At 31.0% G+C, this 288358-nt stretch overlaps 22 protein-coding genes across 23 annotated transcripts; 16 read left to right on the forward strand and 6 right to left on the reverse strand.

Moving 5' to 3' along the window:
• The first annotated feature begins 8909 nt into the window (after positions 1-8909).
• Positions 8910-113152, forward strand: LOC143916079 (uncharacterized). Its single transcript, XM_077437010.1, has 2 exons — positions 8910-12288; positions 113114-113152. The coding sequence occupies exon 1, from the start codon at positions 9086-9088 to the stop codon at positions 11018-11020; it is 1935 nt and encodes a 644-aa protein (XP_077293136.1). The 5' UTR covers positions 8910-9085; the 3' UTR covers positions 11021-12288; positions 113114-113152.
• Positions 26960-29073, forward strand: LOC143916222 (pupal cuticle protein 20-like). Its single transcript, XM_077437260.1, has 5 exons — positions 26960-27092; positions 27647-27837; positions 28313-28401; positions 28699-28866; positions 28948-29073. Exons 1-5 carry the CDS (start codon positions 27084-27086, stop codon positions 29040-29042), a joined length of 552 nt encoding a protein of 183 aa, XP_077293386.1. The 5' UTR covers positions 26960-27083; the 3' UTR covers positions 29043-29073.
• Positions 33663-36067, forward strand: LOC143916481 (pupal cuticle protein 20-like). Its single transcript, XM_077437613.1, has 5 exons — positions 33663-33671; positions 34234-34424; positions 35045-35133; positions 35432-35599; positions 35681-36067. Exons 1-5 carry the CDS (start codon positions 33663-33665, stop codon positions 35773-35775), a joined length of 552 nt encoding a protein of 183 aa, XP_077293739.1. The 3' UTR covers positions 35776-36067.
• Positions 37057-39543, reverse strand: LOC143916489 (zinc finger MYM-type protein 1-like). The gene is made up of 2 exons (XM_077437624.1): positions 39345-39543; positions 37057-39274 (listed from the first exon to the last, which is right to left on the reverse strand). The coding sequence occupies exon 2, from the start codon at positions 39229-39231 to the stop codon at positions 37057-37059; it is 2175 nt and encodes a 724-aa protein (XP_077293750.1). The 5' UTR covers positions 39232-39274; positions 39345-39543.
• On the forward strand, positions 60040-66224 carry LOC143916428 (endocuticle structural glycoprotein ABD-4-like). Its single transcript, XM_077437573.1, has 4 exons — positions 60040-60106; positions 60818-60939; positions 65141-65261; positions 66006-66224. Exons 1-4 carry the CDS (start codon positions 60095-60097, stop codon positions 66150-66152), a joined length of 402 nt encoding a protein of 133 aa, XP_077293699.1. The 5' UTR covers positions 60040-60094; the 3' UTR covers positions 66153-66224.
• On the forward strand, positions 82381-85104 carry LOC143922824 (endocuticle structural glycoprotein SgAbd-8-like). Its single transcript, XM_077446181.1, has 2 exons — positions 82381-82489; positions 84550-85104. The coding sequence occupies exons 1-2, from the start codon at positions 82478-82480 to the stop codon at positions 84901-84903; spliced, it is 366 nt and encodes a 121-aa protein (XP_077302307.1). The 5' UTR covers positions 82381-82477; the 3' UTR covers positions 84904-85104.
• Positions 93722-101544, forward strand: LOC143922918 (uncharacterized). Of its 2 annotated transcripts, none has more exons than XM_077446340.1 (5): positions 93722-93932; positions 95361-100864; positions 100942-101014; positions 101097-101186; positions 101258-101544. In XM_077446340.1, exons 1-5 carry the CDS (start codon positions 93900-93902, stop codon positions 101363-101365), a joined length of 5808 nt encoding a protein of 1935 aa, XP_077302466.1. In that variant the 5' UTR covers positions 93722-93899; the 3' UTR covers positions 101366-101544. The 2 variants fall into 2 exon arrangements, with proteins under 2 accessions (XP_077302466.1, XP_077302472.1); XM_077446346.1 differs by having other exon boundaries at positions 101288-101510.
• On the forward strand, positions 107330-116905 carry LOC143916498 (uncharacterized). The gene is made up of 6 exons (XM_077437635.1): positions 107330-107382; positions 107456-107526; positions 107606-107815; positions 111060-111432; positions 116201-116343; positions 116419-116905. Exons 1-6 carry the CDS (start codon positions 107368-107370, stop codon positions 116903-116905), a joined length of 1299 nt encoding a protein of 432 aa, XP_077293761.1. The 5' UTR covers positions 107330-107367.
• A 4894-nt stretch (positions 116906-121799) lies between these two features.
• LOC143923256 (larval cuticle protein LCP-22-like) lies at positions 121800-123489 on the forward strand. Its single transcript, XM_077446854.1, has 4 exons — positions 121800-121872; positions 121943-122085; positions 122168-122339; positions 122477-123489. The coding sequence occupies exons 1-4, from the start codon at positions 121861-121863 to the stop codon at positions 122576-122578; spliced, it is 429 nt and encodes a 142-aa protein (XP_077302980.1). The 5' UTR covers positions 121800-121860; the 3' UTR covers positions 122579-123489.
• Positions 123490-123529: 40 nt separating this feature from the next.
• LOC143923282 (larval cuticle protein LCP-17-like) lies at positions 123530-124590 on the reverse strand. The gene is made up of 4 exons (XM_077446891.1): positions 124474-124590; positions 124266-124393; positions 124028-124195; positions 123530-123950 (listed from the first exon to the last, which is right to left on the reverse strand). The coding sequence occupies exons 1-4, from the start codon at positions 124483-124485 to the stop codon at positions 123938-123940; spliced, it is 321 nt and encodes a 106-aa protein (XP_077303017.1). The 5' UTR covers positions 124486-124590; the 3' UTR covers positions 123530-123937.
• A 4006-nt stretch (positions 124591-128596) lies between these two features.
• On the forward strand, positions 128597-131294 carry LOC143923274 (endocuticle structural glycoprotein ABD-4-like). Its single transcript, XM_077446877.1, has 4 exons — positions 128597-128737; positions 130428-130552; positions 130668-130842; positions 130924-131294. Exons 1-4 carry the CDS (start codon positions 128729-128731, stop codon positions 131011-131013), a joined length of 399 nt encoding a protein of 132 aa, XP_077303003.1. The 5' UTR covers positions 128597-128728; the 3' UTR covers positions 131014-131294.
• A 4473-nt stretch (positions 131295-135767) lies between these two features.
• Positions 135768-136765, reverse strand: LOC143923266 (endocuticle structural glycoprotein SgAbd-3-like). Its single transcript, XM_077446865.1, has 3 exons — positions 136565-136765; positions 136335-136437; positions 135768-136262 (listed from the first exon to the last, which is right to left on the reverse strand). Exons 1-3 carry the CDS (start codon positions 136696-136698, stop codon positions 136092-136094), a joined length of 408 nt encoding a protein of 135 aa, XP_077302991.1. The 5' UTR covers positions 136699-136765; the 3' UTR covers positions 135768-136091.
• A 13204-nt stretch (positions 136766-149969) lies between these two features.
• On the forward strand, positions 149970-151912 carry LOC143923235 (uncharacterized). Its single transcript, XM_077446816.1, has 3 exons — positions 149970-150270; positions 150352-150525; positions 151380-151912. The coding sequence occupies exons 1-3, from the start codon at positions 150032-150034 to the stop codon at positions 151618-151620; spliced, it is 654 nt and encodes a 217-aa protein (XP_077302942.1). The 5' UTR covers positions 149970-150031; the 3' UTR covers positions 151621-151912.
• A 5692-nt stretch (positions 151913-157604) lies between these two features.
• On the forward strand, positions 157605-163014 carry LOC143923230 (uncharacterized). The gene is made up of 4 exons (XM_077446802.1): positions 157605-157778; positions 161163-161503; positions 162153-162408; positions 162489-163014. Exons 1-4 carry the CDS (start codon positions 157767-157769, stop codon positions 162588-162590), a joined length of 711 nt encoding a protein of 236 aa, XP_077302928.1. The 5' UTR covers positions 157605-157766; the 3' UTR covers positions 162591-163014.
• Positions 163015-171452: 8438 nt separating this feature from the next.
• On the forward strand, positions 171453-175650 carry LOC143923249 (endocuticle structural glycoprotein ABD-4-like). The gene is made up of 4 exons (XM_077446841.1): positions 171453-171573; positions 171648-171766; positions 172536-172704; positions 175491-175650. The coding sequence occupies exons 1-4, from the start codon at positions 171565-171567 to the stop codon at positions 175632-175634; spliced, it is 441 nt and encodes a 146-aa protein (XP_077302967.1). The 5' UTR covers positions 171453-171564; the 3' UTR covers positions 175635-175650.
• Positions 175651-197428: 21778 nt separating this feature from the next.
• Positions 197429-202604, forward strand: LOC143923243 (endocuticle structural glycoprotein SgAbd-2-like). The gene is made up of 4 exons (XM_077446826.1): positions 197429-197561; positions 199247-199386; positions 201861-202015; positions 202093-202604. Exons 1-4 carry the CDS (start codon positions 197553-197555, stop codon positions 202230-202232), a joined length of 444 nt encoding a protein of 147 aa, XP_077302952.1. The 5' UTR covers positions 197429-197552; the 3' UTR covers positions 202233-202604.
• A 5125-nt stretch (positions 202605-207729) lies between these two features.
• Positions 207730-209039, reverse strand: LOC143913942 (endocuticle structural protein SgAbd-6-like). Its single transcript, XM_077434005.1, has 5 exons — positions 208982-209039; positions 208775-208893; positions 208240-208450; positions 208025-208149; positions 207730-207776 (listed from the first exon to the last, which is right to left on the reverse strand). Exons 1-4 carry the CDS (start codon positions 208988-208990, stop codon positions 208093-208095), a joined length of 396 nt encoding a protein of 131 aa, XP_077290131.1. The 5' UTR covers positions 208991-209039; the 3' UTR covers positions 207730-207776; positions 208025-208092.
• A 7456-nt stretch (positions 209040-216495) lies between these two features.
• LOC143913611 (endocuticle structural glycoprotein ABD-5-like) lies at positions 216496-217919 on the forward strand. The gene is made up of 3 exons (XM_077433508.1): positions 216496-216578; positions 217183-217307; positions 217646-217919. Exons 1-3 carry the CDS (start codon positions 216570-216572, stop codon positions 217842-217844), a joined length of 333 nt encoding a protein of 110 aa, XP_077289634.1. The 5' UTR covers positions 216496-216569; the 3' UTR covers positions 217845-217919.
• A 1605-nt stretch (positions 217920-219524) lies between these two features.
• On the reverse strand, positions 219525-224499 carry LOC143913619 (flexible cuticle protein 12-like). The gene is made up of 3 exons (XM_077433518.1): positions 224436-224499; positions 223446-223561; positions 219525-219894 (listed from the first exon to the last, which is right to left on the reverse strand). Exons 1-3 carry the CDS (start codon positions 224442-224444, stop codon positions 219702-219704), a joined length of 318 nt encoding a protein of 105 aa, XP_077289644.1. The 5' UTR covers positions 224445-224499; the 3' UTR covers positions 219525-219701.
• Positions 224500-238369: 13870 nt separating this feature from the next.
• On the forward strand, positions 238370-240689 carry LOC143916508 (endocuticle structural glycoprotein SgAbd-5-like). The gene is made up of 3 exons (XM_077437647.1): positions 238370-238381; positions 238490-238596; positions 240449-240689. The coding sequence occupies exons 1-3, from the start codon at positions 238370-238372 to the stop codon at positions 240687-240689; spliced, it is 360 nt and encodes a 119-aa protein (XP_077293773.1).
• An 8248-nt stretch (positions 240690-248937) lies between these two features.
• LOC143916519 (cuticle protein CP14.6-like) lies at positions 248938-251616 on the forward strand. Its single transcript, XM_077437659.1, has 4 exons — positions 248938-248966; positions 250611-250694; positions 250762-250945; positions 251488-251616. The coding sequence occupies exons 1-4, from the start codon at positions 248938-248940 to the stop codon at positions 251614-251616; spliced, it is 426 nt and encodes a 141-aa protein (XP_077293785.1).
• Positions 251617-264870: 13254 nt separating this feature from the next.
• LOC143916528 (uncharacterized) lies at positions 264871-265647 on the reverse strand. The gene has a single exon (XM_077437671.1). It carries the CDS (start codon positions 265645-265647, stop codon positions 264871-264873), a length of 777 nt encoding a protein of 258 aa, XP_077293797.1.
• Between the last annotated feature and the right edge of the window lie 22711 nt (positions 265648-288358).

Below are 288358 nucleotides of genomic sequence, written 5' to 3' on the forward strand. Positions count from 1 at the left end.
CTCTAAATGTTTAAATTCTTCTAAAGGTGAAGGCTTTCTCACAACAACATACATATACATATACGAGGGTCATTTGAATTGTTATGTACTTTAAATGTATGTAGATATTTTAATAATCATATAGTTAGGAATAGATATATACATAATTATAAAACGAGAAATAGGAATAAATTAATTATAGGTGGAGTTAAGAAAGCTAAAACAGCAGGAGGTGTTCAAATGTATAATTCCCTTCCTGAGAGCATTAGAAGTGCTAATAACATTGATGCTTTCTTGAAGGGATAATGGATACCTTTATAATTTTGATAATGGATACCTTTATAATATTGTTAATGGATACCTTTGTGGAAGATGATTTATAATTTTAGTTGTTATTTTGTATTACATATATGCATTAGCAGTTTGCTATATAAATAAATAAATAAAAATAAAAAAAAAATAAAAAAAGATGTCAGTACTTAGCTCAAAGTTTTTACCTAATTTTACCGTATTAGAGTTTTCCAAAACTCTAAATGATCCTTGATTGGTAAGTAATGTTCTTCAAATTATGAGAGTCTCGGAATTAAACGACAATTAAGAGGAAAGAAGAGTCGCAGCAATAATTTTATTATTTGGTTTATTCAGAAAAATAATAAAAATAACGGTTTTCAGTTTCAGTCATTGAACATTTCAAACGACCCCCGTAAAAAAATAACAGTTGAAATTTTTATTAAGTCAGTCATTAAGTGCTTAAAAATATTTTAAAGTGAAGGAAATTTGACTAAAACTATTAAAATGATTATGATGTATTGTTTTCTCACGAGTGATTGATTTTTATTGCCAGAATTACCAAAATCCGGTTGATTCATTTAGATTTTTTCAAGGCCTATAATTTGCACATATTGATGGCAATATTTATGATCTTAAAGTATAAGAATTTTTGCAAATATTTCGCATCAAGGTTAGCTAGCAAATATGACAAATAAAAACGACAAGAAAAATATTTTATTTAAATTAAGAGACATCTATTGAAACAATCTGAATGTTCAATGGATGATAGTTCGAGATCGTTTTAAATATTGAGAGTGCGAATCATCATCGAGAAAAACCGCACGATCTTAGCTACAGAGGTCATCATCAGAACTATTGCAAAATACAATGAAATTTCCCACATGGAATATTATTAAATGTATATTACTTGGATATTTTAAAATGAGATTGTTAATTTACATACAATTTTGACACATCATCAAATATTTTTACATCATCTCACAAAAGTACGCAGTATTGACCCAATTCATTGGAGTGATTGAATTCAATCAATCACATATCGATCGTTAATAACGCATATAAACAATGAAAGCCTTGAACGAATCAACAGATGATCGATCAAAAATCAGATGATGATCAAACGAACACGATCTTCTAAAAGTGACATTTTGCATTTATTGAAACAATCGATATTGTCAATCGCATGTGTTTGGATAAGGATATGGTAACGGTCACGCAGTTGAGAAATCTCGAGGATTCTTCGGAGAAGACGACGACCATGTGCAACAGACCGGTTGCATCACCAAAATGAGGATTCAAAATGAACATGGGAACCACCATAACCGGTCTGGAAACCGGTCAGCTTTATGCATTACTAAATTTAAGTGCAATAATTGACGAAATGCGATACGCATTATATATACATATTTTTTTGAAGCTTAATTATACTACATTTGCAATTTGTATGCACTATAAGTAGCCATAGCTTTTTATAGTACCACTTTCAATTTAGCAACTAACAGCTAATTGAAACTACATGTATGAAAATGAACCAACTTTTGTATATGTACATGTAAATATGTACCAAAATATTTCTTTTAATTGCCTTTTTGTTTTAATTTGTACATTTGTTAGTATGCAAAAAATAAAGACAAAATTACATTTACATACATTTGCCAGTATGCAATTTTAATATGACTTATAAATACAGCTTACGTACTTTTAACAATAAATTCACATCAACATTAATAACAAGTCATTATTTTTCTTTATAAAATGATCCAAGTATTATATAATGATGTAAATTTTATTTTGACTCATAGCTATAGTTAGTGCATTGCGTTTCAAGTGAGTTTTATAATAATTAGACGACTAATTGCATTGCGATTTTGTCAACATCGTTGCGAAAACCCCAAAACAGGAAGAAATATGTCTCATATAAAAGAAAATTTCGACATTAGATCGATTACCAGTTGAGTAATCGCAATCGTACGAACCGGACCGTCATCATGGCTTTGACATTCGCAACGGTGAGGAAATGTAATATTTGACGTATAAATGAATCAAAAACTTATTATTTTATTATAATTTTTACAGATTCTACTATCAGTATTTGCTTTAACGAATGGATTTCCTAGTGGAGAACAATCTCAAGCATATTCTATAAACATTCAAAATGGAAACGAAGTCCCTCTATCTCGATCTATTCAGGACACATTTGAAAATAACTTCAATCCAGTATTTTCCAAGGCGTATTCTATTAATATCGGAGAAGGAATTGAGAAAACCCAAGATAAACTAACCTTGAGTCCACTGAATGTGAATCAATTTGCTTTTCCTTTGATATCTGGAAATCAGCAAACAACGCATCCTGAATATATACTCACTCAAAATCTTCCAGTAATTGAACCCGCAGTATCCCATCGATTCGATATAATTGCACATAATCCAATATCGACACCAAAAGAATCTGAATACGAATCTATCAATCTACAACTATTACCCAGTTTAGAACCCAAAAATAATGCATTCAATTCTCAAAACTTTGTACAAAACAAAGGACACGTTTCTTCTCAGGAATATTCAATAAATATTCAAGACACTTTTCATGACATTCCTTTAATATCATTATCACCGAGACATTTTTATGTAATAAGGACTAAACCGCAAACGTCACCTCGATTGCAGGCTGAATAAAAATGATGTCATAAATTGAAATTAAATACGTATTCATTAAAATTTTATTAATCGTTTTATTAAGCTATGTAGTATCAGACAAAGATCATAATACAACCTTGAACCCGCTACTCATATTTTCTATGTATAAATCCATCCGACTATTCAATTCGCCGAATTTGAATAAATTCACAATGGCGCTTATAATTAAGGTTTGGAATTTGATAATTTGGTCGGCGTTTAAAATTTGTCGTTAATGTATGTATTTTTAACGACTTCCTGTTACGTTTGTGGACGCACGATGTCGTCGCAATCCAGGAAGCGTATTTTCGTATTTCTTGAATCGATTTGCAAGGAGAAGGTAGCTCTGTCGAGCACTCAACACGTTAATGACCAGGAAAACCTTCAGGGTTTCTCTCACGGAGGCTCATCCGAGTCTTCTGTACTCGTTTATTTAGTCCAGTGAATAAAAGTGAGCGAAGGTCGGCTGGCGGCCAACCTTCAGCTCCTCTCAGTGGGAGCATCTCCTAAAAGGGCATCAAATTAAGCGTTGAAAAAAAGTGCACTTTATCGTATTCTTATTTTATTTATATTAAAAATATGCGTTAAAACGAGAAATCCTAGTAATAGCTTTTGCATACGTAATTTAAATATAAAAAAATAGTGACATCAACGAGCGAGTAAACTGCAAACCCAGAATCGCCTTGACTACTTCATTATTTACTTATACATGAATATAATAGAAACCCGATTTTATTTCCCTATTTTGATCGATATTTAGCTTTATTTAGTAGAGAATTGCTAGTTATAACGAAAATGAGACAGGGCTTTAAGTACAAAATGATCTCATAGGTAGGGATAATAAAAAAAAGTAAGAAATTCTAATATGCATCAAATTATGCAGACATATTTATGTATGTAAATACACAGAGATGTATGTATGACATATGTATATATTTAATTACTATTCACATGCATATACATATGTATCTATCGGAAAAGTAAGAAATAACGGACATCCAAATAATGTCTTTAATATAGATATGTTGACTTCTACACTTTATCAAGATAAGTTTATTGATTTTTCGCTTTGAAAGACTCATGAAGATGAATCCTAAGCAGAGTGAAATAAACTAAAACAAGGTATTTGTAGAGAAAGTTACAACGATGAAGATTTATTAGGAAAACGATAAATTGAGATATGTTAAGAAGTGCGTTATATACTATTGCAATTTCGCAAATTGAAGATGATATAGCGTAAATATTTATATCCTCTTTACATATTATACAAATGTGCATATCACATTACAATGCAAAATATTTGCAATCGCCTTGAGAATATAAACGTTTTATTAAAAAAAAAGAAAGTTTCGAAAAGGATCGCATTATACGACGAGCGATCCCTTATTTGTCAATAATTTAAATGTGTATAAACTCACTATGTCAATAAATGATAAGATTGCTTATTAAAATGTCACTTTCAAAATTGGATAAGACGCGATGAATCAAGCGGCCGTTTATGGTATTTGTAAAGAATTTGATTCACGTTAATTGAGGTCAAGAAAATACACCTATGTGAGATTGACGCGTCGTCGAGGCAATTTGTTATTGAAATAAGTTAACAACGTGTATTTGATAATGGCAATTCAACATTGACAGGTATATCGTTTAAAAATGAATATACTTTTAATATATTGATGGAAATTTAAATAATATCAACGGGTTTCTATAGATGGCGTTTATATTACATGTGCATATGTACATGCGTATATATTCAGGAAAACAATTTGAAATATAAGTTGGTATTGATCTAAATATACGTATGTATATTCAAATTAGAATCAATTAATCATCAAGAGACTGTACTTCAGCGTTCAATTTACATGTGATCTGTATCGTGTCCCATTTATTTCAAATGTCAATGATTACCTTGCATACGCAGAAGTGTATGTGTGTAACAATTTAAGCATTCTCTTCTGCCAATGATGTATTATTATAGAACAAAACTAGAATACAACATAACAGAGAGCAATAAAACGTCTAGGTACCAATATCACGCAACCGGACATAGTCCGGTATGCATCATCAAAATATTTAAAATTATGTACAATATAGTTGTTGTTCCGACTTTTGTAATGACGTGTGGCAAACAGTCTTATTAACTGATTGTCGATTGGCATTATTGACGAGTTGGCATTAGTGTCGGCCCAAGCGGAAATACGCGACGGTCGACTGAGAGTTCGAGCAGACGGCGTACGGACAACTTGTGTTCCGTACGCTCCGCTGAACCACCACGTGCAAATTTTACATTTCAATAAACTACATCAAACCATTATCGAAGTCTTTTCCATGATGGTCCTTCGAACCGGATACCAGTAACCTAGGCCACAACACCAAACGGACAAACCAATAGGAAAAAACGTGGTCGAGAAAAAATGGATGTCAATTAAGAAATCGGTATCGTTCCTTTGTTACTATCCATACCTTTCCAATACTAATAACATGTTTGCTTCTATTTCAACAATATATTGATTGATGTACAGAGGTACATGACCGCGTGATTGACGCAGAAAATATATAAATAAAAACATAACCTACAAAGACGCATGGGACACAGAGGTAATCCAAAATTATCGGAACGATCACATAAACATCGTAAAGGATATTCAAGTAAGTGAATGTATTCAATCTCAGGCAATCTGTTCAAAAGGCAATCATGTGGGTAGGTCAGTTTTTAAAATATGTTTTAAAGTATAACAATTAATTAACGCGATTGTATAAAATAATATCGCGCTACGAAGGAATGTTTCATCGGTCGCATCGAATTTCGTATTAAAAGTGTAAAATCAGATGTAGTGTAAAATTAGCAAAGCACGTGGGGAATTATACTTGTAGCCCCAAAGTGGCTTAAACCAAGTACATACCGGTATATTCATATACCGGCAGATCTCTTTGTTTCTTAATGTGTGTAGAAACTTTCTCCCCCCTCCCCCTTCCACGATAAATGTGGAATTATACTTGTAGCCCCAAAGTGGCTTAAACCAAGTACATACCGGTATATTCATATCGGTAGATCTTTGTTTCTTAATGTGTGTAGAAACACCCTCCCCCCCCCTCCCCCTTCCACAATAAATGTGGAATTATACTTGTAGCCCCAAAGTGGCTTAAACCAAGTACATACCGGTATATTCATATACCGGCAGATCTCTTTGTTTCTTAATGTGTGTAGAAACTTTCTCCCCCCTCCCCCTTCCACAATAAATGTGGAATTACACTTGTAGCCACAAAGTGGATTAAATCAAGTACATACCGGCATATACATACATCGGTAGATCTCTTTGTTTCATAATGTGTGATGAAACAGTGGTGATTTAAAATAAATCACAAGACTTGTAGCCCCAAAGTGGTTTAAATCAAGCACCCACCAATTTAGGGTTGTTATTTCTTCCAAAATATGTTGGATAGATTCTGGTGATAATAGTTAAAGTAGAATATTAAGATTCACGGTGAATCATTGAATATTATTACCTTATCTCTACGAATAGTTCAATTGACAGCTATAGTAGAGAATAACTGTATTTATGAGACGAAATAGTGCAACTTTCTGAAACAAATGTCAAGTGCTGAAAACGAGGAAATAGAAGCTTCGACTTCCCAGTCGCATAAAGGTCGAAATCCAACTAGGGACGTAGAACCTATTAGAGACAGGTCAAGCTCTAGAATACATCAGACTCGAAGTCAGACTCAATCGATAAAAACATTAGCGAAAGAAAATAAAGTAGAAGTTACAATGACGTCAATAGAATTAAGGTATTCGGGCGCGTTTAAAAGACTACAGGAGAAAATAGACAGAATCTCCGAAATAAATGAAGGACAGTATCAATTTATTGAAAAAGCATACGACTATCTCCAAAAACTCCATTATGAGTATTTAGACAACATCACAGATATAGAGCAGGCGGATCAAATAGACGAAGAGTTCTACGCAATTACAATAACAGTTAAAAATCTTAAAGCAGCATTAGAGAGACAATCCATTCAAGATTGTAAACTGAAGGTAGAGCAAGCAACAATTAAATTTGCTAGAGATAAGTTACCGACGTTAACCATTCCCACATTTCAGGGAGATCCATCTGAATGGCAATCGTTTCAACAAGCTTTTAAGAATATAATAGGAAACAAAACGGAATATTCGAATGTCACGAAATTGCAATATTTGCATCAATCCTTAATCGGTCCCGCTTTGGCAGCTGTATCAGGTTTAGATATTAGCTCAGACAATTACGAAATAGCTTGGAGTATTTTAGACAAGCAATATAATTTACCAAGACTTAATCTCAAAACTAGGATTAATTCACTTTGTGACTTAAAATTAATCACAAGAGAATCACATATCGAATTGAGAAATCTATTGAATCAGGTAACAGTGTGTATTAAAAACATTGAATCGTTGGGTTACGCGAGAGAAATTTTAGATCCATGGGTAACATGTTTAGTTCTAAGGAAATTACCTTTTAATATAGTAAGAGACTGGGAAATATCGCTGGTTAGCAGAGAAATGCCACCATATGAAAGTTTAGAGACATTCTTGCAGAATAGATGTAATGTATTACAATCTACTGCATCTGTAACTACGGTGAAGGAATTCCCTCATAGTCGTCAAAGAATCATGAGAACTCATGTCGCGAACAAAAACCCATCAAGTAAGGTAAACGCATGCGCATTCTGTCGAAATAATCATTTCATAGGCAAATGTGATAAATTCAAAGCAAAATCCAGTATGGAAAGAAATGAATTCGTTAAATCTAATAACATGTGTTTTAAATGTTTAAATTCATCGCATAAGATAACAAATTGCAAGTCTAACTATAATTGCTTAAGGTGCAAACAAAACCATCACACTTTGTTGCATCAGGACGATACATTTAGTTCCAATAATACGGGAAGGAAGTCAATTAATGCTCATTCTACTCATTTCTCTCAAAGGGAGATAATTTTACCGACGGTACAAGTAGACATTATAACGTCCAATGGAACGGTCGTTAAGGGTCGCACATTATTAGATTCCGGCTCACAAGTCAACTATGTTACCACATCTTTCGCTAAGAAGAATAACTTCAAATTAGAGAAAATCTCTCAAAAAATTGTAGGTATCGCTAATCAAGAAAGTAGCATTCGTCACATCACCAAGGTGACCATAAGGTCTTCAACCACTAATTACTCAACCAAAGTGTTGTGTTTGGTATTACCAGAAATTACTGGCGAAATTCCAACTGTGAAACTGGATCAACAGTTAATTTCAATACCAGCGGGAATCAAGTTATCAGATCCCCTTTGGAATAAACCGACGCCAATCGATTTCTTGCTCGGCGCCGAGATTTGCGTTCATGCTATGAAAGCAGGAACCATCCAGTTAGGAAAAGGTATGCCTATCTTAAAGGATACCGAATTCGGATGGACAATAGTTGGTCCATATCCCGAAGTAAATAATGCTCCAGGGAAGAGCCACATAGGCTTAAGTCAATTAGACAGTCACATTCAAAACTTTTGGATGATCGACCAGGTTCCTATGGTAAAACATCAATCTCTTGAGGAGAAAAGATGTGAGGAACATTTCCAAGCACACACATCACGAGATAAAAACGGTAGATTTTGTGTAGCTTTACCATATAAAAATTCCCCGGTAGTATTAGGAAGTTCATTGCACATTGCGGAGAAAAGACACAAAACTTTGGAAAGACGTTTTTTAGCCAATAATAATTTAAAAATGGAATACAATAAAGTTTTAGAAGAGTACATAAATTTAGGACTATTATCTCCATTGTTAATTAATTATAAGATATTAATGCAATCTGTCTGGCAACAAACCATTGGTTGGGATGAATTCATTCCTCAGACAATCTTCAAAAAATGGAAAGATTGTCAATTATCCAATACAGTCATGAAACTTTATAAAATTCCTAGATTGATAATACTAAATAATGTCATTAATATACAGGCACACGGATTTTGTGACGCATCCGAGAAAGCTTATGGTGCTTGTATTTATGTAAAATGTACTGATCAATTGGGAAATTCCAAATGTCATCTTGTGTGTTCTCGTTCGAGAGTCGCTCCGCTCAGTTTTGTAACTATTCCGCGTTTAGAGCTGTGCTCCGCTATGTTATTATCAAAGTTAATGAAGTCAACAATAGACCAATTAACAATTCATATTAATGAAAAATATTATTGGACGGATTCAACCGTCGCATTGCATTGGATTAGAGGAGAGTCATGTAAATGGACCACCTTCGTTGCCAATCGAGTGGCCGAAATCCAATCAATATCTCAACCCATTGAGTGGTACCATGTCTCCTCTACAGACAATCCAGCAGATTTAATTTCTCGAGGGACTCAACCATCAGAATTAAATCATAATTCGTTATGGTGGGACGGCCCTAGTTGGTTGAAATTAGACGAATCACGATGGCCTCGAAGACCTCCTGAGATCACAATAGATCTTCCAGAGAGAAGGGTAGTCACTAACGCTACCCTTGTGAGGGAAAATAATTGGATAGATAAACATTCTCATCTTCCAAGACTCCTTCGAGTTTTATCATATGTTCGTCGGCCACTAAGGAATAAACAATTAAACGTTAAAGAAAATAACGAACCGTCCGCTTTAGAATTAAAAGATGCTTTAAATAATTTGATAAGGTTATCGCAAATGGAATCATTTCCATTGGAATATCGTTTGCTGAGCAAGGGACATCCAATTCCCAGTAGCAGTAAATTAGCTAAATTGTCCCCTCTATTCCACGAGAATTTAATTTGTGTTGGAAGTAGACTTCCTCTGGGAACAACTCTATCAACGTCACCCATTATCTTGTCAAATAAGCATAAACTTACACACATGATTGTCCGAGATGCGCACTTGAAATATATTCACTTGGGTACTCAAGCCTTACTGTCGTTATTGCGGCAGACCTATTGGCCATTGGCCGGACATAATACTGTCAAAGGAGTGGTGCGTTCATGTGTCATTTGTTTCAGAAATAAACCACTGTCACACAATAGATTAATGGGATTACTCCCGCTTGAACGTACCACTGCGAATTTTCCTTTCAGTCATGTGGGGATAGACTTCGCAGGACCTTTTCCTGTGAAGAGTGGTTGCAATAAGAATTCTAAGATAATTAAGGGTTACGTTTGTGTCTTTGTGTGTTTTTCCAGTAAGGCAGTTCACTTGGAACTTGTCGGAGACTTAACGAGTTCAAATTTCTTAAATTGTTTAAGAAGATTCGTAGCCAGACGTGGCAGGCCCAATACGATATATTCCGACAATGCTACTAATTTTGTCGGTGCAAGTCGTGAACTCGTTAATTTAGTAAAATTAATTTACGAACGTCCTCATGAGGAGAAGCTACTACGGTATGTAGCCTCCGAAGGGATTCGTTGGAAGTTTAACCCGCCAAGGGCGCCTCACATGGGAGGGCTGTGGGAAGCAGCGGTTAAATCCATGAAGATTCATTTAAACAAGGTGTTAAAGGCCACCACCTTAAATTTCGAATCATTTTGTACGGTATTGACTCAAATAGAAGCTTGCATGAATTCCCGTCCTCTTAGTCCCTTGTCTTCGGATCCACTAGACCTTTTACCCCTCACACCTGGACATTTCTTAATTGGCAGATCCTTACTCGCTCTTCCAATGGAGGTTAAATATAACACTAATGTCCATGCCAATCTGCTTCAGATACAATTGACCACAGCAGCATTTTGGAAACGTTGGTCGGCGGAATATTTACATTCTTTGCAGTTACGACACAAATGGAAGAAGGACTCGAGCAACAATCTGAGTGTGGGTCAAATGGTCCTGTTAAAGGAGGAACACATGCTGCCAACCCGATGGGTCTTGGGTCGAGTCACTAAATTGTATCCCGGACCAGATGGCAGAGTTCGAGTCGTCGACGTCTTTACTGCCAGCGGAGAGTTTCGTCGGTCCAGTCATCTAGTGGCGCCATTGCCGATTCTACCACAAGGACCACTTGACAGGAAGGAAGATCAGCAAGAGGGAGGAGAAACAGCAGCTTCAATTCCGTCAACTTCGGTAGCTTAGTTTAACCCGAAGACACTACCCCCAACTCATATTACTTATTAGATGTAATCATGAGTTTAAATCATTCAATGTTAATAGTAGTACTCCGTAATTCACTTTAATTGTGTTGTGTGTATAATTTAAGCTATTTTCATTTTAACATTCGGCAGTATATATCTCCGAATTTAATCTAATCATTTTGTCTTTATAATATAAGACTTGTCTCATGTCATGACTCGGAAGGATTATATCCGAGTTTAAAATAAACTGTTCAAATTTGACAGTTAAAATTAGATTCATGATTTGTTAATGTTAGTCTCCAAGCCACACTTAATGGAGCATCTTAAATTATTTCATGTCTACTTAATTATAACCTGCCGGGAGTCATCCGCAGGTCTTATGTTTCTTGTTATGAAAACATAAGTTAACTCTTACTGTTTATAGTATTTATGTGAATCATAGAATAAGTAAATATTATAATACTGAACATTTCGATGTTTAACGTAGAGACATCTATAATCATAGTTCGCCTTCATTTCCTGCTTGTAGGAATGAATGAATGACTTTCCAATTTACTTTTAATTTAGCAATGTTTGTGCTACTTGTTGATGAAATCAAGTTAACTTAGGAGCATTACACTCACTAATCAAGTTTAGTTGATCGGTAATAGCTGATCTGTCTTGACAACTGTAACAGTGTCAACATTGTATTGTCTAAGTTAACATCAAGATGAGGAATGCTTAAGTTTTAAACCATATACAGTCCACTCTCTCTTCTTTAAAGTAAACTTATCTTGTAATGCTTATTCACAGCTTCAAAGGAGATTTCAAAAATTTTAATGTAAATAGAAACAACATTCACCAGAGGTATACCTATAAGTTGAAATATTACTGAACCAATAAATTGATTTTATCCTCACACTGGATGAGGCAAAGGTTTCATTATTCACCCTCTATTTAATTATTTTAAGAGCTATGATTTATTGTAAACGACTCGTCAGTAATGCTGTAACTCTGTAGAATAACTGTATTGTTCAACAGTTTTCCTATGTGGGACTATGTTCCGACTTTTGTAATGACGTGTGGCAAACAGTCTTATTAACTGATTGTCGATTGGCATTATTGACGAGTTGGCATTAGTGTCGGCCCAAGCGGAAATACGCGACGGTCGACTGAGAGTTCGAGCAGACGGCGTACGGACAACTTGTGTTCCGTACGCTCCGCTGAACCACCACGTGCAAATTTTACATTTCAATAAACTACATCAAACCATTATCGAAGTCTTTTCCAGTTGTTAAACAATAAAATGTTCGTTAATATATATATTTTTTATTTCCATTGATATTGTGCACGTTTTCAGGATAACTGAGAACAAGTGCTAAATAACCGTATTAACAAATTCACGATTTTAGCCAACAACGATCGTGAATTGCCAAGAGGTCGTCTCGAGTTTCTGTGAAGAATTTGTCGGCTTGTTAGGGAAACTGCGCATCAGCCGGTAACCCAATGGCTGTTTGATCTTTGTTTTCGAACAAAAGATCACTCGAACTTCCTGTAAATTTGATTTCAGTAATGTAGATTAATTGTATGTATTTTGCCTAGGTATTAAGGCATACATATTGTATCTGCATTTGTCGTTTCGAAAGTATCCAGGAAGATTGCGAATAAAGTGACGGTGGACACGGTGAATTTGCATTTAAATATGGACGATGAAATTTGAGCTGCGGCTAAAAATAAAATTGTACATTCTGTCTGGTATGACAAGAATCTTGATTTTGCAGTATATTGAGATTTCGGATCCTGAAATCTTCTAAAAAAAAAAGATTTGGCTTCTTATGTATGTAAATTTAATGAAATGTAAATATATATACATATATATGTATGTAAATTTAAATAAATACATATACAACGCCTCGAATACTAACCTTTCCAAGCTCCAAGTAATACAAAATAAATCCCTAAAAATAATTTATAATACACCCATATATAATAACCTGAAAAAACTGCATGCCAAATATAATATTCCGTTTGTTACAGACATTACTAAAAAACTAACCAGTAGATTCTATGACAGAATCACTAATAACCATACTTGTGAAGAGTCTCGGTGATTACAACAAAATGTCTATACCCTTCAGGTATAACACACAGATTACCTAAACACAATCTGCTTTAGGTCATCGACTTTAGAGAGTCTTTAATTAATATTATGTATTAGATGTATTATGAACATTTATAAGGATTGTAAATAGGTTTTTGAGCTCTTTTTTCCTATTATGCTTTAGATTAACATTAGAATAATATAATACTGTGATTACTAACCAAATTAAATTAAATTGTAAAATAGAGAATGATCAGTAGATCAGTAGCTATTAAAATAGATATAAGATGTATTGTGAACATAATTTCGTAATAATAAAAAGCATTTAGAAATCAAAAAAAAAATAAATACATATAAATTTTTCACTCACAAATGATATAAAACATATATGAACATATACTAGAATGACTATCTCGCATAAAAAAGTTATAATACATATATATCTATGAAGAAATAATTTTACAGAATTTTAAATACAGCTTTTCTGACTATTTTTTGTTCTCATAACTTTTTACATACCTCCTTTACGTTTTTCAATATGGTAAAATCAACAGAGTTAAGACTTAATGGTATTTTTTTATATTTACATATGAATGTATCAATAGGAAGCAATAAATTACAAAACGATTCATACTACATTTGTTTATTAGAATAATTCCAAGATATTTGCAGGGAAAAATCTTAGGGACCTGTTATTGGAAGCTAAGTATGAAATATGACTTGAGTTGATTCGCAATTCGTTCTAAGGATTTAATGATCCGATGTTAAATTTCGAAAGAACTTTTCGACCCATACGAGACGACTACATATATATTTATGAAAAATGTGTTGAAATTGCAAGTTAATTAGAATTTCACGGTTTCAACTGACCAACTGCGTGCGAATACCGTTTAGTCTTACTACCTTTTTTATTTCGCATACTTTATTGTCCTTCAATTTATTCCAGTACCAATGAAAAGTAAAAGTAGTATGCGCTCGGTCGCGTCGAAGATGTCCGGCGATGCTCCTTGTTCTGCATTCACCGACGACTGATTCAAAGGCGGCTCGTGATTTATTGGAATTTTACATAAGACAACCTTTAAATTACGACCCAGTTGTTTATTTCTTGGTTTAAACTTCGATTCAAATACTTTTTGGTTTGAATTTTCGGTTTTAATAAGATAACTTTGTATAAATATAAAAAAATTGTATTGGGTTAGTAATAAAAAATTACTTCCTAGTTTACAAATAGGTTACCTGCACTATCAAAATTACAGAAAGGGAAATATATTATGTAGTACAAAAAGTATTAAAAACAAAGTTTATATTAGTTTTATATAGACAATTTTTAAAACAATATATAAAAATAAATATACAAAATGTTTATATTTACATATATATGTATATGAATACATTTTTTATATTTATTTACATACATGTATGTACTTATATGAAATATATGTACGTACATATATTAAAAATAAATATAAAAGTACTGCAATATACAAATTATAGTCCTTTTCTATGAAATTTCTATATATGAATCAAAAATAATATGTATACTAGATTAGTGCTTCCCAATCACTTTCATGTCACGACCGCCTAAATTTGAAATAATTAATTCCCGGCCCCTAAATATTTTTTTTTTGAGTTAAAAGGTTTATTTAGCAGTAATTATTACAATTATAATACACATATTTATATTCAGTACAAAATTATAGGAACTTGCTTATAAACATTTTTATAAAATAAAAACTACATACATATACACACATGAAACAATTTAATGCGATAGATGAGGTCGCATGTTTTTACATAACAAAGCGATATCGGGTTCAATGTCAGAAATGCTAACTCGCAAAGCATCTTCCAAAGTCTCCGTGGAAAGGCATGACCTTTGCTTATTTTTTTAATATAAGTAATGACGAAAATGCTGTTTCGCATAGGTACGTAGGCGCGAAAGGAATAAGAGTTACCAGGGCTTCTTTTCCAATAGTAGAATATTCTTGCTGTCGCCTTAACCAAAATTCTGAAATACTTTTTTCATTAAATTACACTTCAAGCAAATTATCTGATCTGATATCGATCAACTCTTCTTGGGCTGTCCACGTAATATGATAATATTTTAAGGACTTGGCAAATGGTGTTCTTATCCAATTGTTCCTTTCACACTCATTCAAGTTTGGGAAATATTTCCTTAAATATATACATTCCCTAAATGTGGAAAAATATTTATAAATGAATATTTGTACTTTCTATTAAATATTTTCGCGGCCCCCGCGAGAAATCCTACGGCCCCCCAGGGGGGTCGCGACCCCCAATTTGGGAAGCACTGTACTAGATGATTAACGTAAAGGATTAATGTATGTAATTAAATATATTACTTCATATAAAGATATTCATATGTATACATGATCTGATATAAAGGTGACCCAAGGTCTTAAGAGGGCTGGACAGCAGCGCCTTGTCCATACAAACGTACTATACTTCTCCCTTCCTCAATTATGGCACTAGAGAAATTATTTTTTAATATGCTATGTATATCCACCATTGGGTTGCATCTATCGTTTTGTTTTTTTTGATTAGTTATTTTTTATAGGAGCTAGGAGCCGCCAAACATCAATAAAATCGCCTCTTTTTTACACCCACGAAAAGAGTCCAGCGTGCTTATTTAACGGTCGATTTAAAAAAAAATACGCCGATAGATGCACAGAAAGTATCTTTCTTATACCGATGATGAAATTTTTTTAAAAATTGATCCAGTTTTGGAGAAGAATATAGTAGAATACGAAACCTCGATTTTGTCAATTTAAAATACGTTTTATCTGGTCGAAGCGCAACTGTCGCATTCACTCAATATATATATTGATATATATTGTCGAATTCACTCAATATATACATACACTCAATATATATATCGAAGAAAGGAACGGTAACAAAATTAAGGTTTCAGGTGTACAGCCCTCTTAAGTAATATATTTTTTAAACGCTTATATTTCATAAACAAGAAAAAAACCACCAAAAATCATTGTCATATTCGAATTCAATGGGTCAAACTTAATATTGATTGATTATTCTCCGCTCCAGTAAGTAAAAAACGTGATATGTTATTGCTCATTGTTATTAATTACAATATTAAGTGTTCTTTATATTTAAAAAGTTCAAGCTTTTTTTTAGATAAAATTATTAAAAAAAAATAAATAAATAGTAATTGAATGTTTTACGGAGATTTCCAAAAATACAACAAGCATTTACATGTTCAAACATATGACATGTTACATGAATTGTAAAATCGCTTATTAATATGCTTTTTTCATATTCAGAATAATTTTAATTTTAATTATACATACTTAATGGTACATATTTATACTATACATACTTGAATACATTTATTTTGATTTTCTTATATATAAATATATATATATATATATATATATATATATATATATATATATATATATATATATATATATATATACATTTAAACAAATAAATGAAATTATTTAAATAATTGAAACATTAAACCTTATTTAGACTTTTATTACTTCATTATTCAGTATACATACATATACATATGTATGTATGATATAAAACATTTAAATGAATTTATTTGTTACCAATTAAGTATTTTACTTCATAGAATGTTTCATAGACTTTTAGTCCAAAACAGTCATGGAATTGACCTATCAAACGTAGGTTTAATGTTTCATGTACATACATAAATTGTCATACCACGCCAATGGTTTATTCATATTAGAATACAATTTTAACGGCGATCCACATAATATTACAGTCGGACCTGTTTGTTGCCATATATCTGTCGGTTTGCTATCATACATATGTATATCTCGATTACCGGTAGCAAGGTTAACCGGATCCAGTTGCGATCGCTTCTTCGCCACTGATACCATTAACAGCCTCATCATCTTCGTTTCGTTTAATAAACGGTATCTAATTACTAGCGCTAATTTTAATGGATCGCAGGTTATTAAAAGCTCGTCAATTTAAGCGTGGCGCAAGCTGCGCTTTATTGATTTTATTTATTAATTATAAAATATGATTTATTGTAACATAATTTTTATTATACAAACTTATCTATGTACAAACCTTTAGAAATTATTTGGTTTGTGTTTTATTTAAACTTAAGTTTGGACCATTTTCGCATTACGGGAGTCCACAATGCGCCACAATGGTTAAAAATTTATATATACATATGAGAGTTAAAACTATAAATATTTATATATTAGAGATAACGAGAACCTCTAGAGCAAATTTCATAAAATATAGAGTGAATTATAGGCGTTTAAACAATTAAAATCTGATAAGGCCGTGTCATGGCGAACAGTTTACGCCTTGTTAAACAACGCTTGTTAAACGTCAGGAAGATTTACTTTCCCCGTTTTTAAAACGCGTTGTATACGATATTTTATCTCCAACGTAATGGCAGACGATACAGTAACGTGTATTGATGACCAAAATGAGCAATATGGCAAAGTATGAAAACGATCGGATAAGAGATAAAAATGACCACTAACACGAAAGCCATGTGAAACGTAAAGGAGGTATGTAAAAATGATAAAATATAGAGTGAAAAAGAAAAAGTTATAGGCGTTTAAGCAAATAAAATCTGACAAAGCTAGAGGATGGCGAACAACAAGAATATGCCAAAACGATCGCAGTAGGCGAACAATGCGACCGAACATTTCGGGCGATTAACGTCAGGCAGATCTTCGTGGGAGAATTTTCAAACGTGTCTAATACGATATTTTTTCACCATCGTAATGACGGATGATACCTTTATCTATATTGATGACCTAAATGAGCAATATGGCAAAGTATGAAAACGATCGGATAAGAGGCAAAATTTTTCCTTAATAGTAATCGTAAGGCGAAGTAAAAAGAGGTATGTAAAAATTAAGAGAGATGAGAAAAATAAAAATACCTACATACCTATATATGTATACACTGACAAATATACATTTATACATAACCATGAAAAAACAATAGCAGATAAAGTAAACATATAAAATAATAAAATACAAAGTAGGAAATGTCTTGCATCATTTATTATAGCAATTATGAAAATAATGATGAGCGGAGCATACCAGACAAATATGTAGGTTAAAATAATCTCCAATGACCTACGCTCACTGTGGTGGAAAATGTCACATTCAGGCACAGCAGCAACGATTTCATTAAGAAGTCGGATATTTTACATAGATATCTATATACTAGGAAGGCTTGACAGGAACATCCCAATGCGCTTTCCTGGACAATTAATTACAAATAATGCAACATTTTATTATTACATAAATCACTGTATTTCCAGAAGATGAAGAACGCGAAGTAAGAATTAATTAATTAATTAATTACAGAATTAATACATAGAGACATATATGGATTTTAGATTTGTACATATTTTTTACAAATTATATACATACAATAAATACAGAAAATTTGTGACAACAGGAAAGATGATTTTTTGCCAATTTTGAGCAACCGTTTGAACAATGATCAGATAAAATTGGTAAACTCTGATAAGAAAAGATCGATTTGGAGTCACAAATACCCCCAAATCTAACCAGCAGTATGGCGGATCGAACCCACTGATCACTTAGTGTTAAACATACGCGCTACCATTAAGCAATACTGCTGGCTATATATCTTGGAATTAGAGCCATCCGATAAAGAACTTTGCGTGCAGGAGGTACAACCATCAAATGATGTCTACCACACATAATTATTGGGGACATAAAGTTCCAGCACCGATGGCCATGACGTATTATTACGTAGAAGCTGGCGAATAAAACGAATTAGTGAGAAGTTTCTCCGAAGTCCAAGGGAATTATACCCAAGCATGCCCAAAGGGAAAGGAGTAGGGTAGAGATATGAATAATACCCATACTATTTCCTACATACGAAAGGAAGAAATGCTTTTTGCAATTTCTCAATCACTAGAAAGTAAATTGCTTCATGCGGATTCTACACAATTGCATTATACTCTAGTTTGCTTGTCATAGGCGAGTTGAAAAGCAAGCGAGGAGACAAAGGGTTGGAGAATAACCTAACAAATCTCAAGACAAATCCGATTTGACGAAAGGAAACGCCAGCGACTGTCTTGATGTGGTTGTGAAAGGTGAGTTGAGGATCTAAAGGGATATCCAAATCAACCGTAGATTCCTCACGCTTCAACAAGATTTAATTGTATGGCTTTAGTCTCCAACTGAACTCTAATTATGCCTTGGAATATGTTGATTTTACAGTTAATTCCATTTCATTAAACAGTAAGTTAAATATAGTCGTAATTCCAATTGTTTGTGAATTTAGAACCTCATATACAACTTGCATTAATATCTTCAGTTCTATCTATACGACAATGAAAGTTTATATAAGTATTACCATTATTAACCTATGCTTCACCTGTATGGAATAACGCCTCGAATACTAACCTTTCCAAGCTCCAAGTAATACAAAATAAATCCCTTAAAATAATTTATAATACACCCATATATACTAACCTGAAAAAACTGCATGCTATATATAATATTCCGTTTGTTACAGACATTACTAACAAACTAACCAGTAGATTCTATGAAAGAATCACTAATAACCATACTAACACACTTGTGAAGAGTCTCGGTGATTACAATAAAATGTCTATACCCTTCAGGTATAAACACAGATTACCTAAACACAATCTGCTTTAGGTCATCGACTTTAGATAGTCTTTAATTAATATTATGTATTAGATGTATTATGAACATTTATAAGGATTGTAAATAGGTTTTTGAGCTCTTTTTCCTATTATGCTTTAGATTAACATTAGAATAATATAATACTGTGATTACTAACCAAATTAAATTAAAATTGTAAAATAGAAAATGATCAGTAGATCAGTAGCTATTAAAATAGATATAAGATGTATTGTGAACATAATTTCGTAATAATAAAAAGCATTTAAAAATCAAAAAAAATATAAGTACATACATCACGCGTACTTGCATCCTTTTTTCGAAAGAAAAATGTACTTAATATTAATATTATCGAAGTTGAATATGACTTCAGTATCATTCAATGATGACAGTTATGTAATTGTATAATATATTTGCACTGCACAAGATATGTACATATTATATTCACTATGTAGTACGCATGTGAAAGGTATACATACACACATATGCAATCTGCACATTTTGATCATAAGTGCACAAGTGCAAGCAGGAAATTTTATTTATTTATTTATCTTTAACTTTAAATGCCTGAAAGCTACACATGTGTTTCATATTTAAGTTGATTCATAATTTCAGTCACGAATCACGTTCCAACTGGTCAAAATATATAACAACTGAAAATACAGTTTAACTATTAGTTGGTACCAGGTTTAATGGAGGGCTAACGTCACTTTGAGTTTGGAAAGTCACATTTTTGTTTTGAACATATTCATTAAGTTATCGTAATACGGTACTCATTACCATAATTCGTAAATACCTTGGAAATATTAACGCACTATTGAATTCTTAAGCATTCGTTAAAACAAATATCAGAGCTGTCAAAACTCAATTGTTAAATTACAACTGGCGCACATTGTTCAAAGTGTATTTGCGCTTGTAGAGTTTTGATTTAATGGTTGAATTGTATTCGAATATGAATAACCTAAAATGCCAATTGGAATATGTTACAACTAAAAACACACTTCGACTGTGACATACAGTAACGTGCAGAGAAATCGCATCACTTTCAATTGTTCGATGTTTTCGATTTTTTTTGATTACATGAAGCTATACACAAGTTTTTTTGGTTTTATTATTTGATTTCAACTATTTAACATGTTTTACGATTAAAAAAGATTATTTATATTTTTAAATTAAGGCGAGGTACGAATTTTAAAAAAACATGCACAATAGGGCATTTTTCTTATATGTATTTCAAATGTCTCTAGCTAAAATAATATTACAGTATATATTTTTCTATGAATTAAAATACATAGGCAATGGACATATGACAACAATAAATAGTAATATAATAATTACTAGACAATCGTATTGCTTCTATGACGGGATGGATAATACGACTAATGAACATACTGGACGATAATGGACATACTAAAAAAAGTCGTATTGTCCATGCCGGCAGGTATCCATACCGTCATAGAAGCAAGACGATTGTCTAGTAATTATTATATTACTATTTATTGTTTTCATATGTCCATTGCCTATGTATTTTAATTAAAAAATAAAAATAAAAATAAAAATAAATATATATATATATATGTATATATATATATATATATATATATATATATATATATATATATATATATATATATATACTGTAATATTATTTTAGCTAGAGACATTTGAAATACATATAAGAAAAATGCCCTATTGTGCATGTTTTTTAAAATTCTTATCTCGCCTTAATTTAAAAATATAAATAATCTTTTTTAATCGTTAAACATGTTAAATAGTTTAAATCAAATAATAAAACTAAAAAAACTCGAAAACATCGAACAATTGAAAGTGATGCGATTTCTCTGCACGTTACTGTACATATGTATGTATACACAATTTAGGGTACATCGAAAATAGCGAAATTTAGAATTTGGAATCACCTCTAAATGGAAAAAATGTCCTGTATCATAGGAAATCCGTAAAAAATAACATATAAAATCTCAAAAATATATTTGCACTGTCGCCAGCCCATTCAAGTTTGTGAAATCGTAAATTTAATAGATTTTTGAATTTTTTTTTACTTTAAGTCAGTTTTCGTGGTATATTTTTTTTAATTCACCTCATCAAATAAATGGAATAAATTCACATTAAAAAACTTTAAATATGATATTTCGTCATATTTGCTAAGGTACAAAATAAAAACAGAATCTTCCAGTCCATTGACGATGTTGCTTAAATATCATTTGTCCCGCATTTCTTATAAAAAATTTAAATATTTGAAAATATACATGTTTTAGAATTACATTTAAGAAGCAAGAATATCATACGTAGGTACACGAGTATGATCAGTAAAATAACTATCCAATAAACACATATATGAATATTACATCACACAAAGTTATATTATCGAAATAATCAGATTTTTATAAAGACCTTGCCGCTTTGACCAAAAATTCGTGCAATATTTTTTTCATCATTAATTATGCAATTTTCACATGAGATAATCAGCAGAATGTGTGCCGATATGAAAATGCAATACGCACAATTTTTTTTCTGAACTCGAAAGGTGCTGCTGATCGATGATTTCAGAGCGTCAAAAATTCACTAGGCCTGAAAACAAGATCAAGTCAGTGGATCAAGGGCGGATTATGCGCATCGAATTGCAATTTTTCAAGTGCATATCTTCACCTGAATCTGTTGTTTGACCGGTTTACGGGTTAACTTTTTTAAAATAAAAAGAAAACGACAAAAGGCCATCTGCAATGATAAAATTTATGGATGTAATTCTTTCCCTTAAATGTTATTTCTTTTTTTGCAGCCGTAAGATGAATTCGAATAAAATAATATAGCATCGATTCAATTAAGTTTCAACCCGCATTTGAAATGAATAACAATAGTGCAAGCCAAAAGTGCAGTTTGTTACCTATTATGTGACATTTATATGAAGCTAAATGCATGTCACGTTTCCGAGAAATTGAATATTCCGTTACACAATATTGATTTATAAAGTCTACATGGCTTTTCGAAATTCTCATACATATGTACATATATTTCGTACAAACATTTTTTCTTTGAAGCACTACATTTGAAGTTACTTTTAGGTCATCCTATATGTTTTAATTTAAAATTGGATTTTTTTTCAATCTAAAAAATTAAATAAAACTCATAAAATGGAATTATTCATGAAACTATTTTTACTATAAAGTACATTATAAAATAAATGGTATATAATTGCTTATACGAGGCGGTGAATCCATTTTTTTTTTAATAAATCGTTCAATAAATTACGAAAGGTGCGTGTTTTTCACACAGAAGGTTAAACTTCTGAACGTGATAACATGTTCCTCTTCATCTTCATTGACGAGACGTGAAATAAATATTTTAAACAAAAAAAAAAAGAGATGATGATCGGCAGACCTTCAAGCGCTTTGGACAAGCCTATTAGTTACAACGAGTGGCTTACCTTCTGGGCTCTTCTTTCCCTTTAAACTTCACAAGCCCTTTATATGGGAATTGCAATTCGACAGGAAAATTTGAAAGATTGATAATATGGCGCACCACTATGCGTATTCGCCGAGTGCAAAAGGACATTATGCAACTGCATTAATTGCAGCGTAACTGAGTCTCATTCGAGATGATCCCATCGCATCGTAATCTCTCATTAAGTCTGATTTATTGGTGCTGACCATTCTTGAACAGTTCGTGTAGCGGTTAACCAGTTTTTTGATCCCAACACCACCTTAGCGTCCTTTTTCTTAACGGTCATGCGTCTGTATGTACCAATGTTTGGTACAAAAAAAAAAATACAGCGAAAAAAAATTAAATCAACACGGCCGAGTATGCGCTATTTTAATAGTATGGATGTGTCGATAATTGCACGATTTAAAACCGATTAACTTTGCATATTGAGTACGTGATGATCTTGTGTGCCGGAAAATATGACCTTAAAATGGTCGAGATTAACAAATTTTCGATACGTCACCCCAAATATTTCGTGTGATGATATTGCAAATATGTTACAAATATATTCGTAATAACATATTTATTTTTATGATATTTTAAATAATATTAAAAATATTGCAAGAAGAAGAAGAGTGAAAGTTTTATATTTCTACAATAAAAATAAATTAAAAAAAAAACCTGTATGTTTCACATCGTATATGTATGTGTGTTAAATATTTCGAGCTGAAGCTGAACTCAAGATGAAACTTATCAATAAATAAAATTAATTTGTTAATAAAAAATAATTGTCCTTCATTTTTCTTTTAATCCCTTTAAGAAAGGATTTTTAAGGGTGATTTAAATCAAATATGTATATCAAAAAGCTAAAAAAAGGATACATTTTTTAATAGCAAAGTTTTAGGCACTGAAATGGGCTGAAGTAACAAAAATCAAAGTAGAACCATATTTATAATCGGAGCACTCCGTTAATATCTCGACACTCGTTTTCTCAACTTTTCGTCTGCCCAAACAGTATGTTGTATAAAAATAGTTTATACAACATACTGTTTTTTAAATGCTTTTTATTATTACTAAATTATGTTCACCATACATCTGTATCTATTTTAATAGCTACTGATCTACTGATCATTTTCTATTTTACAATTTTACTTTAATTTTGTTAGTAATCATAGTATTATATTATTCAAATGTTAATGTATAGCATAATAGGAAAAAGAGCTCAAAAACCTATTTAAAATTCTTATAAATGCTTATAATACATCTAATACATAATATTAATTAAAGACTCTCCAAAGTCGATGATCTAATGTATAAATGTACATATGTAATATTTTTAATATACTATAGATTTTTAAGCTATTATTACACCTTTAAAATATATAAAAAAAGTTGTAAAGTCAATTCTTACTATGTATATTCATTTAATAGTTAATGTTTATCTCGTAAAATATGTATTTCACTATGTAAAATATTTTCGTATATATTTTTTGTATATATATGTACAAACTCGGCGACTAGAGATACCGAAAAAGTTGGGAAAACGAGTCTTGAGATATTGCAAGTTGGTGAAACGAGGAAGACCTATTTATAATAACCCTTACTATTTCTCCAAATATTAAAATACAAACCGTTGAATGATTTATTTATTATAATTGTACATATTAAACGAGATATAACACTTGTCAGAGAAATTGTAGTACATATTTATTATAACGCATTAACTGCGATTGTATGAATTTCCATGGGCATATCAAGAAATCTTATTACAAATCCTTAGAATTTTGATTTGGTACCAGTATACTACTGTTAAGATAGAATGGATATTAAAAATAAAATGAAATACATAATCATATGTGATACAGAATCTATAAGTATATGTATGTACATATATTAGGATGTGAAGTTGCATTTCTGTTTGTAAGCTCTCATTTATCTCTAAACCATTTATCTTTATAAAAGTCTCATATTTTATCTTCTAAACACTATGTTCATATAAGTACATATTATACTTTATAATTAATGTGTAACCAATAAAAAATAATAAAATCGGTAAGTACTTAAACAATAGAAATTTTAGGTATTTGATATACTCATATGTATACATAATAAGGCTTCCAATCCCGGGATCCCTAGCACCAGGATCCCGGGTGCAGAAACTAGTCTGAATACCGGGATTACGGTGCAGGCAGAAATTTCTTTAAAAATAATATGGAAAAAAAACATAAAGCAATATTACATATATAATGAACAATGTTGGGATGATCAATGATAGTCATAGTCCATTTGTTTGCCACCCGTTTCGACGCCGGCTTGCCGTTTCCACGAAATGGTATGAACGGCCTGTATTTTGTCGCAGATATTGTGCTCAACCGCAATGATATTTGAAGTATATTTTAACTGATTCGAACTCAGAATCGACCACTGATCACGTTTTCGTGATCTAGAAAAAATGTGTGTGTCTGTGTTTCTGTGTGAGTGTCTATATGTTTATTGTGTGTCAGTATATTTTGGAGATTTTTTGAACACTGTTCGTCCTATCGAACTGAAACTTAGTATTGGTTACTGAAATTTTTATCGATACACCGTAATTTTTTTTCAAATTGTTAAGTTAACCGGAAATGGTACCTCCCCTTATAGGTGTTCTCTTTCTTTTTAAGTTTTTGATTTAAATTATCTCCCAAACCACTCATCAAATTGGACTGAAGTAGAACTTTAGTCTGTGTAAGTTTTCCTACATTTGTGTTGAATTTGTATTGAAAATGCTCATAGCCGGTATGTGTGAACGTGTATGCACATACATATGTTCGATTATCGAATTTTGTTTTTTACACTTCTTATATTTCTGAAATACATAGATAAAGTCGTAGGTTGGTCACATCCGAATTTTTTACATAAAGTAAATGTAATTGGAGTTTTTTTTTAATTGGGTGGATTATTTCAACTATTTGTAAAAAAAACAAATCAATGAATTAAAGCGATTTTTTTAAATTTGTTTTATTACATTTTCGGATGTGTTTTATTTAATCTTAGAAATTTATGGATGCGAACCGAAAATTTAAAGAATGTAACCACACTCTCAAAATTAGTACGCCAATATGCGAGTATTTTTCGCGTGAAACATTGGGAGAGTTTGCAAATGCAATTGAACGTTTTTGAAATATGAAAACATACAATTGAACTATCTTTTCTTATACATTTGAAATTCCCAGCACCGCAATCCCGGTGCTCAAGTAACCTTCCGGGATTGGAAGCACTAATACATACATACATATATGTACTCCAGCATATTGATAATTTTCTTTCGAGGAAAAATCAAATACAAATCAATTTTGAATTGATTAGATTCATGATAAGATCAATAGAATTATCAAAATTAATTTATAAGGGGTTCCTACCAAATCGAACTATTCATCTCGACTATAGCTAAAAGTACCACAGCTGGAGACGAGAGTTCAATTTAAATAATAATACAATAAAAACTAAGTTTGCCGTGAAATTCAAGCCTCAACTCTGGACCACGATCCTGATCATCTGTTGAAATGAAAAAAAATACAAGAACTCATATCACTCATGTTAAAAAATCGCTGAAATGGATGCGTGTGAAGTGTGCACCTTGCTCGCGGATAATTGTGTGAATGTATGTGAGTTGACCAAACAGCATTCACATGTACTTGTGGAGGGTCCAATACACTACTTTAGATTCTCTTAAGTTGGTATATATCGACGGTACCGAGACAAGTGAAGAGCATCTTGAACAGTATAAATACTGGAGCATCTTTGGTTGAAGATCATTGAGCTTCGGTCGATACAGTTTCCAACTGCTTCGCTCTCATCCATTAAGGGTAGTACCTCGCCAAAACACTCCAACCAACATGAAACTGGTGAGCTGACAACCCTTGTTAACTATTTTAAAACCACCCTTAATTTAAACCACATTTAAATTGCTCTCATTAAAAATTACCGTATTTAAACATTTGCTCTAATTTCAATTTCATACCCTAATTACTTTAGCTTCGAACAAAATCTAGTTACATAAATTAAAACGATGCTTATTTGTTCAAATTGTAATCGATCCACTTATTTTTTTAATACTAAAATCATCCAGATAGTTTCAATCTATTTACACTCGTGCTCAATTCTAGTTAAAGTAACTAAATTTTTTGTAACGTCATATTATATGATTTTTGCCCTGTTTTAAATTTCATTCGTAAGCAATTTAGCAACGTACGACATATTGCTCCATATTTTAAAAGGATGGTTAAATATAAAATATAAAATGTACTCTAATTTAGCATTGAATGTAATTCATTTTGATACACTAAAGCGTGGTTCACAGTAATCTAAATTTAATAATTTGATTGTCTTTCATTTTCAAAATGGGTCGAATTAAGATTGCTCTATAGCTTATATATAAATAATGTTTGCATTGTTTCAGTTCGTATTTGCTTGTTTGATCGCCTCCGCATTCTGCGGCAGATTAGAAAACACCTATTTGCCTCCATCGGGAGCTCATCATTCAGGTGGTGGTCCAGGACTTTTGGCTCCTGGAGGAGGACCAGCTCAGCCCCCAATTGAAATCATCTCGCAAACCAATGAAAACAACGGAGATGGATCTTACAAATACAGGTTAGTCATACAATTCGAAGAAACTGTTTTAGATCAAGACTCGAAAGTGATACGGAACCATAATTTTAATACGAATTATTGGGTTCTCAATGAATCGAAGTTTATTAAATTTTCTCGATGAATACGAGAATGTCTATTGCTACTGGTAAGATCTGGATCCAGATCAACTGTCTTCTGTCAGAGTTTGCAAGATTTATCTGACAAAAAATGTTGAGATGGTTCCATCTAATTTAGTACCATCAAAGATCTAAACTAACTACCAAAATCATTCCATTATTTCCGCTCCAGAAGGTGGAAGGGAAACTACTGTAGATAAAAACATTTCCCAAGACAACTTCACTATATAATAAATAGTATATATGTAAAGTCCTCTTTGTGCACTCGAAATCTAATATAAATTAAATGTTAACATTAAATATATGAATTTGAATCATGTGTATAAATACAATTTAATTATCAAAACCAAAAATTTCAGCTATGAATCTGCGAACGGAATCAAAGTGCAAGAAGAAGGAGAACTGAAAAACAAAGGCAACCCTGAAGCCGAAGCCCAATCCGCTGTCGGTAAGAATTACTTAATTCAACTACTAAAATCTAAAACGATCATAAATTGTTCATAATGGTTTCAACCACTGTTACCGTTTTGAATTATGCGTTAGTTACGAAAAGGATCAAATGAATATAATTAAACAGAAATATTGCCTCATCTGCTAGGATATATCCCAAGTTGATAATCTTTCTCATTGCTCACGACATTCTAAAGGTTACACCGGTGGCTATATTTAGATGAATTGAGAGTGTCAAATATTTATATTTCATTAAAACTTCTTCCGGACTCAAAAATATTAATTGAAATTATAGGATCTTTCTCTTATCCTGGACCTGATGGCAAAATCTACACCATAACTTACACCGCTGATGAGAACGGTTTCCAAGCTAAAGGAGATCATCTCCCAACTCCTCCCCCAATCCCAGAAGAAATCTTGCAATCTCTTCAACAAAATGCTGCTGAAGAAGCTGCTGGATCTGGTATATAAAATTCATCAGCATTGAACTAAATATTAAGCCTATCTACGTTGCAAATTTATGTACAATATTATATTTTTTCAGCATCTGGTAACGGCAATGGTTATCCATCAGGAGGTCCTAGCAATCAATATGGCCCACCATCAAAACCAGCAGGAAACGGAGGTTATAGATATTAATTTAGAAACTGCAAAAAAATCTAATATGACATTCATTAAGCAATCGACCGGAATACGAGCTTTCTCAACGACTTATTTATACCAAGAGATAATTAACGCTAAGTTAAATATTTCCCCTATTGCACTTTTCTCATCTTTAACAATCGAACGTGATGAAATATGCGTTTCTTGCTCGAGAAATATATGTAATTCACACAATTTCTACAGCAGGAAATCGATTAATTTTTGTTTGTTTATTTTTTCGCACTAATAATTATTTATAATCTGCACATAAATTTGTAGATATACATAAAGTAAGCCACCAACGTGTTGTAATATAAAATGTATCATATGGATAGCGTTTAGATAGAAAAGTGGCAAAATTTATGTGGTGATATGTAAATATAATACTTTCATCTGCGTTATGATCTCACATTAAGATCGAGGCATTGTATGTAAATTTGAAAAAAATAAATTGTATTTATTAAACCATGTATTATAAATGGTGAGCTCTTGACGACAACCATCGCGAATCATTTCATTATAATTATTCAATTGTATATTAATTCATTTAATTATTAAAAGATTTTACCAAATCGAGTGCGTGAACTCAAAATGTAAACGTAAGCAATGCATGTGAAATGTATTTCTGAAAAATAATAAAAAAAAATTGACCAAATACATATGTCTTTCTTTTAAATGTTTAATCACTTTCTTCATTTTAGCACTTCGACTATTATTTGTAAGACTTCGACTAAAATTAAATCAATATGATTTAAAACCGATTAACTTTTCATATTGAGTACGTGATGATCTTTTGTGCCGGAAAATATGACCTTAAAAAGGTTGAGATTAACAAATTTTCGATATGTCACCCCAAATATTTTGTGTGATGATATTGTGAATATGTTACAAATGTTTTCGTTACTATAAATTTATTTTTATGCTATTTTAAATATTATTAAAAATATTGCATGAAGAAGAAGAGTGAAAGTGTTTTATTTTATGTATTTTACTTTATTACTCTCTTTCAAATATAGGCCATTGTGGCGCATTAGGTTCGTCCTGTTATGCCACAATGGTCCAAAATTATATATAAATAAATAATAAATAATTAATATTTCTACAATAAAAATAAATTAAAAAAAAACTGTATGTTTCACGTCGTATATGTGGGTATAATATTTATATTTCGAACTGAAACTGATCTGAAGATGAAACATATCAGTAAATAAAATTTATTTGATAATAAAAAATGATTGTTCTTCAATTTTTTTTCAATCCCTTTAAGAGAGGATTTTTAAGGCCGATTTAAATCGAATTTTTATATCAAAAAGCTGAAAAAAGGATACATTTTTTTAATAGCAAAGTTTTAGGCAGCGAAATGGGCTGAAGTAACAATAAAATCAAAGTACAACCATATTTATAATCGGTGCACTCCGGTGCATATCTCGAGACACGTTTTCTCAACTTTTCATTTGTCCAAACAGGAGTTTGTTTATTGTATAAAAATATTTTGATTTTTAAATGCTTTTTATTATTACTAAATTATCTATTTATTTATTTAATTTATTATTTATAATAATAATAACAACAAAATGACCAGTGTAATCTGACAGGTTGCCCCAAAGCGTCACACCAGTTTTACAAAACAAAAGAAATAAAATAACAAAATAAAAACAATAAAAATTCCAATCATTCATCTCATTCAAATATTCTTGTGTTCTCAAGAAACTAACCAGCTCATCAACATGACAATTGAACAGGTCCAAATGCTCATCAATCATATTAAGGAACCGGATAGCCTTTACAAGAGACGAGTTATTGAAAGCAGACGTTTTCGCAGGAATAGGTTGGAAAAGTAAATGATGACGCAAATGTCTACCGCATTCAGGCGCCGAAAATTGTAATTCCAATAAAAATAAATTATGTTCACAATACATCCTATGTCTACATATTTTAATAGCTACTGATCTACTGACCATTTTCTATTTTACAATTTTAATTTAATTTTGTTAGTAATCATAGTTTTATATTATTCTAATTTTAATGTACAGCATAATAGGAAAAAGAGCTCAAAAACCCATTTACAATTCTTATAAATTCTCATAATACATCTAATACATAATAATATTTATTAAAGACTCTCTAAAGTCGATGATCTAAAGCAGAACTATAAAAATATGATTTTTGTATAAATGAATGTAATATTTTTAATATACAAGATATGTTTTGACCATTCATAGATTTTTAAGCTATTAATACACCTTTAAAATATTAAAAAAAACCGTTTTAAAGTCAATTATTACTATACTATTGGGGTTGCATTTCAGAGTGACCTAAATTTCTCTGATCATATTGACTCTGTGTGTTGCTCTGCCTCAAGAATGCTTGGGATTGTTTTTCGTAATTCTCGACACTTCCATAATCCCTCTGTTTTGAGGCTGCTGTACAATGTTCTTGTTAGGAGTATCTTGGAATACGCCTCTATGATCTGGAATCCTTCCACTAAAGCTCTATCTATCAAACTCGAACTTATCCAAAGACGCTTTCTTCGACTGCTTTATAAAGAGCAATATGGGATTTACCCATATTTATTTCCTTCACAATTCGTCATAGGTATAGTCGGCTACACTTCTCTTGAACACAAGAGGAGTGTTGCCATCATCAAGTTCTTGTTTTTCATATTTAGAGGCTTTATCTCCTGTCCGTCTATCCTGGCTGAGTTGGGCCTTCATGCTCCGGAGAGTGTGATTTGGACCCGCCATCGTCCCCTTTTTCACACTCTTCTGGTTAGAACTGTGGCTTATAGTAATTCTCCCATTCCTCGTAGCCTCCGTTTCTTAAATTCACTGGATGGTGCTATTGACATTCGTCACATCTCTCGTCATTTTCTGCACCACTTCCTAATTTACGGAAGTCCCGACCAATTAGAGCGGTTGAGTTGATGAGTTAAGAACTTTTTAAGAATTTATTTTGTCATATTTATTTATTTTTCTTTTCTTCTATTTATTTTACTTGTATTTCATGTACCCTTTCTTAATCTTTTTTGCACACTCATCGCTTTGGAGCAATCTGTTAGACGAGTGTGCTTGATTAATTGATGTCTTATAATAATAAAATATTCTTTTAATAATTAATATTTATCTCTTAAAATAAGTACATATTTCAGTATGTAAAATATTTTCGTATATATACAAACTCAACGACGAAAGATACCGAAAAAGTTGGGAAAACAAGTCTTGAGATATTGCAAGTTGGTGAAACGAGGAAGACCTATTTATAATAACCCTTACTATTTTTGCAAATATTAAAGTACAAACTGTTGAATGATTTATTTATTATAATTGTACATATTTAACGAGATATAACACTTGTCAGAGAAATTGTAGTACATATTTATTATAACGCATTAACTGCGATTGTATGAATTTGCATGGGCATATCAAGAAATATTATTTATGGCATTACAAATACTTAGAATTTTGATTTTGTAACAGTATCTATACTATTGTAAAGTAAGAACGGATATTAAAAACAAAATGAAATACATAATTACATGTCATACAAAATCTATAAGTATATATTTAGGTTTTTTAGCTCTTTTTCCTATTATGCTGTACATTAACATTAGAATAATATAATACTATGATGACTAACAAAATTAAATTAAAATTGTAAAATAGAAAGTGATCAGTAGATCAGTAGCTATTAAAATAGATATAAAATGTATTGTGAATATAATTCAGTAATAATAAAAAGGATATAAAAATCAAAACATAAGTATATATTAGTATGTGAAGTTGCATTTCTGTTTGTAAGCTCTCATTTATCTCTAAGCTATTTATCTTTATAAAAGTCTCATATTTTATCTTCTAAAGACCATGTTCATATACGTATATATTACACTTTATAATAAGTATGTATTCATACCAATAAAAAATAATAAAAATCGATAAGTACTTAAACAATAGAAATTGTAGGTATTTGATATACATATGTACATTTGATATATGTATGTACATACATTAATACATATAAGTACTTAAGCATATTGATAATTTTCTTTCGAGGAAAACTCAAATATAAATCAATTTTGAATTGATTAGATTCATGATAAGATCAATAGAATTATCAGAATTAATTTATAAGGGGTTCCTACCAAATCGAACTACTCATCTCGACTTTAGCTAAAAGTAGCACAGCTGGAGGCAAGAGTTCAATTTCAATAATTATACAATAAAAACCAAGTTTGCCCTGAAATTCACGCCTCAACTCTAGACCGCGATCCTGATCATACGTTGAAATGAAAAAAAAAATACAAGAGCTCATATCACCCATGTTAAAAAATCGCTGAAATGGACGCGTGCGAAATGTGCACCTTGGTCGCGGATACTTGTGTGAATGTATGTGAGTTGACCAAACAGCATTCACATGTACTTGTGGAGGGTCCAATACACTACTTTAGATTCTCTTAAGTTGGTATATATCGACGGTACCGAGACAAGTGAAGAGCATCTTGAACAGTATAAATACTGGAGCATCTTTAGTTGAAGATCATTGAGCTTCGGTCGATACAGTTTCCAACTGCTTCGCTCTCATCCATTAAGGGTAGTACCTCGCCAAAAAACTCCAATCAACATGAAACTGGTGAGCTGACAACCTTTGTTAACCATTTTAAAATTCACCCTTAATTAAAACCACATTTAAATTGCTCTCATTAAAAATTACCGTATTTAAACATTTGCTCTAATTTCAATTTCATACCCTAATTACTTTAGCTTTGAACAAAATCTTGCTACATAAATTCAAACGATGCTTATTTATTCAAATTGTAATCGATCCACTTATTTTTTTAATACTAAAATCATCCAGATAGTTTCAATCCATTTACACTTGTGCTCAATTCTAGTTAAAGTAACTAAATTTTTTGTGACGTCATATTATATGATTCTTTTAATATGATGTTTTAAATTTCATTCGTAAGCAATTAAACAACTTACAATATACTGCTCCATATTTTAAAAGGATGGTTAAATATAAAATATAAAATATACTCTAATTTAACATTGAATGTAATTCATTTTGATACACTAAAGCGTGGTTTACAGTAATATAAATTTAATAATTTGATTGTCTTTCATTTTCAAAATGGGTCGAATTAAGATTGCTCTATATCTTATATATATAAATAATGTTTGCATTTTTACAGTTCGTATTTGCTTGTTTGATCGCCTCCGCATTCTGCGGCAGATTAGAAAACACCTACTTGCCTCCATCGGGAGCTCATCATTCTGGTGGTGGTCCAGGACTTTTGGCTCCTGGAGGAGGACCAGCTCAGCCCCCAATTGAAATCATCTCGCAAACCAATGAAAACAACGGAGATGGATCTTACAAATACAGGTTAGTCATACAATTCGAAGAAAACTGTTTTAGATCAAGACTCGAAAGTGACCATAATTTTAATACGAATTATTGGGTTCTCAATGAATCGAAGTTTATTAAATTTTCTTGATGAATACGAGAATGTGTATTGCTACTGGTAAGATCTGGATCCAGATCAACTGTCTTCTGTTAGAGTTTGTAAAATTTATCTAAAAAAAATTGTTAAACTAACTTACTAACTACCAAAATCATTCCATTATATCCGCTCCAGAAGGTGAAAGGGAAAATACCTTTCCCAAGATAACTTATTCACTATATAGTAAATAATCCACATTCAAATGGAGAAATTTTCGGATTTTTTTATGAATGAAAACGTAATCTTTTAAATTGAAAATTCGAGGATAGTAATTTATTTAAAATATTTTACTTGCATTTAATAATTATTTAATTAATATCAATTTATCTTTAATAGGATATATAATATAAATTTATACATATTTAGTTTCGACCTAGTATATGTGTAAAGTCCTCTTTGTACATTCGAAATATAATATATGTATATTAAATGTTAACATTAATTATATGAATTTGAATCATGTGTATAATTACAATTTCATTAAAAAAACCAAATATTTCAGCTATGAATCTGCGAACGGAATCAAAGTGCAAGAAGAAGGAGAACTGAAAAACAAAGGCAACCCAGAAACCGAAGCCCAATCCGCTGTCGGTAAGAATGACTTAATTCAAAAACTAAAATCTAAAACGATCATAAATTGTTCATAATGGTTTCAACCACTGTTACTGTTTTGAATTATGTGATAGTCACGAAAAGGATCAAATGAATATAATTCAACGGCAATATTGCCTCATCCGCTCGGATATATCTCGAGTTGAGAATCTTTCTCTTTGCTCACGACATTCTAAAGGTTACTCCGGTGGCTAAATTTAGATGAATTGAGAGTGTCAAATATTTATATTTCATTAAAACTTCTTCCGGACTCAAAAAATATTAATTGAAATTATAGGATCTTTCTCTTATCCTGGACCTGATGGAAAAATCTACACCATAACTTACACCGCTGATGAGAACGGTTTCCAAGCTAAAGGAGATCATCTCCCAACTCCTCCCCCAATCCCAGAAGAAATCTTGCAATCTCTTCAACAAAATGCTGCCGAAGAAGCTGCTGGATCTGGTATATAAAATTCATCAGCATTGAACTAAATATTAAACCTATCTACACGGCAAATTTATATACAATATTATATTTTTTCAGCATCTGGTAACGGCAATGGTTACCCATCAGGAGGTCCTAGCAATCAATATGTCCCACCATCAAAACCAGCTGGAAACGGAGGTTATAGATATTAATTTAAAAATTGCATAAAAATCCAATATGGCACTCATTAAGCAATCGACCGGAATACGAGCTTTCTCGACGACTAATTTATACCAAGAGATAATTAACGCTAAGTTAAATCTTTCCTGTATTGCACGTTTCTCATCTTTAACAATCCAACGTGATGAAATATATGTTTCTTGCTCGAGACATATAATTCACACAATTTCTACAGCAGGAAATCGATTAATTTTTGTTTGTTTATTTTTTCGCACTAATAATTATTTATAATCTGCACATAAATTTGTAGATATACATAAAGTAAGCCACCAACGTGTTGTAATATAAAATGTATCATATGGATAGCGTTTAGATAGAAAAGTGGCAAAATTTATGTGGTGATATGTAAATATAATACTTTCATCTGCGTTATGATCTCACATTAAGATCGAGGCATTGTATGTAAATTTGAAAAAAATAAATTGTATTTATTAAACCATGTATTATAAATGGTGAGCCCTTGACGACAACCATCGCGAATCATTTCATTATAATTATTCAATTGTATATTAATTCATTTAATTATTAAAAGATTTTACCAAATCGAGTGCGTGAACTCAAAATGTAAACGTAAGCAATGCATGAAAATGTATTTATGAAAAATAATAAAAAAAATTGACCAAATACATATGTCTTTCTTTTAAATGTTTAATCACTTTCTTCTTTTCAGGACTTCGAACATTATTTGTGATTATATTAACAGTACAATCATCACTTTATTATTATTACAATTAAAACCAACTTCCCACAGTTTCATCCAATATAGTTTTATATTATATACACAACAATTTTTATGAATTGATCTCAAAAAAGTTCAAAATAAACATTTGAACTAATAAAAATATTTATTACACTTTTTACAAGATAAGTATAGTGAACTATTCTTTGCAAACTAATAAAAACCTTTCCTCCTTATATGTTTCATTGAAATCGATGAAGAAATCAATGTAGAATGTCTGTTTCAAGTATTACTTACATGTAATTGGATGAAAGTTAATATGTACAAGGATTGAGCAATTATGTTTTTTATACAAATTGGATAAGATGAAACGAATGAACTGTAATTATGCAATTTGAAATATGTACATATATATATATATATATATATATATATATATATATATATATATATATATATATATATATATATATATATATATATATATATATATATATATATATATATCAGTGGCGGGCGGTGACTTTTCAAACAAGGGATGCTGTCCCTTGTTTGAAAAAAAAAACCGACCAATTTATTTTTTAAAATTTAATTTTATTCTTCGTTCCTTTTTACAAAATTCATCGATAACCGCATCATAGAATTTTTTATTGTTTTTTAAATTTGACATTATTTTCTTTTCGATTGCAATTAAAGCAAGACCAGAGAGTCTTTCTTCACTTTGACTACTTCTGGTGAACGTTTTAATTCTTTTCATAGTCGAAAATGATCGTTCAGCCGATGCGCTCGTGGAAGGTATCGTACAAATTAATTGTATTAAACTAAATACTTGTTCCAAAACGTCTATTAGATCATCTTTCACAATTAATTCCTTTACGTCATTTATAGATTTCAAATGAAAATCTTGCGTTGAGTACATGTAAATTAATTCGCTTTTTAATTTCATAAAATCAAAGTATTTTCCATAAGTTAGGTGGAGTGATTTAAATAGGAAATCTGGAAAATTATTTTCATATTCTTTAAATTTTTTGACGTTAAAAAATTCGAGAAATTTTAAATTTTCGATATCTCGAAATCGATTGGTTGTATTTACTGAAAGAGTTTCTAAAATTTCAGAATAGTGAAGTTTATACGTTGTTTTCACATCTTCTTCACATTCAGCATATTTTCTTTTTCTATTAAAATTTTTAGTTATTACTTTGTTCCACAATGAATCAAAATCGTCTTTTTTGTTATCTAAATATTTTACAAATTTTTTAATTTCACTTACGCAATACGATATGTCAAAGGTTTTTTTTTGTAAAATTTCAAATAAAAAATTTGCCGAATTAAATATTGCAGAAAATAAATGCAAATTGAAATTGAATTCAAACTCTTTTAAATAACGATGAAGGACTTCAGCATTTATGACAGCATCAGTATCCCATTCGTCTTCGTCATTAATTATTTGATTAAATATTTCCATTAATTCTGTTTGATATTCTAATATCATATTTAAAATTTTGCTATTGTAGTTCCATCGTGTAGGGGCAGCAGTGGGAAATCGTTTTTTTATTTGACAATCGAGAAGGGAAATTCTTCTTGAAGACTTACAAAAAAAAGTTGAAAATGACAACATACGGCTGAAAAAACGTTTGCATCCGGATATATGTTTAACAGATTGCGACAAAACTAAATTCAATCTGTGAGCGTAACAATGGACAAATAAAGAATTAGGACAAATATCTCGAATTTTTCGTTGCACTCCATTATGCTCCCCGGACATTACAGCCGCTCCATCGTACGTTTGTGCAATTAATTTGTCCAAACAACCAAATTCTTCCAAGGTCTCACGTATGTGCTGAAAAAGAGCATTAGCTGTTCTATTGGGACTAACATCGACAAATCCAACAAATCTCTCCTGAATTTCATTATTTTCATCTACATATCTAAAAATAGTAGATAGCTGAGCTTTGCGACTGATATCTGTAGATTCGTCCACAATTATGGAAACAAATTTTGATGCACGTATTTCAGTTTTAATCTCATCTAGCAAGACTTTTGATATTGCGGATACCAAGTCATTTTGTATATGGTTCGATAGTCCAGTAAACACCGTAGAGTTATCTAAATGAGTTTTCAATTTTATGTCTGATTCACTCAACAGATACAGCAATTCAATATAATTCCCTCTATTTTCCGATTCCTGGTGCTCAAAATGTCCTCGTAAAGGTTGTTCTTGTTTTGCTAAAAAACAGATCGCGCTTATTAATTTCGACAAAATGTATCTATTTGCAGTAACTTCTTTGTTGTGCATTTCAATATTTGCTTTAAATTGAGCACTTAAAAAATTTTCTATACGAGGTCCCTTTCCAAATTTTTTAAATTGAGCAGCAGAACATATGTGAGCTTGAGAACATTCATGTCTCTTGCGCGATTTACTTAAATTGTTTAGGTCAGAAAATCCAAATTTACTCCAGACATTCACTTCTTGAGAAAATAAAATACATGGCCAACAGAATAATTTCGTTAAGTGAGCACATCCACAAATCCATGAAATTTTTTCGTATGTTTCTGTGTACCTTTTAAATGTTTTTGTTTTAGACTGAATATTTAATATTGGTGTGGGTTTGGGGCTCTTAACAATAATCTCCTTTTCATTAAATGGGAGAGAAGCAAATCTTCTTTTCAGCACATTTTCAATTGAACAATTGCAATTATTATTGATCTCGACGACAAGTCCACTCTCATTGTTATTTTCGATATCCATATTAAAGGCAATAATGAAAACTCGTAAGTAGTGGAACAGTAAACTAAAAATAAAGTTAGACGAAACTAATTAAAATGAAAACTTAATTCAAAAGTAAAAAATAACCAACTTACAGTATAAATGATTAACTTCGTCTAAAGAAATGAATCGGCTAGCTTTTTGATAAATAACTTGGGGCGTAGCGTGCGGAAATATCGATCAACAGCGGCTTCCAAGTGAAACTCAATAGATAAGCAAACAGAGAAACCGAATCCACCGTAGAGGTTAAACAAGTGTCAACGCGTCCGCGCGAATAAGACAGCCTCATAGTGCGCATGCGCAAATGGGATCGGTCGCGACTCCGAATCCATGACGCGCGCGCACTTCACTCAGCGTCTACTCGCCAGCGTCACTCGCCTGTGGCCGGCCTATGCGAATGCGGCCTATGCGAATCCTTAATAAAAATTATCAAAAGATCCTATATAATGCATCATGTAACAAAAAACACGTGATATGTGAAATATATATCATATACTACATCATAATCACGTACATCACTAAGAATACATCGAAGCGAAATTCAAATATTTATTAAAAATACTCTTGGCTTTTTAAAGTTATAGGGGATGCGCCGCATCCACCGCATCCATGGACCGCACGCCACTGATATATATATATATATATATATATATATATATATATATATATATGTATATATATATATATATATATATATATATATATATATATATATATATATATATATATGTATATATATATACATACATATATATGCATTGTATAAAATCATTAATTATTCTTGCATCTTGTATATATGTACATTGTAAATATGTAGATTTGTGTAGAAAACTTTTTCAATGCTTAATCTCAAAATCATTAGGAGAAAAGTAAAATTTATGATAATTTACTCGATAAATATGTAGATACATACATAAATGTTAATGAAACACTCCTATTATATTATATCAATTTCCAAAGCTTGAAATTTATGTGTACAATTATCGTAATTAATACAAGTGAGTAATTTATGTGAACATACGATCTATTCAATATTATCATAATCATACAATATACATATATGTAACTGAAATGGAATATTACACATTATTTTTTATTCTGTGCATTTTCAGACCAATTACAACGCGAGCACAAAAGCACTTTTGACATTATGTAAGCAGACACGTGCCGATTGGAGCAAAGCGTTCTCACAAGAATCCACCTACTCCGTGGGACAAATTGTGTTGAATTGCGTAAAGTCGACCGACCAAGAAAGTGGTAAAAGAAGTAACAACAATGCCAGTAGTGTGCTCAGAGATACACACGATCATGCAGATTGTTAGCCAACGAACGATGCCTCGGTGCAAGAAGTTATGCAACGGTTGTGTTGTGACTTAGCCCGATGACCCCACAAAGGTAAAAATCCCGAAACCTCAACCGGTCAGAGGTCCATCATCTTAAAACCACGTGAGATACACATTTTTGTAACGATTAAATGGGGAGATAACACTGTTCGACATATGACGACTTTTTTTTTTGGTTCAGAGACGAGATATGACTTTTCTTATAGATCTATGTCCAGTGAACACGAATCTGGTAATGAAAAGTGTTGATTGACTCGTGATTCGGAGACATATGTGTTTTTTTAATCGCGCAATTTTTCTATATCTTGGTGTTGTTCGGTTGATGTCTCAAAATCTGTCAATTTCCTGTTCAAAATGAATATTGGAATCTATAGTCAGGTATTTTATCTTTCATTTGTAGTACTTTTCAGCTTTCAAATCTCTCTAAGTAGTCAAATCAAAAGTAAACCGGAAGTAGTAATTTTTTTAGAACAATATTTTATTATTTTATTTTGCCCTTTTAAATTATTTATATCTTCTAGATAATTTATTCTTATAGTATTTATAATGATGTTAAGTTTGTGAAATCCGAATTTTTATTAGTATTCGTTGAATTAAATAATAGAAGACAATCAGAGTCAGTAGATGATACATCTTTGGTAGCACTAGTGCATATTTTATTTTATTTTATGAGTAAACATCTTGAAGTTTTTTTATATCTGAAAGTTTGATATATCAATTACATATAACAATTCATATCACAACCACTACTACATTAAACATTTCAGAATTAAAATGAGTCAATGCTCAAATGTTGTTAATCGGGTATTTCTGAATTATTGGCATGCGTTTTTTTTTCAAATAATTCTAAAGAAAGTAATCCAAATGAGTAAAACCGCAAGATTGGAGGAAATTTCTAGCAATGATACGATCATTGAACTTTGAGCGCAATCAATCTTTCGGGATATGATGTCGTTTCGTTGAAACCACAGTCGATTTATAATATCCTTTTCGTTCAATTTAAGCCATTAAAATGATCGACAAAGTGCAATGATCGGCTTTGAAATGAATTCGGTTAATTATTAATTCAATTTCGATGACATCTCGCGATGTGATTTTTAATTACATACATTGCACCTAGTTTCTGAACCACGGCAAACAAGTTTAAATAATTGAGATCATTTAGCCTACATATATATGCAGTGTATGTATTTATGTAGTATTAAACTGGCTGGTATGTTTTTTACATATGTATTTATTAATATAATGATTATATATATAAGTACTTGCAGATTGACCACTGTCAATGGCGCGTTCTAGTAACACTGAGCAACAAATCATGCTCATTTTTACTTTATTTACTTACTGGAGCGGAGATTAATCTTTTTTATAATGTTTAGATAAAAATATTGAGATGAAAAACCAATATTATTAACGTATTATGTTAATAAAATTAGCGAAATATTACGGGAAAGAAATGTGTTAAAAAAAGTATATTTTTGATATTTAAATTCGATAGATAATTAAATATATGTTAGTGTTTTAAGGCGACAAAGAATCACAATCAATATAAAAAATGTTTGACTATTGATTCCAATACTCAATTTTGGCACATCGATCCTAGATTTTGAGTTAAAGACGCTCATATCTCATAAACGAGAAAAAAACCATCAAAAATCATTGACATATTCGAAGCTAGTGGGTAAATTTAGTAAAGACTGATTAGTTTCAGCTTCGGTATTTTTCTTGTTGCCTTTGAATTATGTATTGAAGAACCAGCCCATATTTTCAGACATATCACAAAATGAAAGTTGATTATTTGTTTTATTTGGAATCAATTTATTATTATTTATATGTAACTCGTTTAGGTATATAATATAATACAAATAAACAACCAATATTAGAACTTGAACTTGAGCTTTAAAATATATTATGTGGATATGAAAATGCAAATGCAAAGTGTATTAAAATGAATTTTCATCGGTGTTTTCAACATCGATTTAAAATTAAAAATTGATTAGTAATTGCAAAGTATTTAATACTAGTGTTTTTACCCGGCTTCACTTGGTATTTTTAATATAAACCGTTTAAGCATGGCCAACCTAATAGTAAACATTATATTAAATTTATTTGAATAGTTTTATTTTATTTAAATTTATCTGAATAAATAGATATTTATTTTTCTACGAACCAACAATAGTTACATACAAAGTATCTTTCAAAATTATATATTTGATCTAATAATCATCATTTAATCAGGGCGACGAAAAGTAGTCGAATGATTATTTAGCATTACTCGTAGGTGGCGTAGCTAGCTCATAGCTAAGTCATGCAAAGCATGAGAGCCCAGCTTGACAGGGGATCCAAATATATATCATCATCATCATTTACAGCCATTCGCCATCCACTGCTGGATGAAGGCCTCTCCAACACGCTTCCACTCGTCTCTGTTTTGCGCAACACTCATCCATCTCATTCCGCACATTTTCCTAATTTCGTTCACCCATCTGCCTTGCGGTCTTCCTTTTACTCTTTTGCCTTCTCTCGGGTACCATTCAAGCACTTCTTTTGTCCACCTTTCGTCCATCCTCCTAGCTACGTGACCCGCCCATTGCCATTTCAATCTCTTCACTCTATCCACTATGTCCACTACCCTTGTCATATTTCTCACCCACGTGTTCCGCTTCCTGTCTTTCCTCGTTATGCCAAGCATACAGCGTTCCATACTTCTTTGAGTGCATTGGATTTTATTTTGCATCTTGGCGTTCAGTGTCCAAGTTTCACATCCATACGTCATCACTGGCAAAACGCATTGATCAAAGATCCTTTTCTTCAGGCAGAGTGGCATTTTTGATTTAAAAACAGCATTCATCCGTCCAAATGCACTCCACCCTAATTTCATACGTCTCTTTATCTCTTCATTTTTACTACCAGACATGTCAATTATTTGACCTAAATATAAATAATTATTTACTACTTCTACTGGTTTATCATCTAAGGGGATGCTATCAGGCATGCAATAACTATTGAACATTAGTTTAGTCTTATCTACGTTAATTTTTAATCCTACTTTTCTACTTTCCTTGTCCAGCTGTGTTAGTCTGATGAGTAGGTCAGCTGAATCACGAGCAACTAGAACTATATCGTCTGCGAACCGAAGGTGACTCAAAAAGCGACCATTGATGCTTACTCCGGCTGTATCCCAATCCAATTTCCTGAAAACTCCCTCAAGCACCGCATTGAATAACTTGGGCGAGATTGTATCTCCTTGTCTTACTCCTTTTCCTATGCTAAATCTATCTGTACCTGAAAAAATTTTAACCGAAGCTGTGACATTCTTATATATTGCAGCTAACAGTCCCACATAGGGTTCCGGCACTCCCTGTGTTTTTAGAGCGTTAAGTACTGCATTATGACTAACTGTATCGAAGGCTTTCTCATAATCGACGAAACCTAGGCACAATGGCCGTTGATATTCGTTGGCGCGCTCGATTAGTTCGCCAACTACTTGGAGGTGGTCCATTGTGCTGAAATTTGCCCTAAGCCCTGCCTGCTCTATAGGTTGGTTCTCGTCGAGGATATTCTTCAGCCTTTCTGTAATAACCTTCGTGAAGAGCTTGTAGACCGCTGAAAGTAGACTAATGGGTCGGTAGTTCTTGATATCGCTTTTGTCGCCTTTTTTGTGTATTAAAATGATAGTTGCGTTATTCCATCCTTCTGGTATAGCTTGGTTCTGGATGCATTTGCTGAAAAGCCTAGCTAAGATATTAATTAGGGGGAATATTATCTTCCCCTGGGGTTTTACCGTTCTTTGCAGTTTTTAGCGCGGCCTCTACTTCGCTAGGCAATACTGCAGGAACCCTTTGGCCGTGTGTCGATTCCAGAGCGGGGAATTGGCTGTTGTCGTTCTCGTATAGTTTTGCATAGAACGTGTAAACTCTGTCTATGATTTCTTCTCTATTCCTAATTATTACTCCGCTCTCTGAACGAAATATATGTATATATATATATATATATATATATATATATATATATATATATATATATATATATATATATATATATATATATATATATATATATATATATATATATATACATATATATATATTTATTATTACACTCAATATAATTCAACAGTGTCGAAAAAATCGAAAGTAAGAAAATTACTCCAGTCATACACTTGTTCACCTTTATTTCACGACCCAAAAGTGTAAAAAGACCCAAGCAACTATTTCGGCTTGGTATCGTTGCAGACCATAAAAATCCATTTATTTGGGTTCAATTAACGCTATTTTAAAAGATATATCAAATATCGCTATTATTAAAAAAAAATACTCAATTGGAAATATATCCATAAGACTCATCACAAAATTTTTCAAACCTTAAATCGAGAAAGATGATTTTTTTTCTAGAATTATTATACTGATAGTCATATGTAAAAATGTATCAACAATTAATTTTAGTTTCATTTCATATTTTTTAAAATCAGATTTGGAGGCCTTCCATAAATGTTGCGCGAGGGCTACGCTACTTCCTTAAATAAACATTGTGGGCATTATTTTATGTATTGTTATTAAATATTAAGTACTAGCTGAATCCGGCATGCGTTGCAAAGCCAAAATAAGGCATTCAATTCCCGTTCCCGTTTCAAGTGATAGTTGGAGGTCAACTAACGTCTCTTCAAAGTCGTGTCATATTACACCAACTGGTAACGTGGTTACCAACGAACACATTTCCATGACTACATAATGGCGCTTCAAATATGCATATAAAAATTCCTGAAAGTTCCATCGTAATCGGTTGAGTGGCTTAGGAGCCTATACTGGACAGACAAACAGACATACAAATAGACAGACAAACACATAGGCAAACAGACAGACAACCAGACAGACAGACAGACAGACAGATAGACAGACAAACAGACAGACAAACAGACAGAAAAATAGACAGACAATCAGACAGACAAACAGACAGACAAACAGACAGACAAACAGACAGACAGACAGACAAATAGACATTCAATTTTATATATATGTATATAGACAATATAAAAAGTATGCGTATTTTTATTATAAAATCATTTAATTTTGTCGTTATAATTAATGGATAAATGTATATGAGCTGTTATATTTGAAGTGGCGAAAGTCAAATTTTCAGTTCCAAAAATTTCTGTTTGACTTAATTCACAAATTGCTACCACTTATTTTAATTCGATACATCCAGAATCTCGGAAAAGCAGAATAAACGAATTACAGACCACTAGTATTTTTAAATATTGTCAAACGCAAAACATGATGTTTAATGTTTTCCGAAATATTTTTCGACATGAAGATAAGTTGAATTATGCCACTTTCAAATATAGCGGCTCATACATACATATATACAAACATACATACATATTTTCAATATACATATATGTAGGTACACAACCTTTGATAGATTCAATTCACATAACATATGAAGAAACTGACTTACTTATATCTATATATGTAAGTCAGTTTCTGAATGACTTATGTATGTCTTATATACGTACATACATATGTATGTAGATTATAAATAATTGCATCGAACATGAATTGCAAATTTCATAGGAAAAGTTTCATTAATAAATGTTCGTTATACACTGACGACACAAAATAATATTTATTTATTAATTCCAATTTATAATCAGTGTCATTTATTATGTTAGAGATGGCACTACGTTGTTAAAATAATTGGTTAATTTGGCCTTTGACTCGATTAGTCAATTGTTAAAATTGAAAGTGGCGAAAGGTTTCTTAATAGCTAGTAACGTTTCAATCAATTTGAACTTTGTATATATAATAATAAAACGTTTAAAAATATACTAAAATATGAATAATATAATACGAATTGAATACGGATACCACACAGTATATAAAAGCTTAATCCAATTAGAATCAGATCCGAACGAATATTAAGTATATTGAATCTGCATTAACTCGGACACGAACGAGTCAATCGTCTTTTGCGTAATATGTTAATCTAAAAAAAATCGTGTCTTTGTGACTTTTCATCTTATTGATTCCATCCATATACATATGTGTACCCAATAAATCATAAGTGTCCCATCTTGGAAAGTTTCATACGAAATATCATCGTTTATTAGTTAATGTATCGGGTTGACGAAACTGCGGGTGGATTTCGTATGGTCGTATTAATCAATCTCAAGGTACCATGGGTCACACCAGCATCCCATGTCTCCGGGCAAGGTCATCATATATGCATGAGGCAGTAGGTCATCCACGGAATGTTGACGCGGTAATGACGATTACACACATGTGTGTGTGTATTATAAGAGTACTCAAACGAAACAAAAGGTCTGCCTTTCATGCTCATACCCCAGTCTCAGGTACATATATGAGGTACCGTTTCGTTGAGGTCGGTTTTCACTATCAAATGCCACGCGAATTTTAATTAGATATGATCACTTGATGATTACTCTATCTTGCACCGATTGACATACATAGTTATTATGCGGCATTGCAAGTTCAATGAGTTTCGAATTTTAGATGTTCATCGATGGACCCCAGTGGAAAACTTTCATCATATCAACGGAACGTTAAACAAGAAAAAATCATTGATTTTAAACAATGTCCTTTGTTCTATTGTCCAATGTCCTCCAAACAATCCATTTAACTCGACAAAAATATTAATTAGGATTTCAATCAACAAGATTTCAATGATTGGGATTTCAATCAAAATTATGATCCCGGCTTAAACTAATGGAATTAAATATATTACTAAGAGGTTTGAGCCCCGTAAGTACGTAAGTAATGACATAAAGGAGGCCCAAACCTCTTAGTAATATATTTAATTACATTAGTTTAAGTCGGGATCATAATTTTGATTGAAATCTCAATCATTGAAATCTTTTTGATTGGAATCCTTATCATTAATTTTTTTTTATATTTTATATATTTTAGTACATATACATATATATATTTATTTTTTTATATATCGTTTTAATTTTATAAACAAAACATAGAAGAGGCTAGTTTTTACAAAACATTTTTTTTTATTTTATACATTTTAGTTTTAGAGAATTTTATTTTTAAATACAATATTATGTAATTATTATTTACAAATTATTTTAATTTGTTTATTGGTTGGGTTAATACGAAGAGTTCTCTAAATTGAGAAATCACCAATTCTCTCCGTAAACTTTGATCATGAGTATAGCAAAGTGCATAATGTGCCATAGCGAAAGGGGGTGAAAAGGAAAAAATTATCAGAACAGTGTGGAAAAATGCAACAGTGTGGACGATAGACGTCACCGTGAACGATGATGCAGTATTTTCAAACGTGTCTATTACGATTATTTTTCACCATGGTAATGGCGGACGTCATTTCCACTTATATTGACTACCAAATCGAACAAAATGGCAAAGTGTGAGAACTATCGGATAAGTACCCAAATTTCGTCACACGACAAAATCGATTCTGAACTAAGAAGAGGTTAGTAATAGTAATAAAAAGGAGGTTTTTTTTATATATATATATATCTCTTTTTTGAGAATAGTTTCAATTTTGTTTGTCATTTAAAAAATAAATAAACGCTTTATATTAATATATCGAAGTGTATTTGGGTTGATTATGATGAGTTTTGACTGATTAATGATAATTCAAAGTCACCATTTTGCTCGAAAGTTCGTGTTGTATTTGGGTAGCGTTATTTTCAGAAAATCATCATTTTTTATCACGTTCCCGTGATTATTTATAAAATTAAAAATCGTTGAAAGCTTCCTTGGGTACCTTTAATTTGAATACAAAAAAAAAGTCCGAAAAAAGTTAAGCATTTTATGAAATGTAAAGAGGTCAATATAAACCAATGGAATCTGCAGCTGAAATTTTCCAATACATGATATTATATTATTACTACCTTAATAATATGTACATATAAGCTGTTGATATAAGTTAAATATCAGTTGAATTGAAACTATTAATGCTGTGAAATAAATCAGGACAATTTGTTATGAAATGATAACTAATTAGCATATTTCCTAAGTAAATGATTGTCAAAATTAATATATTTTTTAATAATTTACACAAATTCAACATCAATATATTACGTTGAACAAAGGCACTTAATTAAAATAAAGATTGTCTAATAATACGAATGCCTATACAATCACACGACATTAAGAATATTTTAATTTATGAGTGGAACATTTTGTAACGTCCTGTATTTTTATGTCAATATCAATGATGTATTTTCCTCACAAAAAATATTGCTCAAAATTGAATATAAAAAAATGAACTTATGTTTCACGCATCTTATGTATGCATAAACGAGGACATCGTCTGATTTTTATTTATTCACAGTATTAATTTATGACTTAAAAAATAATTACAATCATTTTCATTTTATTTTCCCATTTATATTTTATTTTATTATAAATGCCATGTAAAAATTTTATGAACTATAAATTACAAAATATGTAGTTTTATGTACAAATATTCAATCATTTCTTCGTTATCATCATTGTTTTGTCCATTTGATTTGTGAACATTATTAGAATTGATTACACTGAGCAAAAATCACGTTGCTTACTTACCGGAGCGGAGACTAATCAATCTTTACCAAGTTTGACCTATTGAAGTTTTGTTAGCTTGTTCTTGTTTAAGAAATATGCGCGTTTAAAATTTTTTTACAGGTTTTTGGTTTTCGCAGTCTTTAATTCAAAATATAGTATTGCTTTCCCAAAAGTGAGTACTGGAATCAATAGTCAGATATTTTTTACATACCTCCTTTACGTTTCACATGGCTTTTTCTATCGATTTAATTGCTATGATCTACCTTTTTACTTAATACTTAATAAATAATTAATGATCTACCAAATTTTAAAGGTCAAAAACATACAATTTTTTTTACACATTATTATGAGCTACATATTTTCGATATTTTTTTTATTTTTCCACGTTTATGGGGATTCTTTATGTAAATCCTTTTTGTTTTATCCAAACGTACTTAAATTAAGTTAAACTTTAATTGAATTAAATCATCATGTTGTTTAGAGACCGCATGGATGATGCAAGAGCGAAATGAAGAATCAAGAGCGCATCACTCAATCTCTCTCGCTCACCTTAACTTATGAACGATTTGCGCACCCACCTAGAACATTCCATATTTTAATTTAAAATCATTTACGGGTCAAATAAGTATGTACGTTCAGATAAAATAAAAAAAATATTGAAATTGAAAACTTACCCTTATAAGCGCGGTTAAGTGAAAAATTAGCGAAACTGGCTTTTATTTAAAAATTACGGAAAAGAAATATATTTTTGGCTTTCGAAATTTGCTAGAGACTTATAAATACCACAATCAATAGAAAAAAACATCCGACTATTGATTGCAATACTCACTTTTGGCACAATAATACTAGACTTTGAATTAAATACTGCAAAAGTCCCTCACTCCCTCACGTGTGGTATGCAAGTGCCCCAATTTTTACAATTTTCGTAATAACTATGTGGTTTTCAAAGCTTTACACTCTATATTTCTTGTATTCCTAGAATGAACTACAAGAAATTTATTTTAATAGATTTTGCGTGATTTAGAAAAGGGGTACATTGTAAAAAAATACATTTCTACGTTCCAAAGTATGATTTAAAGGCAGTAGCGATAAGTCATGTTTTTGACTGTTCGCTTACATATTCTTGTTGATCGATGAATCAATGCGAGAGAAAGAGACAGCTATTTTTTTCGTCGCTTTTTGGCGCGTGGTCACGCAGTCACGCAGTTGCCTGTTGGCCTTATCTATGTGTGTTTGCGTGTTGATGCTTGTCGTTATTTATTAATACAAAAATAGTCAAAAACATGCTATAGGACTAAAACTTTTTTATGTTGACGTATAAAATGATTAATAAGATATATATTAGCTGGCTAATATATAATATATATACATATATTAGCCAGCAGCATAGCTCGGTCGTTAAGCTTCTGCTTAGCGTCGAGAGGCGCCGGGTTCGATCCCATGAGCTGAGAATTTTTCTGAGTATATCTGTAGTGCTTCTGCTCAGACCTGGATATTTGTGACTCCAGTTCGATCGTTTCCTATCAGATTTTGCAATTTTTTTCTGATTTAATTGTTGAAACGGTTCCCAGTAAAATTGGCTAAATATCCTTCCTACCTACTATGTCACCACTATTTGAGATTGATTAATGTACAACAAAATTGATATACAATTCATATATGTCTCGTTAATTTGCGAGTTTTTTAGTGTCTTGTAATTCAGCGACCTGTATAATAACAAAAAAAATGCTGCAATGTTTGTAATTGGCCAGGAAGTCACATCGGGATTACCTGTAAGGCCTTCATGATATATATGTAAAAAATAAATAAATAAATATTGAACCCATTTGTATTGAGAAAAGCCGTATTTTGATTAAAAATACTGAGGTCTTACTCGACCCCGGATCGGGACACTCGTTCGATCTCGACGCTCCGTCCTTCAAAGGTTAAACTATAGCAAGCCAACAAAAACCACTGTCATATTTGAACTCAGTGGATCGAATTTAGTATTAAGAAGTAAGTAATATTGTTTAGCTTCCATTCTGGTAAATTTTTTTTGTGGCTCAATGTTATTACAGTGATTTAAACCTGAAATAAGAATTGTTGCTATAAGAGTTGGTCTTGGATTTATAGCGATTTTAAGACAAAATATTTTCGAATCGTGGCTGTCGCTAATGTACTTACCATAAAGCAGAGATGTAATTATATATCAAAATAAAATGTATAATATTCTTAAATAAAAATGTGATATAAATTGAAGACGTAGAAGCATAAGCACGCTATTGCAAAAGTGATAGACAGTTCGGTGCCTATAAATCATAAATAAATTTGACATTTTAATCACAATTTTGTTCATTACAGGCAACAAGAAAGCTGCGGCGCTTATGGTCAGTATAATTGTACCTTATGGAGAGAAGTTTTGAATCAAAAAATATTTATTGCCTACGTATAGATACATAGGCAATGTGCAATACGAGTTCGTGTGCATTTTCAACGAAAAAAGTTACATAATGCTAAAAGAAAATACTAAAAAAAAACTCACATACGTACTGGTATATACATCATAGCTAAAATTTGAAATCGTATATGTATGTATGTATATAATTTAATTGAATTGATTTATTGTTTCATTATATAACACTGAATGAATACAAATCATCAATGAATCGGTGACCACTGTAAGGCTAAGTTTAGTTCCTTTTAGAGAATATTGAATAAAAAAAAGGATGAGTCTAATGATTGATCGTCTTCTGCAGGATGAATCAATGAAAAAGAATATTTTATAATAATAAAACGATTACAATTAAGGCTAACGAGATTCTTTACGCACAGTATTTTCACATATATGACACAACGACAAAAGAATGAAACAATCTTATCGACTGAGCGATTGCCTTTGTAACAAAGCAGTGTAGACGATTTTAATCTATTGCGAAAAGTGCAATAACGATAAAATTTTCCATAAAAAGGCAATAAAAGATATCAAAGTTTGCCGATTCTAAAGACATCCTAAACATCGATACAAAGCTTAAGTCTACATCTGTATCTATGTATATAAAGTTTTTAATTACTGTGGCAAAAATTTATACTAGCGTAATGTTTTGAAATGAAAATGCCATAAGGTCAAAAATATTATGCCTACGAATGCATCATAAACATTGTGGGTTTTTTTATTGCGGTACGTTTAAAAATATCCACGATTTAATGAAAACAACATTGTTATTCGAATTGTAAAATTATACACTTAAAATTGTCATTTTTGTTTATTTTTAATCATGATTTTTTTAGAATATCAGGAAACGAAATCTGCTGGTACGAAATTGCTTCAAATTACTTCAAACAAACGCATGCAATAAAATATTTTTAATTTTTTCGATTAATCTTTTCTACATCTTGTAACCTTTTACGCTTTGAAAATACGAATGATGAATCGTAACGATATAATTTTCAAAATATCATCGCCTTAAATTACCGACTGGAAAATTATATGGTTTAGATGCCGTGTTATGATTTCCATGGCATAAAAAAAATTGTATGTACTTATTCGAACCGAAAATTGCATATTTTAAACTTTAAAGGGTAGGTGCCAGAATCAATGTACGCAACTTATGTATTTGTTATTTATAGTTAAATGAAATTAATATGCGTGCGTATAAAAAAAGCTGTGTATTTTTTCGTTGGGTATTATTTTGATGACAATTAACGACCTGAAGACCTTTTGACACTCGAAAAATTGTGTACGTGTAAGTCATTTTTGCGCAACAATCATGCAACGAATATGACCCCAAGCAAAAGAGGCGAAATCTTTTACCTACACTTTATAATCTTTTATGCTTATTATTATTTATTTATTGCACACATGAAATTATTAGAAGTCAATTGTGTGTTCAAATAATGTTTTTTTTTTCAATTTAACAACTTCACTAATTTAATTTAATTTAATGAAAAACAAAAATGTATAAAAACTAACAATATGTACCTAATTATGATTTAATGTATATATAGAGATTTAGGGGTATTTTTGACTCCAAACCGATCGTTTCTTATCAGAGTTTGCCAATTTTATCTTATCATTGTTGAAACGGTTCCTCAAAATTGGCAAAAAATCATCTTTCCTGTTGTCACAAATCTTCTGTATTTATTTTATGTACAATTTGTAAAAATTATGTACAAATCTAAAATCCATAGATGTTTCAATGGATTAATTATATAATTAATTAATTGTTATTTCCTGTTTTTCAGCATCTGGAAATACAGTGACTTATGTAATAATAAAATGCTGCAATGTTTGTAATTAATTGTCCAGAAAAGCGCATTGGGGTCTTCCTGTCAAGCCTTCCTGGTATATATCTACATATGTAGAATAAAATACATATATTTTCAGTAGGTCAGAGTGAAAAACGTTAGATAATAAAAACAAATTGGTTTTAAACAATGTCAAGTGCCTCCAACCAATCGATTTATGTCGACAAAATGTCTATTTTTTGGGAATAATTTCGATTTTTTAAATATTAAAAAATATAAAGACTCATTAAAATTTATTTGGGTCGATTATAATTAATTTTGACTAATAAACGAGAATTCAAAGTCGCCGTTTTGCTTGAACTTTTTAATGATCTCATAATTATCTTGGAAATAAAAGTCGTTGAGGTTTTTCATAATCTTCAATTTAAACACAAAAAATACCCAAAAACTTAATGAACTTAATTAATTTATTCATTTATTTATTTACATATTAGCTGCTGTGACGTTACAGAATACTCTAATGCGTCTTTGTGACCAGACATATAAGCATAATACAAATACTATAAATAAGAAAATTAGTGATACATCTATGTTATAGATAATACATTTTTGAAACCATATTCAAATATTGTTTACATGGTGGGTAGGATGGTTTTTGCCGATTTGATGAAGGAATCGCTTGAACAATGAAATCAGATAAATTGATAAACTCTGATAGGAAACGATCGACTTGGAGTCACACAAATATCCAAGTATGATCAGCAGCATTAAAGATTATACTCGGAATTAATTATTTTCAATCGAAGTCAGCTCACTTTATGAAATATAAATAGATCAAAATAACCTATTTTGACGCAAAATTTTAGATGTTACGCCAAACTTCCCATACAAATGCCTGCTCTTCATTTTGTTATAATTCTGTCCACATTAAACCATTAAGGATGATTAGTATAAATATCTTCTTAATTACTATTTTATGAAAACAATTTAAATGGTCAGTTTTTTTTTCTATAAATAGTCAGTAACTTATACGAAAATTTTGTGATAGTAGTTAACTATATTAACTATATTTGGTCAGTAAACCGCTTATTGTTTTTAGGATTTTTGACCAACACACAATAGTTAAACAGTCAGTGACCGATAATATTACACTGATCATCTATTTGCCGACCAAATGAAATGAAACTACCGACCAAATTAAATTAGGCCGTTTTTTATATTGTTATCTTTTGGATTGTTTTAAAAACAAACATTGTTTTGATATTGTTCAATTTTTGCTTCTGTTATAAAATAAATAATTTAATAAAAATGTACGAGGTAGTATAAACTAGACTATTGAGAATTATTGTAAGATGTCTGTACGTATAGTTATATATTTTGTATAATAAAAAAAACCTAACTAATAAATTGTTTTCTTGTTTTTCAAAGTTTTTTTGTATAATATAATGTATCGTACACGATTGATATGCAATAATGTATGTACATAAATAGCATAAATTCATTGAAAATTACGTATAAATCATCTTAAAAGTTAGCCAAAGTCGTGCTAATATATTTTTTAATTTATTTATGTACCTATTCTTCATTAATGCTAAAACTAAAAGTTGTGTGTTGGTTACACCGTTTTTTTATTCGCATTAAAATAATCCTAATGAAAATACAATAATGAAACATCAATACAAAAAAAGGATATGTCTACATTTTATTATGATTAAACCCGCATTTTCAATGCTAATTACATACACACATGGACATAAAATAAAAATGGATTGTTATTATCATATTTCGTGCGGAATTAAATACATAAAATAAAATATCAGATGTAAGATTTATACGTTTGAAAAAAAGATACGGGTTTGTACTATTGACGTGTTAATTAGGTCATTTGATCAATTGATACTACGGTCAATGCCAATGTGTGTAAAGTCAATATAATAATATCTATTTATTTTATAAACATATGAATATATAAACATTCAATTGATACTTGAAAGTAAAGAAGACTCTCACTGATGAAAAAAGTGAAAAGATAAACCTTGAACGGAGGAGAATTCTGGCGAAAGAATGTACAAATAATTGTTGATCTTCAATTAATGATTCGAATCAACGGCTTCAATCAATCATCTGAGGAGATATAACCATGGTAGTTAAATCATACGTCGGTTAAATGGCGTTTATAATCCAAGTATACCGAGCGAAATGTTAATTGTTTTCGTTGTAAATGGCTCCATTGGAAGAAAACCATGGCCAAATTTACTACAATAATATTCGAATGTAAGAATATTGTTTTAAATACGGATTCAACTTCTAAAGAATGTCTCGATGTAAATGATTAGGATCTGAATCTCGACCGAAAACGATAGCGCTTCATTACATAATACGAACAGTCGAGTATAAATCATTGTGTATATAATAAATAAAACGGCAAATTTTTGGTTATCAATTTATTTGACAATTTTCAGCGTCAATTTATTTGAAAGAATTCTTAGAAAGTTTCTCTTCATAATATGTAGAAACAAAAATACTTTATTCGGAGAAGGTTAAGGAAATATTTTGTCGTCTGACGCAGAACACCCACATAATATGCACACATTTTGTTTCTCTTGTTGGTAATTGCGCAAATTTGCAAGTAAGTAAAATTTGTAAGGTCGATCAAATCCCCGTTCGTAAACTGAGAATTTAACAAGTTCGTAATTTCGTGATAGGCTTATATGTAGGTAATGCAAAAGTTGAAAAATTTATGGTGGTCGGCCTCAATAAAATGATATCGATGAGAACATCGACGTTCAATATTTCAGAACCAGCTGCTTTAATTATATTGTAATTCGCTTAAGTGAACTTTGAGTAAAATCGACGCATTTCGCATAATTTAAAATCGTAAAATTTGCCACTTTATAGTGAAGATTAAAAAACATATTGTGAATTAAAAGAAAATAGCAATTAAGTTATATTATTAATATATACGCATACCGTTAGAAGTAAGCTACGGAATATTTAAGTTGATAGTAACGCAATATATCATATTTTAAATATGTGTTTTATGTAAATGAGAAAAATGTAATATTTTCAGTTTATATATCAAAATTTAAAATTGCCTTAAGCGCATACGAATTAAATTTGAAGCAAAAATTCTTCAGCAATTTTGAACTTATATCTTTGGCGGTGAATCGACCACTCACCTAACCAAGAAATACACAAATAAATTTGATACTAGAAGTTACTAATTCATTGAATAGACTCTATTTGAAAAGAAGGATTCTCCAATTGTTTTGAAGCAAATATAATTTTGTAGTCTTAAAGTGTGACCTCTCAGATGAGTGTTACTTTTAATTGTTATCATATGTAAATTATAATGGTTATTTATAATTTTACACACTTCATTTATATGACCTCTCATTCTTCTCGTCTCCAAAGTGGAAAGTTTAATTGATTTCAATTTCATATCATATAAAAGTGAATTAAGTTCGGAAGACGTTTTTACATTGACGTTGGTTACATGTTTTAATTAGCAATTTGCTATTAAATGAATTAATAAATAAATATGTGTCTATATACAAAGTATTAGTTTAATAAAAGAAACACTCAGATTGAAACATAAAAACAATAACGAGGCAATAAGATAAAATCATCAATAAGAAGGAGATAAAAAAGATTTACGAATTGTAAAGAAGAAGGAGTTTAAAATAATAAAGATCCAAATAAGGATATGGTGTAAAATCGAAGGTCCGTGTAGGCAGAAATAAGAGTCGAATCTGTATGGGATATTTGATTTAAAAAATAGTTGTTATTTGTATTTGTACCGATTATCTGATATAAAAATTTTGTTTATTATATAATATGTATGTATGCATAAAAATCAAAATCGGCATCGAATTTTAGATAAGAAAATGGTTAGACTATAAGTCAAAGCCAAGTCTTTAAATGTTTTTATAAGAATTTCATTCGATTTGAGTCAAATCATCTATTTAATTTGATACATTGCTCGTCCTTAATAATTTTTACTGTCCATAAATTAAGTTCACAACACATCTTAGGTGTATTCTAATAGTTACTGATTAAGTGATTTTACAAATTTTCTTTTGTTAGTATTGCATATTTTGTTTTAATGTTAGTGTATGCAGCATAGTAGAAAAAACAAGCTCAAAAACCTATTTACAATTCTTCTAAATATTCATAATAGATTTTATACATGTATAATATTTAAACAAAAGGTTATTCAAAAATCAGATTGTGTTTAAGTAATCTGTGTAAATCCTTATTTTTAATGCTTTTTATTATTACGAAATTATGTTCACAATATATCTTATATCTATTTTAATAGCTACTGATCTACTGATCATTTTCTATTTTACAATTTTAATATAATTTTGTAAGTAATCATAGTATTATATTATTATAATGTTAATATGTACAGCGTAATAGGAAAAAGAGCTCAAAAACCTATTTACAATTCTTCTAAATATTCATAATAGATTTTATACATGTATAATATTTAAACAAAAGGTTATTCAAAAATCAGATTGCGTTTAAGTAATCTGTGTAAATCCTTATTTTAAATGCTTTTTATTATTACGAAATTATGTTCACAATATATCTTATATCTATTTTACTAGCTACTGATCTACTGATCATTTTCTATTTTACAATTTTAATTTAATTTTGTAAGTAATCATAGTATTATATTATTATAATGTTAATATGTACAGCGTAATAGGAAAAAGATTTCAAAAACCTATTTACAATTCTTCTAAATATTCATAATAGATTTTATACATGTATAATATTTAAACAAAAGGTTATTCAAAAATCAGATTGTGTTTAAGTAATCTGTGTAAATCCTTATTTTAAATGCTTTTTATTATTACGAAATTATGTTCACAATATATCTTATATCTATTTTATTAGCTACTGATCTACTGATCATTTTCTATTTTACAATTTTAATTTAATTTTGTAAGTAATCATAGTATTACATTATTATAATGTTAATATGTACAGCGTAATAGGAAAAAGATTTCAAAAACCTATTTACAATTCTTCTAAATATTCATAATAGATTTTATACATGTATAATATTTAAACAAAAGGTTATTCAAAAATCAGATTGCGTTTAAGTAATCTGTGTAAATCCTTATTTTCAATGCTTTTTATTATTACGAAATTATGTTCACAATATATCTTATATCTATTTTATTAGCTACTGATCTACTGATCATTTTCTATTTTACAATTTTAATTTAATTTTGTTATTAATCATAGTATTATATTATTATAATGTTAATATGTACAGCGTTATAGGAAAAAGAGCTCAAAAACCTATTTACAATTCTTCTAAATATTCATAATAGATTTTATACATGTATAATATTTAAACAAAAGGTTATTCAAAAATCAGATTGTGTTTAAGTAATCTGTGTAAATCCTTATTTTAAATGCTTTTTATTATTACGAAATTATGTTCACAATATATCTTATATCTATTTTATTAGCTACTGATCTACTGATCATTTTCTATTTTACAATTTTAATTTAATTTTGTAAGTAATCATAGTATTATATTATTATAATGTTAATATGTACAGCGTAATAGGAAAAAGAGCTCAAAAACCTATTTACAATTCTTCTAAATATTCATAATAGATTTTATACATGTATAATATTTAAACAAAAGGTTATTCAAAAATCAGATTGCGCTTAAGTAATCTGTGTAAATCCTTATTTTCAATGCTTTTTATTATTACGAAATTTTTGTTCACAATACATCTTATATCTATTTCAATAGCTACTGATCTACTGATCATTTTCTATTTTACAATTTTAATTTAATTTTGTTAGTAATCATATTATTATATTATTATAATGTTAATATGTACAGCGTAATAGGAAAAAGAGCTCAAAAACCTATTTACAATCCTTATAAATGCTCATAATACATCTAATACATAATATTAATTAAAGACTCTCTAAAGTCGTCGACCTAAAGCAGATTGTGTTTAGGTAATGTGTGTTTATACCTGAAGGGTATAGACATTTTGTTGTAATCACCGAGACTCTTCACAAGTGTGTTAGTTAGTATGGTTATTGGTGATTCTGCCATATAATCTACTGGTTAGTTTGTTAGTAATGTCTGTAACAAACGGAATATTATTTATGGCATGCAGTTTTTTCAAGTTAGTATATATGGGTGTATTATAAATTATTTTTAGGGATTTATTTTGTATTACTTGGAGCTTAGAAAGGTTAGTATTCGAGACGTTATTCCTTATTAAACTGTGTCTAATGATAGTATTTATAAACAATTTCGTAAAGCTCTACATACATTCGCTGAGTGTGTGTGTGTGTGTGGGTCGGAAAAGTTTGCGGAAAACGCCCATAAAATGCGTGCCCCAATTATTTTCACCACATCATAAAACAATACAATCACGATTAATTGTTTATCGGCACGATTGTGTCGTTGTGCGTGCGTGGTAACCTTTGGAAGAATGATGATGTGATGTAGTATGGCAGACGAGTCACCTCGTGGGCCCATGGCGATCTCCTCTGGACCACCACCACCACCACCACCACCATCACAATTCACCATCTGACCCATCAGAGGTACCAGGGTCTGCCCACGGCGGCCACCGAACTGTATAAATACTGAGGATGACACTGCCACAAGCATCATAAGTCAACCATTGTGCTTTACGTGCAAACGTCTTTCTCTCGTGCCACATCCACTCGACCCTATACCCACTCAATATGAAGTTCCTCGTAAGTTCAAACCTGGAAAACTACACCAGATGCTGTTCGCGCTTTTTTCACAAGTCGTATCGTGAAAAGCTCTCATGTTTAAAGTTGTGATCCGGTTTGAGCGGCCGAAAGCGCGCGCTTCTGAGAAAAACTGGTTCTAAGTTGTGTCAAATTGCGAGTGAAAATTCGTACAACGATTTTCACAAAACGCCTTATTCTAAGTGAAAATTGTGCTATTCTAGTGAATTTAAAAATAGCTCTCATCGTTCAAAATCGTTTTAAAGAAAATTGTTCATTTTCTGATTTTATTATAAATTGATGCAAATAATAATATTACATTCATTGATTAATTTGGCATTTTCTTTAGATAATATACACTGATTTGGTTGATTTTATTTTTATAAATAATTATTTAAAAATATTATATGAATTCAAGTCAATGTTTGATACTACATATAAGTCTGATATAAAACTTCTGTTTATTCTATATAACATCTAATGTAGTAAAATCAAGCTAAAATATGATTCTTCAATTCTATAAAGCATCAATAAATCAGAATGTATTTTTAAAAGCTTTCAAATATTCTCTTGTTGTATTAAATTCGTTTCAATTTATTTACTGCAACTTAAAATCTAACGCTAAATTTAATTTTAAAAATTTTTTGTAATAATAACCATGCTTTCTTTCACAGTATTTATTATGCTAATTGTTTTTTTTTTAACATTAATTAGGTTGTTTGCTTCGCTCTTTTCGCCGTCGCTCTCTCAGCTCCCCAATCTGGCCCATCTACAGAACCCATTCCGATTTTAAAACAAGAGCAAGAAATCAACCCAGATGGTTCCTACAAATGGAGGTAAGCATTAAATTACCCACAGTATCAATAAAAAATTCAAAACACATCGGTCGATTAGAATAACTTGCAAAACTAGTTAAAATGCTCATCATAAAGTTGGAAACGCATTTGCATCGATCATTAAATATAACATGGTTCGAAACGCAAATTCCGAATTTCACCACAATGGTGTTTCTCAACAGCAGCGCGTTGATTGATTTGATTTCATAAAATTTTCTCGAACTTTAGATTTTATTATGAAAATATGTATGTTTTGACGCCAAATATCACGGCCAAACATACATATATTGTATTGCACAATAATACTGCGACTCAAGTCTAACTTTTATGTAACATTATATACACTGTTCGATAATGTTTCGGGATTCATCTCTCGGTTAATTGCGGCTAATGTTCAAATCGTTCACCACAAATCAAGTCCATAGGTCTGACCTGTAACATAATAGTGTAGGTGTTGAGTCACAGACATGACTTACGGCCACAATAGATTCTAACACAAATTACTTTAGCCCAGAATTGAGACGCTTCTAACAGTTGCGGATCACGCAAGGCCAAAACCAAGCGATTAGCTCAAATAAAAACGGCAATGTTAAAAATTAAAATTAGCTCAACGTTTTCAATGAGTGTTGCTTGCTATTAATAATGTAATTGACCAAATTTTACGCTCATTAAAGACGTGCAAAAATGCCGCGATTGTGCAACGGACGATCTCTCCTTGTTAAACGTCGCAAGGAAAGTGCATCTCGATTGTTCGCATAGGTTTGTGCAGCATCCTCTGTTATTTGCATACGTAATGTCAACATTAACATTAACGTTATCACACCGACATCTCTCTGGACTTTGGCCTCTGGATGGGAAAACAAAGAGCTTACGAAGACGTCTGTTGTGTACGTGCTGATATTCGAGCGGCTCTACCCATTAGTGAAATTATCACTTTCGTCTCGAAACCGAGAGTAAATCATATAAATTAAATGGAACGCGTTAAAGTCGAGAATGTTTTCGAAAATTACAATGCACGATGTGTGATCGCTCGAAACGACACATCTCTGTTTATTGTGATCGTAATGAGAGCTTTGAAAAAGCTCAATAAAAGCAAAACGAAATTGCACACTCGTCAAAGGCTAAAAATGTGGCGTAACAAGTTTTTAAAGCGTTAAAAGCATTATTATCTATCATTCCTCTTGCTTTTCTTAAACAATATATCATTGCGAAATTTGAAACATGCGGTGGCGCAAACGCCTACTCGATACGCGAAAAAATCATGCAAACGTTCATTTGAAAGTTATTTTGAACATTATAAATCTTTAAAGAAAGTTTCACCTTTGTGTTATCCGTCAAAAAATTTTGATGTATAATATCGCTGCTATCTAAAATATTTTTAAACTCCGAACGATCCTAATCGCTTTTTTATATAATATAATCTAAACATCTCCGTAAATTACATGTAGCATTTTTTATTGTTAACAATATTGCAAATAGGTAATAACAGGAACTGTAAAATATAAGCCTGTCGATCATAAATCAATACCTGTAATAAATTTGAAAAAAGTTTTTCACATTAGCATTTAATTGGTACTAATCAATTCAAATATTAATATATTACCCTATTTAAAATACTATAATATCATTTTTTTTATACGTCCATATATTATCAGTTTCATACATTATTAGTAATAATATCATAAATTTAACATTTGCTAAAGGAAGACATGTTATTATGTAAAAGAAAATATACTAAACACGCCAAGTGCATTTGAACGTTCTTACAATACAGATATGTATATTCAATATATTATACATACATACATATGAGCCGCTATATTTAAAAGTGAAGGAAGTCCAATTTTAAGTTCCAACAATACTATTTCAGCTTAACTTAATTCACAAATTGTTATCACTGCTTTCATTTCGATATATCCAGAATCTTGGAAAAGGAGAATAAACTTATTACAAGCCATCAGTATTTTTGAATATTTAAAAACGCAAAACATTATATTTAATATTTTGCGATATATTTTTCGAAATCAAGAAAATTGAATTTACGCCACTTACAAATATGTATATCGGCTCAATCATGCAAAATATAAATGCTTCTAAAAATAGTACGAAATTTTTATAGTCTTTTAATGGCAGGCTGAATAGATGCAGTTTTCATTAGAATCATCATTATATCATTTATTTCTAGGCTTATGTATTTTATTCATTGGTTTGAATAAAGCGTATTATCGCCTCGATGAGTTTGGCCAAGTGTAAATTGCTCTTTTGGAAAGTTAGCTTCATCTATCATCGTCATAGTCTTCAGGCAAGTTTCAAGAAACGATTGAAAAATATACAAGAACTAACATACGAGTTTTGTTCGTTTGATAGTATAGAACAATTTAAATGAACTAATGTAATAGTTTCTGCATATACTTGAGAATCTCTGAATCAAATCAATGACACACTTAAATTCATGCATTTTCACCAAGTTGTCCAATAAATAGACGGCGCGAATGATATTTTCCATTGAAGTGCATAAAACGCAATGATCGTTATGTCGGTTGACCTTTGGGTTAAATTGCCACCGCTCATCTTCGCCCAGTATACTGCAAATAGGTACCACATATGTATGTAATAAGTGCCTCCTAAGTCACACTATTGCAACGATAATTTATATGTTATATAAAGGATTATGTCTTTCGCGAAGGCGGGCAAATTTTACATGAAAATCTAAATGTCGTACTCCATTACACAATGACAGGCCAGCAGATAGATGATGGACACGATACGTTTGTCGGCAATGTTGTATTGTCATCAGTCGAGAAAGTAAAAGAAGAGATTGTATACCATTTTCTACGAATCATCGTTACGTTTTGAGGCGAGTTTGTTACCTTTTGCAGTCGTGACACCATTGTTGGGCTTTGATTTATCGCTGGTCAACATTTCAGTCTACTCCAGTAGTGTTACGAGACTTCCATTCAAACTTTTAATATAAATTTATAGGGGCCAAAGTTTATTGGGTTTCGCCTGATGTTTTTAAACGTAGAATCACAAACAAAATACAGAAGGATTTATTGCAAAATTAAATGACCAAAGCTGCTCTCTAACAAACCATTGATTTGTATATGTAATGAATGCATTGTGATCATCATTGAAATTTATATTCAACTTTGACGCAATACAAACTGACTGTAAATCACTCAGCAGCTAAATTTTATCATTAAAATCATCATTCTACTATTTAATCATTTAAGTATTATTGCTATGCTAGAGATGATCTGGGATTTGTAGTGATTTTATAGTTGACATACTTTATGTGTGTCATAATTTTACTTTACAATTTTACACCCGGTACTCTGGATGGGCTTCAGTCTTTTTTTCTGAATCTGAATTCAACAATGACAAAGATATTGCAACATGCAGGCCTCCGAAACGGTTTCCATGTCTTTCAATGTGATGGATGGATGGCACTAAGAAGCGTGGCATACTTCGAGACCTACCGCAAATTTTACGTAATCTTACAATGGGAAAGAATTTCTACCTTTGACCTCTGACGAAGAAAATGAATGTTAAATCGTCGCAATCTTTCGATGTTCGGGAACGTAAAAAGTGAAAATAATTAATTGTTCGGAAAGTCATTTTGCACAACCTCGTGTAAGATGATGCATGTATTCGAGTATATAATATTATTCATACATATTTATCGGCTTGATTTTATATTACACCGTTCGTAATTTTGAGTATTAAATTCATAAATCAATCGAATGAAAGCCAGTTGTGAATACGCGTGTCGTATGTAAAGGGCTGCATATTATTTCGCACTTTGTTGAATTTATTTGCGATTTGAGTACTTCAATTCAAGAAGAATTATATGTATAAGGAAATTGTAAGTTTAATGATAAAATTTAATATCAAAATATCTGCAGACTTTTATGTTATCCAATGTAGGCATGGAATATTTTAAAGATTCATATGAAAATAATTCATCGAATCTCCATTTATTTTTTTGATAATTTGGAATATTTTTAAGATCTTTCTTTAGGAATTTGTAACAATTGGCGGATTTAAGTTTGTAGACTAAGGTCTAAGTTAGAGTACTGTGAGATAGAATCCCAAATTCAGTGGTTCTAAACTATTTGTTTGTAAACAATACATTACAAACAAATGGTTTAGTTAAATATTAATAATTAAAACTAAACGAATTCCTTTCTTATGATAATAGTTACGAAACTGGAAACGGAATCGCAGCTGAAGAACAAGGCTTCCTGAAGAATGCTGGAGATCCTGAAAAAGAAGCTCAAGTAGCCCAAGGACAATACCAATACACTGACAATGAAGGCAATGTAAGTATAGTCGATAAATAGATAAATAAAAATGCACGACTCATTGTATTTCAATTTAAAAGTACAAAAAAAATAATAATACAGCAACAGATAATTGACTAATTTCATGAATGGTACTAATGGAGTATTTTTTAGCACTGCTCTTATATTCGATAACATAATAAATAACGTAAGAATGAAACATCGTTGTGTATTAAGCCCTCTCATTAAAGTCGTATTAAATGAATAAATATTGAAATGCGCCGAAACACGTACCGAAATTACATTACAAAATATGATTTTGAAACATTGCGTGGATTTTTATCGAAGTTTGAAAGATCATGAACCCGCTGGTCAGATTGCACAAAACGGCAATTCTCAATATACATATACACATGAACGTATATAAAGTAAAGGATTTCCTTTGAAAATTTCAACATTCTTTGTCAAATAAGAATAAAGCTCACCTTCAAGCCTCATAAGTCATAACCACTTGAAAGTGATCGCAACTGTATATGTACATTTTAATTTCAATGACATTATATAAAAAAAAATATGAACTATAATGACATTCATTGTATGAAAGATATTTCGTTACTTAAACTGTGTATAAACGAATATACAGAATGCATCCGTTTTGTCATCATCGACACGATACAATCATGAGCCAAAAATGTACTTGCATTGTAAACTGTCTGAATGTTTGTTCAAATTTCAGAAATATCTGTTCATCTGTGTTCCATTTCTAATTTAACTATTTTGCAGGTATTCCGTGTGACCTACATCGCTGATGAAAATGGTTTCCAACCAACTGGTGATCATTTACCAACCCCACCCCCAATCCCAGAAGCCATCCAGAGGGCGTTAGCATACTTGGCTACTGCTCCACCACAACCAGAAGACCAGCAATAAATAAACCGAAAAAATATGTAAAATATGTATGTTATATATATATTTGATAATATAAAATAAAACTATGTGTATTATGTATATTAATATGAGTGCATTTTGATATTGTAAGTTATATTATGATTGTATATAAAATGAAAAAATAAAAGCAATGTAAATGATATTCAAATTAATTCAGTCTTTTAGCATTTTTCCTAAAACACATATATGTATGTATATTACGGTTTTGACATTTGATGCAAATAAAATTTGATTACAAATAGTTATCGTTAAAGCTATGAAAACTTTCAGGCATAATTTCCACAATACTACTTAAATTTTTTCTTTTCTTTTTTGAACTTTTTTACACCGTCATTAAAACGAAATAATAAAAACTGCATCGATGCAAAATGAAAAATCAATAATTAAAAAATTTAAAATTAATATAATATTATAAAAAACGGTAGGTTTTATTTATAAACAAAGGTCGAATTGACTGGCATTGTTTGGGTCAGTGAAAGTAGAAAAAAGCGTTTGCATACATTTTGGTGAAATTTAAATTATAATATATATAAAAACGGTATGTATGTATGTGGCGGACGCGTGGACAAGTATGGAGATTTCAAAAAAACAAATTTTAGAATATCAGGGGTGTAAGCTATGTATAGGGATGTAGCGTGACGACCAATCGTGTCGACGAAACGCACGAAAGTGGGTATCGGGGAAGTGGGGGGAGGGGGGGTGGAGCGCCTGACATGTGCTCCCGATATTGAGCGAGTTGGAACGGGTGGCGTCAGCGTCAGATGTGCTAGGTGGGAGAGTATACACACACACACACACACAAACTTCATTGATCATTTTGAACGGGTGAACAGGTTTGGATCGGCGAGCGTGTAATGCGCGCACTCAACTTTTTACTATTGATATGTGCGCGCGCCTATAAATTACCTTACATTATATTTATATACAACATGTAACTGTATTTTAATTCGTGTATCAATTCCTTACCGAAACCACCCATTGAAAACAACGGGCACAACACTAGTAATGGTATATGTAATAAACCAAATATTTACTCTAGTAAATATTTGGTATTTGTAATAAACCAAATATTTACTCTAGTAAATAAATCTATTTAGTGGTTCTAAATTGAAACAAAGATTCAACTTCAGATGATCGTCTCCATAAGTGTATTTAAATATGAAGTATTTTTTGTAAACATATGATATTTTGATAGCGATTAAGTTATTTCATCCAATCGGAATAAATTTCAACAGACAAAAAAAAATTAACAATAGCTCGTTTGGAATCGCACGTGATGATTGCCGTTTTTTATTGCTCGTCATTTTTTCCACACTCGCATATTATGTATATTCGTTTGCGTCTAACGCCAGTGCAAATTATTTATGATTATGTTTGTTATTTACAATCGAAGAGTACTATTCTGTGGGTCAATGCGTGATTTTTTAAGACAAGAGGAGTCACAATTTCGCAACGGCGGGCACTCGGACGACTTTCGGCCTTTGGTCCAGACATTTGAAGCTGCGTGCTAGATTATGCGTCCATTAATAATTCGTATCTTTAACATCGTTGCTTAACATTTGGACGGGTTACGAAGCTGACGACGTGAAAAAAGTGTCAAAATTCCACAGAAAACATACCACATTTGACAATGAGATTGTTCTAATACAGTGGTCGGGAACCTGCGGCTCTTCTTTACTTAAATATATACATTTCAAAATTAAAGTCACAGTGTTATGAAATTCGAAGACTTTATTTATTTAAAAAAATGTAATTTCCCACGATACCATTACGGGCTGCCCCTGAACGACACATGGTAGTTAAACATGTATATTTATCTATATATATAAAAAAATCAATGTTTGTCTATCTGTCTTTCTCGAATAGGCTCCTAAACCACTGAACCGATTACGATGGAACTTTCAGGATTTGTTGTATGCATGTCTGGGAAGATTACTGTGAAAAAAAACGGGATAAAACCTCTTGATAATAATATTCGTAATTATGATTTTATCGACGCGAAGTATGAAGCGCTAGTGTGTAGTTAAGGAAATGTTTACGTTGGTAACCGACTTGCGCGCACGCATTGCCAACGTACTATAAAAAATGACTTCTTAAACGAAAAACATGTGAACTGTATAAGAGGTATGTAAAAATTGGCAAACTCTGATAGGAAACGATCGACTTGAAGTCACAAATATCTGACCAAAGTCGAGGTCGACTCACGGGATTGAACCCGGCAAAATCCAACCACCGACCCATGCTGCTGGCAAAACTAATGCATCTATATATATATATATATATATATATATATATATATATATATATATATATATATATATATATATATATATATATATATATATATATATATATAAATCAATGTTTGTCTGTCTGTCTGTCTCGAATAGGCTCCTAAACCAAAAAACTGATTAAGATGGAACTTTCAGGATTTGTTGTATGCATGTCCGGAAAGATTACTGTGAAACAAAAGGGAAAAAACCTCTCAATAATAATATTCGTAATTACGATTTTATTGACGCGAAAGTATGAAGCGCCAGTGTGTAGTTAAGGAAATGTTTACGTTGGTAACCAACTTGCGCGCACGCATTACCAACGTACTAATAAATTACGTACCACTCATACCAACCTGACATTACGTACCACTCATAACAATCCTACATATGTATATAAATCAATGTTTGTCTGTCTGTCACGTATGCGTTCCTATACTTTACTATAATTTAATTTGATTATTAGGTATTAATTTGAGACTGAAACATTCACTTATCGAAACGCATAGAGAAACGGGAACGGGAACGGGAATTGAATGTGTTATTGTACGATGGAACGATAGAAGTTTCAGGATTTATTGTATGCATATCCGGGAAGCTTAATGTGAAAAAAAATCGGCCAAAAACAGCAACGGAAACGGGAATAGCGGGAATGAGTGTTATTGCAACGCAATAATTTCAAATGTTTTCGCGTCGAGGCATGCGTTATAAGGGTAAAATAAACAAGTTTTTCCGATAAATGGGAACGAGAACGAGAACGGGAACGGAAACGGGAACGAGAACGGGATTGGTAACGGGAATTGCATACGTTATTGTGGCATTGTAACGCATGCCGGGTTCAGCTAGTAGATTGTAAATTTGAAATCGTATTCAAATGTTGGTGACATAGTGGGTACGAATAGGAACCGTTTCAACAATGTAATCAGATAAATTGGCAAACTCAGATAGGAAACGATTTAATTGGAGTCACAAATATCAGGGCTGTGGAGTCGGAGCATTTCAAGTGGAGTAGGAGTCGGGAAAAATCAACCGATTTCGGCACTTTTTATTATTTTCTTTAATTAATATGTAATATTAAGAGGGCTGTACACCAGCGCCTTGTCCATACAAACGTATTACACTTCTCTCTTCCTCAATAATGGCACTAGAGAAATTATTTTTTAATATGCTATGGATATCCACCATTGGCATGATTTTGTGGTTTTATTTTTTTGATTAGTTATTTTTTTATAGAAGTTAGGAGCCGCCAAACATCTATAAAATCGCCAATTTTTTACACCCACGAAAAGAGTCCAGCGTGCTTATTTAACGGTTGATGTTTAAAAAAATATGACCATACAAACATAGAAAATATCTTTCTCATACCGATGATGAAATTTTTTTTAAAATTGGTCCAGTTTCCGAGGAGAAAACTGGAGAATACGAAACCTCAATTTTGTTGATTTAAAATATATATTATCTGGTCGAGGCGCAACTGTCGCATTCACTTAATATATATATATATATATATATATATATATATATATATATATATATATATATATATATATATATATATATATATATATATATATATATATATATATATATATATTGATATATATTGTCGCATTCATTCAATATATACATTCACTCAATATATATATCGAAGAAAGGAACGGCAACAAAATTAACGTTTCGGGTATCCAGCCCTCTTATGGCATGTGTCAATTGGTAAACGGATTATTGCGAAAATTGCGAATACGGAATATCTGGCACTCGAGTTCTCGTTAGTATTATATTTCGCGAGGGTAGCTTTCGATTGATGGAGTGTTTTCGGTGCTAGATGTTCGGTGATCGAGATTTTAGTGACGTGCGCGAGAGCGCTTTTTGCGGAATAATCACTGAACCGTGTCAATTAGTTTTCAATTTTATTGAAGTAAATCCACTATTAAATAAAAATTTAATAATTTATTTATGAAAATACTTTTTTATTCTCATTTTAACTCTTATTTTTCGCATTGATTTATTTGTGTATGAAATTCATACACATACACTATGAATGTACTTACTTTTTATTATTCATACCTAATTGAAAATTACCAATAATTAAATAAATTGTGTTACATGTCAATTTTTAGTGATTTTTTTTTAATTCCTTTAATTTTTTGTTTTTGAAAATCGCTAATATTTTTATTACTAATAATTTTATACGTTGGAAATAAAAGTCGATTTTACTAAAATAGTTCAAGTTGGAGTCGGAGTTTGGAATCGGAGTTAGGGTGGGTATCGAACTCCAATCATAAAATAAAGTCGAAGACGGAGTCGGTAAATTTTGATCCAACTTCACAGCCCTGACAAATATCTGAATCTGACCAGCAGTACTACAGAAAAACTCGGAATAAATTATTTTTCAATCAAGGTCAACCCAGGGTTTGAATCCGGGAACCTCTCAGTGGTCAGGATTAACGCAACAACCGAGCTATACAGTATAGCTCAGTTGATTTGATTTCTCAATGCGAGTTAATTTCCATATTCAATTGTGAACACATTTTTCATTTAAATTTAAATCACAATATGACAACTAACTAAAGACAATATGTATGTGGAAATCATTTTAATTCATAAGTGGTTCTTAGCTTTATATATCAGTTCATGTTTTCAAAAGGTTCAAAGTTGAATCAGTCGAATACAAATTTATTTATTTTTACATAGATATATACCAGGAAGGCCTAACAAGTAGACCCCAATGCGCCTTCCTAGACAATTAATTACAAACATTACAGCACTTTATTACATAAATCGCTGTATTTGGAGAGGCTAAAGAATACAAAATCAACAATCAATTAATTAATGAATTAATTCATAGAGACATCTATGGATTTAGACTTGTACATACATTTTTACATATTGTACATTAATCAAATTCCGATATTTGTGACAGCGGGTAGGTTGATTTTTGCCAATTTGATGAAGAAACCGTTTCAACAATGAAATCAGATAAATTGGCAAACTCTGATAAGAAACGATCGACTTGGAGTCACAAATATCCAAGTCTGATCAGCAGTATTAAAGATTTGCACGGGATTGAACACGGTAACCTCTCGGTGCAAAGCATAAGCGCAACCACCGATCCGTACTGCTGGTTGATATATACATAAATCATTTAAAATTATAATATATACATAAATCATTTCAATTTATAATATTATATGTGTGTATGTATGTATGTAGGTAGTGAATTGCAAATATTTCAATTTTTGCAATTTATTTTATACTCGTTTGAAAAAGATTTCTGATTTCTGATCTGACATATATCAAAATTCCTAAAATGATGTACTTACATATAATATAATACATTTCGAAATTAACATTTCATATATTAACATAAAGCCTATATCGAACACATATAATTTACACTATAATAATAAAAGTGATTTAAGAGTGTGGAAAATCAAAGATGATGACATTGAAAAGTATTATATGTAAGTTGTATATAATATTAACATATGTACATAACAAATATTTGTTTTATATGTTTTATATGAATTTTGTGGAATATCGTTGTGACACTTGTTTGGTAATATTTATATTATCTTATCATATCAAAATGTAATGAATTCACTATACATTTGCCACATGAAAATAAATATATATTATATATCGCCATCTAACGCTTCAAAGCAAAAAATGAGAAGGAATTATGCTTAGAAATTTAGCCACAGATGCCCTAAAAATTTGTATATAATTTAAAAAGTTTTTTGTTAATAATTATTTGAATAACTTAAAATTTGTTCTCATCAAAATTAATGAAATATCTTTACCAAAGGATTTAATTTTTATTTTTCTTGAATAAATTAACCAAAAATCCTGAGTGAGTTGTTATTTAACAAGTCATTTGAACACTTTTCGTTGTATCAGAAGTCATATCAATAAACAATGATGGTCTTCAAGGTTTAATTTTCCATATTAATGATAGGCAGTTATAAATAATTTCGCAATACGCACATTTTAAAAACCAGCCATAATTTATACGAAAAAGTAAAGGATTCTTCGAATTTATAATATCTTTTGGCTAGCATAAACATATAAAAATATAGGTATTTATTCAAATGAACAGACACGACCGTGATTTTTCGATAATTTTATTACTCATTACGTATACAGAACAGGAGACAATTAAAAAGCTAAAAGGAATGGATTTACTAAATTATTTTTTAAGTGTTCGGATGATACTCGAATAACAGATGGCTATTTTACTTATACTTAAAAATTGGAACCCACTTTTCCTGTTTATTTATACCTTTTAATTTTATTTTAAACAGCGTTAACTGTATATATCGTCTTATATACATACATATGTACATTTATAAACTACCTTTATTGTTTTTTGTTCAAACATAAAACATACAAAATTTATGTTTTTATAAAAAGAAGTTTGTGAAAAATTTATTCGCGTCAATTTATAATACAAAAAAATAATAGGCAAATAATTGCTTAATCAGTTATAGCGTCAAATATTACTTTATCAGGAAATGCCAAAAAAATCACATAGTAATGGAATACATAATATTTTCTATGATAATGAATTGCACAATTTACAAGTGAGCATACATATGTACATACATGAATTTAGCATCATTCAATAAAAAAAACTGTTAAATCAAAACGCAAATAAATCATTTCAATTGTATAATACGTACATACATATTTCAATACCACGTACCAAAACTGCCCAAAACTTTTAAAGTAATATACATAACAAACATATAAATCAAGAAGCTATATTCAAATGCAAATCTTTAGCATTGATAAGATAATAATTAATTTTATTTGCAAGAGTGATCAAAGATCTAATAATATTCTAGTATTCATTGGCTTAGTAGAATGATTTATAGGGAAATTGAATGAAAAAGAATGATTCATTTATTTATCTTTCCTGGTGAATCTACAGAGTGGGAAACTGATTGATCTTAACCTTGAACCACAAGATTAAGACAGATATTTATCAAACATGATAAGTTCAATGGAAGTTTTCAGTAAAGAAGGATCAGTAATATAATATAATAAATAAATTGAATTTGAAATATTGTATGTTTTAATATTTGGGGAAAAATACGGTTAAATAACTAAAATCATATTTGCATATATATATTTTGTGAACACATTATCTATGTATATTTTTCATGGATATTAAATTAAATTATTTTTAATAATAAAGTTTGTATTTACAACTTTATCAATCTACTGAAATTTTTATTAAAAAAAAATGAGTACATAGATAAATAATAAAAATAACTACTTTTAAAAATGGACTTTACACTGTATTTTAGGAAATCTAAGAATTAAATAAGTCAATGATTTGTTTGGTCATTATAATATTACCTGTGTACTTAGTAGGGAGTTCATTTTTTCATAATTTCCGTTTACCAGTAATCTGATATTTTTTTACAAATTATCGGTTTACCAATCAACTATTGTTACGTACGCCGCGGATTGAGCGAATTGCACTTAAACCAACGGATATCTGTTATCGGGTTAACTAAGTGCATGCACTTACTTCCAAGGATTATATCTGGACTCTAAGTGCATTTAGGCTAAACAATGACCGTTATTAGTTATTTCTCAGAATCGGTACGGGGAGACCCAATGTCGTGGAAATACATATCCGAATACGTGACTATACAACAGGTAAACAGATTAGGCGTCCTGAGAGATCTACCCTTTATAAGGCGGTACGTAGGCGATATCGTGTAATTCTGGACTGAGCAGTGACACTGCGTGTATCTCCTTAATCATCAATAAATGCTGTGAAACGACTGTTGGCCTTTTACTTGGATCCTCCACCCACCCCTACGCAACACTATCATATTTTCTTTTGTTCTAAATATATTCGACCAAACGCTAATAAATATTTTTTATTCAATAATAAAATATATTGCCTAAAAATAAATATGAGTAGTAATGAATTCTTAGTAAATTCATATTTTATATAGACCTAAAAAATTATACTACTTGTACATACATACGTAATTACGTACAACAATAGACGATGTTTTGTGATCATGCGAAAATTCGACCTTGAGATTATGACTGATTCGAACTCAGAATCGATTACTGATCACGTTTTCATGAACTAGAAAAAATGTGTGTGTGTGTGTGTGTGTGTGTGTATTTTGGGGATTTTTTGAACACCGTTAGTCCTATCGAACTGAAACTTAGTATCGGGTACTGAAATTCTTATCGACATAACTTAAATTTTTTTCAAATTTTAAAGTTGACTGGAAATGTTACCTCCCCTTATAGGTATCCTCTTTTTTTTAAGTTTTTGAATTCAATTATCTCCCAAACCGCTAACTGAATCGGACTGAAATTTTTTTACCTGTAATAGAAATAATAATCTTTATAACCCTATATTTTTATCTGAGCCGGAAGTAGTACTTTTAGTTTAGAGAATCGAGACTTTTTATGTTTTTCTCAGAAACCTTTTGGTTTATTGAATTAAAAGCAAATTTCCAAGTTATGTATAAAATCTGGTAAGTATCCGTCAACCGGAAGTGGCAGTTTACTCTTGTTCGATTTTTCTTCCACTATTTTTTTGACCCTATAAATATGTGTATTCTTTACGAAAAAATTCAAGTATGATTCTTGTTTCAATGTGATGTAAATAAAAAAAAATTAAAAAATGTTGTGCCCACTATTCTGTCCACGCCCCTCAACGTATCAAGCTGAAAATTTATATTTGAATTTTTTATGTACTAACTTAGAGCTGATAAAGTTTTGGTCTGAATTCGCAAACCGGAAGTAGTATTTTTTTTTAAAACAATATTTCATTATTTTATTTTGACCTTTTAAATTATTTTAATCTTTTTGATATTTAATGTATGTAATACTGATTTTAAGTAATAAAAAAAATTAAACAAAATTCGACAGCCGGAAGTAGAATTTTTGTCTTATGCAAGTTTCCATACATTTGCGCTCAATTTGTATCGAAAATGCTGTCTTAGCTATTATTAGTAGTTCATAATGCTGCCGGTATGTGTGAATGTGTCTGTACGGTTTAATATAGAATTTTGTTTTGTGACTTTCTTATATTCCTCAAATACATAGATAAAGTCATTGGTTGGTCACATCCGAATTTTTTTATTCTTCGTCTATGAAAATAACAGCGAAGAAAACATAATGTATTCACATTCTGATTGTTGTGATCTAATTTTTCAAGTAACTCTTTCAGTTTTATTTCATTACATCAAAAAAGCAATTTCATTTCTCTTTATTTTTTACTTCTGCGTAGGTTCCTTTCCAAAACTGATTTTATTATTCTTAATAGCTAACTGAAGCCTTTATTTTACTGATTAAAAACCTTTTAGTCGTAGGTTGAAGTACTAGAATGTCACCATCGGAATCTGAAATTGATAGTTTTCCTACATCTTCCTTGTAGATCCGTTCTATAATTTCTACTATTATTTTCATTATTGTATACTAAGCCCGCTTTAAAGGTCACGGAATTTGACCCTTAAAGCCCTCAATATGAGGCCACCACCCCCCGACGAATACAGTCCAAGAGACCCTTTCGTCGGAGTTTCGTCATTATTGTATATGTATATTTCTTCTCCTTGACGAAGCACTAGGTCGAACCAGTGTTTTAAGAAGATAAAATAAAGGAGAGCAGTGTGATAAAACGCAGCGAAAATGTTTTGTCAATTTACTTAATTTAATTTAAAAGTAATAATTTACCGATAAATGATCGAGCTTTTTTTAGGGCCATTTACCGGTAAACCGGTTTACCGGAAATGGATTGGATAAAATCAAATTTTACCTCAAGATTATTTGTTATTTCCATTTTTTATTTATCTACATACATATTTATTTATTTATTTAACATATTAGCCACAGTGACATTACAGAGATCTCCAACGCGTCGCTGTGGCCGGTCATTCAGTAATAATAACTTGATAACAGTAATAATAACTTATAATAATAACAATATTAACACAACATCATTAAAATCATAAAATCATAAAAAAAAAAGAAAAAAACATAGATAAAGTAATAACAATCATTAATATTTATAATAGGCAAAATAAACCACTGGCATTCCTCAACAACCACTCAACCAGATTAGTATATTTTATATTGAAGAGGTCAATTTCACCAGAAATCCTGTTAAGCAGATATATCGCTCTAGATATAGGAGCCGTTGACAACATATTTGTGCGAGCCACAGGAGGAACAAACAAATCACGATTTCTCAAGTCCCTGAATTTACATGGTGCATTAAACCTAAATTCCTTTAGAACCTGAGGATTGTGTATTATCCCATTCAACAGCTTAAAAAAGTGCCTTCCCAGTAACATATTCCGACGAGACTCAAATGAGTTGAAACCTAACACCCCTAATAAGAATGCACTAGGATATAGCCAAGGATAATAACCATATGTATAGTATATCAGAGGTTTTTAATCAATGGTCCACAGACCCCTATCAACTTGATATCCATCTTTTGAATACTCTCATCTAAGAGAGGAATCTATTTATCTTTTAAAAAACTCATTGTAATTGAATTAAGTTTCCGTAATTTAAAACTTTTCTGTAATTATAAAATACTAACTAATTAGCATAGTGTTTCTCAACCTTTTTATACCTTTTATACGGACCATTGATAAATTTTTGCAGACCTGTAACGCAAGCATAAAATATACTACTGTGACGGACATTTTAACGCGGGAATACAACTCTCTCGCTGGGAGAGTTACTGGCGTACAGGGATATGTTTGTTCGTTCTTCCAGGTGTGTTCGTTCTGTAGTGGGGGTCAAAGGGAACGAGTTGACTAACCTGGGATGTCTTGTATTTGTCGTGATAGTTCCTAATTAGAAGTCTTCGTCTCGTCTATAGATGCAGCGCAGCTGTTGTGAAGCTGGCTCTCGGGTCACCTGGTCTGTTTTCCAGCGGCTGATGCTTCTAGGGCTTTCCGGAGCGCTTGGCTACCACGGAAAGGTTAACCCACACGGGGGTAGGAAGCTGCGTGGAGATACAGGTGACGAACTGTTGGAACTCAGGGAAGGGAGTGTTGATACACTCAACCGTCCCGCGGTTCTTCAACAAGATGGCTGATCTCTGGGCGCGTTCTCGATGGGAACGGCTCGGGAGAGATAGAGGGCGGGGCATGCTTGTGCCCGTGGACGACCGAAATGCGAATGAATGAGAGTCTCTTGCCTCCTGCTTTTCGCGGAAAAAAACTCTCAGCCTGTGTTGCCATTTGAAAAAACTAGCAACTGCGGTCAACTGACGGGACGGCTGGGAGAACGTCACGTTACACTACTTATTTAGTTCGAGCTGGATGGCTCGATATTTCTGGATATATATTTTGTTAAGCGAAAGGCAAATTAAATAAAGGGTGATAATGAATTGAACTTAAGTTTGGATTATATTAAATTTCATTAAACTAATGTCCACTCATAAAAAAAATATATCCCATGAAAAATAATTCAACTTTAGTTAAATGTATTCAATGTATAAATAATTTTGACATTCAATAAATGTAATATATTGCATATGAGAAAAACTATTATCACTTTTATTCAATTATTTAACCTAAAAATTGATACTTTGGACTTTTTGTACATGAAAATAAATAATATTGATATTGAAAACCAATCTTTGTAAACGTAGTGAAATATAAAACGCAGCGGGTCAAACTTAGCAATGATTGATTAGTCTCTGCTCGGTTGATTGGCCAATAATTTCTCAGTGTGATAAATTATTGGCCAATAATTGTAGTAATTGCTGATTATTTGTTCTAATAACTGACCAAAATCAACGAAAAGCAATTCAATACAATTCCGACTTCTCAATGAAATCTTTGCTGCTGAACCTGAATGTGATATTTTCAATGAGCGCAGGTTATCGGAGATTATTTTAACCTATTTGTCTGGTAGACTGCGCTCATCATTATTTTCATAATTGAATGTGATGTGTGAGTGCAATTTTGATCTTCTCACTTCGATTTGGGCCTCGCGGGTATGTTTTGTATTTGCAGCTGGTTCTTATATGTATATTGGTGCTAGCTGTAGATACAAGATATTTCCTACTTTTTATTTTATTACGTTTATTTATTGCGTTGCAATTCCAACATAACAATTGTACAATTCCTGTTCCCGTTCTCGTTCACATTCCCGTTACCGTTCTTGTTCCCAATCTCGTTCCCGTTCCACAGACAATAAATTTGATATATAGGTATATATATTTTTTGACGTGGGCCATCCGCTGTGTGTTTATGGTACAGCCTTGAAAGGTCAGTACATTGAAGTGCAAGGTAGGCGCGGCGCGATTATTGTGACACTCGCGGCGTGATGCGTTGAAGGCGGAAGGATAACTTTATTTTCGCGTCAGTAAAATCATAATTGCGAATATTATTATTAAGAGGTTTTTTTTTTCAAAGTAATCTTCCCGGACATGCATACAACAAATCCTGAAAGTTCCATCGTCATCGGTTCAGTTACTTAGGAGACTATTTGAGACACACAGACAGACATTCATTTTTATATAGTATTATATATAGATATAGATTTGATATTTTTACTTTTTCTACTATTATAATGCGATTTTTGTACGATTATGTATAAATATATTTTTCGTTTGTATATACATATGTATGTATATGTACTAGGGTTTCTGATTTCCCGGATTTTGACAATTCCCGGGACACGGGACGGAGCCGGGTATCATTCCCGGGATTCCCGGGATCCCGGGATACATGTAAAAAAAATTTTTTTCCAATTTAATATATTTTTTATCAAATAAAAGAATATTTATTTATTTACGAAAAAATGTAATAAAATTAAACTTACTTAAAGTAGCTTTTTAAGAATACTGAAATAATTAAATGAGAATCCGAAAGCCTAATTCTAGATTCGGTACAAAAATTTCCAGCGCTGGAAAAAACTCTTTCAGTTTCGGTTGAAGTTGGTTTTATTGTTAAAAAGGAACAATTTTTTAAATTATCGGTTTTTTCCTGTCAATATTTATATTTTTATTCATTTTTTAAAGTCCAGGCTATTTTTATTTACGTTATTTTGTATGTTCGTCTTTGATAACTCCTTATTTAATTCTTCATTCATCGTAAAACACACAATTGTTTCATCTTACTCCGAATCTAAAAGAGTTTCTTCCATTGTGGAATTGTCAATACAAGAAGGCTATACTCGCTTCATAATACTTTCACCGTAGGATATACATTCGCTTTTATTACAACATTTAAAGAATGTTTTGTTCGGTATAAAATCAGAATTATTTAAAATTTGTGTTAAAAAAATCAGTTTTAGGCTTCTTCTTTCTTCGATTTTAATTTTTGAGAATATTTTACGATTCTTTGTGTATTTGATTTATTATTTCCTTTTGTGCAGTCGTGAAAATATTGTATTTCTTATATACAATATTGTATATTGTATATAAGAAATCCCGGGACACGAATTTCTTTTGTTCGAATAAAATTCGGACAACAAAAATTCTGTGAATTCCCGGGAATGTCTGTCCCGGGTCGACCCGGGACAGAAACCCTAATATGTACATAGTATGTATATTTTTTATTTTTTTAATTTCTCATTTCGGACCATTGTGGCGTATTAGGAGCTTCTGTAATGCCATAATGGTCCAAAATTAAACTTAGATAAATAACTTATAACTTAGCATCCGAAACTGCCAGACCGAGATGCGAATGACAGATCAACTAGTTTTCATCTTTAGTACTAATTTTCATCTTTAATACTAATTTTCATCTTTAGTACTAATTTTCATCTTTAGTACTAATTTTCATCTTTACTACTAATTTTCATCTTTATTACTAATTTTCAGTTTAGTACTAATTTTCATCGTTGTAGCAGTACCAACGCTATTGCCAACTGAAAATGATCTTTCAGAATAATTCTTACCATTTGATGTAAATTATGAACAATCCAGTCTAAATTCTGACCATCTAATATTTACTCTTCCAGGAATATTTAGTATTTTCGACTGGTTCTTCATATTGTACGAGTCATATATTTTTTTTACTTTTAGGTTTTTACGTATAATATTGGGTGTCTTTCACTATTTTATTTCATACACAAAAACTTTATTAAATAAGTAGTCCGTGACTTGTAAAAGGGTGCACGGAAAAAAAGGCCAAGAAATTTTTAATTTATATGGACGATAGGAACTGCACAATCTTGTTTATTGTCTGATATACGTATAGTTATTGCTAGATTATTCTCCAACCCCATATCTTCTCGCTTGCTTTTCAACTCGCTTGTTAGAAGTAAGCTAGAGTATAACGCGATTGTGTGGAATCCGCATGAAGCAAATTACTCTCTTTTTATCGAAAAAGTGCAAAAAGCATTTCTTCGTTTTCTATATAAGAAAGAGTTTGGGAATTACCCATATCTCTATCCTACTCCTTTCCTTTTGGGCATGCTTGGGTATAATTCCCTTGAACTTCGGAGAAACTTCTCATTAATTCGTTTCGTTCTCCTGCTCTTACGTGGTAATACGTCATGCCCGTTGTTGCTAGAACAATTGGGACTTTATGTACCTAATAATTATGTGCGTGGTAGATATCATAATTTAATGGTTGTACCTTCTGCTTGCACAGTTCTTTTTCGAATGGCTCCTATACCTAGAGCTATTCGACTTATCAATGAAATCGTTGCTGCCGTCCCTGAATGTGATATTTTCCACCTTGGGGAGCGTAGATTATCGGATGTTATTTTAACATATTTATCTGGTAACCTGCGCTCATCATTACTTTCTTAATTTGAATGTGATGTATGAGTGGAATCTTAATCTACTCTCTTCCATTTAGGCCTCGCTGTGATTTTATTTTTTATTCATATTTTGTTTGATTTATTTTACTTTTTATTTCTCCTTTATACATTTTTATGTACTATTTAATTGTATTATTATTTTCCCTTTGTTACTTTTTTATTATTATTTTATTTTACCATGTTTTCTGCTTTCTAATTTTTCTGTTTTTTTTACTAATTTTACTTATTTGTATCTTTGTTAAATGTAGGCCATTGTGGCGCATTAGGTTCTTCCTGTAATGCCACAATGGTCCAAAACTATTAATAAAAAATAAAAAAAAACTATTAATAATAATTATTTAAATTGTTGTATTTTTTTCAGTTTTGACATGACAAGTATATTATATATGTATTATATATGAGTCACACATTATAATATTTTATGACATACATCGTGTCAAATCATAAAATAAATGGAGATATTATTATATACATACCTTCCTTTCGGATAGTTAGTATATAAAAAATTGCTAATGCGGTTCAAAATCGACCCAGGGGTTAAAGGTTACCCACAACCGAGGTGCCATTCGACTCCAACACACATACATTTATACGGTTTATTGTGTGAAAACGCGGAAATCTATGCAAAACCGAATAGAAACTTTCCAATAATATAATATGGATTAAAAATGCAATACGACAACGGACACATGCGAGATAGCGCATTACGACCCGGTCGATTTAATACGAAAAAAATGTTAATAATTTTACAAAAGCAATGCGTTACCCAATCGATTACAGAATTTACATAAATAATATGCGATACACGCGCTTTTGACGAGAGGCGAAAAAAATCACGCACATGTAACTGACTCGCTCGAGTGACCTTTGTCACCGCTTGGGAGTGGAAAAAATCACAACAATAAAATTCAAAATCGATTGAATACATAAATAAGGAAATTAGAAATCCTCCTTCGCGACTCGTGCACTTTATGCGCTTCTTCGCGGGCTAAAAATATTATAAAATGAAACTCCAAAGTGGGGTAACGGCCATGTTACTTCAGCAGAATTGCATTAGTATTAAAAAAAACCACACATAATGAATGACGCAACTTTCATAGGTTACCCACGAAACCATTTCACCTATAAATAGCTAGGCGGTTCCAAAGCTTGGTCACAGTTCGACAGACACATCAACCAATACTGCACCGTGTGCTCTTCCTCTCATTTAAAAAAGCCTCCTCTGATACAGAAAACCATCTTCCGAATTCAAAAATGAAAGTAGCTGTGAGTAATACATACAGATTGAATCAATCGAGAATTATATAATTGTGATTTTTTGTCGTTATTGAAAGTAGCGACACTTGTGATGCGTTTGCAATGAAAGTGCTTCAAGTGTGCGAGCTTTCGAAGCTTATGTACATTCAAGTGTAGTGCAATCGGAATTGGTTCAATTGTTCGGAAATCACTTAAAGCTACTTCAAGTGGAACATACCGGATTTATAATTGTGAAATAAATACACTTGACAGTCGAACAAATAATTAAAAAAAAAATGAGAACGTATTTATATACTTTCGATTAAAAATCATCGCTTTAAAGTAATCAAAAAAATATTTCTACTTACATTTATCTATCAATAATTCATATATTGTTTCTTTAACACTACAAATACTTTACTTTAGTTTCCACGTGATACTATGAACCTTTATCAAGAATCGTATTATCATTAGAATTCATATCGATCAAAAATGGATCGAAGTTTTTGCTTTTTTGAACACATACTTAATAAAAATAGTAGAACATCATCAAATGAAAAAAAATACATAATCATAATATTTGCGCTTTTTAAACTATGAAATCTATCCAAAATTTTAACGGTTTATAAATAATAATAATTTCATTTCAGTGTTTAATATTGCTTCAATCTTACATGATTTCACAACTGAAATATAATTGAAAAACTATGAAATCTATCAAAAATTTTCCCATATGTCGGTACATATTTTTTTCGGAACTGTCTAAAATGTATCTATCGTTTATAAACGGAAAAAATAATAACGGTTTATAAATAATAATAATTTCATTTCAGTGTTTAAATATTGCTTCAATCTTACATGATTTCACAACTGAAATATAACTGAAAAAGTATGAAATCTATCAAAAATTTTCCCATATGACGGTACAAATTTTTTTCTTAACTGTCTAAAATGTATCTATCGTTTATAAACGGAAAAAATAATAACGGTTTATAAATAATAATAATTTCATTTCAGTGTTTAAATATTGCTTCAATCTTACATGATTTCACAACTGAAATATAACTGAAAAAGTATGAAATCTATCAAAAATTTTCCCATATGTCGGTACATATTTTTTTCGGAACTGTCTAAAATGTATCTATCGTTTATAAACGGAAAAAATAATAACGGTTTATAAATAATAATAATTTCATTTCAGTGTTTAAATATTGCTTCAATCTTACATGATTTCACAACTGAAATATAATTGAAAAACTATGAAATCTATCAAAAATTTTCCCATAGGTCGGTACATATTTTTTTCGGAACTGTCTAAAATGTATCTATCGTTTTTAAACGGAAAAAATAATAACGGTTTATAAATAATAATAATTTCATTTCAGTGTTTAAATATTGCTTCAATCTTACATGATTTCACAACTGAAATATAATTGAAAAAGTATGAAATCTATCAAAAATTTTCCCATATGTCGGTACATATTTTTTTCGGAACTGTCTAAAATGTATCTATCGTTTATAAACGGAAAAAATAATAACGGTTTATAAATAATAATAATTTCATTTCAGTGTTTAAATATTGCTTCAATCTTACATGATTTTACAACTGAAATATAATTTGACATATAATACATGTAAAATGAAAAAAAGTATCAAAATTTTAAGCATAATAAAATATTATATTAAAAAATGTAGAAATATTAAAATTATCATATTTAAATCCAATTCTATTAAATAAAATGCAGTCTTTATATGTCAGTACATATCGTCCGTATATTGGTAGAAAGCTTTAAATAAATAGCGCATGTTTTGAGAAATTCGATTTTTTTTAATCAAGACGCTTGAAGCTCTCTATATTTTAACCTAAACTATTATTCATTTTTTGATTTAACAAATTTAAAATTTTGACTTAAGGTTTTCTGTCAGTATACCGATGATATGCAGAATATGTTTTTAACAATTATGTACATATAACTATGTCTATGCATCCCAACAACTAGATCCTACAGTATTGTTAAAACGGAAAACCAAATATGGAATTCAATTGAATAATTTGGTGTTACTCATATATTACATTTCTATAATTTCAGTTGATTTTCTTGTTCGTATTCGGGGCGGTGTATGCCAACGAAGAAATCCCCATTCTGAAACAGCTCTCAGAGATCAACCCAGATGGAAGCTACCAATGGAGCTATGAAACCGGAAACGGAATTGCTGCTGAAGAAAGGGGAGCTGTGAAAGGAACTGGAGACCAAGCCGCCATTGCAGTCCAGGGACAATTCCAATACACAGCTCCTGATGGAACTCCGATCCAGTTGTCTTATGTTGCTGACGAAAATGGTTTCCAACCCTCAGGAGCTCATCTCCCAACAGCACCCCCAATACCAGAGGCCATTCAACGCGCTTTGGACTACATCGCGTCACTTCCACCCCAAAGGAACTAAATTACAACGACTAGATGGAAATTGAGTCACCGTACCTCTTCTTAGGTTATATTGTATACCTTTAATATTTTTTATGTAAATATACTTCATTTTCATACATTGTCTTCCAATACAAATAAATAATGTTTAGAAGTGTAAGTGTAATATTATTATAATCTCTACATTTATACATTTTTCTATGCATGTTTTTTGTAAGAGTACAAATAAAATACAAAATCAATACGAGCTACTTTTTTCATTAAAAAACCAAGCTAACAATTAAACCTATTGTAATAATATATAATATAACTGTCCATTTTGTATTGAATTTATGATTAAAATAAGTATGATAAAGATAAGTACATACAAAATTTGACTATGGATGATAAATCAAATAACTTTTGGTTTTATTTTTGTCAAGTTCATGGCAAGGTTATATGAATCTTTCGAGCCAATAAAAAAAGTTAAATCATAAAATATATTATAGCAATTAAGCCCACGAAGATAAAAGGTTTTAAAACGATTTACTGAATTCTTATATTATAATTGGTTCGTAAATAAATACGTATCTGTTTTCGTTTTAGATTTTTTTGCTTCTATTAAACATTGATTGTTTTACAAAAGATGGCATTAGACATTAGAATACGACATCTATCGATTTAAACGAGCAGTAATCTCTATTCAAATCTCGTGTCTAATAAAAATCACACCTAAAGTACATGTATAATTTTAATTAAATTATACAATAAAAAGCAACAATAAAAAAAGTAGAAAATGTAATAAAATATTTTATATCATTGCTAATATACAGCATTCTGATTACAAACACGTCTTGACAAACTTGTCTTATTATTACATACATGTAGATATTTTTATCTCGAAACTATTTGCGAAATGCAGACGACCTTTCAATGTTATCATTGCATTCTATTCGAATATTTCATATAAAAGTTGAAATTTTCATATCGCAAATGTCAAACAAACTCGTTTTTTAGTTCAAATTAATTCTAATTTTGCGTTTTCTCTCGAGTCCTTGACACGAGGTCGTGCATTGTATTAAATTAAAGCTTGCACAAACATATTAAGTTTTATATTAAATATTTGAAATGACAAATTAAACATTTTTATTGCATCGAACGTGTCCTTTGAACACCATCGAAAGGTTATAAGCACATTAATGTAATGCTTAACACGTCCTGTTTACATATATTGGCTGCATGTCGGATTGATTGACGGAACAATACAAAAGCTCAGATTTACTACAATGTTTCAGATAAAAAGTCATTATACACGTCAAAAATATAATAGTATTTAAAATTTAATGAACAAGCGCGCGTTTGAACAAAATGTATAGAAAAACCGAAATTGCTCGCAAGAAATGTTGTCGCGTTTGAAGAAGTCACGATCTGTGATGTAATAATATATTGTTAAAATATCACACAACGACGCTGATGAAATAGTTAAATTGGTCTTGTATGACCTAATGGCTCATATATGTTTATTTTAAAATGCGATAATTGAAAGGATGAATCTGATTTGCTTTTCAAGAACCGTAACAAATAATTAAGATGAGAACAAACACTCGACAATCGATTTCCAATTCGACGGGTAAAATGATGACTCAATGGAAAACTAGTTTAAATTTAGAAAATATGCGGTAAAATCCCTAACTATTAATTGTACACGCAATAGGTCAAATGATATGACGAATATACATACCTCTGTATGTATATATTTGTATTTTGACGTCATTGAACAATTTTTTAAATGTCATGTGAATACATTTTTAACTATTAAGCGGATTAAAGGTTCAACTTTAATCATTATCATTTTATATTATACTTAATTTCCATCGTTTATAAACTATGAAGTTACACATTTCAATTGTGTTGATAGGGATACTAAGATTAATAAATGAATCTGATTTCTTTTTATTATGAAAATGGAACGAAATTTCATGTATAATATAGCAAATTATTAAAGTGTTGTGCCCGTTGATATTTCATCGGGTGGTTTTTGAAAGGAGTTGATACATGGATTAAAATAGAGCAATGTATGTACATATGTATATTTATAAAAATAATAAAAAACAATAACAACGAATAAGACATATTTATATGAGTCGCCCTATATTTTCTTTTTTGAAAGCTTTTTCAGTTGTAATGTACAATTAGGGTGACCATACATTCCGATTTGGTCGGGAAAGTCCTGTTTTTATGTGCTTTGCGTTCGTCCCATCGTTTTTGTAAAATTGTTTCAAATTAATTTTTTTCCCAAAAACAAAGATTATTATATAAATAAACATTCACGTACAACGTATTCCTTTTTTAAATAACATTTAAATATTTTATTTTATGTATGATATTTTTACCATGTATTTGACAAAAAAAATTACTTTATGCTATTATTTTCATCAAAACTATTTTTAAATATCTGTAAAATACAATATTCTATTAAATTGAAATTTTTAATTTTGTTTTTTTTGAAGAAATATAAAATCTGGTAAAAACAATATTTTTAACAAAATAAGAAATGAAAATTTTCAGGTGAAAATAATTTTTGCAATGAAAAAAACTGAGAATATCATTTTGGAAAATTTCTAGTTATTTTGATTCAATAAATTTATACGTTTCAGAAAAAATCAAAATTAATAAACGATGCTTATTTTATCATTACTGTGTTCTATCGAATTTTTCTTATACATTAGACCTGTTTTTAATATCTATTTTACTTGTTTTTAAATTTATTTTACTTGTTTTTATATTTATTTTCTTGTTTTATATTAGTTTATAACCGCGTTGCGCGATTTTGTTTCCGCGCTATTTTGCCTTGCGCGGTTTCGTCTAAGGGCCGGGCCGCACCGTGCAACTTTGTCGGCCGACTAGTTGCGCGACACGAAAAAATGTATGGAAATGTGTACGACAAACAAGTTGACGGGTGTGGCATGTCCCATCTACCTGCATGCATTGGTCTGGTCGCCCTCAACCAAGTCGCTCGCAAGTTGCGCGGTGCGGCCCGGCCCCAAGGGATTTTGTCCCGCGCGGTTTTGTTATAATATATTGCATATGTGCATATGTATTGCATATCTTTTATAAATTCCACTATTTTTTAAACTAATAATTGATAACGTTGTCACTTAATAAATTACGTATACTTTTCAATATAACATTTCACAGAATTTGAACGCAAAAAATATATATTCATAAATGTCATAATCAGGAAAAATTGCACAACTTCACAAAAAAAAAAATCAATCAATGCATTGCTGATGAATGCCGACAATTTGCATTTTTATGACACTTTTTCATATTGATAAGTTCAAGTTTGAAAAAATAAGTAGTTTCTCCGTTAAAAAAAGCCCAATATATATTTATATATTGTTCTATACTATATTTTCCATTCATCTTTTTATTAATCATTCTTTAATCATATTTTTTTAATCTTTCAAACGTCAATCATTTTAGACATCATTCTAATTATAGAAGCGTGTGGATTCACTTTTCAAAAAATTGATTTTACAAAAGGTCAAACATTATTAATTAACACTTCCAACAAGATACAATACGATACAAGCACTGTGTAGCTCTTGACGAAACCATTTAATTAGCTAGTCAAATATCAAATAAAATAGACGCACGTTGAAGCGTATAATTTATCGTCTGTTTTGATTAAAAACCGTTTAGAAAGCGTTTGAACTTGCTGACTAAATTTTACTTTTCTACATCAGTGAAAGGACAGGATATGCTTAGCGAAAACATCATCAGCGATGAACGTTTCACAAAAATGCACATGCGATCTGCATACATTGTGACGATTGTCGAAGGAAAAGCAAATAAATCCATTATTATAAATGTGGGTTATTCAAACATCTTTCGAAAGCACTCTCACTCTCTTCCTCGCTTGTCGCAAATAATTTCGCCACTGTCAATCCACAGATCCATCTTATTGTCAGTCACATTATTATGCAAGAATATTTGTTAAGAGCGCTAATGAGCTGCTTTTTTCAATTTTTTTTCTTCACTTCGTACACTGAACAGAAGAGCTAACGACTTTATGCAATGTATACCTTCGATGACGATTATAGACGGATGATGGTATTCGACGTTTAGTTTGGTTCGAGTTTCAGAAGAAGTACGTACACGTATCATATGTATGTGCGAATCGAAAGCGAAATCGACCGTATAGAAGAAGAAGAAGAAGAAGAAGAAAAAAAGTTAAATTATATCGATTCGAATAATCGGTGAAAGGTGATGTTGTGTTAGAGGGGAAGTATGTATAGTGGAATCGGTAGAGGCAGTCGAGCGTGTTGACCATTAGAAGCAGAAGATCAGAAGACCACCGTGGACCATACGAAGGTTTCGTGTTAGTGAGAATTTGCTAGAATGGACTCGGTTAATTGTCGGCAATTTTAGAAGTGAGTGAATCAACCGTGGAATATCAAATGAAGCGATTTGGAAGTGAAGCGGTTAAGGCCACCGTGAGTATCATTTCGTTTTGGTATTTTTAAAATTCACTTAATTTGCAATCAATTTTAACGCTGTCTCGGACTGGAAGTGCTTTTGAACTTTAATTTGAAGTCAAACTTCATCGTATTTTAATCACATTCAATAGTGCATGTAACAGAGCATTCGTTAAACTATATTTGATGATTTTTCAATAACATTTACACAACCTTTGAATCTTACATATAGTAAACCGAAATTATATAAATACATTACGAAAACTAATTAAAAAATAAAACATACATAAAAGATTGAGAAAATGAACTTTGCATGGTTATAAAAATGCAAACTTTATACTAGATTTAATTACTAACATATGTATGTGCATACATTTTAAATGTCATTTCGATTATAAGACGGTAAATAATAATAAATATAATTATTTAAAATCTTTATTTGACTAAAATTTCAGTAAGAAAAGCGCTGTCAAATTCATCATAACATACATACATACGTACACTAAATCGGTTTAATTGTGTATTATTCTCAACTTTCATATTTGTTCTGTACAAAACGTTTCAGAAACGTTACATTTCGTTCGCTTTCGACGTTTTTCTCAACAATCAAAAAACTAGATTATCATCGTACGATTTGAACTACATATTCGTACTACCTGTAACACATATGTACATGGTCTCATCAAATACTAACATGTTGCAGATTGGTGTGTGATTATTATTATTGAGCGATTTCACATGATTACTACATACATGAGCATATTTGAAAAAAAATCATCATTGATGCAATTTAATAGATATTTCCGCTAGTAACTTACACTCTTTATATTCTGATCAATCACTCATATACTCACTCTCTTTAAAAATGTTAATAAAACCATCGACAGTCAATTTTTCATTTATATAACCTAAAATGTATGCTTTACAGCGTCTTCACTAAGAAGTGAACATAAATATAAACATGATCTTTAGCTGTTCTCGTAAAGATTTATCCGCAGAGAAATATATGTACATATATGTACAATGTTTGTACAATGTTTACTTCTGTACTACTTCTGTACAATGTTTGACCATATATGTCGTGTTTAATGTAAATATATGGGTGTATACCTGAATATATAATTAATAACTCTTCGGTTTGGAGAAATCTGTCAAGACGAGTGTGCATAATTGATTTAAATAAAATATCTAAAGACAAAATTTTGACAAAGACTTTGTTGCTCAGAATCTCTTATAGACCGAAAATTTCTTTAAAAATATGACAAAAATTACTTCATCATTATATATTGTAAGCAGAACAAATTTCGGGCAATTATTGTTATACTTATAGTTGATCAGTTTTTAAATACGCAATGGATTCGTTTATTAGATTCATCAAAATGTCTATTTCTTAAAAAAAAGACACACATGCTTTCGACATGAACCACAATATGTCAAATTAAAAACTAACTGTCTGAATTGAAATATACTGACATGAATTGAATGAAGATTACAAAATAAATTATAAACATTCTCCTTATACATGTATGTAGTGATTCTGATTTCTTGATGATTTTCATTTCTCGAGAAATAAGAATTCTCAATTTAACTTCTTAAACTTCTCGAGAATTCTCGAGAAATTTTGATAAATGAAAAAATGTATATAATACAGTAAAGTATCGTTTATTCGTCATAATTGGATTCAAGAATACAAATTTTTGGCATTATTGGTATGTAATTTTTGTATGTATTATCTTAGTGTATACATAATTCAATTTAAAAAAACTAGAAAAATAGAAAAACATTTCAATTTTATTTTATTAATTATAGCGTTAATTTACATAACTTTATATCTGACAACGTTGCTTTTATTTTATTATTACATGTGTACATATGAATTAATATTAGATACATTATTACATATTATTTTTAAAATATCCCTTTAAAAAACACATGCCATCTAAAGTAGAGACAGACATCCCGGTTCTTCATTTTGTTCAGAAATCTTCGGTCGTGGAAAAAATTCTCTCGTTTTGTGTTGACGTTGGTGTAATTGACAACAAGGCTTCAAATAAGCACTGTAAACCATCTGTTATATTGCCCATCGATTCAAATATACTAAATTCTTTCTCCATTAATAACGTTGCTATTTAAAAAAAACAACATTAAAAGTAAACCTTTTTGGTTTGCCAAAAATGAAAAATATTCTTAAATCTCTTTGCATTCTGCCGATTCCCACGTCTTATTTTTTCTTATCGGAAAGGTTTCTATAATCACCAAAGCAAAGAAACACCGAGCCGAAAAGACCGGGTAGGGTAAAAAAAATAAATAAATATGTAGTAATAGAAAAAAAGTTGGGTCAAAAATTACGATTTATTCAATGCATTTAAAGGATAATAGATTGACGCGTTTAAAATTTCCCGGTCAAAATAATATAAGAAAAGAACAAGATAAGGCACGTTAGAAAGCTAAAAATCATTCCTAGACCCCTTCTAAATATGCACATTAGTAGAGACACGTATTTTGGGCATCTATTTTTGACAATTTTATCATTTTCATTTTGCATTTTAGCATTCACTTTTTATATTCTCTATTACTTGTCTAAAAAAAGTGCTGATATCCTTCCAAATATTGAGCCTCTGTTAATACATTAAACAATGGCAGGTTTCTAAAAAAACAAAACTGTTTCTTTAACATTAATATTATTTTTTGTACCTACCACAGATGGATTGAATAGTTTACACAATGTTTGGAGGAATAGATTTGTCTCATTTAGTCTTGAGTGCGAGTCTAGTTTTAAGACGCTTTTTTGAGATACACAACTCCAACTGTCTTATTTTGTTTACAGTAGTAGTCAAAAGCAGTTGCTTGGTTTCAACAGGAGAAACACCGTCTATGGTAAATTGCAAGCTCTGTTTTATCCCCTCAATTTCTTCACATAATAAATGGAAAAAGGGATAGGAAGACCTTCTAAATTATTTATTAATTTTAAATACTCCAAACTTTTTTAAACGTAAAAAAAAATTATTCACTTTTATTTGTTATTTTAGCATCTATTCGCATATTTTACGAATTTAACATCTATTCCGAATTTTAGCAAAAATTAAGCATTAACAGAAAAATGCCCAAAATACGTGTCTCTACACATTAGGTATAAACCCACCATTTCTATTGTACATAGCTTTATAAAGAGAAATGAGAATTCTCAATTTGGCATTTTTTTCGAGAAATTCTCGAGAAATAATTCTCGAGAAGGAACACTATATTTTATTTATTTTTTATTTAATTTACACCAAGAAGGCCTAACAGGTAAACCCAATACGCCTTCCTGGCCAAAGACAATTATACAAACATATATGTACACCATCCATATATACACAAATACACAAATACACATACATACATACATAAATATAAAAATACACATATATACATATACATACATACACACCTACACATATATATATATATATTCACATATACATACATATACATATACACATACACATACAATGCATACATCCATATACATACATACAAACATTATACATGCATATACACATAAACACATAAATAAAGATAAATTACTCATATATATAAAAATAAAAAATAGCATACATACATATATAAATAAAGATAAAACCAACATACATACACATTATGCTAAATAATAAAATTACAAAATGAAAACAACATGTGTAAATATGTATGTAGCTAGAAGTCATTTAAAATATGCTGCCTGACAGAACTGTATGATGCAGTAAAAACATCAAGGCTCACAGAAAGCAGGTTAAATAATAGAATGGCTCTTGAAAGGGGTGAGTCATCAAGCACATTAGTTCTGGCCCGAATAGGCAGGAATAGAGTTCTGGAGCGAGATTCTCTCAGTTTCTCAGGTACCCTAAGTTTAAGATTACACAGAACTTCAGGAAGATGACATTCACCCTTAGAATTTTTAGAAATAGCTTACCAAGATGATTGTTTCAAGATATGTATGTATGTATGAAGGGAATGAGCTCCCAAGTATGAGACAAAAAATGCTGGGAACCACTGTTTCACATAAAAGGTATCTTTATGTCCAATACGTCGACTTGGAAGATGTTAAATTTTCATGTTTTTTAAGGCCCATATGTATATGTACATAGGTACTTTGTATTATACATTTATATTTTCAACTTTCATTCACCCTAGCAACGCTGGGCACCACACTCTTACTTAAGCATGCAAAGTTTCGGCGGTCGATTATGAAGGAATTTGAAATATGTCCGTATACGTCAGTATGACCGGAAGTGTATCCGTTGCCCGCTCGATAACAATGGTAGACGCAGTTCCGTTATCGACCTGACCATCATCATCATCATCGACTGTTTTAACTGTTTTGACACGACCCAGGAATTTTTCGCCATCGAACGAGTGTGTTTGTCGATGTCGGTGATCGATTGTGACCGGTCGTCGGGTGAGCCCGAGTCGTGATCTCATCGCGAAGCATTTGAAGATGTGCCCGTCTGCCGATTTTTTCTTTTGTTTTCACTTTATATAACCGAATCATTTTTAACGGAGGATTAGTAGACTCATACCGATGGACCGGTCAAGAGTAAAAGTAAAGGCCACCGTGAGTACGACGACTAAATATCCTTGCAAAATCATCATTCAAAGTTCAACTCGCGTATAATATTATAATAATATGCGCAACGAAAGTGTTGCGTATGAAGTGTCTCCGTACTTTATGTGTGAAAGTGAAATTAAAACCACCTATTGGTTTATCGCTTTTTTCTCAGATCAATTTCCATTCAAATTCGGTTAGAATTTAGACTGTAGTGCGTGTGCTGTTTTTCAATTAAATGGAAATAAGCTGACGAAGCCGGTTGTAGTTTTGTGACTGTTGTTTGAATGTTAATAGGTTAACCTTTTATTCGATTTTTAAACATACTGTTTTTGAATAAACAAACACACAATTAACCATTCATATGTAAAATTATCAAGATTCTTCAATAAAAAAAAAAATCCTTTCATAGAATCGTTACATAAATTGCAATTACATATAATTTGTAGCCTATACTATTATTTTGTTATTCACACATTCATTTCAAACCACTTTATTTCTATCCACTTATTTTTATCACTAATCTGTAACTATTATATTAAGTGATTGCATAAGTTCATGCCCGTTTACCGATAAAATACCGATTCAAATCGGGCATGAACTTATGAAACCTTTTTTATATATACGAATTTGGTCAGTTAATTTATTAGTTTGATAAGTAAATACTATTTTTGAATACATTAAAACTTCTGTTATATATATATATAAAATATAACTAGGAAATTACTTACGCTGTTATATACGTATGCATATTTATTTATATGAACATTAGTGATAGCATAATGCTACTACCTATCAACTGGAATAACAATTTAATATATAATTTCGAATGAGACTTTGTATGTAACTATTCTTGGTTCGTAAATCCGTGACGTCATCGAACAAATTAATATTCAAATAAATTTAAATAAAATAGAACTATTCGAATAAATTTAATAAAATGTTTACTATTAGATTGGTCATGTTTAAGCGGTTTATATTACAAAAACATTAGTTTATTATAATTAGTAAAATAATTATTTTAGAACTTATTTATCCGTTTCCATTTAAGTCTATAGGTATGTAAATTTTCAATAAGAAATAACTTAATCGATTAATCGATATAGTGCATGATAGTTATGCATGTAAAAAGCTCTAACTAACATCTTTGATTGAAAATTAAATGTATGTATCTCTTTATCGATAAAATTTACTTCATCATTAAAATGTGTTATTGATGTAATTGAACCTGCTTCGCAATTGCAATTTATTGAAAAATTATGCAATATGTAATTTCACTATGCGTTTTATAATCATCGTTCGACAGTCACCGAACTACGACCTTTAGCACGCGCTGAATAATGTCGCAAATATGCAACTTAAATTACGATTTTTTTATTATTATCTCCACTTATTTAATCAAAATGTCATCTTTAATTCGTTTCGTTTTATTTTTAGGTGATCATATTATTCGCACTCTGCGTAGAGGTCACTCCGAGAGCGCTCGAAGAATATGGCTGGACCCCGTTGGAAATAGTCACAGAACCTATACAAACTAGTCATGGAGGAACGTTCGAAGTTAAAAATCCCATCGTGGAGAATCTCTTGATCAATGCAATCAAATCATCAGCGGCGATGATAAGCCAAATAGAAGGAATAAACAAGTACGCGATAATGTTGAATACGGCGAAAAAGAAGAAAGTCGATGTGCAATTGTTACCTGTAAATCGCAATATTCTTATCGAATCGCCCATCTTAGATCCTTCTACGATACACAATGAAGTTGAGAGCATTTTGAAAAAACGGCAAGAGAATAGCAAGAAGTTTATGGAGGCTTTCAAAAACACTAACAATACAACAGCGCACGAGTGTGATTGTAACAAAACCTTAAAAGCAAATGAAGACTTTTCCAATCACGGGTCTTTAGAACCAAATGTAATACACAAAAAAAACGACGATTTGTTCCAACTGCAACCAGAAGTAAGGGCTTTAAATGCATTCACTAAGTTGACCGAATTCGAACAGAGTTATTCAGAACAAAATTCAGAAAACGCATCGTCAAACAAAGTCGAAAAATTCGTCGACAATTTGCCTCAAAAGGATACAAACGCTTCAATCTCAACAATTAATAATAAAAATAACGCTAGTCAAAATTCCAATATAGAAAACGGTGTTCAAAAAAGCAACGGCGTTTTAGTGAAAGTCAACAAAATTAATATTTCAAATAACAATAAAGCTCGCAGTGCAATAAAACAGACTGTAAAATCCGACATATCAACTTCGGCTACGAGAGAAGAGGAAAAAGAAAATTATCCTGATCCGGCGCTGTTCATCAAGGCTGTTAAAACTGTTTCGCATAGATTTCAATCTCATAGTATTCCAGCATTCCTTTTAGAACAGGAAACGGAAACCGAGACCGAAATACCGACGTCTACAATATTCGAAGAATCTGAAATTACGACTTTGAATCCTATCAAATCATCGAAAAGTCTAACCGCAAAAATAGGTGGGTTTTTAAGAGAAGATTCAAAAAATTCACAGTTCGATTTGGGCAATATTAAAATCGTATCGAGTGAAAACAAAAACGACAAAACTAGCAAAAAATTAGAAGATTCGAAACAAAGCGAATCTTCAACCAAAGGAGGTACTCTGAGAAAAGTAACTAAAGTCATCAAACAACCGATCAGAACTTTTGCGCAGTCTGTCAATATAATCACCACTCCTTCTTCGAATTCCTACACAGAACAAATTTCTACTCAAACTAACGGTTTTGGAAGAACCTCTATTAGAATTCAATCGTCAACGATAAGTCCTGTCACGTACGTTAAAAGTTCAACGAAGAGCGCAAATCGAGAAGAGAATTCGAGACACAGTGTACACGCTGGATTTTTAAACATTTCCGATACAAATTTAGAAATAAACGTTCAACATTCCAACACATTTAATTCTCAAAGCAAGAACGTAAACGAAAACAATTTACATAAGGAAAGTTTGCTTCGTGATTCTTCAGATCGGTTTAGATTGCAAAAAAAAGAAAACGCAAACACGACACCTGCACCAAAGATTTCGACGAAAACCATAGTGAATCCCGTAACCTTCGATATCAAAACTAAAGGCGTAGATAAAAATATCAACAATTCACTAATCTACCAACGAGGTTCGCAAAAGTATATTCCGTCGAAATTCGAAACCATATCGCCTTTCGTTTCAGACTCTCAAGTGAAGCAAATCTATTCTGAAATCGGAGTTATTCCAAATTTACCACCAAATCCTGAACTAGATCTGGAAAGAGGTCCATTAAGACATATAAATTTCACGAGACAAAACAATGAAATTGCAGAAAGCGCAGATAACAGTGTCAGAATAAATCGGACAAATATAAATCGCAATCCAAATACTTTCAGGACAAATCAAGAATCTTTATCTACTACCAGTTTTGAATATCCTTCGAGAACATCAGGGCAGTCCAACACACAATCCACCAATGCGAATTCTAACAATGCAAACAGAGGATCTAATCGAGGTGTCACATCTTCAAACACAATTGGGTCTACTTCTAGTTTAGCATCTTCTTCGAGAGCTACAGGACAGTTCAATCAGAACTCAAATGTTGCAACTTCTGACAGTACAAGAAGTGTAAATACAAATAGAGGCAATAATCTTGGGCAAACTTCTTCAAATTCAAATCAAGAGTCGGGATCTACACCTAGTTATGCATTTTCTTATGGATCTACGGGACAACTTAATTCAAAACCAAATTACATTAATTCTGACACTGTACGAAACGTGAATTCAAATAGAGGAAACAATCAAGGATACGTTTCATCAGATGCCAACAAAGAATATGGATCTACTACTGGTTTTACATCTTCAAGAACTACGGGACAGTTTAGTTCAAAGTTCAACGGTGTAAATGCTAGTAGTTCAGAAAATATTAACGCAAATACCGGAAATAAAATCAACCAGCTTTCTTCAAATGCGAGTCAAGCATCTGGATCTACTTTTGGAACTGCTTTTAAGGGAACAGGTGAATTTAATTCAAAAACGAATGACATCAATTCTGGTAGTAGAGGAAATGTTAATACAAATGGAGGCATCAGCGGTGGCCAAATTTCTTTAGATGGAAATCAAGCATCTGGATCTACTTTTGGAACTTCGAGAGGAACAGGACAATTTAATACAAAAATTATTGACGATAATTCTGGTGGTGCAGGAAATGTTAATACAAATAGAGGCATCAATGGTGGCCAAATTTCTTCAAACACAAATCAAGCATCTGGATCTACTTTTGGAACTGCCTTTAGAGGAACAGGTGAATTTAATACAAAAACGAATGACATTAATTCCGGTATTGCAGGAAATGTTAATACAAATAGAGGCATCAATGATGGCCAAATTTCTTCAAACGCAAATCAAGTATCTGGATCTACTTTTGGAAGTTCTTCGCGAGGGACGGGACAATTTAATACAAAACTGATTGGCGATAATTCTGGTAGTGCAGGAAATGTTAATACAAATAGAGGCATCAATGCTGGCTCCATTTCTTCAAATGCAAATCAAACATCTGGATCTACTTTTGGAACTTCTTCGAGAGGAACAGGACTATTAAATACAAAAACGATTGACGATAATTCTGGTAGTGCAGGAAATGTTAATACAAATCGAGGCGTCAACGCTGGCTTCATTTCTTCAAATGCAAATCAAGCATCTGGATCTACTTTTGGAACTTCTTCGAGGGGAACAGGTGAATTTAATACGAAAACGAATGATATTAATTCTGGTAGTGCAGGAAATGTTAATACAAATAGAGGCGTCAATGCTAGCTTAATTTCTTCAAATGCAAATCAAGCGTCTGGATCTACTTTCGGAACCTCTTCGAGAGGAACGGAACATAATTCTGGCAGCGATGTTAAAGCAAGTGGAGGCATCGCTGGTGGTCAAGTTTCTTTAAATTCAAATCAAGGACTCGGATCTACCGCTAGTTTTGAATCTTCTTCGAAAGCAACAGGACAATTTGGTATAAAATCAAATGATCTAAATTCTGGTAGCGTACAAAATGTCAATGCCAACAGAGGCATTGGTCAAGGCTTCGTTTCTTCGAATATAAACAAAGAATTTGGATCCACTTCTAGCTTTTCATCGTCTTCGAAAACTACAGGACTAATAAATTCAAACGCAAATGATGTCAACTCGAACAGCACACGAAATTCAAATTCAAACAGCGGCAGCATTTCGTCAGATTTAAATAAGGAATCAACAACAATTTCCAGCTTTGCCTCTTCTTCGAGAACGACGGGGCGGTTGTCTTCACAATCAAATGATGTAAATTCTGCCAGTACAAGAAATGTAAATACGAATCGAGGCCCCAAGGAAGGTGACATTTATTTAAACGCGAATCAAGAATTTGGACACACTTCTAATTTTGAATCAACAGGACAAATTAATACAAATTTAAATTATGTAAATTCTGACAGTGTACGAAACGTTAACAGAGGCAACATTCTTGGCTATGTTTCTTCGGATTTAAACCGATCTAAATCTACACAAAATCCATCATCTAGTTATAATTTTGAATTGAATTCGGGAACAGAGCTGAAAAATCAAATCAAATCTGAAATTGCCTCCCAGAAGAACAACAATTTCAATGCAACAAACATTGAATCAACTGATAAGAAGGCTAATTCCAATATTATAAATACAAAATTGAACGTGCAAACAACGGCTGGTAGTCAAGGATCATATGATGCTAAAAATCAAGCAAATATTGGACAGCCCGGTTTTGTAACACCTCAAAATTCAATAATAGGATTCGCCTCCACGAGTGGCCCTGATTCGACTAAATTTGAGATCACGACTAAAAGTAATTCGTACTCGGATGGATCAACTAATGGAATAGCATCCTCATTACGAAGTGGCAATTCTAGAATAACTACAAGGCCATATTTCAATCCTGGAGAAAGTGGTTTCGGTACTATAACGCAAGCAGGAAAATCTGCATCATCAGATAATGATGATATAAATAAAAACGCATCATCGTCACTCGGCGCAAACGTACATCAGTATAACTTGGAATTGGGAAACAAACATAGAGGCGATGACTCCACGCAAAATTTACACCAAAAAGACAATTCGACCGAAGCAGCCTCTCGATTGTCCAAGACCAAGGTTAATAGCAACAATGCGATTGGAATCGATGATTCAGTACTAATCAATGTACCATCTTCAATCGGAGGGGGAATCATAGCAGGTAGTGCAAACACCAGAAATGTCAACGGTCAATCAGGTTTTTCTTCGACAACTTTGAACTCAATAGGATCTGCGAATTCCAACAGAAATGTATTACAAACAATCGACAGTACAATTAAATCGTACACAACGCAGAAGATTCCTAAATCTAACGGTGAAAATCTTCAAAATAAATTGAAAAGTACTGGCACAGAGAACACTGGGCTTTTGATCAACAATGGCTTGACAAGCAATACAAATGTGAGAGAAAATTCTTCGAGATATAATTTATCGAATAAATCAACTTCTTCATCGCGGCAAATTCAACACAATAAAGATCAACAATCGTCTCTTGATTTACAACACGGAGCATCTTCCAATGATAAATTAGCCAGTAGCTTTGTTGCAGCTCACGGAGAACCATTTTCAATCTCCGACGACAAAGAAAGAGGTGCCAAAAAATTCATCCCGTCAAGGTTCGATACGATATCTCCATTTTTGACGGATTCAAACATAAATAAATTATATGGAGATTCGCAAAAGCCTCGCTTTGAAAGCAACGGAAAGTCAAACACTATCGAATTTGATGATGGTAAATTGACAGTGGGACAGGAATATGGAAATAACGGCGTGGCAACAAGTACAAAAACCCAATACAGAGGAAGTGTTAAATATCATCCGTCTTACGTCGATTGGAATTATGGCGACAATGATTTTCCATCACAATTCAGTTACAAGTAAATATTCCAACTCTAATTCATGCGTAAAATACTTAAATTATAACTCAATGATAATAACTATTATTTAATTCCAGCTATAATACACATACAGGAATATCAGCCTTTCAAAAAGGAACATTAAAGGAAATCAACAATCAAAAAGTATTTGTAAGTTAATTGAATAAATATATATTATATTTAATTATATTTATTTTAGTACTATTTTAATTGACTTGTTATATTATTTTAGATTATAAGAGGTTCTTATCAATATACGGCTCCTGATGGCAGTCCTATAGTTGTCAATTATACAGCAGATGAGAATGGCTTTCATCCAGAAGTACTTATCAATTTAATATATTTTTAAATATATACATAGAATATTGTTTAAAATCTTCATATAAATTTTAGGTGGTAACACCGTTACCAAATTACGAAAAGGAATTTAAACCAGAAGTAGCTCAAGAGTTTGACGAAACAACGGAAGAATTAGAAACGACGAACCTACAAGATGCATAATTATTGATATTTGATTGAAATGAGGCTTGAATTTATTCGTTTGAATATGCTGATACGATGATTTGTATTAGAAAGTGTGAAATAAGTCAATTGTTGTGTAATATTAAGGTTGTATATATGTATGATTAAATTATTTTTTTTTAATAAACCGTACTTTTTCATTGAATGATACAATACACAACCAATCCCTGGATTTACAGAAAATATTACGTTCCGAAAAAAACTGTCCTTAAATTAAATTTCCATATATGTATGTACATACATATATGTATGTACCTATACATAGTATATAACAAAACTGATATATTGATACATTCTCTCTAAACAAGACTTCTATATTTATAGTTAAACTTATAAACTATTGATATGTATGCAAATTAGGATTGCCAACTGGGAAGTAAAAGAAATTGAGAACATTTTTCAAAAATATTTCATGTTATTAAAATAATCACACTAAAGCCTCGACATTAAGAACAAGTTCAAATTTAATATAAGATCGTTAACAACAGAAGTCGCCAACTTTTCGAACCCCACAAACCACAAAATTCATAATTTCAAATTCCTAATGAGCGTAGATTTTGAAAAAGATATACATTTGTAAAATAATTGCCAGAAAACTTTTATTTTATTTTATTTATATGGAATGCACCCAGTGGCATTGTTGATGATAGCATCAACAGTGTACAAGGCAAGTGCAGTGTGTCCTCCCCTTTTTTAAATATAAGAATAAATTTATCCCATATGTAATCATTTTTTAGGTAATTTTTATGAATTATTTACATAAATACGTTTAATAATCACTAGTAGCTTGAAGTCACGAGAGTATTGCAACTTTAAAATGACACAAAAATTCAAAACGGTTCAAAATTATAAAATTCAGGTATAACTAAAAATAGGTGCCAGTTTAATTTAATACAAACTCAAAATTTTTAACTGCAATCAAAATTTTTTTTACTAATTCTTGAAATCTCATTGCATATTTGCTAGCCCATTAACTTTGCCATTAGAAAAATGAAATCTACTGAGAAGCATTTTGTTTTACTAAATAGTGTAACGTGGATTATATAGTTGACTCTATTATTAGTATTATAAATGCTTATTTTATATAATATAAATAAATTTTTAGAAGTCGACTTAGTTAAAAAATAAAATATTTTGAGCATAAATATTTGACAAAAGAGAGAGAAAAAAAAAGGATTTTGCCAAAAAAAGTTGTTTCATTTACAATCCCTATTGTAAATGAAACAATCACATAAAAAGTACGTTAAAGTAATTATTTTTATTTTTCTAAGAATTTATTCAAGCTATACAGAATTGAAATTGAAATTTTGTCACCAAAATTTATATTTACATTGTACGTTTGTCAAAAAAATATTCAAAATAATTCTCAGATGTCTCTATCAAACATAAATGCGAACCAAATTCAAAAGTGCTAACATTTGCCTTTTGGTATGCATCTAAGTTGTATTTATTTTTGAGAGATGGCTCGTATTTTTAAATAAACATATATATCATCGATATAATTTCCTTTATTTTCCATTCATTAAAAATCATTAACATTAATAAATAGTATCGGCAGCTGATTGTTAATTACTCATTCGGTAAAGTTCATGGAAGCGAGCTTTGTCAACCAATACAAAATTAAATATACGCAAACATTATGTTTATTGTTTATTACAAAGCTTGAAACACGTATAATCTATTATTTTATTTCCTTTTCATAATAAAATTGTTAATTTATTTGCGATTATAATTATTACTAATAATACGAGCATGTGTGAAAAGAACATAATCCCATCATTAAAATTATGTCATTGCACAATTTATTGGGCATTAAAAGGATTAATTTATTACAGAACAATAATATCAAGGATACAATAAAATCTAAAGCTTTATTTCCAAATTAAAAACAGCAGCTCAATTTATTTTATTCCACGGATTAAATGGGATTTTAATTGAAATACAAATCAGAAGACAACCGTTTACCGAATAGTTAAATTACCATATTTTTGTCTAACATCACCTTAATTACATATAATCAGTGGCGGACTGGCCATACAAGCGAACATGCCCGATGGCATGTGGGCCCCACTATCTGTTAGAAAATAGGGGCCCTCAGTAAAATTAAATAACTTTTTAACTATTTCACGTGTGTAAAAATTTATAGGATATTGCACTTTGGGACCTAAAGTTTGGGTATTTTAACAAAACGAATTTCTTACGATATACACAAACAATTAATACCTGCTTTAACAGCCCAAGGATCGGTTAACTTTTTTTTATTAGGCTCGAAATGTAAGTTTCAACATTTTCGTGGGCCCTTTTGCCGGGCCCATTTCCAACCTTAAGGTTATGTATATGTATATACCAATACCTATGTAACAACTACATACTGAAATAAAAATGGGAATAAACAAATTTCTGTGAATAATATAAACTGAATTGCTTAAAACAATTTTGATAGGACGATTCATCATCAACCAGCGATTTAAATTTACTTCATAATAACATTTAATTATACTTCGACGATATAGTAAGATTTAAATACACAATTTTAAACAGTTTCGGAATATAAAATCTATTCCTTATCTAGACACAACCATGTATACAGAAATATAGGATAGGGGCCCCCTCCCCAAAATCCCGATTTTAGATTAACATTAACTGAAAATATTATGCATTTTTTTCAGGGACGTAATAGGGGGGCGCTCGCCTCCCTAAATTAAGGAATAGTGTGAATTTAGAAAATATTATGAATTTAACGATTAATGATATACTATGGATCTATGAATGCTACTGTATGTTACTTTTGGGTATCTAATAAAATAATCGCTGCTATGTGCTTTGAAAAAAAAAAGATTTTATTATTTCGAAACAAGTATATTTTGGTTTTTAAGTAGCATGCCTTGGGTAAAATTCTTAGAAATTGTTCATCCTATGGAGCGAATCGTTAGAAAGGTCCCCTTTACTTTATTTTGTCTCAAAAACAATGTGTAACGTTTATTTTTCCGAAAGTTCGTATATTTTTTGATTTCAAGAAAGGTTTTAAATTAATATTTTACTGAATCGGTTAAATCACAAATGATTTTATTTCTCCTATTTTATTTTATTTGCAGACGTCCATTCTCTCACAAAACAACGAATGAGATGGATTTAAACTTCATGTGTAACGAATTCGGTTCAAAACAAGTTTTAGTTATTTAATATAAATAATAATAAGTCACACAGAGCCATACACATTTTTCTATATTATGTAAACGTGATCAGCGATCGATTATGAGTTCGAATTTTTGCATGATCTCAAAACTTTTTCTATTGTTATTACGTACATATGTATGTACATAGAAAAAAATTTTCGCCTGCGGCGCTTTTTTCGCTTTTTAGATAATATTTTTTTATAATTATTTTTTCAAAAATAAGCTTATTTTTTTCATATTTTAAAACTCAATAAGGTGTATGCAAAGAATATTTTCCATTTTTAAACAAGATTTATTGAAAATTTTTCAATTTGACCAATCTTTGCCTGCCCCTCCCAAGAAAAAGCTGAAATGACGTCCCCGATTGTTTTATACCGAAAGTAAAAACCGCTTTTATGCCGCATTCTTTTATGATGCATTCTATTTACCTAGGACAAGGGTTAAAACGAAATTTACAATGTAATTTATGGATCTATTTTGCTTTTGCCATTTTTCTTGTACTTAAATTTGTTTATTCCCATTTTTGATTTTTTTTTTATCCTTGATTTTTGGCGTGATGGAAAGAAGAAAATTTTGTTATATGGGGGGGGGGGACAAATTTTTTTAACCCTGGGTGGGCCCCCTTTGACTCCTGGCATGTACTGATTTCAGTCCCAGTCCGCCACTGCATATAATAAATATCATTAAATTATACTCAACAATAAAATAAGCAAACATCGACGAGACAATGATAGCTTTTTTTCATTGTTGAAGTAGGCTTCACCCACGCTTTATAAAAACAGTCAATCGATTGTTATAACATATAATTAAATTCAAATTTATAATCACTTCCTTTCTTTTACCAAACTGTATACAAATAAAACGCTACTTGTAACTACATATGTATTAATACATGGCAAAGAATAATATCAGCTTTAGTTTGCGATAATTACCATATTAGATAAATAAGATGTTAAAGTGTTAAATTTACATCGACTGCATCCACATACATATGTACTACATACACAATAACGCATTTTAAATGATTGCTCATTTGTTGCAATAATTTTAATACAAAACGAATCGTTTGTTATGATTCTTCCCTATCGATGCCTTCTTCATCTTTACGACTTCAACTCTGTCCTTTTTAAATATTGCACATTTATTCACGCAAAATCGAAAGGTTGTAACTTTCGTGAATACATAAATAACCTTGTAAATACATACACGCATGCAATTACAATGAAATCGATTTCAAAAGTGTTCAAATATTTCAAAAAGTGAGGGCACTACAAAACAACTAGACATTTTTTAGGTACATGTTAACATCGACACGCGATACTGCATACACTGACTTTGAACCTAGTAACGAAATATATTTTATTAATCATCTCTTTGACTGATTTTGACTGTGATGTATCGCTTCCAAAGCTTCCACATACAAATACAAAATTGGGTTGTGACCAACCCATGACTTTATCTATGTATCTGAGGAATATAATTAGTATTAAAAAAAATCACTTAATGCCACACCCATTGGTTGTAAGACATTTTTCGATACACGTTTGAGTTTTAACGCAGAGAATTGAGCGTAAATGTATGGAAACTTACACAAGACAAAAGTTCTACATCCGGTTGTCAGATTTTTATTACTTAAAATCACTATCAGTATTATACACAATAAATATCAATAAGATTAAAATAATTTAAAAGGTTAAAAATAAAATAATAACTTCCGGTTTATTAAATTTAGTGATTTTTTTTCATTTTCATCACATTGATACAAGAATTATACTTGAATTTTTTCATGAAGAACACACATGTTTACGGGTCGAAAAAAATAGTGGAAGAAAAATCGAACAAGAGTAAACTGCTACTTCCGGTTGAGGGATGCTTACTAAATTTTATACATAACTTGGTATTACGCTTAAACTTCTATATATGAAATTTTAGTTCAATAAACTAAAAGGTTTCTGAGAAAAACATAAAAAACCTCGATTCTCTAGAATAAAAGTACTACTTCCGGTTCACATAAAAATATTTAAAAAATATAAAGATTATTATTGTTATTACTAAATCCCGGACCCTGAGGGGGCTGTATATTGTTCAAATGTTGTAAATGCATTGTTAAAGGTTTGCCAAACCTTTTTTACACAGGATTTACAACAATTGAACAATAAACGGCACGCTTCCGGTCCCACCTATAGTTATTACATGTAAAAAAATTTCAGCTAGCGGTTTGGGAGATAATTGAATTGAAAAACTTATAAAAAAGGACACCTATAAGAGGAGGTACCATTTCCGGTCAACTTAAAAATTTGAAAAAAAATTACGTCGTATCGATAAGAATTTCAGTAACTGATACTAAGTTTCAGTTCGATAGGACTAAAAATCCCCAAAATACACAGACACACACATTTTTTCTAGATCATGAAAACGCAATCACTAATCGATTCTAAGTTCGAATCAGTCAAAATCTCAAGTTCGAATTTTCGCATGACCACAAAACTTCATCTATTGTTACTACGTACATAGATAAAAATAATTCATATAACCAAATAAATTCATACCGTTATTTGAAATGATCGCACGTTGAGAAGCGCAGAATGTACGCAATTGAGCGTGCAAAACAATAATTTAATGATTTTTATAGACCTATTTTTGCATTTCATATACATATGTATATATGTACATAATACGCAATAGTGAGGGTGACAAGATACCCATCGAGAACTTACATATATAAAGACTGAGTGAACCATTGATTGTAATCATTTAAACTGAATTGCTCATCTGAATCGAGTGTTGCTTTAAATTTCTTTCGAAATGTTCCAGTGTCTGGTGAGTTTTATATAAAATTATTGCACAACGTCGAGTTGTTCTTCGTCGAGTGACTATTTTTACTGGTTTATAGGTATTTTTCATGCTATGCATGACGACATTGGCCCAAAACGACGGTCGATATACACCTGATAATTCGGGGAGGTAGGTATCGCTCGACAATTGCGCAAAGTTTAAATTTCCTACTGATATATACATATACATATATTTGTTTTTTATGTAGATATGGCGGCGATGGACGATATGTCCACGTCGGTGATGGAAATCGTGGAAAATATTCCGGAAATAACGGTGGATACGTGCACATAGGTGATGGTGATCGCGGCAGATATTCTGGAAATGATGGACGATATGTTCACGTTGGTGATGGTGACCGTGGGAAATACTCAGGAAATGATGGAAGATACAATCCAGATGGCTCAGGAGTTTATAAGTATGCCCATATATGCACATTTTGTATTATTCATCTATTTAAACAATATCCGAAATACAAAATCGTATTTTATCTATCTATCTATATAAAAATGAATGTCTGTGTGTGTGTCTCGAATAGGCACCTAAACCACTGAACTGATTACGATGGAACTTTCAGGATTTGTTGTATGCATGTTCAGGAAGATTTATGTGAAAAAAAATCGCCCAAAAACGGGAATGATTACGGAAAAAACGGGAATGAATGTCATTGCAACGCTATAATTTCAAATGTTTTCGCGTCGCGACCAACGTGTTCGCTTTCTGCGTTTTACCGACAAATAGGAACGGGAACGGGAATATTTTATAAATGTATGAAATTGGAAATATGTATGTAATCAATATAAGGGGTTTCATACTGTATAGTATTTATTTCGAGATGTTTCAATTATACTTACATAATTTTAAATTAAATTTCCAACTTAACTTAAACAAAACTGTTGATACTGTTGAAAAAGTACGGATGAACGCTGACTATTATCAAATGGATAAATTGCACATCAGATGACGGGTAACCTTTCGATGTGCACAGATGCAATTATTAAAATGGTAATTATTAAAATTGAGTTGGATCTTTCAGGCGAGTTTAATAAGGGAAGATTCGATAAGTTCCGAATCTTGCCTTATTAAACTCGCCAGAAAGATCCAACTCAATTTAATAATTGCATCTGTGCACATCGAAAGGTTACTCGTCATCTGATGTGCAATCAATCATTCGAGAAAACGAGAATTACGTTTAAAGCTGCCGTTCTGTTAATCTGGCGATTTTAGAGCGGATGCACCAAACCCTTATCAAATACATTTTAGAGTTTCTTGCGGAAATGAAAATACCAAAATTATTTTACAAAAATGTACTTACTCCATCGTAACCCCCATTGTCATCTTTCCTTTGTGATCATCATTAAAAATAGTTTAGTTTATCACGGATAATAACAGGACTTGATACGAATTTCAATACAACACTGCAAACTTACTGTAAGACATTGGACTAAATAACTATCATTTTTTGCTAAGTGGCATTCTCATTCCATTCAACTATATAAAAATTATTTTTATATGAGAAATAATCTTAGATTTTTAAGGATTATAATGGCGATATGTTTGAGTGTTACGATTTCCACTAAAATGTACCACATAATAAGCAAGGCATATAGGAATTTGGGTTTCACTTTTAGATTGTCCAAGCTCTTAAAATCCCATAGCACTGTTACCTTCCTTTGCTATACATTTGTAAGAAGGGATCTGGAATTTGCTAGGACTGTTTGGAATCCTTTCTATCGAGTACATATGAAACGTTTAGAACGCATAAATAAAAAATTCCATGCCTAGTGCAACTTCAGATTTCTTCACAACTATCAGTTTGTTTCTCAACGAACTAGGAGTAAAAATCGTGATTTATCGTGTTTTGCTTAAGCTTTTATATTATACAATAATTGAAAGTCCTTATTTTTATGTAAGATCCTATTCCAATGTCTCATCAGATCCCTCCGCAATTCTTCATTATTTCACATTAATCCCTGTTCTACCAACTATTCCTGTAATTCTTACTCTTTTTTTAACAATGTTCCCCTTCATATCAAATCCTTTTTGATGTTCATTTTCTTTTTGTAAATTACTATTGTTTTCTTAGTAATACACATTTTATTTGTATTATTTTACATAGATATACCAGAAAAACCTAACAGGTAAACCCCAACGCGCCTTCCTAGACAATTAATTACAAACATTCCAGCATTTTTACCACATAAATCGCTGTATTTTGAGACACTGAAGAACACAAAATTAACAGTTAATTAATCCATAGAGACATCTATGGATTTAGGCTTGTACATAAATTTTTACATATAGTACATAAATCAAATTCAGATATGTGTGACATAGCGGGTAGGATTGCCAATTTATTGGAGGAACCGTTTCAACAATGAAATCAGATTGGCAAACTCTGATAGGAAACGAACGACTTGGAGTCACAAATATCCAAGTCTGACCAGCACCATTAAAGATTAGTACGGGATCGAACCCGGTAGCCTCTCGGTGCTAAACATAAACGCAACCACCGAGCTACACTGCTGGCATATGTATAATACATAACCAGCAGTATGGCTTAATGGTAGCGTGTATGTTTAGCACCAGGTGATCAGTAGGTTCAATCCGCCATAATGCTGGTTAGATTTGGGGGTATTTGTGACTCCAATGCGATCGCTTCTTATCAGAGTTTGCCCATTTTATCTGATCATTGTTGAAACGGTTCCTCAAAATTGGCAAAAAATCATCTTTCCTGTTGTCACAAATCTTCTGTATTTATTGTGTGTATAATTTGTAAAAATTATGCACAAAATATAAATCCATAGATGTCTCAATGGAGTAATTCTGTAATTAATTAATTAATTAATTGTTATTTAGTGTTCTTCAGCTTTTGGATTTACAGTTATTTGTGTAAAAATAAAATGCTGCATTGTTTGTAATTAATTGTCCAGAAGGCGCATTGGAATCTTCCTATCAAGCCTTCCTGGTTTGTAAAAACAAAATAATAACTACCATTATTCAATGTTTTTCTTCTTTATTCGTATTTTTATTTAGTTTTTTTCATTGTTGCAATTTTTTTTGGATACTTTTTTACAAACCTCCTTTACGTTTCACTTTTTTTACGTTTTCAATTTGCCTCTTATCCGATCGTTTTCATACTTTGCCATATTGCTCATTTGGGTCATCAATATAAGTAAATAAATCCTCCGCCATTACGATAGAGATGAAATATAGAGATGAAAATTTGAAATCTGGGTCACGTCTATGTAGTCTTTAGTTTTATACATAGATGGCGGTAGTAAAATAAAATTATTGGTAGTAGTAAAATAAAATTAAAATTCAGGAAAAAAATTGCCTCTTATCCGATCGTTTTCATACTTTGCCATATTGCTCATTTTGATCATCAATATAAGTAAATGAATCCTCCGCCATTACGATAGAGATAAAATATCGTTTAAGACGCGTTTGAAGTTTGCAAATTTGAAATCTGGGTGACGTCTATGTAGTCTTTAGTTTTATATATAGATGGCGGTAGTAAAATAAAATTATTGGTATTTTTATTCAAAATAATAATTTATATATCTTATTGGTGTCAATATTATAGACGTTGTTGTATCTCAAAGCATAGCTACATTTGTATGTATGTATTTTGATTGAAATTCGTTTCGTGATACTTTCAGCGGCGACAGGGGAAAATCAGGAGGTGGATATAAACCTGACAAATACACACCGAGTTCTCAAAACCCAGCAAATAAAATGAAAAACCCACCAGCACCACCGAAAAAATCAATATACGACGGCCAAGACAGCGGAAAATACAAAATAATCAGACAAGAAGACGACATCATGCCCGATGGTTACCACTACCTGTACGAAACCGAAAACAAAATCTTAGCCGAAGAATCGGGAAAAGTCGAACAGATCAGTGCGACCGAAGATGGACTGAGATCGAAAGGATTCTACGAATTCGTAGCCCCAGATGGAATTTTATACAGAGTGGACTATATCGCCGACGAAAACGGCTTCCAACCAACCGGAGCACATTTGCCCAAATAATTTCACACATGCAATGTATAATATTTGAATTTTTGTATAAATAAATCAACTGTCACGATAAATTCGCTATTTTATTATTGTTATTTGCATCACAAAACGCGAATAAATAGCACCGATACCATCCGAAAATATATGCGAATGCCAAAAATCGACAAGACACAGATACATAAAATTACAATAGCGAAAATATATACACCTGTCGGCGAACAGTAAATAACGCTAATTATCGAATTAACAACGAACGCGATATTCAATCAATCGAATGCGTAAATTAAAGACGCGTTCGAAAATATGTATCCTTTATTATATAACAAAACTAGCGTGCGAATTGATTTTTAAATGCTTTTTATTATTACGAAATTATGTCCACAATACATCTTATACCTATTTCAATAGCTACTGATCTACTGATCATTTTCTATTTTACAATTTTAATTTAATTTTGTTAGTAATCATAGTATAATATTATTCTAATGTTAATGTATAGCATAATAGGAAAAAGAGCTAAAAACCTATTTACAATTTTTATAAATGCTCATAATACATCTAATACATAATATTAATTAAAGACTCTCTAAAGTCGATTATCTAAAGCAGATTGTGTTTAGGTAATCTGTGTTTATACCTGAAGGGTATAGACATTTTGTTGTAATCACCGAGACACCGAGAATTAAATAATTACATAATAAATAGAGACCGGTAGTGTTTGCTGATTCGTTACGCAATTTATTTTTAATATTATTCTATGGTGTTGATTCGCTTTTTTTATGAGTCACAAATTGCATTCGAAATGTCTCAATATATATATATTATACATATGAAATGTCACGCGATTATCGCGATTATGGACAACTGACGACACTCTCGATGTGTATCAAAATGTCACTGGAAACATTTTCAGTGTGGGACAATGTCGATAGGAAAATTTTACCATAAATAACGATCCTCGAACGTTTGCGATAAAAATATTAAAATATATTTAATTTTTCTAGGTGCGCTTATCCTGATATACATAATAAAATGTGTATAAGAAGAGCGCATTTAGCATAAAATAGCCGTATATTTTTTGGCAGCCTCATTTCGAAATCAAAAGTGATATATTGAGAATACTAGAATATTGATATCGAGACGATTTTCCGAAGGTTGAGAGTGATTCGGAATCTGAATTTGAATACGTTTATAAATATTACAGACTTAGATTCGTTTTCAAAGATGTGCGCTTACACAGGATGTGCCAACTGCCTCCGTATAATAGGTATATTTCATTAATGCGAAAAACATTCCAAAAACCGTTTAGAGTATAATAAAGGAAGTTTAATGTGCTATTAATATCATAATAAATTAAATCTATGCCGTTTTTCTACTTTAGATCATTTATTTTAAATAAAAGTAGCTGTCTAAGGATGTGGTGATTTAAAATTAATTTTAATAGTTATTATTCATAATTTTGTCACATATCAATATACGTTTAACATAAAACCAAATTGAAATTAAACGAATTATGGTTTATGATAAATGATGACTAATTCTCTGATATGATTTTATATGAAATATTTGTAAGTGATTAAAATATTTGATCATTTATTAAACACTTAGTAACTGTATTGCACTAATTTGGTCAGAAAATACTGTGGGATTTAGTTTTACAGCCAAAAAGAATTCGTGTATGAATGATTAGCTTGGTATGCATGAGTTGAAGAATGGTTGAGTTGTCATCTTGTTATGTGACCCGCTATAAATCAGTTCGCTGTGGCTCTCCGTCAAATAAACAATGTTATAAAATGAGCTCCAAGTCGTTAATATGGCTACACAAAAATAAAAAAATATACAATAAGATGAAAAACATAAAAAGAACCATAATTAAAATCAAATAAGGGTAAATATATAACAAATATAAAAATAGAAGATGCTACGATCCCAACCAAAAAAATCACTCAACCAGATAAGTATATTTTAGATTAAACAAATCCAAATCAATAGCATCCGGTTGAGTAGCTCGATGTTGATAGGCGACGAAAACATCAAACTGGTACGTGCCTCAGGCGAGGAAAATAAATAGCGGTATCTAATATATCCGAGTTTGCTGGGAACATTGAAGTTTAATTCAGCAAGATTTTGAGGATTGCACACATTGATTTATAATACACTATGATGTATAATATGTGTATTATACATCAATGATTGCACACCAATCCAATCAAATGCTTCCCCAGATATATGTACTCTACGCCGTGACTCGAGGGAATTATTATTATTTATTATTTATTTATTATTTATTAATAGTTTTGGACCATTGTGGCAAAACAGGAAGAACCTAATACGCCACAATGGCCTACATTTAACAAAGATAATATAAGTAAAAAACAGAAAAATTAGAACGCAGAAAACATGGTAAAATAAAATAATAATAAAAAAGAAACAAAAGGAAAATAATAATACAATTAAAATAGTACATAAAAATGTACAAAAGAGAAAGAAAAAGTAAAATAAATAAAACAAAATATGAATAAAAAATAAATAAAATCACAGCGAGGCCCAAATGGAAGAGAGTAGATTAAGATTCCACTCATACATCACATTCAAATTAAGAAAGTAATGATGAGCGCAGGTTACCAGATAAATATGTTAAAATAACATCCGATAATCTACGCTCCCCAAGGTGGAAAATATCACATTCAGGGACGGCAGCAACGATTTCATTGAGAAGTCAAATAGCTCTTGGAATAGGAGCCATTCGAAAAAGAACTGTGCGAGCAGCAGGTACAACCATCAAATGATGATGGCTAACACGCACATAATTATTAGGGACATAAAGTCCCAACTGTTCCAGCAACAACGGGCATGACGTATTACCACGCAATAGCTGGAGAACGAAACGAATTAACGAGAAGTTTCTCCGAAGTTCAAGGGAATTATACCCAAGCATGCCCAAAAGGAAAGGAGTAGGATAGAGATATGGGTAGTACCCATACTCTTTCTTATAAAGAAAACGAATAAATGCTTTTTGCACTTTTTTGATAATAAGAGAGTAGTTTGCTTCATGCGGATTCCACACAATCGCATTATACTCTAGCTTACTTCTAACAAGCGAGTTGAAAAGCAAGCGAGAAGACAAGGGGTTGGAGAATAATCTAGCATATCTCAATACAAATCCAAGTCGACGAAAGGAAACGTCAGCGACTGTCTTGATGTGGTTGTGAAAGGTGAATTGAGGATCAAAAGTGATACCCAAGTCGACCAATATGAATATAATATGAATTATAATTACTATGTATATTTATTCTCTGTTTCTAAATTTATTCTATACTATATGCACATTGAATACGTCATTTTCCATATCAACTGGAATTAAAATTTATTACAGTTGGTCAGTAACAAAAATAAAGTAAAAATACGAATTAATTGTTATTTTATAAAATAAGTTATTTTATTGGATTGATCAAAAAGTGCATTCATAAAATTATAAAATCACTTTCGGCACAAAATCATTTCAATTTTGAGTATTTGATTGAAAATTTGAATTTTATATTTAATATCAATCATAAAAAGTTTGGAATATTTTCAATATTCATACATGTACATAATGTACATATGTATATCATCATAATCATTATCATTTACAGTCATTCACCACCATCAGCTATTGGTTCAAGATCTTTTCGATAAGTTTTAATTCGTATCTGTTTTAGACAACTCTCATCCCTCAATTTTTTTTAATTCATCCACCCATATCCCCTGTAACTTTCCTTGCACCCTTAAAACATTCTTCCGGATACAGTTTGAGCACTTCTTTCGTCAATCTATTGTGCCGTTCGATATCCTTCCCCTCAATTTATCGCAAATTCGAGCTAATGGTATCTCAAATTTGTTGAATTCTATAAAAATATACTACCTACACAATTAACTTCTCACAAATTCGCTGTATATCAAAAAACAATTGTTGATTGTCCATAGATGTCTCTTTTGTATTCTAGTCCTGTTATTTTCAAAAAATTGTTAGTACTTTTGTACAAACATAATCTAACCATATGCCTTGGGGTAATTCTTTTATTGGCACATGAGATGTATGTAATAAAATTAAATTAAAAAAATGATGTAGTTTGGGTATATGAAAAAAATGGTACTCGAAATTTTCTTAGGCATTCTACGACGTTCCATAAAATTTTCATAAATTTGAATTATATTTTTTCAATCCAACTCACGTTTTTTTTTTATTAAAATTTAACTTTATTGAATTTAGCACTTATAAAAACTAAAGGAATAAAAAAATTATTATTAATTTATATTAATTAAATCAAGATTTTATTTTTAAACTTGCAGAATACCCCATTTAAATTTTACTCGTGTTATATTTAAAAAAAATAAAATAAAAACTGCAACACCTTTTATATAACTCAAAGATATGCAACGAAACGCTACAAATATATAAATTATTGTTTATTTTATAGCATAAAAATGGTGTATCGTCCCACATCCTTTTTCTGAGTCTTCTCTTAATGGCATACTTCTCAGACGACACCTTGAGCGTTTGTGATTGATTTTATAGTTTAATTTAGGCAGCGTGGATCGAGCTATATAAACCTGGCTTATCATAGAAACGAAATCATTGGTGAGCACACTTTACACCAAAACACAGTAACATAACAAATAAAAAATGAATAGATTTTCGGTGAGTCTTAACAATTAGTGAAATAAAAACAACAACAACAACAGTGTAATATAGAAATCAGTGCATTTTAATCAATCGTGATTTAATTTTCAACAGTTCGTTTCATTATTTCTGCTGATAGCAGTAGCTATAGCTGACGATGATGGACAATATAGACCCGGAAAATATGGCGAAGAAGGAAAATATATACCGGGAGACGAAGGACGCTATACCTCTGGAAAATACGAGGGTGATGTCAGGTTAGTAGTTGATAATTGTCTAGGTCGGTTTTGTGTTTTAATCATACTTATGTTAATTATTTATTTGATTTACAGTGGAAGAAGTGTATCTCCTAAGTTCAGTTCTTTCAACAATCAACAGTTCGTTAACCGGTTCATCGTAGATGCATCTGCTAGCAACATTTCCCCATTTTCCCAACTTCCAAAAAGCTCTTTCGGAAAATTAGCACGCGTTGAAAGCAACGGATTCGTCCCATCATTCGGAAAATCTCTAAATCCAGAAGCTTCCAGCCGCGTGCTGAAGCTCGAAAACGAAGTAAATCCAGATTCGTATCATTACGCTTACGAAACTGAAAACGCCATCAAAGGAGAAGAAAATGGTCAATTGGTCAATAAAAACACTAAACAGGAGGCAATTCAAGCTACCGGATTCTACGAATACGTCGGACCTGATAATGTCAAATACCGCGTTGAATATATTGCTGATGAAAATGGTTTCCAACCGGTTGGTGCTCATCTTCCCACCCCACCTCCAATTCCCGAAGAAATCGCCAGGATCTTAGTCAAAGTTGGTAAAAAGTAAGCCTCACCGATCGCCGACAATGAAACTTCGAATTATGTCATAATAGTTATGACGAGTACTTATAGTAGATGAAAAATTATAAAAAAATATATGAACCCAAAAAAAAAATATTTTAATTACATAAATAAAGATTATTTGTAAATATAAATGTTGTTTCACTTTACCTTGATCATCTTCATCAAGCCTCTCATCCTTTCAGGCGAAGTCTGTTGGATGACTTCAGGTAATTTTATGCACAAATCACATTTCACTATCACATTATTATTAGAACGACCACCATTTATTATATTGTAATTATTTTCAAATCAAAAACAAAATTATATGTATATTAAAAACAAATGATTTCTTTATTTTTTCTCTGCGAAAATTCAGCTACCATATTCAGCAACTAATTAAATCACTGCATTTACATTAAAAATGACAAATTTTTTACAAAAATCGAAATACACTTTAACACTTTAAGTTTTTTCAACCGAAATACACTTGAACCGTTTAATTATCGCCAATTTTATTTGAATAAATGACTACCGAAAACTCGAACTAGCTTGTTGTTAGGTAGCCTAGTGACTAATCAGGTAGTTTAATAATTCAAATAATTTATATTAATTTTAAATAAGTCAAATGATATTTATTTTGCCATTATTAAGAGTATGTTATTTAAACTGAAATGTTAGATTTTTAATATCTTAATCATATTACTTGACGATGTTGTTACGATTATATTTTTACGTACATCTAGAATTCAAATTTGTATGTTGGTATGGAATGTATTATTGATTTTTTTTTCACTTTATCGATAAAAAGCTACATATAGGTGTAATATGACGATTAGATTGAATAAAAAGTTTGTATAAACTAATGATAAAACCCAAATTACCGTACGTCTTTCTGATAATATTATCAATGTGGTAGTGAATAGACAATCAAAATACAAAGATATTTCATATGATTAATCCTAGTCAGTTGAGAAAAATCAGTATATAAAAATGGTATGAATTTAAATATAGAGAACGTAATGGTATTACTATTCCTAAATAAATCAAGACATCATCTTTTTTTTACTTAAAAAATTGTATATTCCGTCAAAATAAGTCTTTATCTTCTATATTTCATAGAATTTGTAATTTTTTCTGTTCAAATTAAAGGTATAATACCCAAGGTAGCTTTCAGTGACTTATCTTTTCAAAATAATTAAGGAAACATGAAAAAATTACGATTTTCTGAAAAGAAAAAAACACTCATTGCGTGATTTGTAATGGAATTTTCGATCGAAGCGGCGAATTTGAATTCTCGTTAACCATTTAAAATTTATAATAGTCGACTCAATTAAACAGCAATAGATGAATCTTCTGCATTTTTTTTTAATAATTTAAAAATCGAAACTACTTTCGAAAGAGATATATGAAAAAAACCTACTTTTTTGATAGTTTGGTTGAGATAATCGATTGGTTGGAGGCACAAGACATTGTTTAAAATCAACGTAATTATTTATTTAACGTTTTTTTGATACAATGCAAGTTTTCTATTAGGTCTATCGATGGAAATCTAAAATTCACGATTTTCACTCCGGCCTAATAAATACATATACATATGTAGGTACATATCAATTATGCTGTCAAAAATGTTACTACTGACGGGGGAGAGAATTTATGAAGAATCAAATAAATTGATCCAAAGCATTAGACTGTCTGTAAAATTTCAAATGAATATATAATTATATGATAATATTAATCAAATTGAAAATTTTTATTTATTTATTTAAAATACGTTATCAAACTGCATATGGCTTTGGCTTTGGATATTTCAGTTTAAATCAAAGATACAAGTCAACAATACATACATATCTACATAGACGGATCTTGGTCAGTATTTTATTATTCAGGATCAGAATAAAATTCAAATGGTGAGAATAAAAATAGCACATGGTAAAAATTAAAGTAATGAATCGCATACAAATAATTATAAATGGTCTGAATGGTCACAAACGGCCAGAATTGACAAAAATAATAAGCAGTCGGAATTTAATCATTTTTTTTTTCATAGTCTGGATTATAAATCATAACCGAAATCCGAAACTGCCGAACCGAGATGCTAATGACAGATCGTCTAGTTTTCTAATAATTTACTACTAATTTTCATCTCTAGTATTAATTTTCAGTTTAGTGCTAATTTTCATCGTTGTAGCAGTAACAACACTATTGCCTACTGAAAAAGATGATTATGACCCATGTTTCAGAATAAATCTTACCATTTGATGTATGTAAATGATGAAAAATCCAGTTTTTTTTTTGTTTTTTTTTTCAAATGCTTTTTATTATTACGAAATTTTGTTCACAATACATTATATATCTAAACTTAATAGCTACTGATCTACTGATCATTTTCTATTTTACAATTTTAATTTAATTTTGTTAGTAATCATACACAGTATTATATTATTCTAATGTTAATGTACAGTATAATAGGAACAACCCAGTTTAAATTTTAACTATTAAATATCAATTCTGATCAATCAGTATAAATTTTGACCATCTAATATTTATTTTGGCCATTTTTATTCTGACCACTGTTATTTACATTACATAGAATGTATGTAACATTGGGCAGAATTTATATGGTTAGAACCAATGCAATATAAATTCTGACCACAAACGTGTTAAAATTCTGACCCGAAAAATACGAGCCAAATACATACATAATTACTGCATCTGTAATGGATATAAACAAAAATTGAGATTGTTTCTAAATAAAAAATAAAGTAAATTAATAGGTCGGATCGAGCAAAAAATTTATACATATCTCTATGTATATTAAATAAAAAATAAATCAATTTGGACAGGTTAACCCTTCCAGTGATATTTTACAATATGTTGAAAAAACGTCGATGATTCACACGATGATACTTTTAGGATGTACGATAAATACATCACCGGGTGTTAAGGTCGCATGACAGATTATATTTGCATCAATAATTGAAAATTTATATACCTACGTCGAAAACCCACGCCACTTTGATACGCTACTGATAGCACATAAATCAGAATATAACGATATATAAATCCCATACAATATTAATTATTACATTGCAAAAAAAAAGTAAAAAACGACACCTACCCATGCGACACGCATAAAAGTCATGTTTTTGAAATAGATGAGAGTATTTTGTAAAAATCTAATTTGTATATGAGCGAGTATTGCTGATATTTCTCTATCTGCATACATATGTATGTATGTTAAAATCAAACGGTGTGACTTTGATTTTAGCATTGATTAAGATTTATAGCAGTGTGTTGACATTCGGTGTAAGATTCATATAACTCTGTATATTAGAATAATATAATCCAGCATGTTGGATTTGTGTCTTCTGCTTCGTTTTTTTTTTGCGCCTGTTATAGAATCACAAATTTATTAGGCATTTGATATTTTTGCGTTCCAAATATCAAAAGGAAGTAAGTAACGCTGTGATGGATGTCCATTTTCAACATTTTTATATTTTATTTCGACAATATATTTAGGAGAAAATGTCGTATTTTGTGAAACAGAACATACATACATAACAGCATAAGATTAGTAAATTACCTTTGATTTCTACATTAGCACAATTTGAAAAATGAAAGCGCTGGGAATTTATTTTTATTTGTAAGAAGTGGAGTTGATTCATTTTAATTGTATTTTCAATATTTAACTGATTAAATAAAAACACATACATTTATTCAGTAGTAAGATTTAACGGCGCATTTTTAAAAACAGCTTTTCTCCTTAAAACGAATCATTTGCGCATTAAATAATTTTATTTCTGTTAAATAAAAAATGTTGAATAATATTTTTTTTTGTAGTATGAAATAAAATAAATGTTTCGATCATTAACAATTAAATTGTGCAAATCATAAATGAAGAACATGGTGCTTGGTCAATATAATCCTCGAGAGACTTTCCAAAGTCGCGAAAGTGAATATATGGGATGCGTTAATGCGCATTTTATTAATTTTAGGTTGCCTTATATTTTTCTGTTGTAAGTTAATCATCAAATTCCCGCATTTTATATTAAAATGCTGACCCAATGAAAACAATAGATTTGTAGTTTTTTAAATGAAAGTATTTTTTTTATTTATTTATTAAAGAATTTTAGTCTTATTTCTTATTTTATTTATTTAGGTGTATAAATATTATATTAAAGAAACATAATTTTTTATGTTTTCTATTGTTTTATAATCTAATCATATTTCTTTTTATTGCTGTTTTTCTTTAATATACTTGAAAATATCTTTAAATTGTACATTCATATTTTTAAATGATATTATATATTTTTTCATTGAAACAAATTTACATTGCGCATTAAAATGCGCATTTAAATTGTCCCAATAATATTAAAATTTAAGTACATACATAGACGTGTTTACGTACATAAATTGGTTATTCCTGTTATTTTCTTAAATATATTTGAAAATATTTATCAACAACATTAAAATTACGTTTATATTTTTTAATGTTATATAATTTTTAATTCATATAAAGTATACCAAATGCTTACGATAAATGCGAATTTCAATTGTCCTCAATTATTAATTATTATTATTAATTATATTTTGAATGGACTGAAAACATAATCGTCGTCATAAACATAAAATTTTAGATCGCCTTTTAAAATTTTAGTAATTTTTTATACTTGTAAATGATATTTTAAATAAAATATGAATTGAAATATTCTGTTCGATATAATACAATTTATATTTGTAATTATTTAATCGATATGCAGTCAGTCGCTCTCCTTTGTGTTGCATTGATTTTTATTGGTTTTTGAATTTGTGCACACCCACATTATTGAAATCAAATGAATTCTATTTGACATAATCAATTATCCGAGACTATTTCACTATATATACATCTGAAAGAAGAATCCGAATCATCAGATCGCTTCCTAGCTTCATTTAGTTCACAACCTCTAGAACCAAAACATGAAATTTTTGGTAAGTAGCACAATAATTAGTTCAGCAAATTAGTTCATCAGAAATTTCATAAGATTGATCAATTGTTTAGGTATTTTTGGCCGCTTTGATCGGTCTGGCTTTCGGTCAGTTCGGAAATTACAGACCGACTTTCAGACAGACCGGTCGCGAAAAGGACTCTATTATATTGAAAAGCAACTTTGATTTGGGACCCAATGGCAATTATCAATACGGGTGAGATGATTTTAAATTTTCCGAAAAATTAGAATAGTATTTGAACGGTTTTTATAATATTTGACTGAAAATTCGTCGACAGATACGAAACTGAAAACGGTATAACGGGACAAGAGAGCGGATTCCCGAGAAACCTTGGAGGTTTCCCACCAGCTGTGGCTGAAACAGCTCAAGGAACTTTCTCTTGGACATCCCCTGAGGGCCAATACATCTCGATCGGTTACACGGCTGATGAAAATGGCTACCATCCAGTGGTAAGTAGTTTGTTTTTAGAGACATCTATGAAATTTGTATTGAATTTTAAGATATTTAGATTTTCAAAAGTTTTATGTATATACGGAGATGTCAGTGCGGTGTTGTTTGTTGACAGTTTTTTTTAATTTGTTTTTAGGGAGATGCTCTTCCAACACCTCCTCCAATCCCATTAGCGATTTTGAGATCGATCGAATACAACAAAGCTAAAGCTGCTCAAAGAGGCTTCAACAATTTTTAAATTCCTAATCGAAATATAATGGATACCAAACTGCATTATTTTCAACAGTATTTTAGTTATTTTTATAATTAAAACTTGAGTAATTGTAATGTACTTATTGATTAAAAAAAAATTCAATCAACCAATTATACTTTCATTACTTGAAAAATTGATTTTTATTGTAATATAAGTAATAACACAGAATTTTTTTGATATATTTTTATTAATACATTCAAGGTTTGTAAGTCAAAGTTACACTTACAGATTGACTAAAATTTATATTACTTAAAAATAACACTATCAAGACGTCGGTCCGGTTTTAAAGGTAGTCCACGTGACGTTTTGAAAATTCCACGCGCTCCTGCTTTAATATTTCAAAAACAAAATCAAGCATTAAATTGGCACATACATTCAAAGAAAAATTGAACTTAAAACTTAGATCATAAAATTACTTAATATGAAAACTCCTACTTTCGCTGATGTTGAAGGATTTTGTTTGATGAGTTGTGATGACAAAAGGAGCAACCAATTCTCTCGTCGGTGGTTCTATTGGAGTGCTTTGCGAGGCGAAAACGCAACACACAAGAACTAAAACTGCCTGAAATATTCAAAATGGACCTTATTAAACACATAAATGTATATAATCTGTGCGTAAATCAAGCAAAATCAAAAATAAACACCAAATGCTTCATTGCGCGTGAATATGGGCAGAAGATACTAGAAAGAGTTCAGCAATAAGAAAGAATTTCATTTGTATATATACCCGAATTTATACCAGAAATTGACCAGTTTTTTTTTATACAAAACGTATGCAAATACGTTCTCAAGTGTGTGAAAATGTCCTATTTTGCATTAATTTAAATGTGATACTCGTCTAAAGTGGTTTCGTTATGAAACGACACGTTGAAATGTTAAAATAAAATATAGAGATCACTTCGCCTTCCTATTTTTACAATTAAGTGAATAATGTTTGCCCAAATATTTTTATTCAAATCATAAATAATAAAATAATATTTGAAAATTGCTGAATTCAAAGCGATTTAGCATTTATAATGTATAAAAAAATGGAATTGATGATACTTTATCGCGTCATCTCTTGAAAGGAGTTTTTTACAAAACCTTGAATCAGAAGCGGTATACAAACATTCATATAATATTAAATTAACACAAACATAAACGAATCATCACACTGAATATGTGTGTGTGTGTGTGTGTGATTGTACTTTAATGTTTATGAATTTTATTAAAAGTCCCACTTTTCATTGACATACTTTAATTACAAGATTTTATATACATACATACATAAAGAAGAAATTTAACAAAAATCAAAACAGAAAAAATAAACGATGGGGAGCGAGTTCATCCGAGTGTTGTTTTTATTTAAAGTTGAACTCTGTAAATAAAATATATGCATTAAATTCAATGTATTTCTTTAAAACTATACGTATTTTATATGGTTTAATATTTTACTTGGGACGGTATCCAGCTTCATCAGCGGTGTATTGAACGGTGATTAATTTTCCTTCAGGTGAAGTCCATGAAAATGATCCTTCGATGATTTCGGCTGGTTCTTGGCTTCCGGCAACACTTTTCGGTGAGCCTAAAGCGCGAGCTTGGATTCCATTTCCGGTCTCATAGCTGAAATTTTAATTGATTTTTAAGCAATGCCTATTTGTTTTTGATCTTTTAGTATATAAATTTCAATTACTTGTATTTGAAATTTCCATCTGGACTGATGTCCAAGTTTTGTTCTTTGATTACGGCGGTTTGGTCGTTGACATCCCTTCTTTGGCGGGGGATGGCCAAAGCGCAACCCACTACGACGAAAAGGCAAACCTTGAAAGCACAAATTGATTGATTGATTAAACTGATTATTTTAAATTGAAAAATAAATTTCATTAGCCTGCTGTTATTACCAGGAATTTCATGATTTTTTCACACTTGTTCACTTCTTCAACGTGCTGAAGAGAATACTTTAGGTGGGTTAAGACCCGCTTTTATATGCGATTGAAAGAGTTCATTATTTTTTTATGCTTTTGTGTTTACAAAACGTTAAACTCGTTGGGGAATATTCATATAAAAAATAACAATGATTACTTCACGAAAAAAAAGACGTATTCAACGGCTAGCTCTGCGGGTTATTAGGAGAGCCATAGACTGTCGTAAACATAATGATTTGTTAATATTAATAATTTAATATATACAGGATGCTTATTCGGGTTTTATCATTTGGAAATATAATATAATAGTCGATCAAACATTTTCCAAAATTAAGTTCCATTTAGTCACGTTACCATGTGTTCAATTTCATTTACTTTACTACATATATTCCTACATACATACATACATATTGTAACAGAATTAAAGTGAAATATACATACAATAGAAGTTTATCAAAAGGGAAAGAGATGAAAATTATATAAATTTAGATTGGGATTCATGCAGAAGATTTTCTGCAGACAAATCTTTAGCAATTTAACTATCATTGTGAATTCTCACACACTAACTTGTCTGACAACAGATAAAGCATTCACAACTCAATACTAAACATCAAATGATTCTTGTCTTGTTTTTCAACGATGTTTCATTTGAAAGATTGTTGTAATGTTTATTAATTATCTCGTATGGTCAGTCGAAGTATATCTAGGTACAAAAAATCTCATTGTCAGAGATGCTATGAAGATCCTGTCTACAGACAAATTTATATGTGACTTATATACCTTTAAATTATCTCTAAATATGTCATCAAATATGAAGTCGGTTGCATACACATATGTACACACTATCCAGCGATGGATTAGACTGTATGATTGTATGAAATATTGATTAAACTACATATAATAGAATCATAAATAAAAATCAGGCTGTACATAAGAGCATCGTCGCACTTGCGCAATTTAAACAATAGTGATTTCAGATATATTGCATAAAAAGTGAATATAATATATATAAAAAAAGTTAACGAGATTTGACCGGAGAGGTTGAAGCGGGGCTAGTTTGGCAAAAACGAAATAAACGATGACATTTGAGGTCATAGTAAAAGTGTGGCCGTATCCAGTTCGAAAGGTCACGACAACATCACATACGAAAACATACATACATACATATGTATGTACATGATGTGTTAACGGATGATACGAATCACTTGTGAAATGAATACACGTGTAATACACGACACTGAATTTGATCCAAAAGTCAACCTGAATGATTTTGTCGGTTGTTTGTATAGGAAATTTGGGTATTTTTTTAAAATATGTTTAATTTGACGGATGACGCATGGTAGTAATAATTGAAATAATGAATTTCTGGAAATAATAACGCCCGTTTAAATATGTCGTTATAAATTTGCACCAACGCATTCGAAAAGTCGCCGAATGACACCAGATTCCAACTATTACACAATACACTTGATCTCGCCGAACAGTTGATTCAAGTGGAAATATTAATATACAGATGTATAATATTTTATTTATTTATTTTTTAGTATAGAATATTGCTTCGGAAGGAAAATTAACTAATATCTTTATGCATATGTATATTGTGACTATGTAAGATGAAGGCCTTCCCGACTTTTATTCCCTCTGTTTTGGGTAACTCTCATCCATCTCATACCACACATTTTTCAAATTCCATACACCCATCTCCCCTTCAATGCGCTCTTAAACATTCGCTCGGGTGCCATTCGAGCACTTCTTTCATCCAACCATCATCCGTTTTTCTTGCTACGTGACCTACCTATTGCAATTTCAATCTGTTTACTCTCTCTATTTTATATCAACTACCCTTTTCTAAGTATCCATCATATAGTTACAGTAACTGATAAGTTGCAATTATGATTTTGAATTATATTTTACGTACGAATTTTTCAAGAAATGTGTGTTTTAATTACACAAATAGAATTAATAAACAAATATCTCTTTATGAAAATAACTTTTGCCATTTTAAAAATTGTGATGTGACTTTAAATGTCAATGAAAAAGCACTCTATTCTTCTTATTTTACTTATTTTAGATTTGCATATTTTATTTTATTTTAACAAACATATACCACAGTATCTTCACAGATTACCCCAATGCATAAACATACCTTAAATAAATAAAGAACAGTAAAAATTACACAAAAAAAAAATATATGCATGTATTAATTCATATGTACTTCTAATAATTATAAAAATTTATTATATTGACAAAATTTTAACTAAAACCATTGCAAAAAAGTAATTAAATTTATTTAAATGTAAATTCTATAAAATAAAATATGTCTTTGGTGTCAGGTTTGCAAACATTTGAAGTTGTTTATTCGATTAGATTTTTTCTATTAAAATTCGAATTATAATTTATATGCATATGTCCGTATGTGGAAAATATTATTTTTTTCAATAAGATGTTAATTTATTTATCGAAAAAATACTGGTTGCAGTTGAAGACGTGCTTATTTGCTTATATTTGGTAACGTACATTTGCCATTTAAGACGCGACCTTCACATTTACTGGAAGAATGTAGCATCTGCAGTAGCCAATAAAGCAGCATGCATTGATGAGTCGCACTATATATGTATAAATTCTTAAAAATTTCAATAAAATAAGCTTGACATGATTCTAGTCAACGTTAAAAACATGACTCTAGTCAACGCTTAGAACATAATTTAAATTTTAAATATACGCACAACATATGTGTATGTAAATATTTCTCAATGAAAACTAGGTTTCATATTTACAATTAATATGCACAGCTTAGTAATAAGAAACAAGGTATTATTGCATTTGGGTTGTTGGTAATATAACCTTTAAAAGCGTTAGCCGTTTAAACCGCACAATGGGCTTAAGTTTACTGAGATCGTCGTTTTGCCCGTCTTGTTTGCCAATTTGCGATTTACACATGTATGTATGTATGTATGTATGTACATACACGTGTATGATGTTTAGTGTCGTAAAAATGAGCACAGGAAAATTTCACGAGGAAGTTTTGCGCAAATTTTCATAATGAACAGTCAATGCAATTAAGGTGTGTCTTTGTTAAACAAACAAACAAACGTTTCGTGCTGGAAAATCGAATGTTTATCCTATTAATAGCATATCGAATAATCTCAATCTTTTAATGCCAGTTGAATATTAAATTAATATCTTTTGTACTATGGGAATGAATTTAAAGCTAAATCAGTATGCATTTTATTTGAAAATAATCAATTTTAAACATCGCTACTTCACCATTAACGTTTTTACGATTAATCATTAAAATTAAGCGTTTTCTTTATTACTCTATCTATGCATATACAAATTATCATACTGAGCAATAAAAATTACGCTGCGGAGAATAATCAATCTATACCAAGTTTGACGCACTAAATTCTAATATGACAATGATTTTTGTAGACTAATTCTCGTTTATGAGTTATATGTAGGTGATTCAAAAAGGCGAAATTTTTACAGATTTCTGGATTTCGTAGTCTTTAACTCAAAATCTAGTATTACTGTACCAAAAGTGAGCATTGGAATCCATAGTCAGATGGTTTTTTCTATTGATTGTCATTTTTATTGCTCTGAAATACTAATAATTAATTATATGGCGAATTTAAAAGTCCGTTTCGGTAAGAAATAACGTGATTTTGTGCTGCTCAATTTTTTATTAGACAGAGGTTTTTTATTATATATTTTTGGGTTATAATAATTTAAGAAAATTTCATTGAAAACATTTGTGAAATTCTACCTTGATAATACGAATATTAAAATTTTAACAGATAAACAAAAATCAATACTTGAACTGTGGACCGTTAAGTGCATAAATAACGAGTGTTTTTTTTTTGTATGTTTTTAATAATAATATTGATTGAACTATGCAAGTTCTACTGTGTCAATTATACTTGTACACAAAAAAATTATTTTCGTACAATGTTGCTTGTTGAGGTTTTCCTTGCAGTGTTACGCGCAATAAATGTCAAGCAAACGAATCGTTTTCAAGAGTCGATTATCCAGATGCGATTGCAAAGTACATCTTAGATACATACATAAGATGTCAGCAATATGTGCAAATTACAATACACACTACTCAGTATAAATACTAGTTGAGCTTAGAGACATTGTCTCAATTGTGCATATAAAATTGAACGTGCAAGAAGTGTACAGGGAATCCTGTTATTATTTAAATTTATTTAATAAAAATAAATTCGTAAAAATGGGAAAGGTATTAAAATTTACACTTTTTTAAGTATTATATCTAAATGTGTGTTGTGCCAGTGAAATTTACTTAACGTGCTACACATGTGTATATCTTTAATTTAACATAAAATATTTTTTTCAAATTTAATATGGTTTATATTACATATAAAATAGATATTATGACATTATTAAATATTTGAATGGGTTTAAATACACCATCGTTAAAGTTCCCCAAATTTTAATCGGCCATGTTTTTATTTATAAAGACTTCAACGATGGGTTAAGCAAAAAACTCAAATTTATACTTCGATTTTTGTTCTAAATTATAATATTTTTGGTAAAGTAGAAGTCTCGGCTAGAGGTTGTGATCGATAAATCTCGAGAAATTTTTATTCTCGTTCCTCGAGAATATTTTATTGTAAAATTTCGATATTCTCATTTCTCGAGAATATTTTATTATGAAAATTCGAGATTCTCGTATCTCGAGAAATCGTTTATTATAATCTCGAAAATATCGAGAATATTCTTAATTTATCACTACATGTTTTTACTCAATAAACTGACTGATTTGTATACTTGTTAACTCGTAAATAATTTTGTGAAGTATTGTAATATGTATAGATGGTCAGTATTTTTATTATTTGTCTGGTAAGTTATTATTCTGTCATCATATAAGTAGATATACACATGTTACAACGAAATCGGACCATTTTTAAGTTACATACATACATATATGTATGTGCATGTAGGTACTAGTCACTAGTGCGAAAGTATTCGGTTATGATATCACTAAAACGCTATTCACCGACAATATGACCCCACTTAACACACATAAAACAAAGATTTGTGATTTATTATTTATTTATTCGAATATTTGTTCCTTAGATATTATGTAATCAATTTATAGTCAATATTTTAATATGCATAGATGGTCAGTATTTTTATTATTTGTCCAGTCACAAAAACATGGGCAAAGCCGGGTAGCAACACTGGGAATTTTATAAAATTATTTTTTACATATTGTTATTTTTATTATTTTAAATTACTTTTGTATATTTTTATTTTCTTTTCATGCCTTCTTTTATAATATTTTTTCTATTCAATGTTCTATTGTATCTCTCTATATCTTTCTTTCTTCATGTCTTTAATAAAGTTGTAAACTCCTGATATAATATACGTACAATGTAGTGTTTGTGTCCTTTTGATTTTTGAATGTTGTCAAGTTTATATGCTAAAAAAATTCACTATATTAAAAAAAATATATACTTTCTCGAGAATTCTCGAGAATCTCGAGAAACAAAAAAAGAAAATTTCGAATTCTCGAGATTCAAATATTTCGAGAAAATAAGATTCTCAAATCTCGAGATTCAAATATTCCGAGAAAAGGAGATTCTCGAATCTTGAGAATCAAAAAAAGTCGAGAAATCACAACCTCTAGTCTCGGCATGAATGTTTATAGAAGTCACAGTATAGTAATTGATAATTTGTAATTTAAATTGAAAAAAAAAAATCTACGGAATTGTTTTGTGTCCAAAACTGTGATCCTAATCTTTGCAAATCGATAACATTGCTCTTAATTTTGGAATCTAAATAGTCAATATATATTCCATACAAAAAGCTAAATCTTTGTTATCTCATCTCTTTTTGTATTTTTTGTATAATACCTAATTTTATTCTAGTAGTTGTTCAGTGAATCATACTTTATATTATAATAGATCGCGCTACTTCTTATTAGCTGTATCGCTATTACTTTTGCTGCACCCCAAGGAAAATCCGACGAGCCAATTGCGATTGTAAAACAAGAATCAAACATTGAACCAGACGGTGGTTACCAATACAGGTATTTTTTGCTGTTATGAAAAACTGTGAAATTTGCACAACATTTCACACGTACTCGCCATCTTTTGCGCATAGTGCAAACTTTTATTGATTCATTAAACCTGCGAAAATTTCAGTTACGAAACTGCCAATGGAATCAAAGGAGACGAGACTGGCACGCTGAAGAAATCAAGTGACCCCCAAGGAACCGACGTAATTGTTGCTCAAGGATCATACTCATATACAGCTCCTGATGGCACAGTAATTTCAGTCAATTATGTTGCCAACGACGAACAGGGATTCGTTCCACAAGTATGCAAACTCTATTTTCATTTGTATTTTTAAAAGCCTATTACTGCTATTTTTTTTATCATATTTACGTTATTGTCTTAGGGGGATCATTTGCCTACACCTCCTCCAATTCCTCCAGCGATTCAAAAAGCTTTGGAATACATAGCGTCATTGCCACCAGCAAAGGCTTAAATATTTTCCTGAAAAAGATGCGACCTAAGCTTGAAATGACCCATTCGTACGATCGAGAAATATAATGAATATTGTATGTATGTTCTTTAAAATATATTTAATATACCATGAAATTCAAAGTGCCATCTTCAATGAAGACTATTTTTAAGTACTAAATTATTTTTCAACTGTTTGAGCTGGACGTAAGGTGTCGTTAGTAAATGAAAAATATATTTATTTATTTATTTATAATATGTAAATGCAAGATCAATTAAAAACGTAATAAAAATAAACAAATTATACGAGCAGATTCTTGTTTTAATTTAAAATGTGCATAAATTGACATGTCATTCATAAATTATAAGTGTTTGAAAAATTATGTAGGTTATCAAAATTTGAAGAACGATTAACTGGTTGTATAAAGCAATAAATGGAGCTATTTATATTCAACAATCGTCACACGAGATAACCAATAAGAAAAAATATCGTTTATAAATAAAATAAAATATTGAAGCTAAAATTTTCCATATATGTAGATATGGAGAGGTTAAAGGTTTTGATGCAAATATTTTTCGTCATTTTTTCATTCATTGTTTGTTGAAAGCTTTTTTCATAATCAACTGTAGTAATAAATTATAACTAATCAAGCTCACTTTTTAAATTTTTTCGTCATTATTTATTCACACAATAAATGAAGTTTAACATACTTTTTACCGACTAAAGATTGAAATATCAATGGGCAGGTCCCTCAGCAAGAAGAAGGATAAAAGATGTACGAAATAAATCCTCTAGTGGTACCCAAGATATTGTAAAAGGATGCAAAGAAGGCTATAAGGGAAATGGATGGATGAAATTAGGAAAATGTGTGGTATAAGATGGATCAGAGTTGCTGAAATAACAAAAATTGAGAGGCCTGTAAAGCTGTAAATCTTGACACCTGGCTTTTATGTGACAGAACGCAGTTTATGACGATGCATGAAGTGATATTAGACACTATCAAATGTCTTTTTTTAGCTTAAATATATGTATGTAGTTCAATTACGTGCTTTGGAGTTCAAAAAACTTTCTTAACTAGTTTAGAATATAACCATTGACATTTTGTATGATAGTTAATCGAGCCAAGAAGAAATTTATATTCAATTTACATCGGCGATTGCAAAAATATTTGTCATGATGAGCCAGCAATACTTGGAATCGATCGTGTATTTAAAAATAATCACATCCGAACGACCTAAGTAAGTCGGAACCTGTCCTTGAATCATTTGATTTAAAATTTGACAAGGAAGCGTCAAAGTTTCTACAATTACTCAATGCTGTGTTTACTCAATTCCGTTGTTTGATGGTATACTAGGAACGGGTTCAGATGTGTGTATAAGTCATGGCACACATTGTATGCTCAATTTCCGAAGGTGATAAGCGCCGGCACGCACGTTTTCGACGCTTTGCCCTCGTTGATAGCGAATCGGGCCTCGGCTCGTGAAGATTCTCATCTGTCCGGAGGAAAGTGAAAGTTGTAAGTTCACTTTTGGTTTCGTCTGCACCATTCGCCACGCAATAAATATTCAATTAACACTGGGCGTCAGCCAGCTCCGACACTCATTGAACACAATTTTTAGGACACGCCGGCTTTTTATACTCGAGTCACGAACATGTGGTCCTTTGACCCCAAAGTGGCACATCTGTCTCATTCCAGATGTAAAAACGCATGTGAAATTTGACGGAACACTTTGCAAATTAATAGATTCAGCTTACAGTATCTTAACTTTTAAAAAACCAGAGTTATTTTACAAAGAGCTCGAGAAAAGCAGAGAATAGACGGTTTAAGGTGTGGTGTTGGAGACGGATAGATTCGCCTGGACAGCGATAAGAACCAATGCCTCCATCCTCCAAGATTTGAGGGTTGTTAATAATAGGGTTTCATCCATTTATATCCTCCAGTTCTTTGGACACATCGTGAGGCGAGACCAGGATAGCCTGGAAAAATTGGTCGTTCTGGGAAGCGTTGAGGAGAGAGGATGAAGAGGACGATCCCCAACAAGATGGAGTGACCAGATTAGGGACCCTCAGACATAAGGAAAGCAACCGGAAAGAACAAGAAGAAGCAGGGCAAACGAGAGAGAACCCAAGCCCTCGGAAAATGTTAATTCCGAAACCATTTTTTTTAATTACGAAAACAAAATGTTCCCTCTATTCGATCTGTCAACCAATTTCACTGAGCAACAATAAAAATTACCGATCATACGGTACTAAGTTTGTCTCACTAAAATCGAATATGATAATTATTTTTATTGGCTTCTTCTCGTTTATGAGATACATATAAGCGTATTAAAAAATATGTGCAATTTATACAGATTTTTAGTTTTTGCATTCTTTAACTCAAGCTATAGTATTTTTGTACCAAAAGTGAGTATTGGAACCCATAGTAGGATATTTTTATACTATGTAATCGTGACTCTTCCTCTATTTAAGTATTGTTATGATAAAACGATTAACTATACTTAGATATACATATTTTTTTCCAAAATCTAATCATGAAATTTGTCTATCAGTTCATAATGAATTATCAAATGTTATGAAAAAAGACAGGTTTCAGTCCTCAGTGTGATTGAATTTCTTTATTCAAAGATAATTTTTTATACGGATAAAAGTCATTCAAAATTTCAATTGCCACATATATCCGATCGATTGAAGGCGAATATGTAAGAAGCGACGATGACCTTGCAAGAAGTGGTCTTTAGATGACTATTGATACGGTTAGTGGTCACCGAGCGTTAAAATTGATGAAATGTACGCAGAGCAATTAACCCACAAATAGGAAGTGGTCATACCAGACGTTTGACCGTGAAAATGCGGTTATGTGACGCAACGATAAGAACGGTGAAAGTCCATCAGAGTCGTGAACATACATACATATATAAATAAATATAAAATATCTATTAATAGAAGTCATCTTCATGAAAACGTAAACGGTCAACGAGTATCGATACAGATACGATTGAAGATTAGTTTAAAATATGTACATGACTGAATGTATATGCTCAGTAGATGATACAAATAGTATTGTTGAACAAACAACATATGTACATATGTATGTATTGTGAAAGAAAGAGAACTTCTTAGGAGTCGTCTGTCTTAAGCTGCAATATCGAATTAATCGGGTATAATTTGTTGGTATAAATAATAAGAAGATTGCATCATTTATTTTTTAAATATTTAAATCGGATAAAGTAGCAAAATTTGGACATGAGACGGGCGTCCGTAGTAGTGAATTTTAAAGCAAATCGTGCTCTAGAGACAAGTCATCACTGAGGTTGATAGCTATGGGTCAAAAACGAAACCAGACACGTACAGAAGCAGTTATATTATACATATATTTATTTTTTATATACAAAATTCGAAGTGCATATTTTTAAATTTTCACGATAGGATAATCAAAATAATAAATGTACATATATACATATGTCTGTATATATATGTATGTATATTGGGCCGGAATGAAAAATGCAAATTTGGATTTTCATCGATGCACCTAGTGGAAAACTTTCAAACGATGTAAAAAAATCATTGATTTTTAACAATGTCTTGTGTATCCAATCAATCTCGAAAAAAAAATGTTTTCTTCATACATCTCTTTTTTGACTCTAGTTTTGATTTTTTTACTATTTAAAGTAAATACATGCTCAATATTCACATATTGAAGTTTATTTTCGTCGATTATGGTAAGTATTGACTAATTAACGAGAATGTAAAGTCGCCGTTTCGCTAGAAATACCTCATACAAAGCGCGCCGCTCTCGCAATGGCTGTTTGTATGGGGAAGCCTCATTTTACAAAAATCGTCACTTTATTCATATTCCCGTGATTATTTTGAATACGAAAGTTGTTGAGAGCTTCCTTGGGTATATGCCTTTAATTTGAATACAAAAAATACCTAAAAAAATTATCAATTTTATGAAATATAACGATGCCAAAATGACCTATGTGGCGTTTAATGAAATGTTTTACGTCAAAACAGGTAATTTTGTCCTCCTTACATTTCATAAAATGAATACATTTTTTCGGAATATTTTATGTTCAGATTAAAAGTATATCCTCGAGGAAGCTCTCAACGACTTTTATTTTAAAAATAACTACAGGAACATAAAAAATAGCGCTTCCCCCAAAAAAACATTCATTGCGATCGAGGCGCACTTTTTATGGGGATTTTCGAGCGAAACGGCGATTTTGGATTCTCGTTAAGCAGTTAAAACTCATCATAATCGAACCAAATAAAGTTTAATAGGTGAATATTAGGCGTTAATTTTTTTTAAATAGTAAAAAAATCGAATCTTTCGTAAAAAAAGAAAAAACCTACGTTTTCGAAATAACTTCGATTGGTTGAAGATACAGAGCATTGTTTAAAATCAACGAATTTTTTAATTCAACATTTCCTTCATACACCAATAAATTTCCACTAGGTCCATCGATGAAAATTCAACTTTCAATGCCGGAGCATTTTTCACTCCAGCCTGATGAAATAAATACCAATGAAATTTTATATACATATATATCAATCTACATACATACTTAATATATTATGTGCAATACAATTGAGTGCTTCTCAAACTTGATGGAGAACCTCATTTATGGTAGACATTTACACATTTGCTGGCTTTTTGGGCGTTTACATTTACTTTTGGGCACACCTTTTTTTAGTCATGAGCCTTTTCTACCAAAATTTACAACTTAAAAATTATTATCATTGTGCACAATACGTTCGTAAGTCAAAAATAAATTAAATTAATACCTATTTTAAAATAGTAGCTATTTTATTTCATAAACTGTATATACATATGTACATCCATACGAATAAATTACAGTGAGGTAATAAAGAATGACAATGTTGGATTTAAGACAGTGAGGAATTAAAAGAAAGGATAAATGGTTACAATTCATATTTGAAATTTTTAATATGGAACAATCTGAACATATTTACATTGTAGTCAGATAAAATTGGCAGGTGATTTTTTTTAAATATTGACAAAATTAAATAAAATATAAATAAAAATATCATAAATCATCCATTTTGTAACAAAAATCCAATAAGTTTTTTTGAATTTGTTAATGAAGATTTTCAATTTCGTCCTTTGGTGGCGGAAGAGTTGCAAGATAAGCCAAAGCTCTTACGATAGCTTCGGGAACTGGAGGTGGCGTTGGTAAATGATCTCCTTTTGGTTGATATCCATTCTCATCAGCCGTATACGACAATGAATAAGTTTGTCCATCGATTCCCTAATAGCATAAATTTGACATTTTAAATTATTTAAACAATACATATACAGTACACTTAGTTTATAATATTACTTGATACGAATATTCTCCTTGGACCGCTTCTCCAGCATGCTCTGCATCTATACTTTTAAGTTCTCCCTTTTGCATAACTTTAGTTCCATCTCCGCTTTCATAGCTAAAATTATTTAAATAATTTTCCAAATAGAAAACTTTACACCAGTCGTGAAATATACCACTTAATTTAGTCGCCAAATATTGATCTTACAAATTTTCATCTTTGCAATAGGAAACTGTCGACTAACCTGTACTGGAATTTTCCTCCTATACCTTCGACGATATTTTCAGATGAAATGATCGGTATGATATCCTTAGGTTTCTCCACATCTTCCGCAAACGAGATTGCTAAAAGCGACAGTACGAAGATTGCGAAACGCATTTCGATCAAATTTGGATGACGTGTATGTATATAATTGCAGTCGATTCGCGATTCAATTGTACACTGATGGATCAAATGTTAACACCCGGCCTATTTATACCGAATTTTAGCATTACACACATTGTGTTGATGAGAATGAGAAAAAAATTGCTATTTGCATGGCACGTTTTCAACATAAATTTTCAGATAGCATTTCGAATATGCATTAGTAAGGATATCTTGTGATATTTCTCCTCGAAGGCGTTGAAGAAAAATCGATTTCAACTTTAAGAAATCGGTATTGAGAATTGATATTTCATAAGGTATTATATCCATTGAGTTCAGATGAGATTTGTAATGTACAATTTGAACGACTTCGATTCATTCCATTAACATTTAAACTCTTGTCGTAACATTTCTTGATTGAATTCGAAGCTAATAATTCAAGACGTACACACAAAAATGCACAAATAATTAATATAAAATTTACCATATTATGAAACGTAGGTATATACAAATGTTCAGATGCAAAAAAAAACGTTTGTGTGCATAATCATGCAATTCTAATTTGTGGAATATTGCTAAAGAGTCCCAAGGATGCACTCAAATACGGAAAAAAATCTATTAACCGTTAAAGTACATTCACAATCACCTTCTCGTATACGTGAAAGTATCTGAAAATTTCGCATGCAAATATAAACACAAAATCAATACACACATGTAATAAATACCAAGGATGTCTGCAAATGCATCCCGTTTTTTTTTTGTTTGAATGTTCATTTTATCCAGTTCTTAAATACATACATACATGTTGACATTACCTGACTATTTTTAACTTTTAATTAAAGATCGTAGAAGGTCGATGAAATATAAAGTTTTTCGATATATCTATATGTATGTAGTTGTTGTTCTACACTTGTAATTTAATACGAATTTTCCCAGCCATTATAAAATGAGAGATAAATATTTTAATTAAATAATTGCATAAAATTGATTTAAGGTGGGAATTGAGATAATGATTTGTTGACAAATAAATCGCAAAAAAGTCAAGCAATTTGTCTATCACGATTATCTTACGATGACTAGCAAACTTATTTACCAACAAATAAGTCTTTTGTTCCTAACAAAATATACAATATAACGAAGAAGCTTAGTTTTTTCTATTCATTACATATATTTAACAACAAAAACTAAATCAAGAGACTAGTTTCTTGATATTCCTTTAGTAAGATTCTTGCAGCGTATCATAGCTTAAATCCCTCAAAGAGATATCTGCCGAACAATAACTCCATCAATGCCCACTTTAACCTTTTCAGATTCAGTGCAGATAGTTTTTACGAAAATTTTACATTTGCATATTTCCTAATGCTACAAAGTTATTTTAAACCATAATACTTTAATATACATACATATATAATCACTGGATATAAGTATAAAGTATTTCTTTTTGATTTTGACATTCCTGTATAACTATTGCTACTTGATTACTAAGGGTCTCATACCTTTTTTTTCTTTAGGGTGACGTGTATGAGTGTTTGCTATGCTAATAAAAATCACTGGCAAGTTATATCTCGTCTTATATCTTTATTCCACATTTTTAGTGGAAAGATATCTATGTAATCTTCCTGCAACTCCTTCGATGTATGTAGGTTGTGAAGAAATACCTAATTGCAAACTTCAGTGTAGTAATCCTCGTTTGGAAATATAGCAGCTAACTTGACAAATCCAGATAAGACAAAAATATATTGTTTTGTTTTGTCACTGTTCTTATTTGACATGTTCTGTCATGAAATGTTCTATTTTATCATGTGTTATCTTGATCTGTTTTATCATGTTCTGTTTTATCGTGTTATATTTTACCATGCTCTGTTTTATCATGCTCTGTTTCATCATGTTATTTTTATCATGTTTTGTTTTATCATGCTATTTTTTATCAATTTCTGTTTTATCTTTTTCTGTTCTATCATTTTATGTTTTATCATGTTCTATTTTATCATGATCTGGTTATTAATGTTCTAGTTATTCATGTTTTTTTTCATGTTCTGTTTAATGTTGTTCTATTTTACCAAGTTATGTTTTATCATGTTCTGTTTCATTATGCTATTTTTATCATGTTTTGTTTTATCATGCTATTTTTTATCATTTTCTGTTTTATCATGTTCTGGTTATTGATGTTCTGTTTTATCATGTTCTATTTTATCATGAGCTGTTTTATATTTTTCTGTTTTATCATGTTATGCTTTTATCACGATCTGGTTATTTATGTTTTGGTTATCCATGTTTTTTTTCATGTTTTCTTTTTCATGTTCTGTTTTATCATGTTCTGTTCTATGATGTTTTGTTTTATCACGCAATTTTTAGCATGTTCTATTTTATCATGCTCTTTTTTATCGTTTTCTGTTTTATCATGTTCTGGTTATTTACATATGTTCTGTTTTATCATGTTTTATTTTATAATTTTCTGTTCTATCATGTTATTTATATGTACATACATATATCTAGACGTTAATGTAAGACATGCCTGTCGTATTATCACTCGATAAAAAATATGTCGCATTATTATATTATATTAACATAGACCATGTGCCTCACATATGTATTTGAATAACTTTACGTTTAATGACAGGCTTTAAACTCTAAAAATATGATCATTTCCAAGCACGTTCCTGTAGATTTTTAAAAATGTTCGCATAGGTACTTATTACAGTAAGTTCTAGATATATACATATTACATGCATGTACTATCTTTTAATTTAGTTAAGTAACATAATATATGTCAGAGTGGAATTATCAAATGCACATATTCTCTATTTGTTATATGATTTGATTTTGATTTTTAAGTGCTTTTTATTATTACTAAATTATGTTCAAAATACATCTTCTATTTATTTTAATAGCTACTGATCTACTGATCATTTTCTATTTTACAATTTTAATTTAATTTTGTTATTAATCATAGTATTATACATATTATTCTTATGTTAATGTACAGCATAATAGGAAAAAGAGCTCAAAAATCTATCTACAATTCTTATAAATGCTCATAATACATCCAATATACATAATATTAATTAAAGACTTTCTAAAGTCGACGATCTAAAGCAGATTGTGTTTAGGTAATCTGTGTGTAATACCTGAAGGGTATAGACATTTTGTTGTAATCACCGAGACTCTTCACAAGTGTGTTAGTATGTTTGTTTATTTTTTTTTTATTTATTATTTACATACATATTTTCACATACATATATACAAATATACCAGGAAGGCTTAACAGGTAAACCCCAAATGCACCTTCCTGGTCCACATAATTATTACATAGATACATGTAAATCTAAATATCTAACATCTATGGTCAGTATACATATATTACAAACATCGTATTAATACGATAAATAATGATGAATAACATTCATGTAACAATACGATTTTTTTTATATTCGATAAACAACCACATAGACATCTATGGTGAGCAATATGGCGAAACCTAAGATATAACAATAACTAAAGGTTCGCAACAGAAAATTGGGAAGGAAACGCCAATTTTACAGGAATCGTTTCAATGTAAATCAGAAAAATTGGCAAATTCTGATAAGAAACGATCGACCTAGACAAATCAAGGTCTGGCCAACAGCAAGTGAATCGAACTCGTAACATCAAGTACGAAATAATTCAACATTCACCACTAGACTACGCTGCTGGTGGTTGTTAGTGATTATGTCATAGAATCTACTGGTTAGTTTGTGAGCAATGTTTGTAACAAACGAAATAATTTTTATGGCATACAGTTTTTTCAAGTTACTATATATGTCATATGATAATAAAATATGAGAAAGTCTGAAATGGCAGTCAGTAATAAAATATTTAGGAGTAACGTTTGATAAAAGAATGAGATGGGCACCTCACATTGAGGCAGCGAAATGCAAGGCGATGCGGGGTATATCCTCAATATATCCAATATTTAATCGCCATAGTTCTTTATCAACGCTAAATAAAATAAAATTATATCGCGCGCTCATATTACCATTATTAACCTATGCTTCACCTGTATGGAATAACGCCTCGAATACTAACCTTTCCAAGCTCCAAGTAATACAAAATAAATCCCTAAAAATAATTTATAATACACCCATATATACTAACCTGAAAAAACTGCATGCCATATATAATATTCCGTTTGTTACAGACATTACTAACAAACTAACCAGTAGATTCTATGACAGAATCACTAATAACCATACTAACGCACTTGTGAAGAGTCTCGGTGATTACAACAAAATGTCTATACCCTTCAGGTATAAACACAAATTACCTAAACACAATCTGCTTTAGGTCATCGACTTTAGAGAGTCTTTAATTTATGTTATGTATTAGATGTATTATGTTATGTATGTATGTATTAGAAATCTGTGATTACTAACCAAATTAAATTAAAATTGTAAAATAGAAAATGATCAGTAGATCAGTAGCTATTAAAATAGATATATGATGTATTGCGAACATAATTTCGTAATAATAAAAAGCATTTCAAAATCAATATGATAATAAAAAAAAGTTAACAAAGTTTGTCCTTTTTTTCTTAACGTATAAATTGACGGAGTTATTTAATCTCTAGTAGATAGGTACCTTACGAGAGACATGTCTGCAATTAAATCTTTAGATTATTTTAACTCAAAAAATAAATTCGATATTCAAACGAAAAGTTTGTCAAGCGATCCGCTAAATTCGACAGTTATCGCACATTACGTGCCTCAGGTTTGTATTAGGCAGATATATGTATGTAGAAGTATTATACGAAATGTCACAGTTGACATATGTATGTATGTGTATGTACGTATGTACACGGGTAACGTCATTTAGATATATTAGATTTTGGAATATAACATTTGTATTCCATGTGGCGAGTTGGCGATCGACCGTACTTGCGGTATGTGCATCAGCGATCGCCAAACCTTGAACTTTGATTATTTGACGGAATAAAGGAAACGCAAATGCTTGGACGATGCGCGGGGATGCGAGAGTGTGAGCTGATTTTCCAACAAGTTTTTTTTCTCTCTCCATCTTCATCCAAATCAAACAGAGTCACCACCGACCAAGGTCAGCGCGAGCAGGATACTCCGAGTCGATCGTGATTGTCCTATTAATATCCTGATTTTATGGCTTGCCTCTTACAGGATCTTATCGGTGGCATTTTTGTGTCTACCTTTTAAATTTTTCGATTTCCTTGAACGGTCGACAAATATTTGTTTATTTTATTTATTTTTTACATACATTCAAACCAGGAAGGCCTTACAGGTAAGCCCCAATGCGCCTTCCTGGCCAATTACAAACAATGTAGCATTTTTACATACCTCCTTTACGTTTCACATGGCTTTCGTGTCAGTGGTCATTTTTATCTCTTATCCGATCGTTTTCATACTTTGCCATATTGCTCATTTTGGTCATCAATATACGTTAATGTATCGTCTGCCATTACGTTGGAGATAAAATATCGTATACAATGCGTAACAAATATCCAGAATCTCGGATACGGTGACGTTTATGACGGTACGTTAGGCTACCATAATCTATCTTTAACCTTTTCGCCTTGATTTGCTATTTCAGATTTTAATTGTTTAAACGCATATAATTCACTCTATATTTTATAAAATTTGTTCTATAGGTTCTCGTTATCTCTAATATTTAAATATTTATAGTTTTAACTCTCATGTGTATATATAAATTTCAAACTTGGCGTCTAGCTTCATGTAATGTAATACACGATATATATTGATTTTTGGCCAAATATGTAAAATCTGACATTTCACTGTATATCTCCTCAGTCGGTTTTATCTGCGAGATAAGTATTCAATAAGAAGTTATGTTGTATGTAATTGTTAATATGATTTACAATAAGCTTACATACATTTAGTTTTTTACAATAAGCTTACATACATACATACATCACATATAATTATTTTTAGTTATCAGCTGATTTAATTTATCTGATGATTGAAAAGTTCATTTCTGTAAATACATAAACTCATTTATGGACAATCACTCATTGATAATCTATTCTTAAAGCAAATCATTAAAGCAATCTTAGCATTAATAACCTATTCTTAACTGCATAAATGAGTATACATATGTATCTCCGGCTGCAACTCATTACCTCAAATTTAAATTTTTAATCCTTCAAAACAAACTTTCTAACCAATACAAGCTACATACATATGTACACAGATCAAAGAGTGATAGTTTTATTTTTAGTTATCAGCTGATTTAATTTTTATTACACAAGTCAATGAATTACGAGACACTGAAAACTCATAATTAAGAAGACATCTATGAATTGTACATACATTTTATTGTACATTCATCATACTCAAATAGTGGTGACATAGTAGGTAGGAAGGTTTCTAGCCAATTTAATCGGGAACCGTTTCAACAATGAAATCAGAATAACTAAAAATAAAACTATCACTGTTTGATCTGTGTACATGTATTAAGCTTGTATTGGTTAGAAAGTTTGTTTTGGAGAAATAAACAAGGAAATTTGAGGTTATGGGTAGCTGTTGAACTAATTGTATGTGATGTATAAGCTTATTGTAAAAAACTAAATGTATGTAAGCTTATTTTAAATCATATTAACAATTAGATACAACATAACTTCTTATTGAATACTTATCTCGCAGATATTAATCAGTGAAGATATATAACTCAGTGAAGAGATATACTTTTAGCAGTGAAATGTCAGATCTGACACATTTGGCCAAAAATCAATATACATATATCTTGTAATACATCACACGAAACTAGACGCCAAATTTGAAATTTATATATACATATGAGAGTTAGAACTATAAATATTTATATATTAGAGATAACAAGAACCTATAGAGCAAATTTTATGAAATATAGAGTGAATTATAGGCGTTTAAACAATTAAAATCTGATATGGCCATATCAAGGCGAACAGGTTGAATATAGATTATAGTAGCTTGCTAGACGTCACCGTACCCAAAATTGTGGATATTTGATACGCATTGTATACGATATTTTATCTCCAACGTAATGGCAGACGATACATTAACGTATATTGATGACCAAAATGAGCAATATGGCAAAGTATGAAAACGATCGGATAAGAGATAAGAGATATAAAAAATTACTTCTTAAACGAAGACCATGTGAACTGTATAATAGGTATATAAAAATTGGCAAACTCTGATAGGAAACGATCGACTTGAAGTCACAAATACCTGACCAAAGTCGAGGTGAACTCACGGGATTGAACCCGGCAAAATCCCAACCACCGACCCATGCTGCTGACAAAACTAATGCATCTATATATGTATATAAAAACAATGTTTGTCTGTCTGTCTGTCTCAAATAGGCTCCCAAACTAAAGAACTGATTACGATGGAACTTTCAGGATTTGTTGTATGCATGTCCGGAAAGATTACTGTGAAACAAAAGGGAAAAAACCTCTTAATAATAATATTCGTAGTTATGATTTTACTGACGCGAAAGTATGAAGCACCAGTGTGTAGTTAAGGAAATGTTTACGTTAGTAACCAACTTGCGCGCACGCATTGCCAACGTACTAATAAATTTCGTACCACTCATACCAACCTGACATTACGTACCACTCATAACAATCCTACATATGTATATAAATCAATGTTTGCCTGTCTGTCACGTATGCCTTCCTATACTTGACTATAATTTAATTTGATTATTAAGTATTAATTTGAAACTGAAACATTCACTTATCGAAACGCATCGAGAAATGGAAACGGGAAAGGGAATTGCATGCGTTATTGTACGATGGAACTTAACTAATGCATCTATATATGTATATAAAAACAATTTTTGTCTGTCTGTCTGTCTCAAATAGGCTCCCAAACTAAAGAACTGATTACGATGGAACTTTCAGGATTTATTGTCTGCATGTCCGGGAAGCTTACTGTGAAAAAAATCGGCCAAAAAAAGGGACGGAAACGGGAAAAACGGGAATGAGTGGCATTGCAACGCAATAAGTTCAAATGTTTTTAGTGTAAAACAAACAAATATTTGAATAATTTTAGATGTATTCACTGCCTGCGTTTTTCCGACAAATGGGAACGGGAACGAGAACGGGAACGAGAATGGGAACGGGAACGGGAACGAGACCGGGGACGGGAATTGCATGCGTTTTTGTGGCATTGCAACGCATGCCGGGTTCAGCTAGTAGTTTAATAAAATCTTAAAATATAAGCGTTGGTGTTTATTCCGACAAAAAATAGACTGATTTTAACAATAACTATGTAAATTGCCATACGAAATTGGTTTAAATAAAGATTTGTTCCATAATTTTTATGTATCAATGATGTCAAATAATTTTATATTATAATGTCTAACAATAGTAAATTAACTGACATGATATCAAAATAATACTGTTGCGTAGGGGTGGGTGGAGGATCCAAGTAAAAGGTCAACAGTCGTTTCACAGCATTTATTGATGATTAAGGAGATACACGCACTGGCAGTGCTCAGTCCAGAACGACCTGATATCGCCTACGTACCGCCTTATAAAGTGTAGATCTCTCAGGACGTCTAATCTGTTTACCTGTTGTATAGTCACGTATTCGGATATGTATTTCCACGACATTGGGTCTCCCCTTACCGATTCTGAGAAAGGCCTAATAACGGTCATTGTTTAGCCTAAATGCACTTAGAGTCCAGATATAATCTTGGAAGTAAGTACAAGCACTTAGTTAATCCGTTAACAGACATCCATTGGTCCTAAGTGCAAGCACTTGGTTAATCCGTTAACAGATAACCCTTGAACGGTCACATAGTCTCTGGGATTCTTTTCGCTTAATCCGCGGCGTACGTAACAATACTATTAAAAAGTGTAAACATCACCTTGAAAGTATTTATGTATAATTAAAATACGATATTAAGTCTTTAAATATTATATTTAAGTTTTCTTTAAGCGTACATTTTTTTCTTTTAATTTATTTTGTTAAAAAAAATAGTTTGACGCTCTTCGTTCAATGGTCAATGTTAAGGAGTAACTTCAAGGTTATTTTCATAGGTACATTTTTTTCCAATATTGAATTTTCTACACAAACAGTATGCAAACACAATACGTAAGTGGGTTCACTAGTTGTATAATATTATAACACTTTAATTTAATAATGCTTCTTTGACCGTCCATATAAGGCGCATTGCGAATGAACACTTATGTATATGAATGAATTATTCACTTGATTGAAACGAATCACTTTAAAAATCCTTTGCATGCAATTGCCAAGCTCACAAGACACTTTTGAATTCTCAGAATCGTAATTTCGAAAATGAAATCTACCAAATAAAATCACCAAAAGTTATATCTGCGGAGTTGACGCATTGCAGAATTTTTCAGTTTTTGCTCGTCTTCGCATTGCACAATCCCCGTTTAAAAATATATAGGATAATGCATCAGAAAGAGAAATTGTTCTTGACATACTGCGGTTTTATCGACCTCCATTATCTCATTCAGTTTCAAACACTCCCTTCTGGGTCCGTTCCGAGAAGACTGATTACTTAATATAGCGAAACGTACATACGTGTGACTCGTTCCATGAATAAATGCTCGCAAGCGAAATGAAATATGCATATACATAAATGTAACCGAATTTTCCTTTTAATAAATAATTTTTACATTGCAAAACAAACAGAAAAGAGTCGTCATTGAATTTACATATAGATAAGTGAGTGTTACAGTGAATTTTACAAGTGACTCCTTTTTTTTTATATTCATAACAAACAAGACGGTAAACATGACCGAGAGTAAACGTGTACAAATATTGATTTTTATGTAAAAATACATTACCACTATTACGACAACCTTCACATTTCATCTATATTTATTTATTTCCATCAATTTTAATTTTCAAAGTTGCCTTGTACCGAATTTTACCTAAACATGCATTACATATATTATATGTACTAAGCGCATACTAAATACCTTAAACGAAACGTATGTTTGAGTTCGTACTTAGAATTATAACATTCAATATGAATTATACTGAATAAATTACAATGTGTAAGTTTGGATTTTGTGTAAGCAAGCCTAATGGCGTTAAAAATTGAAAATATACACGTCGTTGCGTAATCTTGTCGTTTATGTCATTCTTTTTACTGAAATAGCGCAGAATAGGAAAGTCATAATATTTACTAATCAATTGTCTTTATGTTGTAGTGATTTTGTATGGAAAATCAATTACAACGTACGCTAAATAAGAACACGACTCGTCTTCGAGACGACTTACCCGACATGTGAGTAAATCAGTATAGATTATTTATAAATCAATATTTAATTCTCGCAATGAATCGTTATACAACAAGAACAAAGAGCACTTTGGTGGAAATTTTACATTTTTTTTCATTCGCCAAAAACTTACACACATAGGCAAACAATGTCACAGCGAGCGGACAAATACTCAACATTGTGAAACTGTGATAAACATTGAATAAATAGCACGGATAGTAATTTTTTCAATTCGATGTTCAATTTAAGACAAATTGATGAAATATGTATTATTATATGTATTATTTACGCAAACTTTACTAGCGTCCTGTACTGACGCAATTATTATAATATTAAACTTTATGTATGTATGTATGTATGCAGAAGGAAAAACAGAAGATTTTCTCTCTCAAGCACTTACTAGGAAATCGTGGGTGTAAAATATTTAAGTACAACAATTGAATAACTCCTAAAACAAATGTATAAACGTAAAGAGTATGTGCCAATAAATCAAACTTGTTATTTAAATTAATTCTAACACGAAACATAATATATTATTAATATTGTTGCGTGATTGAAAAATAAATAAAATTAAAATAAATTTTAATATGGTTTATAGACTAGTAAGCCTGTTCGAAGAGAATTTCAATTTTTTGACGAGCTATGTATTTTAAAACAATATTTAAATTATGTATGTACATATATCGTTAGACTTGCTTGTAAACCTCGAAAATCTAAAATTACGTTTTCTACATATAAGAATTACATCTTAATCCACCATCCAAATTTCAAAAACAATAGAAGTTAACCAGCAACATAGATCAGTGATTAGCATGTAATGGTTTCGATTGTGTGATCACGGGTTCTATCCCTTGATTTGTAACTCCAAGCTATCTCCAATTTGTCTGATTTCATTGGAAACGGTACCAACAAATTGGCAGTCTTGTCCTATTTCTCGCCAAATTTGAGTTTACTTTTTATTTCTTATAATTTGCTGATATTTAAAAATGTGGCAAAAGTTTGTCCATATATGTATGTCTCTACGAAGATTTTAATGTTTATGATCGATGTTTGTAATTGGCCTTCAATAATACTTATGTAGTGTTGACCACAGATGTCGTGTAAATAAAAAATGGGTATATACCTGTATAAAAAAATAAATTAAAAAAAAAATATTAAAATAGCAAATAAACATATACTTATTTTTAAAACAATAAAATGGATATATGTACATACATACATGCATAATAAAACATCGTCACTTTTATTAAAACATACTACATTTATTAAAGACCATTAATCAATGATATAAACAAAATGTTTAAACATATACAAATGTAGAATCTCATTAATATTATAGAATAGCTAAAATCTTCTGATAATTCTGGTAATGCATTCTTTTTATTTAAAACTATTTCATTTCATTTTTAAAAGCTTTTCATTATTCATTAAGTATCTGTATGACTATTTTGTTTTTTTTTTATTTTATTTTTATTTTAAGTTTATGTTTGGATCATTGTGGTATATGCCACAATGGTCAAAAAATACAGAGAGATGAGAAAAATAAAAATATATATATGTACATATGTACATATATACACAGACAAAAAATACATTTAAATATTATCATAAAAAAACAATAGCATTACAATAATAATAAATAAAGTAAAAATATCAAATAATAAAATACAAAGTAGGAATGTCTTGCACCTATAGCCAGCACCAATATATAAGAACCAGCCACAAATACAAAGCATCTCTGCCCAAATGGAATAGAGAAGATCAATATTCCACTCATACATCACATTAAATTATGAAAATAATGATGAGCGCAGGCTACCAGACAAAAACAAGGTTAAAATTACCTCCGATAACCTGCGCTCACTGAGGTGGAAAATATCGCATTCATGCTCAGCAGCAACGATTTCATTGAGAAGTCGAATATATGTATCTTGTATATATTTATATTCACAATACGTCTTATAATATAATTAATAGTCCATGACTATATATTTTTGACATATTGCACACTTTATTTTAATAAAAACAAATAGATTTTGAGCTATGACTTAAATACTAATATTAAAATAGCATTAAAAATACTAACATGAAAAAAATGTATAGAATACTTATAGATAATGATAACTAGATCAATAGCTATTAGAATAGACTTGAGACGTATTGTGAATATAATTTATGAACAATAAAAAGCTTTTAAACCTCAAAATCGATAAGGTTTTTTTAATTTTTAAATGCTTTTCATTATTACTAAATTGTGTTCACAGTATCTACATCTTATATCTATTTTAAAAGCTACTGATCTACTGATCATTTTCTATTTTACAATTTTAATTTTGTTAGTAATCATAATATTATATTATTCTAATGTTAATGTATGTACAGCATAATAGGAAAAAGAGCACAAAAACCTATTTACAATTCTTATAAATGCTCATAATACATCTAATACATAATATTAATTAAAGACTTTCTAAAGTCGACGATCTAAAGCAAATTGTGTTTAGGTAATCTGTGTGTTATACCTGAAGGGTATAGACATTTTGTTGTAATCACCGAGACTCTTCACAAGTGTGTTAGTATGGTTGTTAGTGATTCTGTCATAGAATCTACTGGTTAGTTTGTTAGTAATGTCTGTAACAAACGGAATATTATTTATGGCATGCAGTTTTTTCAAGTTAGTATATATGGGTGTATTATAAGTTATTTTTAGGGATGTGTTATATGATAATAAAAAAAAAAAGTTTGTCTCTTTTTTGTGAACGTATGAATTGACGGAGTTATTTATCAAATGCAATCAAATCTCTAGATTAATTTAACTCAAAAAATAAATTTGACAGTCCAATTTTTTTTTTATCAATAACTCTATGACACATTTTCAGTGGTTCTATTAGCAATTTCAGCTCATTATAAGCCCAAGTTAAACAGTTTTTCTTGCGGAACTTTTCGACTATGCCAAAATAAATGTAGTCGTCTTCGTCAAGTGTATGTACAGAACACGCATCGTTGAGGTTGAATCACTTAGCGACAAATGGCCAGCGGGTAGGGGGCTCTCAGTGCAAACAAAATCGTCCCATATAAATGTGCCCGAATCCTTCTCGAGCTCGTGTCACCATCCAAGTGCAACGCGAGCCACACATTTCTCAACGCACTTCGTTCAAATCATTCGTCATGAAACTATCGGGGTGTTTGGTATTGTGTGGATTGGCCCTAGTCGTGGCTGCACCTCTAGAGCCTGCTGTTGCATCGGCAGACGCAACCCCTGTACCCATCGTGGCCCAGCTTGAGGAGTTCGACGAGAAGGGTGGATACAAATACAGGTATGTGTCGTGTCGGTTGTTCATATATCGCCGTTGATTGTGTGATTTGGCTTTAACTCGAATTGGTGATGATCTTTGCAGTTTCGAGTCTGGAAATGGTATCAAAGTCGAAGGGTCCAGCTTCGTCAAGACGATTCCGTTCAGGAGGACGAAGGAGAATGCCGATTTGAAGGACGCTCCTACGAACGAAGAGATTCAAGTGTTGGAAGGGTCATATTCTTACATCGCTCCCGACGGTAGCATGATCAGTTTGAAGTGAGTGTTTGTTTGCTATTTTAATTATTTCAATATGTTACATACCTAATTTTATCATTGAGTTTGAGATTTGAGTCATTCCATGGACAAAGTCGATGGTATAATTTTATATATTGAATTTCTTTGTAGTTTTTGCTTCAATTTTTTTTCTTACTTGGAACATATCATTCTCTCAATCAAAGTCGACGATTTAATTTCATATATTATAATCATAAACGCAATTCTGAATTGCAAAAAAGAAACAACCTTAAAAACCATAAACAAAAGTTATCGTCACAAACGTTTTTAGTTTATAATTTAAAAATATATACATGTGCTTAAACATTAATTCCATACACATGTATGCTTTAGCTTAGAATCCATTGTTTTTTCCTTTGCTTTATGAACGCATTATAGCTTAAATGTTCGTTTATTACCGTAATTCATTCAAAATTTCACACATTTCTTGCATAACTTTGACGGTATATTTCAAGCTTACTGTAAATCAATAGTCTAATTAAATAGTTATAATATAAAGCATATTTCTTATTCTATTAAATTATGTAAGCATTATTACTGTACGAGAGATAGTCTCAGATTTATATCGAATTTAAAAGCGATATGTTTTGCGAAAATACATATGTAAATATATATTGCGTATATGTAGGTACATAAAATTTTCAATAATATAAATAAACAGAGTAAATGTCTTATATAATAAATATGTTAAAAGACAAAATGAGAGCTTTTAAAAGCTCAGATTGGCAATCCTTAGTGAATTTTATAATAATGTAGGCTAAAATCATCACTTCTATGGGAGCTTTAAAAATTGTAACACTCAATTCAACCAATTGTAAAAATTATGAATATTTCAGATACATTGCTGATGAAAATGGCTTCCAACCCATTGGCGATCATCTCCCAACCCCACCTCCAGTCCCAGAAGCGATCCAAAGAAGCCTAGCAGCAGTATCTGAAGTCGAAACAATCCAACCAGTAGCCCAGGCTTCAGACGCACTATCGGTCAGGATTCAACCAGATCTCAAGACCATTGAAGAGGCTGTCGAACCAAAAGAAGAAAAAATCGAATTGCCAGTAGAAGAGGCTACCAAATAATTCATATGGATATTAACAATAAAAAAAAAACGCTCACTGCCTATACATATAAACTATTATCTATACATTATGGAGATTTAAACTCCTTATCTTAAAATTACGAAAGTCAACTTCGTTGAGTCAATAAAAAAAAGTCAATTAATTATAATTATGTGTGTTTAAGTGTGTAATATTTGTACTGCTATATTTTTTTCAAACAAAAATTATTGTAAAAAAAAGCATTGTGCCATTACATTGTACTTTGTATGTGAGTACTATTACGAAAAATATATATGTATATATCTTTTTTTTAATATTTATCTTTTATTTTTAATTTCATCGTATATATGTAAATGTGTATCGCTTTCTTCTCTTCTTAATGCGGATAAGGATGTTTTTCAATCCATGGAAAATTGCATTGTTAGTGACTTTTTTAAAAGTAAAAGTTATTTGTTTTGAATATTTTCATGCTTGAGACATAAATGGGTCAAAATCGGATGAAAAAGCGTTTTTTCTACAGCACAAATGAACGGACAATGTTATGATGTCACAGAGAGAACAATTGGCATAGTCAAGTCTCCACCTCGAAAAACACAAAAGCGCCTTATAAATATTCAACATTTGAGTTTTCTAAATCGTATTTTATAGACGTCGCTCACGTCTCACATTGACGTTTAGATACAATGAGTTTTCAATTTTAAAGGATTCATAGACATTCGAATTTGCTTCCGACGCAATGTTTGCCAAATGCTCTCATTGCACTCTCAAATTCAATGGAAAATAATTACAAATTATAAACATGTCAGTACTGAAATGAACAAAAGAGCGTTTTGATTTCCGTTATAGCATCATTGTTACGGATGACTTTCTTTTCAGTGTTTTTTTTTTTTAGCTGTTTCAAATGCGCTCTTATCATAAATATTTAAAGTGTGTTGCAATTCGGCACGTATGCGATGTCAAACGGTCATGGCGTGAAGCCATCCCGCATTTCTCTTCATTTCAATTTCTTTTGTTGTTGCTTTTTTTTATCATTTTTGCTGAATAATATACGTATACGTCTTGCACGTGCTCTGAACAAAAAGTACGCTATTTATGAATATGCTATGCAAAATATTCAGCTTCTTTTCCGGAACTCCGTGCGACTTGCGACTGTGTCCAATTACCTGTTTGCAAACAATAATTTCACCAAAAGTCACGAATCCATTTAGCTTTTGATGAAACATGTCAATTATATTGTTTCACTAAAATACAATTAAATATATTTATGGATAATTATAACCACTTGTTGATTTCAATTGACTGAAATTATTTGAATGTTTGATACATACTCATAATACAAAATTAATTAAAAATTTAAATTATTATTTAATTTAAATATACCTGAAACTAGTCTGAAATATTATTTGTTATTTTTTATGTGTCCACTATATGATAAAGATGACTAAAAAGTGACCCAGATCGCGTTGATGATACTAAATCGTACGCCATGTATGTATGTATGTGCTCGGTGTTTCCAGCTGGGAAGGGCGTTTCTTCAGTTCATTCTTAATTCATACGATCTTATTATTTCGAAAAATTTCTATTATATCTCTTCAAATATGGGAATAACCACTATCGATCTCTCTGTGTCTGCGCCTTTATTGTTTTCTTTTAATTATTAATTTAGTTCTTTTTTTTTCATATAATAGATTTTTATAATAAAGTTGAACTAAACTAGCATGAGTTAATGTACATGCTATCGCATTCAACCCCCCCCCCCTCCCCCCACTCGACCTGCGACGGCCAATTACATTTCGTTTCAGTTTCGTTTTGCAACATTTTGGTCAAGAAATACAACATTGTCCGTGCGTATAGCAGTCGGTAGAATTTGAGTTTTATTTTTTGTTAGTTTTGAGTTCGTGTTACGTATTTTAAAATATTTACATTAATAAAATTTTAATATAAAATACGTAAGTGGTTGATAATATAAATTTATTTATGGAATACGTATATATTTTATATTAATGGGAATTTATATTATTTAGACGATAAAAGTTACAGTAATATAATTAAAAGACAGAAAAACTTACAGTAATATAATTAAAGACCTTGCATTGAATTATATTGTAATAATATTATATAATTAAATAAGAACTAATAAAAAATAAAAAAAAATTATTTTATGTCTCGTATGTTATATTATGTCTAGAAATTATTTTATGTCTCGTAAGTCTCACATTGGATCAACTATAGTAAGAATATGTACATAGATATCAAATTTCCAAAAAAACAAATACTCAAGTAACTTTTTAACAGAATAAACTTTATTTTTGCAAACATTGACGAAACGAATTAATCTACAGCTAACCAGAATCTGAACAGTTAAGTAAAAAAAAAAAAAAAAACTATTAATTATAAACTTAAAGCAGAATTGTCTGAAGGATTATCTTTTATATTCAATTACAAAAATTCACACTTCATTATATACCGATCTTGAATTACATATATGACTTCAAGTTTGAATTAGTGTTAAACAATTATTAAAAATTTACACATATCATAACATTATTACATATTAATAATATTTTATATTATATGAATAGAGAAATGATGAAATTAAAAAAAAACACCTTCGTAATATAGTAAAACATTGTATGTAGATTTAACATACATATATATGTATATCATTAACAATCGATGACGATTCAAATACCTACTTTTACATAAGAGTGAATTCATACAATTTTCACTAAAAAACAAAGGCACAAAAAGCTCCATATATTTTTGACGCGTTTTTGCGTGACTGTGTATAATGTTGTATGCGTCATAAATTTAATCATTTGATATAAAGTTGAAAATCGTGCACTTTGTTTGATACAACTTATCCGAACGGTGCTATCGGCTCTGGGCAAAAAATATATATTTATTTTTGGAGATTTTTGGATGTTCGCTTCCGGTCGGAAGTGCGATATCGATATCGATAAGCAGGCAGCTAACTGCCCACGAGGGGAGAGACATTTCATAAGAACAAAGAGTTATGTCATGGCGCCTTTCTATGCACGTGAATTCTCAAATGTGTTACGAAACGACGACGACGCCTTTATTATTTTCGTTTGGTGACGAAACGTCATACCATCCGACGACTCTCATCTAGGAACCGAAACGAGAAGAAAACAAATTCGACATGAATAACATTAAAACGGGATTTCCTCTTTCGAGAAGAAGGTAATTGAGTCTGTCCATACGCGAGAGTTTCACATATTGTCGCATTTGCATACTCGTCGGAGACATTGTACATAATTCGATTAAAAATAATACTTTCTTCATTATTGAAGGTGATTGTTTATAACGTCTTTTACTTTGAATTCACTTTGAAATATGACGGAGGATTTTAGCTTACGATTTCTTACGAAAATGAAAATGTCAGAGTTGCTGCTTCACAAAGTATTTAGTCTCCAGTATTTACTTTGTGAACATCATTCCAAAAATTCACATGACTTCATACAAAACTCCATACATTGTAATCCAAACTTTTACGCAATGCTGTAAAGTGATTGTAAGTCACAGGACTATTTTATTTGCCTCCAACTATTGTTGATATATTCAATAATTTAAATCCATATTATTTCAAAGCGAAAGATAATTTGGATTTAATAAAAGTGAAGAACCCAAAAGCTGACACTATTGATACTAATTAGCAATATATTTTTTTATAAACGTCACGTTGCAAAAGTTTTGGCTGTGCGAAAATTGTTTTTAATTATTTTAATTCGATCCGGTTTGCATCTTAGATAAATTATTTACCATTTTTTGCAGTGGAGATGTCAGTAAAAATTACTCATTATTTTCACTTAGTATTTGCTCATTACATTTGTCCAAAATTAAATGATGTAAGTTTGGTTTCTATTGAAAAATCTATTTATTTAGCTAATATAACGTACATACGTTTATATATAATGATCTAATCTTATTTAAATTAAATGTTAATTCACGCAAATCAAATCGGCCATATTACGAATCGAATTAGTGTTATTACTATAATTTCTTTTGATGTGTTTGATAAGTTTTTTTAAATCAACCGTATACATGTACCGTAACTGTATTAAAAACAACTACCAAACAGAATTATTAAGCTGTCATGATATACAGACAGTCGTCACTTAACGAACGTGCTCAGTTCTTATGACTGACATCATTAGAAGTCAACATAAGCTTGGAGCTCAATTGTTCAATTGCTCAATAAAGAAAACACCGACTTTATAACTTTGACACTGATAACTTTGTTTCAATTTACATCTCTAATGTAGCCCATTGACGGAATGATTTGTCGACAGGCAAATCTGCCGATAAACACCTGACCATGAAAGACCCTAGAAATTTGTTTGTCATAGCTACATATGATTGATAAAAGAATATAAAAAATAATGATTTGTCTCTCGTTGAGCTGTCGTGGCGTCTTTTGCTATTGCAAATTTCGCAGCCAGGGTCGACATATCTCTTTGACAATCTGCAGATATGCCAAATAATTTAAGTTAATTAGACATCATCTAGACATCATCATTTGATTGTACCTCCTGCCTGCACAGTTCTTTATCGGATGGCTAAAATACCAAGAGCTATCCGACTTCTTAGTTAAATCATTTCTGTCGTACCTGAATGGGATATTTTCCACCTCAGTGAGCGTAGATTATCTTAAATTATTCGTCTGGTAGCTTGCACTCATCACTATTTCCATAATAAGATATGATTTATGAGTGAATTTTGATCTTCTCTCTTCCATTCGGGCCTCACGAAGATGTTTTGTATTGACGGCTGGTTCTTGTACATACATACATACATTTATATACGTATATGAACGTATATTGATGCAAGACATTCCTAGTTTTTGTCTTTATATTTAACCGGTATTATATGTTTTGTGACTATTTTTATTATTGTTTGAACTTTTTTTGTTATGTATAAATATGTATTTTTTTCTGTATATACATAGATGTGTTATTTCTCTGTCATATTGTAGTTGAATTAGGAATCTCTATAATGCTAGAATGGTCTAAACTTCAATAAATAAATAGATAAAAAATAATTGTAAATAGGTTTTTGAACTCTTTTTCCTATTATGCTGTACATTAACATTAGAATAATATAATACTATGATTACTAACCACATTAAATTAAAATTTTAAAATAGAAAATGATCAGTAGATCAGTAGCTATTAAAATAGATACATAAGATGCATTGTGAACATAATTTCGTAATAATAAAAAGCATTTAAAAATCAAAATAGATAAAAAAATACGGGTCTACGTGACAGGACAGAATGTTAAATTACAGAAAACACAAATATCGGAAGGCAAAGATCGAAAATCGAAAGATCTTAAGTCGAAAGATCAAAAAAAAAAAAATGGTGCATGGTAAACAGTACATACTTTTGCGCGCGCACATTAATACGGGAGGAAAAGCCTGTTACTCTTGTTCCTGTTATATCCTGCTCGCGCAAATTAAGTGAGTATGTACCGTTTACCATGCACCATTTTTTTTTTTTCGACTTTAGATCTTTCGATTTTCGATCTTTGCCTTCCGATATTTGTGTTTTCTGTAATTTAACATTCTGTCTCGTCACGGAGACCGAAAAAATACATATAATCGAACACTTGAGTCGGTTTTAAGTGGTCGTTTAAATGAGGAATATTATTATGTAATAACCAAAATATATAAGGTATATCAATTGTTATACGTTGCAGCCTTTATATTGATGTTTTTAATTTCGTTTGTAAATGTGATTTAAAATTCAGTTGAACTTTGCGCAACTTTCGATTATAGCATGTGTGATCTGGAACGTTCGATCCGACAATTTGACGGGCACTTGATTGGCACTTATTATGTTATAATTCGAGACGAGTCGGTGTGGCATAAGTCCGTCTGTCACCCACATCATTTTACGACGAAGCCACAAGAGAGAGAGATGAAGAATAATAAAAAATATATGTATATAAATATGTCTCAACGACCACGCTCTCGCGGCGAGAAGATACGCCACTTTTTCGGTGCGAACGGCGAGGCCTCCAAAGCAGGGGGTGGTAATATATATAAGAGCGGCTTGTTTACGGCCAAAGAAAGCATTACATATTCGCCTTTCACACGGCAAACAGATCCAGCTGCTTCCCCTTCTGTGTCCTCGTCTACCGCCATGAAGTGCTTCGTGAGTACAATGTGAAATTTATCGAACACTATATCTAACCGTGGCAAATGATGCATGAATTTGGTCGAAATTTTTCGATCAGATCTTAATTTTTTCTAATTCTATTCAATTGTGACTGTTCAGTAATAAAGTGAATCAAGTTTTTTTCTGTACTGTAAATTAAATCTACATACTACGAGCCTTTATATTTGAAAGTGGCGGAAATCCAATTTTCAGTGCCCAAAATATTATTTCTGTTTGACTTAATTCATAAATTGTTATCACTTATTTTAATTAGATATGTCTAGAATCTCAAAAAAGCAGAATAAACGTATTACAGGCCACCAGTATTTTTTAATATTGTTAAACGCAAAACATTATATTAAATCTTTTTCGAAATAGTGTACTTTATGCCTTTTTCAAATATATCGACTCATAATGTACATATTTTAAATTATTTTATTTTACATAGATTTGAAGCTTTATGAAAATTCTAAATAAAACAAATGATACCATTAATAATTAGATCAAATTTTAATAAAGGATTTAAAATAATTTGTTCTATAAGAGAATTGATGAATTTTTATTTGCCAACTGAGATAGTACAGTAGGTTATATTGTTTAATGAAAAACAGTATTTTCATTTGTGAAAACTATTTATTTTTATTTTATAATCTAATATACATACATACATATATTGTTAAGTCAATTTTCGAATTTACGTTTTATTATTATTGAATTCACTTTGAACAGTTTCTCACTTGAGAAGGGTATAAGCAAGCACTAATGTTTTTGTAGCATGCCTCTCTGTTAAAGACTCTTAAATGCTATTAGTATACAGAAATTCTTTGATATTTAAGTGCATAATAGTTAAAATAACTCATATATGAAGTTTCGTAATCAAATAAGTCCGTTTTTGATAAAAATACTTTTAATATCATTCATACAATTCTTGGGCAAAGCTAGACTTTTTTAATTATGAAAGGAAAGGATATTTTCAATTTATTTTTGCATTGATTTCATAAAAAAGTTAAAAAATATACATATAGTTTATGTTAGGGAGATAAGCTATCATGTTTAAATACATGTGTATAAGTACCTACATATATCATTTTTGATCTAAATAACTGTCTAATAATTTCATGTTATAATAATTTGAAACCGTTTAGGATCTGTTATATATATATATTTGGACAAAAAACTATCATTAAAAAGTAATATCCGTTGAGAACTTGGTGTAACATGTAGAAAAAATTCTTTCAAAATTTAATTGCGTATTGAAAGTAAAACGAGAATCGTTATATATCAAGGCCATTAAATGGTGCAGAAGATGATTGCAATTCTTAATTGGGCTGAAAAAGTGCTATCGCGCATTTTTAAAGGTTAAGCGATCTTCTTTTAAAGGTCAAAAATACCTTACAAGGAAAACTCGTCGGAAATGCTCACATTTTTTTTGTAACGCTACGAGACAATCCTCTAACCTTTATATATTCAAATTGTCGAATCAACAAGTTCAAAGTGCAATATTATTTTGCGAATTTATATCGCTATTTCTGCACGTGTATTAAATTTTATAAGATATCGTAATGTGACATCATCTTTTATTGAAATTTTCACGTTGTGAAATTTCAATAAATTTGCGCATTTCTATATCGCTTATGATCTAATGAAAAATAAACACTTATTTAAACATGAAAAATCTCAAAATTTTTATTATTTAAAGTATTAATAAGTAGACGAAAGCAAATTTTAAACCAATATCTCCAAAATTTTGTAGGTTAATGGCATTTTTGATTAACTACACTCATTCATTCATTTTGACGATTCCGTATCGAATTATTTATGCATGGTCAGCAGAATGACATTGACTTTTGATTTTAAAAAAATGTTCGTCATTCATAAGATGTCACTTTCATTACCAGAAAATATTTAACCTCAACAAGACATTAAAAAAAAAACGACTTTTTCAAGATCTACAATTTTCTCAAATAAATCAAATACATTATCATCATTCATAACATCTACATATGTAGTTTTCCAATGAAATTCTATCACAGATTTATAGCTGAAGTTTGTCCCATGAATCATTCTGTGCATAATGAGATAAATTTTCTTTGAGATTTCTATTTTAGTTTGGCGTAATACTTAACCGCACTTCGCGTACCTTAGCTTAAGAAAGACCATTCTAGAAGATTTGATATTGCGATATGTTTACTTTCAAAGAATCATCGGTCTATTATGCAATATCCGTTCATGTCGCATCACTTTACAATACAACACAGAGTAATCAAGAAATCATTAACATACATACAAACATACCTACGATTTTTAAAATTATAATTCGAACTCATATTACAGTCTTAAAATATTGTGACTATCATATGCCTTAACAACAAGCCTAATGAATATATTTTAACCAATTTCATACATGTAGGTCATATATAATTTAAATTTCCTTGTACCTTATCGAAAGATCTTACTCCAAGTATTCACACATAAGTATGGCTCGGTGGTTGCGTTTATGTTAAGCACTGAAAGGTTGCCGGGTTCAATCCCGTGTTAATCTTTAATGCTGCTGGTCAGACTTGGATATTTGTGGCTCCAATGTAAAATAAAAAAAAAAACTAAGAGTGCATATATTATGCATAAATTACACTTATTATATGTATTCGTTTGTGATAAGATCTGTTGTGACCAGACTGTAGTTACAAATGACAATGATGCGCGGCCATCGACCCGTAAAACCGTCATTCATTTGACAGGGTCCACATCTCGGTCACTTGGCCGCCTGCAACTTTCGATTTCATCTCTCTCTCTCTGTGTGTTCGATATTCGACGTCTCTTACACGATATTACCACATCTGTGTGAAATCTTCGTACACGCGATGTACCGGGTACGTTCACCCGTTTACCTCATTCCTCGTCGGTAATAACGGGCTATCGAAACGCCCGCTCGGGTCAAATGTAACATTTTGCCTTTTCAAATGTAGCACTTGCCATTTGGGATCATTTGCTACGGATAATGTTCGAGATTATTGTAAAAATTAAGTAATTTATGTAGGTTTTGAGCGCAACTTAGGTTTGAGTTCTATACACGCGTTGATGTCTTCAATTTTTTTTGTGCATAAATTTATAAATATGTACATTCATACCTAATGATGAAAACACATTTATTTGTAGATGCATATTAAACATAAATTATTTATTTATGGCATGACATAAAAATATGACATCATAATATAAATTTCGTACTGTTTATGTGAAATTGCCATATGTAAATTTGCATGTTTTTCATCATTCGTTAATCAAGTAGTTGAAATTGCGCTAAGCAGGAAAAGTTCAATGCAAATCTTCACTAATATTTGCTAATGAAATCCGCTAATTTATTTATTTTTAAATCTGCAGATCTTAGCGACGGTCGTTTTGGCGGTTATGTGCAACGCACAACAACAACAGAGGAGAAACCAAAAACAGTATGACCAACAGCAAAGGCAATTCGAACAGCCAAAGCAGTACGATCAACAGCCACAGCCTACAGATCAAGATTTCAGACAGCCGATCCAAGTTGCCGAATTCAAAGCACAACAAGAATACAGACCTGCCCCTCCCCCACAAGAGTTCAGACAGGGAGCTGCCCAACAGCACGCTGAAGAATACAGGCCGAAGAATTCTCTCGAGACCACCACGTGGATTCCCATTATCCATTTCGATAAGGAGCAAGAAACTGACGGCAGTTACAAAACATCGTAAGTCGAAAACATGTGCATTTGGCACAAATAAAATGTGTGTCGTCATAGTCGTCGTTTTCTCCTTATATACACTTTCTTGACATTTCAAAACAAGTACAAATGTCATCTTAGCGCATCTTTACGATATATTAAAACGATAAATATCAAGGATTTTGCATGCAACATAGAAAAACATAACCTTTTAAAAGTGACTTTTCATATTTGGAAAAGTAACAAATACGAAAGGAAATAAATGTAGATATATTTTAAACAAATGCATAACTGGAAAAGCGTTCGAATACAATTTATCTCAAATATGATTCGGATTTCATTTATATCGAATTTTATAAATACGCTGTTTTAAAAGTCAATTATTGACTGTTTATTTTAAAAATAATAACTTTTCGCCTTACATTATAAAGACTTAACACTTCTTAAGATGAAAAAAGGCTTAAAAATACTGTCTGAAAACTATATGTTTGAACAGTTTTCTAATAAGCATTTGAAAAATAATTGTTTTTCAAATTAATATGAAAAAAAATATTTTCTACATAAAGATGAATTTCATTGTCTGTTGCGAAAATCTGCATTTTTTAAATTTAAAATAAGATTTATTCTATATTTGCTTATCAACAGATTAATCATTTATTATTTCACAATGTTTTAGATACGAAACTGGCAACAACATTATCGCCGAAGAGACTGGATTCTTGAAAAATGTAGGCGAAGACAATAGGGAAGCTTTGGTTCAACACGGCTCTTACACTTACACTTCACCTGAGGGACAACTCATAACTGTTGAATACACAGCTGATGAGTTTGGATTCAGAGCTACCGGAGATCACATTCCAACCCCACCCCCAGTGTCTCCTGAAATTCAAAAAGGACTCGACCTCATCTACGCAGGAATCAAAGCCAACCAAGTGAGTAATCATCATGTTCGATAAACATTATATAATGTATGTGATTCCAAGTATTAAATTTGATTTTAAATTATTTTCAGGAACGTCAGGTTTTGGAAGAGAAGGCAAACCCAGAAGCTTACGCCAAGAAGCAAGCTGATAGAGCAGCTTTAGACTATTCCGGGCAATATTACCAACAATAAGATAAAAATTCGTTGGTACGAATTGATTGCCATCTCTTCTAGTAATATCGTTATTAATATTATTATTATTTTATATCCAAAAAATCTATCGTACACTTCGTCTGAATATTCGCATTGTATTATAATCATTATAATTCATTTGATGTATGATAATATTATTATATGTATAATCCTTCATTAGGAATACTTGGAAAAAATTTGTGTATATGTATTATATTATTATTTTTGCCAATTATATTAATTGGCAAATTCTATCAAACGCTCATCGTCTTGCACTTTGTTTAATAACATGACTTGAATTTAAAAAATGCCTATAATTTTAAGGCCGATTCTAAACATGTGATCTATCCTTTTATTTTATATTATTTTGTATTGTGATTGTATAATTTGAAGGTATAAAAATAAATCGTGAAATTATAATGTTGTTTGTTTTTTATTTTACCAATCTTTAAATTATAACATAATATTATGTTTTTTAAGAAATTAAATAAAATAGAGACATCTCTAGCAATTTTCCGATACTACATACAACGTTTTTAGTTTCTTTCAAATAAAATATGTAAATTTTACATTCAAAACATTGTACCGATCAATGATTTAATAGAATTATGAATGTGAATAGTTTTTAAATGTAAATTTGTTGCGTTCCAATGATGCCATTCAAGTTGAGTAATTATTACTAATTTGACACCTTTGGCTCAAAATTGCTGTTAAATATTTATAAGAACGTTTCCACTTTCACTTACAGATCTGTGAACAGGAGAGAGTATTTTTTTTCGTTTAAATTATTTAGTATAATATCAGAATCTTAAAAAAAATATAGCAAAAAGAAATAATATTCATATTTTTTATTACGATTTAGCTTTTTTAAATAAACATTTTGATACTGATAAGAAAGTGTCTTATAAAAAATTGCTTTTGTTTTCTTTTTATATTATTAAATTAAAATTGATATATAAAGATATATGTACTTTTGTAATTGAACACTTAAAGTTGTGCACTTAAGTCAAAAAGATCATATTATTATTTTCCTAGAAACTTTACTCTTGCTCTATTAAAATATAATAATATTATTGCTATTCAAAAATAAATCTACTATTCATAGCAATTCTAAAGACTACACATCTGAATGAATTGATCCGTTGATACCATTTCTTCTTTTAACTTTAACTATATTTTTACAATCATACTCACCTTCAATGTCAAATTTATTGTGTTAAAGATTGCAACTAAATTGATCTAAACGCTTTTTGTTTTTCATAAATTATGTTCACAATACATCTTAACTCCGATCTAATAGCTAATGATCCAGTTATCATTATCTATTTTACACATTATTTTTTTATTGATATTTATAGTATTGTGTATTTGACTTTTAAATGCTTTTATTATTACTAAATTATTTTTACAATACATCTTATATCTATTTTAACAGCTACATACTAATCTATTAATCATTTTTGATTTTACAATTTTATTTTAATTTTTTGTTAGTAATTTATATGTAATATTATATTATTTTAATGTTAATGTACGGTATAATAGGAAAAAGAGCTCAAAACCCTATTACAATTCTTAAAAACGCTCATAATAAATTTTATACATAATATTAACTAAACACTCTATAAAGTCGACGATATAAAGCAGACTGTGCTTAGGTAATCTGTAAATCTTATTGTAATTACAGATACTCTTGAGAAAGTTTTATAGTATGGTTATGAATGACCAATGACATGCTATTTTAATTATGGAATGCTAAATTGATTGATTGTATTTATATGTAATATTATATTATTTTAATGTTAATGTACAGAGCATAATAGGAAAAAGAGCTCAAAAACCTATTTACAATTCTTATAAACCTACATTTTAAACATAATATTAACTAAAGACTCTGTAAAGTCGACGATCTAAAGCAGATAGTGTTTAGATAAACTGTGTTTATAGGTACATGAAGGGTTTAGACATGTTGTTGTAATCACAGAGACTCTTCACAAGTGTAATAGTATGGTTATGTATGACTAATGGCATGCTATTTTAGGATTATATTCTTTTCTGGTTAGTTTACATGGATATGTTCTAATTGTTTATGTATACAAGTTGATATAAGTATTATATACAAGACGTTAATGCACTAAGTCACATACATAAGTGTGTTCATACTGAAAATATCTAATGGACTGGTTGCATTTAGCTCGATGACACCGCTGATGCAATTTGTCAATCTGTCAGTGCATTGAGACGCATCCATTGGTATTTGATCATATTCCAATTATACGAGCGTTCACCTTGACAAGTGAATGCGTAAGCGTAAAGCATGGTTCGACAGGACGAACGAGCCACTTTCCTGAGATTGGCCATGTCGCCACGACTTCGCCATTAGGCGTTATTTCTAGGATAGTCCTCGTGGTATTCCGTGTAAAAGTCACCCGAGATGTACAAGTATGGCGGCCATTTAATGCCAAACAATGAAAATTTATAGGCGTCCGACCTCTTGCTTAATCATAAATTTCCAATCCGCAATTTTCCCATTGAAAAGGCTGTCTTCGATCGATCAGACCGCTAAATGCTCGATCGATCAACTCGCAACTTGTTCACACGTTGTCGCCGAAATCATATGAGAACCACTTTCAGTTTCATTTCCCTGCTGAATTATACTCGAAAAAAGATTCTATTTTAGAGAAGAAAAGACTATATTTTAGTTGTTTTTAATTTTTCTATTACTTGATATGACATTGATTTTGATTTTTATATGCTTTTTATTATTACTAAATTATGTTCTCAATACATCTTATATCCATTTTAATAGCTACTGATCTACTGATAATTTTCTATTTTACAATTTAAATTTAATTTTGTTAGTAATCATATATTATTCTAATGTTAATGTACAGCATAATAGGAAAAATAGCTCAAAAACCTATTTACAATTCTTGGTCAAGTTTGTAAATTTGCAGCATTTTATGGGATTCAAAAAAAAAACTCGAGATTTTGCGAGAAAATGGGTAAGGTTGCCCATTTGCTGGAACCGTTTCAATGAAGATCATGAAAAATTGGCAAACTCTGATAGGAAACGGTCAACCTGGAGTCAAAAATCCAAGGTCTGGCCAGTAAAAACCAGTTGGATTTGAAACCGTGACCACTTTGTTCAGAGCATTATATGCTAACCTGCTTATTATACTGGTATTAAATAAATTAAATATAGGAAATACTATTAGTTATTACTAACCTCTTCTTAGTTCGGAAACGATTTTGTCGTGTGACGAAGTTTGGATTCTTATTCGATCGTTTACAATTCTTATAAATGCTCATAATACATCTAATATGTACATTATATTAATTAAAGACTCTCTAAAGTCGATGACCTAAAGCAGATTGTGTTTAGGTAATCTGTGTTTATACCGGAAGGGTATAGACATTTTGTTGAATCTACTGGTTAGTTTGTTAGTAATGTCTATAACAAACGAAATATTATTTATGGCGTGTGGTTTTTTCAAGTTACTATATATGGGTGTATTATAAATTATTTTTAGGGATTTATTTTGTATTATTTGGAGCTTGGAAATGTAAGTATTCGAGGCGTTATTCCATACAGGTAAAGCATATGTTAATAATGGTAATATGAGTGCGCGATATAATTTTATTTTATTTTGAGTTGATAAAAAACTATGGCGATTAAATATTAGGTATATTGAGGATATACCAAGCAATGACTTGTATTTCGCTCTCTCAATGTGAGGTGCCCATCTCATTATTCTTGATATAACATGATCAAATTTTTATTTATGTGTTCTAAATATTTAATATACCTACATATATACTCAATAGAAAGGATTCCAAACAGTGCTAGCAAATTCCAGATGACTTTTTTCAAATGTAGTATTATGTAGTTTAACGGCCTTGGATAGTCTAAAAATGAATCCCAAATTCATATATGCCTTGCTTATTATTAAATCAATATGAAAACGGAAATATAATTTACTATCAAGTAAAACGCCAAGGTCTCTCACACGATCAACCCTAAGTAATTGATTAGAATTTATAAGAAAATTAAACAATCTATGGGATGTATAATATGTAAGTCTAAATTCTAGAGAATGAAACGTGGAAACACTTGATAATATTGAGAAATAACTGATTTTTAATGCAGTAATTAGCGAAGGACATTTATGTAGCTATGAATATTTAAAATAATTTTAAATAGGATTTTTAGATTTTTATCTTATCTGTATACGAAGTATCAAAAAGTGAGTTTCCACGATCACACGTGGGAAAATTCTTAAACACTAACATTAAAATAAACGTAAACTAAACAACAAGACAAATAATTTATAAAATACATAGATAATGATCAGTTACTATTAAAATAGAACATATTAATTTTATTGTCAAAATATGAACAATTGAATTTTATTTTGAACAATAAAAATCATTATTGTATTATAAAATGTATTATGAACAATCAAAATCTTTTAAAAATTAAATTTTCAATTAAGAGATATAGAAATTTGGTATATTGTATCATAACTTTGAGCGTGTATGGTTTTTTAAATGATCTAATTCCGAGATCATTGTCTTACAAAACTTTTCTAAATAGGTTTTTGAGATCTTTTTCCTATTACGCTGAACATATTAACATTATAATAATATAATACTATGATTATTAACAAAATTGAATTAAAATTGTAAAATAGAAAATGATCAGTATATACGTAGCTATTAAAATATATATAAGATGTATTTTGAACATAATTTAGTAATAATAAAAAGCATTTAAAAATCAAAATACAAAACTTTTCGATGAAGCAAATTTATCAACTTCTTAATTCAAATAAAAAGTAAATATATAAATGACGATTGAATCTGTAAACGTGATTTACAATTGATTAAATATTCCAGTATCTGCAATAGGTTGATATTAAAATTCGTAATAAATATTGATAGTTATATAAATTCATAACTATTATATTATAATCTTACACTTACACATATTATATGTCTGTATGTATGAATAAAAATAGCAAACAATATTAAATATTATATTAAAAATTTGGAATAACATGCGTCATATCTCTCAAGCTGAGATGTTAAAATATTATTAAAAAAAAATTAAACAACTTTCAATCCTACATATTTTCGAATGAACGAATTTGATTTAAAATTTTCAATATATTTAAAAATATTATCACGTTGATTCAACTATTTTATAGTTGTACGTTAGAAATTAATTAAGTGTAATCATATGATGTTAACCTATACTTAGCGTATTTGAGCAATCGCAATATTGGCAAACGCAAGATGTACTCTATAATACCTCTTAATAAATTTTCCCCGTTTGAAAATATTCAACTGGTTAAACTTTCAACACTGCCGTTAATTTTGATATTACTTACATACTTAAAAAAAACACACACATATGTGGGTATTTAACGAATGATATACGACGGTGGTAAAATTTAAACTCATCCAATATTAAACTTGTTGTGGTCGTATTTTACGATGAGGATATTGCGAACTCGACTCGTTCCGATTGAGATGTTTACGATTGCTCTTCGATGCAGATAAATTTAAGAGTTTTTTCGGTCTCGAGACAATATTGAAGATGGTTTTATAAACTCTATCTACTATAGAGAGTTAATGGTATTTAGAATGACGCCACGACTTCAACCTTTTGAGGAAATATAATAAACTTACCGATGGTAAATCCCACACTTACGATAGATACCTACTGATTCATTCTAAAACCGCAAGCAAAAAATAGCAATCGATTCGATAAACAAGAATTCTAAAAGGGGTTTAAATACACTGAGCAAAAAATATCACATTTTTACTTATGTACCAGAACGGATACTATTTAATCTTTACTAAATTTAACCCATTGAATTTAAATATGACAATATTTTTTGTTGGCTTATTCTCGTTTAACAGATATGAGCGATTAAAAATATGTAGAATTTTTACAGGTTTTTTACTTTTGCAATCTTTAATTCAAAAATAGTCCGATGTTTTTTCTATCGATTGTGATTTTTTATTGCTTTAAAATACGTATAATTAATTATCTAACTAATTTTAAAAATCAAAAATATATATAATTTTTTATGCATTTCTTTTCCGTAATACTATTAGGTCATTTCGATAATTTTTCACTTTAAAAATCATTTACCGCTCGAATTAGTACGTTTAAAATAAATGAAAAAATCTGACATAAAAAACCAATCCTTATAAACGTGATAAAGTGAAAAATTAGCGAAATTTGCTCATAATATTGCGAAAAAAATGTATATATTTGACTTTTAAAATTTGCTGGATAATTTGATGTAAGTATTTCAAGGCAATAAAAAATAATAATATATAGAAAAAAGATCGGAATATTGATTCCAATAGTCATTTTTGGCATAGCAATACTAGATTTTTAATTGAAGACTGCAAAAGCATTTTTTTAAACGAGAGAAAGCCAACAAAAATCATTGTCATATTCGAAATAAGTGGGTCAATTTTAATCAAGATTGATAAGTAATATTTTTTGTTGCTCAGTTGATATTGATGCTGGAATTTTTCCTTCGTTAACAAAATATTTCTCAGCCTAGATATTTGATTTTGAAATTATTATACACTATATGTTAGAATGTATCTAAATACCCATATAATATGAAAACAATAATTTTATTATTCGTTCTCATCGAACGATTTGCAATTTTGTCCATTGTCTAAATTTTCATTCAAATACACATTCCATATAAGAAAATTCCACATTTAAAATTTATTCACAAGAATATCGCGTTACTATGAATACAAAATATCAATCTTATGTTGAAATTTTTTAAATATCTTATATCAAACATTAGATCGGAAATACAATTGTTTAAAATGATATCGACGTTTTTCTGTGGCATTTGAAAACTTTCGTGATAACAATCAATTAAGGGTAATACTTAAATGTGTAATTATGTCAACATTTCTGTGAATTACCCAAAAATTTACACGATTACCGTGTGAAACCATTCGAAATAAAAAATACCAGTTGTATTGTTTTCCTGAACGATCACCGGTGCTCCAAGTGTATACAATTCGCAACACAAAATGAGATTTAAATTTCATTTTAATATCGTTCAAAACTTATCTATGTACATATTCTTATATTCATTCAAAAACTATACCTTTATAACACGTTTTTCATTTAAAATACAGAAGACAGTATGCGGAAAAACTCTGATACAAATTTGTTAATATGATTATCGACCTTGACATTTGTATTCCACAAATATATGTTTATTTTTTTACTCCATAGCAATAAACTCGCAATCGTAATAAGGCATAATAAAAGTAGGCAACGCCAAAACGAGGCATCCCATATATTTTTTCTTCGTCAATGAATAAATAACTGTGTGAAAGAGAACGCCGTGCAATAATTAATTTTGACATTTGCGCTAAAACCCATCGCATACTTCGACGCGGATAATCTCGAATGTTATATTTTAATTAAGTTTTGTTTTTTCTTATACAATCGTTTAGTAAACATTCGCGCAATGCATACTATCATTAATAAACTAATTTAGTATTCGGTGTTGCCAATAATTGAATCATAAATCTATTGGAGAATTAATTTAAAATAAGTAACAATTTTAAGGTCGTGTAATTTTGTTACTAAAAATTTATGATTTATACATCATACTTAGATATGTACATACATTTTTATTTGTAGAATGATTTTATCACGAAATTACAAACATAATTGTTCTTAGTATAATTATACATATATAGCTATCAATCAACAAAAGTCTTATTCACAGAAATAGTATATATTCAGCTTTGAAAGAAGTGTTTCGAATCCCGATTAAAAAATGATATTTAATTTATATAAGTTCGTCCCCATTTTTATAGGTATGTAAATAACGTTTAACAGGCATGAACTATCACTTCTTGATTTTTTCCCCTTTTTAAATTCATCTTCATTTCACGGTTTTGAAAATTTTCCAGTACATAATTTATGTAAATCTTAGCTATAGAAAAATTACAGCAAATTACAGCAATAGAAGAGGAATTTGTATGAACATATGTATACATATATATGTATATATATCAAATTTTATTGAAAGGAAATTCGCATGCATAAGTTGAAGACTAAAATTCGCCGTAAAAGAGGAAATTTAAACCTTCAAAAATAGGATCAACTCATTATATACCTACATATGTATATTGTTCTAACATACGCATAGAACTATTTTAATAGTAAATTTTATGCAGATAATGCAAAATTTTAGATGATAGCAATATATTTGATCCACAACTACCACGATCCATTACATAAATTTTTAGTACGAATTAAAATTGAAGAAAAATAAAAATAATACAAAATATGTAAGAACTTTTACGATGTTTTTTAAATGTATGTAGATTAAATAAAAAATGTAAACATTTAGCATAATAAAAATGATTTTAGTTTCACAAAGACGACGTTAATCATAAATAAAATCTGAATCGAATCCACTATAATTCTTTTTTAATCATGGACTTTTCACACATATAACACGTATTTTTTTTCAATCGCATATTTTCCATACTTTAATTAGCATAGCGCTAATTGAGGTTCGCATGCACGCTATGGCCCAGCCCGTGGCCTTTTTGCTACTGGCATTTTGTTTTTGTTTTATTTTAGTAAAAAGTCCCCGCTTTGACACAAACACCATCTTGTGCAATCGGGATTAGCCGCTGCGCACATACACACAAAATTGCGCTTCTAATGCCAACCAAGTGCAAACACAATGACGACAAAGTGGGGGGCAAATAGAAATCCGAAGATCAAAGGGTTAGGCAGAAGTATAAATACACAAGATAGCACCGAATGTGCTGGTAATTTTGCAGCCAGTGTTCGCCGGGTGCTGAAGCGGACACATATTCGTGCTTTTTGTTTTTAACCGCTAACTTTGAACCGTCCGGTTAACTTTGAACCGATCGCTCCGTTACTCCAACCAACATGAAAACGGTTCGTAGTCTTCGCACATCAGTGTGCTTGTCTGATTTACTATTGCTAATGCTGTTTTTTGTACGATGTTTCAGTTTTTTGCTTGGGTCGTATTGGCAACTGTCACTTATACCAGTGCCCAAAAATCAGATCAGATTCCAATATTGAAGTATGAAAATGAAGGTGTCAATGCAGATGGTAGCTATAAATGGGCGTAAGTTTCTTCTCAACGAAAATAAACTAGTTGAAAGATATCTTGATTATTGCCCACTTTAACATATTATTATTAGCACAATGAATACTCATCTGTTTTCCTCATTCATTTATATTGATATTATAATGAAAAGATATCTTCATATTTTTATATATGTACATATTATATATTTTTGAAATAAGTTAATAAAAATTTTGCTATTACATACCTATAGATATACATATATTACGCTACGATCCATTTTTACAAGCTTTTTTACTATACATAATAATATAAGCGTGAGTATATGAAGGATAACATTTACTTGTAATTTGAAAGGTTCGAGGTTTAAAAGCAATTTATTGGTCATTAATTTTATAATGTTGCTGATAAAATTTTAACCACACGCAATGAATTTTTATTTACGATTTTGTCATATAGAAAGTCCATACAATATTAAGATCACCAAATTATCTAAATATTTTATATATAGAGGGATTTAATTTCTTCAAAAAACTATATTTGGAAACAATAATTTAAAATGAGAGCAATTTACAATGACAAAATCTGACTTATGAAAAGCATTCCATTTTTTGTCGAAAATTTTTCTCATGCCTTTCATTATTCCATGTTGTTATAAAACTATTCTCAAATTAACTAAAAACTCCACACATCATGTGCATATTTGGATATTTCTAAATTTGCATAAGTACTCTTATGTACATGGATTTATCAAGCTTGTGGGAAAATATTGAACTTGTAGATACTTAAATCAATTACACAATTTCAGATACGAAGCCGGTAATGAAATTGCCGCAGAAGAACAGGGCTATTTGAAAAATCCTGGCAAGGAAAACGAAGAAGCACAAGTGGCCCAAGGAAAATTCTCTTACACGGCTCCTGACGGCTCGAAAATTAGCCTTACTTATATAGCCGACGAGAACGGATTCCAACCACAGGTAAACGTTTATTCATTGTTATATTGCACGAAAATAAACGGGATCATTAAAATTTCGAGCCTTCGTTGAAAATTGCACACTCAATTGCGTTTATTATTAGCACATATAAAATTTCAGCCGGTAATAAGCTCGATGATAAGTCGACTATGTATTTGACGTCGTGATTCCGTGCAATTTCGCAACAACGCCTATCGACAATCTGATGTAAAGACGTTTGCGCTGTAAAAAGCTATTCATCAGTATAAATCATCTTACCTTGACAAGTATTATTGAGCTCATTATGATGCTTCAATACATATTCATTCACTTTCATTATGTACACTGCCAAAAATATTGTGTAAAATTAGAGACACGAACGAGCGGATCCCCGCGAAACCCAGATCTGATTATCTAATCCAACGTTATGTAAGACGATCGTGATTTTATTTGATCATTCGGAAGCTTTCTTGACATTAGAAAAAGTAATAATGGAAACGTTTGCTTCTTTTATTGACCTCTCGTAACACTACGAACTATGGAACTTTACCAACATGTGACGAAATATTTCGCAGAAAGGTCAAAGAGAGAGCACTTATCGGCTAGAAGGCAGACGACCCCGATACGTTCCACTTCCTCGTAGTTAACTCGAACGTTATGACTCTTAAATCAATTAAGTATGTATACATAAAGATAATCTTGAAAACGTGCCGAAAATAAACATTATAACTGTTTATTATGCGCGATTTAGTGTTATTTTCACACTTCGCAATTTCGAAATTCATATGGATTTTTTTTATAGTTGCAAACTCATTAAAATTTATTGATATCTATCCAAAAAGGACCTATTTATTTTATTTTATATGGACCATAGTGCTATTCTGGATGTTTTGAATTTATGAAAAAAAATATAACTTAACTCAAATTTTATTTGCTGTTAAGTGTCTTGATTTTGACACCTTAAAAGCTCTAATGTCTCAGGTTTCAATCAACAGTATTATTTATTCAATATTGTATCATATGAATTGTAATTTAAAATCAAACGTTATATTGGTTTGTATCTATGCTATTTATTAGAAAATCGCAAAAAATTGAAAATCCGAAAGTGACATCTATATATTGCTTTGATAATACTGTATTTTTTTATAGGATTTCATTCAATGAATGATTTTTTTTTTTTTGAAAATAAGCACTCTCAATTTATAACACATTATATTGTAGTGCATTTGAATTTAATATTGTCCTACATTTTATATATTATAATTACATAATGATTATAGTAAAAGTGTTTGTTTCATCATTTATGTCTTAAAGTACATACGTACATATATGCACTTATGTACTTACAAAAATACGAATAAATATGAATAAAAAAGTAATTTCCCTTCCGGTTATATACCTACATATGTACTAACGTTGCTACATTCGAATACCAGTATCCATATAAAAGAAACATAACACTTTCCCGCGAACGTGAACTTGATCTAGATTTGCATTCACGGTCGACGAACTAGATTACGACACAGACGATCCGCTACTATAAATATGAATATTATCTCGATAGCATTATTTGTTCAAGGAACGATTGTTTGAAACAACGTGCATTTCGTAACCCTTCGGGCGTGTACAAGTACCTATGCATGAGTACGTGTGGATATCCGAATATTGGAACGGCACAAAATGGAACAATGATCTTTTTGTAACTATAAAGTACCTACCGCTTTTGCAACGTAATTCGAAGGTTTTTTCCCACACTTTTAATTCACCTCGATTTTGCGCGATGTGTCCGAAAGATAGCCGCATGTGCCTCCATCTCGCACACTTGCACTACAAAAACAAAGAATTTTAATTGAAATTACAACCGCATTGTTTGCTCAATTTAACGCAAATTTAAATTAATTATCTTATGTCATCTCTTATTCGGCCTCTTTATCCGCAAAAGTAAGCATGATGTGCACGTATTGGCAAATGATTCATAAAATTCTTTATGATGTAACAACATACCCATTTTTACGACCGCCATCGATTAATGACTCGCCTATGCAGAGAAAACTATTTCGCAACAATTACAATAACTAGCGATGCATATTCGATTAACCCTTTGACTGTTGCGAATATTTTAAATATACGAATGCATAGATTCAATATGTAGAACTTCGTTTCGAAACTGATATGGTGAAATATTAATATATCAAGACATGTATGTATTTAACATATCTATCTATACAATTTCCTTTCAGTAACACTTTTATATCAATGCGCAATAATCGCTGATTTCCTATGTCGAAAATCTTTGAATATTTCCGCGTGTTAATATCGCAAAAAATGATGAATATGTATGCAATGCGATACAGCGTGTACAGAAATGTGCGGCCGATTCGTGTATAAGCCCTTATAAATCGTAATGACGAGCAATTTCATTGTTTGATGACCTTTATTGTTGGATCTGCACAATAGGATGATCTTAAATTGAAATCATTCTCAGTTCGCCTTGAACTTTCGATCGGACATCTTCGTCGTGTCATAGTAAAATATTTGACATAAATATTTTCAACTCATTGAAAACCAAATTCGACAATTGGAATATATGTATATGTACATATATAGCATTTCCGATGTTTAGATTAATTGTGCAGACTCCTCGAACAGTTTGACCCGGATCTTCATATATTAAAACTTGAAACGAAACCTCATTTATAATATACACCTACGCTTTATACCTTTTATTAACCATAATTTGCTAACAACCAAAAGTCACGCCATTCCTCGATATTCTTTTCGATTATAATTTCATATATTTTATTTTATAGGGAGCCCATTTGCCAACACCACCACCGATCCCACCAGCGATTCAAAAAGCTCTGGATTATTTAAAAACACTACCTCCAAACCATGAAGATCAAGCAGCAAGCAACATTCACCCTCAAATCTACAAACCGAGAGGAAGATTTTAAGTGACCATATTATTGCAAAAAAGAAACGACCATTTGCTTTAAAATTATTTAAATCTAAACGTACTTTATATTTTAACACTTTATTTTATTATTTATATTAAAAATGCGTATTCTCTTACGATTATTAATTAGATTTCGATCTCAAATACTTGTGAAATTTTTTATTATTTTTTTATTTTTCAATGTGATACTCTATTTTTTGTAAATATACTATTAAAGGTTGTTTTGGGTAGACGATATATTATAATATAAAATTATTTAAAAAATTGCACGCATATAATGTTATGTATGTACATATAAAATGACTATGGCATAATTTCAAGGACCGCAATAGATATATGATTTAATTTTATTTTTATATTTTTATATGATTAAAAAACATGATTTTAAACTACATATAAAAATAATTGTTTTATTTATACCTTATTGTTATTTCATTGCGGCATACATATGTATATTGAAACTTCTATTGAGTCATCTTCATTATTAATGAGCGCTCCTATCAAATGTCGAACTACTAATAAATTTTACGAGGAAATTTGAATAAAATACACCCACTACATTTTCAATCAAAATTTACTTCAATATCATAAACCATATTTAATGATATTGTTCGTTTTAATTTATAGTATGCTAATGAATACAGTTACATTATGTATCGAATAGAATGTATTCAAATACTAAGTAAGATAAATTGCAATGAGTAGTTACGCATTGTTTGATCATCATTTAATACATTTTATTTTCGTATACATGTGTATGTATGTACTTATTTCATTAAATTATCATTTTAAATTTTAAATATTATATTGAATAGAATAAACGATTCCTTAACGATCATAGGACTTTTGCAGTACATTTTGAATACATAATCTTTGATCTATATATGTATACTTGAAGATTTAATAATTTTATATAACATACTCTTCTATTCCACCAAATCTTCTCCACAATGATAAGAGCAATAGTGGTATTTAAATGACCTATTATGTGAATTTTGCCTCAAATATACATCGACTTACATAAGATGACTGTTGGGTCAGGTAAGTTTGTACCTGAAACAGTGAGAGTCATGGAAACAAGAACTGGTTCTTCTCGGTCTGTGAAAACCATGTCGTTGCCGTTTGGGTCAAAGAGTCTGTAATTTAACCTGCCAGACTGATGACCCTTGCCTTATCTGCGCTCAGCCGACAAGAAATGTTGCGCAAAAAACGACCATCTTCATACAGCCATTTGCGAAATCGATAAATCATATCAGCCCGTCGGTCATACGGGTAAATTATCAAACTCGTTTATATATATTTTTTTTTTGAACATAGTGTCGTCTCTTTATTGTAAAATTGGTTGCGTTGAATTCGTGCACAAGGTCACCTAGTCTTCGATATGGGGGTGGGTGAAATATGGCTCATCTTCAGCTTCAATTTCGCATAATGTAATTTGGATAATGTTCCGTAAAGTCGGATTTAATAAGGCAATATGTATTTAACTATCGAATTTTCTGATTTATCGTATTATGGCAGTGTTAAGTGTGCATGGCGGAAACGTGTAATGTGTTCAAAATCTGTACGTTTTATGCTAATGCGTTCACATAATCCTGTCGAAAGGAATAATCATGCAAATGGTTTAATATATTGCATCTGTTATTATATAACACCATTACCGAGAACACATCGTTTCTTTAAAAGTCTTGCCAATACGTATTTCGAGGATAGAACCGTGCAAAATTATTGTCGATTACTCGTAAAAACGGAATTCTTGTAATACATTTTATTCCCTTGCAATATTCAAATGATCGAATTATGCTAATTTATATAAAGGTATTGACGTTTTTTTTATGTGTCTACATAGGACATGTTGTCATTTTTAGTTGGGGAGTATTTCATCTTTTAGTATCATGAATTTTGTTGTAAAACTTTAAATTTTCTTATAAAGACAATTCTCAAAGTGAACATATTTGCCAATAGATATTTTTTCTAACGAATTTAAAAATAGGCATAAAGAATTGAAAATCAAATCTTACTCTGAAATGTCTTCGATTATACTGAGCAACTAAAAATCAGCTTTTTGACTTACCGGCGCGGAAACTAATCATTATTTACTAAGATTAACCCACTAAATTCGAATATTACAATGATTTTTGTTAGTTTTCTTTCGTTTATGAGATGTGAGCGTTTTAAAAAAACTCAATTTTTATAGATTTTTGGCTTTTGTAGTTTTTAACTGTATGGATATGCCAAAAGTGAGTATTGGAATCAGTAATCAGATGATATTTCTATTTATTGTGATTTGCTTCATTGAAATACGTATAATTCTACCTCTTATCTCATAAGCGAGAGCAAACCAAAAAATCATTATCATATTCAAATAAAGTGGGTCAAACTTAGTAAATATAGATTAGTCTCCAGTAATTTATTTTTGTTACTCAGTGCTATTTTTTGTATTTAATAACACTATTAAAGGGAAATGACTTTTTTTTATTCTGCTGACTTAAAATCTTTTTCCAAGAAATTTTCCACTATATGTAAATCAAAAAATATTGAAAAATCGGGTAAGTGAAGACCACTCTATATCTATAATTATATAAAATATATATATTTTTTAAATATACTATATATACTATTATACTATAATATATTTTGTGTGCAAAAAATAAATTCGTTTTTTAATGTTGAAAATAAAATAATTAATTTCATTTAAATTATTTTCTATGAGAACCGTCCGTTCCAGTGATTAAATTAGCAATAAAGCTACCATCATTAATGGAAATGATAAATTTTCGCATAAAAATAATTTAATATAACAGGTGTTACGGGCGTTACAATATTTTTACCGTCACGTAAAAAAGGTCAACGGATTTCGATTCGGTAATGACGTTCAAATAAAATTCGAAATACGTCCTAATAAGAGAGTTTGAGAGTGGAATATTTTTTTTTCCATTTGTTCAAACACGGATTAGGTACCGTCGATCTTGACATTCAAAAAGCGAATCGATTATGTGCGTGAAAACGCTAAAATAATCGTACAGATTTCACTTGATTTATGACGGTTATGAAACCGAATTTAATGCCTTCGGGACATGCTAGATTTTTTCAACTATATGTGCTCGATAGGTCAGTGGATGAACCACATGTAAATTATAGATTGATGACCATATGAAAAATGCAAATTAATTACATGACACAACGCAAATATAGTAACGATGAAATGTCGAAACTTTATATGTATTACTTCAATAACGCTGAAGAGAGTTCAACGAGCGAGTTCATTTTTAACCTGAGAACATTTTTTTCAAGTTGAACTTAAAGATGTGCTTGTAAATTGTTCAATTATTATATGCGCACATCCTACATTGTATTTATGTAATTCAAACATTTTCGAATTTCAAAACTACAAATTCGAATAGGCGTATACGATTACAACAGTCGTAAATACTAAGAGAGAATTTACAAAGATATTTATACATAATGTTAAAAAAATACCAGAGGGTATTTTAAGATACACGTTTTTATCGAGTTCGCTCGATAATTTAACCGTTGACGTATTCTTTCAAATAAAAAAGAGCCGATTCAAATGTTGACTTTTAAGCCAATTTTATTTAGCATAATACATTCATAAATCGCCGCCATGCAAATTGATCTAAAGTTGTGTCACATACGATTCTCTTAATTAAATATTCGCGGCTATCAAATGCATCGAATTTCACTATAATGCAATATGTCAAAACAAGTGGAAGCTAGCGAATAAATGACTGCAAATTTTATGCATGCACTTTATAAGTTAACCTATTAATATATTGACCAATCGATGATTACAAGTGAAGTCTTTTATGTCGCGGAAAAACATTGGAATTTAAATTATTGAATTAATCATTGATAAAAATATGAATTTTATTCTAATTAGTAGTAATACTGTGGCGAATTTTTAAATCATAAAGTTCATGGCGATTCTGCAAATACTTCAAACTCTTCGCTTTCCGCTTTAATTTATTTTTTTACTCAATAACATTTGAATGGTATTTCTTTACAAGTTTGAAAACAGTGTGTATAAACATTTCCTATTGCGGATAAAATCATGTTAACAATTTAATAACCATGAAGTTTAACACAAAAGCTTACAAAATAAAAGCAATAAAATGATAAATGTTTTATTTTATTATGCAATAAAATCATCACTTATGAACATTTCAACAAATGGCACACATACATAAGTACATTGTTGCCTGAAATCTTAATAATTTATATTTCTGTACTATAATACTTCTCTATAAATATTTATATCATCTATCTACATATGTATAATACGTCTATAGATGACATACATAAAACCGCATGATTTGAAGGCGATTTTATCCAGTATGGAAACTTTTATGCCAAGCTAACTTTTATAGTATAGATTAAGAGTAGGAATAGACAGCATGGAAAATAGACATGTGTTAAAATTAAATGTATGCTCAAAGCACACGTTTAAAATACAAAACGGGTTTTCAATTTCCACGGGGGGTGCATTTTTTTTTAATAATTTAAATTCATTTTAAAATCGGTATTTAAGTATGCTCCCTCATATATCATATATCAACTTATTCAGGTTTTTCGTTTTATTGATAATAAAAAAAATCCTCAGGTTACATATGAAATACATATGTATATACATGATTAGTTGATTATAATCAAGCAGAATAAATTTTCACACATCGATCGGACAGAATCGAACAAACAATGAGCAATAACGCGAACGAGAAACGTTTAACGAGAAAGAAAAACGATAGAACAATTAAAACTTTACTTCATAACGACCGTTCATTTCTCAAGTATTGTTCTAGCCGTGGTAACCGCGTCTGCACATCCGCAATGTTGAATGCCATGTCGAATGTAGACGACGACGACGATGATTATGATGATAATGATGATCGAAATAATCTAACCGCATTCCTAACCTTTCGATTTCGATCGTGAGCTAATCTTCCCACGAGCGACTTTAAAGAACTCATCGTTAGATTGATGGCACAATTAAATCTGACATTGGTGTGGACCACTACTCGAGTTTAATGCTTCCTGAATAGGTGAAATGTCACCAAAACTGGTCGGAGACGGTTCCAGAAGGTCGTAACTCACCGTGAACGAGGTGATTCGGTGCAACACGCAGTTGCACCACTCAATTATTATATTGTGTGTAACTGATTGTTAGGACATACAATCAGAAGCCTCAGAATAAAAGCTTCGAACCAACCGAACAAGGATGCAAATCGGACCTTGAAGTTAACCCTGAGGCGACGTCGATCATCTGACGAGACTTTTAAGGTCGTTGCCTCAAATTTTACACCGTTTCGAAGCGATTACCTTTTTGGGAATATATTTTATTGCAGATAAAGTCACACCCACCGCTTTTAGCACATGATAATTAATTTAAGAGTTTCACAATAATTTATTATAATAATGCGCGCCGACACCCATAGATATTGAAATGAAATGTTTTTTAGATTCGTATTGCATTTTAGGATGTGCATAATATTTCTTGCTATCGTCCTGACATTTTACATAGAACCAGTGCAGATATACTTATGTACATACTACATTAATACTAAATTTACGGTGAATATTATATGAAATGAAGGTACTTATGATGTGAGGCAAATATATATAATTGGGCAATTACATCTTAAAAGTCATGACATTATTATTTTTTTATAAAACTACATAGCAAACATAATTTAGTATTAAATCGGCTAAATATTTCATGATAATTCAAATAAAACGACAGGTTTTTGATTATAAGTACCTTATAAATCATAAGAAGGTATGTAATTTTCTGGTATTTTTATTCGGATACATCTTCATTGCTTATTTATTTATTTTATAAAAGAAACCTGGGGCTCAAAATACATATAATATAATCAAAACTATAAAATGTATTATATTCTTACTAATTATATTATAAAAACGGAATTCAAGATATTGTAGTCTTAAAAAAATAAATAAAGACAAAGATAAAAAATTTAATGGAGATGAATATAAGCACATGAATTGGGTAGACTGAGAAGTTTAATAAATAAAATGACTCAACTTGAACTGGAATATTATTAAATAAAGATTTGGATCTGCATCGAAAATCGGTACAAGAATAATTGGCTACAAAGGAATTTAAATAAAATAATAAAGGGTTATGGAAAGATCTAAAAGGACAACGAAATATGGTCTTTTTAATAGGAACAGGCTATGTATTCATTTAAATATAAGCTCAAACATTACATTATTGTTATTGATATTTTTTAATCTCAAACATAATCAATGGTAGATTTAATCAAAAAAAAATAAATTCATCTATAAAGAAGATACATAGATGAAATCAATTTCCAATGATTCGGTCAGTGCTTGATTTTTTTCTTTCAAATTCCAAGAAACCAGTAATTGAATAATGATGATTTGAACGTAACGAAACCGACTATTAATTCATTGGAATACATGTATGAAAAAACCCAGATATATGCACACGATTTTAAGCTTTATTCATATAAATTTTAAGCTTTATTCATATAGCTTTATTCATATTGGTATTTCCCTACATCAATTCAGGTCTAACATCAAGAGAATCTTGACCGATTGATTCATTTCTTCTCCTATTCTATTTTTCCAATATTTCCAATATTTTTATACTTTAGTTTAGTTATGTAATGTGCTATTTAATCATATTATAGCTTTCATTCTTTTCCTTTTCATTTTTTTATTTTGTATTTACCTTTTTCATTTGTTTTATATTTGTAAATTTCAATTTCTTCTTATATTCTATTTTATAACCTTTTACAAATATTTTAATACTATAGTTTAATTATGCAATGTTCTACATATTTTGTCATGCCTTTATTCTTTACTTTTTAATTTGTTTTCCTCATATTTATCTTTTTCATTTTTGTAAAAATCTATTATTGGACTCGGATGTTACATATATTATTTATTTACTATTTGTTTTTTTATACATATCTATGTACACCCTGTCTGTTGATTTTTCAATTAATAAAATAAAAATAAAATAAAATAAAAATATAAATATGTACATGTCAGTGGCTTGCGGTAACTTTTCAACCAGAGGATGCTGTCCAAAACACGATCAGTTTATTTTTTTAAATTTTATTTTATTCTTCCAAACATTGTCATATTTATATTTATTAAAATGTCTTTGATATATATTTTCATTTTTTATTGAATGAATATTCAATATTGGTGTGGGTTTTGAGCTCTTAACAATAATCTCTCTTTCATTATATGGTAGAGAAGCAAAGGTCCTTTTTAGTTCATTTCTAATTAAACAATTGCAATTATTATTAACAACGGCGATAAATCCACTTGCATTGCTACTTTGGCTCTCTATATTTAGGGCCATAATAAATAATAATTTAGGGCGTAGTAAATTACAATAAAATAAAAAAAAGTAAATAACTTAGGACGTAACGCACGAAATATCAATCAACGAATCAAGTGAAAGTCCATACATAATTAAATCAGCTGATAACTAAAAATAATTGTATGTGATGTATGTATGTAAGCTTATTGTAAAAAACTAAATGAATGTAAGCTTATTGTAAATCATATTAACAATTAGATACAACATAACTTCTTATTGAATACTTATCTCGCAGATAAAACCCAGTGGAGAGATATACTTTTAGTCGTGAAATGTCAGATATGACATATTTGGCCAAAAATCAATATATATCGTGTATTACCTTACAAGAAGCTAGACGCCAAATTTAAAATTTATATATACATATGAGAGTTAAAACTATAAATATTTATATATTAGAGATAACGAGAACCTATAGATCAAATTTTATAAAATATAGAGTGAATTATAGGCGTTTAAACAATTAAAATCTGATATGGCCATATCAAGGCAAACAGGTTGAGGATAGATTATAGTAGCTAGCTAGACGTGACCGTACCCAAATTTGTGGATATTTGATACGCATTGTATACGATTTTTTATCTCCAACGTAATGGCAGACAATACATTAACGTATATTGATGACCAAAATGAGCAATATGGCAAAGTATGAAAACGATGGGATAAGAGATAAGAGATATAAAAAATGACCACTAACACGAAAGCCATGTGAAATGCAAGGGAGGTATGTAAAAATCGAATCAAGTTCATACATACGCAAAAGGAGATTTTGCTTCCAGTGTCACGTGTCACGTGAGCGAGGCGTCTGTAGCGTCGTCTCACTCATGCGCATACGCAAGAGTGACAGGTCACTTGTGCGCATGCGCAAAAGATTTGTAGAGAGCTTCAGCATCCAAGGCGATACGAGCTTGGTGTGAAACAAGCATCGGTCGCGCAGACGGCTACGCCCTTTCAACGGAGATGTTCGTTTATGTCAATTTTGGATCAGAAAAAAGATCGTATACATCATAATCACGTAATCAAAAATAAATTAAAGAGAAACAAAACTAATAAATTCAGAAAACAAACGGTATGAGCATATTTTTGACGTAAATTTTGAGGGATCTACAGTATCCATAGACGGCACGCCAGTGGTACATATATTCATATACTGATTGAGCAATGTTCCGAAGGAGTAAAAGTAATACATATACTAAATTATAGAGCGACGTCTGCATCTCATTACCGGCGCTCCGTGAGAATGTGAGACGATTAGGAACAATGAGGCAAAAATGGCAATATGGAATACCTTCGATTTGTTTGAAAGTCGAAAGGTCGAAAGGTGGGCAAGGTTTGTGATTGAAAGGTGTATTCGCCCGGAGCGAGCGATTGCAGACGAGACTGGTCGTTATGGCTTTTAGTTTTTAAGAGTGGCTCGCATTTAGTCGAGTCTCATCGTATCTCTCGTCAATGATCGAAAGTAGGGCCATCGATCATGAAATTCGTAAATAATCTGCACGCAACGTGTCGACTGTGCCCCGAATGCGTTTTGTCCGTAATTGGATTCGCGTGGCCGAATATCGCAACCGACTCCAATTTATAAGTGTGAAGTTAATCGTGAGAATTGAGAATTTCGACGACAAATCTCCCCGGTCGTGAGAGTGTTACGTTTCCTCTTAGTTTTGTGATGATTTCGTCTAAAAAAAGATCGTTATCCTAGGTATAGGCGAACATCTAAAAAATTTATTCATCAACGCATACATAACTTGTCGAAACGAGAAGAATTTTCCTTGTACCTCTTCTTTTTTTCGAAATGATTAAGTATATAGCCTGTAAAAATAATGTCTGCATCCTTTTTGGATCCTTTATTTTTTCATACTTAAAACAAATTTAAATTTTAAAAATAAAAACCACTAGGTATATATGTATAAAATATTTTATATCTTTAGAAGATTCGTAATAAAGATGAATGTCAGTTATGTAAATCAGGTTTTTAAATTTTTCCGCAATGCAAGTCTACCATTTTCAATTTAAAATTGCCAAATGCCACAGTTTTTGAACTTCAAATTCGTCATTTTAAAAATTAAACTTGTTTTATAAATCGAATTCGTCGTTTTACAAATCAAATTCGTCATTTTACAAATCAAATTCATCATGTTGCAAATCATATTAAACAATTGGATGTATTTTTTTAATATTCATTTTATTATACATAGATACATAGAGAACTTTATAGAGAATATTATGTATAGAGAAAAAGAGAATATTTACTACAATATGTATGTATAGAGAATATATTATTATACATAGAGAATGTTAGAGAACGTCATATTCACCTATGATGAATCCAATTGAAGAGATTTTTTCAAAAATAAAAATTTTTGCTAGTACTTTGCTGGCGGATTCTCTATAATTTTATCTATAAAGTTTTCTATGTATAATAAAATGAATTGCTTAATTTGATTTGCAAGGTTGCAAATTGGCAACCTTGTTCTATTACTCATAAAATTCAAATTTTCAGCATCTCAAATTTGCTGATTATAAATTCTGCAAAAACTTTTGTCGAATTTATTCATATATATGTATCTCTATGATGCACAGTAAGATGCTCTATAAATTGTTTATAATTGGTGTACCTGTTAGGCTTCCTGGTATATATTTATATATGTATAAAAAATAATACATACTATTGATACTCTAATTTAAAGTAAAGACAATTTTCGGAAGAAGTTTTATATACATTTTTTTAGTACTTTGTTCCAACTTTCGATTTGATTATAAAGGCCTGTGAAATCGATGTAAAAAAAATTATTTATGCTAAAAAATTTCATAGAATTAAAAAGTTGAACTACAATAAAGCGTTTCCTAATATTATTTGTGTAAAATTTTGACGTTGCATTTTTTTATAAATACTTTTTGATTAATATAAAATTACAGGTATATGTATATGTAGGTATACTGAAATAATCGATACTTGATATTATAATTTTTCAAATCGATTTTAAATTAATGCCGCCTTTTAAAAATCCATATCTATAGATATTTGTAGATCTAATAATATAAATAAAATAAGAAAAACCTGTTTTTTTATTCAAGTTGATGAAATTTGCTAAAAATATTCCAATGCATTACATCAAACCAAAAGCATCTTATGAATTTACATATAAGTAATTTTGGTTCAAGGATGTACAATGAATCATAAATGACTGATTAAAATTAAAATATCATCGAAAAATAGATAAATTATAATATTTTCCATTTGATATTCAAACAATAAAAATATATTAGTGAGAAAAATTGAAATCCACTCTGCGTAATATTTTATGATCGTAATCGTGTGCGGTTAAATTCCCTTGAAGAGCCACTCCTTGCAACGATAGAAGAACTCCTACGTGGAAATTTCCAATCGAAATATGAGAATATTATAAACCAATCGTCGGACGAACTTAATTTATACTTTTACTTTTATTTTATGTGTGTTGAAGACGACAAAAAAATGTTTAGTATTCTTTCGTTTGAAGAATTGAACAATAAATCTTTTTAAGTGTCACTATCGCCTGCTACTCATCGGGTACAAACGTAGAAGAACGAATTGAATTTTAATAGACTTCGTTAAATTATCGTTTATTAAGAACCGAAAAATTTGTCTTAATTTGACCTATAAACTGCGAATGAAGACGTCTATGTGAGAGATGACCAATCAGTGAGTAATTTATCCGAATCATTAATATATGGAAATGCAAGTGCACTATTCGACGTTATACAACTCTAAATGTCATCAATTTGTTACACCTACTTTCGCAACTCGCCTCTTTTAAATAATTTCAAACATAATTATGGGCATGGAAATAATTTGAACAATCAAATAGTATTAAGTACACTCGTTACAATAAAAATTAACGCAATCACGACTGGATCTTTTTTTTTTTAATATACTCTGCGTTTTGACGCTAAAAGTAGTTGCGACACGCCTTTCAAATAAAACGTATCGAATTTGTGTTTTAAAATTTTCCATCGAACAAGGACAGCAGGTGGAATCGTATCATCTTGATTTAGAAAGCACCTATGGTATTTTATGAGACTGAAGACATTGACAAATTTCGTTATAATGAAGGTCAGTTTTTGATTATGGTATCAAAGGAACGTCCGCGGACGCTTCATAGTAATTTTAATTTACATCATCTTGAGGTTTTCCTTGTTTTTTTTTTTGAAGTTTACATGTAATGGATTGATTTATATATTAGACATACACAAATTTTGACACGTCACTTTTTTTTAGTTAAAATTTCAAATATACATAAATAGAAAATGTTAAGTATGATGAGAGCTCTTTTTCCTATTATGCTGTATATGAACATTTAAATAATATAATACTATAATTACTAACAAAAATAAAATAAAATTGTAAAATAGAAAATGATCAGTAGATCAGTAGCTATTAAAATAGATATAAAATGCATTGTGAATATAATTTAGTAATGCTAAAAAGCATTTAAATATCTAAAATCTAATATAATAAAATCATTAATCGTCAAATATAATAAAATTTTGCTTTTATGTCATCATCATCATCATTTACAGCCGTTTATCATCCACTGCTGGATGAAGGCCCTCCAACACCCTTCCACTCGTCTCTTTTTTGCGCAACTCTCATGCATCTCAACCCATCTTCCCTGCGGTCTTCCTTTTACCCATTTGCATTCTCTCCGGTACCATTCTAGTACTTCTTTTGTTCACATTTCGTCCATTATTCTAGCCACGTGGCCCGCCCATTTCCAATTCAATTTCTTCACTCTATCCACTGTATCCACTACTTTTATCCGAATTCTCACCCGTGTATTCCGTTTTCTATATTTCCTCGTTACGCCAAGCATACAGCGTTCCATACTTCTTTGAATGCATTGGAATTTGTGCAGCATCTTGACGTTCAATGTCCACGTTATCTAATATATAATTTTTTAAAAGACTTTGTATGTATGTTTGTTTGTTTGGATCGTAGAATCCGTGAGGTTCAATTTAATAAAAAAAACAAGTGCATATTCAAATAAAATAAAATTATTCAAATAAATTCAATAAAATGATTACAATTAGATTGGCCATGTTTAAGCGGTTTATATTAAAAATACCGAGCGAAGCCAGGTAAAAATATTAATATATTATATATTAATTTTTTTAATATAATGAGGATGTCCACAATTATCCTTTTACTCAGTAATTACTTAAAGTTCCTACTAAGCTATTTAATTGTCTGCATTTGGTCTCTACGTACATACATACATAGCTATAAACCTTACGAATGAATCTACTGACTTATAATTTGTATAAATACATTTTTAAATGTATTATGATTATAATTTTCAGTTCAATATTTAATAATAGTTTGAATGTTTGAAAATACGAACAAACGAACACAACTACATACATATTATCATAGACTGATTGTAAGAAGTTTTAAATATAAGCCTTATCTGTTGGCCAACAAGTTGTCAACTGGTGAGAGGTCGAGATTTATTGATTTATTTTCTAAAAATAGAAACATTAAAAATTTCAATATTTTTTTACAACATTGACACAAAAAGTATATTTATTTATTTATCCATCATATATTAAACACGACCATAGGTGCCACTACAGGCTGCTCAAGGCGACACCTATGGTCAAACTTTTGAACACAAGTACATACCAAATACCATCAATACATATAATTATTATAGACAATATATGAGATGTAAACAATTTGTGACAAGCCCTGCCACTCGACTATTCCACTGTGGAAGCTGTCAAAGCAGTTCCGTCTTATGTAGATGTTCCTCTCCCCAATTAATTGAACAAAACCAAAGATTTGATTGCAGTGTGCCTCAATATTGCTGCTGTTTCACCTAATTCAACCAGGAAGGTCGACTTTTAGACATTGCATCGTCATCATCATCGCCCAGTCTTGCAAATATTCCATCGATGACTGTCAAATTGCACTCTACAGCCCTTCTTGCAAAAATGTAGAGATTGTCGATGCCAATTAACAATTACGAACCACTTAAGGCTTTATTCAATGTGTTGAATAAACCTTTCACTTTCACTTATTTTTAATACGATAGTTTTAAATTATTTAAAAATCTTTAAAATTAATTTTTATACAAAAAGACAAATGGCAATACTTAAGAGGGCTGGACAGCAGCCCCTTGTCCATACAAACGTACTATACTTCTCCCTTCCTCAATTATGGCACTAGAGAAATTATTTTTTAATATGCTATGGATATCCACCATTGGGGTGTATCTATCGTTTTATTTTTTTGATTAATTTTTTTTTATATGAGCTGGGAGCCGCCAAACATCTATAAAATCGCCTCTTTTTTACACCCACGAAACGAGTCCAGCGTGCTTATTTAACGGTCGATTTAAAAAAAAATACGCCGATAGATGCACAGAAAGTATCTTTTTCATACCGATGATGAAATTTTTTTAAAAATTGGTCCAGTTTTGGATGAGAAAATAGTAGAATACGAAACCTCGATTTTGTCAATTTAAAATACGTTTTATCTGGTCGAAGCGCAACTGTCGCATTCACTCAATATATATATTGATATATATTGTCGCATTCACTCAATATATACATACACTCAATATATATATCGAAGAAAGGAACGGTAACAAAATTAAGGTTTCGGGTGTACAGCCCTCTTAATTGTTTTTCGTAGTAAATTTTCGTCTCAATTTTAAACACATCGTAATTGAATATGTGCGATTTTTGTATCGCAAGCTAACCATACTGTTTATATTTAAAATTTTGCTAAACACAGACAGTTTAATGCGAATTGGATATTGTAAAATTTAGCACGAATAATATACGACTAAAACTTGGACTTGTTAGTTTCTAGGGACGATAGACAAATCGCTAGAGACTATTTTGCCTATTTCTTAACCTTGCATCTCGCATCCTTGCCTGACAAATCATTGGAAATAAACAGTGCCCTCAATTATATAAATACAATGTAATAAATCGAAAGGCAAACTTTGACATTAGATGAGTATAAACCATCCTGTATAGTATTTTATATTTCAATTACATTGACTATTTAGAGACCACACACAGGTATGAAAAACGAGCGTTTCCTCTTCGAACAAATTCAAATTGATAAATCATGATTGATATGCAAGGAATTCGTACACGGCATGAACTAAATTAACATCGCCAAAAAAAAAATAGATTTAAACACACTAATTTGAACGACTAATGCTGATGTACATACAACAGTGGGAAGACATTTTAAATGTCGAATGGTTTTTTGCCCAAGTCAAATTAGCGATGGTAAAAACGAGTGACCACGATCTTTATTTATGGGATGGCGACCTAAATGGTATTAGTCGGAAAACCTTGCCGGGTAATTTTGATAGCCAAGATCTCGAGCCGGATTCAACAAGTGTATACTCAGTTTCTCAATGGACGATGATGAAAGTAAAACCCAACCAGATGACTCCGATTTATCATTGTTGGATAAGATTCCAACCGATTTTCCCACCTAGGCCGTGACATCATCACACTTCTTATGAATTACTTAGGAGCGTGCATATAATTTACTAATCGGACTACCGTGCCATTGTAACATCATTAATTTTATATAGGTGCGGCATGGAAATCTGATTTTCAGTGATATCGGCTATAACATTTGCAATGTAAATTTTTATTATTATTATGCATGGGATAATTTCGCTAATTTAAAGGTACAGAAAAATATATTGCTTCTGCACGCTATGAAAGTGTCTTCCGGTACTGTGTGAACTTGCAGAACACTAAATATTTTAGAACGGCTTTGGATCACATATCGTAATGCAAAGCAAGATGAAGATCTAATTGTAAAATATGAGCTCAATCAATATGACGTAACATAACTGATAACGCTTTGATTGTTCAACTTATTAAAGTTCAAAGCTTTATCTTGTACATCATTCGAATTAGCGATCGTTTTGTTTGTATAAAGGACTTCATACAGTTGACGCAATACCAAATAATCCTATATCTTAACCATTATTATTATTCCATTTCAGTAGATAGGTCGTGGGTTCAAGTCCTAGCCAAATAAGCTGCTGGCGAGATCTTATAGTTATAAACCTTTGAAGGACGGAGTTTCCCTAACCGGGGTCGAATAAGGCCCCAGTATTTTTTAATCAAAATACAGATTTTCTCAATACAAATGGGTTCTATATATATATCTTATAAATCATTTTATACATTAACATAAAAAAGTTTTAGTCTTATAGCATGTTTTTGACTATTTTTGTAATAAAAAATATCAAGAAGTATCGACATGCAAACGCACATAGGTAAGGCCAACAAGCGACTGCATGACTCAATAGCCACGCGCCAAAAGTGACGAAAACAATAGCTGTCTCTTTCTCTCGCATTGATTCATCGATCAACAAGAATATGCAAGCGAGCAGAAAAAAACATGACTTATCGCTACCGCCTTTAAATCATACTTTGGAACGTCGATATGTATAAATATATTTTTTACGATGTACCCCTTTTCTAAATCATACAAAATCTATTAAAATAAATTTGTTGTAGTTCATTCTAGGAATACAAGAAATATAGGGTGTATAGCTTTGAAAACCACATAGTTATTAAGAAAAACATCAAAATTAGGGCACTTGCATACGTCACTTCAGTGAGGGAGGGTTAAAACACACATCCGAATTTTCCGATTTTTCTAGCTTAATTACTAAGACGGATTCAATAAATCGGTATCCTCCTACATAGTTTCTTGCAAATTCGAGTTATCTCGAATTTGCTGAATTCTATAAATTCTACCTACTTAATATATTTCTCGGAAATTTACTGCGTATCAAAAATTCATTGATTGTCCATAGATGTCTTTATTGTATTATATGTGCTGTTATGTTTAAAAAATTGTTAATACAAAAATAATCTAACCATATGTGTCGTCTTGAAGGAATTCCTGTGATGGCACAAATGACGTTTTGTATATAATAAATAAATAAATCTTGCTCTAGTGAACTAGAAAACTAGAAATTTTCTGTTTTTTTGGTCTAAAATTTTAATAGACTGGGGTTTGACCTTGAAATAAACACATTCGGGGTGCTAAATTGTCTTTATAACTGTTGCCATTTCAATATTTTCCATCCTGCCCACGCACACGCAAGTAAAATTGTCTGCGAGCGTGATGCAAGTGGCAAGATGCAGTATGCAAGCCTAAAGCTTAGACCAAACATTGTATAAGTACATATGTATATTGCAAACATTGTATCATTCTCACTTTAAACACCTATTTACCGATTCAAACTCGGCCTTTCCGCTATTAATCAAATTACTCAAAAAAGTGTGGAACGCTTGGAATTACGAGGAATTATGAAATGGAATACATTGGTAAGAAGTACATACATATATCAATGGTATGTAGTTGATGTAATGGAGAGAGCAAATAAATGCACTAAAAGTGGACAAAATAAGTTCTGGAATGGTACCCGAACTAAATTAAAATGGTGAAAGGAAGGCTGCAAATACACATGCGAAAAAACGAAGTTTTGCACGTTCAAAAAAAAATGGTACGCCTAATCTATGCCATCGTGATTTTTGGCAAAACGCACCCCCTAGAATGTTTTCGGCGATATCTTTGAATTAGCATTTGACAGTGATCGATAACGATGATACCCATATTTAAATAAATGTAGGATAAACCTGTCGAAATAATAAGATCGTACGAATTAACGAATTGGTGTGAAGATACGCCCATCACAGCTGAAAACCACGAGCACGTCCCATGCCACGCTTTTCAGTGTGATTTTACCACGAGAGTTGCTTGTTGGAGAGGCCTACATCCAGCAGGGGATGGCGATTAGATATGCATACATATGTATATTGCGAAAGATATATGTATTCTAATTTATACTGATTTTAAAAGTGACACTTATTGCGTCAATGCTACCGTTGATAGTCTCATTTTAACGTCAAAATTAAAATAGATAACTATCAAATATTAAAATGAGATATGTGTATCTAACTTATGACACTTATTGTGTCGCTGCTATCGTTAATCAAAATAGATCAACTTTAAAATAAATTATAATACTTCAAAATTTTCCATCTTGCCTTTTAAATTTAATATGGAAAAATACTGAAGAAAACTCTTGCTAAAAGTCACCTTGATAAGAAATATGATGCTCTTCGTGGTCAAATGTATTGAAAATAGCATTTAATTTACATACATATAACACACAGTGAGTCTAGAAACAATTATAAGTTATAATCTCGGCGATGATCTTAATCAAACATGAGAAATTCGATGAAGATATACACACATAGTAATGCCTCTTGCTATTTGCAACGTTTGCAAAATATTTGTGCGCAACACCGGAAACGACACACGCTATTGAGCCAACCGTTATTGAATTACTCATATAATATAAACAATTTGATAAAACACACATGTTAGTGTCACTTTATTTCTATACACTAAATACGCATTACGTGTAAACATTTCAACGATTCTCCTTTCATTATTACGCGCGATTATGCGATATGCCAATCGATGCAAAACTGAACTTGATCGGTTATTAGATCTGTCAGTACCGACCGGTTCGACGTTCACCTTCCTGAAAGGGAAATGATATTTAGCCGTTGTGTGGCTCCTCTCGTCGAGATAATGTCAACACTGGAGTTGCTCAATATTTATGTATGTGCGTTTTATAAATTGCAAATGTAGGTGTATATTACAATATACGCTCTTGCCTCCTTGGAGAGCGCAGAAATGGTCGATTTTGTAAAAGTCGTTTAACATTGGTACATAATTATGCTTTTAAAAGCGTTCAAGATGCGTCGTCTCTTTATATATTTTTGCGAAATTAACAGAGCAATTTTTCAATTCGATTGAAATATTTCAAGGCTGTAAAACGGCAGATGAAACGAAGGAAGGATGAACGATGGCTGGAAGGCGAAGAAAAAAAAAGAAAGGACTTGAAAGACTGTGAGTTGAATCATTGGGCAAAAAGTCATCGATTTTTAATACTATATTGAATCAAAATTATAACTTGGTATATTATATATTATATTGTGGTTGTTGCAAATTCATACTACATAAATAGTTGAATAGCATACATATGTACATATATATTTAAATTGTTGATGTATATATTAAAACCGAAATGCAAGGCGATGCGGGGTATATCCTCAATATATCAAATATTTAATCGCCATAGTTCCTTATCAACTCAAAATAAAATAAAATTATATCGCGCGCTCATATTTCCATTATTAACCTGTGCTTCACCTGTATGGAATAACGCCTCGAATACTAACCTTTCCAAGCTCCAAGTAATACAAAATAAATCCCTAAAAATAACTTATAATACACCCATATATACTAATTTGAAAAAACTGCATGCCATAAATAATATTCCGTTTGTTACAGACAATGCTAACAAACTAACCAGTAGATTATATGACAGAATCACCAATAACCATACTAACTAACACACTTGTGAGGAGTCTCGGTGATTACAACAAAATGTCTATACCCTTCAGGTATAAACACAAATTACCTAAACACAATCTGCTTTAGGTCATCGAATTTAGAGAGTCTTTAATTTATATTATGCATTAGATGTATTATGAGCAATTATAAAAATTGTAGATAGGTTTTTGAGCTCTTTTTCCTATTATGCTGTACATTAACATTAGAATAATATGTATAATACTATGATTAATAACAAAATTAAATTCAAATTGTAAAATAGAAAATGATCAGTAGATCAGTAGCTATTAAAATAGATATAAGATGTATTGTGAACATAATTTCGTAATAATAAAAAGCATTTGAAAATCAAATTGTTAAATGGATTATTTGAAAAAAAGTCCCATATAAAAGAGTACTTGCTATATTTTGATCAAAATATTATAAAAAAAAACTATATAAAGATGATACATTATAAATTATACATGTCAAAAGGTATATATTAGGGAGTCCATAGACGGCAAAACAGCTCGGTAATTTATCGACTATTACTTTTACTATTACTTTTACCGGTAAATCAACAGAACATATTCGCTGCATCTTATTACATTATCCTCTTCCATTTCATCTTCTGGAAAACTGGTCTCACCCAGAACTTCCTCCAGGAGAATAAAATATGCGATAATGAAAATAATAGTAAAGATAATTGTGAGAAAAGAAATTACTTTTTTGATGAAATTAGATAAAACAAAAAAAAAATACTTACAAAATTAGATCAAAACGATAGTGTGAATATTATACATTATATTTTCTTCGCTGCTATTTTCTTAAACGATGAATAAAAATAAATATTTTTTTTATTTCTTTCCACTCATATGTACCTTTTTTTAGGCAATATGTCTTAGTATATAATAAATATTGTTTATTACGGTTTGTATAAATACATTTAATACAAAAAGAAGTTTGTTTTTGAGATTGAAAAGTCCGGTCATTTACCGGTAAACGAGTAATTGGTAAAAAAAAATATTGGATTACCGGTAAATTGGACTCCCTAGTGTAGATGAAATGTTCTCGTTGTCCTAAAAATGACCTGTTCAGTCACAGAAGTGTTAATGGAATGATAGACAAACATACAATTTTCGGATCAAATGATGTTGTTGAGATCACTGAAAAGTTAGATATTCCAAGCAATTTAGGTCGTCTCAATGTTTTGTATTAGTTAAGGTTAGAAAAAAAAAATTTAATATAAACGTACTATCTTGTTAAAACTTGTCCAGGTCTATATATTTAAAAAAAAAAAAAAAATATATATATATATATATATATATATATATATATATATATATATATATATATATATATATATATACATATATATATATATATATATATATATATATATATATATATATATATATATATATATTAAAATGAAATTAAATGTAAGAAAAAATAATCAATGATCTCCTTGTATGAAAATCAGGCATAAAATTATTTTCTGACTGAAATGTTTCATTTAAGGTAGTTTGAACATGGTTTTAATAGATTATAGTGAATTATTCAATACAAATAGTAACAAAATAGACATTTGATTGCTTTTTTGATTTGATTTTCAATTAATTATTTTTTTTAAATTTTACTATACCCTAATAAACAGTCATAGTACATAAGTATGTATATTTTTCAACAGTTAATGATTGGTACCTTTTGATATCCAATTTCAAAATATAGAAAGCATTCCTTGGGTTAAGTTAAAAAAAAAATGTACTTTGATTGTTTATTTCTTTATGGGAAAATTATGCATGAAATTGATTAAAAAAAAAAACAAATCTCACAAAAAATCTTTTTTCGGTAGACCAGTGCAAATACATTTACAACCAAATATTACTTTAAAAGTATTTCTATTTAAAAAAAAGCATAAATACTCGAAGCAAATTTATTAATTTTCAATTTATTATTTAAATCATCATCACATTCAATTTAATGACAGTGATTTTATATATTATTTAATGTTGATTATTACTACACGATGATAAGTTTATATTTATTGAATGAATTTTAGATTTCAATCATATAAAAATCTCACAGTTTTAAATACCTATTCCAAATCGATCGTTTGAAAGCTAAATTAGATTGGATATAAAATAATATCAGATATATATATATATATATATATATATATATATATATATATATATATATATATATATATATATTTTTTTTTTTTTTTAATTAATCAACATAATATTTTTCTTCCTATTACATCGTTCTTAAAGAGGATTCCTTATCTTTTTGTAATTTGACGATCCAACTCTTCGCATTATTCTACACATTATTATTTCAAGTGTATATTGAAAGATAAATAAAAGATTCAATAGCAAAAAAATAAACTGATGCATTGAATATTTATTCAAACTATTATTTTAGATTATACGATAGGTACTTAAATGTATTAAAAAATTCATTAACATAAAAAATTTCAAATAAAGTCAATTGTTTAGAAACAATTAAGCATTCACATTTCACCTTCGCAAGGAATAAAATTACTATACACATCCAACAATTTGTATTACTCATCACAACAAATCTACAGCCTATTGTGAAAAATTTAACCGGCTAAAAAACGCTTAATATCATGATAAAATAAGAAACTGTCCTTGCGCATCTTACCGATTAGAATTCAATGAATGAAACATTCACATCACATCGACAGATTATTCCTAATGTGGAAAATGAAAAAAATAAATAAAAAACGGAATAATTATCATCGACGACCCCACCCGAATTCTTGAATGAAGTCGTTCTACGTTCGTTTCATTGCGTATTGTGATGCAAAAGTGCATCTGCTGCGGGCCAATATGACCCCAAAGCTCTACTGCACCGAAAGTTCATTATCGCTCAGCTCGCCACTCCTCGCAAAAAGATCATAGTGTGGTCGATCATACTTTCCTATGCGATTTGACGCATATAAAAAGATGGGGCGCGAGCAGTGAAAAATCATTCCAAAGCCAGACCTCGAACGGGCAAAAGTGTCTCAGACAAAAGCAGCTCCGTGCAAACAAACAAACCCTCTCAAAATGTACACGGTAAGTCACCAGTGTTATATAAAATCATATTTTGAGAACCGATCATATATTCCATACATTTCAATCCTGTAAAATTTACTCTGTTCGATTTTCATCCGCGAAATAATTCACCAAAGCCAAATCAAATGTTGAAATAGTCTGATATGATTTTTATTTAAATTTGCAATTTTATATTTCAACTATCAATTTTTTACATATTTGATCCAGCATATTATAAAAGTCGCTTCAGCGAAATCATTATTTCTTATAATCTATTCTGAAAAGTAGCCTATCATCGATCTGGCAATTTTTTGATAATTATTATTACCTTAACGACAGATAAATGTTTTAAAAATTAAAAGAAATAATTTTCTCCAAATTGACTTGAATGTACATATATATGTATGTACGTAAAGCAAAAATATTAATATGTTGAAAATTCTATTCTATATAAAACTTTGACTCAATTCGATTCCAATAATTAGTAAAATTTGATTCAAATAAATGTTTATATCAAATAATACAAGAAATTTTGTTATTCAGTTAAGTTATAAAATATATATTATATAATAATAAAACGAAGGCTTTGATTATATTAAAATCCAATAATCTAAAATTGATTCTAATATATGCAATGTTAAAATTATATAAAACAAAAAATCAATACATTTAAAAAAATTAATTCATTTGTAAAATATATTTAGGTAATATAATACATAACTTAATTCCAATAATTTAAACATTGAACTCCAATCATTACAAATTTGATTTTAATAAATGTTAATATACACATATAAAGCAAGAATATTAATATATCTAAAAATTTGATTCATATGTAAAATATAGTATAATATAATATCGAATGAAGGCTTTGATTACATTAAATAACAACGGTCTAAAATTTGATTCTAATAAATGTTCATACAAAGGAGAAATACCAATATATTGAAATCTGATAGGTATATATTTAATATAATAACTCCAAATATCATTAAACTCCAAAAATCTAGAGTTTGATTCTAATAAAATACATATATGTATAACACTTTCGTACATATATATTATAGGGTTGATCCTACTTTAAATTTATCCTTTAGATACATATATAAAGCATATTTTCATATCATTTTTTTATATAGCAAAATTTCATTTTATATAGCAAATACGCAAAACGAACAAATTTAGTTGCATTACGCAAAATCGACACATTTTGAGAAACGCAATTGTCGAATTGAATGCACCATTCATACGGCGAAACAATGCTTGCAAGTTTTAATGGTCCGATAAAACACGCGTTTTTCGCATTCAATATATGCGAACTATCGAATTGAACCACGAGAACAATGACGCGCGAAAAACCCAAACAACTTGATGAACGGCCGCTTTTCCGATTTTCCGAAACGCGCGCAGCATTGAAAAGCGAAATTTTCGGTAAATAATTGCCCACTCTCTCACGGATTCGAAACTAATTAATATTATTATCATGTTTGACGTTACATATTGTTTCACTGCAATTTTTTCACGATTGCATCAAATTCTAATGACGCAATGCGTTGCAATTACACCTCATAAAGCGACGAATTTTTCCGAACTAATAACGAACTCGTGGGAAAATCGTTTACACGTGCTAAGCAAAATTGACACGCGTTTCGCACGCGAATTCAATGCGAATTTTACCCGACGATTAATCATTATTTCCCTTTCAGACCGTAGTCTTCGCAGCTCTCGTAGCTTTGGCTTCATCAGCTCCCCAATATGGACATCAACAACAACAACACAGCGGACAGATCATCCCAATCGTCAGACAATCGCAAGATGTAAATCATGACGGTTCATACCAATACAGGTAAGAATGCTTTCGGCTCTTCAGGCAAACGAGTATACATTGTGTTTCAATCTATTTGTGACATCAAAAGATACCATTGTAGTTTTGTTACGCACTGCTTCTCGGTTTTGCGTTGCAACATATTCCACAAACGAGGTGTACATAAGTTATAAATAATATCTTTGGACTAGATTGCACTATCTTGCATTTGTATGCAAGCACGAAAAATTAAACGCACAGATGATTTGAATTTTCAATTATTTTTCGCATCAACATTGGTGTGTGAAATATAAAGAGCATTCAAAATTCGCCTCAAATCACATAAAATTATACTGATAATCTTTACTTTTTTAAATCAAAAGGATCAGATATAATAATGTATATCCTTATCTAAAACATTTCAAGTATATAACGAGGAATCTTGTATAAAAAACTAACCAATCAATCAATACGCAATCGTGTCAGAATAATATGAAATACTTTCAAGGGAATATTTTCGTCCTCAATTACACATTAATAAAGTCATAGAGGTTTTCTATGAAAATATATCATGGTGTAATATTTAGGTGCATATTAAATTGATTTAAAAATAATTAAGAAATGCAACGGTTGCATTAAATATGTGAAAATTTTTAGCTTTCAATATGGCATACTTACATGCATATCAAACTCATCACTTCCTCAATGTGAGTAATTCTAACCTTTACTCTATGCAAGAGCAGTGAAATTTATAGCCGGTCACACCTTACCATGTCGCATTTTCCTTTCACACGTCAAATTTTCCATTCGATGCGTAAAACGAAACATAAATCCCACAGTGATCCGAATTGGGCAATATGCCCGGCATCCGAAAACGCACAAGTCGAAATCAAAGTCACTTTGGGCAAATGTCGATTCGGAGGAGACGGTCCGCGGAGAAGTCGTGACCCTAATAATACCGATCCGCAGATACGGCAAGTGCTTATTAAATGCCATTGTGTTGTAGAACAACCCACAAATTACCATAAGTCCATAAGTCGACGGGGCGTTGTTGCGCAAAGGATGAGACCGTTGAATCCTCGTCGTTGCACAACACGTGTCTATCCATTAAAAACGCCGCCTTTTTCTAGGATTCACTCTCAGAGTTTGATTGCATTCGTAATTATTGTTTTGCCAATTATTTCAAATGACTCTCCAGCTCGAGCTTTAATCATCACGTACTGGTTATGTGTACGTTGTAGACGTGTGAATGTTTCAATTGGACCGATGCTGCAACGTGATGAAATGCTTGAATTAAATTTCCTTTTATATCTTTGCACTATCTATATGAATTTTATACGTTAACTATATCAAGACACCCCTAATTTAGATCTGTAGAAGGCTTTGGAATAACTCAATGCCTTAGATCGAAAAATTTTCCATCAAATTCACAACTTTCAACTTATGATCAATAAGTTTGCTCTATCTTCCGGTATTATAACTTAAATATAAATTGTGTTTACAAAGGCTCAATGCCAGGATTTTCAGCTTGTATTACTGTTGTATGTATTTAATCATTAAAAGTCCTTTTTTCAGTATTCATTCCGTGTTTAAATTCTTGGTTTAGTGCATAATTGGTTCTTAAAAAGCATACGAAAGTCGTATGTAAGAAACTAAAATAGTAGACATGTTTTACTTATGTATTTAAAATATATGATAAAATTTCTATAAAGAATACATCTTGTCATAATTTTCTTGACTGCCAAAGATATATTGATAGCTTGTTTATTACTTTATTATAATTAAGACTTCATTTGATAATGCTATCAAGTTACATTTTGTGATATCAAAAATTGATTATAAGCTGAGAAAAAATTACAAACAAAACCTTTAAGCTTTCTAAATTAAATTCGTCATACTTTTGACAGTGTAATATATATTTTCACTCTCTAAAATTTAAAATATTCGTCTTAGATAAAAAAAAACTGATTTTTTCTATAGATCGATAACACTAAAATTTCACAATAAAAATTACGCTCTTCAATTGTATACTTATTCGAATAAAAAATGCGAGTCTCATTGTGTATATTATGCAAATACGAAAATGCTCATCTGAAGAAGAAGAAAAAACACATTTTTTTTTTGACATTTCCAATATCAATATTCTTCCTAGTCTTCCGTAACTAACCACGTCATTTCAGTCGAATTGATATAAGGTGTTGTTACTCAACGGAACACAATGTGAAAGTCTCTACATCATTGTCATTTTGAAATATGACAACGATATGCTCCTTAGGTGGGTGCATTGTAGATCTTATTCATTTCCACAGAACCTTCATATATAGTATTAAAATCAAAATTGGCTTTTAAAACCAACGAGAGGTGTGGTTTGTTTACAATCGTGATTCGCTTCGAGCACTTCAGCCTGAATCATTGTGCAACATTTAACAATTGGAAACATTTGTTTCTCACGATAGGCGAGATTACACGTTGTTGTTTCGAATCGATTGGTACTTACCGATGTTTAATTGTTGCAGCTACGAAACCGGAAATGGAATCCAAGCTCAAGAGCAAGGATACTTGAAGAACGCTGGAATTAAAGATCAAGAAGCTCAAGTCGCCCAAGGATCTTACAGCTACACTGGTCCTGATGGAATCCCAATCACCGTCACCTACATCGCTGACGAAAATGGTCAGTACTTTCAGATGAAGTAATAAGATGCTTAAAAATGTTTTATTTGTATTAAATTGGTTCTTATTTTCTTGTAGGATTCCGTGCCGAAGGTGCCCATTTGCCCACTCCTCCACCAATCCCAGAAGCCATCCAGAAAGCTCTCCTGCTGATCCAATCTCAACCCGCCCAACCCGCCTACAACCAGAACCAATACAACCAGAACCGTCGTTTCTAAATAGAACAGACGCAACATATCTAACGTGGACCAACGATTCTTGAACTATTACATAATTTCAACGGCCAGTTCTTTTTTTTCTTACGTTTCAGTAACTTTTCGATTCGACTGTAGTGAGTTTCGCATGCGAAAATTCTGGGTTGAATTTATTTTTCTGTCGTTTCTTTTCTGATGATTTTTCTGTTCAACGAAACGGACATTTGTCCGCGAATCTTGCCTGCTGTATTTATTATTTTTATATAAGAAAAAATACGTTAAGTATTGTGAGATGTTTACGTCGTTGATTGGAAGTTTTATTTTTATTTTAAAATAAAATTTTCCGATTCTAAAAAGAATGTTATCATTTTTTTAATAAATTGCAATGTAAATAAAAAAGAGCAAATAAATGAAAAATAATTATAAATTTATGACTTTTACATATATCCCAATTATTATACTATGTACTTCCAATGAACAATACACAATACACACATAAAATATTAATGTTATTTAATAAGTATTTCAGATCTCATAAAAAATTAGCAAATGATTTTTTTTAATAAGTTGAACTTTTAACACATATATTTTTAAATGGTTTTTTTTAATAATTTTCTTTAAATATTTAATTTTATAAATGAATTAAACTTTGTAAATATCTCATATTACATATTATAATAAACTAGCGGTTTTACCCGGCTTTGCTCAGTATTTGTAATTTGAACCACTTAAACATGGCTAATTTAAAAGTTAAAAAAAAAATTCATTTTGAATCGAAAACAATGAATATTTAACGACAACTAATCGGAAATAGGAATCGGGAATCGGAACTGAAATTGGGAATCGGAAATGAAATAGGAACTGAAATAAGGACTGAAATAGGAACTGAAATAGGAACCGGGAATTGGAACTGAAATTGGAACTGGGAATGGGAACTGAAATCTGAATCGAGAACCGGAATCCCGAATATAATTCATATCACTTCATTTAAATAAAATTAATATTTCATGCAGATACCATTACAAATAAATTCTTTGAATTTATGCAGATATATTTCAATTTAAAGAGAGTAATTTTTTACATTAAATACATATAATTTTTTGGGGAGAACCTGCAGATATCTTAAATCATTAAATCTATTTGCAGTGTATTTAAAACATAAAAATTTGAAAGTATTCCTAATATCATTCTTTTTATTAAAGAAAAATTCCTACACAGTTACATAAATTGTTTAAAAATACATATTTACGTATTTTATAAAACTATCAATAAATTTTTTGACGTTTTTCTTCTGGACTTACGATATGTACTATGGTTTCTGACTCGGGTCGACCCGGGACAGACATTCCCGGGAATTCACGGAATTTTTGTTGTCCCGTGTCCCGGGAATTTTTATCTCGAATCCCGGGAATTGGATTTTAAAAAATCTTTTAAACATACAACATTTTCACGGCTGCACAAAGGGAAATAATAAATCAAATACACAAAGAATCGTAAAATATTCTTAAAAATTATAATCGAAGAAAGAAGAAGCCTAAAAACTCATTTTTTTAACACAAAATTTAAATAATTCTGATTTTATACTGAAAAAAGCATTCTTTCCATGTTGTAATAAAAGCGAATGTATTATATTATATATCCTACGGTGAAGTTTCACATAATAGTTATTATGAAGCGAGTATATCCTTCTTGTATTGACGATTCCACAATGGAAGAAACTCTTTTAGATTTGGATGAAGACGAAACAATTGTGTGTTTGACGATGAATGAAGAATCAAATAAGGAGTTATCAAATAAGAATATACAAAATAACGTAAATAAAAATAACCTCGACTTTAAAAAAGAAATTAAAATATACATGCTGACAGGAGAAAAAACCGATAATTTAAAAAAGTTGTTTTCGTCCTTTTTAACAATAAAACCGACTTCGACCGAAACTGAAAGAGTTTTTTCCATTGTTGGAAATTTTTGTACCAAATCTAGAATCGGATTCTCGGATTCTCATTTAATTCATTCATTCATTCTAGACTTTCGGATTCTCATTTAAATTTTTAGTATTCTTAAGAGGGCTGGATACCAGCGCCTTGTCCATGCAAACGTATTCTTAAGAAGCTATTTTAAATAAGTTTACTTTTATAATTACATTTTTTCGAGTTAATAGATATATTATGTATAAATAAATATTTTTTATTAATAAAAAATATATTAAATTGAAAAAAAAAGTTTTTTTACGTGTGTCCCGGGATCCCGGGAATCCCGGGAACGACCCCGGGCTCCGTCCCGTGTCCCAGGAATTGAAAAAGTCCGGGAAATCAGAAACCGTAATATGTACATATAATACAGTCAGCAGTATATCTTGAGTTAATGCTAACCACCGAAAGGTTGCCGGGCTGGATTCCGTGGGTTGACCGATTGAAAAATAATTTATTCCAAATATTTCTGTAGTGCTGCTGGTCAGAACTTTAAGTCGGGATATTTGTGACTTCAAGTCGATCGTTTCCTATCCGAGTTTGCCAATTTATCTGATTTCATTGTTGAAACGGTTCCTCATCAAATTGACAAAATACATCCTAGGGGCCGTTCAAGTATTACGTAAGCACTATAGGGGGGCGGGGGGGTCTTTGCTTTGCTTATTTTTGATGACATGAGGGGTGGGGGGGGTCGATATGGTGATTATGTCAGCAGTAGTTATTTTTTTTTACACATTGGCAACCCACACATTGTCTATGATTGAAAACCAAACACATATTCGGGGATTCCCACAAATAATGAATATGCATATAGGTACCAATGTTTACGTAAGCATGGGAGGGGGGGGGTAAGAGCTTTGCTTACTTTTGCTGACAAGGGGGAGGAGGGGTAAATAATTGTAATAAATCTGCTTACGTAATACTTGAACGGCCCCCTACCTAGTGGTGTAATGCTAAATAAAAAAGAACCAGGTTGGTGTAATTTTTACGACACCCCCCCCTCCGCTTTTTTCCTTACTAAATAAAAGGTTGTATCCTAATATTGGTAGTTTAAATATTTATAAAAAAAATCAAATAATAATACCAAAAATACTCTTTTAATTGTTGAAATTATGATGTATTTTCTTATATTTTATAAAAACTTCCATAAGGCATCCTCTTCAACATCTTTGATTTTGTGTGTCAACAGCAACATTTCCTATAAGCAATGCTAAAACCATATACATATGTATATGTATATACATACATAGATATGTCAAAAAACTATCAAATTTTAACATGTGAATTTAGAGATGACTAGTCATTCATTTAAGTTGAGTTCCCTCATTTTATCTATCCTCAAGTGCGTGTGGTCAATAGTTTGAAGAATGTTTTCTTTCGAAGTTTTGGGTAGTTTTAGATAAAAAAGCCAATAAATTTCATTAAACGTCTTTTAAGTTTTGAATGTGCTCAGAGAACTATTCAATTATGTTCATCGGGTGTCAGAACGAGAGTCTTCTCACAATATTTGGAATACAAAATTTTATGTGAAATTTTAGTAAAAATATTTTTTAATTGAACTCGATTAACAATGTTTATATCAATCAAAGTGCCAGGGCGGTGACCTGGCCCGACTACACCACTGATCCTACCCAATATGTCACTATTAGAATATTTAAAAACTATAAATTTATATATGTCTCGTTAATTTGCGAGTTTTTTCAGTGTCTCGCAATTCAACGACTTATAATAAAAAAATGCTGCATTTGTATTTGTAATTGGCCAGGAAGGCGCATTGGGATTTTCCTGTAAGGCCTTCCTGGTATATATGTAAAATAAAAATAAAAATAAAAAATAAAATATATACAAGTTTCAAAACATAGATGTCACTCAGAGGCAACCGGATAATGGCATAATGGAAAAATATAAAATTGTGTACATCGACTTTCCCAAATGTTAAATAAATAAGCAAACAATTTTTTTTCTCACCAATTGAGTATTGGTGAGACAGACATATATTTAAAAACTTTTTCTTGTGCCTACCATATAGGTTTTTTTTAATTAATTAACATTAATAAAAGGTTTAAAAGAAACGGCTACCACTTTTTTTAAACAATTTATTTGTCATAAACTATGCATATATGTACCTACATACGTATATATATGTTGACAGTTTGCCCCGGATCTATTCTACATACTAATGATTGATCCAATCATCATTTTCTATTTTACACATTTATAATATACATATGTACATATGTATCTCTTCCTGCATTAGAACAAACTACACTACAGGAGAAAAAGCTCAAAACCTACATATATACGTATACAATTCTTATTATTCATAATAAGTTTCACAATAAATATTGTATAATCTTAAAGACTAGAGTGGAAGGTTTGAAGCAAATTTCACTTTGTTTCAAACTTCAAGCTTCAACTGTATTTGTCCTTTTTGTTATCACCGAGATCATTCACTAATTCGTTGTTATTGGTGATTCTGTTATAGAATCTCCTTGTTAATTTGTTGAATGTATGTAGTTTTTAGGCTTATCTATCTATGTAATACTAATACTAATCTAATCTATGTAAAAGAGTGCACGGTGACCGTTGATTCCAATTGTAATATATTGTATCTATAAAATAATTAAAGCTTTATTGTTACATATATGTATATATATATATATATATATATATATATATATATATATATATATATATATATATATATATATATATATATATATATATATATATATGTATGTACATAAAGAAATTTATTAAGAAAGCAAGGAAGCAAACCTTTGCTATAATCAAAACATTTTTACTTATAGCAAACGAAGTTTTGCAGCTCAATTCCTAATTCATAAAATCGGCTATTTAAATTTTAAAGCGTCATCTATTTAACTTTTTTCCAATATTTCAGTGGAAAAATATAAGTAAATACAGAAATTCAAATACAAACAATTTTTACCAAATTTATATAGAAAATGCAAATTTCTGAATTTTTTATTTCTATTAATTGTAATAAATTTCACAATTATTTCAATTTTAAAAACGTGATTTCTGGTTAAATTTATGAAAAATTTAATTATTATATTAAATCATATTAGAGAGAATTTATGAATGTACATACATATATGTATATACATACATACATTCATATGCTTACTAAATTGAAAATTCTAGTGAACTTATTTGATAAAAAATGCAAAGGAGGTATGTAAAAAACGTTAGTCATCTATAAAATAGATCAATATTTAAAAATGTATATATTTTTATATACATACATATGTTAAATTCTCTCAATCTTATAGTACTTGTATCATATATATTTTGTCTCGTCTAAGGATTTTTTTATTTTTGTTTTGTCTTCCAGATAGAAATGAGTCGGAACTCTTTTTTTTTCTTTATGTATATGCATTAAAAAGTTTTATTTTTCCCGTAAAGTGAAAAATAAATTTTGATTATGCTCTCGTACATACATATGTATATAAAGGGTAAAGAAACACATTTTAAACATTACTTTTATTTTATAAATATTTATTTTAGTATTACATTATTCTTAAATTTTGGCCTAGACTGCTCTTCTGTCGTTGAAACGAATATCTATCCTTGGTTTCTGAAATCAATTTTAAACAAAATATTAAATAAATTCCCTTAATAGAATGCTCAAATACTCATTACAACAGCAAAGAGTGCTTTTGAAGATACGAAATGTGCAACAAGACCAACTTTTCAACACCATTAACCCAAAAAGAATACATAAGAAACCATATACATATATCAACTACTATATATGCATGTATAGTAGGTGTAATTTCCACCTTTATATCTCATGAAAGATAGTAAAATATAATAGAACCTTACTAAACCAAAAAAATAATGAAATTTGAAAATACTTTGTACAATTAAGTTAAAATTAGACATTTTCATAATCATCCTAAAAGAGAAGCAATGGCTCCCGCTGGAATCGATAACAGTTGAATTTCTACCTGTAAATTCAATCATTCATATAATACAAAAACACCTACACAATTTCTTAACGGATACAATCAAAATGGGGAACGTTATAAAAAAAATACCGTTGGATCTGGCGAATTTGGATCTTTCGGCAAATGATCTCCTTCGGGTTGAAAGCCATTCTCATCAGCTATATATTTGACAGTGTAGGTTACACCATCGGGTCCCACATACGAGAAGAAACCAGTCACTCTCAAAGTATCCTTTTCGGGATCATCCGACTTCACAAATACGCCTTCTTCGCGCTTTTTGGTGCCATCAGAAGTTTCGACACTGAAAACAGAAACCAAAATCAATTACCACAAATTGAATCAGTAGGTGAACGCTAAAACATTTCTCATGTCTATTTTCGAACTCACTAATTTCGCAACATCATACCGATACTACACAGGCAAAATAGTGTTTCAAAACGCATCAATTACAAAGATTCGTCCCATCATGTAAATATGCCAATCGTGTTAGGTATGTAAATTGATCGCCTTGAAATTCTTAGTAACATTTAACACATTTTAAGCCTTGGGCAAACGCATCATTCGTCGTGATTTATATAATTGTACACTCGCATTATTTCAACTTGCATTTTGAAAATGTACTCACTTGTAGATGTAGGATCCTAGGCCGTCATTGGTGCTGTCGTATTTCAATATCGTAACTTCCGGTTTGTTTGGTTTTGTGAGAACTGATCCGATGAGGCAACACGACAAAACTAGCACCAGCTGAAAATTGATCTAATCTTATTAGAGCGATCACATTATTTGAGAAAGCACACCACTTTTTGATTGACACACAAAACTATGCACTCACGTTATGCATTTTTCACGACTGTTGTTGTATAAATGCGTATATGGTCCTCTTGGTTGATATCGGCAAAGTGATGCTGCATTCAAGTTGCGTTCCATTCTTATAGCAGGCTATTACAAAAGCGGTTCGTACGCGTGACTCTCTTCGGTTTTACCTGATTTAGTTGATTTAAAATGATATTTTCATTCATTTCAAGAGATATATGCATACATATGTATACATATATACGCATACTTTAAATGTATGTCAAATTTAAAAATAGAAAATATCTATTGTGTTTGATGTATGAATTTCCCAATCAGATTATTTTATCTAAAATGTCATTTGCCACAATTTCAATACACAAATTATGAACCGATTATATTTATAAAATAAAAAAAACTTTCTAATTGCTTGGATATACATAGATTCAATAATATATGATGGACTTAATAAAACACTAAGTTTAAGTTTGTATTTGAGAAGCCAAAGCATGTATGTGGGTAAACACAGTAAGTTTAATATATCGAAAATGATTAATTTTCATAATAATTTTACATGCTTAAATTTTACGTTTATTTAATGATTTTTTAAAAATATTTTTTATAAAAGTAAACAACGTTTAATCATTTATTTTATTTTATTAATATGGGTAGGTATATCATATAGCACCTTGTGTCTGACATTGCAACTACTGTTTTAGAAAATGTATGTTCTTGAATAAGAAATAAAGTACATATGTACTTATATAAGGTATAAATATCTATGTACATACATATGTATGTGTATTCTAATGTAATTTATTTAATTTAGAAATAATTACTTTAATATATATTGAGCCGCTATAAATAGTCAATTACATACATATAAAATTGCTATTTAATAAATTCGGTTGCTATAATTTTCAATTTTTTTCTGTGGATTAACTTTTGAAATTAAATGTCAGCAGATGCTAAAATTCTTAGTAAACAAATATTTTCTCAGCGATTCTCAACAGGCGATACGTAGAGGGTTGTTTTTGTAAAGAAAACTAATAATTATTTCTGACCTCGATTTTCATCTTCGCTTTTGCCAAACGCTCCACGGGACGGCTTTCTATATGTATCAGTTTTTTGTCAAATAGTATGTATAATAAATGAAAAAAATATATAAATGAAGTATTAAAAAAAATTGAATAGCATACCATCCGAAAAATTTTTTAGAATGCAAATTAAAGGCATTTCGAAAAAATACTACATCAAATTATTATGAGAACTTTCTATTACGATTTTATATTTCTTTCGTCGACTTGGATTTGTCTTGAGATATGCTAGGCTATTCTTCAACCCTTTGTCTTCTCTCTTGCTTTTCAATGCGCTTGTGAGAAGTAAGGTGGAGTATAATGCAATTGTGTGGAATCCGCATGAAGCAAATTACTCTCTGATGATTGGGAAAGTGCAAAAAGTATTTCTTCGTTTCCTATATAGGAAAGAATATGGGTATTACCGATATCTCTACCCTACTCCTTTCCTTTTGGGCATGCTTGGGTATAATTCCCTTGAACTTCGGAGAAACTTCTCATTATTCCGTTTTGTGCTCCAGCCACTACGTGCTAATAATTATGTGCGTGGTAGATATCATCATTTGATGGTTGTACCTCCTGCTCGTATACTTCTTTTTCGAATGGCTCTTATTCCAAGAGCTATTCGACTTCTTAATGAAATCGTTGCTGCTGAGCCTGAATGGTATATTTTCCACCTCAGTAAATTGTCGGATAATATTCTAACCTCACAGGGATGTTTTGTATTTACAGTTGGTTCTTATTTATTCTTCTTCTTCTTCTAATGCCGAATCCGTATTCAGACGTAGGCGACTACCATGGGCAGACATCGTTTATGGCCCGTGCGAATTCTTTCCTATCATGGGTAAGCCGAAATAGCTTTTCGAGACCGAGTCCCATCCATGACCTGATGTTCCGGAGCCAAGAGAGCTTCTTTCTCCCAAGCCACCGTTTGCCTTCTATTTTCCCTTCTATGATTGTTTGTAGAAGGCGATATTTGGGGCCGCAAATAATGTGGCCAAAGTATTCCATCTTACAGCGCTTCACCGTGTCAAGAAGCTCTCTCTTTTTATGAAGAAGCTGGAGGACTGTTTCGTTTCTTACATGCTCCTTCCACGAGATCTTTTTGTCTGTGTATATAATTATGTGTATATGTATTTTTCTTTCTCTATTTTTCTTTTTATAAAACATTCCCTTCTTTGTTTTTTATAATTTGTAATTATTATTATCCACTATTTTATAGCTTATTATTTTTCATGATTATGTTAAATGTGTTGTTTGTGTATAATATGTACATATACCAGCCAGCAGTTTGGCTTAGTGATAGCGTATATATTTAGCATCACTGAGGTCATAGGTTCGTGTCCTCACCACTGCTGGTTAGATTTGGGGGTTTTGTGACTCCAAATCGATCGTTTCTCTATCAGAGTTTGCCAATTTTATCTGATCATTGCTGAAACGGTTCCTGAAAATTGGTATTAAATCTAATCCTGTTGTCACAAAAATCTGCCTGTGTATAATTTGTATTAATTATACACAGTAATCTGAAATCCATAGATGTCACTATGATTATTATTTCTGATTAATTGTTATATTCTATATATTCTGATTGTATATTTATGTATTACTGTATTTCTGATTTCTGATTGTTTATGTATTTCATTAACGTACACCCGTCGCATTGGAGCAAATCTGTAATGGCGAGTGTGTATTGATTTGTGACAATAAAATAAATATACATATGTTTTGTTTTTGTAAGGTCTAATTTCTATAGTTATTATTTTGTTTCTTTTCTGTTATATTTTTGATCATTGTGGTGCATTAGGAATTCCTGTAATGCTACAATGGTCCAAACTGAAAATAAATAAATAAATATTTATCTGTACCGCATACTTTGAATTGATGAGCATTGTCAATATTTACAAAAATTACCTTCAGACAGTGTTACAAAATTACCTGCAGACAGGGTTACAAAATTACCTTCAGACAGACCCTAATTGAAGGGCCTTGTTATTCATTTTTCGTTACCAAATGTATCACATTTCAGAAAAGCTCCATATTGGCACGTTTCTATGTATATGAACTTGTAAATTACGTTTTACTTTTATTTTTTCCTTAAAATATCGTAGACGATAATAATAGTCAATGGGAACATTTATGCACGCACGTACACATTTCCGAAAATGCATTGAGTACGGATTTAGTCGACTGCAAATCATTGATTCCCATAATAAATTCCACCTTCTCGTAGTCTTTACCGAACATATTTGTTAATACAAAGTTGCTAATTACGATATGCAATTCAATATAAAGCACATCTGTTCTAATTGGAAATTACTATATATTTATTTCGGGGAGGGGGGGCTAGTTTTGGAACCTGGACCTGTATATTTGTACATATGAGCCATTATATGTAATTGAAAGTGGTATAAATACACTTTTCTTAATTTCGAGAAATATCTCTCAAAACATTAAATAAAATGTTTTGCGTTTAACTTTATTTAAAAACATTGGTGACCAGTAATACGTTTGTTCTGCTTTTCCAAGATTCTGGACATATCGAATTAAAATAATTGATAACAATTTGTGAATTAAGTCAAACAGAAAAAGTGTTTTTGGAACCGACTGTTAGAACCGACTGTTAGACTTTCAAATATAATGGTTCATATGTGTATTATATAAAGGCCCACAGAAATTTGTAGCGGCTTTGGCCACTAGCGCAGTAAATCCTTTACTGCCTTCAGATTTGCTAATTATGCATAAAGATTTAAATATAATCAACTTCCATAAGCTCAGTTACAGAAGGAAGGGGCTTGAGGGCATATTAAATCATAAAAAATCTACTATGATGGGTAAAACTTATGTAAATGGACTGTCAAGGAGTATGCAAGTCAAAAATGGTTGGGAGCCGCTATTAACCAATATTCTTGAAAAAAAAAACTGCCGTTTTCAAGGTACTCCAGATTCGCAAGATGCAATGTTAAGCATCAAGGCTGTCGTCTTTTTTGCAAATTCTTAAATTGTCTTTATGCGTGTAAACGAAAAGTGCGTTCAAAATTGGATGTAAATTGTTAATTTAACAGTCTTGAAATTATGTACATACATATAATATGAAAATGATTTTAGTTTTAACTCAGCCGTATCTAATAATTTATATAAACGCATATCTATTCACGTGTTATTTCGTTTGAATTAAATTCATAAAGCCAAGAACTTTGACATTAAATAAAAATCTTTTTCGAATGTTGTAATCAAAATCCAGCGCGGATTTACATAATTCGAGCCAGTGCTATATTTTGAAATTCTATATGAAAATTAAACAAGCTTTCACGATTCCTTGATACGTTAATCGTATTATGTGTAGACTAGTTTATATTATATTATCACCTGTGAGATCATACGAAACAAATTGTTAGTTAATACACGTTTATATGTAATTTTTAATATAATATTATTTTTGTGTACTAATATATTGTTAGTTTTGCTAACTAAATTGTTAGTTTAACGTTATTAAAAAAAAACATTAAATTAAATTTATTAAATACATATGTACATGTATATGTCTATTTAATTTAATTTAATTCAACTATTTGATAATGTTTCAAATTATGGCCTCATCTGTTTAATAAAAATTGAAATATTTTGAGCGAGTCATCATTTTAAAAAGTGGAATCATTTAGAGTCGTCTTATCGAATACAAATGTCGCTAGATGGCATTTAAATTATTTATTAAAATAAATAATGCATTTAATTTATAATAATCAAGATATTTAAAGAAGCTAATCCGTCATATTGCTTTTGAATAGTTATTTTCATTAAGGAATAATTTTTTAGCAATAATTTTTCTTGATAGTCCACAAAATATAAAAGTTAATAACCTCGTTATGTGGATTTTACATATATAATACACGAAGTTGACATCATAAGTAATAAAAATTGGTCTTATAAATGTACCAATATACATAATATTATAATTTAATGCAGTGGCTAGATTTTGTATGTAAATGTTAAGGAAAACCAATACCTACATACATATGTATTAGGGTTTCTGACCCGGGTCGACCCGGGACGGACATTCCCGGGAATTAGTGGAATTTTTGTTGTCCTATGTCACGGGAATTCTTATCTCGAATCCCGGGAATTGAATTTTAAAAAATCTTGAAAATATACAACATTTCCACGACCGCACGAAAGGAAATAATAAATCAAATATACAAATAATCGTAAAATATTCTCAAATGTTTGTTGTTTAGCAGTAAGTACAGCGCATTCCCCGAACGTGGAAGTTTTATGAACATAATGGTTCTGTGCGTTTGGCCAAAATCGTTTCTTGTAATTCTATTTTTGGAAAATCGCAAATCGAAAATCGAAGAAATAAAAAGCCTAAAACTGAAAAAGCCTTAACACAAATTTTAAATAATTCTAATTGTGCGATTCTAATTCTACGGTGAAACTATTATGAAGCGAGTATATCCTTCTTGTATTGACGATTCCACAATGGAAGAAACTCTTTAAGGATGAAGATGAATCAATTGTGTGTTTGACGATGAATGAATAATTAAACAAGGAGTTATCAAAGGCAAATATACAAAATAACGAAAATAAAAATAACATCGATTTTAAAAAAGAAATTAAAATATGCATGCTGAGGAGAAAAAACCGATAATTTAAAAAAATTATTTTCGTCCCTTTTAACAATAAAACCAACTTGGACCGAAACTGAAAGAGCTTTTTCCATTGCTGGAAATGTTTGAACCAAATCTAGAAATAGGCTTTCGGATTCTCATTTAAATATTTTAGTATTCTTAAGAGGGCTCGACACCAGCGCCTTGTCCATACAAACGTATTAGACCCTTCCTCAATTACTATTAGGCACTAGAGAAATTATTTTTTAATATGCTATGGATATCCACCATTGAGTTGCATCTATCGTTTTATTTTTTTGATTAGTTATTTTTTATAGGAGCTAGGAGCAGCCAAACATCGATAAATTCGCCTCTTTTTTACACCCACGAAAAGACTCCAGCGTGCTTATTTAACGGTCGATTTTAAAAAAAATACGCACATAGTTGCACAGAAAATATCTTTCTCATACCAATGATGAAATTTTTTTAAAAATTGGTCCAGTTTCGGAGGAGAATATAGGAGAATACGAAACCTCGATTTTGTCAATTTAAAATACGTTTTATCTGGTTGAAGCGCAACTGTCGCATTCACTCAATATATATGTATATATATTGATATATATATTGTCGCATTCACTCAATATATATGTACATTCACTCAATATATATGTATATCGAAGAAAGGAACGGCAACAAAATTAAGGTTTCGGGTGTACAGTCCTCTTAAGAAGCTACTATAAATAAGTTTACTTTTAGAATTACATTTTTTCAAGTTAATAGCTACATAAATTATGTATTATGTACTTTTTTATGTTTTGTAAATACATAAATATTTTTTTTATTAATAAAAAAATATATTAAATTGAAAAAAATGTTTTTCTACATGTGTTTCGGGATCCCGGGAAACCCCGGGAACGATCTCGGGCTCTGTCCCGGGTCCCGGGAATTGGAAAATTCCGGGAATACAGAAATATGTATGTATGTATATAACAAGCTAAGAAGAGGTTTGTAAAAACAGCAATTTTTTAAAAATTTAAAATTAATATTCACCACTTATCACACTTTTAAATTTCGTGTTGTCTTGTTTTGTGCTTTGACACGAGAAATTTTTCAATTCATCACTTGAGATATTTTTATAAACACACTTCTAAGCAAAAAATATGTTTTGGAAAATTTATGTATCACCATTGTTCGAATGACAACAAAATTAATGACTCTAACATCTACTTTGTTCAATAACAATTAATAACGTAAATATCAAACTGTGCGAAGCGAACGAACCCTATGAAAAAATCTTACAACGAGATTAGACTGTTTTAATACAAATGCATTTTACATATTATATTAAAACAAATCTTTTATAGATTTTATGATATGAGTTCGCGGATGTTTTTATGATATGAGATCTTGTATACATTTAGAATAAATATATTATAAATAAAAATGGTATCTTGACAGGTATCATGTAACTGGCGAAGAGTTCCCAGAAAACCAACACAAAATAAATATTAATCATTTCGGTGTCGCTTTTATGCACCGCATTTTGAGCATAGCTGAGATAGGAAGACCTAATACAATAACTCAGGGTAAAGTTCAGAGATATTTGACTCCGCGTTAGGTCACTTGGACACGCCTTACCTCAATTAAATGGTTGAAAAAAACCATAAACGGCACTGACCTGGCTGTTTTCAGTTGGTACATTAGCATATATATTGTACTAGAAACTCGTCACAGGTGATTATTTAAGCATAAGGATCTAATACGACGAATATTTCTGTCTGTATTCTAGTTATATGGTACTAGAAAAAAACTAGTCAGGACGAGGAAACGATTTTTTGAAAATCTATAAAATTGGGACGATCCTGCAAACTTTCAACATTTCACATTTGAACTTGAAGTGGTGCGTTGACAATTCTCGCCGATCGTCTCACTTAATTGAATCATCAACATGAAATCGGTAAGACTAAACTTACATAAATTTTTAGTCCTAAGATTTCTTAATTTTTAATTATTCTCTTTTATGTAAAATTATTCTCTTGTATGTAAAATTAATATATTATTTGTATTTAACGATTATTTCTTTATTTGTCCTGTAAGTTTTGCATAGATAAGCTGTTAAATTTCTTTATTAAATAAATAAATTATGTGTAGTATTATTATAATAGATAAATACACTTTTTGCAATGAAATTAAAGAAACAAAACTAATGTAAATATAGTACACTTTAAACTATTTAATCATTTGTTGTAATAAATAGATGAATGGTCAGTAATTACAGTAAATTTGGGTCAATAATCAGTAATTACATAGTTATATACAATTAATTATAGGTTAGTAATTACTTATGTACTTAATTTTAAGCGGCCAGTGCTAAAACTAAATAGTTAGTTTATTTTTATACTTGGTCCGTAATTTGATATATGGAATTCTATTGTGTTATTATACATAATGAATTGAATTTTTGAAACCGAATCACCCACTTCTGATTTTATAAATTTACGGAATGGACACTTTGATGAATCGAATAAATGTATTTACCAACTGTCTTATTTTTGTTATAGATTTTCGTCTTGAGCTTCCTTTTCGTTCTAACTTTGGCCGCCCCAGGAAAGTTTAAAAACGATGATCCTGTAGCAATTGTAAACTATCAAAGTTTCAACAATGGACTTGGACCTTATAATTTTGCGTAAGTTTTCCTTTAATATAGTTCAAAATAATAAGATAACTTCTCAAAAAGTTCTCTTTATGATTGAAATCTGCTGTAATGAAAATTTTCATCATGTCAATCATCATTTTTTTAAAGAAAAAAACCCTATGTATATATTATTCAAAACATTAGAATTAGCAGAATTCACAGAGTGCAACAACCAGCCTTGAAAAACGAGTTTACGGCAATAAAAGTCAAAACGTTTTACATAATAAATTCAGAAGAATGTTGAATCCTTTTGAATAATCTCGTGCACTAATCGATTAATTTTATTGTTACAAAATAGTTATAAAGTCTTACATTTTTATTGCTTACAGATTCGAAACGGCCGATGGAACAAAGAGGCAAGAGGAAGCCGTCCTAATCAATCCGAATGATCCAGAGTCGGGATTGATCGTTCGAGGTTCTTATTCATACCCAGGAGAAGATGGAAATATCATAACAGTGACATACGAAGCTGACGAAAACGGTTATAGGGTCATCGAGCCGGCACAGCAAGGAGGACGCAGAGGATAATTCGATCATTTATGCATTTCTCCCATATATTGTCAATTTTATATGTAAAAGCCAAAAATAAACTCGATTATATACAATATAATTCTTATTTCATTTTATGTACGGTCTAAAGTATGGCTAAACTCAATATCTTACAACCAATATTTTCAAACACTCAATACCAATTCCAAAAACAAGATTTTTAAATAAAATTGAGAACCTCAAGAAATTTTGGAACAAAATCCTTCTTTCATTATTTATTCATATAAAAATTATATAATTACATTACATATGTATGTTTTATACTACAACATATTGTGGGTTTCGTGTTTGCCCACTTGTTGACATCTCGTGAAATATTAATAATGGTGACTACTTTGTATATATACTATATATATATATATATATATATATATATATATATATATATATATATATGTATATATATATATATATATATATATATATATATATATATATATATATATATATATATATATATATATATATATATATATATATATATATATATATATATATATAAAATTACTACAATTTACATTCAAACAGAAATGCAAACAATTACGAAATTCCATACATGTCATGTGGGGTCAAAAAATTCACATCGAAATAAATGACTGTCTTTGCAAATTGTGACTGAATAAGTATTTATTTATTTACGAGTATTTATTGAAAAGTCAACAGGACTCAGATGCAGAAATTCAATAATAAAAATAAAAAATAAATATAACAAAATAACATGTGAGCCCAGTTATAGAATTTTACAAAATACATAATGTTATATATCTAGTACATATAGACAAACAAATGAGAAAGAAAATAATAAAAACTTAAATATAACTAAATAGGACAATGCATAATTAAACAAAAAATGATATAATATAATTGGATAAACATAAAGTGATATAATATAATTAGACAATGAATATATGTACATACATATAATAGAAATAGAAATAGAAATGGATCAATCAGTCAAGACTCTCCTGATGGCAGTCCTGAATTGATATAAAGAAATACCGAATAGATCAACCTCATTCAGCTCCCCTTTAAGCATACGATAAACACGCTGTATATGGGAATATTTTATTGAATTGGTTTTGAAAGGATTCAGTGAAAAGAGTGCAACGTGTCTAGAATCGGTCTCCGTGACGAGCCAGAACGTTAAACTACAGAAAACACAAATATCGGAAGGCAAAGATCGAAAATCGAAAGATCTTAAGTCGAAAGATCAAAAAAAAAAGGGTGCATGGTAAACGGTACATACTCACTTAATTTGCGCGAGCAGGATACAACAGGAACAAGAGGAACAGGCTTTTCCTCCCGTATTAATGTGCGCGCGCAGAATACGGGAGGAAAAGCCTGTCCCTCTTGTTCCTGTTGTATCCTGCTTGCGCAAACTAAGTGAGTATGTACGTGAGTATGTACCGTTTACCATGCACCATTTTTTTTTATCTTTCGACTTAAGATCTTTCGATTTTCGATCTTTGCCTTCCGATATTTGTGTTTTCTGTAATTTAACATTCTGACTCGTCACGTAGACCCGTCTAGAATACCTAACTGGGATCCTGAAACCAACCTTACTCAGTAAATCAGAACAATCAAGGAAACTATTTAGGAGCTATTGACATAATTGTATTGACATTAGATAATTTTTTTTTATTTGAATGAAACAAAATTGCATCTTCATTCACATTTATTTATTATCAAATTACATACATATGTATACAGTACATTACAAAAAAAAACACACACGTACAAAAAATTATTCAATAAAAACGAAATCAATGAGTCAAAGTGATCAAGTATAGATTACATAGTTAGAGAGTGCGCAAAAAATTTGTAAGACAAATAGTCCTATGCAAATTTCGGAATATGCGCACCCTGTGGCCGGAATCCGTTGGCGTCTGCCACGTAATTTACGGCGTAAGTTACGCCATCAGGCCCCACGTAGCTGTATGAACCCGTCACCACGTAAGATTCTTTATCAGTGTCAGGGTTATAAATCTGCGCTTGCTCGTTTTGCTTAATGCCATCGGACGTTTCGAATCTGAAAATTATCAACGAATTAAAAAATATATACACGTATTGTCTCGTGTGATCCTTGTCATATTTTATATGTACATATACATATAAGCAGTGGTGTAGTGCTAAATAAAAAAGAATCAGGTCGGTGTTTAATTTTTACGACCCCCCCCCCTGCTTTTTTCCTTACTAAAAAAAGTTGTATGCTAATATTGGTAGTTTAAATATTTATAAAAAAAATCAAATAATAATAAACAAATATTCTTACTCGTTGAAATTATGATGCATTTTTTTTATATTGTATTAAAAATTCCACAATGCATCCTCTTCAATATCTTTGATTTTGCAAAACCCGTGTTTGTGTGTCAACAGCAACATTTGCTTTTAGCAATGCTAAAACCATGTACATACATACATACATATGTATACATACGGGTCTACGTGACGAGCCAGAATGTTAAATTACAGAATACACAAATACCGGAAGGCAAAGATCGAAAATCGAAAGATCTTAAGTCGAAAGATCAAAAAAAAGGGTGCATGGTAAACGGTACATACTCACGTACATACTCACTTAATTTGCGCGAGCAGGGTACAACAGGAACAAGAGAAACAGGCTTTTCCTCCCGTATTAATGTGCGCGCGCAGAATACGGGAGTATGTACCGGTTACCATGCACCATTTTTTTTTGATCTTTCGACTTAAGATCTTTCGATTTTCGATCTTTGCCTTCCAATATTTGAGTTTTTTGTAATTTAACATTCTGTCTCGTCACGTAGACCCGTATACATACATATGTCAAAAAACTATCAAACTTTAACATGCGAATTTAAAGATGACTATTCATTTAAGCCGAGTTCCCTCATTGTATCTATCCTCAAGTGCGTATGGTCAATAGTTTGAAGAATGTTTTCTTTCGAAGTTTTGAGTGGTTTTAGAAAAAAAAGCCATTAAATTTCATTAAACATCTTTTAAGTTTTGAATGTTCTCAGATAACTATTCGATTGTGGTCATCGAGTGTTAGAACGAGAGTCTGCTCACAATATTTGGAATACAACATTTTATATGAAATTTTAGTCAATTTTTTTTAATTGTACTCGAAAAACAATGTTCATATCAATTTAAGTGCCAGGGCGGCGACCTGGCCCGACTACACCACTGCATATATGACGTTCAATTCACGATTCAAAAAGTCTTCGGTGATAAATAATAGAAGATTATTGGCATTGAATTTATATATGTAAGTCTCATTTGAATATTTTCATCGTAAAGACAATTTAAATTATATATTTCAAACCATCATAATTTTGCCGTAAACGATGACATGATGTTTCTTTCTTTGTTTTTCAATTGTCTATTAAAAAAAAAGTAAAGTCTTCATTCCTCTTTTGACATTAAAGACGACTATTTGTAATGGTACAAACTTTTATTGAAGGAAACGTTTATACGAAAAATTGCCGCCTTTAAAATCGTTATAAATTCAAGACTACCTCTTGCAATTCAAGATACAAATGACTTTAATTACAACAAGAATGGTGCTTTGTATCGACATTAATTTGTTGATTTGTATGTATGATGTATGTACAGTCAGTTTACAGTATTGCATCAAAGTTATGCGAAAAATATACGAAATTTTGTATTAAGTCCCATTGAAGGTCAAAAAATAAAACTACATATTAATAGTGAATTAAATAATTCTTTGTAAAAAAGCAAGTTTGGTTTTTTTTAATTTCAGCAAAAAGATACTTAATTAGTTGAACATTTAAGCAAAATTCCGAATGTAGAAGTTCATTCTAGATTTTCACGAATGGCGGTAAACGATAAACGGGCACGAACTTATGCTGTCATCTAATTCATTTTTTTTATTCAATCAATCAAACACTCGTCTTATATATCGCTCCAATGTGATGAGTGTACTATACAGATCAAGAAATATCAATTATAAATACCTAATTATTATATATTTTACTTGAAATACGACATATATGGTCAAAAATTGTACCTATACAGAAGCATTGTAAGCATTATACATTTAACATTACAAGGCAAGTACGATCAATATCCACAGACATATTTATGGAAAAATTTGCAGCGTTTATACAAAACAGCGAAAGATTGAAATGCTGAATGACTTGAAATTTTGCGAGATGCCAATTTGTAGGAACCGTTTCAATGAAAATCAGATAAATCGGAACACTGGCAAATACGATCAGCAACCAGTAGGAATCGAACCCGTGACCACTTTGTTTGAAAGCATTATATGCCAACCACTAGTCCATGCTCCTGGTAATGTATATAATCTATATAACCAGCAGCATAGATCAATGGTTAGCACGGAATGCTTTCAATTTTGTTGTCACGGATTCTATCCCGTATGCTGCTGGCCAGACCTTAGATACGTGACTCCAAAATCGGTCATTTCTTATTTAAAGTTTGACGGTTTATTCGATTTCATTAAAACGGTTCCAACAAATTGGAAACTCTTGTCCTATCTCGCAAAAATTTACAATTTTTGGCCATATATGTCGTGTTTAATGTAAAATAAAAATGAGTTATTAATTCATTATAATAATTTATAAATAATTTATACAGGTATAAACTCATGGCTTTGGAGCAATCTGCTAGACGAATGTGCATGATTGATTGAATAAAAAAAAATGTGTTACATATCAATACTCGCGATCCAGCTGACCTTATCAACAGACTGACACAACTGGACAGGAAAAGTAGGAGAGTAGGATTAAAAATTAACGTAGATAAAACCAGACTAATGTTCGATAGCCATTGCATGCATTATATGATAAAATAGTAGAATTTAATGCTACTTAAAATCCAATGCACTCAAAGAAGTATGGAATTTTGTATGCTTGGCATAAGACAGAAAGTGGATTACATGGGTGAGAAGTATGACAAGGTTATGTTAGGTTAGGTTAGTTTAGGTGGATAGAGTGAAAAGATTTAAATGGCAATGGGCGGACAACGTGGCTAGAAGAATGGACAAAAAAAGTGCTAGAATGGTACCCGAGATAATTCAAAATGGTAAAAGGCAGACCACAGGGAATATGGGTACACTAAATTAAGAAAATACGTGAAGTGAGATGGATGAGAGTCGCGATACGAATGGAAGCATGTTGGAGGGGCCTAATACAGCACTGGATGGTGAATGTCTGTAGATGGTGACATATCAATAATAAAATATACATATGAATAAAAATTTAGATCGTCTTATTTGATTAAAACAACCGTAAATAAATTTTTCGTCTATTAACTTGATTTAACTGCAAATTCTCAGTATCTACATACATACATACATAGGTACGCGCGTCCTTAAATCGTGATTGCAAATATTTCGTAATGAACCATAATAATAATACTCACAATGGTATACATATTTATTTCAAAAAGGTCAAGTATTTCAATGTGTCGGTTTAAATTTGACCGAATGTGACCTCCGAGTGTGTTCGACCGCAAAAGATGAATTCGATCGATGATATTTAACAAAGCATTCACAAGCAATTATAGTCATTGTAATGTATTTAAATTAGCTATTGATGTTTATATTTAACGATCACTTACGCATATGTATAATTTCCCAGACCGTCGTTGACGTTGTGATATTTTAAAATTGCAACAGGTTGTTTTGATGCTGGAGCGGCCGTTACGACGAAAATGATGGACAGTGCAATGAGAACCTGTACAAAACAATGTTTATATATTATTCTAAAAATATAAATAAATTTTTAACCACTCATTGATTATAGTTGGTCAGCAACTTTTGAATTTAACCAGATAAATTATTTTTCAAATATATATGTAGGTACATATGTACATATACATTTTAATTTTAATATTAGTAATTTTGGCTCAAATATATTTTTGACTTTCAAAATTTGTTAGATAATTAATTATAAGTTTTTCAAATCAATAAAAAATCACAATCAATAGAAAAAGCATGTGACTTTCGATTACAATACTCATTTTTGCCACAGCAATACTATATTTTGAGTTAAAGACTGTAAAAGCCAAAAATATATACAGAGTAATTTTTGCTCAAAAATATTTTTGACTTTCAAAATTCGTTAGATAATTAATTATAAGTTTTTTAAAGCAAAAGAAAATCACAATCGATATAAAAAGCATGTGACTTTCGATTACAATACTGACATTTGCCACAGCAATACTATATTTTGAGTTAAAGACTGTAAAAGCCAAAAATATATACAGAGTAATTTTTGCTCAAAAATATTTTTGACTTTCAAAATTCGTTAGATAATTAATTATAAGTTTTTTAAAGCAATAGAAAATCACAATCGATATAAAAAGCATGTGACTTTCGATTACAATACTGACATTTGCCACAGCAATACTATATTTTGAGTTAAAGCCTGCAAAAGTCAAAAATATGCGAAAACTATAGCGTTTTTATACAAAATCGAGAACAGACCAATAGAAATCATTGAAATATTCGCATTTATTGGGTAAAATTTAGTAAAAATTGATTAGTCTCAGTGTTATTTACGTTACTGAGTTAAATAAAGGCATTTTTGAAACGAAAAATATACGTACAATCTTCATTTTGAATGTTTAAAGATGATTACGCACAGGTCAAATGTTTTAACAAGACTGGATCATCTTTGAACCACAAAATCTTTTAAATACTAAAAATTTCGGTATGTATTGTTAAGTGTCAATTTTTTTGCTTATTATTTATTGCTTGCATTTGCATTTAAAAATTCTATTCCTTTTTTTTGCAATCAAAATATCAACACATTATCCTCTGAATAATTTGTTTTATAAATATACAATTTAACTGGATTAAAGGCGTGTTTTTTAACGAATAATAAATGGGCACATAAAATTTTGTTAATTTTAGCAAAACAATTAATTAAAACTAATATTGCGAACCTCGTTTTTATGGAGTCGTTAGACGGTGCGGTACGCCTGTCCAAAAATATATGTACCACTTAAAAGTTATGTAGATTTTAACGTGTTAACCTTCCAGATTTTCCTCGAATCATTTAAATTAAATTCGAATTAAACACGGTGCTCTCTTCCGGATGATTTATCGTTGATTTTTTTTAATCAAATGTTGCATTGACGACAAACGTATGTAAAGTGACGCGGAATTACTGATTTATTAAATTTTTTCTGTCAAAATATTTCGTCTCCGGATATTTTTTGGTAGCCGAATGTAGCGACAATTTATCTTATTTAATGTCAAAAACTACGTGACGGGAAAATTATATTAAATAACACATACTGTGAGACTTTTCTTCGTAAATTCAATAAAACATACCATAAATACACAAATTTTATTTGTATCACAATAAATTCAAAAAGATTATGTTTGTAAATTTAAATTGTAGTTTATATTATATTTACATACTCGTGAATATATTTAGATTTTTTAAGATAAAATGTGACTATTACATTTTATAATCGCCATCTGTTTAAAATAAACACTTTTAAACAGCAAATCTAAGAATAAACTGATATCGAGGTCCAAATGTTCGTCAACACGTCATACCGGTTTCGGATTCAAATTTTCAATTTCTAAATTACGTATTGTAATCATCAAGTGCTATGCTGCAATATAAACGAATCAATTTAATTACGCACTCGGTCATTGCACGAAACACTTTTCGTTTATTTTGTAGTTTTTTTTAATCTTCTTCTCAATATTATGCAACATCAGTGAACGCTGATTTAACCCGGCTCTCATCATTTGTGTCATCGGAAACGCTCGAGGCGGAAAGAGCAACAAAAAAATCAATTTCCCATACGAGAGTCAATGTCCACTAATTACTTGTCCGATTTTGATTGAAACTGATTAATTAATCATGTCGAAGATCTGTAATTGAAATACTCGTATGAAATACTAATGCACTCTTAAAGAAAGAGATAGTCCATATAATTTTGCCGAAAAAAAGTTTTTTTTTTATTTAGTTTAGCTCTCGCATAGCAATATTACTATTATTAATTACTTACTTACATATATATTATACTAGTGGCTTTACCCGGCTTCGCTCGGTATTTGTAATATAAACAGCTTAAACATGGCTAATCCAATAGTAAACATTTCATTAAATTTATTTGAATAGTTTTATTTTATTTAAATTTATTTGACTATTCATTTGTTTGATGACGTCACGGGTTTTACGAACCAAACAAACATACAGTCTTTTGAAATTACATATATATTAGATTATTGTTGAATTGATGACTTTCTTACTTTTTTCTTATGATCCCGTTGAGAACCATAAAGAAAAAAATTGCTAATTCTTATGATGCTCACAAATCAAATGTTCAAAAGCAAAAATAAAAAAAATAAACAAGTTTGAAAATTTCATATTTGCAATAAATTGTAAGCTTAAGTTTACATACTTATATATTAGTTCCAGGTTTAAGCACAACTGATGAATCTATGTACTTTTAAATTAATCAAAGAACATACATATATTAACACAAGAAAGTATACTTTTTGTTATTCAAAGTTGTTAAATATATTATAATAATTCAATGTATGCATTAAAAATGGGTCTACGTTACGAGCCAGAATGTTAAATTACAGAAAACACAAATATCGGAAGGCAAAGATCGAAAATCGACTGAGATAATTATAGTTTTTATAGCTTGTAATAATGTAAAAGCGATAATATTAACAACTGAGAAATTCAATGACACAGGCAAAGTTAATAATATGTAGATATGTTATGAAGTTGGGAAAATTCTCTTTTTTTGTATATACATAACTTCCATACATTAATTAATATATGATATTTAGCGGTCTCTGTGACGAGACATAATGTTAAATGACAGAAAACGCAAATATCGGAAGGCAAAGATCGAAAATCGAAAGATCTTAAGTCGAAAGATCAAAAAAAAAGGGTGCATGGTAAACGGTACATACTCACGTACGTACTCACTTAATTTGCGCGAGCAGGGTACAACAGGAACAAGAGGAACAGGCTTTTCCTCCCGTATTCTGCGCGCGCACATTAATACGGGAAGAAAAGTATTTGGTTAGCATCGAACTCTCTCAAATATACGTTTTGGAAACTGTTCTCCATCCAACGATACTATTTTCAAGTTAATCTGCTATAATCATAGATATCTACATAAATTTAAAAAATGAACATAAAATGGATTTATGTAAGTAGAAAGTAGTTGATATTTAGATAAAACCCAAAAATTTGACTAGCAGAAAATTGAATTATTATTATGTTAATTATTTAATCAGAAAATGACTATCAGAAAGTCTATACAACTATGGAATATGTATAATATATATATATATATATATATATATATATATATATATATATATATATATATATATATATATATATATATATATATATATATATATATATATATATATATTTATATATATATATACATATATATAAAGGAATTTCATGTCAATTTTAAACCATAAATATAAATAAAAAGACGCAAGACGCGCACAGAGACAAACAGACACAAAAACGCGCGCTTTGAGACACAACGTAACGTAAAGTAACGACCTTACTGATGCTGAGATTTGTTGTGTTGAATCTTGGAACATTGAGGCTGGAGAAAGAAAAAATATAGACATCTTTGATATTTAGTACTGGAGATATATCTTGAGAGTTTTATAGACAGCCAGGAGAACTAATGAGGAAGCTAAGATCACCAATTGACTGTCATCAATTTGTCTTAAAATAATCTTCAGCCTCCTCGGACATTTTTATTTTGTTTTTATTTTACATGGATATGTACATATGTATATACCAGAAAGGCCACAGGTAAACCCCAATGCGCCTTCCTAGTAAATTAATTGTAAACATTGTGGCATTTTTATTACATAAAGGCTGTATTTCGAGAGGCTGAGGAACACGAAATTAAAAATTAACAATAAATTAATTAATCCATAGAAACTTAATTAATTAATTACTCCATAGAGACTTAATTAATTAATTACTCCATAGATACTTAATTAATGAATTAATCCATATAGACTTAATTAATTAGTCCATATATGTATGTATACTTAATTAATTAAGTAATTATTACATAGAGACTACATTCTTTAATCCATAGAGATTATATATATATATATATATATATATATATATATATATATATATATATATATATATATATATATACACATACTTAATTAATTATTTAAATAATTAATCCATACAGACTTAATTAATTAATCCATAGGTAAATTTATCGATTTAAACTTATTATTCATACATATTTTTACACATACATATAGCCAGCAGTTTGGATTAGTGGTAGCGTATATATATTGCACCACTGAGGTCATAGGTTCGAGTCATCGCCACTGCTGGTTAGATTTGGGGGTTTTGTGACTCCAAATCGATCGTTTCTCTATCAGAGTTTGCCAATTTTATCTGATCATTGCTGAAATGGTTCCTGAAAATTGGTATTAGATCTAATCCTGTCACAAAATCTGCCTGTAATAATTATACACAGTAATCTGAAATCTATAGATATCTCTATAGACATCTCTATAATTTCGTATTTATTATATGTATAAAAAAAAAATCTAAAAATAATCCATAGATGTCTCTATGATTATTATTTCTGATTAATTGTTATATGCTATATATTCTGATTGCATATGTATGTATTACTGTATTTTCTGATTGTTTATGTATTCTGTATTTCGTTAACGTACACCCGTCGCATTGGAGCAAATCTGTAATGGCGAGTGTATATTGATTTGTAACAATAAAATAAAAAAATAAAATATTATTCATAATTAAATTCAGATATTTGTGATATGGAGGGTTCGGCGGTAATTAATGGTAAGCGACATACATACATATGTCAATTTTTGAGATAATAAGAAAAAAATGTATTAAAAAAATTGTTTACGTTGTTTGCAGCTATAAATGATGCTAGGAATAATCTGAGATATCGCTGCCATCTTGAGAGAATTTGGAAGAATTTACGAATAAATGTCTCATACCCATTTTTAAACTAACAATTCAATCAAAAAAATTTTGGCGTTTACCATTATTTACTGCCGAGCCCCTCAATTATAGCGGGTACGATGTTTTTGATGGAGAAACCGCTTCAACAATTAAATCAAATCAAATTGGCAAACTCTGATAAGAAACAATCGACTTAAAGTCCCAAATATTCAAGTCTGACCAGCAGTACTAAAGATTAGCACAAAAATAGTAAAAAACATTAACGCAACGCATATGTACATAGTTAAAAGAAAGCAGGATAGCTTGAAAAGACGACTTGTAACTACGGATCCCAATCGAATATTCGAATATTCGAGTATTCGAATTATTCGTCTGATTTTTCAGCCATTCGTTATTCAAATATTTAATCAACTATTCGAATATTATTCGTGTATATATTTTTTTATAAACTAAATACACAAAATCAACATGAAAAGGGTGATGACGAAGAAGCCGACGATTATGAAGAAAATGAAATATATAATGCGGATAATTGTGATGAAAATGATGAAGATAATGAAGAAGATGAAATGTCTACGTGTGAAATAACAGATTTTTATTCATTGAGTACGGAAATGTTTGAAGAAAATCACTTTTCGATCAATAATAATCTCTACGAAATTTTAGAAAACATCGGAAAAATAATACGAATATTTAAGAAATCTACATTTTTACAAGAAATCATAATTAAAAAAGAAAATATAAAATTGAAATTATTATTGGATGTAAAAACGAGGTGGAATTCAATGGAAACTATATATGATAAGACGATTTATTCAAGTTTACGAAAGTGTAAACATAGCACTAAAATAAATTAATTTCAATACTGTTTCCAAGAATGAAATTGATATTTTCAATATATCCAATATTTAATCGCCATAGTTCTTTATCAACGCTAAATAAAATAAAATTATATCGCGCGCTCATATTACCATTATTAACCTATGCTTCACCTGTATGGAATAACGCCTCGAATACTAATCTTTCCAAGCTCCAAGTAATACAAAATAAATCCCTAAAAATAATTTATAATACACCCATATATACTAACTTGAAAAAAACTGCATGCCATATATAATATTCCGTGTGTTACAGACATTACTAACAAACTAACCAGTAGATTCTATGAAAGAATCACTAATAACCATACTAACACACTTGTGAAGAGTCTCGGTGATTACAACAAAATGTCTATACCCTTCAGGTATAAACACAGATTACCTAAACACAATCTGCTTTAGGTCATCGACTTTAGATAGTCTTTAATTAATATTATGTATTAGATGTATTATGAACATTTATAAGGATTGTAAATAGGTTTTTGAGCTCTTTTTCCTATTATGCTTAAGATTAACATTAGAATAATATAATACTGTGATTACTAACCAAATTAAATTAAAATTGTAAAATAGAAAATGATCAGTAGATCAGTAGCTGTATTGTGAACATAATAAAATAGATATAAGATGTATTGTGAACATAATTTCGTAATAATAAAAAGCATTTAAAAATCAAAATCAAATTGATATTTTGAAATATTCTTAAAATTATGTTTTATTAATTGTAATATACTACATATATAAATATAATGTAATTTATGCTTAGTACATATGTAATTACCTTTTTTTTAATTTTCGAATATATTCGAATATTCGAATAGCTCTTGATTTAATATTCGGTATTCGATTTTTTATTTGGGATATCTACTTGTGACTGGATATGAAGAGGGTTGTTCAAACAGGTCCAAATCGTTACCGGCCTTTAATTCTATGCCTGAACCTGAAAGATGGAGACGGCTGATGGACTTCAAAGATCACGACCTTATAAGATAGCAATTAATGAAGAATAGTGAAACTAATGAATTCACGTTTTTGACTTTACCATGTCTTTGACAGACCATATCATCAAAATCACTTACACAATAAAAAGAACTGAAATACATATATTACATTATTTCTTTCACTAAACGCTATAAATCCATACCGATCACAATTTCGTACGTTTCCGACAAAGAAAGCAAACGAAATGCGAACCATCATTTTAACCGATTTATAGTTGTATACAACGAACAGTTGCCGCAACATTTTTCAAACAAACACACCGCAAGAGTTACACCACAACACAAGAGTCGTAAATTCAATCGATTAAAGAGGAAAATCTCAAACTCTCAAGAGACAAGAACGTTACGACGATCCAAACACAATACGATTCCGTACGTTTTGCGCAATTGTGTTATCAAACACCTAACAATCATTACATTCGACGCTAATGTCAATACGCCCATTAAATTTTTGTTACAGTAGCGAAATAAGGCTCTGTACCACTTTGTGATTGATTTTTTTCACCAGTAGTGTAGTAACACCTTTCGCCAGTGTGGTTTGAATAGATTGGAAAAGTGTGCTCTATTCAAATAACCGCACTTCAATGGCCGACAGTTTTCCTTATCGCGTATTGCAAAACGAACTTGCAAGTATAAACGAAACGTTTTATATGTGAAAATTCGTATCGTAATTGTCCGTCGAAATTGTGCGTTGATATTTTATATTATAATGAGGTGGGCCGAACTGGCGAACGGCACGTGTTTTAAACAATTATATTATATATGTTACAGTTGAAGTGTATCTTCCAGTTGTATGTAGTATATTTTGACTAGTTGGAATACATTTCATATTATCTGGTACCTACCGTTATATTTAACCAGTAGCGTGGTCTAGTGATGAATGTTGAATTATCTCGTACTTGATGTTACGAGTTCGATTCCCGCTAAGTCTCGCTATTGGCCAGACCTTGATTTGTCAAGGTCGATCGTTTCTTATCAGAATTTGTCAATTTTTCTGATTTTCATTGAAACGATTCCTGTAAAATTGGCGTTTCCTTCCCAATTTTCTGTTGCGAACCTTTAGTTATTGTTATATCTTAGGTTTCGCCATATTGCTCACCATAGATGTCTCTGTGGTTGTTTATTGAATATAAAATTTGTATTGTTACATGAAAGTTATTCATCGTTATTTATCGTATTAATACTGTTACGTAGGGGTGGGTGGAGGATCCAAGTAAAAGGCCAACAGTCGTTTCACAGCATTTATTGATGATTCAGGAGATACACGCAGTGTCACTGCTAAGTCCAGAATGACCTGATATCGCCTACGTACCGCCTTATAAGGTAGATCTCTCAGGACGTCTAATCTGTTTACCTACTGTATAGTCACGTATTCGGATATGTATTCCCACGGTATGAGAAGTGCAATCATTGTTTAGCTTTCATGCACTTAGCTTGTCGCTAATCCCTAAAACCACTTACACCGGTCTCACGGTCTCTCAGGACGTCTAATCTGTTTACCTACTGTATAGTCACGTATTCGGATATGTATTCCCACGGTATGAGAAGTGCAATCATTGTTTCATGCACTTAGCTTGTCGCTAATCCTTAAAACCCACTTATACCAGTCGCACGGTATGCATTTAGTTAATCCGTTAACAGATATCCGTTACAGATAATCTTTGAACGGTCACACAGTCTCTGGGATTCTATCCGCTTAATCCGCGGCGTACGTTCTATTACGATGTTTGTAATATATACTGACCATAGATGTCAGATATTGTTTAGATTTACATGTATCTATGTAATCATTATGTGGACCAGGAAGGCGCATTTGGGGCTTACCTGTTAAGCCTTCCTGGTATATTTGTATATACATATGTATGTGAAATAAAAAATAAATAAAATTTGCAGTGTATTTTCAGTTGTAATATACATTGACTAGTTGGCATATATTCTGTCTAACCCGCGTAAGTTGATTCATATGGCGAATTACATTCCAACTGGTCAAAATATATTACAACTGAAAATACAGTTCAACTATAAGTTGGTACCAGATTAGATGGAGAGGTTCGGTTATCGTTAAAACGTCACTCGACTAGTAAATTCAGTTGAAAAGTATAATTTTCGTTTTTAACACATTATTAGAGATATCGTTATACGGTACTCATTACCTTTATTCGTATAACCCAGCAAATATCAAATAAAAACATCATATCTGTCAAAACTCAACTGTTATATTACAACTGACGCACATTGTTGAAAGTGTATTTGAGCTTGTAGAGATATAATGTACTAGTTGAATTGTATTCCAAAATGAATGACCTAAAACACCAGTTGGAATATATTTCATACAACTGCAACTACACTTGGACTAAAATAGCCAACACCGAGAGACGCCGATTGAAAATAATTCATTCTAAGTATAATCTTTAATTGTGCTGATCAGCGTTGGATATTTGTGACTCCAAGTCGATCGTTTCTTATCAGAGTTTGCCAACTTATCTGATTTCATTGTTGAAACGATTCATCCATTCAATTGGCAAACATCCTACCCACTATATCACCACTATATAAATATGATTTATGTAAAAGTTTAAATCCATAGATGTCTCGTTATAGTAGATAGTTCTTCAGATTTCGAAAATTCAGTTATTAATTTAATAACAAATTCTGGATTTTTTTTTAATTGGCCAGGAAGGGACATTAGGGTTCACTTGTTAGACTTTCTGGTATGTATATATATATATATATATATATATATATATATATATATATATATATATATATATATATATATATATATATATATATATATATATATATATATATATATATGTATATATATATATATATATATATATATATATATATATATATATATATATATATGTATATATATATATATATATATATATATATATATATATATATATATATATATACATTTTTTTTTTGTGATGTAACGCAACTATAGGGATGGTTTATTTGACTCGGCTTTGCTCTATGCATCATTTTAAGCAATTAAAATGCTATTGTTATGTCATCTATTGAGGAAATCCTTTGTAGTCGGAATAGAAATTTAATTTTCTGCCGATGTTTTCGATGGGACTGAATGTATCGTTCATTATTCTCAGTCTCGGGTCAAAAGTCACTGTGCATCCATTTGTTACACGACGTGTATGAAAATATAAACCGTTCACTTTTTTAATATTAAGCGGTGAAAGGGGTCGTCCTTTGGTGGGTCTTCTTCGATTTTTGACAGATTTATTGCGCGACTATTTTTCATTAAAAATCAACATCTCTCTCTCTCTCTCTCATCAATTGTGATTGCGTTTTATGTTGAAAAATAAATAAAATTTAATTGCATATGTACTTCGTGCGAATTCTGAATTCGACGATTTTGTACGTCGTGCATGATATTGAGAATAATGAAGCCCTTTCGACAGATTTTCTTAAATTTTCAACGAGATGAAAGTCTCACGCGAGGCAAGTTCTCGTCGGTCACGTCTGTTCTGAACATCTCAAGTTTTGACATTTTTACATGCATTTACGACTGAGATAATTATAGTTTTTATAGCTTGTAATAATGTAAAAGCGATAATATTAAAAACCGAGAAATTCAATGACACAGGCAAAGTTAATAATATGTAGATATGTTATGAAGTTGGGAAAATTCTCTTTTTTTTGTATATACATAACTTCCATACATTAATATATGATATTAAGCGGTCTCTGTGACGAGACATAATGTTAAATGACAGAAAACGCAAATATCGGAAGGCAAAGATCGAAAATCGAAAGATCTTAAGTCGAAAGATCAAAAAAAAATGGTGCATGGTAAACGGTACATACTCATGTACATACTCACCTTGAATTTGCCTCAATTATCTGGTCACCTTTTTATTTATCCCATATTAATTGTATTGAGAAAGTTCAACTTAAATTTATTAAATCCTTACGCTACCTTTTTCCTACCTATACCCATTCTACTGTTTCCGACATTTTAAAAATCCTTTCTTTTAACAATCTTTCTGTCAGGCGACGACATTCTGATGCTATATTCTTCTTTAAGCTCATAAATGGTTTCCTTGATTGTTCTGATTTACTGAATAAGGTTAATTTCAGAATCCCAGTTCCACACTCTAGACGCGTTGCACTCTTTTCACTTGATCCTTTCAATACTAATTCCCAAAAATATTTTTATCTGCAGCGCGTTTATCGTATGTTTAACGGAGAGCTGAATGAGGTTGATCTGTTTGGTATTTCCCTACATCAATTCAGGTCTAACATCAAGAGAATCTTGACCGATTGATTCATTTTTTCTCCTATTCTATTTTTCCAATATTTCCATTATTTTTATACTTTAGTTTAGTTATGTAATGTGCTATTTAATCATATTATAGCTTTCATTCTTTTCCTTTTCATTTGTTTATTTTGTATTTACCTTTTTCATTTGTTTTTTTATATTTGTAAATTTCAATTTCTTCTTATATTCTATTTTATAACCTTTTCCAAATATTTTAATACTATAGTTTAATTATGCAATGTACTACATATTTTGTCATGCCTTTATTCTTTACTTTTTAATTTGTTTTCCTTATATTTATCTTTTTCATTTTTGTAAAAATCTATTATTGGACTCGGATGTTACATATATTATTTATTTACTTTTTGTTTTTTTTATACCTATCTCTGTACATCCTGTCTGTTGATTTTTCAATTAATAAAATAAAAATAAAATAAAATAAAAATACTCACTTAATTTGCACGAGCAGGATACAACAGGAATAAGAGGAACAGGCTTTTCCTCCCGTATTTATGTACGCGCGCAGAATATGGGAGGAAATGCATGTTCCTCTTGTTCCTGTTGTATCCTGCTCGCGCAAATTAAGTGAGTATGTACGTGAGTATGTACCGTTTACCATGCACTATTTTTTTTTTGATCTTTCGACTTTAGATCTTTCGATTTTCGATCTTTGCCTTCCGATATTTGTGTTTTCTGTCATTTAACATTCTGTCTCGTCACCTTGACCCAATATTTAGATTCTTGCAATCAAACTTGAAACATTTATAGAATTTACAACACTCGATTTAAATCATTGTTTTTTAAATCTAGTGATTGGTGTATAATGCTTTTGAACAAAGTGGTCACGGGTTCAAATCCCACCAGTTGCTGCTGCCAGACCTTGGATTTGTGACTCCAGGTCGATCGTTTTCTATCAGAGTTTGCCAATTTCTTTGATTTTCATTGAAACGGTTTCAACAAATTGACAACCTTACCCATTTTTCTCCCAAAATTTTGAATTTCCATCGTCTCGAATTGTATAAAATGCTTCAAGTTTGACCATAAATGTCTCTGTGGATGTTAATTGATGTTTGCATTTGTCTTGTATAATATTTACAATACTTTGTACAATGTTTAACCATAAATATCGTGTTTAATGTAAAATATACATATGTATATGAGTACATATGTAGCTGTAAAACAAATAAATGTAATGCTACTGGAAATAAATAAATGTGGATCACTCTGTAGTGCCACTGCGGTATAATAAATAATATTAATATTAAAATAACAAGATACATTTTCAAAGGTTGCAAATAACATATTATAATACATATGTATATAATATGTTGTTGCAATTATTCATATATATATAGTATAGTAAATAAATTATTATTAGCATACGTACATATGTACGTCATAATAACAATTGAATCAAAAGACAGAAAGTAATCATTATATACATATAATGTAGTATTGTCAAAATCTTTCTACAATACGTGAAGTCTAATCCAAATCCTGTATAATCTGGATCTGTCCGATCGTCGATGCTTTTAAGCTGGAAGGCTGGAAAATCCGAAAATCTGTAAAAGTTACAAATTTTTATAAACGCTCATTTCTTTTAACCTAAATATTGATAAGTCTCCGCTCCTATAAGTACAAAACAAGATTTTTTAGTGCCCAGTGTAATCATTCTCAGGATGAGAGCGGCCTCTTTACGTTATCGTATCTTTGTATCGTGAAATTGTATCAATTTCCATTCATCACTGTACATACATATATTCAATGGATGGAATTGCTACATCGACTACCCTAAATTGTTTTTCAATTGAGTAATTGAATATTCAAATTATTTATTTTCATTATTATTATTATATTTATTTTATCGTTTGTACTGTCTGTTAAACGGACTATTCCGCAAAAAGCGACCTCGTGCAAGTCACTAAAATCTCAACCGCGGAACATCGGCAATCGAGGTTTCGCTAGTACTATATTTCGCGTGATTGATGGAGTTTTTAGGTACCAGCTGTTCCGTTTAGAGATTTTAGTGACTAGCGCGAGATTGTTTTTTGCGGAATAATCACCGAACCGTAATATCTACATATATGTATATGTATACATATATATTGTTTATATGTGGATGATAGGGATTGCACTATTCTCCGTATTGTCTCGATTAAAAAATATTATTATTATGATTAATATCACTGTTCGACACGAAAAATGGTTCAGAGACGAGATATGACTTTTCTTATAAACCTATGCTCAGTAAACACGAATCTGGTAATAAAAAAATGTTGATTGGCTTGAGATTCGGAGATATGTGTTTTTTAAATCGCGCGATTTTTCTATATCTTGTTCGATCGAATTTTCAAAACCTGTCGATTTTCTGGTCAAAACGAATCTACAGTCGGGTATTTTATCTTTCATTTGTAGTACTTTTCAGCTTTCAAATCTCTCTAAGTAATCGTCCAATTCAAATCAAAAGTTAAAAGTACGTATTTTCACTTGGGATTTTTCCCCACTGTTAATACTATTTTATATTGAGTATTTTCTATTGAAACATGTTTAACATTGGGATAATGTTCTGGCCACACTATTTTTTGTTTTTGTTTAAAAAGGTTAATTGGAAGTGCGCCGAATTTTAAATTGCTAAAATTGCGAGCTTAAAACTCGTACTAGTTGAGTAGTCACAACACAAAACCGTACACAACAAGCCAATCAACATTTTTTATTACCAGATTCGTGTTCACTGGGCATAGATCTATAAGAAAAGTCATATCTCGTCTCTGAACCAAAAAAAAATCGTCATTTGTCGAATAGTGTATTTAAATGAAATTTTATGACAACCAAATATATTTCTTGTATTCTTAACATTTCAATGTATAATGTAAAAAATCACCAAAATTAATTAATTTTGTTATCGTATGTATGGGCACCAGATTCTCCAACTTTCATGCTCACACTTGATTTAAAGTATCCGAATTTGATCCATTCTCATTATAAGTATCATAATTTGATCCAGGAACTATCGAATGTAATCCGAAATGATCCAAATCACCAAACATATTATTGTAATGGAGCTAAAATAAAAATAAAACGCCGTCCCTGTTCAATGAACGGTCATCTTGGCCGCCCATGCGATCGATCAGAATCTCGCAAAAAAAAATATAGTAAAGAAAAAGTATTGCGCCAACACGCATAACCTTTATTCTCTCTTATTACGGAACAATCTGAGTGTGTGTGTGTATGCAATTGACCTGGGTGAAGAAGAAGAAGAAGATGAAGTCAGTTTATAGTATAAAAGGCTATAACCGCGATCGTGGGGTCATCTTTATCGACCAGAAGTGAAAGTGTTAACATCTGCACCCACGGTTCAGTGACAGTTGAATAATATAACAATATGAAGTTCGCGGTGCGGTTTATTTATTTATATTTGCATTTTAAAATGTGCACGTTTGATATCATAAATAACAATAGTAGAATAGAATAATAATACTATGTGATCGTGTGATTGTTTCAGATCGTTTTGATTTGCTTTGCGGCGCTCGTTTCAGCAGCACCACAAAACGACGTTCAACTTGTGTCATACGAAAACGACAACATCGGCTTGGGAAACTACAGATTTGCGTGAGTCAATTACATATTTGAGAAAATTTCATATCTAAGTATCGGTCATTGCGTTAAATGTTTTTATTTTCAAATCGAATTTCGGGTATTTTGCCCTTATCGTACATATTTACAGGATCATATATTTTGTTCACAGAAATTACACTGAGCAATAATAAAAATACCGGAGTGGAAACTAATCAATCTAATGATCCACTGAATTCAAATATGACAATAATTTTTTTTAGCTAAGCTCTCGTTTAAGAGATATGTGCGTTTTTAATTCAAAATCTAGTCTTGCCGTGTCAAAAGTGATTGATTTTGATTTTTAAATGCTTTTTATTATTACGAAATTATGTTCACAATACATCTTATATCTATTTTAATAGCTACTGATCTACTGATCATTTTCTATTTTACAATTTAAGTTAATTTGTTTAGTAATCATAGTATTATATTATTCTAATGTTAATGTACAGCATAATAAGAAAAAGAGGTCAAAAACCTATTTACAATTCTTATAAATGCTCATAATACATCTAATACATAATATTAATTAAAGACTCTCTAAAGTCGATGACCTAAAGCAGATTGTGTTTAGGTAATCTGTGTGTTATACCTGAAAGGTTTAGACAATTTTATTGTAATCACTGAGACTCTTCACAAGTGTATTAGTATGGTTATAATGTCAAAAGTAAGTATTGAAATAAATAAACAGATATTTTTTCTATCGATTGTGATCATTTTATTCTTTTAAAATACTTATAATTAATTATCTAGCGAATTTTAAAAGTCTTTAAAAATTATTAGATCATAATATTACGGAAAAAATGTATAAAAAAATAATTTTTGACTTTGAAAATTCGCTAGATAATTAATTATAAGTATTTTTAACCAATAAAATCAAATTCAATATAAAATACACCCAACTATTAATTTCAATGCTGACTTTCGGCACAAAAATACTAGATTTTTAATTAAAGACTGCAAAAGCCAAATATCTGTAAAAAAATTTTAAACTCTCTTTACATTTTTTATAATGCTCAACAAGCGAACAAAAAATATTGTCATATTTTAATTCAGTGGGCCAATCTTGATTAGTTTTTGCTCCGGTAAATACAGTTATTTTGTTGCTCAGTGCTATTTCATCCGAACGCTTTAAAAAACTGGCGTATTTTATTATTTTTATATATTGGAACTGCATTAATTATTAATATTTGTAAACATCTTATACATACATAGGTACATTGAATATATTCATAGAATTTTTTTGAGGTAAAATATGCATCTTTTACTATTGGGATGCGTGATAAAACCTTCACGAGATACAAACAGTGGATAATACAGTAGTATCAAGTTTTCGTTACATACATATAACACTAAATGTATATAAACAATAATTAACATACATTTTTGATGCATTATTATATTCATAGATATTTTGTTTAGTTATGGACAGTATATATTTTCAAATATTGATAACTGTTTTTGATCTTTTCCTAGTTACTAAATTTCACAGAGCACTGAGATATTTTCTCAATATTTATATCCATTGTAATGAATTAAATTATCTAACTTTGCTTCATTTTAATTTACATATATTGATAAAAACTATAAATGGTACCAATCATACGATATAAATAAATGTCGTTTATACAAATACATTTTATGTAAGACGATACAAAATACCACCGAAAAATATTTTCTATAATTTTTGTATATTACGTAGGCAATGAAATGATAACTACGCTAAATACATGTCATCAAGTCAATATAATCAAAATCTTACTAATAACTATATCTACCAACACTACGCGTTTTACTAACCTAAAAATATTCGAATTTATTCTAATTGGAATACTTGACTTTACAGATATGAGCTTACCGATGGTACAAAACGCCAAGAAACCGGTGAATTGAAGAATGCCGGTACTGAAAATGAGGCTATCTCCGTTCAAGGATCTTACACGTGGATTTCTCCCGATGGAACAGTCTGGACTGTTACATTTTTGGCCGACGAGAATGGTTTTCAACCGAAAGTTGAATCTCAGGGAGGACCTGGGGGTGTAGGAGGAGGAATTTCAGGACCTCTAGTGGCTTCACTTCTCGGCTAAGCGTGTATAATATAAGACTTAATCTTAAATCGTATCTTCCTTTGCATTATAATTTGTATATACGCTCTCAGTATTATCATCATAATTATATTATGATAAATCACCGATTTCAAATATGCAATAATGTGGCTACCTTGACGAACCTTTATTTAAAAAAATCTTAATTGTTTGGATTTATAAATAATATGCATGTATGTTTGTAAATTAATTTTATATACATACGTAGCAGTTCGTCAATGTAACTTCTACATTATTTTCATATACATATGTACAACACTGTGCATTTATTAACGTGATATTATACATATATTTTAAATTACACTTATTAGTTGTATTCTTATATGTATGTAATATATTATATAGTAATAATAAAAAAATTAAAGTAAAATGTACATATTTTATTTTAATTCAAAGTAACTTGGACTTTTAATAAAGGCGGGCATTGCATATAAGGTATATATGTACATATGTACATGTGTATGTAAATTTCATGAAGACTTCGTAGCTGAGATAATTTTGTCGAACAAAAAGTTAGTATAAAAAAAATAAAAATAAAAATTTTCAGCTTGATACGTTCATCAGTGTGGAAAAAATCATGTGTTCACAACATTTTTTTATTTTTCTAAGAAAAAAATCCCACTGCCAGCTTATCATGATTGTTTAAATTGAAACAAGAACTATCCCGGAACTTTATATTCAATTTATATCAATTTATATTCTACCAAGGTGTCATTACAGTTGCACTAAGCGACACCTATGGTTTTAAACTTGTACATTTATAAATACATGATTTTTAATTATTTTAAAATAATGATGATAAATAGTATGCAGGTACATAGGTTGGTTTTCCAATTTGATGAGAAACCGTTTCAAATAAACCGTGAAATCCAATAAATTAAAAACACTCTGATTGGAAACAATCGACAAAGAGTCACAAATCTCCAAGTGTGATCAATAGCACTGCAAAAATACTCCTTTCAATCGAGATCAAATCAGACCTTGAACACGGGACCTCTCGATGGTTAGAATCAAAGCAACCACTGAGCTAAGCTTCTGGCTATACATATTAAAAGGAAAGAAAAATCGAATAAGACTGCCGCTTCCGGTTGACGAATCTTCACTAAATTTTATTTTATTTTTATTTTTATTTCATAGAACATGAAGACACTGAATAATTTGAGATTAGCCAGAGAGATAGGAAAGGATATGCCAATTTTACATGAACCGTTTCAATGAAAATCATAAAAATTGGCAAACTCTGATGAAAAACGATAGAACTGGAGTCACAAATCAAGGTCTGGCCAGCAGTAGTACTCTAGTGGGATTGGATCCCGTGACCATTCTGATCGAAAGCATAATATATTAACCACTAGTCCACGTCGCTGGTTACATACGGCTTTTGTATGCTATTTTGTAATGTTATTTCCTTCTCAAGGTCTCTCTCCCCTATTGAGTTCGCTTATAGCCTTCGGAACTTTCAGTTATCGCTTACTTACTCAACTGTGGATCTTGGATGACTGTTTAGGAGTGACTTCAAATTTTCGACTCATATTTCTTATATGTGCTGTAGGGCTACCAAAATGGTTGGATTTGTTTTGCGCAATGCTCATTACTTCCAAGACCCAAGTATAATAGTGTTGCTTTATTGTCCGCTTGTTCGGATCATATTAGAATTTGGTCTGTAATTTGGAGTCCCACTGAAATTAAATTCTCTCTTTTTTGATAGAAATAGATCAAAAAAATTTGGATTTGACCAACTTATGGCTTAATCAATGTATTTGAGGAATATCAGAAGTATAAAAAAAGAAATTCGATAATGTATCATGTGTACTTTCCGGCCACGAGACCAGTTTCACTTACACAAGACAAAAGTTCTACGGTATATTTATCAGGCCAACTACCTAAAGATTAGTTACAATCCACATTTATCCCGTTGCCAAAAAAGACAAACGCTAGGACGTGCTGTGACTTCAGATTAATTAGCCTAATGAGTCACACATTGAAGATCCTACTAAGGATAATACAGGGCAGAATTTACTCACTTCACGGTGTGAAGAGGCGATTGGCAGAGAGCAGTTTGGGTTTAGACGAGACTTGGGTACCCGAGATGCCCTTTTCTGCATGAAAACACTACTCCAAAGATCCACAGAAGTCTGTAAACCTGTGTACATCTGCTTTATAAACTTTGAAAAGGCCTTTGACCGTGTCCAACTCGCTCGCCTGATGGAAACTTTAAAAAATATTGGCCTGAATGACAGATATGTCAGATTGCTACGAAATATTTATTGGAATCAGACTGCAGTAGTGCGCATCGATGATCGATTCACTGATGAGATTCCTATTGAGTGAGGTGTCAGGCAAGGATGCAACCTATCACCTGCTCTTTTTAACACCTACACCGAATCCATCTTCCACGATGATCTCCAAGAAGCGGAGGGTATCAAGATGGGCGGCGAGACAATCACCAATATAAGATATGCTGATAACACGGCACTAGTCGCTGAAAATTTAGCAGACCTGCAAAGATCTCTAGACCGGGTACATCAAGAAAGCAATCGAAGAGGTCTGCGCATAAATATTAAGAAGACAAAATTTATGATAGTATTGTAGATAGAATGCAAACAGACACCGGTGATCTAACGTTGGATGGAGAGGTATTAGAAAGAGTGAAAAGATTCAAATATCTGGGTACTTGGCTGAATGAAGAGATAGTCCCACATGAAGATCTAAGAATCCACATCGAGGTGACTAGAACAGCATTTATCAAAATGAAGGCAGCGCTTACAAACAGGCATCTCAATCTTCGTACGTGGTTGAGATTCGTGAAGAGCTACGTCTGGACAGTATTACTACATGGATGTGAAACGTGGACTCTGAAGACCAGGATGATCAGCCGCATCGAAGCTTTTGAGATGTTGGTCTACATCTATTTTTACATACCTCCTTTGCATTTTCAATCAACGTTACCTGTAAGTCGAGGTCTTAGTCTTCGTTCTTCTCTCGAAAAGTCAACAGAAAACTCGTGGTGCGAGAACATTTTTCGATTGCTTTGAATAGAAAAAATGAACAACGAAGTCGTGATACAAGCAGTGAAAAATTTCAGTCACCGATACTAAGTTTCAGTTCGATAGGACTAACGGTGTTCAAAAATTCCTCAAAATACACAGACACACACACATATTTTGATTAACTCTCTTCCGTTTGGGCCTCACAGGGATGTTTTGTATTTGCAGTTGGTTCTTATTTATTGGAACTTATGTTATATTTTATATTTGATATTTTTACGTATCTGCTATTATAATTCCTATTGTTTTTTTATGATTATGTATAAATGTATTTTTGTCTGTGTATATACATATGTACCTATGTTTATATTTATTTTCATTTCTCTCTTTTCTTTTATAAGACATTCCCTTCTTTGTTGTTTTTTTATAATTTGTAATTATTATTATTATTATTATTATTAGTTGTTTGTGTATATATGTTTTGTTTTTGTTATGTCTAATTTCTTTAGTTATTATTTTGTTTCTTTTCTTTTATGTTATATTTTTGAACATTAGCAATTTCTGTAATGCTACAATGGTCCAAACTTTAAACAAATAAATAAATATTTTTTCTAGATCATGAAAACGTGACCAGTGATCAAAATCTCAAGTTCGAATTTTCACATGATCACAAAACTTCATCTATTGTTACCACGTACATAGATAAAGTAAAAAAGTTTCTTAGATGCCTTCATATGAGGAAATATAAATACTACCTCTATTTATTTCCCACTGCCTTTATACAAGGTATGCTAGACTTTGACTCGATATCTTCGATAAGAATTATTGCCATTTCCAAATATTTCTTTGGTTTATTGAAGGGAAGTATTGACAACCCTTCGATTTTATCGGAACTTAAATTTTGGGTGCCTGAATGCGGTAGAGCTTTGCTTCATCGTTTACTTTCCCAACCTATTGCTGCGAAAACGTCAGCTTTCAATAACTCGTCTCTTGTAAAGGCAATCCGGTTCCTTAATGTGGAAATTTTGACCTGTTTGATTGTCATGTTGATGAACTGGTCAGTTTCATGAGACTCAATGCGAGTCTATTTGAATGAGATGAATGATTGCTTCTTTTTTTTGTAAGACTGGTGTGACTCATTTGGGCAATTTGTCAATTTACATTGGTCATTATTTTTTTATTATTGTTATCTATCTATTTATATAATGTATTTATTATAATAATAAATCTAAATTTGTAGAGATTTCAATACCGACAGTACTGATCGTTTTTTTAAGGTCATTTGACTACCTGTTAGTTTTTCGAAGTTTATAACTACCTAGATCCCTTAAAGCCATATTATCTTGAATCGAAATTGTGAAGGCAATATTTTAAAAATAATTTTTCGATTCGGAGTTTGAATCAGTCGAAATCTTAAGATCGAATTTTTGCATGTTCACAAAACTTATCCATAAAACTATTATTAATACATATGTACATAAATATAGTAAAAATATACACCAAAATACATACGTGCGTACAATTTTGCATGCATTCTGATTATATAATGTTATATAATAAGAAATATGTACACAGCTAAAAAATCGTGAGATGAACTATGTACATACATGCATATATATTCCAATCGAATGTATTTCGATGATGCAACTATCCAATATGGAATCCTATTCCGATTGACATTTGAATCCGTTGTAAACATTAGGAAAAATCTGCTCATTATTTATTTATAGATATAAACAGTGCCTTCTTTCGCTTATACGAAATAGCATTTTGCTAATGGAATAAGCCATGTAAGAATAATTATAATCGTATTTGCTCGGACGATAATCGTTTAGCTTATTAATATGTGATATTCCACTCGATTATGAAACTTGCATATAAATGTCTGCAATCTCATGATGAATTGACTTTTATAAGTGACAGCAAAGGAACAAGTCTAAAAGTACAATTGAAACGATGATTAAGGTGAACTACGATCTCTTAAGCATTGCATTTTATTTTATTCGATATTTCGTAAATAATATTAAATTTATTCAATCATTTAAGATGGCGATTTTCCTGGCGTATGTGACGTTGGCTTCTTCGATAATAAGCAAAAAAGAAACAAATTTACCGTCGATAAATCTGCCACCTGAAATATACACCGTAAAACCTGGAGATTGGTATGCAATCGAGTATGCAATTTGATTGAAATTTTACTGAATAATAAAATATAATAAATAACATTTTTGCAAAATATACCTACATATACTACATATGTAATATCATAACGCATTTCTTACAAGATTCGGACGAGGCGAAAATTTAATCCGGAGAGAATTTGTCAGCATAATAAATCCTGGTCATTCGAAAGACATGCGTTTTGACGTCATTGGATTTTGGCACGTTTATACAAACGGAACGGATTTTGCACATTCGTATGTCGGAAACGAGAAAGAAGTGCGAATTTTGGGTTTCAAACAAGTACAAAACGCCAAGTCTTTGGATCCGATCGCTTTTGCCAAAGAATTTGAATGGAAAGATTCTTCACTACACTAACGGAGACTTTTGAATTATTTATAATAATATATTTTAAAATATTGACTCTTATAAATTATTTTTTTTAATACCACTTAAGTACATAGGTGTACAAAAAAATATACATATGTGAATATTTCAAAATTAAAAAAAACATACATCACTTCCTAATGAATACAGAATACACTACATAAAATAATAATACCATTTTATTACTTACATAATATGTGCGCGAATTTTTTATTAATTAAATGTGTTTTTTGAATAATATTTCTACACATCATACTCAATTTTATCTATGCACATTGACATTTAAATGTTAATGATTTAAGGTGTTAAACAGTTGTAAAACAAATGACTATATACAGATTAACTTACAATTCTCTTACATTGAAATAATATTGTCGGTTTTGATTTCAATCCATGTTCGAAATCAAATATATAAAAAATATTTGAATTTGTTTTTTAAAATGTCTTTTTTAATTTGTTTTGAAATAATATATGTACCTTGATATTAATGACACTCAAATCCAAGGTATGTAAATAAAATATATATACTTTGTTTCAGTGGAAAAATCAGTGATTCTTAAAATTTTTGGGGCCACGAAACATATACATATTTTTTTATTTATATATATTTTAGCTATCAAGCTAATTTAAAAATACATCTTAATTATTATACTTAACTCTAAAATTTATAATTAACTTATATGTACTGTCCCTCACAGAGGTGTCTCTTCGATAATATTTTTCAAGGGTTCTTATATGTATAATATTTTTCAAGGGTTTCCTTATAAACTGAACATTGCGATTTAGTCGAAAGTTTTCTCTCAAATCAAACGTTTTTCCACGTATATTTTAATGATTTTTTTATTTTTGGTCTATGAGTTTTCAAATATAATATATTGCATACATACATACATGTATATTCAAACTTTCCCAGCAGAGGAATATTTTTTAATTTAAATAGTACTAAATTTCCATATACATACACGTTGTTATGAAGCTAAGTGCAAAATCTAAAAGGGTTGATTTCATTTTTAGAGGCTTTTAGTAAAAACCCAAAAACTCACATTTAATTGCTAATACTGCCAAAGTTAAAAGTGGTATGTTAGCCAATTATTATTTTTTTGTTATTATAATGTATATTGAATCAAATAAAAACAAATACAACTATCTGTGTCAACAGAAAAAAATATAAGAAGCACAATAAGTTTTCAAAAATTTGTCGAGTAGGAGAAACTGATATTTTTTTGCATTTAAAAAAATAACTAAATTATCCTTAAGACGTCAAACCTTTTCAAACAAATGCCTGCTTCTTACCCTATCTTTTAAGATATCACTGATATATATGTCTTCCCCATTATCATAATTAGGGTGTAAAAACCAAATTTAGGGAGCGCGCCGAATAAAGGTCTACATTCACAAGCGACTTTAATTTTAACTTCTAATGTCAAATAAAACAAAAATTTTACTAAAATTATTTATTGTTTTGGTTCAAATGCCGATTTCTAATGCATGCTGGAGTCCTTTGTCTCACTTCAGTGGTGGTAATTTTGAGTTTCATCTCTTCTTTCATGGTTGTAAAAGACTTTTATATATGTATGTATGTATATGTACATATCTAGGTAAAAAACAATGTTTCAATCGGTTAATGTTGAAAGTGACAAATTATTACTGAAAACTAAAAGTAGTGAGATACATTTGTGATGTGTCAAAAATTCGATTTCTTTCATATGTATAAAATCATCTCCAACATCTGTGGCAAACTCGTGGAACATCACAGCTCGCAGAATTTCGGCTAAGAACCACTTCAAGAAGCCTCATCTTCAGCTTAGCATTGACTGTAAAATAAACAACAATTGTGTAATTTCATTTCACCCACACTTACTATATAAAGTGAATATGGCAATAAAGTAACACAGTCTTTATCTGCAACAGAAGCGCATTGCATTGCCTACACTTGACCATTATGAAATCGGTAAGTTCAAGCTCGATTTGAATATTGAAATCCAAACATCATATTCTTCTAATACATCTATAACTAAATCATTTTAATTTTCATAAGTTTCATTTTTGTTCGCTCGACTACTGATAAAACGCGACGAAATCACACACTTTTGAAATCCAAGTATTGAATATTGATTACTTTAAATTTCAACTTCACTCACCCAGAGTTTATAATACCTCAAACAAATTTTAAGAGGGGGAAAGATCAAGTCTAATTATGATACAATCTTGTATTGTCATCGTAAGTCCGTATACATATGTATATTTTATTTTTTAAAACCAGAAACATACATCGTTTCAATATTTTTTCATAACATTGACTCCAAAAAAGTTTCATTATATTAATTTATTTATTTATCTATTATATATTAACCTCGACCATAGATGCCACTACAGTTTACCAAGGTGACACCTATAGTCAAACTTTTGTACATAAGTACCAAATACCATAATTCACATAATGATCATACACAAAACATGAGTTGAAAACATTGTGTGACAACCCCTGCCACTCAACTCTTCCACTGCATACAACCAAACAAATGAAAATTTTAAACACATCATACTTAAATGTGTTCGATTTTTCATCACAAAATTATATGCAAAACTGATTCCAAGATTTGACCTATAGAAACCAAAATTTCAAGTTAATCAAAACATTATTACATATAACGCGTTAATAAGGAGTTTTCCGGCAAAGCTGATATTTTCGAACAATGCCCGGCGTTACTCAGGTAGGTGAAAGGTAAAAAACACAAACCTTCAAAGGCTACGATTCATCCTAAGCCATTCAAGTATTGTAGTTAAAACATGACGCGTTGAGAAAAACGCAAGGCACTCACAGACGAACACAGATATGTAAGATGTTCAGAGATAACTACGAACGCAAAGTGATGTTCATCTGGGCATACCTTGTGTGTCCGTGTTCTTCCGTGAGCATTGAAGACAGGCTATAAAAAAGGGGTCTACCTCACGGGCCCGAATGTAAAACGCCCGAAAACGCAAATATCGGAAGGCAAAGATCGAAAATCGAAAGATCTTAAGTCGAAAGATAAAAAAAGTGTGCATGGTAAACGGTACATACTCACTTAATTTGCGTGAGCAGGATACAACAGGAACAAGAGGAACAGGCTTTTCTTCCCGTATTATGCGCGCGCACATTAATACTGGAGGAAAAGCCTGTTCCTCTTGTTCCTGTTGTATCCTGCTCGCGCAAATTAAGTGAGTATGTACCGTTTACCATGCACCCTTTTTTTTTATCTTTCGACTTAAGATCTTTCGATTTTCGATCTTTGCGTTTTCGGGCGTTTCAAATTCGGGCCAGTCACGGAGACCGATAAAAAAGATATAAAATTTAATAGTTCTGTATATGTACATATGTATGTATATTAAAAACTGTAGAACTGCATTACGTTCAAAAACACTTGCCCAGCATTCCCCGGGTGAATTTTATAAAAGAAAAATTGGATTCCGGAATCTGAGTACTTTCCAAAATGTCTTTGATTAGAGTACAATACTATACAAAATTTGGTGGTCTAAAATTAAAACTGAATTTTTTATTTATTTATTTTTATCTTAAATGGGAATTTTCAATTTTTGATTAAATTAATAAAGCATTGAATATATGTAATTACGTACAATATTTTAGCAAAGTTTTGTTTTAGCCATCTGTAGTCGTTTGCAAAAATTTGATTCGATGTAATGAAATATAGAGTTCTATTTTATCCACAATTCTACTAACACTGTTCGACAAATGACGACTTTTTTTTTGGTTCAGAGACGAGATATGACTTTTCTTATAGATATATGCCCAGTGAATATGAATCTGGTAATAAAAAATGTTGATTGGCTCGAGATTCGGAGATAGGTGTGTTTTTTAAATTTTTATTTTTTAAAAAACACAACGCGATTTTTCTATACCTTGGTGTTGTTCGGTCGATGTAACAAAATCTGTCAATTTTCTGTTCAAAATAAATATTGGAATCTATAGTCGGGTATTTTATCTTTCATTTGTAGTACTTTTTAGCCTTCAAATATCTCTAAATAGTCGTCCAGTTTAAATCAAAAGTCAAAAGTACGTATTTTCACTTGGGATTTTTTCCCACTGTTAATACTATTTTATATTGAGTATTTTGTATTGAAACATATTTATTGAGATAGTGTTCTAGCCACATTATTTTTTGTTTTCGTTTAAAAGTGTTAATTGGAAGTGTGCTGAGTTTTAAATTTTAAGTGTTGAACAGTGTAATTAATACAAATATTAATTTCGATGATATACCTAATTAAGTTGAAATTAACAAGTGTATTAAAATGTATATAGTAAATAAAATATATATTTTCAGCTAGTAATTGTAGTATCGAGTTTGATATTTCAAGTTGCGTCCTACAGCGTCGATACAAATATTGACCCTAAGACTGCTTTCACGCACGTGTACGAAAATGAACCATGGAATGGAGAAAGATACATTTTCAAGTAAGGAATTATCTCAAACAAATCATTTTAATACGACAAACCTTAAATTTACATGATTGTTTCACAGATTTGAAACATCTCTCGGCACAGTTAGGATGGAAGAGGGTTTTCTGGAAGATTCTAAAAACGGCGGAAAGTCCTTAGTTCAATTGGGATTTTATACTATCATCGGAAAGGACAATCAAGTTTATTTGGTCGAATATTATGCAGATGAATCTGGCTATAATCAAAAATCAGCTGCTCCTTTAGAGGTCAGTTTTGCCAGGAAATATCTACGCAATATAATAACAAAATCAAATTTATAAGAGGAATAAGTCTCGTTAAAAATACATATGTATATATTCTAAGCACTGTTTTAAAGAATCAGATTTTGTTTACAGGACTTAGTTGAAGGAGCACGACTAACAAGAATGGTGGAATTGTTTCGATCGGTAAATATTTAAATTAAATTATTAAATAATATTTAAAAATAATTAAACGATACAATATTTTTCGGCTTAAAATTTAAGTGGTGCAAGTATATTTTATATATGTTTAACTAATACTCCCAAAATAATAGGTAGCAAATAATATAAAATACATTGATAAATCCTTTTTGGGTGATCTTTCTTTTTCGATTTTGTGAAAATTTTTACTTATTATATTTGGAACTTTTTTATAACTAACAATAACTTTGTTGTTTGAATCGCTAATAAACTTAATTTTTACAAAATAAATGACTTTATTTGACCTCGACCCTATTGTATTTGATGAATTGTTCGTTTGCTAATTTTCGAAAATGTTTATTTTGCAGAATCGTCAGGTTGTGAAAGCTCTTGCTGGTAATATAGTAATGATGGAAGGACCTATATGTAATTTCATCAACTGTAACAAGATTCATGAAAACGTGAAAAAATGGCGAGAGCGAAGAAATAGTATGTGAACGTGAATAATCCTATAATATATAACATGTTTTCCTATTTACATAGTATTATGTTAGATTTTACTATATATTTACTATTTATCAGTAATAAAATAATACTATTTCGGTATATCTATGTGTATATTCGGCATACTGCTCACATTCATATCAAAGCCACAACACAATCAATAAACATAAAAAATGGATAAGTATGAATTTGCAGCGCAATTTTATACTTTTTGGAAAAGATGAGCCTATAACTAATTGATTAGCTTTCAAATAGTTTTGCCAACTAATAAAAACTAAATGGACTTTAAAATAAAATGTATCAGATTGACATATGCATCATAGTGTCTATGACTAAGTAATAAGCAGTTTCATATCTACATACAATTCATTCTATCAACATAATTCATATTCATAAAATTAAATTATCATAATAATTTATATAAAAAAATTATAAAGCTTCTAAATATACACACGTAAAATACGAGACGAAACCCCAAAATGTAAATTATTACCTTTGATACTTTAAATTCAATCATTGTTAAACAAATATTAAAAAGATGTGGCTATTTGTACATACAGTATCGACGAATTATTGGCTATTTGTACATACAGTACATAGTACATCAGAAGATTATAAAAATTAAGGATTTGAGATTAATTAATTATAAGATTAGACATGTCGATAAAGGAAAATGGCGAAGTCTCGAAAAATTTCAAAGATGGTAGCAGTAAAAAATATTATACATACTCTTACATCTCCAGAAAACGGCACATGCAGTTTTTGGAAATCATACATTGTTCCTTGCCGCCATATTTTATTTGTGCGGGAGGAATGAAAAATCGACGCATTTCCAGAGGAATGTTTTTATGAAAGATACAAAAATCAAGATATCGAAGTCGAATCACGGATTGATTCGAATGCAGATGAAGAATTTCTCAGTAGTGATATTGAAAATCAGAAACCTTTAAAGGGCAATGAAAAATTTAATTTAGCCGACCTTATCTCACATTACGGTACGCCATCATTCTTAAATTATATGGAAGAGTTAAAAATGATAGAGAAAAATGTCCGAAATGGCTTATCACTCTTCAACCAAACTCAGTATAGATTAAAAACCAGCGTACAATATCAATCACAGATAGAAATCGATCGACAAACGGCAATGGAAAATACACAAGAACTACAAACTGAAGAACTTAAAGAAAACAAATGCGTTTTATATGAGACCATCAATAAACCCAATATAAATTTAAAATTTAAGAACAAAATCAAAAGCAAGGGTAGTCACAAAAAAAACCAAAATTTGAAATTTAATATAGAAATTGAAATTCATAATTGTTAGTTTTGAGAAAAAAAATCATTAATTAAAGGAAACCTTATAAAGCCGGTTGATAGAGATAAAAAAGCCGGTTTTGGGGTTTTTGAAAGATGGTCAAAAAGCTGATTTTTCGGTTTCGGATTAGTCCGGATTGGAAGCCTTAATAAAATTAACTTAATAAAAGTTAACAATGTATGTATGATTACGGAAAATGAATCTTGCAAGGATTTCTTGGTAAATCATCTAAAACATTTATTTTTTATTTACCCTTTACTTACTTTTAACAATTTACAACGCTACTGTCGAATATAAAATTACAGTACGCACTTACATAATTCAGTATAGTTCTTAAAACGTGCACTTAAAATAAAATGGAGGTTTTTCATTTGATTGATATTTATATGAAATCTGATAGTGTTACAATTGTACAATTTCTTAAATAAATTTCAGAGATATTTTTAATATTTTCAAGTCTGACAATAATAGCATCGACTCTAGACTTCGACTTAGATAGTGATCCTAAGGATGCAACAACATTCGAAGAATTTAACATACCGTGGGATGGCTATATTGTGTTGGATAAAAGTAGAAGTTACGCAGATCACGGTGTCACATTAGAATTACTGCAGACAAAAAACATGAGAAGAAAAAAATAAATTTTATCAAAAATGGCTTTCGATTAAAAACATTATTCATTTATTTTTATTTTACAAATATACCAGGAAGGCTTAACGTGTAAACCTCAAATGCGCCTTCCTGGTCCACATAATTATTACATAGATACATGTAAATCTAAACGATATCTGACATCTATGGTCAGTATATATTACAAACATCGTATTAATACGATAAATAACGATGAATAACTTTCATGTAACAATACGAATTTTATATTCGATAAACAACCACAGAGACATCTATGGTGAGCAATATGGCGAAACCTAAGATATAACAATAACTAAAGGTTCGCAACAGAAAATTGGGAAGGAAACGCCAATTTTACAGGAATCATTTCAATGAAAATCAGAAAAATTGGCAAATTCTGATAAGAAACGATCGACCTAGACAAATCAAGGTCTGGCCAACAGCGAGACTTAGCGGGAATTGAACTCGTAACATCAAGTACGAAATAATTCAACATTCACCACTAGACCACGCTGCTGGTTAATTATGAAAATCGTACTAGACAAAATTAATAAACGGTTATAATACTAAAAATTCGAATTTTACCATCCCAAGTGTACTGATTGTTGTTATTTTCAGATGATTTGATTGTGAATTTTGAAAGGAAAAAAAGAACTTTTGAATTTCGAAAGAAAACCATTAAAATGTGCTATTCATGTATATAAAAAGTGTTATATGTATAAAAGTTACTCGTAGGAAAAAAATTAAACTAAATTCAATTTTATTGCAATTTTAAATCTATTTTATAAAATACAATAATAAGAAAATGGTTTTATTTTTAGAACATAAATGAAGATATATAATATTATATACATGGAGATATATAATTAAATAAAATATAGCTAAAAAGTTATAATATTTTTTTAAAATTAGCTAATCATGTATTAAAATATAAAGATATACATAAATTGATTGTTCTTATTATTATTATTTGTTATTATTATCATTTATTATTATTATTTTTCAATAATGTTATTATCTACATATGTATATATTATTTATATGGGCGTTGGGGATTGCACCATTCTCCCTATCACCTGGTATAAAAAGTTATTATTATTATAAAGTGTAAAAAAAAAATAAGGTTTACAAAATAGACTTAATTATTAATTTTAACTTATAAAACACACACACACACACAAAGAAAATATACAATAATATTAATGTTTTACTTTTCTAACTCTCGTGGACACGAATTCGTTTAAAAATTCACTTTCTGAATTTCTGATATTACTGAAAGTTCAATCAACCTCTATTGGGAAATAGTAGAACGGAGATTCGATTTTATCGATTTCAGCTTCGAAAACGATCTTTCTCCAGTGGCTGCCGATATTGGAATAGATAAATAAGGAAAAACACTTACAATTTTGAAAAAAAATTACCTCGTATCGATTATAATTTCAGTAACCGATATTAAGTTTCAGTTCAATAGGACTAACGGTGTTCAAAAAATACACAGACACACACACACACACACACATTTTTTCTAGATCATGAAAACGTGATCGATTCTGAGTTCGAATCAGTCAAAATCTCGAGTTCGAATTTTCGCATGATCACAAAACTTCATCTATTGTTACTACGTACATAGATAAAGTAAAAAGTTTCTTAGATGCCTTCACATGAGGAAATATAAATATTACCCTTATTTATTTCCCACTGCCTTTATACAAGATATGCTAGGCTTTGACTCGCTATCTTCGATAAGAATTATTGCCATTTCCAAATATTTTTTTGGAGTATTGAAGGGAAGTATTGACAACCCTTTGATTTTATCGGAACTTAATTTTTGGGTGCCTGAATGCGGTAAACCTTTGCGTCATCGTTTACTTTCCCAACCTATTGCTGCGAAAACGTCTGCTTTCAATAACTCGTCTCTTGTAAAGGCAATCCAGTTCCTTAATGTGATAGATGAACATTTTGACCAGTTTGATTGTCATGTTGATGAACTGGTCAGTTTCATGAGATTGAATACGAGTCTATTTGAATGAACTGAATGATTTTTATTATCCGCTTCTTTTTTTTGTAAGACTGGTGTGACTTTTTTTTGTAAGAAATAATGACCAATGTGACATTTTTTCAGGTCACATTGGTCATTATTTTGTTATTATTATTATCTATCCATTTATATAATGTATTTATTATAATAATAAATCAAATATAAATATAAATTTGTAGAGATTTCAATACCGACAGTACCGATACCGATATTACCGATAGAGGTGATCGTTTTTTTCAAACCTCCTTTACGTTTCACTTACGATTACAATTCAGGAAAAAATTTTCCTCTTATCCGATCGTTTTCATACTTTGCCATATTGCTCATTTTGGTCATCAATATAAGTAAATGGATCCTCCGACATTACGATAGAGATAAAATATCGGTTATGACGCGTCTGAAGTTTGCAAATTTGAAATCTGGGTGACGTCTATGTAGTCTTTAGTTTTATACATAGATGGCGGTAGTAAAATAAAATTATTGGTATTTTTACTCAAAATAATAATTTATGTATCTTAATATTAATATATACAAAACTAAAAAAGTGGTTTGTTTTTAAAAAACTTTTTTATAAAATATTTTAAGGTAATTTGACTACCTGGTAGTTTTTTATTTATTTATTTATTAATTTTTACCTGAATCTATTGTTACTAAGTACATAAAGTAAAAATATGTTGAAATCGGTCGAAAACGATTTACACGATAATTTGAGTCACAAACATATACATACATACGTGGAAATTTAATCTCCTTATATTTTACATATCGATAAAGAAAAATAAAGATAAATAGTAACCTTAGATAAATAAGTAAAAATACATTAACAAATGCTTGTACGATAATACATAGTTCAAATAAACTTCAGTTAATTCGTTGTTGAAATTTCTGCATTCCATTCATGCGTTGCTGTAAAAAAATAAAAAAATACAAAAGTTAAAATAACATCAATCAATTCGACATGCAAAAGTAATATCATTAAATACATCAACATCACCTGAGGTCTTTGACTTGAAGTTCACGTTTTTGGTTTGACTAAACTTGACCGCATAGTCAGAAGGCGTGTTTCCTTTTTTGTCCCTGGCACTAATGTCGGCCCCATGGCTGACGAGTAGATCAACAATGGCAGCTCTTCCACGCTCGGCTGCTAAGTGTAGAGGGGTTTTGCCCTTGACATCTTGGTCATTCACGTCAATGCCCGGCACCTCTTTGATGATCTCGTCTACAGCGCCGTATCTAAAGTGCACGGCGGCAAGATGCAGCAGGGAATGACCTGCCTTATCCAATTTTCGAGGATCGGCGCCATGTTTCAGCATTAGTTTCACAATTTCAAATTTACCAATATATGAAAGTTGGTGTAATGGTGATCGTCCTTTCGAATCAAATGCATTAACTTCAGCGCCTTTTTCCAGTAGTAAATCAATTATCCTTCGATGGCATTTTGCTGAAGCATAGTGCAAAGCAGTTCGACCAAGTTTATCACGGGCGTTGATGTCACCACCTTCTTTTATCAAATCAGACGCTGCAAGATGATGGTTTTTTATTGATGCATAGTGCAGGGGCGTGTGATTTAATTCGGTCGTCGCATTTGGGTTAGCACCCAACTTAATCAACAGTTTAATTGAAGCAGTACTGTTAATATTGCGCTTATTTGTGAGAATATTGTGAAGTGCAGTCCGTCCAAACTTATCAGTGATGTTTGGATCGATTCCTCGTTGAATCAAATATTCAATCGCAGCTTCATTTCTTCCACGTGCAGCAAAATGTAATAAAGATTTTTTAAACTTATCAACTATTGTAAGTTTAAAGCCCAATTTTTCGATGTATTCAAGGGCATTGACCTCACAATTGTACGCTGCTTTTTGCAGTATAGTCATACCTCGTTTAGAGACAATTTTCGAATTAGCACCGTTCTTGACTAGGTGTTTTATTGCTTCATAATTACCATGATAAGCAGCCAAAAAAAGTGGTGTTTCATTGTATTTATCGGTCATGTCTATATTTACTCTTCTGTCGATAAACAATTGCAGAATATTAACATTACCTCCTTTTGCAGCCCAATGGAATGGCGAGCGGTCGTTTACATCCCGAATATTTGGATGGGCTCCCCTGCTTAAAAGTAATTCGGATACATCGACAGAAGTATTTTTCGCTGTATAGTGAAGCACTGTCTCGCCCTTTTTATTTATTACATTTGGTTTAGCTCCCGATTTTAATAGATATTTTAGCACTTCAGACCGATTATATGTTGCAGCAATGAAGAGTGGTGTTTCGCCGTTTTCATCGGAAATGTCTATATCGACTTCTTTGTCGATAAACAATTTCAGAATGCTAACTTTACCCCCTTCTGCAGCCCAATGAAATGGCGAGCGACCTTTTGTATCTCGAATATTTGGATCAGCTCTCTTACTTAAAAGTAATTAGGATAAGTCGACAGCACCATTTTTCGCAGTAAAGAATGTAACTCTCCAGATTTCGCTCAACTAAGGTCTAGGAAAAAGGAATTCGAACTCGAACTTGGAAACCGATACGGGAAATTAAACCCAGAAGCAGACATCGAGGAATTGAACACTGTAATTAGTTCGGTTCTAATCTCAACAGGTAAGAAATTAGTTGGACTCAGGAAACAGATTAAGCTAAGCAAAATTTCAGAGGAAACCAAAAATCTAATTAAGCATAAAAGGAAGTTAGATAGGGATAATAATAAGCAAGAATACAATCTAGTAAATAAGGAAATTAAGAAGAGAATAGTCAGGGATGTCAGGGATTTTAACAGCAAGCTAATAGAAAATACCATTAAGAATAACCGTAGCCTGAAAAAGTGCAAACAAGATCTTTTCTTAGGCAAAAACCAAATGATCGCAATCAGATCAGAGAGCGGAGTAATAATTAGGAATAGAGAAGAGATCATAGACAGAGTTTATACGTTCTATGCAAAACTTTACGAGAACAACAACGGTCAATTTCCCGTTCCGGAATCGACACACGGCCAAAGGGTTCCTGCAGTATTGCCTAGCGAAGTAGAGGCCGCGCTAAAAACTGCAAAGAACGGTAAAACCCCAGGGGAAGATAATATTCCCATTGACTTACTAAAATGTGGCGGCCCCCCCCTAATTTATATTTTTTATCTAGGCTTTTCAACAAATGCATCCAGAACCAAGCTGTACCAGAAGGATGGAATAACGCAACTATCATTTTAATACACAAAAAAGGCGACAAAAGCGATATCAAGAACTACCGACCCATTAGTCTACTTTCAGCGGTCTACAAGCTCTTCACGAAGGTTATTACAGAAAGGCTGAAGAATATCCTCGACGAGAACCAACCTATAGAGCAGGCAGGGTTTAGGGCAAATTTCAGCACAATGGACCACCTCCAAGTAGTTGGCGAACTAATCGAGCGCGCCAACGAATATCAACGGCCATTGTGCCTAGGTTTCGTCGATTATGAGAAAGCCTTCGATACAGTTAGTCATAATGCAGTACTTAACGCTCTAAAAACACAGGGAGTGCCGGAACCCTATGTGGGACTGTTATCTGCAATATATAAGAATGCCACAGCTTCGGTTAAAAATTTTTCAGGTACAGATAGATTTAGCATAGGAAAAGGAGTAAGACAAGGAGATACAATCTCGCCCAAGTTATTCAATGCGGTGCTTGAGGGAGTTTTCAGGAAATTAGATTGGGATACAGCCGGAGTAAGCATCAATGGTCACTTTTTGAGTCACCTTCGGTTCGCAGACGATATAGTTTTAGTAGCTCGTGATTCAGCTGACCTACTTATCAGACTAACACAGCTGGACAGGGAAAGTAGAAAAGTAGGATTAAAAATTAACGTAGATAAGACTAAACTAATGTTCAATAGTTATTGCATGCCTGATAGCATCCCCTTAGATGATAAACCAGTAGAAGTAGTAAATAATTATTTATATTTAGGTCAAATAATTGACATGTCTGGTAGTAAAAATGAAGAGATAAAGAGACGTATGAAATTAGGATGGAGTGCATTTGGACGGATGAATGCTGTTTTAAATCAAAAATGCCACTCTGCCTGAAGAAAAGGATCTTTGATCAATGCGTTTTGCCAGTGATGGCGTATGGATGTGAAACTTGGACACTGAACGCCAAGATGCAAAATAAAATCCAATGCACTCAAAGAAGTATGGAACGCTGTATGCTTGGCATAACGAGGAAAGACAGGAAGCGGAACACGTGGGTGAGAAATATGACAAGGGTAGTGGACATAGTGGATAGAGTGAAGAGATTGAAATGGCAATGGGCGGGTCACGTAGCTAGGAGGATGGACGAAAGGTGGACAAAAGAAGTGCTTGAATGGTACCCGAGAGAAGGCAAAAGAGTAAAAGGAAGACCGCAAGGAAGATGGGTGAACGAAATTAGGAAAATGTGCGGAATGAGATGGATGAGTGTTGCGTAAAACAGAGACGAGTGGAAGCGTGTTGGAGAGGCCTTCATCCAGCAGTGGATGGCGAATGGCTGTAATTGATGATGATGATGATGATGATGATGATGATGATGATGATGATGATGATGAAAATAAAACTCTTTAAACTGTTATTAATATTTATTTAAATAATAAAATCAGGCATTATTTGTTATTACATATTTATTAAATCACTTGAGTCGTAGTAATAGGGCTCCTGCCCCCGCTCCTTCAGTGCTTATTTTATTTTTTTTTTTTTTTTTATTTAAAAATCAACAGACAGGATGTACATAGATATGTATAAAAAACAAATAGTAAATAAATAATATATGTAACATCCGAGTCCAATAATAGATTTTTACAAAAATGAAAAAGATAAATATAAGGAAAACAAATTAAAAAGTAAAGAATAAAGGACACAAATAATAATATTATAGTTTACATTTGTAATTCCAAATAATAATAATACTCTTAAATTAATACAATGTAAATATAATTAATTATAACAATAATTTAAAATATAATTAATTATAATATTTTATTTCTATACAAACTTTTATATTTGATAACTTTTATATTTGATAATTTAGACACTGTCGCTTTCGAAAGTGTCTAAATTTTGGTCGTCCTTATCCAAAATTTGTAATTTTATTGATCGAACATCTGATAATATTTCATTTTGTGTTTTCTTGAATTCTTTGTCACGTATTTCTTTTAAAATAGCCTCTGCATCATTTATTATATTTTGAGGCAATTTAAAATCATCATTATATCCACACAATTCAAAATTATTCCTATTATATTCACACCATTTAAAATCATTGCTACTATCGTTTTCATCAATTTTTATATCAATTTTAGACGCTTGATTTGGTTTAATTCCGATCTTAGCTGTTGGTATGAAATCTGGATAAAGACGACATGACTTTGAATCTAAGTTTATAAAGTTAAAATATCCTTTTTCTGGTTTATGGTTTTGTTTTTCCCTTTTTGAAATTGATCGTATTCTCGATAAAATTAAACGCAGCTCAATATCGGCTTTCAGGCTGTTAATATTGCGCTTTGCCAATCCACTCATCAAACTGGTTAAAACAGCAGTTATTATGATGAAAATAAATTTCAAAAACGGAATTATGAAATTTTCAATATTTGAATCGTATGCGTACAATTCTTCAGTTGACGGTATTTTATCGGTATTGTTATTTTCTTTCACTTTATAAAATATGATATAAAAGATTAAAAATAATCCTGAAAGCAATATTAATTTCGGGAAGAGTAATCTTAAATAGCTGCAAAATACAATTTCAAATGCTACGTAGTTCACTGAAATTTTATGAACTTTATAAGTCAAAAAGTATAGTCCAAACGAAATCACCAAAATGAAAATTATTAAAATTACTATAATCTTACTGTTTATCATTGGTTTCCCACATACAGCTAAAATTGTAAATAAACATACAATTATAGATTGTGTTATAAATCCAATGACTTTTTTGATTTTTTTGATTTTTTTGATTTTAATATATTTAAATATATTCAGCATATTAAAGCCCAGAAGCATGAAACAACTTATTACTAAAAATATATCCAAAACATTTTCAATCACTTTGATATGTACACTACTTATTGTATAAGAAATGTCAAGGCAGAACAAAATCCAAAATAAGCCATGAAACCACATGATATTAATTTGAGATTTCATTTTTTTCCATTTTAAATGTGTGAAACTCGCAATCACCGGGTGTTTGATTAGCGGTCTCCAAATATTATTCTCCGCCATATACTTCAATGCATTCATTTCTGATTGACATATTTCTTTTTCTGGATTAAGCTTTGCCATTTCTGCATCCTTTGAAGTCGAATCGATGTTTTCATCACTGCCATTTTTATCAGACTCTTTCATATTTTCATCCCTCCGAAGCACTAAACATGAAAAGTCTATTGTAATTTCAAAATTTGTATCTTTGTCACTTTTCTCATTTGGGCACAAGCATTCATCCAGGTACGCCCTAAAATTTTCTGGTGACATATCCATCAAAGGAAGCTGGTCTTTTTTATTTAGAATATTAACACTCGCACCATTTTTTAGCAAACAATATACTATATCTTGGTAGCCTCTCTTTGCTGCGTAATGCAGGGCGGTATTTCCTTTGTCATCTGCATAATTAATGTTTTCACGAATCGTAGTTTCTTTTAATATTAATTCTATGCATTTTTTCTTTTCACAGTCTTTTCCATTAATTATTGTTTTCAATAAAAATATTCCATTTTTGATTCGATTTTTAAATTTCTTCAATACTTCTAACATTGTAAGTTGTTCAAATTCCAAGTTATAGTTTACTAAATCTTCAATATTGCTAAAATCGAAAAAAGCACGAACTCTTTTTAACAAAATATCTTTACTTTTATCGTCATGGTTTTCACGAGCAAATTGTATTAAACATTTATAATAGTCTAATGCTTTTCGAAGAACATGCCAGCCTATTTTATTTAACTCAGAATGTAATTTACTTGAGCTTTTTTGATTTAGTAAGTTGATTGTTGAATTTTCTGATTTATCTTCTTCGATAAGCTCAAATAAAGGTAGCCGAGCACTTTCTTTATTCATATAAATATTCTTCATTTTTTTTATAACTTCATGGTTTGTATCTAATAACTTTAGTGGCGTTATTTTATCCTCGTTAGGCATATAAATATCTGCTCCTGCTGTTACCAGTTGCATTATTATGTCGTCATTTTTGTTTTTCTCACTCATAAATTTTTTAATCGCTAGATGCAAAACTGGGTCTAAAATATCAGCAAATAATGTTTTATTCGACGTCAGTAATTCTTCTAAAATTTCAAAATCGTTTGTTTCAACGGCAAAATGCAGAGCCGATTTATTGTGCACTTGATTGACTTTGTAAGGATTGACACCCTTTTCTATAAGACATTTGACAAAATCTTTGTAACCAGATTTGGAGCACGCTAATTCGAGACATGTTTTGTTATTATAATGGGTATAATATAAATCGATTTCAACGAGTTCTGCATCCAGCAGATTTTTGAACGTTTGAAATTCGTTGTCTCGTAGTGCGCTTATTAACTGTTCTTGCGGAGATATTAATCTAAGTGTTTTACAAAGTATCCACAAAAAAAGATCCAAAAGAGTCATGCCTCCTTTATCGTTATAACGTAAAAGGTACAGTCGATTATGATGCTTCGAGAACCATTTGAGACCCATTGTTTTATTTAGCGCGTTTATCTGAAACAAAATAACATATAATATTAATATTTAGTTCGTGTTTTTTATAACAGGTAGGCCCCAAACGCACTTGCAATTTTCTGTCGCGCGATCATTTTTTCGCGCGACAGAAACTATCGCACAAAAATATTACAGTGCACGCACAGTCGCAACTTTTATCATTTTCAAAATGGATTTTACAGATTTTCATTTTATTTTGTGATCATATTGCTCTTACAGGCCAGTTCCATCTTTTGAGTAGCTACGATATTTTGGTCGCATTTGCGTGCGGTAGTACTTAAACCTGTGTTCTATTTTTGCGACTAAATAATTGCGCGACAAAAAATCGCAAGTGCGTTTGGGGCCTTAGTGGTGCCTATTGAATATTATAATATACATAATATAACATTCAACGACATAACGCACACGATACATAATACATATGTAGGTAGGAATGTATATATATACAGCGGCGGACCGGGACTGAAATCAGTGCATGCCAGTAGTCAAAGGGGGCCCACCCAGGGTTAAAAAAAATTGTTCCCCCCATATAACAAAATTTTCTTCTTTTCATCACGCTAAAAATCAAGGGAAAAAAAAAATTCAAAAATGGGAATAAACAAATTTAGGTACAAGAAAAATGGCAAAACCAAAATAGATCCATAAATTACATTGTATATTTCGTTTTAACCCTTGTCCTAGGTAAATAGAATGCATCATAAAAGAATGCGGCATAAAAGCGGCTTTTACAGGTCTATTAGCTACAGAAGGCGCGTGCACAGTACTCATACAAATGCATTTTTCATATACAGGCTGTTATTTATATATTTTATTTCAACCGATCGTGTAATGTTTTTAAGATCTATGATATAATTTGGGTGGCATATTTATTTAATATTTGAATACGTACCACGAATAAAATGATAAATAGCATTTTTTTAAATTATAAGTAAAACAAACGTACGTATGCAAAAATTAATACGAATTAAAAAATGAGAAAAAAATATAGGATATAAATTATATTAAACAGGAAATAAGTGATTTTAAAAGTGTTCGAATTTTGATAATAATGCAGTCCTTTTCATTATTATATATAGACATTCTTCTTTGTCGGCTAGTATTAAGTCCCGACCGTTACAAAGATAATAAAATAAATTCGCAAAGAAAGCGCTACACTTTGTTGTTTATTTGCTCACTTCAAATTTGTTTACTGTTGGGTGCCTAGACCATCAAAATATTTTTTCATTATTTTGCATAGAATTGTTTGTCGGCTTCAGAATTTTGTAGCCAAGTCAGAACTTGTCATAAATAATAATAAAATAAACTTACAAAAAAAATATTGCGGCGATCTTTGGATAATGCCGCAGTACATTTACACCCAGAAAGTCTACCCGAACCGGAAGTGTTTCTAATCAAATTAAATACATTGTTCATTTTATAATCTTATTTTTGAATTTCAATTTCAAACTTTTCTATTATAAGACTTTACTTTTACTACTCTACTACTAAACGTACTTCTAGTTTTACTAACCTTTTCTGATTTTCTTTAATTCGTTACTTCTTTGCTCGTTTTGGATAGTCTTCTGTTTCTATACAATGTCGTATCATAATTCTTCTACGCCACTTAATTCTCCATCACTTGAAGAATCCATATATTCACTATCAGAATATTCTACTTTTATAATGTCAGTGAAATTGTCCGTTAAAATATCGAGTTTTGGTTCCAGTTCAATAAATTTTTCTTCATGTTTTTTCACATGTCTCCAAACGTCTCTGAATGTATCAATAGTGATTGACTCTGCTTCTTTCCTAAACAGCTCTTCAACGACCTTTAAGTCAAACATGACATTTTTTGAAGCTACTTTACCCTTAATAATGCCCCACAGTAATTCTATAGGGTTTAGTTCTGGGTGGTAGGGTGGTAGGCGTAGTACGTTATGTCCGTGAGCTTCCAAGATTTTATCAAGTACAAACTCTTGATGATTTTGTTTATTGTTTTTTATTATTTCATATAAAACAGGCTTTGTGCATTTTTCTGGATAAGGTATATTAAATTTTCTTAACCAAGCTAGCATGTCAGCTTTTCTGGAATTAGATGTGGGCATAGGTTCTGACGTGACATTATGGTACGACGCATTATCAATAACAATTACAGATTGGGGTTGTAAATTTGGAACAAGCTTTTCTTTAATCCATTTTTGGTAATTAATCGCGTTCATATTATTATGATAATCTCCGGTTTTAATTTTAGATGGATATATAAGTAACGCATTTGGAATAAATCCTTTTTCAGAACAGGCGTGAACTATTATTAGCATATTACCCTTATAAATCGGTAATCTGCAACCTTTGCTAGTTTCATCGGACCATGATTTTGGCATCGTATGTGAGCTATTTATATAGGATTCATCCGTGTAAACTATAGGGCGGCCTTGCAATCTATACTCTTCTAATTTGGAAAGATATATGGATCTCTTCAGTCGAATTACATTTTTTTCAATAAGTGTTTGTTTATTATTATTCATCTTTCTCCATTTGAAACCTAGCCTACGAACGATAACTCTTAACGAAGAAATTGCACCTTTAAATTTTAAACTGTCTTTCAAAACTTCTAATAACTTTTGTAGCGTCGGAAATGTCTTATGAACTAGATGAAAATCGTAGATAGTTCGCCTGATGACCTCTTGATCAAAACTATCCACTGTAGTTATTTTTGATAACCTTACACGATTTTTGCCCGGTGTCCTTAAAACAACTCGCACAGTCGATGAAGATGTGGATGCTGCTGGATCTGATGACTCTGAAGATATAGGTTGTGTCGTTGATGGCTCCGATATTGAAGGTTGCGATGTTGGCGGTTTATTAGCCACCACAAATTGATTTCGTACTTCACAAACAATTCGCTGAACACTTCTTTTAGAAACACCAGTCGCTTCCGCAGTTGAAGCATATAAATTTTTCATAAAACTATTTCTTTCGTCACTTTCACTATTCACTATACGATGCATGAAATAGTTGAAAACATTATACACAATTTCGCGAGATTGTCCCGTTAGTGTTTTCCCAGATCCAATTTTATTACAAAGCATTTTATTATCATATATCCACTAATTCTAATGAACTAACTCCAATTAACCAATTAGCAAACAATATAAGAACGCGTTACGTCAGTTTGTGGGGGTTGATCGGTGACTGACCAGTGAAACTGGAAAAAATCACCCTGTAGTGCACACTTGATCACTGAGCAAAAATCACCGAGCAATACAAAAAAATAATTGTTGTTTCTGTCATGCTCGGAAAGTGGGTGCGTATGAAAGGGACCAACTGATTGTCCTAGAAAACAGATACAAAAAATCTTATTCATATCTTCACGGATACAATATACGTGTTTGTATTGGTACGTGCCAGCTTTCGCTGCGCGAGCTATACTTTCGGTAGAAAACAATCAGGGACATCATTTCACGGCAGGCAAAATATATATATATATATATATATATATATATATATATATATATATATATATATATATATATATGTATAAATATATGTATAAAGGGTATGTATAAAGGGTGTTATGAAGCTAAGTGCGAGGCCTTAAAAGGAATGATAGCTCAATACAAAATCTTTTTACTTTATCTATGTACGTAGTAACAATAGATGAAGTTTTGTGATCATGCGAAAATTCGAACTCGAGATTTTGACTGATTCGAACTCAGAATCGATTACTGATCACGTTTTAATGATCTAGAAAAAATGTGTGTGTGTCTGTATGTGTGTCTGTGTGTGTGTCTGTGTGTGTGTCTGTGTACTTTGGGGATTTTTTCAACACCATTAGTCCTATCGAACCGAAACTTAGTATCGGTTAATGAAATTCTTATAGACACTACATAAATTTTTTTCAAATTTTTAAGTTGACCGGAAATGGTACCTCCCCTTATAGGTGTCCTCTTTTTTTTAAGTTTTTGAATTCAATTTTCTCCCAAACTACTAACTGAATCGGACTGAATTTTTTTTGCATGTACAAGAAATAATAATTTTTATAATTTTATATTTTTTAAATATTTTTATCTGAACCAGAAGTAGTACTTTTACTCTAGAGAATCGAGGTTTTTTATGTTTTTCTCAAAAGCCTTTTGATTTATCGAACTGAAATTTCATATCAATCAGTTTAAGCTTAATACCAAGTTATGTATAAAATTTGGTAAGCGTCCGTCGACCGAGAGTGGCAGTTTACTCTTGTTCGATTTTTCTTCCACTATTTTTTTCGACCCCTTAAACATGTGTGGTCTTCACGAAAAAATTCAAGTATAACTTTTGTATCAATGTGATTAAAATAAAAAAAAAATCATTAAATTTAATAAACCGGAAGTGGGATTTTTTCCCTTCCGGAAGCTTCTGGAAGGAAGGTCAAAAATGTTGTCGCCTGGATCCTGTCCACACCCCTGAACGTATTAAGCTGAAAAATTATATTTATATTCTTTATGTACTAACTTAGATTTGGTAACGTTTTGGTCAGAATTCGTAAACCGGAAGTAGTATTGTTTTTTAAAACAATATTTAATCATTTTATTTTGATCTTTTAAATTATTTTTATTTTCTTGATATTTAATAATACTGATAGTGATATTAAGTAATAAAAAAAATTTGAACAAAATCTGAAAACCGGAAGTAGAACTTTTGTCTTGTGCAAGTATTTGCATATATTCGCGCTCAATTTGTATCGCTATCATATGTAGTTATTAGTTCAATATTGAATTTTGTTTTGTAACCTTCTTATATTCCTCAAATACATAGATAAAGTCATGGGTTGGTCACACCCGAATTTTTTCATTTATCAAAATTTCTCAAGAAATTAAAGAAGTTAAATTGAGAATTCTTATTTCTCGAGAAATGAAAATCATCGAGAAATCAGAATCAATAGATATAACAGCATTGGCGGGTATCTCATGTACACAAATACATATATTACCGATATTGTATATAAAAATCGGAACATAAAAAAATTCGGGTGTGACCAACCCATGACTTTATCTATGTATTTGAGGAATATAAGAAGGTTACAAATCAAAATTCGATATTGAACTAATAACTATGATAGTGATACAAATTGAGCGCAAATATATGCAAATACTTGCACAAGACAAAATTTCTACTTCCGGTTGGCAGATTTTGTTCAAAATTTTTTATTATTTAAAATCAGTATAATTATTATACACATTTAATATCAGGAGGATAAAAATAATTTAAAAGGTCAAAATAAAATAATGAAATATTGTTTTAAAAAAAAATACTACTTCCGGTTTACGAATTCTAACCAAAACATTACCAAATCTAAGTTAGTACATAAATAATATAAATATAAATTTTCAGCTTAATACGATCAGGAGTGTGGTCAGGATCCAGGCGACAACATTTTTGACCTTCCTTCCGGATGCTTCCGGAAGGGAAAAAATCCCACTTCCGATTTATTAAATTTAATGATTTTTTTTTTATTTTAATCACATTGATACAAGAATTATACTTGCATTTTTTCGTGAAGACCACACATGTTTAAGGGGTCGAAAAAAATAGTGGAAGAAAAATCGAACAAGAGTAAACTGCCACTTCCGGTTCAGATAAAAATATTTAAAAAATATAAAATTATAAAAATTATTATCTCTAGTACATGTAAAAAAAATTCAGTCCGATTCAGTTAGTAGTTTGGGAGAAAATCGAATTCAAAAACTTAAAAAAAAGAGGACACCTATAAGGGGAGGTACCATTTCCGGTCAACTTAAAAATTTGAAAAAAATTCACGTAGTGTTTATAAGAATTTCATTAACCGATACTAAGTTTCGGTTCGATAGGACTAACGGTGTTGAAAAAATCCCCAAAGTACACAGACACACACACAGACACACACACACACAGACACACACAGACACACATACAGATACACACACATTTTTTCTAGATCATTAAAACGTGATCAGTAATCGATTCTGAATTCGAATCAGTCAAAATCTCGACTTCGAATTTTCGCATGATCACAAAACTTCATCTATTGTTACTACGTACATAGATAAAGTAAAAAACGTTGATTTTATCGAATTTACAACGACAACAACAAAATTTGCGTGACTTTTTTAAAATTTGTAAAATAAAATATGAAACCAAGAGGAGAATATTCCAATATTGTATAAATAGTAATAAAAATACTTAATAATAATAACCAGTGTAATATGTTCTATAATTTTCTTTTAGTATCTACCATTTTGTCAGCCATCTTTTATTTTAAGACGGCTGAAAAAATGGTAGTATGCGCTTACCAAACATGCCTGCTTATAATCCTTTATTTTAAAGTATCACTTATGCAGATATCTTTCCAATTATATATTTTTACTTTATCTATGTATGTACGTAGTAACAATAGATGAAGTTTTGTGATCATGCGAAAATTCGAACTCGAGATTTTGACTGATTCGAACTCAGAATCGATTCTGATCACGTTTTCATGGTCTAGAAAAAATGTGTGTGTGTGTGTCTGTGTATTTCGGGGATTTTTTGAACACCGCTTGTCCTATCGAACCAAAACTTGGTATCGGGTACTAAAATTCTTATAGACATGACGAAAATTTTTTTGAAATTTTTAAGTTGGCCGGAAATGGTACCTCCCCTTATAGGTGTCCTCTTTTTTTAAGTTTTTGAATTCAATTATCTCCCAAAGCGCTGACTGAATCGAATTAAATTTATATAAGGTTATAGATATTATTATTTATATAATAATAATATCTATAACCTTATATTTTTTAAATATTTTTATCTAAACCGGAAGTAGTAGTTTTACTCTAGATAATTAAGGTTTTTTATGTTTTTCTCAAAAACCTTTTAGTTTATTGAACAGAAATTTTATATCTATAAGTTAAAGCGTAATAGCAAATTATGGATAAAATTTGGTAAGCATACTTCAACCGGAAGTGGCAGTTTACTCGTGTTCGATTTATCATCCACTATTTTTTTCGACCCCTTAAACATGTGTGATCTTCACGAAAAAATTCAAGTATAATTTTTGTATTAATGTAATGAAAATAAAAAAAATCACTAAATTTAATAAACCGGAAGTGGGATTTTCTCCTCTTAGAAAGGTAAAAAATGTTGTCGCCTGGATCCTGTCCACACCCCTGAACGTATTAAGCTGAAATTTTATATTTGTATTCTTTATGTTCTAACTTAAATTTGGTAACATTTTGGTCAGAATTCGTAAACCGGAAGTAGTATTTTTTTTTAAAACAATATTTCATTATTTTTTCATTATTTTATTTTGACCTTTTAAGTTATTTTAAGCGTCGTGATATTTATTGTGTATAATAAAGATAGTGATTTTAAATAAAATTAAAAAATAAAATCACCAAATTTAATGAACCGGAAGTGGGATTTTCTCCTCTTAGAAAGGTCAAAAATGTTGTCGCCCGGATACTGTCCACACCCCTGAACGTATTAAGCTGAAAATCTATATTTGTATTCTTTATGTACTAACTTAGATTTGGTAACGTTTTGGTCAGAATTCGTAAACCGGAAGTAGTATTTTTTTTTTAAAACAATATTTCATTATTTTATTTTGACCTTTTAAATTATTTTAAGCGTCGTGATATTTATTGTGTATAATAAAGATAGTAATTTTAAGTAAAAATAAAAAATAAAATCACCAAATTTAATGAACCGGAATATATATATATATATATATATATATATATATATATATATATATATATATATATATATATATATATATATATATATATATATATATATATATATATATATATATATATATATATATATATATATATATATATATATATATATATATATATATATATATATTGCGGTCTTCCTTTTACTCTTTTGCCTTCTCTCGGGTACCATTCAAGCACTTCTTTTGTCCACCTTTCGTCCATCCTCCTAGCTACGTGACCCGCCCATTGCCATTTCAATCTCTTCACTCTATCCACTTTGTCCAATACCCTTGTCATATTTCTCACCCACGTGTTCCGCTTCCTGTCTTTCCTCGTTATGCCAAGCATACAGCGTTCCATACTTCTTTGAGTGCATTGGATAATATTTTGCATCTTGGCGTTCAGTGTCCAAGTTTCACATCCATACGTCATCACTGGCAAAACGCATTGATCAAAGATCTTTTTCTTCAGGCAGAGTGGCATTTTTGATTTAAAAACAGCGTTCATCCGTCCAAATGCACTCCACCCTAATTTCATACGTCTCTTTATCTCTTCATTTTTACTACCAGACATGTCAATTATTTGACCTAAATATAAATAATTATTTACTACTTCTACTGGTTTATCATCTAAGGGGATGCTATCAGGCATGCAATAACTATTGAACATTAGTTTAGTCTTATCTACGTTAATTTTTAATCCTACTTTTCTACTTTCCCTGTCCAGCTTTTTGTGTATTAAAATGATAGTTGCTTTATTCCATCCTTCTGGTATAGCTTGGTTCTGGATGCATTTGTTGAAAAGCCTAGCTAAGATATTAATTAGGGGGGGGCCGCCACATTTTAGTAAGTCAATGGGAATATTATCTTCCCCTGGGGTTTTACCGTTCTTTGCAGTTTTTAGCGCGGCCTCTACTTCGCTAGGCAATACTGCAGGAACCCTTTGGCCGTGTGTCGATTCCAGAGCGGGGAATTGGCCGTTGTCGTTCTCGTATAGTTTTGCATAGAACGTGTAAACTCTGTCTATGATTTCTTCTCTATTCCTAATTATTACTCCGCTCTCTGATCTGATTGCGATCATTTGGTTTTTGCCTAAGAAAAGATCCTGTTTGCACTTTTTCAGGCTACGGTTATTCTTAATGGTATTTTCTATTAGCTTGCTGTTAAAATCCCTGACATCCCTGACTATTCTCTTTTTAATTTCCTTATTTACTAGATTGTATTCTTGCTTATTATTATCCCTATCTAAATTCCTTTTATGCTTAATTAGGTTTTTTGTTTCCGCTGAAATTTTGCTTAATTTAATCTGTTTCCTGAATCCACCTTATTTCTTACCTGTTGAGGTTAGAACCGAACTAATTACAGTGTTCAATTCCTCGATGTCTGCTTCTGGGTTTAATTTCCCGTATCGATTTCCAAGTTCGAGTTCGAATTCTTTTTTCCTAGACCTTAGTTGAGCGAAATCTGGAGAGTTACTGCATCCTTTTATTAATTTCCTACGTTCGCAATTTATATTAATGGCCATCTTGGCACGGACTAATCTGTGATCGCTACCTTTATCTACTTTACTTAAAACACTAACGTCTTTAACGGAGTGCAGGGCATTTGTTAGGATGAAATCGATCTCGTTTTTGTCTCCTTTAGGACTCTCCCAAGTCCACTTATTGTTGGTGTTTTTCCTGAAAAATGAATTAGTGATAAAGAGCCTGTTGTGTTCTGCGAATTCTATGAGGCGATCGCCTCTGTCGTTTCTTTGGCCGGTACCAAAATTGCCTACTGCTCTTTCTGTATTTGCCTTTTGTCCTATTTTTGCGTTAAAGTCGCCCATGATTATTTTAAAGTGGTGACGGCTATTATCGTATGCGTCCTGTATTTTTTCGTAGAAGTCTTCTATTTCCTCGTCTGGGTGGCTAGATGTGGGGGCGTACACTTGGAAGATTTGACAAGTGTACCTGCTCGAGATTCTTAATACTATATAGCATATACGTTCCGATATGTCGCTTATTTCTATAATATTTCTTTCTATTCTCTTATTGATAAGAAACCCTACTCCTCCTATTCTACCATTTGGTAGCCCTCTCCAGTAGAGACAGTTACCACTTTTTAGGATTATTTGGTTTTGCTGTTTTCGTCTTACTTCACTAAGTCCTACTATATCCCATTTGATATTTTCTAATTCATTCTCTAATGCAAGCACACTTCCTTCACTCGATAACGTTCTTACATTGTACGTGGCTAAATACAGGTTTCTATTAGCTAAGCTATCATCCATCGTCACTCTTACCATGTTGGAGGTTTGGATATTATTTTTCTCGCATTTATCCAAGATGTGTTGAGAAAAAGGCGGTACTTGAGAGAGATTTCCATTCAAGGAGTGAGTTCTTACCGCCAAAAACTCTTCTCTGTGGTCAGCTTTGACAGATAGTCATCCTAGGTATCACTTGGATCACTTATGAGTTATTACATGCCATTTAACAGGGTTACTTTGTAAGTGAAAGTAGTTAGTTATGATAATAATAGATTAGCAATTGTTATACTACTTTTTTACAGATCTTTATCGTGAGACGCCTCTTTGGAGACAACGGATTTATATATGTGAGTGCGGTTTGCAATTTAATATTTTAATAATAACTTTAGTAAAGAATATAAAATTACACGAATTACTTTAATATAGTTTAAATATGAAAAAGAACTGATAGACAGTTGGGAAACACCGTTTCTGTTTGCTATTATTCTATTAAGTAAAGTTCGTTAAAGATTTTTGGCTGGAAGCAATTATGTGGAAGATTTATTGCTTCTGTGGGACCGACTTGACTGACGAAGGACCCTTTTTTTGTATTCAGGTAAGGAGATGTATCTCGTTCGTATATTCTTTTGCTCAGATTTGACACAAAAATTAGCACAAAATTTTTCGAAATAACTGATATAAAACCGCTTTTAACGACCGATTTGCTGTTTATTTTTACACTTAAATTATACTAGGATGCAATTAGTAAAATAAGTGATTAGATGGTTAAGTTTTTAGATTAAATTTCGTGCAATAGCCGGGTTTAAGCGAGTAATAGCGGGAAGAACGCAGAAGCACGTCTTCCCCGCATGACACGAAAGACCGAACTCCATATATATATATATATATATATATATATATATATATATATATATATATATATATATATATATATATATATATATATATATATATATATATATATATATATATATATATATATATATATATATATATATATATATATATATATATATATATATATATATATATATATATATAGCGATATCAAGAACTACCGACCCATTAGTCTACTTTCAGCGGTCTACAAGCTCTTCACGAAGGTTATTACAGAAAGGCTGAAGAATATCCTCGACGAGAACCAACCTATAGAGCAGGCAGGGTTTAGGGCAAATTTCAGCACAATGGACCACCTCCAAGTAGTTGGCGAACTAATCGAGCGCGCCAACGAATATCAACGGCCATTGTGCCTAGGTTTCGTCGATTATGAGAAAGCCTTCGATACAGTTAGTCATAATGCAGTACTTAACGCTCTAAAAACACAGGGAGTGCCGGAACCCTATGTGGGACTGTTAGCTGCAATATATAAGAATGCCACAGCTTCGGTTAAAATTTTTTCAGGTACAGATAGATTTAGCATAGGAAAAGGAGTAAGACAAGGAGATACAATCTCGCCCAAGTTATTCAATGCGGTGCTTGAGGGAGTTTTCAGGAAATTGGATTGGGATACAGCCGGAGTAAGCATCAATGGTCACTTTTTGAGTCACCTTCGGTTCACAGACGATATAGTTTTAGTAGCTCGTGATTCAGCTGACCTACTTATCAGACTAACACAGCTGGACAGAGAAAGTAGAAAAGTAGGATTAAAAATTAACGTAGATAAGACTAAACTAATGTTCAATAGTTATTGCATGCCTGATAGCATCCCCTTAGATGATAAACCAGTAGAAGTAGTAAATAATTATTTATATTTAGGTCAAATAATTGACATGTCTGGTAGTAAAAATGAAGAGATAAAGAGACGTATGAAATTAGGGTGGAGTGCATTTGGACGGATGAATGCTGTTTTTAAATCAAAAATGCCACTCTGCCTGAAGAAAAGGATCTTTGATCAATGCGTTTTGCCAGTGATGACGTATGGATGTGAAACTTGGACACTGAACGCCAAGATGCAAAATAAAATCCAATGCACTCAAAGAAGTATGGAACGCTGTATGCTTGGAATAACGAGGAAAGACAGGAAGCGGAACACGTGGGTGAGAAATATGACAAGGGTAGTGGACATAGTGGATAGAGTGAAGAGATTGAAATGGCAATGGGCGGGTCACGTAGCTAGGAGGATGGACGAAAGGTGGACAAAAGAAGTGCTTGAATGGTACCCGAGAGAAGGCAAAAGAGTAAAAGGAAGACCGCAAGGAAGATGGGTGAACGAAATTAGGAAAATGTGCGGAATGAGATGGATGAGTGTTGCGCAAAACAGAGACGAGTGGAAGCGTGTTGGAGAGGCCTTCATCCAGCAGTGGATGGCGAATGGCTGTAAATGATAATATATATGATATATATATATATATATATATATATATATATATATATATATATATATATATATATATATATATATATATATATATATATATATATATATATATATATATATATATATATATATATATATATATATATATATATATATATATATATATATATATATATATATATATATATATATAAATATATATATATATATATATATATATATATATATATATATATATATATATATATATATATATATATATATATATATATATATATATATATATATATATATTTATATATATATATATATATATATATATATATATATATATATATATATATATATATTATATATAGCCAGCAGCGTGGCTCGGTCGTTAAGCTTCTGCTTAACACTGAGCACTGAGAGGCGCCGAGTTCGATCCCTTGAGCTGACCTTCGATTGAAAAGAATTTTTCTGAGTATATCTGTAATGCTGCTGGTCAGACCAGGATTTGTGACTCCTGGTTGATCGTTTCCTATCAGAGTTTGCCAATTTTCTCTGATTTCATTGTTGAAACGATTCCCGATTAAAAATTGGCTAAAAATCCTTCCTACCCACTATGTCACCACTATTTGAGTATGATTAATGTAAATATTACAATAAAAATGTATGTACAATTCATAGATGTCTCGTTAATTGTCGAGTTTAAGTCAGTGTCGCGTAATTTAGCGACTTATATAATAAAAAAATGCTGTATTGTTTGTAATTTGGCCAGGAAGGCGCACTGGGGTTTACCTGTAATGCCTTCCTGGTATGAAATAAAATAAAAATAAAATAAAAAATAAAATATATATATATATATATATATGTATATATATATATAAATATATATATATATATATATATATATATATATATATATATATATATATATATATATATATATATATAATCATAGAGACATCTATGGATTATTTTTAGATTTTGTGCACAATTATTATTACAATTTTTATACACATAATAAACACGAAATTATAGAGACATCTATAGATTTAAGATTTGATTCATGAGATAGATTATGGCTGCTTAAAATATCACATGACAGTTTTGAAAAACTTAAAGCGAATAAATATATATAAATACATATATTCTACAGATTCGGCGTACCTTGGACTTATTTTCGAGAGGCAAGGTCTGGATGTAGTTCTGACGATTATTAGGATAAAATATCTTCTTTTTGTCCCAAGTCAGTATTCAGACGTAGGCGTTCCACGTATCCACATAGACGTAGACCCATCCATTATCTAAAGATAAGATATGCGATGAAGATAAGATAAGATAAGATGCCTAAAATACGGTTTATCAAATATAATTAAATTGTGATTATTAGATTATTTGGCTATATGAGTCATATGTACATACATATGTACGTATACAAATGTAGATACATAAATATAACTATTTTACTAAAGGCTGTCTAAAAAGAATAATACCTTTATATTAACATACATACATACATACATTTGACAAATATTTTTAATTGTGCAATCTTACTTACCCTGCTGCAGAGCGTCATGATGATGATGAATACTACTGGGTTTATTAACGTGGTCTAAAACGATAAAATGTAATACTCACTATATGGTAATTTAATGGTAGAGATATATTTTTTTATTTTAATTAAATGTTAATACATAATTGCGTACAAGAATGAATATTAGAATTAAACTTTTTTAATTTATTATAATTAGTTAGTATTGTGTATGTTACGTTTGTATGTTAAATTTATCAATTCATTTTTACTATACGCGTAATTAATAAATTATTATAATTAAAATCTCAGAAAAAAATATGATTTAATTTAATCTTTTATTTCATAATTAGAATGGAATTTCAATTCATCTTTTATAAATTTAAGTGAATATGTGTAGTATATGAATTTAATTTAAAACAATTTAATTTGGAATGACACGACTTATCTACTACTGAACTCAAACGCAAATAAAACATCCAAATTTGATAAAAACAGATATGTATTACCGTTTATCGAAGATTTTGGATAAGAATTTTGATATTGAATATATTGTATATTGATTCAATAAATCAGATTATTAATAATATAAATACATCTTGTCTATACGTAAATACATATTTATTTATTAATTTAAGAGTACTTGGAAAAGGCGAGATAGCCAATGAACCCGAAGAGCTTGTTAATGCAAAAAAGCTTCACGTTTTCATGGCTAGAAAGAATATGTGTGTGTGTGTATGCCACATCTTCAAAACACACAGTTTGGAGATCATTTGATCACCGTTAGCCACATATCTTATTTTCTTACTTACTGAAATGTTGATCGACACAACACGTCGTGACATTATGAAATTATGAAAGTTTGAATTTGGTTCACTCGTGCGTGAGTTAAGCGCTGAAGACAACCCTCTGCCATTGTACTCATGTACTCGCAAATTCGTCATTTCTATGACGCCATCATATGACTCATTCGTTGTCACATGATTAATATAAAGAACAAACGACTAACTAGTAGAGATAAGACACACCTAATTTTACACCATTAAGTGTACCATTGATTAATGACACACGTAGTTAATGAATAACACTATTATAGCCAGCAGCGTGGCTCGGTCGTTAAGCTTCTGCTTAACACTGAGAGGCGCCGAGTTCGATCCCTTGAGCTGACCTCGATTGAAAAGAATTTTTCTGAGTATATCTGTAATGCTGCTGGTCAGACCAGGATTTGTGACTCCTGGTTGATCGTTTCCTATCAGAGTTTGCCAATTTTCTCTGATTTCATTGTTGAAACGATTCCCGATTAAAAATTGGCTAAAAATCCTTCCTACCCACTATGTGTCACCACTATTTGAGTATGATTAATGTAAATATTACAATAAAAATGTATGTACAATTCATAGATGTCTCGTTAATTGTCGAGTTTAAGTCAGTGTCTCGTAATTTAGCGACTTATATAATAAAAAATGCTGTATTGTTTGTAATTTGGCCAGGAAGGCGCATTGGGGTTTACCTGTAATGCCTTCCTGGTATGAAATAAAAAAAAAAATTGTTATCATTAAAAAAAAAAAAAAAAAAAAAATTGTTATCATATCTACCACACCCATCCACTGACTAACCAAGATTGTACAACACGTGTCTTCAACACATTCATTGTTTGCTAAAGAGAATATAAACTCAATATTGTTAGAATTTAAGTTAGTCCGTAATCAACTCTTGTACCGAATATTAAAATAAATTGTTTTTTTATTCAAACCGTTCGTCTGCATTTCTTTATTCGTGCAAACCCTATGTATGACGAGACGGGATATGGAGACAAAAAATACAGTTTAATCATTACGAGACAACAATATATGTATATTTTTTTAAATTACGAAATTTTAAGACCAACATGTCCAAATAGTGATGTACAATTTATACTTTATCTATGTACGTAGTAGCAATAGATGAAGTTTTGTGATCATGCGAAAATTCGAACTCGAGATTTTGACTGATTCGAACTCAGAATCGATTACTGATCACGTTTTCATGATCTAGAAAAAATGTGTGTGTGTGTGTGTCTGTGTATTTTGGGGATTTTTTTAACACCGTTAGTCCTATCAAACCGAAACTTAGTATCGGTTACTGAAATTCTTATCAACATTAGGTAAATTTTTTTCAAATTTTTAAGTTGACCGGAAATGGTACCTCCCCTTATAGGTGTCCTCTTTTTTTTAAGTTTTTGAATTCAATTTTCTCCCAAACTACTAACTGAATCGGACTGAATTTTTTTTGCATGTACAAGAAATAATAATTTTTATAATTTTATATTTTTTAAATATTTTTATCTGAACCGGAAGTAGTACTTTTACTCTAGAGAATCGAGGTTTTTTATGTTTTTCTCAAAAGCCTTTTGATTTATCGAACTGAAATTTCATATAAATCAATTTAAGCTTAATACCAAGTTATGTATAAAATTTGGTAAGCGTCCGTCGACCGAGAGTGGCAGTTTACTCTTGTTCGATTTTTCTTCCACTATTTTTTTCGACCCCTTAAACATGTGTGGTCTTCACGAAAAAATTCAAGTATAACTTTTGTATCAATGTGATTAAAATAAAAAAAAAATCACTAAATTTAATAAACCGGAAGTGGGATTTTTTCCCTTCCGGAAGCTTCTGGAAGGAAGGTCAAAAATGTTGTCGCCTGGATCCTGTCCACACCCCTGAACGTATTAAGCTGAAAATTCATATTTGTATTTTTTATGTACTAACTTATATTTGGTAACGTTTTGGTAAGAATTCGTAAACCGGAAGTAGTATTTTTTTTAAAAACAATATTTCATTATTTTATTTTGACCTTTTAAATTATTTTAAGCGTCTTGATATTTATTGTGTATAATAAAGATAGTGATTTTAAGTAAAAATAAAAAATAAAATTAGCAAATTTAATGAACCGGAAGTGGGATTTTCTCCTATTAGAAAAGTCAAAAATGTTGTCGCCTGGATCCTGTCCACACCCCTAAACGTATTAAGCTGAAAATTTATATTTGTGTTGTTTATATACTAACTTAGATTTGGTAACGTTTTGGTCAGAATTCGTAAACCGGAAGTAGTATTTTTTTTTTAAAACAATATTTCATTATTTTATTTTGACCTTTTAAATTATTTTAATCTTCTTGATATTTATTGTGTATAATAAAGATATTGATTTGAAGTAAAAATAAAAAATAAAACCATCAAATTTAATGAACCGGAAGTGGGATTTTATCTCTTTAGAAAGGTCAAAAATGTTGTCGCCTGGATCCTGTCCACACCCCTCGACGTATTTAGCTGAAAATTCATATTTGTATTCTTTATGTACTAACTTAGAATTGCTAACGTTTTCATCAGAATTCGTAAACCGGAAGTAGTATTGTTTTTTAAAACAATATTTAATTATTTTATTTTGACCTTTTAAATTATTTTTATTTTCTTGATATTTAATAATACTGATAGTGATATTAAGTAATAAAAAAAATTTGAACAAAATCTGACAACCGGAAGTAGAACTTTTGTCTTGTGCAAGTTTCCATACATTTGCGCTCAATTTGTATCGAAAATGCTGTCATAGTTATTAGTATTTGATAATTTGTCTGTACGGTTCAATATCGAATTTTGTTTAGTAACCTTCTTATATTCCTCAAATACATAGATAAAGTCATGGGTTGGTCACACCCGAATTTTTTTTCATATAATAGTGTTTCTCAACTTTTTTTTTTCTGAATATTTTGTAATGTGGTTAATTAAACATATCTATTCTATACATATCTATATGTACATATACAGATAGATTAATCATAGGAAATGGACAAGACAACCCAAACAACGCCAGTAGTGCTCGGACGTGTCCCGCCGCGCTGTCGTTGTCGTTACCCGCGCTACAAACAGCTGTCTATAACAGCTGCGTCGCCGAAACCGCGATGTAACTACCGCTCGACTCTCCGAACGCGTCCCTCTGGGAATGAGAAGCTGTCCTAGCAACAGCCAAATAAACAAAAGTGATAGTGACAGTGACAAGTGACAAGTGACAGTGACACTACAAACAAAAAAAAACCCACCCACAAGATGGCCAGTGTGCGGCGTGATGGCCGTGGTGGCAGTGACACTAGCGCTAAAACGCATAAATTCACTGAACATGACTTCAAAAAACTCGTGAAGGCGTACCAAGAAATGAGGGAAGAAAACGCTTCCCTCAAAAAGTTAATCGCGACTCACGCAGCCCAACGAGCAGCTGACCAAGCAGCCCACTCCGCCCAACTGGGAAACCTCGCGTCAAACATGTCGCAGGCCCAGTCGACGACGACAACCACAAAGACGAAGGATATGGCCACATCCCCTCAGACGTCACCACGCAAAAACGGTAAGCGTAGAATGACGAGCCCACTCAACACCACACACACACAATCACAGTCGACCCCACCCATCAGCAACAGATACGCGGCACTCGCGGAATCCGACTTCGACTCCGATTCCGACTCCGTGCAGTCTAATAAAATGGAGGTTACTTCCGCTGCCAAGTCCCCACCCGCATCAGCAGCCGCACCCGAACCCACACAACCACCCACACCTACACAATCACCCACACCTACCCAAACACCTGCACCTACACAAACACCTGCACCACTACCGGAGGACTACTCCTTCCCTGTTGGCATCATCCGAAATCGGAAACATATCCAGAAGCGTCCAATTCACAACACACCCACCCAACAAGCGGCCCTCAGCACACCGTCGGCAAACACGCCTCAAATTCGCACACCCCCCCAGACCATAAGCCCCGCTCACCCATCCAGGAACACCGTTTCGGATGTGCTTCCCAAACCTAAAGTTGCTCCAATCTTTCTAAGGTTGCCATCGGACTACAAGGTAGTTCAAAGGAAACTCGACGGACGTAACCTCAAATTCACAGCCGTCTACTCTGAAAACAGAGTCAAAATCACACCATGCACCATCGATGATTACCGCCAAATCACAAAAGTGCTCCAAGAAGAACAATTCCAATTCTATGCCCACCCTCTAACGGAAGACAAACCGCTCAAACTGGTCATTAGAGGCATTAGCCCCAACTATTCCGAGTCAGAAGTCCTCGCCGAGTTGGCCGATCTTGGCTACAAAGCCAGTAAAGCCACCGTCATGAAATCACGACGTGACAAGCGCGACATGCCCATGTTCACTGTCGAGACCACACGTGACGAAGAGGGGAAGAAGTTGTTCAACCTCTCCAGCATCTTCGGCCAACTGGTTCGCACCGAATCACTTCGCCGTGGTGATACTGTACCGCAGTGCCACCGCTGCCAAGGCTTTGGTCACGGCTCCTACAACTGCCATGTCGCCCCCCTGTGCATCAAATGTGCAGGACCCCATTTGACCACTGACTGTGTGTCAACAACCTCCACTCCAACTTGCACCAGCTGCAGAGGCCCTCACGTTTCCAGCTACAGAGGCTGCCCTTCAAATCCCAACAACAAAAGCAGGAAGAACTCCCGCCAACCCCGAAACCCCAACCCCTCCCACCCCCAACCAACGAAGACCAACGTACCGCAATATAGACACGAAAACTCAAATTTCCCTCCCCTAACCCCACCCACCCAACAACCCAACATCAACACTAGCTGGAACCCAAACCAAGACCTTTCAAATCGGATGAGCAAAATCGAACAGTCCATTGACTCGATAAATGCCATCCTGCTCATGCTCACCCACCAACATAAAAAATGACTTGCTACCTCAAGATCGTTTACTGGAACGCCTGCAGCATACTCAGCAAGCGTGTCGAATTCGAGCAATTCTTGCTCCAACACTCCATTGATATCGCACTAGTAAACGAAACTTGGCTCAAACCTGGCAATCGACTAAACTTCCCAAACTACACCACATACAGAAACGACAGAATAGGCAAAGCCGCCGGCGGCACTGCCATATTCATCAAACACACAATTCAACACAACTTGGCCCCGCGGCCGATCACCACAGGGATAGAACTGACGTCGGTAGAAGTTTGGACTAACACTGGCACCCCACTCATCCTCCACGCAGTTTACAACCCACCAAAACAACACTTACTCACCACAGACTTGGACAAAATATTCAACACTAACAAAGCCACCATTGCCGCAGGCGACCTTAACGCCAAACATTCCAGATGGAACAGCCAAGCCACTAACAATAATGGAAAAATTCTTTTAAGTTATTCCCAACTTTCAAACCCAAAAGTTTCCGTCACGGCCCCAGACGAACCCACAAGAATCCCCATTAACTTCAAAGGCAGACCCGATATCTTAGACATCGTTCTAACTCAAAATTTTCCGGGCGCGCAATCCTTGACTGTAGTAAATGATCTTTCTTCCGACCATCACCCGGTCATACTAGAACTCACCAACACACCCGTAACTATAAACCCCATCCTCCGAAGTACCATATCTTGGGAGAAATTCTCAACTCTCCTTCACCACACCGTCACTTACCCCCACTCAATTCACACCACCCAAGAAATAGACTCCGCTATTAACATACTCACGGATGAAATACAGTCAGCCTTAGACGCCAGCACCACCACCACACCCCACTCCCCTTTGCACCCGCAAGCTTTACCCCCCGACATTCGCGATCTTATTCGCCTTAAGAATAGAGCTAGGAAGGCATTCCAAAGGTACAAGGACCCAATCCTCAAACAGCGAATGAACAGACTTCAACAAGACGTTAAAAATGCCTTGTGGCAACTACGAAACGACAACTGGGATACCAAACTCAGAGCGCTAGAAGACGGACATAACGGTTTCTGGAAACTGTCAAAAATCTTCAGAAGCAACGGCAACAGGATCGACAGGATCAAAGTTGGAGATAAGTTCGTCTACTCCACCGCCGATAAAGCGGAAGCCCTAGCCGACAGTCTCCAGGACCAATTCTCTCTCTCAAACTTCAACCTGCAAAGTGACTTTTGCCAAATGGTTGAAAGCTCCGTCAACAGCTACCTCGAAAACCCAGCCCCAGTACCCATTGTCGCCACTTCGCCGCTTGAAGTCCTAAACATCATCAAAACTATCGCCGCCAAAAAGGCCCCTGGCCCTGACGGAATTTCCAACAAAGCTCTAAAAGAACTCCCTCAAAAAGCCATCGCTGCACTCACGGCAATACTAAATGCCACCAACAGAATCTGCTACTTTCCGAGTCAATGGAAACTGGCCAATGTCATTCTCATCAGAAAACCCTACTCGAACCCCTCCCTCGCAACAAGTTACCGACCCATCAGCTTGCTATCCTCACTGAGTAAGATCCTGGAACGGATCTTAATCTCAAATCTCAACAGCGAAATCGCAAATATTGACCTTCTTCCCAAAACACAATTTGGCTTCAGACCCCAACACTCTGCCGTTCACCAGATTCACAGAGTTGTTGAAACCGTTATAGACGGTTTCGACCACAACATGTCTACTGGAGCAATCTTCCTAGACATTTCCAAAGCCTTCGATAAAGTCTGGCACTCTGGCCTCCTTTACAAAATGATTGCCGCCAACATCACCCCCCACTCAATACGTTCTATCGCATCCTTCCTAAGAGAAAGGAGATTTCAGGTCAAACTCAAGGACCGCATATCAACTCAGCGAGGCATCTCCGCTGGGGTACCCCAAGGCTCCATCCTCGGCCCCACGCTATTCAACCTTTACACACACGACATACCCACTCCTACACATAGGTACACAAACATCGCACAGTACGCCGACGACACGGCCATCTTAGCGAGCTCCGTCGGCCCCAAGGGAGTCTCGCTCGCCCTCCAGAAGTACTCGGACCAACTGGTAGCGTGGTACGATAAATGGCTGATGAAAATCAACCCGGATAAAAGTCAGGCAATATTCTTCTCCAGACGTAAAAAACGGTGCAAACCAGCCAAGCCAGTCATTATAAACGACAAACCAGTCAACTGGACCACGTCTACCCGCTACCTGGGGGTAATAATCGACCGCAAATTAACCTGGAGACCCCACATCACTAACGCGGTGCGTAAGGCTAGGGCAGTTGCGTCAAAGCTTTACCCACTATGCAAACCAAACAGCAAGCTCTCGCTTAAAAACAAGTGCTTGCTGTATAAATCCATCATCCGCCCACAAATCACGTACGCGAGCCCCGTGTGGGCTCACACTACCATCTCCAACAGATCCATACTCAGACTACAGACAATTCAAAACAAATTCTTGCGTGCCACGGGCAACTACGACTGGTACACAAGAAACACTATAATTCACAATGACCTAAGCATTGACTACCTCGACAAACACGTACACAAACTTGCCGTGAACTACTTCAAGTCTCTCGGCAAAATAGACAATCCCCTGATCAATTCCCTCAGTGTGACCAAACTCACGTCCAATCAAAGACCCATCGACATTCTGAAGATGGGTATAGGCTAAAACAGCACCCAATTTAATTAACCAGACTCAACCACCTCCAAACGGTCCATACCCGTTAACCACCCACTAACACACTAACCCCGACAGCATCCCACAGATGTTGCACTAATTTTGCTTAGTGTTCCAGATCGACAAACACCCCACAAGCGAGCAGCCGCCAGCCCGCACCACAAACATCACCGAGAGTCCGATCCCATACAACACGTTCGATGGATAGGTTAAGGGAGTGGCACTCCCTATAAACTATCGTTAAAACGCAGCCACAAAGAAAAGTAGGAAATGGAGTAAGGCAAGGAGACACCATCTTACCCAAGCTATTCAATGCGGTACTTGAGGGAATATTCAGGAACTAAGAATGGAACACAGTAGAAGTAAGCATCAACGATCATGTACATATGTGTAATTATTGTTAAACAAATGTTTTAGTCAAAAACGATAAAATGGAGTAAAATCAAAACTCTGGCTTATTCCAAAAAAAATAAGTAAAACAGCTGAATAGTTATATTTAGTTATGGTAAGGAAGGTGACCGGAAAAATGCACTCGAGATAGTTGCACTCTCGAGACATCCAAACTTTCAAAGATCCTCAAGGAGAACTAACTAATAGAATTCCTCAAAAAAGCGTCAAGTGATATTTGCATGTTTTCCGAGGGTACTCACATTTTTTTGTGGAATTCTAATGCGTAGGTTTTTTTTGTGCGCGTTTAAAAATTATGACTTCTCGAAACTGCGCTACTATTCAGTGCAATTTAGTGCATCTCTCCGGGAACCGGTAAGGAAAGACTTTCTGAAAATTAATAAATAGTATTAATAGAAACAGCCAATCAAACATATCCGTATAAGTCTAGTAAATAAAATGCCTTATTTATTTATAGAAGTACGTCGTAATTTTTTTTTATACAATACATACATAAACTCATTGAATTAAAGTTAACACTGTTCGATTAAGAAAAATGCATCTTGCGGGAAATTTTTTTGCATCATCTAAAACATTTTAGTTTAACTATGTATGTACTTAGTAACCATAGATGAATTGTCCGCCATACAAATTCATAGGAGTTTCTGACGAAAGGGTAACTTTGAAATCTCACTATTCAGTCGAAACTAATCAAAATCGACCCAATTAAACTGCGATAAGTTACAATTAAACGGTTATTTTTTTAAAAAATTAAAAATATCGACACGTTCTAAATGAAACAGAAAAGCCTTCTAATAAAAAAAACCTACATTTTTTAAATTTTTCTGCTTACATTTCATAAAACTCAATTTTTCTGATTTTTTTTTTTTGAGATTAAAGTTATATACACAAGAAAACACTCAATGAGATTTATTTTCAAAATAATCATGAGAACATGAAAAAAATGACGATCGCCTGAAAATAACGCTTCCCCATACAAACAACCATTTCGAACGCGGCGCGCTTTGTATGGGGACTTGGCGAAACGGCCATTTTAAATTCTCGTTAATCAATAAAAGCTAGCCATAATCGACCTAAATAAACTTTAATAGATATGTATTGAATGTTTATTTTCTTTAAAAATAGTAAAAAAAATGAAAACTATTCTCAAAAAAGAGATATTGAAATTTTTTTGCTGACATAAATGGATTGGTTGGAGTCACAGGGCATTTTTTATGATCTATGATTTTTTTTTAATTTATCGTTCCCTTGATACAACATTTTTTTTAGGTCCTAGCTCCATCGATGAAAATCCAAAATTCACATTCTTTGCTCTGACCTAATGTACATATGTATATACATATATGTATATATATACATAAATACGTGTAATTAATTATGCTATTCAAGCATATCAACCTAACCTTCAACCATGATATAAGCATACAAAACGTGTGTATTAAACTTTCAGTTATTATTGTGTACAATATTGAGTTTAAAATTAAAAGATGCGCCTATGCAAGTGTTGATATGCATCGTGACCCAAAAACTGCATTCACCTTCGTGAACAAGAATTGTCCGAGGAATGTTGAAATATTTTAAAGATTATTGATGTGATGACAAATATGAAACACTGATTATTTCTCAGATTTGAAATTTTTGTAAAAGTATAGGAATGAAAGAGTTTTCCGGAAGATTTAATGAATAGTGGAAAGGATTTTGTTCAATTGGTATTATGTACAATAAGTGTGTTTCATCGAACAAATTACAGCCAAATCCGGTTATAATCAAAGGTCATTTACTTTTCATTTACTAAATGAAAAGCATTTCTTGAAATGCAAAATCGCAGTAAAGCTACAGCAAAATTTATGAACGATTAAAATTGTTTGTGTGGGTGCATAATATGTATAAAAATAAATAAAATATGCTTAAATGTAAATTATTTCATTATGCTTACAGCTAAAAGCCTAGTGAAATTTCCTACCTTTACATAAACGTTAAAAGTTAAATATAAAATTTTAAATCAATATGTAAAGTTACCCATCAGTATAAAGCAGTTGAAAATTGACCAATTGTATGTAGTATCCATAGCAATAGCTTTAGCACCTTTGCCAATCATCTTCTTCAATATACATACGTTTGAATAGTTTTCAGAAACACATATTTCATACCATTAAGAATTATATTGATTATTTTTTAAATTTAAATTCACTTTATACAAAAACAAATGAATTTATTTATGACTCGAAAAAGAAAGGTCCAACCTAACCAAATATACATATAAATCAAAATTATTATGAAAAATACGCAAAAAATCACAATGCGTAGCTATGGATTTATTAAATCTGAACAAAATACACGGATGCTGCAAACGAACTACAGATTCATAGTATCAGATATAGAATAGCACTATTATGTGTGTCTGTCTGCGATAACGCTTGTCGTATTATTTAATGTCTTTTCGATTCGACGTATCATG

The sequence above is a fragment of the Arctopsyche grandis genome, chromosome 1 (assembly GCF_051622035.1).
Source record: "Arctopsyche grandis isolate Sample6627 chromosome 1, ASM5162203v2, whole genome shotgun sequence".
In the NCBI taxonomy this organism is placed as follows: Eukaryota; Metazoa; Arthropoda; class Insecta; order Trichoptera; family Hydropsychidae; genus Arctopsyche; species Arctopsyche grandis.

Excerpts from the sequence above, each read along its gene's own strand:
- LOC143916079 (XM_077437010.1), top strand. The coding sequence starts at position 9,086 with ATGTTATTATCAAAGTTAATGAAGTCAACAATAGACCAATTAACAATT.
- LOC143916222 (XM_077437260.1), top strand. Across the intron at positions 28,402-28,698 it reads CGAAGCCCAATCCGCTGTCG|GATCTTTCTCTTATCCTGGA; the intron begins GTAAGAATTACT and ends TTGAAATTATAG. Across the intron at positions 28,867-28,947 it reads TGAAGAAGCTGCTGGATCTG|CATCTGGTAACGGCAATGGT; the intron begins GTATATAAAATT and ends ATATTTTTTCAG.
- LOC143916481 (XM_077437613.1), top strand. Across the intron at positions 35,134-35,431 it reads CGAAGCCCAATCCGCTGTCG|GATCTTTCTCTTATCCTGGA; the intron begins GTAAGAATGACT and ends TTGAAATTATAG. Across the intron at positions 35,600-35,680 it reads CGAAGAAGCTGCTGGATCTG|CATCTGGTAACGGCAATGGT; the intron begins GTATATAAAATT and ends ATATTTTTTCAG.
- LOC143916489 (XM_077437624.1), bottom strand. The coding sequence starts at position 39,231 with ATGGATATCGAAAATAACAATGAGAGTGGACTTGTCGTCGAGATCAAT.
- LOC143916428 (XM_077437573.1), top strand. Across the intron at positions 60,940-65,140 it reads GATGGTTCCTACAAATGGAG|TTACGAAACTGGAAACGGAA; the intron begins GTAAGCATTAAA and ends TTATGATAATAG. Across the intron at positions 65,262-66,005 it reads ACACTGACAATGAAGGCAAT|GTATTCCGTGTGACCTACAT; the intron begins GTAAGTATAGTC and ends ACTATTTTGCAG.
- LOC143922918 (XM_077446340.1), top strand. The coding sequence starts at position 93,900 with ATGGACCGGTCAAGAGTAAAAGTAAAGGCCACC. Across the intron at positions 101,015-101,096 it reads TCAACAATCAAAAAGTATTT|ATTATAAGAGGTTCTTATCA; the intron begins GTAAGTTAATTG and ends ATATTATTTTAG. Across the intron at positions 101,187-101,257 it reads AGAATGGCTTTCATCCAGAA|GTGGTAACACCGTTACCAAA; the intron begins GTACTTATCAAT and ends TATAAATTTTAG.
- LOC143916498 (XM_077437635.1), top strand. Across the intron at positions 107,816-111,059 it reads GATGGCTCAGGAGTTTATAA|CGGCGACAGGGGAAAATCAG; the intron begins GTATGCCCATAT and ends TGATACTTTCAG. Across the intron at positions 111,433-116,200 it reads CCGGAGCACATTTGCCCAAA|TTCGTTTCATTATTTCTGCT; the intron begins TAATTTCACACA and ends AATTTTCAACAG.
- LOC143923256 (XM_077446854.1), top strand. Across the intron at positions 122,086-122,167 it reads AATGGCAATTATCAATACGG|ATACGAAACTGAAAACGGTA; the intron begins GTGAGATGATTT and ends ATTCGTCGACAG. Across the intron at positions 122,340-122,476 it reads AAAATGGCTACCATCCAGTG|GGAGATGCTCTTCCAACACC; the intron begins GTAAGTAGTTTG and ends ATTTGTTTTTAG.
- LOC143923282 (XM_077446891.1), bottom strand. Across the intron at positions 124,196-124,265 it reads GATGGAAATTTCAAATACAA|CTATGAGACCGGAAATGGAA; the intron begins GTAATTGAAATT and ends TTAAAATTTCAG.
- LOC143923274 (XM_077446877.1), top strand. Across the intron at positions 130,553-130,667 it reads GACGGTGGTTACCAATACAG|TTACGAAACTGCCAATGGAA; the intron begins GTATTTTTTGCT and ends CGAAAATTTCAG. Across the intron at positions 130,843-130,923 it reads AACAGGGATTCGTTCCACAA|GGGGATCATTTGCCTACACC; the intron begins GTATGCAAACTC and ends TTATTGTCTTAG.
- LOC143923266 (XM_077446865.1), bottom strand. The coding sequence starts at position 136,698 with ATGCGTTTCGCAATCTTCGTACTGTCGCTTTTAGCAATCTCGTTTGCG. Across the intron at positions 136,438-136,564 it reads GGAGGAAAATTCCAGTACAG|CTATGAAAGCGGAGATGGAA; the intron begins GTTAGTCGACAG and ends AAATAATTTTAG. Across the intron at positions 136,263-136,334 it reads AAGGAGAATATTCGTATCAA|GGAATCGATGGACAAACTTA; the intron begins GTAATATTATAA and ends TTATGCTATTAG.
- LOC143923235 (XM_077446816.1), top strand. The coding sequence starts at position 150,032 with ATGTGCCCGAATCCTTCTCGAGCTCGTGTCACCATCCAAGTGCAACGC. Across the intron at positions 150,271-150,351 it reads AAGGGTGGATACAAATACAG|TTTCGAGTCTGGAAATGGTA; the intron begins GTATGTGTCGTG and ends TGATCTTTGCAG. Across the intron at positions 150,526-151,379 it reads GGTAGCATGATCAGTTTGAA|ATACATTGCTGATGAAAATG; the intron begins GTGAGTGTTTGT and ends TGAATATTTCAG.
- LOC143923230 (XM_077446802.1), top strand. Across the intron at positions 161,504-162,152 it reads GACGGCAGTTACAAAACATC|ATACGAAACTGGCAACAACA; the intron begins GTAAGTCGAAAA and ends ACAATGTTTTAG. Across the intron at positions 162,409-162,488 it reads CAGGAATCAAAGCCAACCAA|GAACGTCAGGTTTTGGAAGA; the intron begins GTGAGTAATCAT and ends AATTATTTTCAG.
- LOC143923249 (XM_077446841.1), top strand. Across the intron at positions 171,767-172,535 it reads GATGGTAGCTATAAATGGGC|ATACGAAGCCGGTAATGAAA; the intron begins GTAAGTTTCTTC and ends ACACAATTTCAG. Across the intron at positions 172,705-175,490 it reads AGAACGGATTCCAACCACAG|GGAGCCCATTTGCCAACACC; the intron begins GTAAACGTTTAT and ends TTTATTTTATAG.
- LOC143923243 (XM_077446826.1), top strand. Across the intron at positions 199,387-201,860 it reads GACGGTTCATACCAATACAG|CTACGAAACCGGAAATGGAA; the intron begins GTAAGAATGCTT and ends TAATTGTTGCAG. Across the intron at positions 202,016-202,092 it reads CTACATCGCTGACGAAAATG|GATTCCGTGCCGAAGGTGCC; the intron begins GTCAGTACTTTC and ends ATTTTCTTGTAG.
- LOC143913942 (XM_077434005.1), bottom strand. Across the intron at positions 208,451-208,774 it reads CTAGGATCCTACATCTACAA|TGTCGAAACTTCTGATGGCA; the intron begins GTGAGTACATTT and ends TTCTGTTTTCAG. Across the intron at positions 208,150-208,239 it reads CAAATTCGCCAGATCCAACG|GTAGAAATTCAACTGTTATC; the intron begins GTATTTTTTTTA and ends TTGAATTTACAG.
- LOC143913611 (XM_077433508.1), top strand. Across the intron at positions 217,308-217,645 it reads CTTGGACCTTATAATTTTGC|ATTCGAAACGGCCGATGGAA; the intron begins GTAAGTTTTCCT and ends TATTGCTTACAG.
- LOC143913619 (XM_077433518.1), bottom strand. Across the intron at positions 219,895-223,445 it reads CTGGGAAATTATACATATGC|ATTCGAAACGTCCGATGGCA; the intron begins GTAAGTGATCGT and ends GATAATTTTCAG.
- LOC143916508 (XM_077437647.1), top strand. Across the intron at positions 238,597-240,448 it reads TTGGGAAACTACAGATTTGC|ATATGAGCTTACCGATGGTA; the intron begins GTGAGTCAATTA and ends TTGACTTTACAG.
- LOC143916519 (XM_077437659.1), top strand. The coding sequence starts at position 248,938 with ATGCCCGGCGTTACTCAGGTAGGTGAAAG. Across the intron at positions 248,967-250,610 it reads GTTACTCAGGTAGGTGAAAG|CGTCGATACAAATATTGACC; the intron begins GTAAAAAACACA and ends TGCGTCCTACAG. Across the intron at positions 250,695-250,761 it reads GGAGAAAGATACATTTTCAA|ATTTGAAACATCTCTCGGCA; the intron begins GTAAGGAATTAT and ends ATTGTTTCACAG.
- LOC143916528 (XM_077437671.1), bottom strand. The coding sequence starts at position 265,647 with ATGCCAAAATCATGGTCCGATGAAACTAGCAAAGGTTGCAGATTACCG.